Here is a 252,769-nt window from a genome sequence, read left to right as displayed (position 1 = left end):
GTCTAACCTCAAAATGCTTGATTAAAGCGTGCCCAAAATAAACGGCAAGTGGAATACAAACAATAATTTCCACGTACTGTCATACTGAACCGAAATAAATAGTACAATAATTATGGCATTAAGCTTATAAATAAATAATTGACTTGTGCTTTGTGCGATACTTTTAGCACGGAAAATAAATTAAAGACAGTGGCGATTTCAACATGTGCGAAAAATGTGCTAAAAAGGCCAACATTTATACATATGTATATTCATATGTACACACATATGTGCATATGTTCGCTTATACATACATACACCCAAATCTAAATTATAACAAAAGCACTGAGAAAATAATATGTAGAAGGTGTAATTAAACAAACACAAAACTTAGAAGAAAAAAAAAACGTTTTAAAAAAACACCAGCAACAATGACGCGAAGTAAAACCAAATGATGTTGAAAGTCGTTTTGCGAGTTTGAGCTAAGCTTGAAACTGGACAGCCAACCCCACAGAGACTGCTTGAAAAAGAGAGACAGAAAAGAGGAAGAGAGAGAACGATAAAGAAACAGACAACAGGCAGCAAAAGCTCCACTTGACGTATACTGTGCTGTTTGTACTAGAATACTAAGAGCTTAGTGAGACTTACCGAAATATGTTTTTGTTGCAGTTGTAGTTGTAGTTGGAGTTGGTGTTGCTGCCGTTGTTGCTGAACTTAACTCTTGCTAATGATATTTGTTGTAAATGTATGCGAACACTTGAGCAATAACATTATGATATTGCGAATATATTTATTTTCCACTCAGCAGTCTCAGCGAGTGCGGCTGCGCTGCTTCCGCCTCGAGCTGAAGCTCAACAAAACGTTGAATACAATTTTATATTTTTCACACTTTCTTTATAATTATCACATTTAAATGATTTCTAATAAAACCCATTAGCGATAATAACAAATTTTCATTAACAAATAATTGAAATTTCATTCAAAGCGCATACACACATATACATGTATGTATTTTTATACGTAGAGATGTAATTATTTCATCTGCATTTTGGCTTTGTTTTCGTTTTTGTTTTTCACGTTTCCTGTCGCACTTGTTGCTTTTGGTCACTCTGTTGTATTTATGAGACTGTTTTTATGCTTGCAGCTTTTCACATTTTTGTTTATTAACACAATTTTTATTTAGTTATTTGGCGGGCGAACTACGAAACGAACCGAGAGGCGCGGTGCAAAAGCAAACCGATAGCTGAACGCAGCTAGCGCACGACCGCTCTGTTCAATGGCGCTCACTGAAATGCGACTCAACAACGAAACCGAAGAGAGCACAAGAGCCAATCGCCGCTGCTGGAATAGAGTTGCGAATGCGACTGCGGCAGCGACGTAGCGCAGAAAATCTTAGCCGCGCATGTCCAGCGCACGTTAGGGTGTTTCATGATGTAGACCCCAAAATATGATTATGACTAATCAGCGTCAACAGCAGAGTCGATTTTGTTTTAGATCAGATCAAGATTGTTTTAGATTTTTGTTACACCCACTTCCATCCTCACAAATCAATAAAATTGAATATAGTAATTTTTAATCTAAGGTCGCGATTTTTGGTACATACTACTACAATAATTATAGATTCTCGATCAGAAATTTTTTTATTAATTATTTAAAAAACAATTTGATATTGCAAAAAACGATGTTGCTGCCGGGTCTTTGGCTGATAATCTGGCTCTATGCTTAATGTATTATTATATCTACATACATACATATAAAGCAATCGATATATTTTAGAATTTGGTTGGGTATATTTTAAGATTAATAACGTACTGTTTTCCTTTTTATCTCACAATTGAGCACTCTTGACTTTAATATAATGGCTTATATCCTGATTACACCAACAGCATCTGCACCAAAACATCGTTGTCAAAAGATGTTTGAATTTGATCTGTTGCTGCTGCTTATGGAAAGATTCGGAGGGTAGGTGTTTGTCTTTTCAGAAATTCTTTCTTATTAATGTGGCCAGTCAAAATTAGCAAACCCAACAGAACGAAAAAGTTGAATTTTTTCTTATATTAATGACAATGGTACTTTTTATTGAGTTATTCATTCGAGTAATGCTTGCCACACTGTGCACTATGTTTATAAACTGCCTGGCAACAACAAAAATGCACCTATAACACAAATCACAAACCTGTTTTTGACGATGATGTTGTTATTTGTCAAACAAAATGTAACTGCAAACAGTTCAGTCAACGCCAACATAAATGCAGCAGCGACTGCAACACAGCAATAAAAACAACAGCAGCTGCTGTTTGTGTCAGCAACAGGAAATTATACTACGAAATATTTTGAAGGGCGTTGCACAGCAATAAGTATTTCAAAGTAAACGCCTCCCAAATGATAGTCTGTACCAATTACCATTGCAATTGTACACCCCTTTTTCACAGTTAATTCAACAACAACAACTGCAGTAATAAAGTCCGCACGCAACTAAACTAACTAAAAATCATCAATTAGTAAGTTTAATGCAACATTTATTTTTTCAGACAACTCAAGTGAAAGTAAATGAGAGGCGGACCCGGCGCAAGCCAAGCGTTGGTTTTGGTTTTAACATATTAATTAGATCAAAACATATTTGCATGAAAAGTGAAAATCGAAATCCGAAATACACGCAAATTTTTTGATTTCATAAATGGTATTCAATGGAGTTATCGATAACATTCGATATCAGCTTATTGGCTACACTTAAAACATTTATTGCAGGGCGGTATGCTGCCAATCGGTGATATTTAGTTGCGGCTTCAATCGCTTTATGGGACCTAAAAGATAATACAAAATTGAATTTAAAGAACAATTAAATTCACCATAGCTAACTCACTTATCAACGCATAACGCTGCTCCTTTTGCAGCGCCATGTAATCGATATTGGGTCCGGTCAAGTGTTGCGATGTGCCGCCCATTAGTTCAGGTATCCAAATGGAGTCCAAAGATGCCTGCACCGCTGACATGACGCTTGCGTACTGTTGCTGCAATTCCGCCGCCCGTTCGTCCTCCGTGTGGAGCTGCATTAGTGCTTTACATGTGTCACGCACAAGTTGTTGTTGTTTCTGATGTGCAATCTTTGTAACTTGGTTGTGAAGCGCATCGATGAGCGCGATGTCTTCAAATGGATTGCCTGGCTTCAAACTGAGCAGTTTGCGTTCGTGCTTGCGTCGATTTTTGCTCGAGCGGAAGGTTTTCCTAATAAAAGTGAAAATTCAATCACAACGATTCACTCGAAACTTGATGACAATGCAATTGTTTACCCTGTGCCAGTACTCCGGGAGCTATGGCTATAGCGAGATGAATGCATGCTACTGGTATCTGATAGCAGATCTACCTCATCAATTTCCACATCGTGATTAGCCAAACCATCGCGCTCGTCAACAGTCGCCTGACGTTGACGAATGTCCAGCAATCGCTGCTTGTATTCCAGAAACAAGTTCTCATCCGCGCTGAGAGATGCCTTCAACTGATCCACAAAGCCAATCAGTGATGGTCGTATCCGACTTTCTATAAAAATTAATGTCAAAACAAGCCAATGAATCATTTCATTTCAATAGGAATTTTTTGAAATAAATAAAATCAAATAATGTGCCAAATCGATTCTTCTTTTTGCCAAAATTAACTGACACAAATGATTCTTGTTAAGGATCAATAAAGATTTTTATAGTGTTGGGCATTGACAGCTTATTTTTTAATCGTAGTTGTTTCTTTAGTATCGTCATCATTCTCATCTTCACTATCCTATCATCATTATTATCTTCATCATCATCAACACCCACATTCAAACATATTCGTTTTTGAAATTTATTGACCTGTTGATTATTGCCAACACTTGGTACTCCACTCCCATCGATTTGACAACTTTTCTGTTGCAATTATCATGATAATTAGCATATCATTTAAGACTTAAGTTTATAATTACTTCCTATTCCCCATTTTTAAAACCCTTACAAAACAGTGAGTTAATTTGTTTGTTGAATTTACATTGTGCGAAACGCTGTAGGTTAAAATAAATAATTTTGTATTGATTCCCTACACTCTTCATTGTATGTAATGTATGTTTGCTTTGGGCTTGATCAATTGAACAATATTCCTAATAAGGAATGCATTCAAATTATATGTCATTATCAACACGAATAATATCGAATGTGTTTAATGATCAAGGCATATCGTCTCATTTTTATCTACTGCAATAGAATTAAAAGTGGTCAAATGAGCACAATTAAAATATAAATTAACTTTCAATTACTTTCTTCTTCATTTGAAAATTTGCAAAAATTGTTTACGAAATATGAAATGTTTTTAACACGTAGCAAATACAGTAAAGCTAAGGACAGGCCAAATTTTTGGATCAGAAGAAATCAATAGAACTTACCCAAAGCATCAACTGAAAGTTCTTCTCGTAGTAAGCTAGCCTCAAAAATGGCACGACCATAGAGATGTCCATCGATAAGTATCTGCAACGGAGGAACGTCTGTCCACGTGGTGAACTGTTTGCTTAGTTCGTAGGCTTCGAGATGTCGATCCTGCTGCTGCAGTGGCGTCACCATTGAGCTGGCTACCTGTTCAATCGGTTCACCAGTACGTTTAGCCAAATTAATGACACGCTGCCAGTCCAAAGTGTGTTTGGCACTGAGTAGCGCTTGCTGGAGCTGACCGCCCCGTTCATACATTAGGCTGGCCGCCTCTAATTGCGCATTGGCACGCAAATGATCCGCATAGGCCACATGGATGCGTTGCTGCATGGCTGTGTGATCTCGATAAATGAGCAATGCCTTTCTGTATATATTGTGCTGCTTAATGAGATCCAAGGCCAAGTCGTAATGCTCTTCTCCGCATGCAGCTAGATGAGTCAGGGCGCAATCGTATCGCTTGAGATGTTCATCAATCTTAAACTTGCGATAGTCCTCCGGTAGAGCCTTCAGCTCATTCAGATACGGCAGAAACTCCTTGGGATCCTTTTGCGACTTTTGGGCGACGAAAAGAACGAGTCCAAACAAATATGTGCCCAGGGCGACATTGTACAGCTCATTGACATCGACCAGATACAATAAGTACTTGAGCAACTGATCCGCCAGGTGCCCATCTGTTTGCTTATGCTTCCAAATAAGAAGCAGAGCATTCTCAAGCTTGCCCAACTTCACATAAGTCGTTATGATGGGCAGACGAAAGTCGCCTGGCATCTTCTCCATGCATTTGCACAGCAATCCACAAATAAACTCGACTTTGATATCAACGTTGTACCCCGTCGGATAACTCTGCTGAGATGCTTCATAATTGCTGGCATACATCCCTAGAGCGTAATCCTCGTTCTTCAGCTCACTGAGGAATAGACACAGCCATTGAGGGTCGCTAATTTCACCTAGAAACACATGTGGCTCGGAACAAAATGATTGAACATTGTGATCACAAATGATATTCGGATTTATCCTGTGCGTACGAATCATACGCATTGCATCATTGTAACGTTTGTCGTTTAGCAAAGAACCGATTAGCTCTAGGACCAGTACACGGGGATAAATCACTTCCAGATTACCGCGAGGCAATTGCAACACCAAGCGGGCATCCGGAGCATGCATCACCAGTTTTGCACCTCGTTCGATGCTTCTTGTGGATACCTTGCGACGATTGCTTATCTCCACAAAGTGCAGCGCATTTAGCTGAGTGTAGATCACATAATTGTTGGTAACGATAAATGAGGTCACATCCTCATCAATGAGTTCGCCGTCGATCTGCAGCAATTGTTGTGAGCGCAGTGTAATGACAGCAACTATTGGAAACATGGAAATATTTATTGCATTTGCCTTGGGCTTTATACATATTTCAACGCCTACATACCTTTCGATGTTTTCAGATTGTCCTTGTCCTTGGGTATCCAACAATCAATGTAATCAGTAGGTTGTTTCAATTGGTAGTGCCAACCAATGTGCTCAATATTGCCGGCTTCTGCTAATGAAATCTCAAAGATTTGTCCATTGTTTACTGTATGCGCGTAAACATTGCCGTTAAGACCCTCGACTGAGGCGTTAACTATGCCGCTCAGAACTCGTGACGACACCACGCGATATTCGCCATTCGGAACGTATGCCACACTGAGAACATGTGTGTTCTTGCCCAAGGTTCGCGTGGCTAGAAGTTGATGCCCTGCATGATGATGCAGCAAACTAGCCATTTGGATTTGCGACTCCTCGCTTCTTCCGGGTGTCGATTTCCCCTCTCTCCCCATCGGAAACGCGCCACGTTCATCGTTAAGAATATTGTAAGAGAATATGTTATGCTCGCTAGAGTAAAGGCACATAAAACTTTCACTGCAAGCGATGGCATTGATGTATTCGTCCACCTGCAGGACATGTTGACTCATGGGCGGCGGCACCACAGCCTCATGCAGATTTGTTAATAGCACACGTTTGCCATCAGTGACGCAAACAACATTGCGAAAGCGGTCAATAGCCCAGTTCCAGCTGTACATGTAACGCTTGCCGCTCTCCAACAATACGTATAACGTATGGTCACGACCACTGGACCACTGGCAGCAGGCCAACCGATCAGTCATCTTGAAGGTCAGCACTTGCTTTAAATACCAATGATAGTTGCCAATCGTATAGAGATAGATTCTCTGATCTGTCGCTGTACGTGTCTGCAGTGCCAGCACATCTGAATCAGTGCTCCACTGCAGTTGCTCAATGTATTCCGTTTGCAAATCGAATGGCAATTCAAATTCCCGATGGCGCAAACCATTCTTCTCGAACAACGAAATTGTTGACTGTCGATTGGAAAAACTTTGGGGCTGAGCTATCCAATTACCGCTGGGACGCCATGCGAGTGGCGACTGCAATCCATTCCACTTCTCAGCCATGTGTTGCAGCTTGCCCTCGTTGTCATACACGCCAAACGTGCGCCCCACATTGCTAGCTACATAGGATACGGCAAAGAAAGCGCCATCGCCGCGCCAAGAAATGTGCACATCCTATTAGGATTAGAATGTTTAGAACATGAAGTATTTGAAGTTTAGAGTTATATTGTACCTGCGGGAGCTCTTGCACATCCCCGGGCGTCTGGAATTCGGGCGATTGCTTGGCTGCCTGCTTGCCGGCTGTGCCATGAAATTGGGTCTCCTTTTTGCCCCAGCCAACGTTAACAAATTGCTGATCTGCGGCAAGCTCTGCATCCAGGGCTTGCTCACCTAGCACCTCATACGTGCAGGTCATGACCACTACATTTTTTGTCTTGGTTACAAACACAACCACCTCTTGATTGGGGGACCAGGCCATGCACTCAATACCCACATCGCAATAGGTGCCCTCAGTAGTGTCAAAAGTATCCAGATTTATGAGCAAAACCTCACCAGCTCCCGTCGCCACGCAGATGGAATTATTTAACTGCAAGACTTCTGCACCAACTATGTCCGGAAGATCCGCAACTATTTGAGACTTTAACTCATCGTTGTCATTGCCGGTTTCGTTCACGGCGTAGATTTTGCTGTCGGTTACAACGTAGGTGGTGTTCCTTTCTTTGTCATTGTATTCGGTATCGGGTAGCAGCAACAGTTGCCTGGCATTTTGAATGCCTGTCGTGTCTTCCTTGCAAAATCGCAGTTTAAGATTGCGCATTTTAATGCTATATTATTGCCATGCGATGTGACAACACAACAACGTGCGCGAAACAATTACCAATCCAGTGTGGCCGCATAATTTGACCTCATACCATTTGGCAGTAGTACCAGTATTCTATAAACACTGATAGATTGAGCGCAAACTTTTAAATTGTCATATCCACCATTTTTAAAATGATGCTTTATAGCTTTGATAAGTTGATCCGATTTATATTTAACATTATATATGTTTCAAATACTCAGACCTTAACTCAAATGACATGAAGCTGTCCAGACGAATATATACATTGGCCTTCGCAGATAATTTTAAATTAGTAATTTATAAATACATACTTCCTTAAATATGAAATTCTAAGACTCAACAAAATGGTATCAATTTGGCCGCTGTACAATAATTTTGACCATTTAAATCATCGATTAAAGTTATGATGAGGGGGATATGAAATTCTAAGACTCAACAAAATGGTATCAATTTGGCCGCTGTACAAAAATTTTGACCATTTAAATCATCGATTGAAGTTATGATGAGGGGGAAAGCTATCGATTATTTGGATATTGATATTTTTATATTTATCACTGGTTTTCACGATAAGTAGCTTTCTGGTATAAAATACTTAAAATTCCAAAACAGCTTTCTGGTATTTTTCGAGCTTCGATTTACTGTCACTTATCCGTCGTTGCTTCACCACCATTCGTCGGAAAAGGAATAACCACTGCTTATTTATCCATTTGTAATTTTTCGTGGAAATAGCAACAGTTTGGAGAAAACATATAAAAATTATTCAGGGCGATATCTTTTTTTTTAAACATAAAATTAGCAACGCCTTATTTTAATAAGGCGATCTTTTACACTTTTGAAAAATTGTGCAATCGCTATAAAAGTGGGACCAAGTACCATAATCGGTATATTTTGGTATATCTATTTTGCGTTTAAACATATATTTTTGAAAGGTTGCCTATGGTCACACCCCGACAAATAAAGCAGCTTTAGGAAAGCTTTTTTTTAAGAAACAAAAAGTCTGAAAGAATAATTTTCGTCGAAAATAAATGAAATTTTTAATAATATATGTTGCTTAGCTGTTAAAAAACATCGATGTTTGTCACTAAAAATCGATGTTTTAAAAGATTTTAAAAACATCGATGCATCGATTTTGCCATCGATGTTTCTTCACCTCTACAAAGATGGCTGCTTTATTTTTCATGGAATTTTTTGTTGCCGTAAAGTGTTTAGTGCGCGTTCATAGTTCGTAGTTTTTGAGTGTTAAAATATAGTTATATGTCTACGGCGTGTTAGTACTGATACTAAATCATAGTTAATCGCTCCCAATAACTAAGCCGAGTCAACAAAAGCGTAACAAATGTGTTGCAGGTAGCAAAAGAAAAACGTCGAAAAACTCCACAAAAAAAAAGCAGCAAGTTGGCCACTCAAAAAAAGTGTGCCCGAGTGTATATGCGTGTGCTTGTGTGTGCAAATGTTTATAAATAATTTATAACATTCAAAATAAAAATGTGCATGTATCGAATCGCTGCTTGATGGTCGGCCACCGTCGAAGTTGTCATCCGCAGCATCAGCGGAGATTGAAGGCGTAGTGGAATGCCAGACGACTGCAGCAATCGCTGCAGCAGGGACAGAGTAGCAAAGCAATAGGAATATCAGGTAAGTTGTATCACTGATAGTAAATATATAATATCAACACACACATACCTATGTATGGGTATATTCGTGAATGTGTGCGCAATCTGAGTATTTTGTTGAAAGGATGGTCAGACACCCAACGCCCTTTACAAGCGACGCGCTGTCTGTCTAATATTTGTATCTATGCGCGAGTGTGTCTGTGCGCGTGAGTCTGCTGTAAGCATGTGTGTGTAAAAGTGACGAAAGTTTGTGCAAAAAGGATACAACTTTTTTCACTTCTGTTTTTCTGTTTTTATTGAGCATTGCTCGTATGTTTCTTCAGAGGCGCGACTTGACAGCTGTCTATGGATTGTTGTGTGTGTGTTAGAGACTTTGTGAGTGTGTGTGCTTGTTTGGAAATGTTTGCATAATTTTCAAATGTTAACTATTGCGTAAAGTTGGCGATGTTGTCAGAATTGTTTGCATAAAGGCCGCAATAATATTTTCTAATCACACATTTCATGAGTGTTGGTGTTCTATAGATGGAAATCACACATAAATTACCTCATATACACCTGTGTGTGAAATATGCTTATTGTCTAAGGTCAAAACACAGTTATATTAGAAATCGGCATCAAGGGATATGCGCACTTATACATAAATGTATACTATTTATTTATTAGTATTGTATAGAAAAAATTGAAAGCAAAAACAACAAACTACGCAATTTTGTCCATCGAGCGACAACAACAAAAGCATCAGAGGCAGCAGCTACTGCAAAACAAAAACACGTTTTACAACTCAGCGCTCCAATGGCGCGCAATTTTGTTGTTTCTCTTGCCTTTAAGGCGTGTTGTGAATAGCAAACGAGGCTCCACATTCACACAGCCAACTAGGCGCACACATGCAAAACGAACGACAGCTCCATGAATGACCAAATTCAATACACTACATATGTACATACATACATATGTATGTATATACTCCATACACCTACAGCAACAACAATAACGAAATCAGCAAACAGTGAAAACACAGCAGCACCAACAATAATTAACGGCAATAACCGAAGCGTAGCGAGAGCGCATCGTAGTTTTCGTTGTACGAGTAGTATACATAAGTATATGCGTAGTTGTTATATCTGTTGGGCTTTAATGGTCATTTGGTCCGGTGCGTAGTCGTCAACTTCGGGAAAACATTTCGTGCGCTGACGTCACACTTCACACGCACTGAAGTCAGTTGATGTCTTGCCTTGTTGTTGTGGTCGTGGCGCCAAAGCTTTTAGTTTATTTGTGTATTGCAATTCGCGTGGGCGTTATACACAAGCTCCTCTTGTTTATTCTGCTTCTGCCTTAGTTCTGTTTCTCTTTCGCGCACTCTCTGAAATTTTTGCTATGTGTGCGTGTCAGAGTTCAAAAATGAGTATTTTTTGCATTGGCATTTTATAAATTAACTGAGACCTTTTCTTTGTCTTTACGTTGTGTTCGCTTCTCGCTACATGCATTAATAATCTGGCACATATTGCTTGTCTAGTTGATGAAAAAACTTTATTACAGGATATCTTATAGTTTGTCAAGGATGTTGATATTTCGACAGAAAATGTATATCATATTATTATTAATTAATGTTTATGGCGGGTGAAAGACAGATCTTTATTAATTTAATATCAGTCTCCACATATAGTTTTTATTACACGTACTTTGTCAATTTACGCCAAAATCTTATCACATTGTGTATTTAATTGTTGTTATCAATGTGTCATTATTGATGTACAAAATGCAACAATATTAAACCAAAGTAACTGATTACACTTATCAGAATACCTTTTATGCATATATAAGAACATAGCATTATAATCAATTGTATAATGTGTGGGTCTTTAATAATATAAAATGACAACACCTGTGGTTATCATTATTGTTATTGCAGCTATCACATTGATGTGCCAAAGAGCGAGGGAGAAAAAAAGTCCAAGAGATCTGTATATTTATACAGTATTCATTAATATATCTCAACAAAAATATCGTAGATCTTTCTTTTTATGAAGAGTTTTAGCTCAGAAAAATAATTTGCGATCAATGTAACTGTCAAATGATAATGCGCATCCGTTTAAAATAAAAATAAAACACAAAAATGTATTTACTTTAATCGTACATTTCGATAATTGCCTCTTTTTTAGCGTAAAAGTTTGAGTGTGCAATTATCGACATTATGCTGTATTCAATACATATGTATATACATACATATGTAAGTTTGTTAAATGCATAAGTTTCTTCGATCTCTTAGCTTTTGCATATTTGACCTGTGTGCCTTTCGCTTATGTATGCTTTTGTAAATTCATACATATTTTATTTTTAGCACCCATTGCACTATGTTGAATTTGACCCGTTTTTGTGGCCAAAATTAAAATTTTTGAAATTAACAAGATTTTTGAATGCAGGTTTCTTGTATAATGAAGGTTATTACTATAGAAAGGTATTTTAAAAAAGTGGGCGTGTCAACGCCCACAGAAATCGAAAAAAAGCGAATATCTAAAGTAATTTTCAAGTTAGAGACCCCAATTTTGGAACACAAGATGAATGTCCTATTTCAAATGCGTCCTGCAAATTTGGTCCAGATCGGAAAATATGGAAGTTATTCAAGAAAAAAAAAATCTCAAAGGCTTGACCAAGGGCTTGTTTATCATTTTGCGAAAAGTGACGATTTTTTCAGGGTTTAACGCAAGTAATCTTAATAGGACAGCAAGATCAAGAAGTTATGAAAGTGTATATGGCATTTTGTTTCTCGCAAAAGCTCCTTGCTTACGCCACACTTTTAGCAGTTCTGCAATTCTGATCAAAATGTTGCTCCCTAATAATTCAAATTACGCAAAAAAAACCGCAAAAAACGCATAATGAGCTTACATATTATGAATTCAGAATTGTCAAATCTACATCATGTATATACACACTCACTGAACAAATTTGAACATTTTAGTTAAAACCTTTTGGAAAGTTCAACTTTCTTTCGAAAAGTGACAAGGGGACAACACTTGCTAAATATACAAATTATTAGAAAAATACTAACAAAACACGAAACATATTAGTATCAACACATAGTAATAACTTGAAGAAGTGATATTCTTTTTGAATTTTATTATTTAATGATTTTTTGTGGAAGATATGTCAATTTGAAATTGCACCGCAAATTTAACATTTAACACTGCACGTGGTGTCTGCTTGCAACAGCTTACTTTAACAGCTGTTATTTTAACATTAAACTGTTAAGTTAACATTTTATGTATACAATATCGCGATTTGATCATTTCTCAACATGGTAACACTAAAAAAAACGGAAATTTGAATACTTGCGAAAAATGAGTTTTGGCCACGAAAACGGGTCAAATTCAACATAGTGCATTGGGAGCTGAGTGTATGAGTGTTGGTGTATGTGAAGGGAATTGTGGGTCAACAAATTCCACTTCAAGCATCCTGCATTATTGGTGACGTAAGCTCATTTCTAATTTGTTTACGTACTCACAATTCCCTCTCATCTCATCCCATGATGTTTTCTGCGTTCTTCTTCGTATATATGCAATTTCTCTCTTCACAGTCGATCGCTAATATTGCACAGTTAGAGATGAATATCACGAGAGAAGTTGGGTCGGGTTGTAATGTGGGCGTGAGAATTTTGGGGGCCACGTCATGGAATCGCCAAGTACTAATTGCATGTGCTTGAGAAATGCACATTAAGTTGCAAAAGCGTACATTGAGAAAATATCACGAACAAAACGCGCGCACTTCTGAACAATTTAGCAAGCGCAACTCTACGCAACATAAATATCACATATTTTGGCATGCCCTGCCTGATTAGAATTTCCTGTGATGTTCATGATTTATATATTATTGGTTTTAAAATACATACATATATTTGAAGAATTAAATCTTGACTGATTTAAAAACTTTATTGAAGAATTTCTTTTTGTTTATTGCATTTATGAAATAATATAACCGGTCTATAAAGAAAGTTCTTACTGTTTACTGTGTCTATTGAATCAAAATTCTGTAAATATTTTGAGTTTTAAGAGGTTGTACAAAATATCAGGGAATTGGGCAACACTTTGTTTATCTAATGGATTGTAATAACTTTTCTGATCAATCAAATAAAAAAAAAAAAATAACAAACAATAAAGAACCTTCTACATGAATGAAATACTTTTGTGTATTTCTTTCATTCGTCCATTACATCAAGGACATTTATGTGTTTATTTAGCGTTTTTTTTTTTTTTGGACAATATAAATATTGATTTGGTCCTTACACGCGTCAACGCCACAAAAATTGACTGCAAACTGACAAAACAAAATGGGGGAAAATTGACTAATTGAACAAAAGAACTGAAAAATAAAAATCGACGACATCACCATCACCAGGAGGATGGAAACAATTTCAATATACATACAAAATTAATTCAAGTGGAGTATGTAGTTATTCGACTAATACTATATTGACTTTACAATTGAGTACATCAACTAAATAATAATAATAATATGAAATACTTAAGTTGTATCAAGGTGATAGCCAAAATTATTTCAACATAAATTAATTTGCATAATCGGCCAATAATTGCTTAATTAATGGCAGCAAAAGCTTATACGAAATAAATATAATTTTCTCACAAAATTTCCCAACAGCAATCATTACTTCAAGGCTTTTGATAAAGACAACAACAACAAAAGTTTACTTTCAATGTTGGCCAGTTGGGTCTCTCTTTCGCAAAAGTTGCTGCGTTCATTTACTGAAAATGAGGTAAAATCGATTATAAATAAAATATATATGTTAAAGAAAAATACACAATCCACACAAAAGGTGTTGCTTACTTATTCTGTGGCCCAACGAAATTGGTCAAAGCTACATCAACAAATAGCTCAAAGATCAAAAAGAATATTACAAAATTGATCATCTGTTTTTTGGCATTGGTTAATTAGTCTTTGACAATTCACAAATTCGACAACAAGTATTATTAAAAGGTAATAGCAACTTAATTGTGTATAGCATGCGATAAGTATGCACTGAGCTCTTTACATTTATCCCATGCGAGAGAAGTGCAAATTCATAATATTCGTTCTGCTTGAGACTTATATTACAAACGAACAGCTGCACATAAATCGCATGCGAGAGAAGCTCAACAATACCACTCACACACTCGCAAGCACGAAAATGCATAAAGAAAGCTCTACTCGTGTCGCACTTCGGTGTGTTTTTCATATCGCTCTCTTCTACACTCTTAAATTTTGAGAGCCCCTCAAACTTGTTGCCGGTCGAGACATTTGAGTCAGTTGGAAACTTGCAAGCAAAGCGCGCGGTTAGTGAAGTTCGCACCGCTCAAGCGCAGCAGGCTTGAAGCCCGGTTGAAATCGCGCATCGCGTGTTTAAATTATTGCCAATAATCAATTGTTTTATGTTGATGCAATATCTTATAACAATAATTAGTGTGTGCAAATTCATAAAGCTCAAAAAGCCAACCCCTATGGTGTAATCAAGTTAAAAATTGTTTATTAATTCAATGCATGCAAAGTGCGAAATTTCTGTTGTTTGCCCTCAAGAAAGCAGCTCTCATTCAATATGCAAATTAGTCTGCTAATCAACATGTAAAAGCTGGCAAAATATATTGCATAGAAAATAAAACTGTATAAATAATGGAAACTATATAAATATGATATATGATGGCTGTCTATTTAATGCTTTACTTTTATGAACTTGACGTGACTTTCTGACTATCTAGTGATGTAATGGCCTTTTGTGAACTTTTCGGATGTTGGCTAAATTATAGTATTTAGGTCAAAGGTGTTACATGAACTGTAAGATAAAAAAATTTGCTTACAATTTGTATATCGTTAATAAGAAAGACTACTTGTATAAGATAGTGTTATTAAAGGAAGCAATTTGAGTCTTTTTGTTTTCATCAGGTCGATCTCGTCTTGTTTATCTTACTCAGCTTTTTTCAATTCGTTTTCCCATTTGTGTTAGCGAAATAATATAATTTCATGAGATGCTTATAAAAGCCCATGTAAAACCTCACCAACGCACAACTTTTTTAAATTGCATGAATCATTAGCTCATGCAATTGATTTCCATGCTAAATTTGGCGACGTGCAGGCATTGCGAGACTAGAGTTTGACAAAATGCTAGTGGGTTGAAGCTGTTTTAACCACCAATTCGCCAGGTAAAAACAATTTTCAATTTTCCAGAGCATTAGTCATCGTTTTGGGTTCCTTAAACTCTAACTAGTTTTTGATCGCAACTCTGTGATCACTGTCGATGTTTCTCTCGTTGTTTCCCCGTCCAATTTTTGTGGCTGATTTACGAAAAACGTCATCATCCTGAGAGAGTTGCCAAGAGCCAAGTAAAAGTGGACAGTGCGCTGCGCAAGGCATCGAAAAAAAAAAACAATTACAAAAACTACAACAATTGCAGACGCGTGAATTAATTTTTGATGTTTTTTTAGCGACCGTGCATTGCTTTTTTTATTTATGTACATATTTCCCATCTACTTAAGCAATTTGCCATTCACTGCACACGGCCAAAACCCAAAAAGAAAAATGAAAAGCAAACCGAACAAAAAACGTTAACAACAAATAATCAAACGCAAATGCCCACGAGCCATTGGCGCATTTCATTTTTCAATTGCGCATGCGCCGCATTCATTTGATTTTTCCATTTTGTTTTACGAGTAATCTTTCATCTTCTTTCTTTGCCTTTTTCAAGTGTACGTGCTAAGTTCGACTAATGTACGTAACGCATCTTTCAAGCTATGTATGTGTTATCATCAATAGTTTTATAGTAATTACTTTGATATATTTACCATATCTATTTTAGCTACTGGCTTCCTCAACTGATCAAAACTCTTAACGGACTTCATCATAGAATTGAATTACTCGAATTTTGTGGAGGATGGTTTCACAGAATTTGTTCAAATTTGAGGGACATTTGAAAAGATATCGATTAACTTTTTAATCAATAATTTTCTTAAACATATTACATTCAAAATAGTGTATCGAATTTCCGACTTACTCAATAAATATTTTGTTTATTGTCTTTAAAGCTGTTAATTGATTACACACTTTAATAGCTAATCAATTTTAGCTGCAACTGTGCAACACCCTACAAAAAGCGTAACTTTCACTGCAAAAATAACACATACAAAGATGTACATACATTTATGTTGCATACACTTGCTATATACCTTACATATATATATGCAACAGGTAATGTAACGAGTTGACCAAAGCTAAAAAAAAACATGCCTGAGGATATCCGCCGTGCCTTGCTGCGCAGCACGGCGCCTCACGCATTTCCAACTTGCCGTTGTTTTCTTAGTTCGCGATGTGGTTGTATGATTTTTATGGTCTTATTGTTTCGATTACTAGCCACTTCATTTTTACCCAAGATCAGGTTTTTTTGTGGTCTCTTGTTTTGATTTCGCTTTTCATTTTGCATTTTGTCTACACGGCAAAGACAACAAAAGCTTGTTGTGTTATATTTCAGATTTGGTTGTTGTTTTAAATTAGTTTTTGTTTTCACTAGTGTTGTTTTTGTTTTTTTCTACATGCGTCTTCTTTGGCGACACTCGAACGTTAAAAGTTTCTTCTCTTTCGGCTTCCCGTCAGACTCGAAATATTCAGAAGTAGAATTTAATATTGGAGCTCCCTCTCTTGATAAGTAATCACTTTCCACGTGTCCAATTCTAATGATTGAGCTCATTTACATATTTAATTGTTGGCAGTAGACGTAACATTAGGAGAGAAGAGTTCTCCAAACATAATAATAATGTGATTAGAAAGTGAAAAGCTTTTAGGAAGCCACTAATTAAACTGAACAGCGCTTTGCCGAACTTGAAGTTTTGTTAAAAATATTAAGTTCATCAGCTAAGTGAATTGAATTCAAGTTGAACTTTAAGATTTAAACGTACAATAACAGATTTGTAATCGGGAATATTGAACACAAAAATTAAAATAATTACAATGGGACTTGATAAGTTATAAATATTGTTTTTTTTAGTTATGCTTTTATGGCTTCTTTCGAAAGTAGCTCACTTTAAAAATAATTTTTACATACTTTTTGAACTTGTGTTGATTATTTCTTTTTCCATTCAACTCCCTGTGAAGACAATGCACTATCATCACTTCACATGCAATTATGTGGTGCTAATACATAGATCCACATACCTATCCGTCCATCGCATGAGTATCTCGAATTCACAACTATGATCAGCACATTGTGTCGACTTCTGTAACATTTCACCTGATTATTTACGTACTTTCCCAAGCCGAGTGCCTGACTTGAATAAAATACAATATATACAATGCATTTCAAATACAACTAAATATAACAATGAGCGTTGTCCACGTTCCCACGCCCAAAATATAGTATGTTTGTCTGCCTATGTTTATAGTATGTATACTCCTTTATATAAGACTGAATGTATTTGCACAAGATGTGTGCAAGAGTATGTATGTTTCATACATACACACATTTCCAGTAAATTCCAATTCAATTCATGCGACTTGGTTCGTGTTTTCCCAACCCTCCAAAAAGTTGCTGGCACAAAAATAGTTTAAAATAGTTGACTAGCAGACACTCCGTATTTGGCTCGCTTTTCCTTCATTAGATCAGAATCACAACCAAATGAAAATTGTTATAAATAAATAGATCATGAGTTGTGTTTAATAACCTCAATCCATCGAGGTACAGAGTGTATGTAGATTAAATTAAAGCTAAACACACCAAAACTGAAATAAAACAAGCCTTGCGAGTACAAATTGTACTATATATGGGCTTATTTATTTATTCGATGTGCTTACAGCCATGTTTTTGTGTTTTCTCTTTACTCAGTTACAGTTAATGTGGCAAATTGACTTCATAAAATGCCAAGAAAAAAGGAAAAAAAAACAGCAACACAATTACTATTATTACTACTTACTGAAAACCTCTTTCCTCTGTCTATCCAGTTGACAAATATGGAGCACGGCTTCGAATCAAGACAACCAATTTTTGCTGCTTTTTGTTTCACACTGCCTCTTTTTTTACGCTTCGCATTTTCTCCTTAGATCTTTTCCATTTGCGCTAGTATTTCTCTCCAGCCGAATTTTATCATTATTTTTAGTTCTTTTATTGCTTTTGCTTTTCTATTGATTCTTTTCGTTGGGTCTTTTGTTGTCGAGGGACCAAATCACAAATTGCGCTTAAAAATAATAAACAACAACAACTTTAATTAGCATTATTACAAGAGAAAACAATTTGCAGTGCACATTGTTCGCTTCGGTATTAGCCTCGATTCAGACAGGCCAGAAGTAAAATGAGGGAACTAGTCTAACCATTGTGGATGGGTTCAATTGTTCACTTTTTGCTCTTAGAGATATTCCCAAGGCAAATACAGTTTATAAATTTTAGACGCATTTAAAGCTATTATTGCTATTAAACCGTACAGCAGTGAACTAAACAGTCATTGTACCATCATATTTAAGCTCAATAAATATTTACACAACTAAGGGCAGTGAAGTGAAGAAGTGTTGGTCCAAAAATTATTATTAAAGTTATGAAAGTTCGAATGAAATGCTGCATGGAACATGGTGACAACAATTAAAATCACTTGCGATGGCGTCTTCATCCAATCCAATTCATATCTCACGCCAACGCAATCGAACGCAGCGGCAATCAAAGGAAAGACAAGGGAAACAACAGCTGCGGCAGCACTCGCTGAATTGGCGGCCAATACCCTGAGCAACGAGAGTGATAATTCACAGACGAGCAGTGGAAGTCAGACCACCGGAGGCAGCAGCACAACAAATACCAAAAAATCCGCTCGCACTACTTGCAGTAGGCGTCGAGTAAGTGGATCGATTGGTTCGCAGGATTCACGCCGACGCTATTATTATTTTGGCAGTAAGGATGTCTACTGGTGCAAACAGAGCTTGACCCGCAGTGCCAGCAGCTTGAGCCACCGCGAGACTCTTGCCACCGCCAGTGCCACAAATGGACTAGCGGTTGGTGGCCAGCTGATTGCAAAGGCTCGACGTCGACCACTGCAGCTCTGCAGTAGCTTAAGTGCGTCCTATGCACCACAAAAGCGCAAGGAGTTTTACTTTTGCGATAAATATGCTCCAACGTCAAGTGGTAGCGGGAGTGCTACCGGGAAAAGAAGCACTGCATCCTCGACGTCGTCCGATCAGCCGATCGATATACGTTTGCTGAACTTTTTGCGCAATGCACAGCGTAAATTTCAGTCAGTAGCAACGACAACAACTAAGCCAAAGTCTGATCACAGCAGCGGTAACAACTACAACAACGAAAGCAACACCAAAGAAAGATCGTCAACCAGAAACCGAAACAGCAGCATCAATAACATGAACAGCAACAGCAGCAGCTCACTCCCGCCTATAAACAGTACAGATGATTGGATTGGTTAGTACAGCCAATTACATTTATTTATTTCGTTAATCAACAGACTCTGGTATCCTGGTAACTTCAAAGAATTCTAGAGCCAAAATAAGTTGGTAAACAAAGTTTGTGCTGAAGAAGTCAGACTTTCGGATCATTATAAATCTTGAAAGTATCATGTCTGTCTAAAACATAGTCATAAGTCGAAACAAGTATGAAAGCTAGTGTCTAGTGTGCTGTAAGATACCCGCTACCTATTTTGAATAAAAGCAAAATAGCGAAATATTATTCGTAAAAGATTATTATGTGGTATACCGCAAAATTACTCTAAAATGACGAAGGTATGAATTATGAAGTTTTACATTTGAAATATACCACAGAGGTCAAAATATACCAGATTGTCAGCCAAAGGAGCTAAAAAATTGTATTTAATAACTTCTAAAAATTTTATCCGATGACAACAAAATTCTCAGGAATAATAAATAATATAGTTATTATTATGAAGGCAAGTTATAAATTTGAAACAAACTTGATCTGCGTGCAAACATAACAAGTGCTGTTGACGTTGATCAAGAATATACATGTGAACTTTGAAAGAACAGTGATAGCGACCTATGCGTTTAAAATTAAAAAATAATGTTATAAACACAACTTCCAGATACAATTTAGTTATAACAGCATAAAGTATTTAATTTTTAATAATTAAACACTTTTTTCAATTTGGCTAATTCAATATTTTAGCGAATATGGATAATAACAAATGAAATTGGGTGCTTTAGCTTTGAAATAGCAGTGTCAAAAGAAAAATTTAATAAATTTCAAAAATCATATAAATATCTTAATCCTACTACATTGCGAGTTGAATACGACCTTATAATTTGTTGTATAGCCTTTATTGGCTATTAGAACCTCACAGCTACGTGGCACGGAGTCCACTAAGTCTTCACAACGCTTGCAGGGATTCTGGCTCATACCTCCTGCACAACTTGTCGAAGGTGTGGCTTAAATCTCGGGGATTTCTTGGCAACATAAGATCCCAATCGGGATTTAAATCCGGCATTACATTAGTTTTTTCTTGACCAAACCACTCCTTGACCAGTTGGCCGGTGTGTTTAGGTTTCGTTGCTCTGCTGAAAAGTCCATGTTTATTGGGGCATTTCATCCTGAGAGTACTTCAGCATGATGTTTCTCAATATATTTTAAAAGACATTGTTGGTCAATGATCCCATCGATCTACACCACTAAATGAGAAACATGCCATGATTTTAAGACCACCATGGTTAGCGGTCTTAAGGGTATTATTTAGGTCGTTCTCGGTTTTTGGTGGTCAACGGACATATTGTCTTGAACCTTTCCACCAAATAACACCAGCTCAGACTCATTTTTGTAAAGGATATTTTTCCATTTGGTTAGTGGCCAGTTCAAGTAGCGCTTGGCAAATTCCAACCTGGCTTTGAGATGTCTTTTGCCAAGTAAGCACCTTTGGACTTCGAGTGTTCAAATTTGTGACCACCAGTCTTTGGCCAATAGCCACTTCACTTATTCCCCAACTGAGCACTGCTTTAATATTGCTAGAGGATGCAAAAGGATTAGTTTAGCTGAATAGCACTATGTTTCGGACCTCTCTAAAATTGTGGTTTTTCGTATCGCTCGACGGTTTTCGGGCTTCGATTCATAATTTATGTCATTAAAAACCATCTTGGTAAAACATTTTATGCGATACAGAAATTTGTATACAATTTTTCATCTTTTCTAAGCTCAAGAAAGATGATTTGCGGGGGCAGAAATGGGCGTGGCAAAAATTTGAAACTAACTTGATCTGCGTGCAAACAAAAAATGCTGTCGAAAAAAAATTATAGCTCTATCTCTTATAGTCTCTGAGATCCAGTGTTTCATACGGACAGACACACAGACGGACATGGCTAGATCGTCTCGGCTGTTGACGCTGATCAAGAATATATATTGTTTACAGGGACGGAGATGCCTCCTTCTACCTGTTACATACATTTCCTTCTACCCTATGGGTAGCGGGTATAACAACTGCTATTCCAAAGTGCAGCCCAAGAGTTCTATGTTCCATTTTACAAAAATAATGTGCCATGGAACCGGAACAGGAACAGGAGAAACCGTTATTTAGCTTTTCTTCTGTCGCACTGTTATTTCAATGTTCACAGCTGTATATACTTTGTGGAGTCTGAGATGCCTCCTTTTGCCTATTACAACCTTTCCTGCCTGCACAAAGTTATAACACCCTTCTACCCTATGATCAGCGGGTACAAAAAACACATATATCGTGAGTATTAAACCACTACAAGGTATCACGAAGAAACTGAAAAACCCAAAGCAGCCCTGTGTCCAATGTCGCAAGTGCTGCATTGCATACATATAAAGTTACCATCGTCGCGCTTGGTAAACTAAATCCAACAGAGCACAATTTCGAAACCAGCCAAGAGCCCCTTCGCTTTGGTTTGAGTTGACATTGATGGTGGTTTTAAGTTTTTGGGTTTAAGCAAAAACCTAACAATTGGCAGTAGTCTCCAGTTGCAAACGACTAAAGCCTTATTGACAACTCACCCAATGAGTAATAATAAGGCGTTGTTGCTGAACAAGAGTAAAAGTTGCGTGATATTCATTTTCAATTCGATAAACTGCAATTAAATATAATTTCTAAGCGAAATATACATCAATGTTTAACGGAAAATGTGCAAGGAATATGATGATGCCCTATTACAGCGATCTTTTTCTTTTCTTTGGTGTATGCTCAGAAAGGTAGTAGCCGCATTCTTAACTAACTGACGGACTGCCTTAGGGCAGCACACGTCACGGCATTGAGAGAAAGAAGTGAAGAAATTGTATATGCGGGAATTGAGTAGGAAAGAAACTACAGTTCAACACCCATAGAGGTAACAAGTACATGAGAATCTTTTGTATTGCTTCCTCATTGTGTATGAGTGAGAAAGGAACCAAGAGAAGTTAAGAGTGTTGGAAACAGGGAAGGGAACGGACTGATGAAAGAAAACACAAGAGCAAAGACATGTAAATACGAGGCATCACAATCATTTCGTGCAGTTTCGAGCTGAAAAGTGTAAAATAATAATGAAAGACTGAAAGAGATAACTTTAGTCAACTGAGTTAGTCTGTCAGGAGAAGCATAACAAAAGGCTTGAATGAAACAAGAGTCGGCCCACTATTCACAGACAGACGATGATAATGACGGCGTGTTACTGCCATATAATGAGTTAAGTCAAAAAAGGAGGGAGGGGACTTGCTCTGCTGGCATTTTGGTCAACAATTTGCATATTACATGCTTTGCAATGAAGCTCAAAAAAAACGCAAGCAGACACTCGGACTGTCAGACTGACAGCAGGAAGAAGGAAGCCAAGCAACAAGGAAAATATATGAACCTGCGCTACCACGCCACCTATGTATATCAACTTATATGCTTGTGAAGGTAGTACTAATTACCTAAATAGCTATGTCATGTGGGAAGCCCCAGCATCTATTCACTGATCTTTGTGAATGGGTTTTCCTAATACTGACGCCTTGGCTGATAATTGAGTATATTTTTATAAAGGTTATTGTTTCTAAAAGACAGATCGAAATTAAAATATCGTCTTCGTTTTACAAAATGAAGAAGTAACTATATATATATATGTAAGTCATTTTATGCATGCAATGCATCCAATAGAATGCATTTATTATTTAGGTTTTCCAATTGGCAGAAGTTAATATACAAAATAATATACATATATACAAAAGTAAAACCCCTTTTGCTCCCACATCAGTCTTGCTACAAACTAACGAACAAACTGCCAACAAATTCTGTTCACCAAAATCTTATGTATGACAAAAATAATTACCAATGAATCATTTTAGTTAATGCGAGGCCTTGCAAATGAATTTTGTTGCATGTCCGGCAGATAATTGTGGTTATTTTTAAACACTTTTTCCTAAATTTATTTTTATTTTTGCATTGTATTTACAATACTGAAATATTCATAGGAATAGCATTTTAATAATGTTACTGACAGCTCGAACTGCTTTGTTACTTTATTATAAATCATTTTTCAACAATTTACTTCAGAGTAGGAAATAAATATTATTTCAGTTTTGACTTCTTTTTAATGTACTGAATAATGAGTAGCTTATATTTGTCAGATTTTGTAAAACCTCGAAAGAATAACAACAACATAAGTATAAGTTTAAAATAGTTTTTTTTAGTTTTGACGTTTCGATAAAAAACCATATTTACATGTGTTACGTACTTTTTAGTAGCGCTACCAACTCGTCTTTAATAAAGTATATTGTTAGGTAAAAGCCGTAAATAAATTTGAAGTGAGGTGAAGTCATCATGTCATGCGGGTGTCATCGATGACAGTTATTTACAGACAGCCCCTCGTTGCCTCTCTACTGTCGAGTTGTTTGTGTTAATATGTAAATACAACTACACTTGCCTCTCGTCTCAGCACTCTTTTCCGTTCACACAACATTTCGACTTTGTTTTGTGACAAGAGTGTAAAATGCTGAATGTATGTACAAAGCTTATCATATATACAGTACGTATACATATCGATGTACTTACTATATGCATACAATATGTATCCCTGAGACATACCAGTGACATCGAAAACCGTGAGTTATGAACTGGGACACAATTTAAGAGAGATGCAGTCAGCAATGGCAACAGCTTTGTTGAAAGTGGAGGGCAATGATCAATTAAGAAGAATTTGAAATCAGAATGAGAGAGATAAAATCACGATACTTAAAGAGCAGATAAAACAAATAAAAACCACATTTTCGTATCATAAATACTGTAGTTATTGTAATTATTGTTATTAAAATTTGAAAACAAAAAATTATATTTCGATATTGTAGTTTTTTAAATCCAGAGTTCCATACAGAGAGAAAGACCGTCGAAAATGACTATATCGTCTCGGCTTTCTACGCTGGTCAGGAATATTTATACTTCATAGGGTCGGAGATGACTCTTTCTGCCTGTTACATACAGACACAAGGTTATAATACCTTTTTACCAGTAGGTATAAAAATGTATATTCTGCAAATTAACGAAGTATGATTTTTTATTAATATGTATATTTATTCAGTAATAAAGTTAGAGACTATAGTCCTATTTTAGAATATACATATATATTTTAATTCACAAATTTTAAGTTTTTAACATTTTCTAAAGATCTTAAGATGTTATTAACATTAGCTTTCCACTTATTTGAACTCATTAATAACAATTGACTCTTGTACTACTAAAGTACGAAGTGATTTGAATCAATGACCAAAGCTCAATCGGCGCATCTGACATAATATGACTCAACTTAATGATTTTCTGTATAAAATAATAAATAGTGTCAAAAAAAACTCTACAAAATAACTTGCTAAAAGAAAATTATTAGGTTAATTGCCATTTGAGGTATTGTTAGATAATATTTGGAGTGTTGGAGACAATATAGCGTGACTCTGATTCAGGAAGCGAACGATGCCGATAACGTCTAAAATAATGATGACTGCATGCAATTCCGTATGCTAGGCATTTTATAAAGTCATGTTAAAATGGTATATTATCGCGAGAGTGTGGCTAATTGCAATTGCATGAGTTTCTATAGTTGATTAAAAGACGGATATGGATCAAAATTAAATTGAGCAAGGTCGCGGCATGCCAAAGTGGGAAGCTAGTTAATTTTCTAGGCTTTTACTCGTAATCCATAATTGGCTTTTAACTTTACCAACCTTTCATATAATCAAAACGAAGCCCACGATAAATCTCCGAGACTATTATATTCTCGTGACTAAAATTAAGAACTGAATATGCAAAAACCGTTTCCGCAATTAAATTTACATAAATTTTGGAAAACTAACCAGGCTACAGAATCAAAAACACGACAACAATGTTGTGCTTGAGAAAATCGAAACACTCCTCGAAATTTTGTTTAATCACAATTACGAGCAAAACCCAAATCAAAAGTGAATAAGTTTTTTTTTGCTTCACGAATTAATGGCTTAATTCAAATTCAAGTGCTCTGAAAATTTCATTACCAAGCATAATTTAAAGAGTAACGTTTTAGTATAGCAAACAGCCGAGGAATATCCGTCACAATATAATTAAACCATAAACGACTTTTGATACTAATGAAATATATATTCATCATTTATTTAAGCGAAATTCATTTTTGCATATATTATTAACAAGAGGAATTTCGTATACCAAGCTTACAGGGTATAACGATATCGTTAGCTCAAACCTTACAGAAATTGCGCAGTAAAAGTTTTAATTATGCATGTCACATGCAAATGTTTTATACTCGCCAAAATTACTTCTCATCCTCTCTCTCTACCTTCTTTCGCTCTTGATTATTCTATCTTTGTCTGTCACTATGTGGGCGTTGCCACTGTGTTGTCTTAAGCTCAGATACTTGATCGGCATTACGAGTAACCCAAAGCTCCGGAGTGTGCTCAACTGTGAGATACTCCGACTTCTAGTACCGAAGCTCTAGGAGTGCATTTGCAATAGAAATGTCAATGTAATTGATGTTGAGTCCTGATAAATAAATTTGCACACTTTCGTTGTTGATAATATGCCATAAGCAACTAAATACGGTATAACTTTAAATGACATGAATATTCGTTTACATTTAGAATTGACTTTCAATAAAACAATTGAATAAAGAAAAACTAATCTTTATGGTCTACATCTATTGATAATAATTTAATCATAATGAATTATTAAAGTACACAAATTGTAATAAAAAAAAACATAAATATTTGAGCAAATCTGTAATGTCTAAATTCTATATATTCAATATTGAAGTCTGAGGATGAAGAGTTTTAATTGGAAGAAATAATTGAATGAGAAGTATAGAACCATTATTTAATTTCGAAAAATGCATTTATTTAGTTATACATTCAGTTATTCGTGAGTACAAAATATACGAGAATAATACGGTTAAAGCAAGGAGTTGCCAGATCAATTGCTGAATCAAGTGAGCTCATTGTGAATTTTGAATGAGCTGCATTTAGATATGAATTTGAACTTGAAATCCTATTAGCGAATTCATGAGTAATGCTCAAGCGGATTGTTTGATATGCTTTTTGTTGTTGATGAATACGTGTTGTATGATTTATGCATATATAATGAGTTAAACAAATAATAACAAGAACTTATTCCCATTGTATGAACCAGCAAACAGTTTACAAAAGCAGCTATAGCTGTTAACCACTCGTATATACGTACAATTTGAGTGAGTGAGTGTGTGGGCTATCTGTTGAGTGTATTTATGTGTGTCTGTGTTTTGATTAGATTAGCATGGTTTTGTTGGCAATTGACTAAAACATATTTCACTGTTACAGACGAAGAAGCCACAGCGAAGGCAACTGAAGCAAAGTCCAAGGAAACCCCATCAAGGCCAGCAAAGACAAGAACAACAAGAACAAGGACAAAAGCAATCGGCGAGAGTGGTGCGCTGATAACCGTGGAAATTAAGCAGGGGCAACTGCAAGACAAACCACTGCAGTGTCAACAGCAACTACCCCGAGTGATTGCGGCTGCAAAGCCGTCTAAAATAACAGCAGAAACCACAACAAACAGAACAGGAGTCGTAGCGGAAACCGTCAGCAAAGCTGCAACTTCAACAGGTGGCAGTTGCAAAGTCGAGGATATGAACAGTCACGCGACTGCCACACAGAACGGACAAACAACGGTCGTTGGACATCATCGCGGTTTCTCGCAGCCCTCAGTCGCCGCGGCAGCTGCGTCTGGCGGGACAGCTGGTGATCCATGGTATCTGCAGGCCACCGGGCATCAAATGCCGCCTACAGCACCCCTACGACACAATAAACGACCTGCGCCTCAGCCCAATTCAATGGGTGTTGGTGTTGGAGTTGGTGTTGGAGTGACAGGCACTTCACTGCTGCATCAGCATCAATTAAGCCAATCACAGCCGCACATTGTACCGCCGAGCATACCACCACATCACCATCATCGTGACAACAATTTGGTAAGTTTGACGATAAGTTCTCCTGCAGCTGCATTTGTATCATGCAAAAGCCCATTACAACTTTAAAGGAAGGCAATGCACCTAGATAGCTTAAGCTTAGACAACCGACATAAAACAATATCACTGTTGATCTCATGGAAACACAGATATCTACATGTCAATCAATATTGCATGTATAGGCAAACGAATATTAGTAAATATAAATAAACTTCTAAACACAAGTATCTCTGCTTCTGCTGAGTTCATCATCTCTCCGAAATATTTACTAACTTGATTTGCATAATTTTATTGCAGCATCAGACACAACCGATGGGAGGAACGTCGGCGGGCCGTCGGCGGGCGCAACAGCGGCAGCAGCTTTGCATCTGTCAACGCACGCATTGAATAGTCATAATTTAATCAACAACCATTCGCCAAAATCGCCCAATCAAACACAGCAACAGCAGCAGCCGACAACAATACATCAGCAACAGCAACATAGCATACTGTCAACATTTGCACCAGCGGGAGCATCAACGGCAACCGATCAGTCTGCATCTGCATCGATATCGGCAACCGCCGCTGCTGTTGCTGCCGTCACACAGCAGCAACAGCAACAACATATGCAGCTTCTGGCCAACTGCGCTTCTAGCAATAATATAATGTCCTCCTCACTTACATTACACACTGCTCCAGTCGGGGCATTGCCGCCAAAGAGTTTGGCGCACGGCAACAACAGTGGCACCAGCAGCAGCAGTAGCAACAACATGTTGCTACAGTCCACACAGCCAACAACTGCCGCGACAAGTGGGAGCAACATCAATAATAATAACAGCAATATTATTAGCAACAACACTACGACTTCTGGCATGTCCACCTCTCTTCACAGTTTTGACATCAACGGCGGCGGGATGGAGAAATGGACAAGTAGCTCCACGATGGCCATGAATCATGCTTCCCTGTCACCCACAAGTGCTCCACAGCAGCAGCAGCATCACAATCTGCGTAAATGCGAAGTCAAACTAAATGCAATGCCGTAAGTACTTCAATGCATGGAAAAACACGAATTAGATATAAAATTGATTATATTTATTTTCTTCTTTTTGTAGATGGTTCCATGGCAGCATAACACGTGATGAAGCGGAGCATTTGCTGCAGCCACGTGAGGATGGACTCTTCCTTGTGCGAGAGTCAACAAATTTTCCCGGTGACTACACGTTGTGCGTCTGCTTTCAGGGCAAAGTCGAGCATTATCGTGTCAAATATCTAGAGAACAAGTTGACTATCGACGATGAGGAATACTTTGAGAATCTTGGACAACTTGTTGCCGTAAGTTAATTGCAATAATCACCATATATTCGCAATCAATGCTAAAAAATGTACCTTCGTAATCGTATCACTTTTATAGCATTATGAAGCAGACGCAGATGGCCTCTGCACCCAGTTAATCAATTGTTTGCCTAAACTTGGAAAACAAGAGTTTTGCATCAACTCCAAAGAGTTTGTCGACAAGGGTTGGGTCATACCTGAGTCGGAACTGCAACTAAGAGAGAGTATTGGAAAGGGCGAGTTTGGTGACGTCATGTTGGGCATATTGCGCAACGAGAAAGTCGCTGTCAAAATGTTGAAAGATGAGGGCGCTGTGCAAAAGTTTCTAGCTGAGGCATCGGTCATGACGTATGTATAGCTTTTCCATGCATAGACAATTACCTCAATTTCTAATCTAAATCCTTAAATACAATATAATTTTAGTACGCTGGAGCACGAAAATTTGGTCAAGTTTATTGGCCTCGTTTTTACCAGCAAGCATCTGTACTTGGTAACGGAATACATGAGCAAAGGATCGCTGGTTGATTATTTGCGTTCGCGTGGACGACAGCACATAACCAAAAAGGATCAGATTAATTTCGCCTTGTAAGTGGCAATATGAATATATTTTTGACGACCAGTGGTAATAGTGAATGCGTTTTATAGTGACACCGCCTCTGGCATGGAATACCTGGAGGCTAAAAAGGTTGTGCATCGTGATTTGGCTGCTCGAAATGTCCTAATCTCAGAGGATTGTGTGGCCAAGGTTTCAGATTTTGGTCTGGCACGTGAGGAATGCTATAATCTCGATGTCGGCAAGCTGCCCATTAAATGGACCGCACCCGAGGCACTCAAGAATGGTGTATGTGGACTTTCATATTACGCACATACTTCTAGAGATTGTCAACTAATTATTTGTTTATTGTTTCTAGCGATTCTCCAACAAATCAGATATGTGGAGCTATGGCATACTCCTGTGGGAAATATATTCATTTGGACGTGTGCCCTATCCTAGAATTGTATGTATCAGAACGAAATGACTAACCTAACTGGAATATGTATAAATGCATTTTATTCTCCCCAGCCACTGGCGGATGTTGTGAAGCATGTCGAAGTTGGATATAAAATGGAAGCGCCTGAGGGTTGTCCAGCAGAAATTTACGAGATGATGCGCCAAGCGTGGGAGTTGAACCCTGCTAAACGGCCTACATTTGCAGAATTAAAGGTTAAGCTACAGCTACTGAACAATGCAACAGCGTGAGATGAGCATTAAGCTAAATAAATGGCAGAAACTAACGAAATGAAAAGATTGTTTAAAATGACTTGATTTAACACAGACACTGAACGCAACAATTTTTCGTACCAATAAATATATATAAAAATTTATTTATATATATTTATTTACAACAATTTATTTACATACATAATATATGCGATAAGTTTTTGTAAGCCTAAGCGAAAACCAACACAATCAAGCAATGTTAGTGAGATGCGCCCAGCTAACGATCTATATAATACAACATGTAACAATATATACTTATATATATATATATATATATATATATACAGGTATATTTACTGAAATGCCGCACTGTATTTCAAATCGATTAATCAAGTGCAAGCTGAAAGGGCATACGTGTAGTTTACTATTATGATTACAATTATCAATTATTATATACATACATACTGTACTATGCTGTCTGTAGTCTCCCCACTTTACTTCCCTCATTGTATAGATTTATTTCATTTTCTCTTTCTCTGATACATTAAATATATATAGGTATATATATTAAATATATATAGATTTTTATGTTACAGAATACGGATACATATGAGCGCCAAACTGCAGGGCACTTGTAGTCCTTGACACCGGTGCAATTTCGTTTTACAAAATTGTTAATATATTGTTTTTCTTTTAAATCATTTTCTGTTTGTAGCTCAAGTAACACAGCAACAATAAAAACTTGTTCAACAAGTTGCTGTATAACAACAAGAACAACTGCAAAATATATAAATCAAATTAGTTAAATTTAGTTACATTTTACATTTCTATATCTAATCAAAATGAGAGAAAAATTAAAAAAATAAATTAAAATCGATGTAAAGAAAATAAATCATCTTTTCTGCGATTAGTCCTTGAAATGAAAGAAACAATACAAAATGGATAAGAAGAAAACACTTGTGAAAATATGCATTACATAAATACTACTACATATAAATATAAAACAAATTACATACAATTTAATTACGACTCTTAAATACTTATTAGCATATGTGGCATGATTAATGTTTAACAAACAGACGTATAATAATACATTATTAACTTATTACGCGCAAGATTCCAATGTACGTACATTTTTGCATACCTTGAGTCCTAATTGATTATTTACTGTCTTTTTATCCTTTTTGTTTACAACAAAATTTTTTTAACAGAGGAATCTCTTGAACTTTTATATATACATTTACATATGTATATTCTTACACCGCTTTAAAAGTAATAAATCGATAAGAGTAATTTATTTATCTATCTCATATATATACACTTGAAAATTTACGTTTTATGTTGTCGTCCCCATAAAGCCTTGTACAATTTTGCTTTACACTTACGTTTATTTTATGTATAACACTCACACATGCACACTACACACACATACACGTCCATATACATTTATAATTAATTTAAATTTAAAGTTATTACATTTTTAAAATACGAAAAAGGAAACATCAATTTTGTCAAAAGTTAATTTAACAAAATCCGAAAAATTATATACAAAATTTCGCAAGAACAACACACCTTATACTTATAAATGGAATGAATGGAAATCGAGTTGGAGCTGAAGTTGGGGGTTGAAAATGATATGAAAATTTTAAATAAAAGAAGAAAATCATACATCGACCTTAGATTCGTTGGGATATTTGGGGATGTTCTTCAATAAAGAGTACGATTAATCTGAATAAAACTATTTTTATGTGTTACTCACATTTAATCACGACATATACATATATTCCAGCAGAGCCTTTTTGTATATAAATACCAACAACATTTATTGTTTTTCAGCAGAATAAACCATTGAATAGGTTTAAATTCTAAATCTTGAATATTTTGTAAGAAGATTACGATTGTTTTCAATTTTATGATCATCCATTGGAAATATATAAAACGGTTGGAAATTTTATTTTCAGTCTAAATTGATTCATTTTATGTTAAATTGTTCGAATAATTTATTTATCTGAGTAACCATCAATAAATTTTCCTAAAAAACTTTAATTCTATAACGATGTTGATATGCGAATAGGTATAAATAGAAGTGGATTTTTTTCTATAATGGTTACTAGTGTTGACATAAAGAAATGAAACAAACGCGATTGATCTGGAATATATTGCTTTGCACGGCAATAATTAGTCATGCCGAAAAGGTGGGTACTTGGATTAGATTAAAATACAACCTTTCTTCACTTTTTTTTGCATAGAAAATCATTTTTACGAATATTGGATGTGCAGTTAACAGTAACATTTTGACGAAAATTAACTGTTACTTGGAGAACAAAAGCACAATTAATCTTGAAATAACGTCAAACAAAACCGATGTAAACAGTTTGGTAGGAATTTCTGAACTAAATTTATTTATTCACGGGCGAAACAAGGTGATGAGATTAAACGGTATACGTCTGGATATTTGCCAAATGTTGGGTAGCAATAAAAGACAAAACTTGGTAACATTTCTGTACAAGGGAATTCTGCAAACAAAGAAAAATCTTCCCAAAAAATGTCCATTCTTACGAGTAAGTTTCGGGTTGAGAACAAGAAAACACATTCTCATTCCTAATCTTTTCCAGAACACCACTTATGTATTGTATGACATGAAATTCGATGGAAACTATTTGCCATATTACTTGCCCGAATATAATTTCACATTTGCAGGATTGTTCCATGCAAACGATATAAAAACTTTTGAAATTCATGTAGCTGGCTCATTTTGCGAATTTAACAACGATTGTACCGGTTATGCAGAACCCAAAAAACGCGTGATAAGAAACAATTAAATACAGCATATGTACATTACGGAAAAATAAATATGCACGAAAAATACTTGAGCTTATTATCTTCTCAATTTATTAAATCTGATTACAAATTGCTGACAATTTATTTAGAATGTAAATATAATAATCTATAGCTGTAAACATATGTATAATTGAGTGTTACATTCATATTCATATTCAATTCAATTGGTCTTTTATCTTAATTCTAAAATGCTAAAGATTCTCCAGATGAAGTTCCTACTTCTGGAGACGCCTTGTGGCGCGTCTTATTGGTCGACTTTCCGGTGTGTTAGGCAATGCGAATACATTACCGCTGTTCACTTGCTGTGCCGTGGGGCCTCCATGTATATCGGGCCTAGGTGCGTTTCCTGGAACTGGTGACGATGTGCTACCGAAATTAAATGCTGGTCCACCGTGTGTGGGAGCTGGGGTGGGGCTGGCAAAAATATTTGGAGTTGGTGTCGTGGCTGAAGTGGCACCGAATGCAAACGGTTTGGGGGTGCTGTTCATCTGAGGCAGAGATGTGGCACCTCCAAATGCAAATGGAGCATTAGCATTTGCCGGTGCTGGCGCAACGCCATTACTATTGTTTGTTGTCGAGAAGAAACCACCTGGCTTGTTTTGTTGTGGCTGTGTAGCAGCTACAGCACTTGCAAATAGATTACCTCCCATGGGTGAGGCGACATCACTTGCTGGCGGACCTGCCCCAAATGTAAACGGTTTGCTAACAGGCGCCGCTGGTGTTGCAAAGCCCCCAAATGCAGCAGGTGCTGGTGCGGTTGTTCCTGTTGATGTCATTGAGGGAGCGGGATTGCCGCCAAAATTAAAACTCGGGTTCACAACGCTTGTGGCTGCCAGTGTGCCAAACAAATTGACGGATTCATTTTTCTGAGCTACAGCGGCAAAAGAGAAACCTCCGCCTCCGCCTCCAGGCGCCGCTGCTACTGTTGACTGCGGCTGTTGCTCCGTTGCGGCAGCGGTACCGCCAAATGTAAATGGTTTAGCTGCAGTTGCATTCTCCGTTGTGCCGCTGCCAAATATGGGGGTCTGCTTGGGCGTGGCATTGAAACTAAAGCTGTTTTTATTCGCTGCTGGTGGAGCAGTTGGCGTAGCACTAAAATTTAAGCTGCTCGATGCTGTAGCTGTTGCTGGAGTCTTCGTCGTGATTCCTCCAGTCCCTCCGCCAAAGCTGAATACATTGGTTTTATTGCTAGTGGGCAATGAAAATGGTGTGGCCTTTGCCACAGGCTTCACAACTGCTGGAGTGCCTCCAGGTCCACTTGCTGCAAATGTGAATATACCCGGACTGTTATTAGAAGAAGTTGACGCAGCCAGTGGAGCTGTTGTTGTTGCTGTTGTAGCACTGTTAAAACTAAATGAAGGCGTTGCCACTGCCTGGCCAAAAATTGGTGTACCCGTTGGTACAATTGCCCCAGCAACACTGGCTGTGGTCGTGCTCGTATTGGTGCCAAAACTAAAAGCTTTGCTTGCTTCCGTAGTGTTCTGTACGTTTGTTGGAGCAGCTGTTGATGTCGGGGCCTTAAAAGTATTGCCTAAATTCTGGCTACTGTCAGACACCGTTTCCAAAGGCTTTGGAGCCCAATTATCCATTTTAAACGCTGGCACAGCTTTGTTGTTGCTAACATTGCCAAATGAGAATGTTGTTGTTTTATTGGCGGTTGTCGAGTCTGCTACCATTGTTGACTTTGTTGGTGCAGCACTGCCAAAAGTAAACATTAAAGTTTTAGCTGACGCATCAGTTGCAGTTGTTGGTACTGATGTTGCCGCAGGAGCTGCTGGTGTTGTAGCGTTACAAAATGTAAACGTTGGTGATGTGATTGGTGACGTTGTCACACTCACTGCAGAAGCATTAGTCGTTGTTGCAGCTGTGACTGTCGTATTACCAAACGAGAATACTCCTGTGCTTGTTGTGGTGCTCGTTAATACAGGCACAGTTGGAGCTATCGGCTTTTTTATCGAGGCAGCTTCGTTTTGATTCGTTGTATCTGCTGTCTTTGGACTAGCAAATGTGATGGGTGCAGTTGCGGCATTGGTCGTATTTGTTGTCAGCTTAAGTCCACTTAGAACAGAACTGCTATTTGCTTTCAGATTTGATGACACTTCGCTGTTAGCTGGTGGTAAGGGTTTTGTGGTGGTCGCCGAGTTGTTGAATGAAATCAAATTTAAGCTATTGTTTGATGTTTGCGCTGTGCTCGATGCAGGCGTTATGGTCGTCATGCTTAATATAACTGACTTTGTTGTTGGTATTACTGTTTCTGCTGCTGTAGTTGTTGGTATTGCTGTTACTGTGGATGCAGAAATTGCTATTTTTGCATCTGCGGGCTTCGTAATTGTTGCAACTGATGCTGCTGTAGTTAATGTTGTTGAAGTTGTTTTTTCCGATGATGTCCCTGTTATCGTTGGCGTTGTTGCCGGTACTGTTGTCACAACAAGTGTTGCCGCTGTTGTCGTCGTCACTATCGGCTGTAGTTGCTTTGCATCTGGTTCATCACTTAGTCGCGCCTCTGACTCCGCATCGTTTTGATAAATTTCCCCTTTTAAGCTGCTTAACATAAGTGCCAATTTGGTTTTTTGTGTTCGCTCCACATGGGAATTCTTGATACCATTGAATGAATTCTGTTGCTTAGGCTTAACGAAATGTATGCCCGCATATTCACCAGCATCCACATCGGTATCAGGACTCTCTGCACCAACTGTGCGCTCCGGTTGCTTCCATTGTAGCTGCTGCGTGTTGAACAATGTCAGTTTTGGCCTCGGTGATGCTGTCGCTACCGTCTCCGTTTTTTCCTGGATTATTGCTTGTAGCAAAGTCGGCGCCGAGACCGCACGCTGTGCTGGCGTTGCTGGCAAAGTTGTAATAGGTGTACTCTGTGACTTTGTTAAATGCTCCAGCCGTAAATCGGCTGTCGTTGGCTGCCGACGCTGTATTTTGGCTGCATGTTGTGTGGGCGAATTGTCAGGCGATCTGCTGCCACCGCTTGTCGCGAAACTTGTGTTGCCAGTGTCCAAGCGCACTTTCTCACGCATATCGTAGAGTTTTCTCTTATTGCTATGCAGCTTACTGGAGCTCAGCGAGCTGCTAATATCGTTGCTGTAACTGCAATTGCGACGCTTTGCTATCTGTTCCGGCGATTGCTGCGGCGAGTGGTTGTTGTTGCTACCTCCATATTTCATATGAAGTTGATTTTGCTGTTGCTGCTGCTGTAGTTGGTGGTTTTGCAGATGTTGCTGTAGATGGTGGTGCTGCAGTGGGAGAACTATTGGTGAAAGATGCATACGCAAAGGCACCGCGACACTCAATTCACGATGTCGTTTAACTCCAGTTGGCGTTTGCAGCGCCGACAACGGTTGTGAATGTGTATAAGGATGTGAATGCATATTATGATGATCGACAAAGTCTACCACGCGATTACAACTCTTTTTTCGTGTTGTACTCATTTTGTTGAATATCCTGTAAACATTTGTGGCTAATTAAACCGCTGGAACTTGCACTCGAAATTGGTTGACTTACGTCACTATTAATACGCTTACGCGATATCTCCTTTAACTCCTCCAGGACGCTGCGTGTGGGTTCGTTTTCGTGTTCCAACGGCTGCGGATGCAGAATGGGACGATTTTCGCGTGAAAGCTGATCACTGCATTTCTCGATTCCCAACAACGAATTTGAACGCAATAAACTGGGCAGAGTGTTGCCGCAATAAAAACTGCGCTCTGGTGGCGCTATTTGTGTCATTGATAACGACGGCAGACTGGGCTTATGGCTGAGAGGCGATGTAGCGATGCTGCTGCGTCGAGGCTGTATAATTGGCTGATGTATATGGTTAAAGGACATGCTTCGTTGCAGACCGCCTCGACTCTCCATATGGTATTTCACAATGCGGGAGGCCAAACCGCTGCTGTGCACGTCTGCATAGGTTCTAGTGCGTGGAAATCATTATTAATTATTTATTAAATAATTATTTACATTCTGTTACTTACTTTGGATCAACTTGGCTAAGATTTAACCTTTGACGCGTCCCTCTGGAGATATTCGTTGATGTTTGATGCAGGGTATTATTTTGTGGAGCCTCATTTGCATAACTTCCATTGAGACAAACGCTCGAATTGCTGCGATGTTTCGGACTTAGCTGGCATATTGTTGGCCGACTCAAGCTAGACAACAAGTTGGCAATGTTAATTCACAGGCGGTTAGATGCTGCTATGATTTTGTTACTTACGTTGACTGTCCATCTATCCATGTGGAATCAGCAATTGGATTTGATAGTCGTGCGGAATTAATACTTAAGCTGAAACGGTGATCCATTGGTATTCAAGTGAGTTCAGAATTATAATTGTAACAATCTCGTTTGATAAATTTGTCTCACAATGTGAAATTCTAAACACACGCTGATGATGAAGAAACATCGATCACACTTTCGATAAAATTTAAATGTTAATAAACATCGATAATTCAGGGCTTCGAAATTTCTGAAATTTTTTCAGCCTGACACATCAAACACTTGCGATATATACCAAAGCCGCAGAGCAGAAACTAGTGTTTTTCAGCGTTATAATCAATAGGTTTTTTTAATTTAAGAAAAAAAGAAAAAAAAATTGATCTGACTTTGTATACATGATAATAATAAGACTGCATTATTTTCCAGACTTGCCAACCAATGACCGCACCAAATTCTAAAAAATGGTCACATTGCTATTCATGCCCTAGGGCTGCCACCTATCGATTAATTTTCATAACGCATGGTAACTCTATCAATTTCCGTCCTCCATCTTTCTGCATTGAATCTTCACGATGGTGAGTTCGGCTGCTGTAGTTTTTATAAAAATATATTGTATTGGACGTGAAAATAGCTTCAAAATTGACAAATGATCAACACAAAATGTTTGGACTGTATTGTGCTTTAAGATTTGTGATGGATAATGCCATATCATTAAGTGAAACCATCCATTCATGTTACAAACAAACATGTAGAGACCATAACCTCGAAAGCGAATGTCCCTCACATACAATAAAGCGTATAAGTGCGGCAATTATAATAGTATTTTGTGACCTGTTTTAAAAGTGTCTCATTTTTTTGTTATTTTCTATAGCCGCCTAAGAAGGACGCAAAGTCGTCGGCTAAGCAGCCGCAAAAAACACAGAAGAAGAAGGAGGGCTCAGGCGGCGGTAAGGCCAAGAAGAAGAAGTGGTCCAAAGGCAAAGTCAGGGATAAGCTGAACAACCAAGTTTTGTTCGATAAGGCTACTTATGAGAAGCTGTACAAGGAGGTGCCCGCCTACAAGCTTATCACGCCCTCCGTTGTTTCTGAGCGTTTGAAGATTCGCGGTTCTCTGGCCAAGCGTGCTCTGATTGAGCTGCGCGAAAAGGGTAAGAATTTTGGATTTGATAGATTGATATTCTCATAGTCAATGTTGCTAATGTGCTGTCCCTTTAATGTTTACAGGTCTGATTAAGCAGGTCGTGCAACATCATTCCCAGGTTATCTACACACGTGCTACCAAGGGTGATGAGGCGTAAACTTTACAACATATGTTCAGTAGTCTCACTCGGATTTTACAATTTAACATGAATTGTATGAAAAAAGTACTACGACTATACTGCTATGTGTAGTAGAGTTTTTAATAAACTTGCTTTTTGATGTAAGGAATACATGCGTATAACTCCATTATTCTGTTGTCTGCTGAACCAACTTTCTTGGATCAAACGGCCAATGTAAAGGTCTTGGTGTCAGCGTTGAATAGCAAGACACACAATTTTAGGTCGGAACTACGTTAATACAATTGCATATGCGAAGCTTGTATATTTTCTCGATCTTCTGGAAACTGGAGAACTACCGCACTACATTTAGATTCACGGTTCCATTAAATGATAAGCACATCGGTTATATTTCATATTAATAAACGAGTTGTCTATTACATGTTCGACCCATTAGGTAGAAGAATGTGTAAGTCAGAGCCTATTAAAATTCTGAAATGAAAGAATAATTTCTCAGCTCCACTACACAAATTTTTGCATTTAAAACACAGACTAGTGAATAGTTTGAATTAAAAAAAAAAAAATGTTTCGGCTCTAACCGATGAGCAATCGATTAATTTATTGAAATCTCGGCACGACACGTCTTGAACGGTCGATAGTTTTCGGTGAATGGCAAATGGTCACGTTCAGAAGAACAAAAAGTCAGTGTTAACAGACTGAATTTGCTGAATTAGTTTTAGTGAATGTGGTTCGTTGAAGAACCTTAATAATAATGGTCAATAATTAAATAAAATATGCATTAGCTAAAGAAATAAAAACAAGCGACAAATAAATTAGATTTTTTTTTTGTGTACAGTAAATATTCTTACTTCGTAACTACTAAATAAAACTATAAATAAATTATTGATGATTCCCTAACTACGCTTTATGATCAAACGTTACGTTCCGATAGTTGTAATACGTCATACGTCGTGTTGCTGAACGCACCCATTTACTTTATTAGATTAATGCAACCCTGTTAGCTTAGTGGGTAGTCAAATGTTTACTGGGGTACGTTGACGTCTAGCTTAATGACAACACGGCAGATTGGTGCGGGTTTCGTCTTTTTCCACTCATCTATAAAATGAATTAAATTTGAAGTGTTGAACAAAAACCATCGACAACAATTGTGCTAAATCCACCTGTGTAAATAAGTGCCAACCTGTGCGTTTAACTTACGTCTCCAGGAAGCGTTTCATGCGCTAATTTAGCAAGACACTTGCTGCCGCCGACGACGCTCCCAAGAAATTCTTTAGCCTTAAGCATTCGCATCACAAGAGTCGTCAGCCAGCTGGAGCGGGAAGCGAGAGAGCTTTGCCTAACGATAATACCACGTATGCAAACAAAACAATAAAACAAAAAATAAAATTAAGCGTGCGTGTGTGTTTGATAACACGTTAATGCGTGTCTTTTTATTTATTTGATGATTTTGAATTAAAGGTAGCTTATCTCTTTGGCAAGATGATTCCGCTAACGCACAAGGATCGAAGCAATTTTGGCTACCGTATCAAGGAGAAGTTAAACAGCTGGAAGCGTCTCATATTCTCCGATCGCAATTCCCGCAATTTGTTTCTTTTCCTATTGCTCAATTTGAGTTTTGCTTTCGTTGAGCTGTTTTATGGCATTTTGACAAACAGCTTAGGTCTGTTTATAATCTAATCCAGCAAACTGTACAATTGCCTATTCATACTTTCATATTTTTTTCAGGCCTCATCTCCGATTCGTTTCACATGTTCTTCGACTGCACGGGTCTTTTAGCTGGTCTGGCTGCGTCAGTGATAACAAAGTGGAAGGCCAATGATAAGTTCTCTTATGGCTATGTGCGAGCTGAGGTATTGGCGGGCTTTGTGAATAGCTTGTTTTTGCTCTTCATTGCCTTCTTCATACTGTCTGAGGGCGTAGAGAGACTAATCGAACCGCCAGAAGTGAAGCACGAACGGTTATTTGTCGTATCCGTGCTTGGTCTACTCGTCAATCTCGTTGGCATATACGCCTTTAATCACGGGGGTCATGGTCACTCCCATGGCGGAGGTGGTGGTCATGGACATGGGCATTCTCATGGCGGCGGCGGTTCCAGTCATGGACACTCTCATAACCACAATGATCTCAACAATCACAACCATCAAGCGATTTCATTGGATAATGGTAAAAGACACTTCAATAATTAATGCTTAAAATACTAAAATTGCAATTCACGTGCCTATTTCAGGACATGGTCATTCACACGATCACAGCGGGAGCAGCAGCAGCCATGGACACTCCCATGATTTAAGTGGAAGCGGCAGCAATTCGCAGATAATGCGTGGTGTCTTCCTTCACATTCTGGCCGATACCCTTGGCTCCGTGGGCGTCATTATATCGGCAGTGCTAATGCAAATGTTTGGATGGATGATCGCGGATCCGATTTGTTCAATTTTCATCGCAATTTTAATAGCTCTAAGTGTGCTAAGTTTAATTAAGGAATCCATACTAATCCTTATGCAGCGTCAGCCCAGCGCATTGGACCGATCGCTGTTGCAGTGCTACCAGAAAGTGACTGGCTTGGCTGGTGTTTATTCCGTGCAGGAGCCGCACTTTTGGACCCTCTGTTCAGATGTCTTTGTGGGTGCCATCAAGCTTGAGGTGTCGAAGAATGTTGATCCCACATATGTGGTGACGCATACGCGAATGATCTTTGAGTCTGTTGGTGTCAAGCAAATCTATGTACAGCTCGATTATGTGTGATTAACGAAGATCTAAACATTATGCCTAATAACACCTAATATATATATATATATATATATATATGTTTGATCACTATGTATATTGAGCAGCGTGTTGTGTATGTAGTATGTAACGATGAGTGTTTTTTACCTAAATTTTAGTTAATTAAGCTGAATGCGATGCGCGATAAAATTGAATCAAAAGAGCGGACTGTAAAGTATAATCTAATCGTACCGATAAGCTTGTCGAAAGTTTTGTTAATTTATTTTTTGTAAATTGTTAATACAATTCATTCCAAACATACATATAACATATATCAAAGCCTATCACAATGAACTTAGTGCAACATTGCAGCTGTTGCTGTTTCCATATACAAACTTAGTGTAATTGTAATATATAAGTGTAAAATTTTACATTGAAAATAGTACACACAATTATCTGGGAAGTCCTTTTTTTAAACATAGACAGAACAAACTAACACTTAAATCATTTGACTGAAAAAAATAATTTAAAGACTCATTCTATTTAGCTTAAATGGGAGTCTAAAAACAAAATGCAATTATAAACAATTGTGCCGCATCAAAATTATGAACGAAATAAAAAGAAATTGTTAAAATATTTTATAAAAAAAAAATGGACCAATTAATGAACGTCGCGCATGTTTTCCTTATTAACTATTGCTCAGGCCCATTTGCATATACATATGTACATCCGACTTATATTTTTTAAACAATATTTTGAACAAATTACGTGCTTGACTGTAACTTCACAATTTTTTTTTGCGATTTTGGCACGGAAAATACTTAATACCGTTAAATCGTTGTTTCATTTCAAAATTATTTGCGGTTCACCAAATACGTTACCAAACATTTTTTAATTATTAACCTAATATTTCTCAAATGCAAATAAATAGCGACTTCTGCTGTATTTTCTTTACATAAGAGAATCAGAAAGTCGAATGCTGGAAGTTGAAGTTGACTATAGTACGCTGTTAAATTGGCCGAATCATTACAAATTTTTTGAAAATTGAACCTTTTGCCGTATTACAGATATGTAGATCTGAAATGTAGAAACTAAATAATTAAATTTAAAACTTGTTTTTGCTTTTAACGTGACATTAAATTTCTTCTGGAAGTTTGTAAATTATTATGTGCATTAAATTTAATTGTTTAGTAACTACGAGTTTTATTTCGATTTTTTTAAAACCCTACTTCTTTTGTTAACTTTATTGAAAATCGCCTGGTCGATATCCATTAAAATAATTCAGCCCAATTACAATAAATATGTAGTTAATTTTTTGATGGCAGCACTCGATTGAATTTTCTTTCTAAATTTCCATAATTACAAATAGAGATTATATTATTCATATTGCTTTACATAATACATAGATACTAGACGCATGCAGTGGATATTGTGTTCTTTGTAATGTATTCTAATTAACACATTTTTTTAAAAGTACCGTTCTAAACAAAAAATTGGTACAACTACTTAAGAACTATACGCTGATATACGAAGTAAAACGAACGTGAAGTAGCTAGATGATGAATAAACTTGTAAGTAACCTTGTGAAAATTGGACATCGTACAAATGTATATTTGTAAGTGTATTAACAACAGTAAGAATAAATCCACTCTTGGGTAGGCAGGTTATGTTCAATGCCGCAAAACGCAAGAAATGTAGGACACATTCTTTCAGCAATCATGTACTGCTGCATTGCGCAGGTCTGTTTCAATTCACTGTCAAAGGTCAATAACTTTTTGCTTGCCCCAACCAATAGCTGACTCATTCAACTTTGTTCTGTAACTGTTAACATGATATGTGCTGGAAAAATGCATAGGACCTTTAAAATTAAAACATCAATTGAGAATGCAGTAAATGTATAAGGTTTTCGTTTATTTTTTTTTCGTACATACAAATATGATCTTTACCTCCGATTCTTTTTGACATTTTTAATTGAAAACGTAAACAAAAGTATACATAAATGTGGTTGATATAAAACATTAAATTACGTTTCTCTCCAGATACCACAAATTCGTTAGATTTTGCTACTGTATGTGGCTCCTGATGGCGCAGTCTTTTGCTTTAACTAAAATTTTTTTTTCATAATACATCCAAATTATAATGGTTGAGAGTTGTCAATTTCGAACTATTGCAAAATATTGTGTGTAAATAGAAAAATCGTTTAGAATAGGCATGTGTGAGTATGTTAGTGGTCGATGTACACATGCACTTTGTTGTTATGGGCGTTGATTTTCGTTCCTGTTGTTGTTGTTTCCACATGAAAGCCGCAATTGAAATTTATGTATGGTACATCAATCATTAACGCAAGTCGAAAGAAATTAGCACTTCTCCTCCTCAAGGCCGTGCTTAAAGAACATAAGAACTGGAGTGCTTGCGCCATTGATATCACGATATTCACACATTGCAACCATTCCGTCGCAGTCCATGGACTCGCCGGTGAAGAACTGCAAATCCTTGAAGCGGCCCAGAATATCCTTCATGGCTTTGTTCATGTTCGTCTTGAAGACATCGACTTGGTCGGGCGCACTTGCCGACAACTTTTCCAGAACCTTCTTCATGTAATCTTTCAGATAGAGAGTGAAGCTCTTTTTGTCACCGAAAGCGAAGCATTCAGACAGACGATGGTTCAACACCACATCAACTCCAGTTTCGACATTTAAGTCTGTGCCCTCGTCAGCTTCTTCGGCTGATGGATTTGAGCCAGCGAGAACAATCTCGTCGCTTTTTCTACTGACCAATTTACCGTAGACTTCATAGATAACCTCATCAACTAGTTTCATCTTGTAGGTGTCTGCGAACATTTCATCGCCGGTGATGATATCCTTGTAGATTTTCATATTGAAGCAGTGAGTTGTGTTATTAAATAAGGATAGACCGAATTTTAGCTTGCAAATTTGCAATTACAACTGCACCGAACAGGGAACCACGCTTGCCACGCGCTGAAACAGCGAAAAAAGAAGGAACGAAGAAAAAATATGGCGCTTTACTGTTAACTTAACATTTTTCGATAGCTGCTATTAACAGCAAATGTAAACTTAGTTTAGTATTAATAACATTTTCAAGTGGAAATTGCAATTTGCAATTTTTTTTTACTTGCAATTCTTGATTTATATATAATTTGCGAAACATATTTATATTGTATTAGCCTTTTACAAACAAATTTTTATCAGTCACAATTGAATATTTAACATTCACAAATTGATTTATTAACACTGGCTCATTTGAAACATCGAGCCACTATCGATACAATAGCTCTTCTTTTTATCATGCGAATAAAATATCCTATTCTGATTATATTTTCATGATATATGTAGATATATATCTTAATAAAAAACATTTATCAAAACCAGTTTGATTTTTTTTTTTAATATATAACGGTTGTAATCGACATGGTTGAAATCGAAAATTATAGCCTATTTCCACCGCTTCCAAAACCTCGGTTTTCTTTGGTTTTTCACGTTCAGGCCGAATGTTACGTTCGCCCCATGTAAAAACCCATAAGAAAAAAAGTCGGTTCGCGAGCTACGTAGAAATAGCGAACGCACTTTTTGGGTAATTACGCGATATTTTGATCGATATGACAACGAAAAAGAGGTCACCACTAAACAAACAGCTGACATTTAAGTGCGCCAAGGTATGAAAATAGAAAAATTAAAATTTTATTTTGCTTTTTAAGGCAAATTTGTTATATTTTAGATGAGCCAAAAAACTCGAAAGCCGTCAATATCGTGGAGTGGCATCCACAAGGCTATGTTGTTCGAGTTATGGGAGGAGAAATGTAGTGCCTTTTTTGGCCAATCCACAAAGGCGCTCCACAAGGGTGCCAAATAGAGGTGGGCGCGGGCCTGTATTTTAAGGCCCGGGCCCGCACGAAAACAAACTCTTTTTTGAGAGGCCCGGCCCGGCCGAACACGAAACTTTTTCAATAAGGCCCGGCCCGGCCCGGCACGAAACTTATTTACACATATAAGGAAATTCAAAAGACATGTAATTTATATATACATATATATATATTTATTAAGGTATTTATATTGAATATTGTTATGTATTTAATGAAAAACAAATTAATTCATATTTTTATTTAAAAATAAAATTTTTTCTACATTTTTGCTTTTAGCCTAGTGTGTTTTTCATTTAAACCATGGCCCACAGATTTGATAATTTCACAATAGGCCGCCAATTTTTAATTAGTGGTGTGCAAACAAGTAAAATATTGTATAACCAAATCAATAGTAGCATCGATAAGCAATTAAAATGCGATAAATGGCGGTTCTAATTCGATCAAATCAAAATTGTTTCAGGCCTACTTCGGGCTTTTACGGGCCTATTTCGGGTTTTTACGGGCCGGGCCTTTTTTCTAAGGCCCGGGCCCGCACGAAGCCCGTACGAATCTTAATTATATTGCCCACCTCTAGCTATTAATTCGAAAATTATCTTCAAAAAATGATTCGTTGTTTCCAGGAACATCGCGCTCCCAAAAACACCCATGCTGTTGCTGAAAATCAAAATCCTCATAAAAATCCTGAAATTTAATAAAATTTTTCATTTTAAAATGCGCGTGCTGTTTTTTGAATTGTTCGCCAACTCGTGTTTACATTTAAACAGCTGACATTTCAAAGCGGCCATATTGAGAATTTTATCGTTGCCCATATTTCTCGGTTCGTGCAAATGGAAACCCCGAAACGGGACTTTAAAAACATAGAAAAACGCTATTATATTGCATATCGCGAACTCAAATGCAGTATTTATAATTTAAAAAAGGTTTTAAAAATTCACCTCCGATTCCATTTCACAACCTTTCAGAGCAGCGATTATATTTCTAGCCGTGATTCGCGACATTTCCTTACGAGTCTCTATGTCAGCGCTACCAATATGCGGAAGAACTACTACATTATCCAACTTAAGAAGAGGATCGTTTAGTGGAAGGGGCTCAGGGGTTGTCACATCTAGTCCAGCAGCCATGATACGTTTTGAGATAAGTGCTTCGGTTAATGCTTTTTGGTCCACAACACCACCCCGAGCTGTGTTGATAAAAATGCAGTGAGGTTTCATTTTTTCGAAAGCGGATGAATTAAAGACTTCCTTTGTTTCGGGGGTTAAAGCACAGCAGACAATAATGAAGTCCGACAAGCTCAGCATTTCATCGAAGCCAACATGCTTAGCATTGACCTTGGCAGCCTCTTCCGGCTTCGGCGAACGTGTCGTATACGTTATCTGACTGGGCTTGAAAGGTACAATACGCGCAGCAATCTCTTGCCCTATGCGTCCAAAACCATACAAGGCGACACGTGAATTCTTCAATCCTTTTCCACACATCCACATGGGCGACCATGATTTCCAGCCACCATTGTACACTTCCCTGTTGGCTTCAAACAGACGACGATTGGTGGCCAGTAGCAACGCCAACGTCAGCTCCGCTGTGGCATCCGTCAGCACATCGGGTGTGTAACCCACTCGAATGCCACGTCGCTTACACTCGTGGACATCGATGTGCTCGTAACCCACAGAAATCGTCGCAATACACTTAAGTTGATCACCTGCAGCATCCAACACAGCAGCATCAATTCGATCAGTGAGCGCACAGAATAGCGCCTCCTTGCCCTTAATTTCGCGCAACAGGTCTTCCCGTGGAATTGCCGAGGCCTTCGACCAAGTGGTCACATTGCAGCTAAGAATATCAAGTACACAACAATGTTAAAACCATTCGCAAAACAATTTTATGAGCAAACCTTTCTCGTAGTAGATCCAGTCCACTTTCATCGACATCTGGTCGAGTCACATAAACACTAGGCTTAGAACTCATTCTGGCGATGTTTGTGAGCTGAGAATATCTTATGACAGTCTGGATAAGATGTGATGTTCTTTTATACAACATGATGTACACTCATATTCATCATATTAGAACACTTTTATTTATTTACAAAATTGAATAGACTTAAAATACCAATAAGTTAAAATTATTTTTAATTCTACTACAAGTAAAAAAAACTTAACATATACATATAAATTATAACTACTACTACAATAAAAAAAACAGTAAAATATTAAAATCAGATAAAAAAAAAATATACAATTCGCTGCACTTCCGAGTTCTGGTCTTACAGTGAATATGCATTTTTGTTTTTCCAGCATAGGGTCACACCGCTCGGATGCTAGCATTCAGTTGCTACAATTTTGGCAGGCTGGCTTACTTGGCTTGATAATCTTTAATAATATTCATACAGCAATGGATTGGTATATAGGTCAGGAATGGAACGATCGGGTCCGAGGTCTGAGCAAAAAGGTTTTGAACTTGCAGTTCCAGCATGTGGAGAAACCATTGACAAATAGCACTGTGCTTTTTGAAATATATAAACCGTGTGCAAATTTGGATGGCAGGCCATCGAAATACCTTGGAAGCAATAAGATACATATGCCACAAATATTGGAAATGGGCACCGCGGTGACGCCTATCGATTGTTATTTGGAGATACTTCTGCAGCAATTTCTGCCAGGTGAAACCGCCGCCTGCAGCATCGCAACGAAGTCCGGAGAATGTTTACAATTTGAGCTGAAATTGGAGCGCATCATCTGTAACACGGCGATCGAAAAGATGACCGCGGACGAAGTCTTCAAATTGTCATTGCGGTACAAGGACAATGGTGTTGTCATGTTTAAGCCGCATCCGAAGTTTGCCTTTGATTACTTTGTGCGTTCAGCCAAACTATTGATTACATATAAACCATTCGACAAGTTGGAGAAGAAAACAAATGGCATCGATGGCATTGAAGTGGAAAAGTTATTTGTTCAAGTTCAAACGAATTTGGCTGCCTGCTTGCTGAAAGAAAAACGCTATGAACATGTCATTTATCATACGGAATTTGTTGAAACACATGACAATCCAAGTGAGAAAAGCATATATCGTCGAGCCTTAGCGTTTTATTGCCTGAAGGAATTTGAAAAGGCGCAGAAGACAATAGAACGAGTCCCAAACTACGAGGAGAAACGTGAATTTGTCAAGCTACTTGAAAACATTACGTCGAGTTGGAAGACCAGCAATGCCCATTATAAACAGGTTGTGCAACGCATGTTCAAATAGCTCATTTAATTACTAATAAACATATTATATAAATAAAAAAAATCGTAGCTATTTAAAACATTTATTTATAATTTTTCTTGGACTTTGAGCTCTTTTTCGCGTCAGTTGGGTCGACTTTGGGTCTCTTATTCTTGTACTTTATGCTGCCTGGCAATTTGAATCTTTTCCGCGAACCATTGTTATCATTTTTGAAGAGCTCTGAAAGATTAAATTGTAATTTTAATTGTTATTCAGGCACAAAATTGTCGCAGACATCACGTAAAACTTACCTTCGTCAGGCTCCTCGCCAACTTCATCTTTGTAATATTGAGCATCATCGTCAACATCGCTCGCAGCAGCAGCTGCATCATCGGCGTCTTCTTCAAATCCTTCTCCTCTGATTCCTCCCAGCTCTTTCTGTTCCTTTTTTAGTTTTAGATTTCGAGCTCGGTTTTCGGTTTGCTGCTTTTTTCGTTGCTCCTTCAACTTGCGCTTCTTTTCGATTAGTTTTCGCAGTACTTCCTTTTCTTCCTCGCTTTTAATGACGTTGTCGTGGTAGAGTACTTCACCGGTTAGTAATCCCTCTTCGATTTTAATCAGCTGCATTGTCAAACGAGGTCCAATTTCGTGCAGTTTAACTGAGCTCTTGTGATCCTCTAAGTTACCTTTACTTTTTAATGTTTGAGCTAACACAACATGCGACTGTTCATCTTCAGCTTCAGACTCGGATGCATAACCATCTCTGTAATTATTACAACAGAGGTTGAGTTACAATACCTGAAAAAAGCTTAAAATCATTTGCCAAATTACCTAGTAACAAAATCGGCGACTTCATTACATTTGCCTAGATTCGGAACAGTACCAACGACTATCTTATTGACAGCTTTTTTTTTAAACCCACCGGCACAACTTGCACCGAATAGTGACGCATTTCGACCAGTTTGGTTTCCGAATTGTACGAGAAGAGAACACAGCGACGAATGGTGTCGATGTTAACCTGGGCCAGGTTGATGGATGGAAACATGTTTTGAAAAGTTGTCGCCATCAGTTTCAAATGTTTTCCATCGCCACTGAAGTTATTCATGATGACAAGCGGAGCATGTTTAAAGTGATCCACGTCTATCATTTGCTTTTTGCTGCTTGAGATGACGTCGCGAGCCAGAGTAAACTGATGCACCTGTAATTAATGAAGAAATTAGCGCTTGTATTTTAAAAACAAACAATCAAACATACTTTAAAGGTAAGCGACGGACCACGCGGTAAGCGAACCACTTTAAAGGATAGTTGAGTGGAAGCCTTGTTAAAGATGCCCATGTGAGAAACGTGAAAGAAACTGCTCAAGCTAACAAAGTCCTTGATGCGATTCATTTTTTTTTCGCGCAAATTTGTTGCTGTGAACGGTTCCATTATACGGCGCACGTCAATAGTTAGATCTGTTATATACGGACAAGAGAGACCACGGTGTATGATGAAGGAATGTGGCGCCTCAACCACTTCGCTCGGCTCGCTGGCCTTAAAAGCTGCGGTGCGCGTCTTTGGATGTACTTTCTTTTTACCACGTCCCATTTTACTGTATATAATAACAAACAAAAAAGAAACCGTGCAATTGCACGTGTTATTGATGTGAAGTGTTACCGTGGCATGAATAACGAAAAATACGTTTTTTGTTCGCAATTTGTATGCTGGACCAACAGTAAAAAATTACGCGCATAAAACACAGAATTTACTTTTGAGACTAACTTCTTTTTTTAGATTGTTAAATTTTTAAAACGTTAACTAATTTTATCAAAATCAATTTGAATTTACTTAGTCGATTAACGGAATTTAAAGCTTATCGGTTCATTTGGCAATTGATTACAATTATACACCATCGATTTTGTTCGATAAATCATCGATTGTTCATTAATCATTAACGCATCGAATGTTCAAAAGTAATGACAGAAATTCCTAGCCATCTCAATTTATTATGTATTTAATCAATTATCTATGTATTTTCATGAAGATGTCATATAAAAATCAAAATATTTATTTTAATTATATTTATTTAATCACACTCAACATAGCAAACACAAATGATGTATTTAGTTTTTTTTTATGCTGCCATTGCTGTTTCTGTATTTAAAGTTTTACAACTGTTCTTTTTATCAGCTAGTTTAAAAAAAGGTAGTGTGGTGCCCAATATTGACAATGTAATAATAGTAAATAAATCTGCATTTCGGATTAATTTCTATAGCTAATTGCAATTTAATGGTTAAAATTTAAAGATGTACAATAATAAACTCAAAAAGTGTACTACAATAACTAAAATGATTTTTTCAACTATAAGAATAATGACGCTGTAATTGGGGAAGAAGTTATAGAATTTAATGTTATATGCAATAACGAAATTGGACGAGCCCAATAGACTTTTTTGTAACATGCTGGAAAACAATGCGGCGGCTAAATTGAACGTACATAGCAAATATTGTTGTTTGTTTTTCTTTAAAAATTACAACTATGTATTTATGATGCGAAAATTAAGAATATTAATATTTTTAATATTAGCATTTATGTATATTTATATAAATTATAGTTACATCTACAGCTTAAACTGAATTTGGAGTGTTTTAGTGTTTTTCATTTCTATCTCAGATACGCCGCATGTTGCATTGACGTTTTATACGATATTTTTTTATATGTATACATATATAAAACTTCAGTTTAAACTGCAGTTAACTACAGCCGGATGATAAAGTTGCTGTTGTTGTTGCGATTGTTGATGTTGTTGGTTGTTGTTCTTGTTGATTTCATGCATAAATGACAAATTGCTTGTGGCTGTGGTACTAAAAAATAACATCTTATGCCGTTGTTATAGTTGTAATTCTTCTTGCGGTTGCTGTTCTGGCTGTTGTTGCGGGGGGCTGCTGCTGTTGTGGCTGCTGCTTTCGATGCTGCGGTGAATGCTTCGGGCGGTCACTGACAGCACTGTTTGCGTACATCAGCTGTAACAGTCGGCTTTACATCGATGGGCTCCACATTCGAGGGACGAATGACATCGCCTTCCGGCGGATCTCTGATTTGTTTCTGCGACACAATACGATAGATCTCTGTGCGAAAAAAATTCAAATTTAAATGAGTATGTAACAACATACTGAGGAATGTTTTCTTAACTCACCTGTGAGTATATTTTGGAATGCGGTTTCAACGTTCGTAGAGTCGAGGGCCGAAGTTTCTATGAAACTTAAACCATTGCGCTCAGCAAACAATTTCGCCTCATCCGTTGGCACTGAACGCAAATGCCTCAAATCGGACTTGTTGCCCACTAACATGATGACAATATTCTGGTCGGCGTGATCGCGCAACTCTCGTAACCATCGCTCCACATTTTCATACGTCAAATGCTTGGCAATGTCATAAACAAGCAGTGCTCCAACCGCTCCACGATAGTAAGCAGAGGTGATGGCCCGATAACGCTCCTGTCCAGCTGTATCCCAAATTTGCGCCTTAATAGTTTTGCCATCGACCTTGTCGTGTTGTATTTTAAATTATATATATATTAAATTAATGTAAGTAAAGTATCTACTTGGCATTTTCAATCGACAGCGATTTGGCCACTCACCTCTATGCTGCGTGTTGCAAATTCAACGCCAATTGTCGACTTGGACTCCAAATTGAATTCATTGCGCGTAAAACGTGACAGCAAATTACTTTTGCCTACGCCAGAATCACCAATAAGCACAACTACAAAAAAAAACACAATATAACAAAATATTTACAAGGAATACCATATTTAGTAATTAGCAAATGCAAATATTAAAGTAACTCCAACATCTCTCATGTTTCCCACTCTTCAGTTATTGGCAAAATACGGATGAGCGTGCCTGAAGGTCAGTAGCTATAATAAATTGCTATGCTTTCGTGGGATTTCAGTGTGACGGTCATAAAAACAAGTATTTTATGGGCGTATCCCAGCATATGATGACCCACATTAAATGGGGGAAGCTAAGAAGTATTTTAATATTAGAAGTTCATGCTAATGGTAATTCGATTACATTTTTAAAAGGTTACCATACGCAACGAGTCAGTCAACTGTCATTATTATCACGCCTTTCTTAACACCTTTTTTGAGTTTGGTTACTTGGCATGCGGCAATATTAATTCTGCGTTTCACTCGCTCAATATTCCTATCACTCTCTGGAAGAAAACAAAAACAATTTGAAGCATTCTCTCTCTATTTCGACGCCTCTCTTCGGTTATCAGCATTACTGTAGATTGCTTGACACCAGCAGCTCTCGGTTAACGAGTAAGGTGATTCATTACATAGTTTCTCTCTTTTCAAGTTCTTTAACGATCAACTAATGGGGTTCTCAAAACAATCTACATCCAAGTTCAGCGGAAGCGGTGAGCTTCATCATTATTTCCATAAACATATGTTAGTGTATGTATTTTTTGGAAAAAGTATAAATGAATTTTACAACTCGAGATCAATGCGCGCAGCACTTAAGACTAATCGTTAAATGTTTTTGTAATGAGTCACACTTTATACATGGCACTTCATAAATTCGCTATCAATTCTTTTAAATTTTTTTTAAATATAATTTCAAGTTTTTTTTGTTTCCGTTTTTAGAGTGTAGTGTAGTTTTTAAAGCGCAAAAACATACATGCAAAACCAGAGAAAACAGTGAGAGAGACTCCAAGATACGTAAACTCCAATAATATATGCACTTTAAGTCAAACAAAGAAATTGCCCTTATACAATGTGAAATGTTCAAGTACTTTGTCTGTTACAATTGATTTGTTGCACTGTGTACATAGAAAACTGACTGCGGCTTAAACGCCCGCGACAACTTTTGTATGTTGTATGTTAACATAGAGAATCTACAAATGATAGTGTGGGTAGAATACCAACTATACAAAATAAATTGTGAAAATATAGTAACACTTAAAAAATATAAACAACACTCTGTTACGCGCATAAACTTTACTATTGTTTAATGAATAAAAAATGTAATCTAAGAAACAACAATGTTCGTGTGATTTTTTATCATGATTATTATTACGATTTATGCAACGTGTCACGCTTCTGCCAGCAAAGAACGAATGTGCGAACGGCAATGGGAACAGAAACAGAATGACAGTTTGTCAGCAGTTAACGGCAAGTAGTTGCGCGTATGATGGAAGAGGGGGTGACCGAGGAAGTAGAAGGTAAAGACGCTCGACCAAATAGTGGACGAATGTGAGCAAGAGTGCATGTACAAAAGGACCACAGCAACAACATTTCCAAAACACCAACAAAATGCTTTAAGTAAGGATAGGGGCGTATTAATTACAAATTATACATATGTACATATATAAATACAATTTTCTTATTTACATTGCATAAATATGAATGGTTTGTTTGGTAGGTATGCCTCAAGCAGCAGTCTGCATTTGTGTTATTCCAATTAGTTTCAATTAGTGCCATTGAACTACGTCGTCATTATGAGAGTGAAATCTAAATAGCAAGCAGTGCTTTGCTCCTGCTCAAAATTCCCACATCCCATGTCCAACCAACCAATCACCGGCTAGTTTCAACTACATATGTATATTCATATATATATATGTACTTACATTAATTACACAAAGACACACGAAATTTAAAAGTCATGTTCTCATAATTTACCTTTGAAAAGATAATCGTATTCGTCTTCCCTTGCACCCATTTTTGTTGTGTTTTTAATGTTTTGCTCCTTCTGCTCCTGCACCAATCAATTTGGATGCTTGTGTGTGTGCGACCCCGTATAAGGTAAAAAACCAATAATCCTTGCGCGCCGCCGTTTCTTTATGCGTTTCTTTTTTTTTTAATGTATTTTGCTCTCACACTTTGTACACTTTTATTTGTAGTTGTAAAATCGAGACAAATATATAAAGAAAAGAAAAATTATATTAGATATGACGGCAAATGGGCGTTATTTATACGATATTCTGTGATCCACGTCAGGCGACCTTTGTGCGGAAATGAAAGCAATAAAACTTTGCCACTTTCTGCGGTTTTTGTATGCATTTATTTATAATTTTCTTTCTTTGCGACACACACTCACTTAGACTTAGTCACTCCCAATATATTCAACAACGCGAAGTTGGCTGCGGCATGTATTCAGTGCAAGTGACAGCTAAAAAAGTACTCGATACTTTTCCTATCGCCATGTTGATGACGTCACTTCAGACCAATTTCGTTACATTTTAAAACGATACAAAATATTTCTTTGTTTTAATCATAATAAAAATATTGCACATTGTATAAAAAATAAGTAATATTGCAATTAATACTAGCGGTTGCTTATTGTTCTCAATATTAAATTTTGTTCTTCATGTGCTTAGAGCAGAGAAAATCCGCTTTAAATACGCGCTCGCTGCAATGCTAGTGCCGGATATAGAAGCAAAAGTCCTCCAGACAAGTATGTGATTTTTGAACCAACGCACCAAAAGGCTGAAAACAAGATAAGTTATTAAATAAGGCTCTCAGCATAAAGTTATAGCTCACCTATAGATCCAACCACTGGACCGAGAGCTCGGGCTAATGCACCTAAAGATCGGAATATGCCTAATACTGAACCTTTCTGGTCATCGTTGCCATACTTGGACACCAGAGTGGTTAAACAAGTGACGGCAAAGGCGGTTGAGATGGCAAATAAAATCATGCCGGCATAAAGCATCCTGCTATCCTCAGCAAGACCAACCGTTATAAATGCTGGTACAATTAAATACAGACTGTAGATGGCATACATTCTGATTTTGTCTTCAGGTAGACGACGTACAACCGAACCTTGCAGCATGGTCATCACCAGACCCGTCGTCAAAAACATTTTGGCCTGATCCATTGAAGTATAGCCAAACTTGTGGTACATTAAAAATGTGACTGTGAACTCCAATCCGGAATAGAGAAATAAATACAAAAAGTAAATGAATCCAATTGTGCGGAGTGCTTGCACATCTTTCTTGGGAACATTCTTAATGGCCGAAAATCTGTGCAAGGAAGACATTTTATTTTTATGGAATTAAGTTGAAATAGACTACTTGGGTTATTGATGTTGACTTGGTGGGCCCATTCAAAAATAACTAACTTCTCATCTGATATGATTGCTCTTTTTCTGGGTTTTCTGGATTAGATTACTATTCTTTAAAGTTTAAAGACCGCCAAGAATTTACCATTTATAATTGGAAATTTATAACTAGCATTTCTTCAAATATTTTTTGTTTATTATATCATTTAAATGTTAGTTTTATGTTAAAAAAAATATTTATGAAATTAGCTAACATTGTCGATTGATACTCAATGTTTGGTTGCACCACAACTACAATAGCTATAAATTGAACAATACGAGTGCCGATCATGTACGTTGATAAAATATATCAAACAAAACCCAAAAAGAATCGAGCCAGGTACCGGCAAAGATAACTATAAACAGAAACAAACAAAAAACAAACCTGTTGGACTTGGTGTCCACATAAGAAAATCACGTGACAAGCTTATCGCGATGTTAATTTAAAAACCACTCACCTGAATATGGATGAGACATTTAGCAATTGCAACCCGTATGACAAAGCCGATGAGATTTCTCGAGCACGTTTTTCCTGTAACCACATCCAACAAACATGTTAAAGTGGATGGATACAATGGACATAAAAAATGAGAAAATATTCAGTTCACCTGGGGCAGTGTCTCACGCAAACAGAAGACAAGGAGCAGCACATCGCCCACTGCCAGTCCTAGAGCCAGCAGCGACGGCAAAACAAACCAGGCACCGCCGCTTGCTGTTTTATTTGCGAATATGGCAAACATAGCACCAATCATGGGACCCACAATGAAGCCGATGGAGAACGCCACACCCACCAAGGCCATGCCACGACCTCGTGTCTGCACATTGGACACATCCGTGATGACACTCATGCTAAGCGAAATGTTGCCCTTGCTAATGCCACCCACAATGCGTGCCAACACAAAAAAGGGCAAAGTTACTGGAGCAGGCCCATATCAGATAGGATAGTGAAATGCCCGACTGTAAAATTCAGAAAATGGTTAGACATTAGTTGTGTTCTCGGTGCATTTAAGTCACTTACGGCGCACATCAACAAGACGGGTTTGCGGCCATAGTAATCCGAGAGGCTGCCAACAATAGGACTTGCAAAGAATTGCAAAAAAGCTGAACATCGATCCAAGGAAACCGCCAAAGAGTACCGAGAGATAACGATCCGGGGCACCAAGGAGCTGCTGGAACCAGCGGACTCGAGTTGTAAGCGATGCATACAAACCGGAACTATCGTTGACTCGATAATATTCGAGCAATGATGGCAGCAAAGGTAATATAATTGTGAATGCCAACAGATCTAAGAGCAGCGACATAAATATTATATATATCATAGGATCACTTTTCTCTTTTAATGCCACATCCTTGATATTCTTGTTAGTGTTGTCACTGGATTTTTGATCAGAAATGCTTGTTGTTGTTGAGCTTTGGCGATTTCGTAGAGTGGCCATGTTGATTGGATCTTTGAACTGCGTGAGTGTACGTAAATTGTGGCTTATTGCTGAAGAAGACGAAACGAAGAAGTTTACACCATACGTTTTTGTGGGTTAAACAACTTGATCAAAACAAAAAGCATTAAGCCAAGTAACCGATAGAGACGCAGCCGAAGTGAAAGTTGAATGTGTTCTGCAACGATCAGATGGAATGATGGAATTGGATTCGCAGGGCAGGCTTACATAAACACATGTAATTAGTTGCATTCAAATATTTTTTCAGTTTACAATGTTATCTTAAGGGTATGTGAGAGGAAATTATATTTAACAAACACTTAAATCGACAGGTTGCATGCCGGTCGTATCGTGTGTGCAGCTCCACGCGAATGTTTACTATTTCATAAGTGCTGTAAAACGTTATCACAAAACAGTTGACGTTGACCAACACTTCCTACATAACGCAAATAATTAAAGCTGATCTCAATTTTATGCGGTAATTTTAATAAATAAATCGCTGTAGCTAAGTAAAATCATGTCCAAAGTGACGGTGCAGGATATAGAGGCAGTGGACGATTATTGGGGGCCAACGTTTCGTTCGATTCTTGAAGGTAAATACCGTTTAGGCAATTTGAAACATGCGTCATAAACCGCAGTTAATTGACGCCCACTTCACGTATTCAGGCAACAATAGTAAATCCATAAGTGAACAGTTGGACCAACGTATTCGCAGCCACGACAAGGAGATTGAACGTATTTGCAATCTGTACTATCAGGGCTTCATAGACTCTATACAGGAGCTGTTACAGGTACGTACACAGGCAAAGCAGCTGCACGATGAGGTTCATTCCCTGGATACTTCGTTGCGCACAATAAGTGCATCGCTCATTCAGCAGGGAAATGAGCTGGTCCGCGCACGTCAGATTGAATCGAATTTGGCTAGTGCCATTGAAGCTCTCAAGTCCTGTCTGCCAGCCTTGGAGTGTTATATGAAATTCACTCAGCAGGCCAATAACAAGCAATACTATCAAGCGCTACGTACCTTAGAGACTTTAGAGACAGAGCATCTATCGCGACTGCAGCGACACAACTATCGCTTTGCGTCCCAAATGCAGACACAGATTCCCATCATCAAGGAGAATATACGTCACTCGGCTGCCGCCGATTTTCGCGAGTTTCTCGAAAACATACGGAAATTCTCGCCACGCATTGGCGAACTCGCCATAACATACACGAAGCAATTGCAGAAACGTGACATCAATGCCATTATTCAAGAGCATAAACAGCAAATTCATAATGAAGGCGGAAGCGGCGGCGATGGCGGTGCAGATGATGATGGCAGCAATGTCAGTGCACAGGATTTGATAGACTTTTCTCCGATCTATCGTTGCCTTCACATCTACATGGTGCTTGGACAGCGGGAATACTTTGAGAAAGACTATCGACAACAGCGGCGAGATCAGTCGAAATTGGTTCTGCAGCCTCCGCCCAATATGCACGACAATTTGGAGGCGTACAAGACATATATCTGTGCCATAGTGGGTTTCTTTGTAGTGGAAGATCATGTGAAGAATACCGCTGGTGATGTCGTTACCAGCAGCTATCTAGAAGAGCTGTGGTCGACCTCGCTAACCAAGTTTGTTAACGAGATCAGCATGAGTTCTTCTTCGTGCACCGATCCCAACATTCTGTTACGAATCAAAAACCTTATTATGCTTTCGATCAACACTTTTAAATGCTACGGTTACACAGTTCAAATACTTTGGGAACTACTCCACGATATGCGCGATCACTACAACGAGGTAAAGTGGTTTCACCCAAAACGATTATTCTTTATATTATCTGCTCTCCATATGAATAGGTGCTACTGCAACGTTGGGTGCACGTCTTTCGGGATATTCTGGACAGAGAACAGTTCTTACCGATGGTTGTGGAAAATGCCGAGGAGTACGAATGCATCATTGAACGTTTCCCGTTTCATTCGGAGCAACTGGAAAATGCGCCATTTCCCAAGCAGTTTCCATTCTCCCGAATGGTGCCCGAGGTGTATCATCAGGCAAAAGAATTCATGTATGCTTGCAAGAAGTTTGCCGAGGAACTCACTCTCTCACCGAATGAAGTGGCTGCTATGGTGCGCAAGGCTGCAAACTTGCTGCTTACTCGCAGTTTTAGTGGATGCCTCTCGGTCGTCTTTCGGCAGCCGAGCATAACGCTTATCCAGCTCATACAGATTATTATTGATACGCAGTATTTAGAGAAAGCAGGGCCTTTTCTAGATGAGTTTGTTTGCCATATGACAAACACTGAGCGTAGCATTTCCCAGTCGCCATCGGCCATGTTTCACGTGGCTCGTCAAGACGCCGAGAAGCAGGTTGCGGTTCGCATCTGTTTCAAAATCGATGAATTCTTCGAGTTAAGCGCCTATGATTGGTTGCTTGTTGAGCCGCCAGGCATTGCATCTGCTTATATAACGGATATGATCTCCTATTTAAAAAGCACTTTTGATAACTTTTCGTATAAGCTGCCACATATTGCTCAGGCCGCCTGTCGTCGCACTTGTGAGCACATTGCCGATAAAATGTATTCGATACTGTACGATGAGGAGGTGAAACAAATTTCCACGGGTGCTCTGACGCAGATCAATTTAGATCTGATGCAGTGCGAATTCTTCGCAGCTTCGGAGCCTGTTCTCGGTCTGCATGAAGGAGAGCTGAGTAAATACTTTCAGCGTAATCGGCAACTGCTCGATCTGCTTATTTTGGAAGAGTGGAGCACGTATTTCCATGACTATGGTAAACAAGAAAATCGCTACCATTTAGTGCAGCCACAATCTATAATTGTGATATTGGAAAAAATTCGCGAGGCGGACAAGAAGCCCATCTTTTCTCTTGTGCGAAAAAATGATAAGAAAAAGTTACTGGAAACAGTACTTAAACAGTTGAAGCATATTACCGAGCGTCAAAGTTAAAGAGAGATATTTATACATAGCAGTAATAGTAACTTTTAAATAGCCTTGACGTTGTAAAGTAGATTTTATTTTCTATTTTCTGACTATAACAGAATAATGTGAAATCTATTTAAAATAAAAATAATATATCACCCACATAAATTGTATTTAATAAAGGAGAACATTTGTTCATGGATTTTATTAAGAACATCCTCCATTAAGTTATTTATGTATGTTGATATTAAAACATTTCATTACATGAACTGACATTTTTTGTTAATTAATTTTTGCAATTAATTGTGATTCATATGGAGATATTTAGGAATTACTGTAGATTAAGTTATTGGATTGGTGTAAAATTATGTTTCGAATTTTATATATTATATATGTACAGAAATAGCATAATATTCGCAACATTCTTCAGCTTCAAAAAATATAACCACATCAAATAAAATCCAACGTAAGAAATTAAACAAAAATAAGCTAATAACAAATGTGTATATAATATAATATATATATGCGTTTATGTTTATGTATATGTTTAGACCGCACAATAGTAAATTAATTTATATGTTACGTATTGTTTATGTATCATTTTTGTCAGCTCTTGTGTCAACTCTTCATCTCCAGATGCTTGGGAGCGTCTGCATAGGTAAACTTCAAGCGGAACGCCTCAGCGAGTAGTACATTGATTTGGCGATCAGACCAATTATGGGTTGGCAGATTTTGTAGAAGCAACATGAGACCCTATGTAAATGATACACAAATTATATATTGCAAATAAGACTTGAAAGTCGAGAGTATACCTGGAAATCATTCTGTTGCATCAATTGGTCTTTCCAGTGCAATAAAAATGCCGCACACACGTACAAATGGAAAAGCGCAAATCCATCTGATTCGGCCAGATATGTATCCCACAATCGGATTGTGCAATGCAGGGGCAGTTCGCGTGTTAGTAAATTGTTCATCCAACGGAATGAGAATTGCAAATAGTCAACGCCATGTGTCTGCAAATGACGATGTAGATTGACTGTAAAGCAAATAAAATAAATTATTTATAATGGCGAGTGCACAAATATATTGGATCATTCTCAGCTGGGCTTAAAGGTTCTCCATCTTACCATCTATGCGTTGTATTAGATCCTTGAGCTGATTAACCTTCTCTTGTATGCCGAGTTGTGCAAATATATAGTTATCTTGTATGCAGTCCAAAAACTTGGACAAACACCAAAACGAATCAGCTTCAATAATGTTACGCGTCTCCTCTGGCAGCTGTGACATGTTGTATTTCTCTAGATCTGTGTTGGGTGACAGCACCTCCTGCAGAAAGACAATGAAGAAAGGCGTAACCAAATCATTGATGCCCTGCACATAACCAGACGCTGGATGTCGTATGGCCCAAATGAAGAGGACCCGCTCGAACATTTCCTGTACAAGCTGTTGCTGGAAGAGTGGTATTTGTGGATTCATGCGAGGCACATCGATATGTATCTGGCGATAGGTGTCCTGCTGCGTCTCGTCCTGACTGTCCACCCTGAAGTAGTTATGTCTCAAGTCCTGATACCCTTGCCGCTTGCTCTCAAGCACAGCATTTCGACGCTCGCCAGATGGGGGTAAATATTTCGACAATAAACGCCAGCTTACTGCGCGCATCTGTAAAGAAAGTAAGACTTTACATTTCACTTACAGTCCTCATGTGAAGATGATAGCTCACCTTTCGAGGCACACCTGACCAGCTGAGCTTCTTGAGTGCTACCAAATCGAGTTGTGGCGAGTTGAGCAACAGTTGAAACTTCTCAATTTTCGTCTCATATTCACCGTCCAGCGAATTGGAGCTGATTTTTTGCAGCTGTGGTCGTCCAGGATAGTTCCGCAAACGAGATCTGGAATGCATAAATTGCACGGAATATTTTATGTAATAAAAAAGGTTGATGACAATGTGTTTACCAAAATGCTGTTTACACAACTTGCAAAAGGCTATTGACTTTATCGCACCTGTTTTCATTTGTGTCTTGAGAAGATCTACGTTCTTCTTCCTTGTTGATATCTTCGACTATGCTGCCACCGGCTGCTGTTAATTGGTCATTATTGCTATGACTACCATCACTGGCCTCATGATTTGTGACGTGGTTTTGATTGATGCGCGAATGCGTCTCAATCACATTAAGCGCCACCGACTGTGAAACTTGACGCGATATGCTCGCTGCATCTGTACAAACGAAAATATAATATTGATAGTTATCTATCAGTCAGGCACTTGTGATTATCATTATTAATTTACCTCCAGCTTCTGAAGCAGCAGCTTCGGTGCTGTTTATAATGCAAAACTCGTCATCGCCCGTATCCCAGGCATCGCTTACAGACTGTTGATAGTCACGAAACGTGGATACCATGCCGAAACCGTTGCCACGATCACGATGCACTGCACCCGCAGCGCAATTTTTACTGTTTGTATTATAAAGAATATCGCGTTTTGGACTCGGACGTCCGGGCACTGCGCGGCCACTGTTCTTCCAAAATGATGTAGAATTTGCAATTATAATCGTTGACGACTTGGCTTCAATTGCTGAGCTGTGTGTTGCTGCACTTTCTTCAGTGCTTGTTGGTATTGCTGCAATTTTAGATTTTTCTTCAGTTTGTCCTACATAATTATTGTCCATAATAAATATCGAAGTCCGATGTCAGTGTCAGCGTCATTGCATCTGCAACAGTGTGACCGAATCATAGAGAGCTATGAAGCGCTGCTTCCAAAATGCTGTATTTCAATATTTTACTATTTCTGAAGTCTGGTCATATTCCTCAGATTATCACAATTAGCAGTATTGTCGAAGGCGTATTTTTAATTAAAGCTATGTGATTTTAAAAATACAAATATTAGAAAAATATCAAGATCTTTAAAATAACATATTCTAATAAAAATAGTAAAACGTTTTCTCTAATAATAATAATAATTGTATCAAATTTAATGCCAAAACAAGATAAATTGGCAACACTGACAGTGACTGTTACTTTTGATAAATTCTCTAGCGTTACTGCCCAACTATAAGGAATGAGGAAAATACTAATTAGTTCATAAACTTAAATGTCAAATTTTTATATGGAAGTTCACATTGTTCGCTGTGCTTTGGTTCATAAAGTTTGTTTCTTAATTTTCAGTCATTTGGTCACATTGCTTCACATCAAAGCGAGTGTTATTTAGAGTGTGATAAGGAATTAAATTTCATTATTCTTTGTAAAATTGCGTATCAAACTATGCTCCAAATTAGTCTGAACGCATAAAAGTGCCAGCCAAAAGATGCAAAAGCAAGAGGAGATCTCATCTCGCCTTAAGCAGATCTTCGACTTATTCCTGCGAGAAAACTTTGTAATGACCGACAATGTTTACTTTGAAAAGCTCATATCACACTTGCAGGCTAAAGGTAAGTGTGTTTGCGAGCGGAAGTATGTGCAACAGGCGGCCACTCTAACTGCATCTCTTCTTATATAGAGAATGCTCTCGTTCTTCAAAAACCGTTTGTCATCGAATGGGTGGACAAGTGCCTCACATTGATCTGCGATGATTTTCACAAAGTCCATCCAAGAGTTATATCGTTCACATTCAATGTGATCAGTTTTATGGCCTCCAATGAATGGATGCTTGTTCGTCTCCGCGAATTGGACATCTTGCAACGGTAGGTGGTAACAATTACTTCAATTGACTAATACTGTAATCAAAGTATTAATCAGCGATTCATTGTAGGCTTATGGCTTTCATGCGGAGCAATGAACACGACTTTAGTCCATCAATAAAACTCAGCGGCATACGTGTCATGAAGGCAGTTAATAACTACAGCGTTGGTTTGGCCTTTCATCGTTTGAAACGCGCCTGGGCTCTGCTGATCCAATACAGCAACAACGAACACACGCTCTATGTGGTACGTGAGGCGCGACAGATCCTCTATGAGATGTTGTACAAGTTTTGCGACAAGATGCACGATCAGGCTGTTACCCTAGAGATTCTGGCCGAGATTATGCGGCCAATACAGGACAACGTCTATATTACCGATCATATCAATGACAGCGCTGGCGGAGAAGATCAACGCATACACGTTAGTGTGGATGACAACGAGTTGTTGCACAAAGTGTCATCGACAGTGGATCTACTGTGTTACATTCTACAGCAGACTCTGGTAAGCGAGGAACGCACTAAAATTGTTGGCCTTTTACGGGATCATCATAATTTGGAGTTGAACATTTGGAAGCTGGTCGAGATGACGCACAACACTTACTTCACGGAGAAGATGCTAAATACTTTGTGTAGCTATCACTTTGCCCTGCTTGTGCACGAGAAAATACTGAATCCTGAATGCGCTGAGCCGCCTGAGCAATTTACCGAGTTTGGTTTATCGTTTTTCAATCTCATGAAATTTTGTATTCAACGTTGTGATGGCGTCAACTTTGTCAAAATGGCTGAATTGCATCATATATTATGGAAAAAGCTTGGTAAACGTGCCCCCAAAGAAATCATCATACAAGACGAGCGCGTTACATTTGAGAATCAATTGATTTGCTTTCACATGTTACCGCTGCTCTTCTCCATGAAGTTTGCTATGAAAATGGCTGATGAATCCAAAAGCGAACTCTTCGATACATATATCATGAAACTGCTGGTTATGTCCTGTGAGCAAACATTGCGTCTATGCTACAGTATGCGAGATGCATTCATCACGCCCGAGGGGCATGCCAATATTAGTTTGTTCACACCAGAGTTAGCGCGGAAGAGTGTGCATAGCATTCTCTCACTGGAGCATATTCTGGACAGAGAGCAGGCAATCACAGTCTGCCAGGCGTTGCTTTACGCATTACGTGAGGTAGTGGCACTAAGCGATGCGAGCAAGCCAATGGATCCAGAGGATTGTCATGGTGCAAGTACATCAAATAACTACTACGAAATTTATCCGAGAGGTGCTGAGGCCATTGTCAACGATCCCAAAGTATTGCATTCCGTTATTGTCGGTTTACGAACGTTGATTGAACGATTCAAGATCACGTGGAAGGAGTCGGTAGAAACCATTGGCCTCGTCAATTGCTTGGCCTATGTCCTGGAGAACTGTAACATGGATTCAACTGTAGGTACATGGATCGATTTAGCTATCTTGAGTTTTATGACATTTATTCTTACAGTGCACCGTGCAAGCACTAAAGTTAGTCCAACTCGCCGTAGAGCATTTTCTGTCGCCTAACATGGCACTACTCGTGGATAATTTACAAGGTTCCGCTTTGGTTTGCCTGGGCCCAATTATTGTAAAACGCATGCACGACACGACCTGGGAGGTGCGTGACTCAGCTTTGGAATTGGCCATCTCTATTGCCAGCATATCTCGCATAAGTAAGTTAAGGTACAGCTTTATTTGGCACAGCTTTATTTGGATGATTTATTGTAGAATTTCCTGCTTTTCAACGATTCTTAATTGATGTCAAAATACCACCCATTGTTTACGAAATGGCCAAGCATGATAGTGAGCCTTATGTGCGTGCTTCCGCCTATAAATGCTTGTCTAAGATGGTGCCCATCAATGCACTCTGGGAAAATGGGCTAAGCCAATTGGATTTAGTGGTAACTATTGTGATTTCAACTATTTATTTTTACTCCAAATAAACCAAAAATATCTTAATTACAGGATCATTTGCTCTTCGTTCTATATAGAGAAAATGAGGATGTGGTGCGTTCTGAGGCGATTTTAACGCTGTCCAAGATCTACGATCACCGAAAGATACCCAGTAAATATAAGAACACGCTTTTTTCAACACTCAACTATTGCGTGGTTGGCGATCATCATTGGGAGGTGAAAGTTAATGCCTTATGCTTTTGGCGCATGGAATTTCAACGACAACTTAAGAATCAGGGTATGATTGATGGTATCTTTCCCAGCGTCACATTTTCTAAGGAACATAAAAAGATTGTTACCCTAACGGAACGTGAGATCAAACTTCGTGTTGCCAAAGTTCTGGCAGAGGTTCAACAATATGGCTACTATGGAATCGTGCTTAAATGTCTTCGAGATGAGTATGCAATTGAGGTGCTAAAAGTCATTGTTACTGGCATAAAAGCTATGAATCAAAAGCTAAATGAATATGATTTCGAGATTATATTAAATGATATTGAGACGTTATCACCGTCAACAAGTAATAAGGAAACCTTTACCACTTCCAATACTTCCGATCGGCAAATGTCAATTGATCATAATGACGATCTTCCTTTAATAAATGAGGAACAGTCAAATGAAGTCATAGATTCCATATTAAATGCTCAGGATATGCACCTTTTGGAGAAAACATTCGAGTCACAAATGCAAATCAATCATGAAGAAACACAGAATCGTCACATTGATGAATTCTATTACAAACAGTTTGCTGTCTCTGTTCGCGACTGGAGGGCGGAAGTTGCCAAAATTAACTTGGATCAATTAGTCGTGCAACAAGAGGAGTGGTTCGACTGCAGAGATAATTTGGTATGCCTTTTGGATGACATTCTAAATGCTTTAAAACGTGATGATAATTGTGCGGTTTCCGATTGTTATTGATTAAGTGAAAGCCTAGTGAAATTGTAAGAACAAACTGTTTCCTTCTAAAAAAAAATAAAAATTTTTTACCACAGAAACTGCAATGCGAATTATATTTTTTATCTATATGGAATTATAATAATAATGTTAAGTTTTTTAACATATATTTTGATAAATTCTTTTAAATTCGATTAATTAGTTAGATATCGAGTTTTCGAGTTCTACATTTAAACACATCCATATGTATGGCTGTATATATATGAAAAATATAACGCATAGAACATCTGCGGGTTTTAAATACTTTTCACCACAATAATTTTTTTTTTAGCCTAGATACACTTCCGCTCTTCATAAAAATAGGAAAATCAATCGATTCAGAGGACCATGTAAAGTTTAAAAACATTTCAATTCTTATATGTATTTTTTCGAATACATCTTAGTGTGAAGTGTGGCCAGCAAATTAAAAGTAGAGTAGGTTAGTATATCATTGACATTAAATAGTATATTTTGAAATTCGTCTTGCGGTCACTCTATGGAACAACCCGTCAGTCATGGTGGAAAATTCGAGAAGAGCGTACCTATGCGCACGTTTATGCAAGGAAGAAGAAAGTTGAATATTGATTAAAATTTCTGCAAAAAAAATATATATATATATGTAATTATATATTGTAAATGTCTTTAATTTAAGTGATATAATTCAAATATTTGTGTAAAGTTTAATATTTTAATACGCGTCAAAGTACGAGTGAAGGTACGAACACTGAGAAAATTAATAGTAAAAAAAGCACCAACAATACAAAAGCAAAAGTTTTCTTGTGTGTGGCATTACCAGCGGTCGTCGGTACTTTGCGAGACTAAAATAAATAAAAAATTAAACCAAACCGAATCAGTTAATAGTGTGATTTTTTGAGCCTTCGTCTGTGAGGAGAAAGCTTTAAGCGGAATCCCTTAAGCAAGCATCCCGTCGCCATTTTGAAAGTGATTTTACATACAAATAAAATACATAACCATAAAAAATACAAAAAAAAACAAAAACAATCATATTTCTGTAAAGAATATCAATCGCAAATTTTAATTGGATCTGGAAGCAGTGAAAACAAGGCAGCTTTTGAAGTAAATGCAAATTATTTGTAATAATCAGTATAACAAAGTGGCAAAAAAACCCCCCGCAGCTGAAGAGTCAGCAATCAATAACTGCGACATAGATACATACAGTCGTCTTCTTTACTCCTATACTGCATACAAAAAACGCTGTGTGTGAGGAAGAAAGACTGCTGGCAAACCAACAGCAACAGCAACAAAAACAACATTGGTGCGAAAAGGTTTACAACTCAAAGTAAGTCGTAATTGCATTAGTATTGTGTATATACAAATGTGTGCATGTGTGTTGATTCATTAATTCAGGTATATATATGTAAAATAACATACTTTTTTTTTTTACATATATAAAACGTTTGTATATATATATATATTATATACGTGACACGTACAAGTGTGTATATATAATATATGTATATATATATTATGTACGTGACACGTTTTATGGGCAAGTAGTTATTGCGTACTATATCTAATTCGAAATACTCAAAAAAAAAAAATTCCGATTCGGTAAAATAGAGATAATATAATTAAAAATAATATTACATTCAGGAATTAAGTGTAAGCAATTGTTGGTACAAAATGGAGCGCACATTGAATAAACACACATGCATGCTAATTTTGAATGTCTTAGGAATAAGGTTACATATTTATGCGGTTATTTACATTTGGTATAATTTTTATTTTTGGTATTGTTATTTCCTTCTATTTTAAATGTTCTTTAGGACCCGGGCCAGGCTTGGATTAAGCATAGGCGATAAGGCAAGAAAAAAGAGCGAACAAGAAGTAAATTTGAAAATTAGAGCTAAGGAGGATAGCCTAATAAAAAGAGATAATTCAACAGACTGATAAACAATACATAAAGTTAAACTAAATAAAGTATATAACTCAAATTGTACATAAACGAAACACAAATCGAACCTCAGCAGCAGCTACAACAACAAAAGACAGCCGCCCGATTACCACTAGAGAGGAAACAGACACCATCGTCCCCGATAACTAGAAAGGCGGCTGAGTCAATAAAAACGACAACGGTTTGCAGAAGGTGACGGTATCGGAGTAGCAGGTTCGAGTTTGTTATCGATAATAAACAAAATTGATTTTAAGTGCGTGTGATATTTAACGTTAAGCATTAATTTAGCGAATAACCAAAAACAAAAAGGCAAAAAAGCAGAAATTTTATGAAGCAGATCGAAAGAATAGGAAGATAAATAGAGAGAGAGAGAGAGAGAGAACGTGAAAGTGAAAAGAAAAAAGATTGCGCGCTTTAGGTAAAGCTCATATTAGTTTGAAGACGTAAACGAAGCAAGGAGAGAAACAGAGAATTAGTGTGGAAAACATTGGAGTCGCAGAAAACAAGAAATTACTATGACATACTCGCACAATAGTGTAAGAAACAACATTAAAATGACAACAGCATCAACAACAAAGTCAATACGCTTGAAAAAAGGCGCAACGACTCCACCCCCAGCCCCAGCCCCCGTTTCACCAACATCATCAATAGAAGGAGCTACAACAGTGGCAACAACACCAACACCCTCGGAAACTGCACATTCCAACAGTATTGCCAGCAGTACAAACTTCATCAACAACAATCACCACTTCCATCAGCAGCAAGTTTTGAGCATTTCGCCCACACTTTGCTCCCCAACGATCACCCCGAACAATCGCACCCAGCAAAGGCTGCACTCTCAGTCCGCAGGCGCTAGTAATCAACGGACTCGTCAGCAGCAGCAACGGCAGTCGCCTCAGCAGATGAGCGGTGGTGGTGGAGGAGGATTCTTTTTTGCCAACAACTGTAAGCGAAATGGTGGCAACGGCGGTGGTCGATCGCCACAACAGGCAGCAACGACATTGGTGCGCCAATCTCCCGCAACCATTTTGGGTGGTGGTTTCTCACCGACATCAGGCACAGGAGCAGGTGTTTTGGCTGGAGGTTCAGCGCGCAAGCAGCGTAGGAGTCCAACGACAACTACTGCAGCAGCAACAGCAGGAAGCGTAAACAGTTTTGGTGCTGGCGGAAAGATCTCGCCACAACACCATCTCATACCCACCGCACTAACGCATTTTGCGGGCAGCAAGTGCTTTGATGCACCGGCACCAACGGCGCTGCCCAAGCCACCGCAACATTGGACGCTAACCAAATCGGAAGAAAAGCTGGTGTCCAGCAGCGCTGGTCCCACATTGCAGAGCCTGTTGCGCGGTGAGCGATGCAGTGCATCCAAGTTGCACCTCAATAACAGCACTGGTGGCGGTTACGTGGTGAAGTCATCGAAACGCAACCTACTCGATGATTTTGATACGCACAACCTCAAATTATTGCTAAATGTGCAGTCGTAACGCAGGAGCATGAGTAGGCAAAAGAACCAATAATAACAGCCGAAGCGATATAACCGATAAACGATACGTGAACATGGAACACCCAGATGACCCTGTAAATGACTAGCAAAACAAAATTAAAAAGAAAAAAAAATAAAAAAAAAAAAGAAAAAACAATAAAAAATCAAAAATATAAAAATTGTAAAAACTAAAAAAAAGTCTTAAAAAAGATCCAATCATCAAAACTGAAAATTTGAACTTTTTTAAACAAAACATAAAAACAATAATAATAAAAAAATGAGTAAATGTTTGTGATCTCAAATGTATCATAAAACAGCCTCAAACATTGAGAAGCTAAAAAATAAACAAAACGAAAAATTCAAAATTAAAAAAACGTAAACAAATGGAAAAAACTTGAAAAAAATTGTCCTTACACTAACAACTACAACGATAAAACTACAATTTCACACAACAGACAGACAGAGAGTTACACAACAAAAAGGTGCAAAATTCTCCAAAGGCAAAGAATAAACCTTTAAAAAAAAATTTAAATTAACTTCAATTTGCAAACTTTGAGAATGGCCAATCGACAAATGAACAAAGGAAAACCTAAAAGGAGTGATGCAGAAAGGACGTTTGGCTAGAAAAAAGAGAAGAATGTGATGGATTTAAAGAACAGGATGCAAAATCTATATGTATGTATAACGGATACTTCACAACTGAACATTGTTTTATAAACGTGATACGCAAATAGACTTGAAAATGTAATTAATAAGTAAAATTATAAATATGTATGATGTATTTATGAGTAATTAAAACGACGCTAGAAGCGCTACATAAGTACACCTTATGTTTACTTATATTTCCCCAAGCGGACAAAATGTGCAACGTACCTTAAAACAAAAAAAAACACAAAACAAAAAAGAAAGCAAGTAAATTAAAAACTGTTGAGAGATGAGCACACAGATGAGTCAAAGCAGAAGAGAGAAATTTTCGACAAATAGAGAAATAAAACAAGAAAACAACTTTAATTATAATAATAACAACCATTAATATCATAACGATACACATTAAATAATACCACCCACCAATTCACAAAAGACTAATTCAACTTATAACAAAGGAAAGATGGAAAAAGGAAAAAACTCAACGACAAACTCAACGCTGCAATAAACAGCGCAAAATGCATTCAACTTGAATACAAATATAAACTAAAAACAGAAAAAAAACCTTAAACTAAAAATAAATAATTAAAAAAAAAGAACAACTCAATGGCCTCTCTACCTTAAGATATCACATAGATAAACGCATACCAACCAACACACTTATAAATATAGCATAAACTTCCATTATTTTTAGTTTTTAAAACAAACTTTGTAAAAAAAGAATGAGTTGAAAGACACATATATGCAAAAATGGCTTTAAATTCTAATAGTAATTATAATTTAAACATTCTTGAATTGTAAATACTTTAACAGTAAACATAATAAACAAATACAAAAAAATCATCAAAAATCATACAAATTCAAGATAAGTCAAGAAAACCAATTGTGAAAATTTGTTGCAATCCCCACAAAATGCTTTATATAAGAGTTAAAATGACGACAATGATAATAAGAATAGAGTTAGAGAGGAATGAGAAAAGAGGTATATTATAAAGTAAAGATGAAGAAACTACTACTTTTTATGTGACACTGTTCGTTGATGCTCATAAATTAAAACTAACAAAACAAGAAACACTTGAACCCAGTACCTTATTTTCATTATTAGCATTTAATATTAATTGTTAATAATTAATATGTATGTAAATTATTTAAGTAAACTTCCCTAGCCATGCCCCTCACCACACAAAACAAAAATATCCAAAGTTATTGTATTTTGCGTAATAATTGTATACAAAAAAAAAAAAATACCAACAGAAAAAAAGAGTCGCAGCGTGAGTTTTGTTGTTATTTGTTTTTCTTTTTTTTGTTGCCATGTGAATTGGCTCCTTGCGTGATAAGCCAAAAAAAAACTAAAAGATAAAAAAGAAGGAAGCACTTTTTGAGTTTTAACCATTTTACATACAAAAACAAACAACAAAATAAAAAATGTTTATTTTAATTTCTGATACAGCTATATTTTACAAAACATAAGAATGATAACATTAAACAAAATGTGAACATTATGATGATAATGATGTTAGTTTTTAATGTTAAAAAGCCAAAAAAGTCATGCACTACTGTTTAGGTTTACTTGAGAGCAAGTTGTCATATATTGGTAGCTTTAAAGCTTGTATCCTTCAAGTTACTATGCAAACACTCATACACATACATGTACCATACATACACATACACTAAACTTCTAAGAGTATTTTATGAAAAAACAACAGTTCGAGCAGTGCTCGAGATCAGCCAACAAAAAAAAAAAACGAAGGTAATCCCTTAATCACATACATACGAAAAGCAAAAGCAAGATTAAAAAAGAACACCTTGGGAACTTGCCACGTAGAATTTTGCATTTTTTTAAGAGTGTAAGCTATAAAAAAAGAAGAAAATCACATTTGTTACTTGACGTCAATTTAAGTAAAACGTACATTTGATAAAAAACAAAAATAAGATCCAACCAAAAGCATATGCAAAATTCAATACAAGTAAACACAAAATAATAAACAAAACATTTATTCAAAAAAAAACCCAAAGGGCGCAAATAATATTTTTTTCAATTGCCTTCAAGTTGGCAGCTGCTTTTTGGCTTTGATAACTTTTTAAAACACCAATCAGTACAAATTAATTTCCATTTTAAAGTTCGGGGACATTAAGAGCCTTCCCCAAAAGCAAGGCCTGCAGCTCGATTTGAAGACAAATGAAAAATCACACCAAAAACTTAAAAGCGTAAAACAATTCATATTCTGTTGTATTTTTATGACGTTTAAAACCCTAAACAAGAAACGTAATATTGTATTTGGAGTTCGAATATTATTTTTACAATTTTTAAGCAGAGATTTGTCGTTCTTACTATTTACATACATACATATAAATGTTTTTTTTTTTTATTTCTCCAATGATCTAGTTTACAATTAAATTTGCAATTTTTTGTGATACTTTGCTATATAATTTTAAATCTGGTTTATAAATGTATTTAAAATCAAAAAAAAAAAAAAAATGAAAAACAACCTACTTAAATATTTCACAATTACCCTAAATGAACCAGACACAATTTGAATTATAAAAGAAAACGACGACATCAGTAAAAGCAATATTGAAATTGTGTTAAAATCAACAAATATTTTGAGAAAAAAGAAAACGAGAACAACCCAACCAACAAAACAATAGAAAAAATAAACAATTGTACACGGCTTTCATAAAGTAATTTATTGAAGCTTTGTATAATTACCAAAAAAAATATTATTGTGTTATTATTCGCTTTGCACAATATTTTCAGCATGGACCACAAAAAGGAAAATATTTTTGTATGCTTAGATACTCAGACGGATTCTACTGCATAGCACTTACAATATACAAATCGAGGGGTCCGTACATGCGTTATGTACGCACATGTTTTAGGTTTTGATTTGGATCGCAGAATACATTGCATTTAATATGAATGTGTGTGTTTATGCATACATATGTATGTGTATTGTGAATTCGTCGCTCTTTCAGCGCTTTGAAATATTCAAATGTACGTACATATATTTTTGCCTTGCGCTCAACGCTGAAAAATGCTTATACAGCAGATTAACTACATAACCCCGTATGCCTATTCTATAATGAAGAGAACATTTTGTAGACATTTCGAGTTTAATTGTGCTCATTTAAGAATTCGTTAAAGATTTCTGTAGAATATTCTACAAGCACTCTTTTGCTTTTGGTGGTAAACACTGTACTCACCAGCCACGAACTATTGAACAATATTACACGGAGCTATGTATATGGTAAACCTATGAATTAAGACAGAAGAAGCCGAACAATCCAGTAATCTATGTAAGTCGAATTTCCAATAACTGTTTTCTTCGTTGTTGAATACCCTATGTCGCTACTTAGCATTTACGGATGCGGCTTGGATCGAAGGTTATGCAAACTAAATTAAATTTCGACTTAAGAGGTAAGTGGGTAATACCCTCAGCTCGGCTCAGTGTCATTCAAAATAAAAATAAAAAACCTAAGCCTTTACTACTCAAACACACATATTAAGAAATGTATATATAAATTTATGTATGTATTTATGTATTTGTTATGACGGAGCATGACTCATTTCACACGATTTCTTTAAACTGGTGTTACCTAGTATTCTTCCATAAACACACGAATAGAAACAACTAGATTCGTTGTGTTTGTGAGTAATGGTGTATTTGTGTGTTCGTGCATACATACATATGTACGTATAAAGTGATTTCTCAACGTTTCTTATGACAAAGACCACCAAAGAAATAAACTGTAAACGTGCCTCGCTTCACCTTCGCCATCACCAGCCGCGTTGCTTCGTCAGACAAAACGAAGAAACGAAACGATCGCTTTAGCGTTGATTATTAAATGCTGTCGCAAAATAAAACTGGATTTACAAACACGAACGAACCTGACTTGGACTAAGAAAACGCTCCAAGCTGAACATAAAGAAAAAGTTTTATAAACATGCACACATAGAAACGTAGACTCCTAAAATACATTCATATTTACATGATATTTGCGAATGTACATATGTACATACATATGTTCATATCTACATAAATTCGTAAATTCTTAAGTATGTATGAATGTACATGCTAACATACATACATGAATACACGTGTCAAATTTAATCCATATGTCGACTCATTCCATTCAATGGGAAGATCTTAGAGATCATAGGCATTTTATCTAGTGGAGAAAATGTAAATACATACATATAATGTAATACATATATATGTATGTATTTGTTAAAATTTCTCTTATACAAATGTATATATACAATTATTTAATACATATGTATGTACATATGTGTAGAAATATACATTTATGGCTTGCCCAGGGTAAATTACACATGCTTACATGTATGATAATACATAATTAATATATACATACATTTGAATACGTACATACATTATTGAAAACGTGTTATATCCCAAGACGCATGAAACTAACGTATAAGTACATATGTATCTAAAGCTTACATATTTATAGACACGTACATATGTATGTATGTTAAAAGTTCGTCTTGAAAGCTACCTTGTATTAACATATTTATTTAGTAAATGCATGGAAAATGAAAAATGAAATGAGAATATTGCCTATAAAAGATACCCATGTAGTCTTTGTTAGGCATTAATTAATTTTATCCATTCATTGGTAATAATTCCCTCACACACATACATATGTACATTTCAACATGTATATACATACATGTGTATACATACAGGTAGACGCAAGCGTATCTACAGACATATGTATGTATAAAGTATGGACATTCATATGTATGTGGGCCTTTTAAAAGCAAACAATTTTCATTTTTTTTATTATTTTCTTCTATTCTGCTGTTATGGTGTTGGTACTGTGGTTGCGATAATTGCAATCAACAAGCAACTGTGCAGTATGTACATACATATTTAGGTACGGGAGCTGAGGCGTCACATACAAGAAACTACAAACGTACATACATGTACATAATACATAAATACATATGTATATAGAGAGCTTTGTAGTATGTGCAAAACTCGATGTTGACGTTGTCCGCTCGCAAATGTTTGCGAATCGCGCGCTCTTTTCCTTCCCGTTCCCGTTGCCTGACTAAGACCCACAGGCAATGCCAAGATAACGAACGTCACTTCACGTTGTTAAAAACAAAACAAAATCAAAAAAGCACCGAGAAAAATTACAACTAAAAACAACATGGCGAACGCAAAGCGAAAAGCACACACAAATGTATGTATGTATGTGTGCGTGCTGTGGTCCGTAGACGTTTCTACACAATTTTGTATTTCAAGATACATTTACAAATGTTTTTATATACATATATACAGTACAGGCCTACACATGAACTTGCATGCGTTCAAAAATATATACATTTGTACCTACGTATAAACGAGCATGCGTATGTATGTATTCTTGTTGGGTATGTACATACATATGTATGTATATATTTCACCACGCGATACACACAAATAACCCCACAAACGCCACAGCTAGCGTTCATTTTTACAAGCTTTGTGCGTTGGTCTCCGACGCTCAGTATCTGATTGTAGTATATACATACATACATTCATATATAGATACATATGTATGTAGAAACAACAAACGAACAAATACTTATGTATGTATGTACACGTGTATGTATGTATGTCATTCCATGCGTACGTTTTGAGTATATGTACACACATATTTACGACAGCTGAAAAATTTAAAAATAATTTTCAAAATAAAATTACATACATACATACATATATACATTCGTACACAAATATTATGTGTGCTTTTATTTTTTGTTTGTGCGTAACTTATGTTATTGTATGTAGGAGTGTATGCCAACGACTTTTTCAAGCTATGGAATAATTTATTTTTGCTGCGCAATTTCTACTATTGTTGTTTTCTTGCTTTGCGTGTGTGTGTTTTATTTTTATTTTTCACTTTTGACTTTGCATTTTAAGTTGCTGCTGCCAGCTCTGCTGCTTTTAGTTTAATGCAAATAAAAATACATATATGCATTCATTGATACATACATATGTATGTACACATGTATGTATGTATTTCGGCTGACCGAGTTCATATGGTTACATATGTATGTAGGTAGTACATACATTTACATACTCGTGAATGCAATCAAAACACGTTACTCTATGCAAAAATATACTAAACAAGTAAAAAATCTACTGTCGAGTGTACTAGACTTTGACAATACCCGCTAGCCATTTTCAATAAAATCTTTTTTCTAAAAATTTTGCGAACATATAACACAAAAATACTAAAATATACAGAGGCCTATACTTATACCCTAGAATATCCAGGATATGTATGTATGTAACAAACAGAAGGAGCCATGATACAATTATACAAGGTAGTCCCGTCGTCAAAAAGCTGTCCGTAATCGACACAGTACATAAGTGCGAGTGAAACGACTGCGCCTAGTGAGTGCGAAAGAATCGACAGTAGAGCTTTGTGATTAACCCTTCAATGGCGCATAGGGTTTAATTGTTCCACTATATTAAAACAGTTGAAATGTTTTTATAATTTAATTTTAATAGTTTGGAATTGGATAGTAATCGTTGTTTTGTTTTGATTACCAATTATTTAGTTCAGGTTCTTAATTCTATCATAAAGTTCATATTTATATATAATATAATTGCAATCTGACATTTTTGTCTTGCACAAGGGTTAATATTTAGGGAAAAATCGTCCGCATACAACCTTTCGCTTCAACAAGCACGAGCGCACTGAGCGATAACACTCTGTAGCCGAACGAAAAAGCGTACGACGGCACTACCTTGTATAATTGTATCATGGAAGGAGCCATCTCCAACCCTATAAAGTGTATATTATATATTCTTGATCAGCGTCAACAGCAGAGACGATATAGCCATGTCCGTCTGTCTGTCTGTCTGCCAGTCTGTATGAACACATAGATCTCAAAGACTATAAAAGATAGACATATAATTTTCATCAGCGCTAGAGTAATAATTATAGTACTCAGGTTTATTTTTTTTTTTTTTGGTAGTCGGCGAAAAATTGTAGATGTTATTAAAGAAAAACTTTTGTATGGCAAATTAAGCCTACTGCAATAGGATTTGAGCTGCTTTGGCTGACAATCTGGAATATTTTGACCTCTATCGTATATTTAGAATGTACAACTTCGTAAATACTCGTATTTTAATGACGCACTTTTTTGCTCTTATTCAAAATGGGTATCTGGGTCGAGCACACTCAACTGTAGCTTCCGTACATTTGAAAGTTTTCAAATCTTGCAATTTAAACTTGCATGCTAGAAATAAGAATCTTAAAGTTTTCGACAGTTGCCAATACTCGAAATTTGTCAGATTTGCATCCGTAGCATTAAAAATTGCATCGTATTGATTGCGACCCACGTGAGTTGCACTTTAGATGATATGCCTGAGATCACATCATATTGACCTTTTGCGGCAGCAGCCTGCTGCCTGGCATTCATTCATTTAGTAGTAAAATTCTTATCAGCAGAGATGAACTCTCTTTCGCTCTGGTCTGCTGGGGTGTAGAGAGCGATAAGCAATTGAGTCTAGTTCTGCTATATGGTGTGATCTGTTTCGCATTAAACTTGGGTTCAGTTGAACTGTTTCGAGCTACGTTGCAAGATGCCCATCTCATGCTATACTTGGCTCGTCCTAAGCGCCTTCGCTTTTCAAGTGTCTCAGGCAAGTCGAAACGTCAATATTAAAAAGACATTTTTAACTGAATTGATTTCTGTTGCAGTCTAACGTTATTTTTCACTTTACGCTTGACTTTAATGTGAAACATCCAGCGAATTCGACAGATTCGATTAATAAGACCATAACCATGGAGAACAATGCAGTGCATATGCAGGATAATGAGCCCTATTCAAATACAACAGCCCCAAATAGACAGTCATGGGAAGAGGCGGGTCAATACGATCAGGCTGCAGTGCAGCTATTGCGATCCACGAAGCAGTCAGTGCAAAAACTCAACGTGGAACTCGCACCGCTTGTTGGACGTAGTGACGAGTTGGCAGCAAGCCTCAAGCAAACGATACGATATGTCAATGAAGTAGACACCACTTTAGAGATGGACGGAATCAACTTTGCTCAGCATATGGAACAGTTGCGAAAGTATTTGACGCTCGTCGATAACTTGCGATCCTCGGCCAGACCTGGTGGAGTCCGGACTCTTGAATTTGTATTGCTCAAGCTCGCCATGGAGAAGTACAAGGTATTGGCAAAATACCAAGAGGTGACCGCTTATTTGCAGCAAGCGAACTCAGCTTGGGCGAGATATAAGAATACACAGGTTGTGTTATCGTATATATAAGCCTGTGACTCAAAAACCTTCTGAGATTTCTGTTTAATTGTATTTAATTTGTATTATGTATAGGAGCAAGGAGGACCTCGGCTATTAAGTCAAACAATAAGCAAGTGTTCTTTCAAAAGACTTCCTGTTCATTGTTACTGTTCACTGTGTTATTTCGCATTGCTACAGGTACCGAAGACGGGACGAGCTATACGACTAGCATCTGACCTAAATCTACCATGTTCATGTGTGTGTTGTTGAAAATACGTTATATACGCTGGGAATTCGTTATGAGAAGATCCAGGTAGTCGCAAGCAAAAAAAGGAAACCAAGCATGAAATGCCTTGCTACGAGCAGCTGCCGTTTTTAATGGCAGAGGGTCTTCCTCCCTTACATACCAGCTCTTAGTCTCGGTCTTCAAATTCCTGAAACTCGAAACCACCACAAAAACGATCAAGAAGTATGCTCTCTTGCATATACATACATACATATGTATGTATTCAAACAACCCGCATCAATACACTCGATTCTACAGCATATTTTATGTACTCAATACTTAAGTCCCTATAGCATGTACTGAACATGCACATACATACGGCGATCAATCAATTACGCTCCCAATAAGAATAACGAGTATTTAAGTATACATACATACATACATACATATGTAAAATGTTCCTACACTGGTTTGCAATTTCGGAAGTATAAGCCGTATCCCTAGCATGTATGTATATGCTTATACATCCCATTATATGCTTTTACAAAACCAGTCATACATGACCTGAGAGATATTAATAGGTCTACTACAAGAAGTCTAACTAAATATATCAAATATATTTACTTCATTTCATTTGTGAAATGATTTTTCAGTTCGATAATTCAAATGGCGATTTAAGCGCTTAAATCGATTGACAAATAAAACGAGAGAACTTGATAGGACATTAATTGAAAATATACCACATGAAGTGTAACCAGGGGTATGCTATGGAGTTTCTGTATGTTGGCCTATCGGCGTTAAAATGTATATTTTAGAAATGTTACTTATGGTCACTTCCAGGCCAAGAAAACAGCTGTTTTTTTACGAAACAAATATAATCATAATTATATTGGTGTTTGCCATAAAAAATTGTTTTAATAAATTGTACTGTTATTTTTGTAAGCCATCTAATGTTTTACAAATTAACTAATAATTTATTTGTTGTTTTGTCCACCAAATTGCTCAAATCAATTGAACACAGCCAAACATTAACTGCGCTTTTATGTAGGTAAATTTTTGTATAATTCAGTCACATCTTAGTTAATTATAATAGCATTTTGAGCTACGCATATACTTTAAAGGTGTTCCCATCAATCCACAACCAAATCCAATTGTCAATTTGGTAATATCTTGAAGTTGCGAAGTATCTTTAACACTTCAATTTTAAATTCTAGTTTCTGATCACTTGTCATGCGCTGCATATCGGGCTTTATGCTATCGAAGAACGCCTGATCGGGATCAGGATCGATGCAGTTGGTTGAGGTATTAACAGCTGAACTGTTTGCACCGAAGATTGCGCTGATCGACTCATTCTTGAAGTTCCGCTGAGTAGGAGGCAATAAAGTTGAGGTATTTGTTGTGCAGTTCAATGTTTCCATAGTTGTGTTCAAGCCGTCCTCTAATAAGGCATTTTGCTGGATCGATGCATCTATAGAAACTCCCATGTCTACCACGTCCGAACTTCTCTCTTGATTCTCCGACTCACGACGTCGCTTTTGCGGCGTTTTTATCATGCGTAAATGCGTGCGCTTGACAGCCGTCTTTCGATCCACCTTGAATGGTCCTATTTCGTCATGTTCTGCTTTGACATCCAAGAGAAAGCTCAACTCCTTTTCATATATATAGGATCCCCGGGAAATCTCCTCCCCGCTCTGCCGTACTCTGTTTACTCGCAAATAACTGTCTCGTGTATTTTTCCACCGTTTCAGCAGTGTTTTCGCTATCAATAAAATTCCTTTTGTAAGCAACATTCGGAATGTTTCCTGCATAACATCTTACCAATTTCCTGCTTTTCGCCAACACTGGCGTCTTCGAAGTTCTTACACATCTGCAGACCAATCTGCTGCCAGGCCTGATCTCGCAGTTCGCGATTGTGGAAATTTTCGTGCTCTCGATCCCAAATAATATCCTGCTTCTTAACTGCGTCAATAAAATCGTACATGGAATACCTTAAATTAATGCCAGCTGTCTTTAACACTTTGTGGTTGCCCATTGCTAAATAATTTCCGCTTATTTATGCGGTATTCGACAGTTGTTTTGTTTGTGTATGGAAAAAACGCGCGCGGAAACAACGTGTTGGCCACAAAAACAGCTAAGAACTAACGCGAGCCGCGTTGAAAAACGCTAGCGAAGCGCAAAGTTGTCGCTGCCAGCGTTGCCAGATCGATGGATACGATTGGTGCGTAAAATACCCTCAGTAATAGTAAGTTTAATAAATTGTTTACATATAATATAATGGGCATAATTGCATACTTATCGTCTACAAAAAACGCTAAGCGCTTAACTAAAACAACTGCTTGTATGTTATGAAAGTTTTTCATTTCTTTTTATTAGACATAGGCATAGGTCATTGGTTATTGGATATTGTTCAAAGGGTGCAACAAAGACTGCGTTTTATGACCAGTAATACATACGAACGTGTGTTAAATTAAGAAAGTAGAGAAATGCAAGTGAATGATTATGAAACGCTTGAGTGTGTTTTTTGTTGATGTGTGTTATTGTTGTTGTGTTGTTTTGCAACGATTAAGAGTAGTTTATTTTACATGGGCCTACCCATGCCGCGACCCATTCCCATGCCACCCATTCCACCAGCCATAGGTGCTTCTCCAGCTTTAGGGCTCTTTATTGTCTCGTCCACCGAGAGAATCATGCAAGCGGCCTCTGCGGCGGCGGTCAGTGCATTGATCTTGATAATCGATGGCTCCCAAACGCATTGTTCAAAGTTATCGGAAATGTCCTCCTTGTTAATGTCAACGCCATACCATTGGCCACCTTTAAAGAGAAATAATGAAAATTTAAGTTTATAAAGTATCGAGTACTTTTTGTTTGCATGTGACCGTTGCACAAGTATCTAAACAGTGCTGCAAATTCAAACATGATGGCAACTCCACAAAAAATGCCCGCGCATAAGATAAAGCAAAAAATATGTGAGCACTGTCAATGTGAGTGAAAGAGCACACTCTATGAACCACAGCTGTCGAACGAAAGAGCTGCCAAGACAAACACGCGCTAGCCGAAGAGAACCGTTCGTTCAGTTGGCCAGCTCAGTTTCCTCAAGTTTAGTTGCTGAAATTAACAGAAATTGTCAAAAATAAAATGTCGACATCGGGACGTAAACGCAAGCAGCAACTGAAACCTCGTCAGGATGTGCACAGGTCGCCAATGAAGCGTCAAAGTCTCGATGTGAAAACAGAGCCGCTACTTGCAAACAGTTATCCATTGGCAGACTACGATTGTGTGGACGTTAAGCCCGACCTGACCGAATTACAGCTGCAACTGTCTGTTGCGCCGCCAACGGCAGCAAGTGCAACCACAACAACGTCAGCAGCTGATACCGCCGAAGACATCAAAACAGACCAGGATCTGCAGCAAAGCGATTCCGATGATGATGGCTACTCAGAGATTCATTTCGGAACGCGCGACGTATATTGCCAAGGTAAAGCGTTATATAAATTAAATCTCGTATCATTCCTGTCTCACACCATTTTTCTCTATCAGATGAATTGGATGACTATGATGCGGAGTGGTCGGTGCAACAAACAACGCGACGCCTTATCTTCAAATTCACTACTCCAAATCAACAAACGGGCCTCAAAAATGTTCGCAAATCCGCCTGCCCGATGCACTATTTCAACCAACTGCTGGGCAATCGCGTCGAGTTTTTCGCTCAGCTCGCAAGCAATTGCAATGCGAGAAACGCGACACTAGCTGCCAACGGCGAAGAGCTCGAAACATTTGTGGGCCTCTGTCTGCTGATATGTGATGTGAAGCTGCCGCAGCTTAGTGACTATTGGAGCAACAATATGTTTCATGGCTTTGTTGGCTACGCCCTGAAGATGAAGCTGCAACGTTTTATCGAACTGCTGCAATCACTGAACTTCGATCAGTTGGCCGGAAATACAAATACCACACATGTTGGAGGCGATGCCGGCAAGCTGATAAATTTTTTCAACGCCCGCATGTCTGAGCTGTATGTCTGTGGCCAGCCATTGGTTCTTAACGAGCCCATCATCCACTGGAAGGGCAGATTCAACTACCAGAACGAACTGCCCGACAGATATCGCAGCAATGCGCTGATGCTGCATTTGCTCAGCGAACAGAGTGGCCTTATTGTGCGCATTATGCCCGAGTTTGTAGAGCAGCAGTTGGCACGAAACTCTCGCCAATTGGTGGTACAGCGCAGCCAGCTGGCGCTGCAGCTGCTGCAGGATCATCTAAAGCTGGGACACAGTGTTTACGTGTGCAAGTACTATGGCAGCTATGGCTTGGCACACGAGCTATCTAAGCTGGGCACCTACTGCAGCGGACTACTGGACAGGAATCGGTACGGCAACAGTAAAGCATTGGTGCATCAACAGCTGACATCGAACAGCATCTCCACCAGATATGCGACCGTCACGCCATTGATGATGGCTAAGTGGCGGCGTCGCGAGAAATGCGTCTATTTCTACAGCTCCGACTGTTTGGCTATCTATGCCAAAGAGATGTCCATGCAAAAGATTAACGCTCGTCCCAAACTGATTCAGCAGCTAGACTTTCATCTGCGTCCCACGCAATCAACGCGTCAGCAGCTAATCAACTATCAGCCCGCTTGCTCTGGTCTGCAGCGACAGCAACAGCTGATAGTCTATTTGCTTAACATGGTGATGTTCAATGCCCACCTTCTATACATGGCCAATGCACAACCGTCGCGCGGGTTTTCCAGTGCCCAGGATGCCACTAAACTAAAAACTTATGCAGAGTTTCGAGTGGCGATTATCAAGTCATTATTGAAAGAGGACACCGTAGGAGCTGTTCCACGAACAACCGAAAATCAACCGGTTACTCCAACAAATATAACAACAATCACCGCCAAATCGAAGCCAGTTAAGACACCACCTTCAGTTCGAGCAGTACCCGAGTTCAAGTTAATGGAAGTTAAGCATGAATTGGTGCCCATTAATAGTAGCCAGCCAATGACAACGACGACAACGCAGCGTGTGCGCAAGAATTGTCAACATTGCAACAAGGGCGGCATGCTGCAATTCACGAAGTTCATGTGCAACCTCTGCCCCAACAATCCAGGACTCTGTCAGGATCCATGCTTTCAACTGTGGCACGAACAGCTCAAAGATCAACCTTAAACATTTTCAAAATTATTGGCAAATATAAACGAAACTAAACTGCGTCGACTTCTGTTGTTCGCTTCAGCGTAAGGATCCACAGATGCTCATTATTATACTTATTCTATTTAGCTAGAAAGACATTCTGAACTCACCTTGGGCATGCTTTTGGCGAAGTTTGTTGAGAATGTTGGTGGCATCGAAGCCGGCATTGTCGCAAAGTTGACGCGGAATAATCTCTAGTCCCTTTGCAATTGATGCAATCAGCAGCTGCTCCTTGCCAGCAATGGTGCGCGAGTAATCGCGAAGCACTTTCGACAACTCCATCTCAATGGCGCCCCCACCGGCGACAACAGAATCATGTTTAATGGTTCGGCGCACAATCATGATGGCATCGTGCAGTGAACGCTCTGTCTCCTCTAGAAACTGATCAGCTCCGCCGCGCAGGATCAATGTGCTGGTCTTGGCATTTGGACAGCCTGTAATTATAGAATAGTTAGTACTTCTATCCACTCACTTAGTAGTAGCACTTTACCTTGGAATAGATTGAAACGTTCGCCACCAACTTGACGTTCCTCGAAGCGTTCGCACAGACCGAGAACATTGGCTTTGATGTCGTTGGCCGTGGTCATGACGGCGCCGCCGCATGCTTTCATGGTACGCTTGAGATCCTCCTCGAGGACGCGTCCGGCGCAGAACATGTTTCGATCGGCGAAATACTGTGTGGCCACATCACCAATGGGCAGCTTGGACAACACCACATTAGCGCCTGATTCGTGAATTTTAGCCAATTTGTTGTAAAGAATCTGCCACTCGGCATCCACTACCTTTTGATATTCCTTTACATTATCAACACGAATCTCTGCATTGTCACGTTCTGCCTTCAGCTCTAGCTCGATGTTGAGCAATGCAATTTTGCAGTTCTCATAGGATTTGGGGGCCATCTCAAAGCCGGCGTATGAGAAAGTTTTCTTGAAAGCAACACCCGAAACCAATTGGGATTCTTCAAGTGAACCACCAGACACCTTTTTGATGCCAATCATGTTGAGTGGCAGCAACTCATCTAACGAAAGCACAGCGTCTACAACGATTTTGGAGAAGAAATCCTTTTGTTGATGGATCAACTTCGACGACATTGCTGTCGCAGCACATTTCTCCAACAGAGCTCGCTGCTCATCCTTTGACTGTTTCTCAATTCGCACAGCCATCTCATTGATCTTGTCCATACAGAGCTGCAATGCTTTGCGAATGGCCTTGATCACAATGCGAGGATGAACACCCTCCTCGACAAAAGGTTTGACCTGCTTGAGAAACTCGCCGGCCAGCAGCACAACAGACGTGGTGCCATCTCCCACCTGTGATGCATAGTTAATATTAAAGTGTTATTGCTTTGATAAAGTCACGTGCCAACAAACTCACCTCGGCGTCTTGTGATTTAGCGATGTCAACCAGTGTTTTCGCGGCAGGATGAATGATTTCCAACAGTTTCATGATGGTGGCGCCATCATTTGATATTGTCGCTTTACCCTGGGCATCCACAATCAGCTTATCCATGCCGCGGGGACCCAAAGTGGTACGAACAGCGTCCACAATCGATTGGCAGGCATTGATATTCGATACCAACTGCGGCTTGCCTTGCGACGTGTCGGTGCCTTCCTTCAGGAGCACTATTTGTGGCTGCTGCAAAGTGAAAAACAAAAGTTTGGAAATTAGTCAGTTGGTAAACTTGTATATACAAATTTGACAGCATATGTCATTCGGCTGATTGCGAGAAGCTTCTTTGAAGGTTATGTTTCCAGTTTTGAATGCAGATGAAGCCCAGCTGCATTTAAATCCATTTTATGCTAAGTTAACGAATGTGATACTTCATTTGACTTTGGAGCAATATTATAATACTTTATTAAATAATTTAATCACGCGGTGCACATGGAGTTCATGTACCTATAAACTTATTTAAATTTTTAAACTATTATTTTGCAGTTTTTGGAATATATATGCATTTGTCACATTTATTTACTCCCTTACTAACCATGTTTAAGTGATGATATTTGCGGCTTTACGTTAATATTGCTAAAAAACTATCAATTTTATAGCAGACAGGCGGCAATATGATTTTCTTTCACGTTTTCCGCAATGAGTAAGCGGCACAGTCACAGTGTGACCGTAACATTAGATTACAAAAAATATATAACATGCCAAACATTGGCCTGGTTACACTTTTTTTTTAAATGTCCATTACTCCAGTTATATAGTTAAAATCTTATTTATCGTGGTTTTATTAATGAATTTTTTTCAAAAATTAAAAACAAGAAAGTATATATGATATCATTTATAGTACCGATATTCATCGAAATTCGTGCAGGGCTGAAGAATTATGTAGAAGCCCAACTATTTGATTATCGTAAATATCGATAAAATGGCTTATATGACGTACATATTGCCAAGCCTGAGCTTTTATAAAAAAATAGCCGTTAAAACGTAATTATGAGTAACGTTAAAGTTGTTCTTTTTTTTTTAAGATTAATAGCTTTGCAAAATAGTTGTGGAATATTTCTGCTTAATTTTTACTCAAACTTCAAAAATAGATGTATTTTTATCTATTTATATAAATTTGGCGATCATCCACTCGTTGCACTCACATATTCCATTTTAGAATTTCGGTTGCACATTTTTTAGTTTGTTCCGATCGCTCAACTTGAGTGAGTTGTTCGCATGAGCACCAGAGCTATTTAAAAGCGAGTTCAATTATCAAGAATGTTTAAATAGGCTCAGCTAAATCTTATTCGATAAGATGAATTGGAATTTTAGTTGGTTCACGTTTGTTATATCGAAGACATTAAAGTGATTACGAAACTGTCAACTGCAGTATATTTGATTAACGAAAATAATTAAACAGAGTAAGTAACATTAATTCTATGTGATTTCATTTTGTAATATGTATATATAGAACTAAAATTGCTTCATAGTCAATGAAATATTTCTGTCCTAATTGTGTCCATCATTCATCGTGTCGTTAGGTCGTTGTCATCAATTTGTATATCGTTTGTAAAGCTCCAGCTGTTTGGCATTCTTTTTTTTTTGTGTCTTTCTGAATACCATTAAAGCGCACATGGTTTGTTTTTGTTATGAATGCAGTCAAAACAAATTTTCAAGATTCTATCAATTGCCGCTTCCGGCTGTGCCTATGCCTGGGTCTGCTCTCGAAAGAGCTTTTACACCCCTCAAGGGGCAATTGACCCCAACCCACACACGCATTCCGAATGCACCAATAAAATACTTAAGCTTTCTTAAATAAATGGAGCAAAATATGAAAAGCACACCAAAGCTTGCGTCGTCGTGTTAGTCAATCGGTGTCCGACCAAAACGAAAGATCTCCCCGCTTAATAGCGCTAAGCTAAACGAAACTAGCTACTAGAAAAAGTTGTTTTTTTAAATTAATATTAATTGACAAAAGTATAAACAAGTATTTGTTATATATACTATAACAAATACATATTTATTGAAGAACTTTAGCAGTAGCTGAAATATTGTTCAATATATTGAAAGCTACTTGTTACTTATTATATCGACTTGAAACGAATTGAAAAGAGGCGAAATCTCTAATAACAAATTAAAGAGACATTTTAGAGGAATACAAATCAACGTATGTACAAATATAGAGCAAAAATTTAAGTGTTGGTCTTCATACACTAATATTAACATAAAATACGTAAATTGACGTCATTGCAAAATACACTGCAAGAAAAATAATTTAAAACGAATAAGTAAAGTAAATAAACTGTTTGAAATTACGAAATATTACATGTGGAGTGAGAATTCTGTTAAAGCAAACAAAAATTTTGTGTCGAATTCTGTTCTACTTACCGCCAAATATATCCAAGGTTTTTAATGTTAATGGTGCGTATATGTACTGAGTGTGTGATCTTGAATGAATCAGCTTCCCGAAGAATTTATATGTAGATATTTTGTGTTTGTACATATCATCAGTATTTTAACGACTCATCAATTCGACATCATTTTCTACAAGACAAATTTAAAACTTTAGAAATATAGCAAAATTTTCATTATTTCTGTTTTCTGTTTTTTTTTTTTATGCACTAAAATTAGTGGTTGGAGATGTTGTGGGCGTCTGTGAAAGGCAGGGCACGTGATGTCACCAAGTTGTGGTGTAAGCCGTATAACACTTTATTAATGTTGTCGCTTTGAGGCGGCACAATATTAATTAAATTAAATGTGCAATATGGCCTTTGTACATTTACTTAAAAGCAGAATGGCGAGTATTGAGTCTTGCAAATCAAATGTTAATCGCCAGTTCTATAAATTCATCGAAAGCATTATTATACATATAGTTATATATAGCGATTGTCAGCCTTGATAACAATGATCTTGCGTGAAATTACAGAGTATCAGAAGCTCCGTCTTGAAAGCATATGTATGTATGTATGTACATACATATACATAAATACCGATGATGTCTGTACAGTTCTCAATCTGCCATATTTACTTGTTCGTGTATAAATATATATATGTATATATATGAGTATGTCTATATAGATTTGTTATTGTTAGGCGGATGCAAGAACAATGTAAAGAATTTTGTTGCTCTGCCACATCATGAAATACAATTTTCATGCGTGTTTCTGCGAGTTCTCGTCCCAACTGGGAAAGGGGCACTTCATATGAGCAAATGAAAGGCGCGCCGCTTGACGTCATGTAAATAGCTCTGTAGTTAAATATGTGTGTTGATGCAAAAGTTAAAAAGAGTAACATTAACAAGACTATGAATAGATGATAAATGGCAATTATACATATGTGTGCCACACTGGATTGCAAGAAAAGCTTGCCACTTTCTGTACAAATCAATATTGGGGGAGAACTTGTTGAACAATAATAGCGGTTAAACGTTAACCAGACCATTCATGAAGCCTACTAAATGCAAAACTAGTTTGAAATAACTATTTTAGTAGTTTATAAAATGTATTTTTCTTTCAATTTTATAGATAAAACCTCTATGAAACTCAGTGGTTACAGGATTGATTGAATCTTCCATTGTTTATTGAGACTTTTAGTTAGGTCGGACCACACCGCATATGCAGCATTTTATAACGACGGCTACATTTTTTATATGTACAAAATTCATACTACATAAAAAATGGCTGAAAATCAATTAAAAACGACCTCTAGCAAAGGGTTCTTTGAAAAAACCGCACATGTGTTGATGTCCCATAATGGGACTGTGCGTAAAATGGAGCACGATCAGCTCTCTCGAACAAAACAAAGCTTCCAACCGGATAAAAAGCACGATGCTACCGAAGACTGTGAAGCCCTTGTCTTAAGTAAAAATAAATTGAAACGTAAGAAGAAACTGAGCGCATCGCTCACATCTGTTGGAGATACCGTCAATCAGGAGAAACGCACACGGATCGAGGGTATTCACTTGAATATTAAACCTCGACACGAAATAACAACAGTTCACTCGGCAAAAGCTCCGGCAAAACAAACCGTTGAACGCAATGTCGAACGCCCAGTTATAATTGGCGGAGTTAATGTGCTTTCAGCAGCTCCCCAACGCTTTAAGCGAAAACTCCAAGAAAATGTGGATACTATACAAAAGTTAAACGCACTTGCAGAACAGCTGCGTTTGGAAGTAAATGAGGTAAAATTTTCATAAATTCCACGTTTAATTGACTGGTACTTTTAATGGTTTTAATTCTCTAATATTTAAAGCTGAAGTCCAGCCTGATAACCGAACGCGGTGCAGTGCGCGCCTTAAGGTATGTGACAGTTACACAATTTATGGTCCTTAAACTTAATTTTACTACTATGTATTGCATTCAATGTTTTTTATTTTCAAAAAGTGCAAATTTTTTAAAGTCTTGCAGGGCCAACATTAAATTAAAAAAAAAAATGTATTATACCGGCCTTATAAAGTATATTTATTCCTGTTGGGACGCCATGTCGGTCTGTCTGTCCGTATGAAACACTCAATCTCAGGAACTTACGTTTTATAAATGTTTTGCCTGGCTCTATGATATATTTTGAATGTAGCACTATATCGATATACCAAATATAAGCCTTTTGTATATTTTTACATTTTTCGGTAGACTAATTTCTATAATATGGTTTTAATGAAAATGGGTAGCGGGTATCACACAGTCGAGCACACTCGAATGTAGCTTTCTTACTTGCTTTTGTAATTCGTAGTTCTTTCTCAATTCATTGGATCTTGTTTGCAGGGCACAAAATGATGCCGACAGCCGAAAATGGCGCTGTGAAGTGAAAAAACTGCAGCAAACGTTGGAGACCACAAAGAAGTCTAATTTATCGAAGAAACCCAACGAGTTGGCCTCTGAGGTCAACAGTCATGTAGCCGCCGATGGGCTAATCAACTATGAAATCCAAAGACTGACTAATGAAATTGCCGTGCTAAAGGAAGCAAACAAAACCAAAGAGGAAAAAACTCAGGTAATATAAATACATAATGTATGTTCGTATGTCAAAAATAGCATGTTTGCCTTGCTTAGCGCTTGTGCTTTGTGTTTTGTTCTGGCCTAGTTTCGAGCTAGCAACTCCCATAAGAACCCCAAAAACGACAACAGAGCGCCAATGGCCCAAAGAAAGAACACGGCGTGATAGTGTTCCAGTTTAAGTACGACCGGATCATCGCCGTTGTTGCTCCGTCGACTGCGATGTACTTTCGTTCCGGACTTAATGAATGCTGAATTCATGATGCGATCCCAATAACGCTCGAATCCAAATTCATAGGCACTGCGCAAGAGTTTGTTGAAGAATCCCAAATAGGGTGATCCATATGGCACAGTATAGACAGCATGATATGGCACCAGGCAACTGTTCATCAGATGAAACACGGGACGTCCCGTGTGCATATGTTGTCGGGCATTCACCTGAAACTTGGCGATGTGATACTTCTCCAGATAGGCAAATGAGCGTACGTTGCGATTTAAATTGTTGAGAAGAAACCGATCGGGCACCACAACCATAAGCTTCCAAATCTGAGCCTCATACTGGTGACCATTATTCAGGAACTGCTTAATATGCTTCATGTGAACCGGACGCACGAGTATCTTATACGGCGAAGCAGCCAGCGAACCAAGATCATTGATATCCGGCAGCGGCTTGCGATAGACCAACATACTGGTCAGATTGCACTTGAATGCATTGCAGATGAGCATGGCGAAGTACAGCCAAAAGACGAGAAAGACACGTAGCGAAATATTGCGCGGCGTGTGCCACACGGGCTGCGACAAGATGCAGCAGAAGAGCTGCAGTGGCAGCCATCTATCGCGTTCCTGGTTGAGAGCATAACAGCAGACATTCGCCAGAATCATAGAGATCAGTATCGATAACCAAACCAGAGCACCAAACGAACGAAATATGTTCCAGAAGATTGGCTCTGACTTGGCTTTGGGCACAATCACGCACAGATCATCGCGGCTGTGGGCAACTGTCCACTCGGCACTCTTCTGAAAGGTGCCCGGGGCAAGAAATCGAATGTTCATGGCGATGTCATCGAACTCATTGGCAATCTCTACAGCACACAAGTCAGCTGTCTGATTGTGCATTGAGTATGTTATCGGTCGCGTGATGATTCGAGTGGCATTTAAACGTTCCGCAATATAATCGGAGAGCAGACCATCAGTGCCCATAACTTGGCCATTCGGACCATAGACGGCTCGTACCTCATCCATGTAGAGACACATTCGCAATGGTTTCCGATGCATATTTGGTATCGCTGTGGGAAACAGTTGCCCCATTGTGGGTAGTTCGCCCCGCTTCAAGGGCAGCTGCAACAGAAAGTCGTTCGTAAAGGGATTATAGCGATACACATGCAGACGATCATTGCGCCAAAATATGATCACAATATTCAGTAACCAAATGGTCCAGAATTGCCGAAAGCTGGCTCGCATCCAACCCAACGAAAGTTTCGTGGAATCCCGGACAAGTAATATGACGTGCGACAGATGCTTGGCAGCAGATTTTTTGTTAATTAGCGATAGCTTCAGAGGCTGCGAAATATCCTTAATGATCATGACCATGTACATCAATATACCGTCATCCTTCACAGCCTCTAGCGGACGAAAGTTTTTGCTGTTAACGATAAAGACCGAAAGTTAAATATTCTATTTGAAAATATCTTTAAAGTTAGGCGCAAAAGTTCCAGCATTTTTAAATTACGCTTTACTAACTGCATGTACACAGAAATTTGTATCTATATTTTATCAACTCAACCTAATTCAAGAATATTTAAAAGTTATATAAAAACTGCATATTGGATGCGCATAGTAAATGAAAATATATTCCCACATTTGTCTAAATCATTCTTCATAGATTTTTTTAAGATGTTTTAAATTAATTCAAGAGGCTGCCTTAAACAATATAAAGTTTTTGTTTTGAGAAATTAACTCTTATAATAATAGCAAACGATATTTCAATTAATGTACATATTTAATATATGTACTTGTCTGCATAAGGACGGTGTATCGTAGAGGAACACAAATAACTATATAACTTACCAGAGAGATATGTAGGATATATCACACTTGGTCACCTCACGTAATATCTCGCCGGAGTGATCGTGTGTTAACTGATTCTCAAAGTAGACGAAGAGCACTTTGATGCGACCACGACATAAAATTTTGCTAACCTCAACAATTAATTCGGAATCTCGAGGGTCCTCCAGTGGAACAGGAACTTGATTTGGTGCAGCAGGAAGAGATGTCGACATCAGCACCACCACTACCAACAGGGAAGTCAGGCAGTTTAAAGTCATTGTGGTGAAGGACTTGCAACAATTGCGAAACACACAGGCAAAGGGCCTTAGTTTTATAGCCAAGCCCCGATACACACATATAGGAAGAAAGGGGAATGGTGGTAATTCCGCTAATGTCGGCCATAAACTGACAGCCAGCAAATATTGTTACTTGATTGTTTTGTTATGTGGCTCTCGTTTGGCTAATGGAAATTGCAGCTGAAATGCAACTAACAGCATGGAATAAAGCTTTCTTGTTTTTTCTCTTGTTTGCTTGATGATGAAAATCGAAATGATGATGTTTGTGTTATAAGGTGGTTCGCCTATTTAAAGAAACCTGTAAATGTATATTCGTGGTAATTTTTTGCAGATCATTGGCCAGGCTGATAGACGCAAGGCAGCTGATATGCGCCAATTGAAAACTGCATATGATAACCGATTGACTCAGATACAAAAGTCAGCCAAAATTGAAATAACACGTTTGGTAAGTTACGCACCGTTGCCGTTGCGTTGAGGAACAAACACATCTGATGTCGTTAAAGCGGACAAGCAACTTGTTTTTAATCATAATCACACATGATGTATAAAATCTACACATGCCTTTTTTACTTTGTATAAGTCCGAATATTTTTCGTGGCTGAGTCTTTATTACTGATACATGAATTGAATGTGTATTTTTTTTTAACATTTGCAGCTAGAGGAAATCAAAACCAAAGAACGTAACATAGGACAACTGAAGAAGGATTTGCAAACATTGCAAAATGGCAAGAAGTTTACTGAAGCCAAAACGAAACCCAAAACGAACGAATCAAGCCAAAAGCTAAAGAGGCCAACAACGAAATCGCAAAAAGCAACAACAATACCAACAATAACAATAGCCCCAAAAGCTATCAACGAAACAGATATTCTACCAATTCCCTTAAACCAGGCTCAAGTTACAGCTGAGGTAAGTTGTAAAAAATTTTCACTGTATATTGCTTTCGAAGGGACTATGCCTTCACTTAGTTGTTTTGTTCAAGATAGTTTTATTATCACAGCTCGTTATTGTAGAGCGACCAGTAATCGCCTCAAATTTATACTATCTAACATAATTTTGTAATTGGCACTTTAAGCTCGTGTCATTTTGCTGCTTTGTAGTGTTAGCCCAGACACTTGAACTTGTCCCAAGCATATAAAACAATTCGAAAGACAGACGGGTTAAATTTTAGTCGCTCATAAAGATGTCTACACATACACGTGTACATGAGTGTCTTGAGATAACTGGCGATTTGTATCTGGATCTGAAGCTGGAACTGGAATTGAATTTGTAGCCTGAGCTCGAGTTGTGTCTTAGCTTTCTGCTGTCGCCAGTTGCCTGACGCGGTTATGCACTATTGGCATGATCTATGATATAATTTTGCGTTAGTTATGAGAACGACAAAGACAACAATCGTAGTCGTCGTCTCGCGATAAAAACCTGCTGCTAGGTTGAAACGTGAGACAGTGAGGCATTAGTGCCGATCAAAAGAAAAAACACGATAGAAAAAACACCTAAGCGACACGCTGCAAGTAGCAACTGCAGTGCAAGTGTTGCAACTTGATCGAACTGCAAACAGAGCGCGCAACAGCCAAAGTGAGCGAGAGAGCGACAGAGAGAGCGAGAAAGAGAAAGAGGGATCATAATGTAGAGACAGAAAACACAAAAAGCCGGTTTTCGCACAAATACACACAAGATACGCATCAAGCATATATCTCCAACAACAACGCACTCACTCACACTCACTTTCTCTTACCTGCATGGAGAGTGAAGAGCGCAGACATCGCTGACTCTGTCGCGGTCGCAGTCACCGTCACCGACGCAGCCATAGAGTCTCACCTCTCAGCTTGCATGAATGAGGCCTAAGCCGTTAGCAAGCGACGTTGGCAGCGTCAGTTCAGTTTAGTTGTAGTTCGCAGGCATCGCAGGTGCGCATGGCCCGTTTTGAGTGCGTCGCTGTTGTCGTTCCGTTGCCGTTGTTGTTGCTGTTGCCAGACGTGCACAGCAGCCAAGTGTCAAGTGTACTGAGTTTTATTTTTGAATTTCGGCTGGAGTCTAAGCAGTGGAGGCTAAAAATAATGAATAATGAAATAAAATGAAATCAAATTTGGCGTATGTTGTACAGAAAATGGGTTCAACTAGTGTGCTATTGTTATACATAGCATGTGTATTTTGCTATTGTGGCAAATTGGGTGAAATTCGGTGTTACTCTTTTCAAAGTGTCGTCCATAAAAAGTAAACCAAACATCAGAGATTTACAAGATGTTCAAGTGCATTGTCATTGTGTGTGTGTATACGGAGATCGACAACTGAAAATAAAAAAAAACAAACAACAAACGTTTGTATAATGCAATAGATACAACAATCGCTCGAATTGTTGCTGTTGTTGTTTTTGTTACTTTTTAAATCAGTCAGACATACGGTTTGTCTTTCACTTTTCCTATTGTTTTGCAAAACTGTTGAGTTTAACGCACCAAGGCATCGCATAAAAGGCATACGGGATCTTATATAGGCACAATTTCGCCAAATTTGCAAAACAGATTAGCAGCAAAAATACAAACAATAAATATTATAAAATTGAAAATGACAAAAACATTCCAAATTAATTGTCCATGCATTGTCCCGTTCCGTTCGGTTACATTCCGTTCGTTCCGATTCGTCCCACTGATTGAATTCAATTTTCCAGTTCATTAATCGCGATTGTTGCTAATTGTTTTTGCCTTTATCGATATGCAAAGTAATACAAATCGAATAAAAGTAGTCGACATGCTTTCAAAATTTGAAATTTGCACAGATTACCGTTCACACAGTTGTTTTTTAGTTTTCAATGAAGATCGATTGAGTACCAATTATTTGCATCCTTGTGCTTAAGAATAGCTTTTCATTATTGATAATAGCAGCAAAATCTGCGGAGCCTTGTCACTAAACAACAGACAACAAACAGAACAACTCAGCAATGGCATCAATAAATAAAATAGTGTGCGTGTGTGTGGGGAGTGTGTGCACCACCAATTGAGGTCAGTGAAAAGCGTTTTAAAATGTTAACGCTATTTCAAATACGATACACACATATACTCTGCAATACTATGTATGTGTGTGTTTGCTGCAAAATTTTAACCATCTTCAATTTCTTCGTCATCCCATCGACAAAGTCATCGTCAAACGACAGTAAAAGCGAAGCCCCCAAAAAGATGGTGTAGCTAATGATCGTAATGACTATCGCGATGATCATTAAGTTGCCAAGAAACAAACGTTCCGCGTTTCCAATATGCAAAGTAACCACAACATACTAGAAAAACAAAAACTACAACAAAAAATATTAAACGGGGTGTGTGAAATGTGAACCATATGCAAATCGCTGGGAATAATTTTTTCATCGTTTTTTATGTCTCTCTTTTTTTAATTTTTGGCGAAATTGTTGACCATAAATTTTAATGTTTTATTACGGTGAAATTAATATCACGGGTGAAAACAGTTGTAAAACGCAAATTGTAAAAAAAAACTGAATGAATGTTATAGTTGACATTACATACATATATGTACATACATATGTATTAATCAAATAATTTAATCATGGATTACTACTACTCCCGTAGAGATGTGAAGGTAAAGTATCTCCCATACTTATTGACTCATTATCTAAATTCGGAAACCGTGTTCGCAATTCCATTGATATTATTCATTACCCATTTCGCTCATTGCGCATACTTTAAGTGACTGTTGTGAATACTATTTAAATAGGAACTGCTACTCATATGGTAGCAGGCTGGTACAACTTTGTGCCCGCAGGAAATAAATGTAACAGGCAGAAGGATACTACCGAGACGATATAGATATGTCCGACTGTAACCTGTCCGTCCATGCAAACAAATTTGGTTGCGATCAGATTAAAACAAGTAAGGAAGCGACAATGGAGTGTGCTCGACTGTCAGACAATCGCCACACACTTTGAATAAAAGCAAAAATATACCAAATGGATACGACAAAGGTAAAAATTCGCAATCGCAATAAAATTTTTAGGGATCGTTACATTTTTAGTTAAATTTATACTATATCTAATAAAATTCGACATATTTTAAGAAAATAAGTAGCGATTATCTCTCAGTCGACCATTTCGTTACATTATATATTTTTGTTTTTCTTTCTAATAATATATAATATAATATGTATACTAATGTATTCGTTTTGTATTAAAAGCTTGTAAGCACAAGCTTAATAAAGTTCAGTCAATTTTTCGTGTCCGGAAAAAATCTAAGATAAGCATCGCTGAAAATGTCCGCCTAATGGAAGTGCCCGTTAGTTTTACTAGGAACTTAAAGTTAAAAAAATAGTTTTTTTTTACACAAGTCAACTATCTTTTAAACAATTGCGACCTCTAAATCATCATAAAGAGCATGTTTATATATTTTGTTATTATTGGACGCCTTCGTTGCTTTTTAAATTAACGTCCATAGTCAAAAAATGCCTAGTCATAGACAATTTAGTTGTGACTTTGCCGTATGAACAATGAACTCGGGGGTCCTCTTTGGTCATTTTATGGAAGACAAACAAATTAATTTAATATGTACATACATATATCAATTATTTTGTATTTGTCAAAGTAAAAAAGAGTTTTAGTTTGAAAACTGAACAAATTAAGCAATACTACTAGATGTGATGGGTTAAACAAGTTTCTATTTGTTGATTTTTTAACTCAGGTTCATTTATGATAAGATGATTAATGATATGGAGAGAGGGGAAAATTAATGTTGCTGTTTCATATATTCCCTATATTTATATTTATATTAATTTTTTTTGTATTTTTGTCTTTATCTTTATTGGCGTAAAGCATATAAATTGTGTAGAATTAAATTTTTTACCAATACGTGAAAAGCACCTGTATTATCTAATGAGGCAGCCCAGTACAGGATATAATTTAATAGATAAGTGAGTTTGTTTATTGTTTATTCGTTTGGAATATGAAAGGAAAGGAAAACAAAATAGAAAGACAAAGATACATATAAAGTTAACCACAGAAACGCACATGTGTGAGAGATAGTTTGGTATTAAGTGAGAAATTAATGAGCATCACGTCAACAGTATACCCTCTCGATTCATTAGTTCAATTAGCTTGTTTTAGGGGATGCTCCGGCTGTCTGGCGCTTGGGCTGGGCTCCCCAAATGATAAACAATATAATTTATTAGCACACATACTCGTATATATGTATATACAAGAAAAATAAATAAACTTTCGCTTTCGCAAGATCAAATCAAAGCAATGCACAAGAGCAGACACGTCTGTCTTCTGTGCTCTTGGGGTCTTGCATCCAAACCAGTATTATGTATTACAATGCCAAATGAAAATACATATGTAAACTTCAAATTTATAGATATGTTGCATACTATATAGATATGTCTACCTGTATATTCGGACTTAAACATGGCTGGCTGCAACTCTTGACACGTAATCGTGCAAACGGGACGGAATCGAACCCGGAACGATACCGATACCGTTGCTCTCACAGTCACAATTGTAGTTGTAGTTGTAGTTGCCACACAGAGCCCAAAAACAAAACAAAATACAGCCCGTGTCGTCGATTGAATATAGTGAAACCTGTCTGAAACTCTGCGGCAGAAAGGAAAATTATTTCATTTCACACAAACAACAATCACTGTACAGCCTGTGGCTTGTGCAAACAAACTCAACTAGAGACAAGACCAATCACTTGTAAATATTTATATACGATAGATTCGCAGCGACTACAACTGCGACTGCGACTGCGACTGAGACCAGACTCCTCTCCTCCGCAAGCAGACATATGCACACTTAAGTAGCACAGCGAGTTGCCAGTTGCCAGTTGCCCGTCGCCTGCTGCTCGCAGACAGTTGCAACTTGTCGACGGATTTACACACAATCATACAAGATTTAGATGGCAACGTTGCAGTGCGCAGTGCAATTTGATGTAGAGAAGTCAGAAGATCATAATTAGTAAATTCGTATTTGTAGCATCTCATAGACCAACGGCATAATCTAAAATTAAAATGCATGATTTTAGTTATAATCCCTCACAAATGTCGAACAGAGAATTGAGAATATTATGCCAAAGCAAAACAGATCGAATACTAAAATGCTATACTAAAGTTATTTAAAAAAGTCAGATCTATTGGCCACTCAAGTGCACTGTGCAGCGATGGATTTAACGTAATCTACAATCTGGAAGTTGGCATCGGGATTGAAGATGTTGGGAAAGTACTTGAGTGCGATAAAGACATCAAATGTTGGGGGGCGATCGTATAACCAGCACTTGCTTAATTTGTGCGCGGCACGTTGAACCGAATGGGGTTCGTTAACTTTACGCCGTTACGCAAAATGTTCTGTTTGGGGAATTGATTGAAGAAATTACCATAACGGTTATTCGACGCGCCATCATCACCATCCAATTCCAGCCATGTTTAAGTCGCGTCCGACTTGAGTCCACTATCTGCCGACGTCGAATGGTACGTGAGGGCATTCAGCCACGACGCCAACTCCATTTGAGGTTGGGTGTTGGACCTCGTTACTTGCTGCTGACTGTCGAGTATAAAGTACTCGGTACTGAATACTTTGGAGCCACCCTGGGCCTGCTTAGGTATTCATAGCTTCGAGACCCGCGGACTGTTGTGAAACGATACTATCCATAAGTATAGTCGATTGGTCATTGCACTGGAATCGGTGTTTGATTTTTGAGTTTTACTCCGTGGGTCTACCCCACCCAATTTCACAATTGATTAATGATTTCACTGGCGAATATTATTACCATTAATATTACCAATTTTCATTGTAGGTACGTCTATACATATGTATGTATATACGAATACGTTGAGCCCACAAATTAGCATAATTTCCTGCGTATAACATGGCCATTATTGGGTGTTATATAAACATAAATAGAAATACAAAATTGACATGAAAGTGAGAGAGAGAGATATTTATGTTATGAAAATGGGCGAGTCTGATTGGAAAGTGATTTGAGTTTTGATTAGTCAGCGGGGTCAATTAGACGTGATAACCAATTGAGAGGGAAGTCGACTGGGACTACGGCTGAAGTGTACGAGAAAACTTGTAGCACGCTCGTGACCATGAAATTCGTGGCATGATCCAAAGCGAATGGTGTGCGGCGTGGATGTAACCCATGTATGTATTTGTGTGTGTATCTCTCTGAACTTGCCTGTAACTGGTGATATTTAAAGAATCACGATGCAAGTGTTCGACAAAGTCGATACAGTGGGATAAAATCAACTCCTTGGCCAATATAATGAAAAACTATAGTAGATCAACTTAATAGATAACTTTTTGTTTAAGATTTTTTGCTTTTTACTTATAGCATTGGACAAAAAAGAGTTTTTCATATATTGGGTACAATTTAGATGTCAATATCATGTTACTAGCGACCAGAACAATGCTGCTCTGCTCACAAGAATGGTTGCTTTGGGTCATTAACCTAGGCATGGCTGTCCATTTGTCTAACCCAATGAATTGGCAATTTTGTGGCACTTTGTGGTATTTTGGGGCAAGAAATCAAGTCATAACTGTATTGCTGACAGTGGAGCGAAGCGATGATTCGAAGCACTTGGTGCACGTTCTTTTGTTAACAAGCTACGACAAGATCCCAGTTGGCGTAAAGACAGACAAACAACCAAACCATCTCATTTGAAATGTCTTTTTCATTCTCATCTACTACATAGATAACCCAACTCAAGAATATTGAACTAATCAACAATACGAAGAATGTGCATAAATCAACGCTTGAAGTGCGTACTACAAAAGCAAAGCAACCACACGAACAACATGAACAAAAACCTGAGGAGAAAAATCAAGAAGAATTCATGATGGGAGAGGGAATAGAAGCAGAATCGGAGGTTGGAGCTGAAACAGAAACAGCTGTGGCAGCAACAACATGGATGGGAACACTGCTTAGCAGCAGCACTCCAAAAACCAAAAAGCCAACATTACGTGAATACAGATCGAAAGTAAGATATAAATATATCTCTATATCTGAGCATTAACTAATCCCATTGTATTTTCTTTTACTGCGCAGGACAACAACTCAGACACGGATTCAGCGCTATCCTCGGCACCGTCGTCGATAAGTCCCCAGCCGCCGTCAAGTGGCGCGGACAGCGGAGTCATGTGGCAAGCAGTAAGTTATGGCAGCGTTGCTTAAATTTAAATTTTATTCTTAACATTTTAAGATGAATTCAGACTTCTTAATATCGAATGTTATTATTTGAAAAGATCTCAACTTGTGAATCGAAAACGCATTTAAGCTAACATATTTAAATTTCTTATCCAATTGCAATTTATTATGTATATAAAATTGTATGTTCCAATTAAAAGTACAATTATTTATTTGTTACTTTTTTTATATTAATCAAATGTTATGGATAATTAAACTCAATCAGACTACTATATCATACATCTGTCACTGCATCGATCATTAAAAAAATTATTAACCAAATGAAAAACTTTTTTTTTTTGTGATTTATTGAGATGTTAGCAGTAAGTTTTTTTCCTTCTTTTTTTAGCGAATTATTATGTGTACATATTTTGTATTTCTTATTCCTTAAAACAAACTTTTCATTTGTAAATATTGCAGCTGCAGGATCTAGACAAGTTACAAAAGGAAGTAGAAATATATCACAAGGAAAATGAGCGTCTGCATACGGAGCTGCAGCTAATGAAACAGGAATTACTGAATGCAGAAAATGCCGTCTTATCGACCAGCAACAACAACAAACATATCAATCAGCTTCTGCAGCGCATCAAGGACATGGAGGAACAGCAACTGCAGCTGACCGACCAGTCAAATGAGCTGCGCGAACAAAATGAACTGCTTGAATTTCGTATACTCGAGCTGGAGGATGATAAGGTGAACACACTGCAGATACACAATGAGAGAAAGATACACAGAGAGAGATAGAGTGAGAGAGAGAGAGAGAGAGAGACAGAGAGAGATGCGAAACGAGTTTGAAAAGTACTCAAAGAGTGGCTTGTGGGTTTATGAATGAATTGAGTGTTTTTGTGTAAATGTGTTTGAGTAGATGAGATTGTGTGTTTTTTGCTGCTCAGCTGCTTGAGTCGCGCCTAACGATGGCTTAGTTTTGTTTGGCGTCTTAGACAGTGCGGAAATTATTTGGTTTAACGGCAAATGTAATTTAAATTAAAAACTGGATTTATATAACTGGAGCAACTATATTTAATAGTAATTTCTAGCATACGTACATACAATAACATGCATATAATTAAAATCATAATCATAATCATAATAATTCCAACTACGATGTTAAACAAGTGCAAATTGCTATTGATGTGCATCATTCAGGAGTGTGTTTCATAAAGCTAGTGAAGTGTTAACCAATTTTTAAATTGATATCTTTGCACAAAATTGAAGCCCACGTCGTCTTCGGGGCTCTTATAAATTGGTCCATGAGTTGTTATTCCCAAATTTGTTTTGGAATCCGTATTCTTACCATTACTTATAAAGGCCCAAGCTCTGTCAGCCATGTGCTAGCCTTTGTTTAACTTCCATATTGGTATAATGTTACTCATACGCCTCACACCTTTTTTTATGTATTTATTTTTTCTATTTTTCCTGCTATTAATATTATTATTTATTAGGTTTATTTTGTGTTGTTTTGGTACGCTTAATTTTTAGAGCCGAACGCTGCTAAAGTCGTTCAGCTTGAAAATCTTATACGTTAACTTAATTGCAATAGCCAAAAGTAATTACTTATTGCCCACACAAAGGGGTGCTGACTGCATGAGTAAAGTGAAAATAACAACGCAAGAAGCATCGTTACTCATCGGTGCATTAAGCAAATGCTAATCAATGTGCTATTTAGTAGTCAGTGTTAAATTAAACACAAAACATGATATTACAATCAAAATAACTGTAATTTGCTAAGGCGAAATTAGGAATGAGCGAGATTAGGTTTCCTTTATTTAGCATTAAATTATAAAGAAAACAGTTGTTTTGTGTAGTTTAATATGAACTCCATCCAACGGCTGCTTTGTGCAAGAGTACTGTTTCTACAAGATTTCTCAATATTATACTTTTCAGATGGATGACAATTGTAAGGAGCATTGCCAACGTTTGGAAAATCTTCTCCGGAAACGTGCCCAGCAATTGGAGGATAAGGACAAGCGCTGCCTGAAACAGCTGCTGCAGTGCGTGCAGCAACTCGACCTGGATGCTATGGCTGAACAGGATGGTTGGCAATCATCGGTGGGTACCAATCAACATGGGATATTGTGAAGAATATATGTATATATATGAATTTTAAAAAGTGTATGGTAAAGCGAAATAATAGTCATATTTGAACCAATTATGTTGGAGTCACACTAGCAAGAATGTCTATTTGAGTAACAAAAAATATCAATCAGTCAATCAGTCAAAAGTCAGCAAACAATTATCGAAACAGAAATACATTGATTCCTATGAAATTTATATTTTTTTTGCAAAAGGTTCACAGCAAAACGTAACACTTTGTTTATGTTTAAGAATAGAAAAAAAACGTAAATAAATTTATGTGTTCGTTTTTATTCTGCAGACAAAATCGGAAAGAGGCGTGAGACACAACAACAGTCGGATCGTTGCCACTGTTCAGCCGTACACGAATAGTGTCTCACCCAGTACCCCATCTACGCCTAACAAGCAGCAGCGTCCTTGCAACATTGCGTGGCAGAGTAGTAGCCTCAGCGAGAGTGGCGTTTTCGTCGAGTGCGATTCGGAGAGGGAAACGTTTCCAGATAGGGAACAAATTGAGCCACATCACCAGGAATATCAATATCCACACCCTCACCTGGCTTACTATCAGGAGCGACTGATCCAACTGGAAGGCAAGTTGCTGGTCTATGAGAGCAGTGGCGATTCTCAAGCAAAGCATTTGGCCGAGCGCTTGCAACGTGAGGTGCAGCTAAATAAACAGGTCAAGGATCTGATTGAGCGTGTGGAGTTACTCGTCGAACAAAACGCACAATTGGACGAGGCCAAATGCGAATTTGAGGAGGCTGAAAACGATACTCGACTTCATCTGCAGCACAACGAAGAGGAGCTGGAAATTCTGCGCCAGCGGAACGTCGAGTTGGAATTTGGAAAGGACGCACTGGGCGCCAAGTATCGTGACTGTCGGGCCGAGTGTCTTATCTTGCGCGAAGATCTGTGTGCTGCCGAGACCCAATTGGAGCATCTGCAAGGAGAGCGACAACGCACCAAGCAGCAACTAGAAAACTTGCGTCGTTCATTACCTTTGTTGCTAATCTGTCATCTACTGGCGTTGGCCAGAACCAAATCAAGTAGCATGGGCAATGATCAGTCAATAGCTGCTCCCGCTGCTAATCGTACAACGGCTGGCGCCTGCAAGTGTAATCCTTGCAAGAAGAATCCAAACAAGTCGAGCAATGCAGCACAACAAGGACCCAGTACCTCACGCGAGGTGAATTATCTGAAGGAAGAGGTAAAAAATCTGCGCACATCACTCCAGGAGTTGAATACACGACACTATGAAGCCATGGAAACTGCTGACTCGCATTGGGTGGACTTGGAGCGAGAATATAAAGCGCGGGAGGATGCCTATCGAACCAAAGAGGTGTGTCTGAAGCAAAAAATTAACAAGCTGCAGGACTGCCTGCGGGATGATTCACGTGCTGCGGCTGAGAAGATTCAACAGCTGGAAGAGTCAGAGCATGGCCTTAAGACATGCTTGGTCCGCTTGAGTAAGGAGCATCGTGATCTCATCGAAACGAATCGCGCCTTGGAAAAGGATATGGAGAGTCGAGCGGCTCAGGAACGTCAGGCCCAGGATCAAGTGCAGCCCTTAACTGAGGAGCTGGAAAACGAAAAGCGGCGCAGTCAGGCGCTTATTGACGATCTCAGTTTCGCAAAGAAGCTGCAACAGAGCATGGAGGAGCAGCTGAAAGCGGAAACCGATTGCCTGCGTCAGCAAATTTATGATCTGAAAAAGGAACTCATGCACATTGAGGTGACGAATGGCGAGCTGAAGGAGGAGGTCGGCACACTAGAAACTAAAATCGCAGAATTGCAGCAACAGCTGAAGGATTGTGAGGAACACGCCTGCTGCCTAGAAGATGAGCTGCGCACCAAAGATGAGCAGATCCAGCGCATGGAGCGCAAACTGGGTACCTGTCCCGAGGGACACAGTCTGGCGGATGAGCTTTACGACAGCCCGGAGAAGCGGGCCAAGCGCGATGAGATCAATGATTTGCAGGCAGCGCGTCAGGGACTGGGCTGTGCCCTGCGTGACCTTGAGGTAAGAGTTTCATCATTTTAAATAAGGTTTCGTTACTAAATCGTGTCTATCTCGTATAGCGTCGTGAACGTGAGCTGCCCACACACAAGGACTTCCAGACCATAGCGTGTAGTGTTAAACAATTGGCGGATACAATTCTCTCTGCCCAGAAACCTGAGGTGAGTCAATGTGAATGCGAAGGAGCCGAAGCCATTCCCATTCCTATTTGTGAAACAAAGCGGAAGCAAGCGGAGGAAGATACTAAGAAAGAGGGGGAAAAGATAGATGAAGATGCTGATAAAAAGGAAGTGGAAGAAAAGCAGGAGGAAGAAAGCGAGGGAGAAAAGGAGGAGGGCGAAAATAAGGAAGACGGGGAAAAAAATAAAGATGACAACAAAGACGAGCAATCAAAACAAGAAGAAACAAAAGAAGAATCAAAAGAGGTACCAGCCGAAGATACAGCTTCAGATGCGAAAGTCCCAGAGGACCGAATTAGCGGCGGTTTTAGCCGTCGGAGACAAGACGCGAACGCGGGCAGTCTTGGTCTGGACATCAGCTTCATAGGCAAACAACTTAAGAGACAAATAGCTGAGGTGCCCACAACATTGCGGCGACTGGTTTGTGGTAAAATGTTGGTGAACAGCAGTGTCAAAAAGAAGACCGAGACTCTTCCGAAGAAGCGCAAGTATCAGAAATCGGACTGGACAAATAATAATCGTGTGCGCCGCAGGCGTCGGAATTGCAAACGCTTCGTCAGTCGCCGTATATTTCGCGGTCGTGTTCGCCTTTGCGGCGCCAGTTGTCGACCCATACAGTTGCAAACGCGTCGATGCAAATCGTTAGCGAGCTTCCATTCGGTGGCATCAATGCACACAGCGCATTCAGATAAGTCGGGAGCGACAACATCGCGAACACAATACGTAAAGATTATAGATCGGCAGTGGGAGCAACCTAAATTCAACGGATTGGCTCAAACGGAGCCGACGAGCTCTCAATGTCAATTAGTGCAAGTGTCGCCAGAGATGAGAGATGAAGAGCTGCAGACGCAGTGGATCACACACGAGTGCGGCATCCAGGCGGACAATGTGGGTGTAGACCACCGTCTGCTGATGCTGCCATCACGCACCCGGGCATTTCTCGAGCTGTTGCAGTCTAGGCTAACAGATGAAGCCGACTTTGACGTTAATGTTTTCCGATGTCGTGTGCTACAGCTGTGGGAAGGTAGCGAAGAGTTTCGGGAACACATTGAGCTTTTGCAGGATCTCTGCACGGAACATGCATCGAAACAGGCCAGCTATGATATATTCGTTGGCGTGTTGGGTTGTGTGCGCGCTCTTAAATTTATTCTCAAACCAAGCAATTCACCGCTGTTGCATCAACTTGAACAAAGTGTCAATGAGCGTCTGACTAGTTATCATAATCAAAAGGTCGAGTCGGAGTTCTATTGCACAATTTACTTGCCAGTCGAGCGCCCTAATCCGCTACATTTGGCCCAGAAGGAGGCTTGAGGAAAAAAACAGTTTCACATCCTACCTCACTTTTCATACACATACTAGAGATAGAGATTGTGATTGTCTGGGATTATTGACAGTTGAATTAAGCTGGCTTAGCATAGCTGGCTTTGTGTTTAGAGTTGTCCTGAGTTCAGTCATTTGGGGTTATATTTTTATTTATTTAATGTATATATTTATGTAGTACATATTTATGTATTTCCAAAATTGCGTGTGTAGCGTCTGTGAAAATAAAGTGCAGAAGATAAAGTGAACAGCAAACGTGGATATAATGGCCGATTACAGGGGTGATTGCTTCTATGATTGCAATAGCGAGAGTGAAAACGGCGATGAAGATAGTGTGATTGAGCATGAGCCTAAAAAATGCGAGCAGATCATTCGAGCAGTTGGCGGTTTTAGTACGCCCAATTTTGATGATCCGCTCGAGATACGCCAAACACTTGAGCGTGTTTCGGACAATTCGCGTTTGCTCCTTCGTAGCGTTGGTGGCAAATGCGATTGTCTGGAGCATTCGGATCGACATACATCAGCCACATTCTTTTATCCAGCCACATTAGAAATATGCGCTCGTCTATTAACTGATAAGTCGAGTGCATGTCCTGCAAGTTGCCGGTGCCGGCTGCGTAACGAACCAGTTAAACTGCAGCTTCCCATGGAGCTCAATCCATACAGTGGGCAAGTTAATATGAAAATTTTTCAACACGCACTAAAAGCAATGACTGTGGTCGACGGTTGCTATTGTGCTGGTGCTGGTGATAAGCGACAGCCAAATGCGGAACCGGGAACTAAAACTGAAAAGGCGACAAGTGCCAAAATCACTAAAGTTCCAGAAGCTGATCCTGGCGGAGGAGCAGATGGTGGCTTCGAGCATCCACTTGCGCCTCGATCCGGCGCGGGGCTTGGATCTGGTTTTGGCTTTACACCTGGCGGTTTGAGACGATATACACAACGACATAATTACGTCCACAAAAGTGGGCGTAAAGTTCGTTGGCCAGATATCTTGTGAACTAGGGAAGAAATTTAATGGATTTGTTGTATTTTTGTTGGTAGAAAGTGGGCTAGGATGTGGAAATGTGAATGCAGTTCTGATAATAGACAAAATTTGTAGTCCAAATAAAAAGGCTGAAAGTACACCGTTCTTATTTGTTTATTTTGATTATATGAAAAACTAGAAAGTAGAATAGAAGATATAAACAATTGGGGATTTTTTTTATTAAGTTTCTATTATTTAAAATAATTAAAGATTGTTCAGATTTAAATAAAAATGAGTATTAGCTTTACTATAAATCTTACGAACATTTTTAAAGATGTTTAAGCAGACATAGAACTTGTTAGTTATGTTAAAATTAATAAATATTTTTCGAGATTTAAATTAAAATGAGTTTTAGATCTGCTGTATGTATAACTCACGACTAATTCACAAGAAATTTCAGTAGGCATTGCGCTCGTTTGATAACTTGCCAGAAATGGGGAGATTTAGTTTAGTTTGTTTTAATTATTTGAGCAGACAAGAACACAAGTTAAATTTCATGTAAATTCTGATATTAGTTGGATACATTTGGAGTATTTAGTCCATTTTGCTATGGACAAGGACAGGTGCAAATCTAACTTAAATACGACAAGGAATGCAAAATGCAGCAAACCAGATACCTGCGTTCATTTGCAATCCATCCGGCAAAAGCAACAGCAGATATGCACACAAAATTCTACTCAGGTACTGCATGTGGTTGACAATTTTCAGCCAAATCGAAGCGAGGAGAAATTTTTCGATTGCCTGAGCGTCGGAGACAGTGATTGCAAAAAATGCGCCAGCAAAAAAATTAGCAGCTGCAAGTCTGGCAGGTCGGCCAAGTGTCCTAATAAGAGCGATAGCAATAGACTAGACGACCCGGAGGCATTACGTGCTGCTCTCGAACGTATAGCCCATGGCACTCAAATGATGCTGAAGAATTTTGAGCAGTCGAAGAACGGATGCCGCAAGCCCTGTAATGCGACCCTTGAAATTACTGCACGCTTAATAACCGACGCCAATGATAGTGGTCCTAATTGCCATTTCCAAGGCAGACCAGTTACAATGAAAATGCCTTTAGAGTTTGATCCAAGTACTGGTCAATTGGGTACTAAGTCAGTATCTTCTTCAAGAAATGTAGTATGCAAGCAGTCGTGCAACAACAATCAGCCACCACTGGAATCCAACACAGGTATGGTTTCCTCTAGATTTCGGAAAACTAGATATCGGTTGTCGAGCTTAAATGCAATCGATTCGGAAATGTTCGCTGGCTCATGTACACCAACGGGTCCCGTTTCCTCTCACGATACGCAGAGCAAGCATATGGAGGCAGTGGTAGTGCCTCTTCCAGTCCCGGGACTTCCACCACAGTTGTGGGAAGAGAAGCAGGCACAATCACAATCTGTCTATGACAACGATTCGGATTTCACAACAGAAGTAGAATGGGTACAAGAACCATTGCCCCCGCTTCATGATGGGGAAGAGACCAGACAAATCGGCGAAATTGGGGAAATCTCGTTAAAATCCGATATGGATGGGCTTTCGGGTCCTCTAAGCAGAGTGCATGACTCCAAGCGTTATTACATGGCGTTACCACAGCATAGAGATTTTTCAAATTGTTCTCCATGTAGATTTTATCCTAGTCCTATTATGGATGAGGAGGGAAACGTATTTTGTCCAGGCAACTGTGGTTGCTGCCAGTGTGCATGGAAAAAGCGTTCGTTTGACGACAATCGCAAGCATACCAATATTAAAGTCTGCAGTTGTGTTCAGCGTGGCACTATTTTTACCAGCTATAATCAGAGGGAGAATTGCAGTCAGATTTCTGATTTCGATTTCTGTCCTTGCCGCGAGAAGGCCGAGGCGAAATTTCTTGAGTTGTACAATTGTGAGATGTGGTCATCTCCAACGGTAACTCGTGGTCCTGAAGTTCGACTGGACCAGATTATGGAGCTAATGACTCCAACACAGCCTCACTCTCGTTAGCGCAAAATTAGCATTAATCCCTTTCTGTTCCTTGTCCAAGGCTTATGAGATGCTTATTTCCCAAATGACCAAATTAATTTTAACTTCATGTGCTCATATATTTCGGAATAAAGTTTAGCTAGTCAACGTATTTGCGACTGTATCTAATCTGGGTTTTTCTTTTTTCCAGCTTGCCTAGCTCTGATGTATATGCGGGACGAACGACCATCTCCGCAGAGCGCCCCCGCCGCCGATGCCTCCGCTGCCGCCGTTGTCGATAATACAAATATTTCGCGAAAAATGCAGACAGATAAATCCTATTTGCAGGATAAGTGGAGGCCAAATCGTATAGATTTTGAGCTCGAATCGAACAATGTCAGCAAGAATACGTCTCCAACGGAAATTCAAAGCAAACCGGACGTGGTTTCTATTCCAAGCAAACCCTCTCAGACAGACACATCTTTTCTGTACGACAAATATATAATTTCGCGAGGAGAGCGTAACACACAGGACTCACAATCCCAAACAGATGTAAAACACGACCTCCAAGCGATGGGCAACATTCGTTATCCCACCAACTATGCGCCCGTCAGAAGTGACGATAATCTTAATGCTAATGAAAATCAATCATCTGCCTCTTCCCAAATTGTTTCCCATCGATCATCAGAGCCAACAGTTCCAGCGACAGCTCTAATGTGCCCCTCTAAATCAATGCCCACCGTCTGTGGATCGACTACTTTCCAGTCTGCTAGTTCACAGCTGAGCGCTCGGTGCCAGCCATGTGGATGCCGAAGCCAGGACACCCAATGGTATAGTTTGGATTCGGACTCGAGTCATATTTGTCCATCAGCCACAAAGCAGCCCTCTACCCTTTCGCCAAAGAAATGTTGCAATCGCTCTCCGGTCACTAAACCGCTTCCTTCGTGTTGCCAGCCCAAGATGCAGTCTATTCAAAACCAATCAATACGTACAGATTTTTCATTACGAAAATGCAGTTGCAATTCTTCTACTTCTCGCGGTAAATACAAATCTGCCCTACCGACGCGCTCAGGATATGCAGCTTTGGATATTGATATCGAGTCAAACACGCAGTATTCAAAAAGAAGTTGTAATTGCCAAGCTACTAGGACGTCATATCAAAGGTCACAATCCTTGCCATGTAGTAGTGTTCTAAATAAGACAAATCGAAACGTGAATGTCGTTTATTGCCCTAAACGAGATTATGTCTTCGGTTCAAATCAAATCGATGTTGAAAAAGCGCTTCATTTAGATGTTTGCAACTGTGCTTCTGATCGTTCCGCTAGTGCTTTTGCGCAGAGCAAGGACACATGTTTCCTGACTTTGGAAAATAATTCAAAAGCTGTAAATGCTACAACATGGAACAGTGCCAAGTCTGAGAAGTCCCATGGATGTTCGAAGTCAGAGGATGAGCCGGCAGTGAAGAATGCGAAATCCGAAAAGTCCTGTGGTAGTTCAAGTACTGCGAATGCCATAGCTTGGAACAGTGTTCAATCTGAGAAGTCCTGTGGATGTCCAAAGTCAGAGGTGGCGACTACCTGGAAAAGCGCGAAATCTGAGAAGTCCTTTGAAAGTTCAAGAACTGCAGACGCGACTGCCTGGAACAGTGTTCAATCTGAGAAGTCCTGTGGATGTCCAAAGTCAGAGGTGGCGACTACCTGGAAAAGCGCGAAATCTGAGAAGTCCTTTGAAAGTTCAAGAACTGCAGATGCGACTGCCTGGAACAGTGTTCAATCTGAGAAGTCTTGTGGATGTCCAAAGTCAGAGGTGGCGACTACCTGGAAAAGCGCGAAATCTGAGAAGTCCTTTGAAAGTTCAAGAACTGCAGACGCGACTGCCTGGAACAGTGCAAAATCTGAGAGGTCCTGCACTTGTTCAAAGACAATGGATGCGTCTGTATGCAACAATAGTGCGAAATTTGACGGAACATGTACAGGAACATGTCAATCTAGCACAATCGGTAAGGCTTCAGATATATGTTCCACCACCATGAAAAGTATTCCAGGAACGACAAATGCGACTGTTTGGAACAGTACGAGGTCCGATAAGTCATGTGGTAAAACAGGAAATGTCAATGAAATATCCTGTACATGTAGTCCCAGTGATCAAAATATTATTGGGAAGCCATTCAATAAAGGCGCCTCTAAAATGTCTAGTATACCAGGAATTTCGAATGTAACTGCCAGGGAAAGCAAGAAATCTGAAAAATCTTGTGGTACTTCAGAAAGACCAAATGCTTCAGATATATGTTCCACCACCATGAAAAGTATTCCAGGAACGACAAATGCGTCTGTTTGGAACAGTGCAAGGTCCGAAGTTTGTACATGTGGAGAAAGTGATAAAAATACAATTCTGGAAACAATCGTGGACACGGAAAGTATTCCAAGTACTGTCAATGCGACTGCATGGAACAGTTTGAAAAGTGATAAGTCTTGTGGTATTACTGAAACAAGCGGTGCTATTAGGTGGACCAGTATTAAATCGGAGAAATCGTGTGCATGTGGTCCCAGCTATCAATCTATGATTAGCAAACCATCCGAACTTGCCGTGGAACATCTTCCAAGCGCAGTGAATGTGCCTGCTTCCAACAATGAAAAATCGTATAGATCTTGTGGTATTTCATGGCAAATTAATGCGACTGCATCCTGTGCTTGTAATAGCCAAAATAAATCCAACAAATGCACAAGTATACCAGGAACAATAAATGCAATGTCAATAAAAAGTAGTAAGTCCGACAAGTCAAATACAAAATTTTTTCCTACGGATAGTAATCCTGAGACTGCTATGGATAGTAACGACAAGTTCCGTGGCTGTGACTCTGATAATTTGGCTAAATCATCTAAATCGCAAAGTTGTCGGGCAGTCAAAAGTAATGCAATAAATAATGCATCGGAAAATACGGTATCTAGTAAGAGCTGCGTTGCTGGTCCTAGCGACTTGGAATATTGTTCGGCTGTCACGAAGACTAATCCACCAACTATTGCATGGGCTAGCCTGCATTCTATTAGTCAGGGTCCCGTAAGTAAATCGTCGAAAACTGAACCGACAACATCCTGTTCCCGTTCAGTTATGGCTCAGATAACTTGTCTGTGTTCTCCTGAACAAAGAGCCATGCTGGGTGAAAGGGGGCGGGAGGCAGACGATAGTCCTCCCTTTGTTAGGGTCAAGGAAAGCTGCCTTGAATGCGGAGTGTCTGTAGTTAATCCCTGTTTGATATCCGCAACTGATACCACCCATAATGGTACTGAAGACTATGAAATCTCGAAATCTTGTTATACGACTACACCATCCCAAGTAACAAAACTTGTGTTTATGCAGGCTGATGGATTCTGTGATTGCTCTTCTTCCTCGAATACATCGATCTCTAAATTTGCTGATAACGAGGATTATGAAACAAGCAACAAATCACCACGTAATGTGGACGGCGATCCGGCAAAGAATTCGAATTCAAGAAGCTTTGCTTGTCCTAAGGCAATGAATAGCGGATTAAAATCACAATCGAAATCAAAGCATCTCTCAATGAAAAGCGCCATCAGTTGCTCCTGCGATAAGGAGGTAACAGACTATACGTCAACACGCTCCGAGCAAACCCATTGTTCATGTAATATCAAGACATCGACATATGATCTTTCAATACAAGACTTTGACATGGAACCGGAAAGTGTAGGCGTCGTGATGAACTGTAATACCACTGTTTGTGTCGATAAAGCCACTTTCGATAAACTGTCGAGCATGAATCAAAGTAATCAATCGTCCCGAAGTCAAAACAACGCTAGAGAGCGTTTATTTGAAATGGTCGATTTGGTGACCAATACCAGGGACCCTGGTGTAAACCGTGGCGATGTGGCAAAGCAAATAATTCGTGAATTGACCATGATATTGCGGAAAGAAGAAGAGGAATCTAAACCACCAAAATTATCATTTGAAGATTGTATGGAAGCTGTTCAAAGAGGAGAGAAACTCGCTAAGAATCAACTTCAGACCGAGGCTGATGTTAATCGGATGCAGTGCTTAGGTCAAATGGAGCAATACCTACAGTCATGTTTTCCACAAAAAAAACTCAAAGCGGTTCAGGAGACAGAAATAGTGGCTTTCGAGATTGATCCTAATTTCATACCATATCATGCAAGTCCGTCTACAAGTGAACCCGAAGCCGAAACTCGGGATGTCGTCCAGTTTGCAAGTTGCTATACAGAAGTAGATACTCGATATGTTGGAAGTTGTTACACTGATGATAATGAGTCAAAACAAATTTCACCAAAAGGTGGCTCGCTCGGTACACGGTCCATGAAAGATGCGGAAAGTCGCTTAACTGGTTCCATTAAAACTAATGAGCCAAAACAAATCACTTCAAATCGTGGTTCTGTCGGTAGAACATCCATGAAGGATACTGAAAGCCGTGTATCTGGTTCGATTAAAACTGACATAGCTTCAGATAAATTCTTGTCTCCTTTAGCATCGACTGGTATCCCATCCGAATCATGGTTAAGTACAATACCTAACGCATCTTCGGAGATCTCAGAAGCTCAAGCATCAATAGAGCCCATTGCAGCACTTGAAGATACAACAATAGTCAGCTCGGCAAATATGGCGTCACCCAACTCAGATGCTAATACTTCAAAAAGGGACAGCAAAGTAGAATCACTCTCGAAAGGCGGCAACGAATCAATGTCATCGGTTCATCCTAGCTCGGGACGCGATGAATCATCGCGTTCTAAAGAGAAATCGCTTGGACATTCGAAGCCGCAGTTACCAGAGCCTCAAATTTACATCAACTCAGAAGTCCAGTGTAATAATGAGCTTTGCCCAGCGTCGGTAGTTCAGGGACCGAACCGTACAGAAGAAGCATGCGATATGTGCGAGTTAGATGTCAATGACCCATTAAGTCCACTTACTGATCGAGAGCGACTTTTATGCGAGTATTTACTGCGACGAATGTGTGAACTATGTGACGAGGATAAAGAACTAAATGGAGATTTGGAAGAGGATGTCTCCGCTGATCGCCCGTCTCTAAATCAGCCCTGCCTTTGCTGTCATTGTCGCGCTTTAGTTTGCGACAATCAGTGCAAAACCATTTCCAAGACCATGGACTCGGCAATGTACGATCCCGTTGCTGAAATGGTGTGTAGAAATATCGAATGCTAATATCACAATCTAATTTCGCTTTGATATTTACAGAAATTCTTTATTGATTCCGTTGTATTTGATCTGCAGGCCATGGAGCATGTAATGAATAAAAATAAAATTAGCCCAAAAGTAAGTGGAGTAATAAAGAGATATAATAAGATATGTTATAAATAGTATCGGGTTACAGAGTCCAAAGCCATCGTCATGTATGGGAAGTGCACCAGGCGAAAGTTTTCCAGTCACCATAACTGATATTTCGAGTCTTGGTTGTCGAGCTCTATACGTGCGTTGGGAGCTGCAGGACTGTAGTGGCGTTGGGGGTTACGAGGTAAGTTGTACAGATTTCATCACTCCTTCGTGTGCGATAATTAATTATTTCGGAACAGATTTACGTGGATGGACATCTTACAAATCGTTTCTTTAGTCATCGACATGAGGCTGGCGTTATTAGCAATGTGGATGTATCAAAGCGTCATCAAATTATTCTGCGAGCACAGGCCATAGGTCAGGAGTTCCCCGGAGAGGAAAGAGCCATCTGTAACGCTATTATCAATGCCCATCCGGAGATGTTGGTGGGTGCCCAACAGCCTTGGTCACCCAGTGTATATTTTTACGAACCATAAAATGCGCCTTATTTGGCCAAGGCGTTACTAGTCAAACCGCATTTTGTGTATGTTCACCCCAGTTAGGTTTATGTATACATAGTACGCACTTTTGAAAAATATTGACAATGAGAATATAAACATACATAAACTAATTGTTGACTTCAGTTTTTTTGTGTTTAAGCGTAGACAGAAAAGAGATTTTACGAATGAAAAAAATTGTCCAAACAATCACAGATGTATGTACTAATATATGAATTTGAGTGCGCATCAAAAGTGTCCTTATCTAGTGCCTTAAAATTACGAAACTTATTGAAATGAACATTTGAGATTTAAATATATAAAGTGAGGTGGGTACAATAAAAACCAAATTAATTGTATTTTATATCATATTTCTAGTTTTGAAAAAAAGTGTGTTCTCAAATTGTATTCGATTTGCACTGTATCAATGAGAATGTTTTGTATTGTCACATTATATAAAGTCACAACTGTTTCTTATAATATAATATATTAACATATTGAACGAAATGTAAATTATATAAAGCCCATGAAATGGTAAACTGTGAAAGCCTATGAATTAGAAACTCCTGTACTTGTTAAGCCCATCTCACAATACCGAGATTGTAAATAGTATAGTCGTATTTATATTTCTTTACAGAATTGTTTAGACCGTATTAAAAATGCATTGCAAGTTATTTAATTAAAATCATCGAAGTCTTTTATGCTTTGTTATATCCGCTACCCATAGGGTATCAAGGTATTATAATTTTATTGACAGCACTTGCTTTTTTTCATGCAGGTCGAGTTTAATTTTTACCTGCTACCCACACAGTTGAAGTGTATTGTTGTGCCTGCAGAAAATGTAAGTATGTATGTAATAGGCAAATCGAGGCATATCCAATCCCATAAAATATATATGTATACCGTCTGATTGAGCACCTAGCTCTGAGAGACTATTATAGATAAAAATATATATATAGTATTTCGTTAGCAGTACTTACATATGTTTGCACACTGATCAAGTTTGTTTACAATTTTTAAAATGCCCTGCGCCACAAATCGATAAAAATCAAATAACAAGCCTAATTTTAAAGATAGATAATTTTGGTGTATACAATAATATAATATGAGTCCTGAGAATTTGATTGCAATCAGACAAAAATTGTGGAATGTATTAAAGAAATACTTTTGTATTGGCAAAAACGCCTACTTACTAGTGGTCTTAGTTGCGGGGCGGAAGTGGGCGTGGCAAACATTTGAAACAAACTTGATCCGCGTGCAAACATAACAAATGCTGTCGAAAATTATAGCCCTATCTCTTATAGTCTCTGAGATCTAGGTGTTCATACGGACAGACACATAGACGGACATTGCTAGATCGTCTCGGCTGTTGACGCTGATCAAGAATATATATACTTTATAGGGTCGGAGATGCCTCCTTCTACCTGTTACATACATTTACTGCCGGCACAAAGTTATAATACCCTTCTAGCGGGTAGCGGGTATAAAAAGGGTTTCCTATATCCGTTAGATAAGGGAGCAGAGCTATTAAAATTTAGTAATATTTTTAATTTAATATTTTTATTCATTTTGGGATAATGCTTCATTTGGACGTGAACATCTTTTTCCTACTTTTGCCAAAACTTTAAAATTTTATTTGAAATTAGTTGGTATGCTCTGAATTAGGTGTAACTATATGTAAATAATTCGTTACGCAATTTTTATCTTTAATTGGTTCATTTGACATTGCTCAGGCTTGGCGAAGCAGTTTATTTATTTTAGTAAAAATGCATTGAGCTATAGGAAAAATTTCATCTAGTAAAGCCTAAAAGTTGTGAACAAATTGTGAGCTATCCTTCTAGACCTTTTAATTTTAAAATAAGAGCAATTTTCGGTTTTCACCATTGTGAATATTAATTGAAGTCATGGTTTAGTTAATAGGTTGCTGTCCGAAGTTTAGATATATTCTAATTGACCTTGTTATGCGCAAAAGTTTATTTCTACACGTCGAATTCTCCAGCTTTTTTGAGCAGTCTACAAGTAAATTATATATAATAATTTGTGAATGTTTAGGAATGGATTCCCTTGCAAGGCTGTCAATATACTAATTATGCAACATAAAATAGACAGTTCTCATTGTAACTGTCAATAGCAACTCTTGTGCATTTATAAACAAAGTCTGAAACACGCAGGACAGTTTATCGTGTTGTATTTTGGGTTTCTGGCAATGAATAAAACGTGTTTGGCCTCATTTCAGATTTGAGTTGAACAACCGTTGTAGAGTTTTGTGGCTGGCAATAAGACATAACCCAATATTGTTCATACTTTCAATACATTGGTGGCGACAAACGTCGTTTTAAGCTATCGATCAAACAGTCGAACCGCGAAATTGTCGCCCAGCGGTGCCCCACTGCGACCCCTCTTGGTTGTACCACTGTCAATGCAAATCGTTTACAACAAAACTGTAAACATTATCCTATGGAATTTCTGGCAGGGCACGTCGTGGCACCAAACACATTAAAAGCACACTAAGCTACAAATGTACAAACATATATATATACACACTTACATAGGGCCTTAAACCAGCCACTCCCCTTGGTTGTTAGCCGCTATATGTCGAGAATTTTTGTTGAAAACCCGAGTCTATAAAAGCTTTGACTTCTGAACGCGGCCGTTTTAGTTAAACTTCAACGCGTTTCAACGTCTTGTCTTCCAGTCGCTTCGCCGTTTTGTGGCGCTTTCCTCCTGTCGCGGCCGCGTCCTAACCGCATCCTGTGGCTTACTCAAAGAAACAATTAAAGCATAATCGCAAAGCGGAAGGAAGTGCATTCCGCAAGTACTTTCCTTCATTTGACGTTGCATGCAAGTCAAGCAGTGAAACAGTCAAATTTGCAAAAGAAAAACGCAGTAAAGTTTTGAAGACTGCATTTGTTTCTGCCTTTTTTCCTTTTTGAGACCTAGTTGTTTTGTTTGTATTTCTATGTTGGCCCCGTTGCCACTTGTAAAATGAAAACTGAAAATTTGTTCAAGTACGGCGCCCCTTTGTACAACTTGAAAAGTACTCGCGCTCATTCACAGTCCAAACCGCAGAGTGTTGGCAACGCTAATTTGACATCGCTACTGACAACTGGCAATTTGCAAACTCTGACGCAAAACCGCGGATCAGGATACTCCGATAGGGAGAGTATCTGCAGCGTCAGCAGTGCAGCTGGCCGAGTTAAACGTCGGTCCAGGTAAAATAAATAATTCTTTATCAAATAATGGTACTACTCATCATCTCAGGGGTTCGTTTGGATACTAAAAACGAACGAAAAATTGTACTTGATTTATTTATGTTGTATTATAAATGTTTTATATTTAAATTGATTACACATAAGTTTATTTGAAATGTGTTTTGAATAAAAATATCAATTTAATCGTTTAAATCGTAAGAAAATGTTTAAGATTAAAATTATATTTTAACGGTAATTATTTTTGTAACCTCGGATGTGCTGCCTACGACTTCATTAAATAATCACACATACATGCATGTTTTAAACGATTCCTAGTCTCTCATTTGTTTTAAATTTGCATGCTCATGTAAATTGTTTTCTTTTATTTTTATACCCGCTATTGATAGAGTAGAATGGTATTATAACTATAAACGGTAGAAAGAGATATCTGCGACCCCATAAGCAAGCAGATCAAGTTTTGTTGAGCAAGCGTCATTTTGAATCTAGAGTTACGATTATTAAAATAATAACTACAGTCCTTAGATTCCTGAAAATTTGGTTTCGATCAGATAAAACTTGTTGTTTAAAAAATATTTTTGTATTGAAAAAATCGGCAACTAAAAAAGTGCCTTAGTTGATATCGCTAGTTATTTTGACTTAAATACTCTATATATGTATATTCAAAAAATAGGCCTCGGTAAATTTTATTAATTTTGTAATATATTAATCTGGTATATTTTTAGAATAATGAAAATGGGTAGAAACTTTCTTACTGGTTTTAAATTTTGGACTAGTTCGGTTTTAGTAACTGATCAATTTACCAACCCTAACGACGTCGAACAAAATAAAAGAGAAATCAAATGTTTTATTGCCAGGATAGCTCACTACGATGTTCTTGTATCCAGCCCTGAAAATAAAATCCGAGAGTGTGCTCCAAAACGTTTCTGTTTCTGAAAGGTTGCAAGATTATATCGACATTAATACTGACCGAAATTTGTCAGTGTTTCGACTTACATACAATTTTTAAATACTGTTCATCGAACAAACAGGGTACAAACAAGTAAGAACGCTACAGTCGAGCACACTCGACTGAGAAACACGCAACCCATTTTGAATAAAAACAAGTAAGAAAGTTACAGTCGAGTGTGCTCGACTGTGAGATACCCGCTACCCATTTTTAATAAAGGCAAAATATTGTGGTATTTTTTTTCAAAATATACCGAAAATATTGAAAAATACTAAAAATATACCAAATGATATGTTTGGTATATCGATACAGCACACCATTCAAAATATACAATAGACATCACAATGTACCAGATTGTCGACCAAAGCAACTAAGAGCCCTAGTAAGTAGGCGTTTTTGCCCACACAAAATTATTTTTTAATAACTTCCACAATTTTTATCTGATCGCAAATTTTCAAATTTTCAGGAATCATAACTACTATAGTAATTATAGTATATACCAAAATTCGCAACTCTTGCTTTGAAATTACGCTTGTTATTCGATTTTTTGATTTGCGGGGGCGGAAGTGGGCGTGGCAAAAATTTGAAACAAGCTTGATCTGCGTGCAAACACAACAAATGCTATAAAAAAAGATATATATCTATATCATATAGTCTCTGAGTTCTAGGTGTCATACAGACGGACGGACAGACGGACATGGCTATATCGTCTCAGGTGTTGAAGCTGATCTAGAATAAATATACTTTATGGGTCGGAGATGTCTCTTTGTGCCTGTTACATACATTTTTCTTCTACCCTATGGGTAGCGAGTATAAAAATATGCGAGAGAATTGTACCATGACGCATATACCCTTGGTCATATAATTATGTATGTGTGGGTACACGTAGGAGTCCTCGAATGCTAACAGGGTTAAACATTTGTATTTTGGCCAGCTTGTTGTCTAGACAACCGACGAAGCCCACGCTAGTGTAGTCCGGCATTTGTCACCCCAAAATGAAAAGCCAGCCTCAGTTTAATTTTTTGGTCAACTCGCTCACTAGATACATTTTTTTTTACTGAGCATTTATTGAATACCAATTGTTTATGATGTGATCTTCAATGCTGGTAAAGTGCTGATCTTTCGCGTATTTCTATTCACAATTTTAGGAACTTCTCGATGAAGTCCTCGAAGGGCATTAGTAAGAAGTCCAAGACCATGGATTATACCAATTATGCGTATAATGAGGCTGTGGGTCGCCTGAAGGTAATGCTGGCGGATAACTCGTATGTAGCTACGCCCAAAGTTGTTGGCAGTGCCTCCTACCTGCGCAATTTCAATGAGGATTCAGGCGATAACTTCTCGGATAATTTATCGGTATATGAAATATTTAACAAAAATAAACTACTCGTATTTACTGAAAGTGCACATTTATTCTCATAGGTTATTGAACGTCCCGTCTTCTCGGACATTTCGAAGTATCTGTCACCCAGCCAGAAGTCGCGGATGAGCACTTATCGTCCGAAGAAGAGCTACACTGCGGGCTATCTCTCCGCTTCGAAGGAGAACCTAGCTAGTGCTCCCTCTACCTTTCCAAGCAACGTGCCAGTGACCACAATGCCCACCGACAGCGTTCAAGCTCCAGTCGAAATCTTTAATTTTATTGAGAAACAAGAGGATTACATAGAGCAATTGGAGAAGGAGTCCAAGTACTGTCGCAACGAATTGACCAATTTACTCGGTAAGGTCAAGGATGTCATTAATGAGAATGAAAACTTAACAGAAAATGCGCGTAGCGAGTTAGCGGCTCTTGGCAGTGGCACAGCAAAACCATTAGCTCAACAAGTACCGATTACCACTACCAGTCCGTCTTCGGATAGCGATGAGCACTTGATTTATGCCGGTCGCAAGACTCCCAGCACCCCGCGAAAGGCTACTTTGAAAGTACAACCTCCACGTTACGCCAGTGCTCCCAACATTGTCTATGAAGCTCGCATTAGTGAATTGGAAGCCGAATTAATGCAGGCTAACATAGATTTGAAGCGCGTTAAAACCGAAAATGATGAGCTTAAAAGAAAGATAGCTCACACGGATCCGCTCAGCGCTGTTGCCACATTGGGAAGTGTCAACTGTGACACTCATCGAAAGCAGCTGGAGTTACTGCAACAGGACAAATCGACTCTTGAGGAGTCTGTGCGTCAGCTGCAAAGGATGCTCGACGATGCTAAATCGCAGCATCACAACAGTGCCAGCTCCAAGCGCTACATAAGCGATCTCGTGCAAATGGAACGCTCTCAAGCGGAGGTAAGAAAACACATTGAAACAAACTAAAATGTCAATCTGACATAAGCTAGTATATGTGTTTCACATAAATGGACTTTATTTAACTATACTCGTACTTTTATGCATGTATTATTTTTATAACCGGTATCCATATGGTATTATTACCTTGTGAATGCAGGAAATATATGTAACAGGCAGAAGGAGTCATCTCCGACCTAATAAAGTATATATATTCTTGATCAGCGTCAACAGCCGCGACGATATAGTCATGTCAGTCTTTCCGTATGAACACCAAGATCTTAGAGATTATAAAAAATAGAGATATACACTTGGCCCTCGCTTAACACGGGGGTTACGTTCCTAGAAATCTTCGTGTTAAGCGAAATCGTGTTAAGCGAAACATGGATTTAGTACAAAATAAATGGTTACGTTCGCAAAATTAAAAATTGGAAGCAAAAAAAATATTTTATTGTTCAAATTTGGTCTGTTTTTATTAAAGTTTCATACATTTGTTCAAAATTAAGCCAAACTTATTATGCATATGCTTTTAATAAATGAATAACATTCATATTTTCAAAATTTAAAGTTGGTATTCAATTAAAAAAGTTGCTTCATTTAAAAATGTTAAAAAGTAAGAAGATCATATGTTTCTATTCATATTAAATTTGAAATGCATTTGGTGGCATTTATAGTATAAGACAGTTTATTTCAACATGTTTCCTCTATTGGAGGCTCCTTATCAAAAAAAAAAATCGTGTAAGAACGAGGTTTTTAGCGTGTTAAAAGGGGGATGGGAGCAAATTTGTAACCGTGTAAGACCAAGTTCGAGCTAAAAGAGACCGTGTTAAGCGAGGGCCGAGTGTAACTTTTTTCGACAGCACTTGTCAAATCAAATAAGAAACCTTTTTTTTTAAAGCTAGAGTTGTGAAATTTGGTGCAGACTATAGTATTTATGATCCCTAAAAATTTCGTTGGGATAAAAATCGAAGTTATTTAAGAAATTAGAATATTACCGCTTTCTTTTGCTTTTATTCAAAACGGGTAGCGGGTATCTCACAGTCGAGCACACTCGACTGTAGCTTTTTTTACTTGTTACATATGATATTTTAATAGTTCAGTCAGTTTGTCGTAGTAAGCAATTTTATATATATGTATATATATACATACATATATACATACATGCACAGATATTACATATATGGACTATAGACTATAGTTTGTATTTTAGGCTTCAAATTATAACTTATTAATAATCCAATTCATTCTGCCAGTTGGAGGTTAGACATCTTCGGGATGAATTGGATAGACAGCACGAGCGTGTGCGGGAGCTGCAACACGAGATGGCCCGGCGATTGGCGGATGAACGAGCAAGCGCTGAGCGACGGTACAATAGCCAAGTGGATCAGCTGGGCGGGGATCTGAGCAGCCAGTGGGAGCAGGTGGCAAAGCTGCAGATGGATCTGGAGCGTCAGAAACGCTACGAAACCGATCTAAAGCGCGATGTGGCCAATCGTAATTCTCAGATCGAGGAGCTGAAACTGGAGTTGCGCGGCAACCGGACCACATTCCTGGCAGACATGGCACAGGTCAATGCAGAGAAGCAATCGCTAGAACAGGAGATTACTTCGTTGCGTCTGCAGTTGGATCGAGCAGCACGTGAGACCAAAACGGAGGCAGCTCGTCTCAATGCGGAGATTAATTCCTTGCGCCAGCGTTTGGATCGCGGCGATGCTGATCTATTGCATTCGAAGCGAGAGGTTTTGCGCTTGAACGATGAAATTGCAAATTTGGAGAAGGAGGTTCTTAATAGTGAAAATGATTATAAGCACTTATGGCTCTACTAATAATCGAGTTTTGTGTTTCGTATTTTCAGCTCGCTTATGGAGAGCTAAAGAATGAAATACGACCCACCAAAAAGGACTTGGACAAGAGAATTTCCGAAATGCAGGATAAGCATGGTACGTTATGAGCTAACAGCATTTGTTAATTGACTTGAATTTTATTTAAAAATCACACATTAAAAATCGCTTAGTATTTTATAAAGTCTGCACGGAATCACTTTACTTTCACTACTTGCAATCGCATTTTAATTACAAAAAGTTTTTCTCACTTCTGTCTTCCACTTTCTATTATTAACTCTGGTTAAGCTATTGAGTTCCATATTGTGCGCATGTTCGAAAAGTGTCCCTTGAATCGATATGAAAATTTTGACATATCCAGAAATGAAATCCAAAAATATTTCATCCGTAATTCGATTTGCTCGAAACGTCAATAGTTTATCCATGAGTTAGTCCTTTTCGTAATGATATTTTCTATTCACACTTCTATTTATTAATAAATCATAAACAATGTCTGTCTGTCTACTTGTTGTAGCGGAAACGGTGAATGAACTCGAAGAAATGATAACATCTCAGAAGCAACTCATGGATAAACTGACGAATGAATGCAAAACGTTAACTGGCAAATTAGAGGATACAACATATAAGCACAAGTACGTTAATTACCCCTTTTGTATTATTTCTCTATCGAAACTTCAGTTGACCTCAGTAACTTAAGGGGGTTTCAATCGAATGACATTCAGAGATTTTTATTCGAACTGTCTTTTATTTTTCTGACCTGATGAAGAATAAAAAAAAAACTCTTTTTTATTGAAAAGAACATAACGCAATATGAAATTGATAGCCAAGAGTAATCTGTTAAGTGCATTGCAACACAAACACATTTGGCCCACATGCAGCGCAATTTTATTTTATTTTTTTGAGATTCCACAAACAAAATAATCTCAAACAGAGCTTGATACTGGATTAACACGCTGTACTTCTTCAAACTTCTTTTGTGCTGCCTGCCTGTGTTACTCTGCACTTTCATATCGTTCACGAATTTAGAACCGTGCGATTGTTCGAATCCAACAATAACTGCGACGACAACTGCAACGGCAACCACAACTGCAGCCACAACGTCAAAAACAATAAACGCTCCCTCGCTGGTACAACAAGTGCAAGAGACACCACTAAGAGCGACAATGCCAAGCGGAAGCGCAAACGCGTACACTTTGCCACTTAAGTTGGATACTCTGGATGATATTGGGCTTATCGTTGAGACTGATGCTGTTGCAATTGATAATGGTGACGAGATTCTGAGAAACATAATCAAAAGCAATGAGCGTTTGTCGCAGGAATTGGCTAAAATGCCGCCACTGCCAAAGCTTTCTAGCTATAAGAAATATAAAGCGTTTAACAACGTCTCAATTAGTAAAATGGAGGAAAGAGCAACAGCAACACCAACAGCAACACCAACAGCAACAGCAATAACAACAGCCACAGCGATGGCCAACAAGTCTAAATGTTTTTGTCCTAGTTTCATGCGAAATAAACACGACCATGAAGACATGTACGGGATGCCAGCAATGCAACACCGCAATAGCAGTGAAATGATCGCTTTGTGTAGTGGCAATAGCAAAATCAACAGCAGCAGCAGCAGCAATATTCATAGTGGAAATTCAACGCGTGCACAATCCTCGCACAGCAAGAGCAAGCATTGCCATGTTCATGTACCCACCACAGACACGCATCACAAACACCAAATGCAACACCAACAATATCGCACTGCACCAGCAACAGGTGCAAATGCATCGACAACCTGCTGTCATTCTTACAAAACGGAGCTGTTGCCTTGCATGCAACAGCATCTGGTTTTAAATCAGACCATCAGCAGTGGCAATATTTGTCAGTCCCCATGTCAAACATCGCATTTGACGGTGGATGCTGACACAGCAGCACCTGCAACTACAACTGCAACAGCCACAACATCAGCACCATGCAAAGGTCGCAGCAGTAATGCATTGAGTGCTAGTATCAAGCCAAAACATTACTTTGAGCAACTATTGCAACGCGATGGCTGCAATAAGCAGCCTCGTCCTCCGGTCAAAGTCGATGTCAATGTACGTTTGGTGCCCAAACAGTCCAAGCCAAGAGCCTGTGCACTGAATGAAACATTTGTGAAAGAGCTGGATGAAGTGGCACATGCTCTAAATGAGACTTTCGTAAACGACAGTAGCCCAGAATTAGCGGAAATAAATGAGTCGTTGGCGCAATTTGAGGTTGTCGGGGATGATGACCAGGAGCAAATCACGAAACTCTGATTTTGTTAATATCTATCATTAAGAAGATATAAGAAATCTCTTAAAAATTTTTTAAAATGTATTGAAAAAATCAGAGATGACAAAATTATATATTTATTAGTTAGAGAAATTAAAACCTATGTTTTTTATTTCGATAATAAAGAAAAAGAAATAACTGTAAATGGAAATTATAACATTGTCTGAATAAAATATATATATTTTGATTTACAAATTCTATGCTTCAATATGCAATAAGCATGGTGTTAGAATCTTATAAATTAAACATCTCCATCTCAATTGCTAATTGCTCTTTGAAAATTAATATAGAGTGCAATGCATTCGAGTATGCTGAATACTTTCTTTTCTATGTTAATCCTCATGTTTTAATTTATGTTATGTTATTTTATTTAAATTTTCTGATTTGTTGTTGATTTTCCCAGTGAAGAAAAGCTACAATTACGCGATACAAATGAACAGTTAATGGCGCGTCTTAGGCAAATTTGGTCCAAATACAAAACTCAAATATTTAACAATGGCAATAGTGTTAATGAGGTCAGTTCTGAGGAGGCAACTGCAAATGACGATCTCATTTTTTCACCTATAGTGCACAACTTAGAGATGTTGCAGGTAATTGACAATTGCGAACTTAAATTTTATTAATCGATGGATATTTCTTTTCTTTTTTTCTCTCTATCTCTATCTCTTCCTCTTTCTCTCTCTATCACTATTTTTACTGCTCTTTGCCGTTGTCTTTACTTTGTGTATCTTCTTCAACTATTTATTACATCAGAGAGGAAATATCTGCTTTACAATCGAATCTAGAGTATTTATCTAACCGAATGTTGACCAATGAAGAACATATGAGTAAATTAGATACCACACCACATGATTATACTAGCTTAGGCACAGGCAAAGGTAAATCTTGAACCTCGACCATATCAACAGCTCATGAAGCACTAACACATACATACACTGTCACAGTACAATATTCAATGCATCTAATTGCATCTAATCATTACTCAGGACCAGTGATATCGCCAGTAACAATTTCAAACGATTCGGAAGCTGCTGAACCGCTGGAGCAACAGCTCAGTTAATCATAAACAAATACAAATACAAATACATATACATTTACATATACTCATACATTTTCTTGCATTGAATTGGCTTGCAACACTAATCAAAATTTTTGTGACTACAGCCGCATACGATTACCAGCCGTCCACATATGGCACAACAATTGAACCCATACAAAGCACCCCACAACTACACAACAACGCTGACGACGACTACAAGCCCAGCAGCTCCTACGGTTACGAAGCCACAACGCCGTCATCGGAAGCAACTGCTCCAGTACCAGCAGCACCAGCAGCATCAGCATCAGATATCCTCGGAGTCGCCAGCAATACCAACGGCAACTCAGCTGGTGGATCAACTGCAGCAACGCGCAAGAGCAGCATCAGCAATGGTAACGCCAATCTCTTGCCCGACAGCAGCCACAGTTATAGACTCAACGATAACGATGACGAAAATCTCAAAGACAACCTTGGCATGGGGGAAAAGCAGCAGCAGCAGCTGCAACAGGAGCTGGAGCAACAACGTGAACGACAACGCGAACGTGAACGTGAGGAACGAGATCGAGAGCTACAACAATTGCGTGAGCAGCGAGAGAAACGTGAACGGGAGCGTGAGCGTGAGCAAACAGAGCAGCAGCAGCAGCAAGCTCAGCACAACCGACGCTACAGCAATGCCGCTGAGCAGCAACCCTTGCAGCAACCCCAAAATCAACAACAACAACCACAACAACCACAGCAGCAGCAGCAGCAGCAACTTAGCGATGCCAGCGTCTCCAATGCCGGCAGTGCCAACCTGGCCGCCTACAACACCGACTATAGTGCCTACGATCAGCAGCAGTACGATGCCAGTGCATACGATCCTAGCGCATATGCACAGCAGCCATACGATGCCCAGCAGTATGGCTACGATGCCAACGCGGCCTATGACTACAGCGGGGCCGACTATGCCCAGACTGGATATCAATATGATGCGACCCCAGAAGCAACCTCAGCCCCTGCCGACCCAACACAGCCGCAGACTCAGCAGCAGGGACAGTATCAGTCAACAGAGAGAGGCGGGTCGGATTACAGGAGATCCTCGCCGCCGACGACGTTGCCGGCAAATGCCACATCCCCAACGTCAGCTGCAGCACCAGCAACAGCTGCGACAACAGCAGTCTCCGGTGCCGGAGCGAGCCGCTCACAACCGCGCTCGAGCAGCGGAGCTGTGGGGCCAACAGCTGCATCTGGAGCACTCGGCGGCAGCAGATCCACTCTGCCACAACAGTCTGCCCCGGCAGCCGCCGCCAAGAAGTAGCTGGAGTCCAGAGTCGACCGATCTCACGCCAATTGATCCGCTGCAGTTAGAGTTCAGTATAAGCAGTCCTAGTCTTATGCGCTCGAGTGACACTTCCAATCCAGAAGAAGATTCCTTTGTTGATTTAAGCGAAACGTTCGTTTTAAATTCAGGTGACTCTGATGTCAGTTTATCGCCAGCACATACTACAATTATCACCGTACGACGATCCAGTGCTCCGGCGGTGGTGCAACCCATAAACGAATCCAGCACAACATTAACCACACAGGAACCGCAGAAGGAGGAGAAGGATCATACTGATACTCCCAACGAAACGATGACCATTGAGCGTGACTATCGTGCTATGTAGTTGTAAGCACAAGTTTTTCATTTGCTAGTCCAATTTACTCCACAAAGAAGACTTCCATTATAATTCCACTACATACTCGTATGGTTCGAATTGGTTTTTATAAATAAGCAGTCTTTCATAATGGCATTTGTATTACACCAAATTTAAATGCAATAATACAAATTGAACGATAATTCATTCAACTAATAAAATACGTACTTCCTTTCTGAGAGATAAGATGGATTTTTAATAATATTTTTAAAATTTACGAGCGGTGTTTTAAGAAACTCGTCTTCTGTTTCTTTTGTGTATTATTCAACAAGTAAGTAAGCATCAGTCGAGTGTGCTCGCTATCCATTTTGAATAACAGCCAAATATTGCATTAAATTTAAAATAAACCAAATGAATATACCTAAAAATACTGAAAAATATACCAACAACTATTTTAGATATATTGATACAGAACTACATTCAAAATATACCATAGGGTGCAAAATATACCAAATTGTCAGCTAAAGCGACTAAGTCCCCTAATATCTGGACATTTTTTTATCCGATCCCAGCTAGAGAGGAATCATAAAGTTATTATAGTATGTACCAATTTTCGCGACTCTAGTTATAAAATTACACCTTTTATTCTATTTTTGTCGATTTGCGGGTGCGGCAGTGGGCGTAGGAAAAATTTGAAACCAACTTGATTTGCCTGCAAACATAACAAGTGCTGTTGATAGAAAATTGTATATCTATTACTATTATGGCAATATCGTCTCGGCTGTTCACTATGATCAACAATATATATTCTTTAAAGGCTCGGAAATGCTCCTTTCTCCAGATGACACAAAATTATAATACCCTTCTACCCTATGGGTAGCAGGAAGTGTTACAAGAGGAATTTCTATATGTTGTTGCTGACCTTAAGAAATCCACCAAGATACCAATATATAAGAATTATTTATGCTGTGGATATTTATTTTTTATTTCAGCATTAATTGACTCTGAAGCAGGTATTTATTATTTTTATTTAGAGTTCCACGTTAGTTAAATTACATTGCTTACAGATAACATGCACACAAACAAATTAACAATAATAATAATAAACATCTTTTGACATTCCAAAAGCAATAAATAACTACCTAAAGTAAATGTTGAACGATTAATCGAGTCTTTATTGCGTGCATAATATTTGCATGTTCAATGTCAAGTGTCAATGCAGAGGTCACAGAATTCTGTAAGTGCTAAAAGAATCCATAAACGTAAGTGTAAGAACGCATAAAACAGAAGTGAGGGAGACACTAAAACATCAAAAGTCTTAATCCAGTACAAAGCTGTCAAAAGAACTTAGCCAAACTGTTGGTTGGATCTGACAAGAGGCGGACTGGAGACTGACAGGCCAACAAATTGATAATAACACGCACTTTAGACGTCACAAGTCAGAAATTCAACAAATATACTTAATAACAAATGTACTTTAATAGCCTCCGTATGTATACACCGTTTTAACAGTCATTGAGAGATAGAGCAATGTAGAACGTTTGATTTACATGTACTAGAGCTATAAGAAGTATTTAGTACAATGGCTCAATAGTAATAAACAAAAAAAGTTAAGCACAGGGTATATTCGAGTTGACTAGACCAGTGACACTTGATACCTATGGTATTAAAAAATTGCAATTAAACTATTTTCTGAGTGTGTACTTATCATGAAATTCATGCTCTGCACTCCGTTTATGGAATCGAAACATAAGCGCTTGCTATCAGTCGCTTGCCTTTCCAATTCCACACGTGAGACACAATACTTAGCTTAGCGGAACCTAGTTGAATTTCGCAAGGTTCCCTTTCGGGAGTAACTAAAAAGCAGACCGTGTATAAACTCATCTCCAGTTCCGGCGACGTGCCCACCAAGAAACCACTATACGGCTTTTGTATACCAAAGAATGCAAAACGAAGTGACAATGCGAATTGGTGTTGCTAAAAATAAAATAATATTCATAACTGACGTTGGTGTTAATTATGGTTTTACGTACTCTCCCCGTATCAGCTCGCTTTATCCAACCTTTGTAGTCCACATGACCCTGTTGCTCCTGCTCTGCAAAGTACAGCCAATTGTGCAAACCAAGAACAGAATTTTCTCGATTTTCTGCTAGGAATATGTGCTCAAAGCTGGAGCTGCCTATAACACCTTTTCCACGCGAGTATGGTGTGAACCAAAGGTCTTGAAGTAGCTTTAGTTGATCATCATAGTCGTCGCTGACCACATCTAAAACAAAATATGAAAAACACAACGTTATAAATATAGTTTGAATCGGTCACTTCATTCAAAAATTCAGCTAGCTTATAATTCAAATGTAGTTTCCGTCAATGAATATTCATCAATCTATATAAAAAATGGTTAAGCAGAAAATTAATTAATTAGTTAATAAACTCATCCTAGAAAGCGGTTTTTAATATTTCGATCTGCAACTTCATTTAATTTATCTTTTAATATAATATTTCATCAATTTAATTTGTTATATTTTTGTATGTTTTTGTATATTTATTTTGTAAAATATTTAAGAATAATATCACTTTGTGTTGCTTTTATAGAATGGGTATCGATTATATAAATTGTTTTTCAGGAAATTTTAAAGTAAGTTGTATTGTATGAGAAATAAATGAAATAAATTTATTTTCATTATGTAAATTCATATAAATTTAATAAAAAAACGCTGTATGACAAATTAAATGTGTTTTAATTTAAGTATGGGGCAGAAAATGTTTGACTTATGCATGCTTCATGTCAGTAGCAAGAAGCTGTAGGGAAGACAGCGGAAGACTGCAAGTTTTACAGAACAATAAAAGCTTATCAAGAAAATACAAACTTCATGATTTTTAACTTTTTATAATAGTTGTAACTGGCATAATGTTAAATCTACAGACTGTTAAAAAACAACTTGATAACAATAACAATATTTACATACGTGCAAATATCAAAATATTACTTTTTATCTAATCGTATAATGCTACTATAACAAACACAAAAGCTTCCATCTGTTATCTTAAAAAAATTATGAACTTATCAACAATGGTAAACACAGGAATGTAAACATTGGCAAGTATGTATATTTTAGAAGCTTCTTGCAGGGAATTGAACAATACTTGGGAATCAATGGGTAAATAATAGAAACTGATTGATAAGCTTCTTAACTTTTTTATACGGAGTCATAATTCTGAATATATCGTAAACATAAATAAATCTAAAAATGTAACATACATATGTACTTACTCTTCTTCACTAGGAAGCGCATGGAGAGCTTCATGACTCGGGTATTCATCACACTACGCAAAAAATCCAGTTGTTCTTGCTTATGCTCTTCAGTTATCTGCTCTGGCACGCTGACATCTATTTCGTAGTTGTTAAAGAGGCGTAGCAATAGACTTGTAGTAGAATTGGCATCCCTCGCTAGTAAATCGTTGTGAAGTTCAAAAAGACTAAAAATGTAGAAAAAAAGATTAGCAAATAAGCAAATAACTTTTATAGGTTTTCATGTGATTATTGTTACACTTACGGTTGTGGTGCGCGATCATCGCGTGCCCCAGAGCTTGTCTTGCCCTGCAAATTTACCTTAAAGAGATATTTGCTGGGGGCCGATTCTTCGGCAAAAAGAGTCCGCGATAAGGCCAGCACATCATCTGGCAGTTTGGGTAGAGGTTTGCTGTGGAAGTACTCTGTAAGTGTAAACATTGGCTAAAGTGTCAAAGTGGCAGTAAAGGGTCAAAGGCAGCAAAAGTGTACTCACCGTAGAAATGCCAACTCAAAATGCCAATCGTGATCAGCAGGGCAATAATCACAAATCTTTTAAGTTTTTGACATTTCTCGCTGTCACATCTGTTGCTGCTGCTCGTTTGGGGCTGTTGCTGTTGGTGCTGCTGTTCTATGTCCATTATTATTATCTAATTGCATTTGTTTTTTTCACACTTTGTTTTCTTTCTGTTCGTTGACTGATTTCACTAGATCTGCCGTTTTATCTTGCTAGCCCAACGCCCCAAACCCAACTGTCACAACATCGACTGCTGAGAGTCGGCATACACTCCGGTTCAGCTGTGATCTGACTCTCGCGCTGAATATGACTGAAATTTGGATAGTTACATACTGGCTGCATATCTAAGCTGCTTCGCTCATTCGTTGTCTCTCTGTGTCTCTCTCACTTTTTCACTCTCACAAGCTGTCTCTCTATTTGATTCAGCACCTTTTGTGAATGTGTTTCTTCGCTCTCGAGGGAGCATCCATCTGTCACTTTTGTGTTTTGTTCAATTCAGTGCTTTGTGTGGCGCGTGTATACACGAGTAGAAAATATTAAATAAATAAAAAATACTTAATCATTACAAATAAACAAATAACAGCTGGTAAGTAACAGACATAATACTCCGTTGTTTGTGTTTGTCATACAAAATACTTGCGATCCAGTGTCCAGTGTCTAGTATCCAGAATGGTTCGAAGTACTAAACAACTGCTTGCAAACCATAACATAAGCCAAATAAATAATGAAATGATTATCGATGTTAATGTTTAATAACAATTCTTAAATTTCGGCTGTTCAACGTAGCAAAGGCAGTGAAATTAACATATTTATTTAGATATCCCAACTAAAGTTCTTCATAGTGTACATATAGAAAACGCTATGCGCATTTTGCATTTGTTTTGCTTATTTTGTTATCTACAATATTTATTTATTATTAGTATTTAGGTCTCGACTGCTTTATAATGACAGACAATTTTGGGAAGAACAATTGGCTCCATAAACCAAAGGAAACGGTGACGTGACGAATGTTTGATGTGCATATAAAAATATTACATAAAATGTTGTTAGAATTCTGAATTTTATTCAAAACAAATTCATAATAGATTTCGTGCATATTAAGTGAATTAGATGAATAATTACGGCTAATAGAAGAATATCTTGGTTGTATTTTCCTATTGCGAATACTCTTCCTAATTATCGTGTTGTGTTTATTCTTTATTTATCACGCAATACTTTTCATTTATTCAAAGACAATTGACACAATACACATTAAAGCTTTGCGAAGAGAAGCAGGTATTAAGTCAGCTACATACATATATTGAAAACATGCAAAATGTTAAATATAACACAAGAAAGTTTGTCATGACTCCAAAAACATGATTATTAGTTAAACAAAAGCTTTGACCTTTCATGCTGATAGTATTTAATTTGAGGTATTGCCAAAAACTAGTTTTTAAGTCTACTACATTCATTAATGAATGTATGGAAATGAACCTGTTTGACCCATGGGCCAAATGTTCGTAGAGGTCATAAAACGCAGACGGGCTCACATAAAGTAAACGAGTACCATCAACTTCAATATAAAGCATAACATAGTTGTAGTATTATTATTGTTAGTATTGTAGTACTGACAGCCTTAAACTACTTATACAAAATAACTTATATTAAATATTAATAAATTAATTAATTAATATTAAATGACTAGATAATTATTATCATTTGATTATGCAAAAAGTCTAAGAATAAATAAAGAAAGAACATACTCATCATATGGGATGAGTGTATATTTTGAGTACAGGGTATCTGCTAGACGGCATTAGTCACAAGTGGGTTAAGTTGAAGTTTTTCGGGAACATGCAATATAAGCTTGATCTGTTGAAATATTCGATTTGTTTGTATGGCCCTTGCCTTCCAGAAATGAATGGAAATATTGATAGCGAACAAAACTATTTGTTGTTATTATCGCATTCCCCACTTCGTTTCGGTCGGCAATTCGTTATTTTTTTATTTGTGTGTTCGTGCGATTCGGTAATCACTTAAATAATAGGGCTGGTCAGCGATGCTGCTCAGTTTGAATTTTAACGGCGTAGACTACGGTTGTGTTGTCGCGAAAAGTGAGTTCTGGGCAGCTCTAATATTGGTCTTGGTTGATTATAAGTATAATGTGTATAAAAAGTAGACAGAATAGAAAACAGCGATATTTTAAATATGTATATAAATCGTATTGTTGTTTTTATCACCAAACTGGATTCGCTTACTTTCGGCTTTAACCGCTGAAATAACATATCACTTTCACAGAAAGCAACGTTGCCATGCTATAGGAGTCAAAGGTGTTAAATTGACAGTAATTGATAGATACGTAATACATAGGTACATATTCTACAATGAAATTCAAAAGTCGACTTATATGAAAGAGTAAATAAAGTATGTTATAGCCAAAAAAGATGACAGTTTACTATGGCTCCCATGTCAGTTTCCGTTTTCAAATACACGAATATTTTACCTTTTGAAAAGTAATATAATAGCAATCGTTTGCTACTGGCGCCAAAGCTCGATTCTAAACTTTTGCAAAACTTTGACTCTCGTAAAAGTTTTTTCGGTCTACAGGTGGCCTTTGGCCATGTTTGCATTTGTCTTAGCTCTGAAACACGTGGTCTCAGGTGCAAGTATTTATTGGCTTACCTATAATTTAGATATCATAAATATGCGCCTTACATATTAAATTGGCAACAAATATATTTGTGTAGTGTGTAATCAGACACTGTCACCCCCACTCAGCGACGCCACTGTGCTCGCGCTCTCACCACAAGTGCTTGCTCGACTCTTGCACAACGCTTGCACGCTTTTTGGCGCGCACACAACAACAACCATTTGCACGGTGCAAATCTGTACTTGCCGGCTGAGTGTGTTCTCTCTGCTTGCTTTCGCAGGAAACGAATCATTCAGTTTGCGCTCAGACCTCAGGTCTGGTCTGGTCTGGTCTGGTCTCTGGCCTCAGTGTTTGAATCGAACGCAACGCGTGCGGTTGGTTTGCTGCAAACGGTGACGAATTTGTCGACGACAACTACGGAATCTATCGAGCTGAGAATAAACAATAAGAAAATAAACAAATTCATATAAAAAAAAACACAACAAAAGGAAGTAGAGAAAGAATATTTATCTTGAGGCGCGTTACGCTAAAGAAAACGAGAGAACACTTACTCGTTTGCGGAATTATGAAAGAATTGGGTGAATAATATCAATTCATAACATACAATAAGCAATAGTTTAGTGAAATCCTTTCAAAATGCCGCGCTCGTTCAACAGGCTACAGCTGATTTAAAATTGCCCGTGTGCTTTTTGTTTTTGGTGTTTTCGCTATGGTTGCTGCTCTTGTTTTTTTGCACCGCTGCCAAAAGCCACATAAAAGTGCAGAAAAGCATGCTTTAAATTTATGGATTTCTCGGATGTCCTTGCAAACAAGTGTCGTTCGAATGTTGTTGTTGTTATTACCGTTAATGTTTCCGATGAGCATATGCTTCTGCATGAATATGCGAGTATGTGTGTTTGTGTGTACTTGGTGTAGTGTGCAAATCAAGCAATCAAGCTTTAAGTTTAGACTTGGATGATTTTTATTCGAAGACCGCATTTTATTCATCCTTCCCAACTTTTATATAGCCCCAAAAATCGAAACTTAATTTTAAAATTTAGTTTCTATTGCTATATTTTATTAAAATTATAATAAAATATATTCCTTTTCAACTCTCATTGATTTGAATATTTGTAAAGTTCCAAAAAAATTCTTAAGCATTTTAGTAATTATTAAATTAATTTGTAAAATTTGTTTAAATATTGAAAGATTTTAAGTATCATATTGGTTGAGTAAATAGTATGTATAAATACTTGCCTGTTATTAATCTGAAAGACGAAAATTGTAATATCAAATAATCATACACACTATATAATTATACATATTGGGAAAGTATGTGAGAGTACTTAAGCAACACCTGACAGATTGGCTGGCATTAATGTGGCTAGAAAAGTGGCAGGAGGCAAATAGCTGCAGCTGTGGCTGTCAGGCCTGCTGCCAGTCGACTGCGTCTCGTTGTCTAGTAGCTGTCCATCAAGTTGCCTTGATTTAATTTAATTAAGCGCTCAATTTCCTTTCGGGCGATACACAAGCACACATAGACAAGTATACGCATGTCAACCGAGTCAACGCTTGATTTGTTTTTGCCTTTTTACTCTTAACTGCAACACACACACAACAGAGAGGTATATATGGATTTGTACATACACATGTACGTATATCTGTGCTCGTATACTAGAGCACAGGCCTGTAACTACATCAACTACAAAAGCCACAGGACATTCTGCCATGAAGAATATTATGTCTGCCTGAATGTACGTTCATACATCGTTAGTTGCTGTTGTTGTTGTTGTTGTGGCTGATGACGACGGTTGCCTCAACGTTTGCACCCCGAAAGGGGCAACGAGGCACAAGGTTACCGAGAGATGGCAAATTTGAAATACCCTACTCCATATTCAGTTGATATTAGCGGGTGTATTGTGGATATAATAGAATCGAATTCACCATCCTTAAATATCTCATGGTATTTTGGGACTAACAATGATCAGTTTCCCTTGCATGATTTTACTGCAACATACTGCAAGATACAGGGTATATGGGAGTCGAAATCTTTTCAGTATCAACATTCGTACTTGGTAAACTCGTACAATAGATTGTCTTACCCCAGTCAACCCGCCCGAAACAGCAACAATAACATGGCGGCCACCTGCTGCGGCTGCACTTGAGTTCTTTTTCACGTTATGCTATCTGTTTGTTATTTTTTCCCTACCATCTTCCTCTCGTTCATTCTATCTCTGTCTTCCTGTTTGAGGGTGTATGTAAGCGAGTATATGTGTGTTATTGCCTGCGGTTAGTCTGTCATCTTGTAAATTTTTAATAAACTTTCAGTTTACTTTTTCCTGTTTGTTGTTGGCGTTTTGCATTTTTCCTTTTGGCTTTTTCTTTCCTGCTGTTGTTGTTGTTATTCTAGATACTGTTGCTGTTTTTGCTTAAGTGCCTTCACCATTAAATCAAAAACAAGATTGTAAAATTCGTATCGATATGCAAAGCTTCTTTGTAATTATCATTCACTTATTATTCAAAAAAGTCCCGACAAATTTTCCTCATAAATATTAATTTTCTTACTTATGTAAATGAAATTATGATTTATATTTAGATTAAAAAAAGATCACCTTCAAATATTTTTTCGCAAGCAACAGCCTTCGTTTAATCTTCAGCTAAATTTGCTTGCAATCTCATATTTCGTTTCACTTAAAATGTTTAAATGGATAGAAAAATTTCATGGGCTTGTTCATATTTCCGCTTTGCAGATGAGTAAGAGTTGCTCATTTCGCTCTCTCTCTCTCTGTTACTCGCTATTATTCTTGCGGAGAATATAAATTAAATATGAGCTGCACAACTACGGGAGCGGATTGCAAGAATTACGATTACTACTGGATGAAGCAGAGAGACAGACATAATCAGATTACAGTTGATATGGGCCTTTCTACGAAACCTTGATATATTCCTTGAACTTTGAAGACTTCCTCATTAATATATTATTATTATTTTTGTTACATGTTTTTGAAATGTTCGACTCGCAAGGGGCACACAGTCGTAATCAATTGTCTCTACGAAGAATATATTATTAGGAAAATTTTAATGTTGATCGTAAAGATTATACATGTAATAGTAGTTGCTATTTTTGCACAAAATGTAGTGTTTTAATATTATCAAAAGAAAGAATTTATAATAATAATTTAAGTATTAACTCTGTAATAATATTTCCAACTTTCTGAGTGCTGACATTTTTCCAAATGAGGATATTAAATCAGAACACATTTTTTTAATCTATTTTGTTTCGTTCCTTTTATTAATTATTATCTTAAAAGTAAAATTTGATATTATTCATCGTTTATTAAAAGCTATCTAAGGTAAAAATGCAAGATAATACTACAAGAAGTTCACTGAGAATTTATTTTATTCTATTTCTGTTCTAATTATTTAAATAGTTTCACACTTAACATACATAAAAATGATATAAAGGCATTAAGATTATGCTGTAAGATTCGATTGAATATTAGGAGGATCATGTTGATTACCATCTGCATATGGTTGCTATTTTATACATTAATATAATATTACCATTATGATGGTGTGCCCATACTTACGCAACCCACGGTTGTGCTGATGCCCGGTATTGTTGTTTTGATTTTCAATTGTTATCAACGTTGTTCTCTAGCGCTCTCATTGTTTGTTGGGCCCAATAACAACGCGAATAGCAACTGACAATTGCAGTGTAAAACTGTCAATCTTAATTATCTACGAGGGAATGACAGATAGGAAATCAGAGTAAACAACAGATGAAGAGAAAAAGAGAGTAAATTTCTATTAATGTTAATCTCTCTTAAATGATATATTTTCCAGCTTAAGACCTAACAACGAAGCTAAATATTGAAGAGCAGCAAAGCAGCAGAAACATTCGAGTATTCCAGCCGCAAACATGAACAGTGATGAGGTTCAAATAATCAAGAAGACATGGGAGATTCCCGTGGCGACACCAACAGACTCTGGGGCTGCTATACTCGCTTTGTTTTTCAATCGCTATCCGTCCAACTTGGAGAAATTTCCATTCCGTGATGTACCACCGGCCGAATTAAGCGTGAGTTCTTTTCGAAATAACTTCTAAATAGTTACCACATCAAACACAATAAATTTTGAATTGCAGACTAATTCACGCTTTAGGGCGCATGCCGGACGCATCATTCGCGTTTTCGATGAGTCCATTCAGGTGCTTGGACAGGATGGTGACCTGGAGAAGCTGGATGAGATATGGACTAAGATTGCTACCAGCCACATACCACGCAAAATCTCCAAAGAGTCTTATAACGTAAGCCACTTGAGAATTGCATTAAAAAAGAATTTGTATTTCATTGCACTTTATAAATAGCAACTGAAAGAGGTAATTCTGGAAGTGCTCACGGCTGCATGCAGTCTGAGTGAGAGTCAAGCACAAGCGTGGGCTAAACTGGTGGATCATGTCTACGATATCATCTTCAAGGCCATTAATGATGATGGAGATGCCATCTGAAGTGACGCCATCTGAGATGGGGACTGGGGTGACAGAAAATAGCTCATAATGCAAGACACGGCTTACGTAGTTTTAAGTAAACAATTAATAATAAATGTTAGCTATTTTCATTTTGTATTTGTGAGTAAAAGTCCACACACATACACTCAATACACTAACACAGTTGCACATTGCTCTGTAAAGCTTTAACCCATTGTCAGCCTTAAGCAATAAATAATAAAAAATAAAATAAAAAACTCGCTTATAACCGTATAAAAAATACCATTTGAGGTATTCTAAAATAGTCCTTACGACACAATTATCTATTAATGTAAGTATACAACTTAATATTCGTGGTTATAATTCATTGAATTTTATTGTTTAGTTACTTTATTGAAGCATCACCAACCCAAGAATGTATATATATCTGCATCAACAGTCGAAACAACATATCCATGTCCGCCTGTCCGTTCGTCTGTCTGTCCCTCTATTTGTAGAATCCATAGATCTCTTAGACTAAAAAAGATATAATTCCACCTTTCCGACAGCACTTGTTATTATTGTACACAGAGTAGAAAGTGTTTTGAGCTGTCATGATTCATGATGATCAGATAAGAATTGTGGAAAATACGCCAGCTGCAGACGGTTCTTGGTCGCTTTGGTTGAGAATTTGGTATATTTTGTGCACTATAATACAGTATATAGTATATAGATATACCAAATATCACCTTTGGTATATTATATTACTTTTATTTTATATTAATTCGTTATATTTTAAGAATAATACCGCACTGTTTTATACATTTGATTTCTTACTTGTTCATTTTCAATAAAGAGTGTTATTAGACTTACACATTTCTAAGAATAATAAAAAATAAGTTGAACTGTTATATTCATTTAAATGATTCGTAATTATTCTCGAACACATCTCGTTGAAGGCTTGTGTAAGTGCATATTCCCATTAAGAACATTTAAATGCACGTTATGAATAAGTGTCAGTCACACTCGAAAGCCATTTCCTGTCACTTTACAAAACAGACATTACCAACCAACCAAATGCATGAAAAGGCTAGCAGCACACACACCAGATAAGCGTAGGACTTTCTGCGAAGCAAATGATACTAAGAAATAATCATCAGATTTTCTTTTCAGGGATTTCATGGGTTGTGCATTCTTGGCAATATTTCAGTGTGGAAGCAATGTTGAAACAATTTCGTTAGACGCACAACAGAGCTCACACTCCATATTTATTTTGTTGTTGTTCTTCTTATTATTGTTTCAAATAAAAGTGAGCATATTAATAATTATTTTTTTGATGAATTTCTAAACATAGAAAATAATATTTTTTGCGCCGTGATTAAAAGTTCGCAAAAGCAGATCACTATTAGTCAAGTCAGCACTGGCTAACGTATTGAACTTTAATTACTGCGTATACATTCGGAGTCGAATTTCGAATTAAAATTTATACTCAGTATTGTCTGGTTGTCACGTCAAGTACAAATTTCCGAAACATAGCCAAGGGAAATTCAAATTTCCCTCTGGCAAACATCGTGCATGACACTGATTAGGCAAAAAGAAGGGATAATGTGCAATGGTGTCCTGTGTGTACACATGAAATGACTGTTATAGTGCTCGTCTGAAAACTTTCCTTTGTGGTAGTTAAAGTAAACATTAGATTTGCAAAGAGGTAAGCTTGCGGCTAAAATTCAAATATTTCACAAAAATGTCGAGAGTTGTCTTATACCAAAAGACTTTGCACTGCATTGAATTTCACTCCACCCCTTTGCCGCGTCATTGCGTTGATTTGAAAAATTCTATGCTTTACTTGTCTATTCTACAATATGTCTCGAAGATTCCGCTGTTCATCTGAGAGATATTGTCGAACACTTGCTCTTCAAATTTTTATCAACAGGCTCGCTGAATATATAATTGAAGTAGAAATACTTTATCAATTGATATCAGGCTTTCATTTTATTGAAAGTAGTTCACAAATATATACACAAATAATTGTCTTTTTCTCCACATATGTATAAAGTAATTCATTCAATTTAAAAATAGTAAATATTTTGTAGTTGCTTGAGGACGTATGGCATGAAACAATCATATAAAATAATTTTACATTAAAGACGGAAAATTTAAAGATATGTTATCATATATGTACATGTATATGTATATACCAGTGACATAAAGATAACAGAGACCTAACAGCGGCAATGCTAAATTATCAACAGAATTCTTATAACCAGCTGGCTGGCTGTTACCAGTTATCGGAGTGCTTTCTTATCACTAACATGGGCAATTGGTGAGTTCTTTGCGTTGGTGAAATGCGCACTTTTCTTGATTGGTAAAAGTGTCGCGAAGCTTTTCTATACTTGGACAATAATAGTCGAAAAATAAGAGTTTAACGGAAAGCCCGCGTTTCGGGTCATTACCGCGACGCAACGTTCGTCGAAGTCGCCTGTCAGTTATATATTGTATTGAATGCGCGCATATTAGTTTTTGGCTTCTGTTTTATGCAACTTCGAAGAGCCATAATACGTTTATTTAATCATCAATATAGATTATTTACACAGTGTTCCAATATTGGAGTAATAAGCCCGTTTGACTAGACTCATTGTATAACACATTCTCAACTTAAGAACTCACACAAATTTTTCACTCCCACAACATTAGATTTGCAAAGAGGTAAGCTTGCGGCTAAAATTCAAATATTTCACAAAAATGTCGAGAGTTGTCTTATACCAAAAGACTTTGCACTGCATTGAATTTCTCTCCACCCCTTTGCCGGGTCATTGCGTTGATTTGAAAAATTCTATGCTTTCACAGCAAAGGACGGAGTTTCATTGATTGATGCAAACTGTGGCGAGATAACATATTTAAGCGACATCTTCTTTGATAAAATTTAATATCGTCATGGTTATGGTTGTATCGTGTATCAATACCAACATCTCCAGTGAAATGCATTTCATTATCAAGCTTTCTCCTTTATCTAGCTAATTGCATGAAAAGCATGTTTTGAGGAATGTTATGTCAATGCTAAACTTAGGGTCAACTTTATCTGTGAAAAGTCTTTTGTGGAGCTAATTTGTGAACTTAATATTTCCAATTACATCCACTAAGAAATGTATAATAAGTGAGTAACACTAAACAAAAATACTTGTTTTCTATATACCATATATTCTCTTGTCTTTTACGAATGACATTAATTACATTCTGCGGAACAGTATTCTCCCAGCAGTTTGATAATTTCGGGATCAACTTGTTAAACTCTTGAACGGGTTCACTTCCAACTGGTGCTGTTTGTTCATAGTGTCGCTCTGAGTTATCGTTGACTTTTTATGCGTAACTGCTTAACATTAATTTTAAAACTCGGTTTGCCCGGCAAACGAGATGTGACATCTAGCAACCCACTGAAGTATGCAGCATTACTCAAACACTTAACGTGCTCTCTCCTCCCCTCGCTCTCTTTCTCTATTTCTTTCTCCCTCTATCTATCACTCTCTCTCTCTTTTTCCGAATTTCCTTCTCTGTTTTATTGTGCGTAAGCGATATATTGTATTGCATTTTAGAATGTTTGTTTATGGTACTTTCAGCTTCTGTTCTTGGCATCATAATAAATGGTTAAAGTTTTGTTTTTGCCACTAGCATACTAATTCATTGACACGCCTTCACTGCAAACAAATAAATATCTACAAGTATATACATACGAGCTTAGATATTTGTTTGCATTCAATATTTTAGTTGTCTAAAAGTGGCTGGGTTAATAAAGGTGGAAGCTTGCTTGTAGAAAAAAACATTGGCAATGTAAATATAAATATTTTCAGAGTTAAGCCAATGGAAATTTTTTGGGAGCTGAGTATCTATTAGTAGAAATTGATCCTGTTAATTCACAGATGGGTATGACATTAAAACCTGAGCAATAATTAAATGCATTCACTTTCAGATAGATAATGCCCTTGACGACTTATTGTATTTCGCTTAAAGCTCAGTAATTGTTGCGGTCAGTTGCACACAACTGCACGACATCGAGATATTGTTTACATTGATTTTGAAATGCATTCAAGGTAATTCGCGCAATATGAATTAAATGAAGCCATAAGCGAATTGCAATTGACGATAAAATGACTATCAAAAATTATAAACAAAACTTTCATTGCACCTAAATATACCATTATTCGCACATCTTTTCCCAAATTGCTTTTAAATTGCAATTCTCTACATGGGAACAAATTCTTCTTTCGAAAAATTAAATTGGTATTTTTGTAGTTTATTTTTGTATTCTATTTTATACCAGGATTCTTTGCCAATATATTCCAAAAGAACCTTGGAAGTAAATTTAAGTGTTTGTGTGTAAAGGGTTTTGTGAAATATGAATAAGCAACTTATAAGAGGCTCTATATTTAAACAATCTTATTTTTTGCATATATTAAAAATACATAAATAATATACATATGAAACACTAGCTGTGGCAATGTGGGAATTTATAAATTGTGTGTATGATGAATGGAAATTTAAGTTACATGCAAATTATTGGATTTAAAAACAATTTGTTATATGGAAATCATATGCTTAGTGTGACTGTGATTTATATAAGATGTAGAAATGTTTTAACTTGTGCGTTGAGCCATCATAGCTTGATATCTATTATATGAGTTTACCCATATGCATTCGCACAAAATTTGTGGACTTTTTATAATCTTATCAGCCGACATGGTTCATTGATTGCAAACTAAAAATAAACAAATGCTTAAAAATAGGTAAAAATAAAACGTAGACGTCTTTCAACTTGTGTCCATTATCTCAAATGATTGTTTGATCTATGAGCCAGAAGTGAAGTGAGTATTAAATTTGTCTAATTACTAATCGGTTTACTGTTCTCCATCAAGTAGACGAATACATAAAAATGAAATCAATGTTTAAACCTACTTAACATAGTATATTTTAATGTGTCGCCGTTCATTTAATAAATCCCATGATTTTATGCTAGTTTATAGACAAAATGAAAATACATAAATACAACTTGTTTGGCATATTCATAAGCCTAAGGTTTATTAAATCGCACTACACCTAAAAGCCAATTTCCAATTGTCATACATAGTTCGTAATTGTTGGTATTACGAGAACAAGTTGAGTGCTTGATAAAAAAAACAACATACTATGAGTAAGTATAATAAAGCACCGTAAATACGAGAGCAGCACGAGGTTAAATGCATTCCACTTTGTATATAGATATGTGAATAAGTATTCATATAAATATACATATAATATTTGCCATAAATATAGCAAGCCACCGAGCAAATTGTGCACATGTGTCCAGGTGTCTGAGTACCAGCTTTTGGTTGGTGGGCTTATGACAAGGCTGGCATAAGTGGCAGACCACATTGGTTAGTGAGTATACGATTGTATGTACGTATGTATGTATGCATGTATGTATGTAGTATATTTCTATTGTGTGTACTCATACAGCCATGAGTAAACATGATTGATTCGACTAGGTTGCAATTCGTAGTCGCAAGCAAAGTGGCCTGAGTGGGTTCTGTCACCTCCGCCGATCTTAATCAATCAGCAGGTTTTTAATTTTGTTAACGGCCTAAAAATAAATTGACGCTTGCCAACAGATAAGAGTTTCGATGCACCACCCAATTTGTTATTGATTTATTTGATTCTAATTTTCCAATTTTTTAATGAGACTACCTCGACGTACTATTTATAGCTCTTGCTATGTCCCACGGGTACAAAGTGTACTCAAGATAGAGAAAATACACACATATGTATATATATCGAGAAATATATCTATTTCAATTATTTTTATTATCTATTTGATTTAAAACAAAACTCAAATTAAATTACATTTTTCGAAAATTATTTATACATATTTTTATTTTTTATATCCGCGAGAATCATTGAGTATCACCAAGTTAGATACAGATATATTTTAAACTTTTTCATACTGCGAATTTTAAATGCAAATATCACGCTTCCAAATGATTGATGTTGGTTTCCATACACTCAGGCTCATGTTTGCTAATTGTTGTGATATGAATGAAGCACATGACCCAAACCAGTTTTGATATATGGTATCATTGACATTTCGATTTTTAGATTGCAATAACTTCTTTCATCGTTATTTGCACTGTCAAATGCTTGTGATGTATTCTTATTAATTACTATTAGCTGTGGCAGTTCGGTTGGATCCATCTAGTGTTGCCTTCGTCTGGCTATGGCGCCTGAATTCACATCTGATTCTGATAAGCAAGCTTACCCAATACCTATTTCAATAGCATAGTTTTGTTTGCGTTTCCTCAAAGTTTCTTTTTCGGCTAGCATTTCAGAGTAAATTTCACATTTCATGTTCGAAATATTGCAGCACTCAGTTCCAGCCATTAAGGGTGACTATGACAAGTGACTATGATACTCGAACTCGTAAATGCAATCTATAATTTTATCAACGTTTATGATAATAATAGGGCATGGTGGATTCCCCATCAGAATACCCTATGTTAGAGTTTTTGAAAGAGTCTTGAACCCTTAATCTGTATATTACATTGAATTTATTCGACAATTGATACCAATCGTGCATTTCAAGAATTAGCCGAGGGTACTCCCCTCAAGACTCACATGTCATACACACATGTCATACATACGGTTTTGAAAACTGTTGGTGCTGTGATAAGATTAGAAATTAGTGTTACCAATTAAACAAAAATAAACAAAATTGGAAGAATTATCAACTATTAAACTTTTATTTATAAATAGGTCTAAAGAATTTTAACAAAAAACCATCTTGCCAAATCCACAGTAATGTGTGACAAAAGACAAAGTATCTAAGAGCTCAGCATTTTTATACCCGCTACCCATAGAGTAGAAGGGTATTATAACTTTGTGCCGGCAGGAAATGTATGTAACAGGTAGAAGGAGGCATCTCCGACCCTATAAAGTATATATATTCTTGATCAGCGTCAACAACCGAGACGATCTAGCCATGTCCGTCTGTGTGTCTGTCCGTCTGTCCGTATGAACACCTAGATCTCAGAGACTATAAATGACAGTATTTGTTATGTTTGCACGCAGATCAAGTTTGTTTCAAATTTTTGCCGCGCCCACTTCCGCCCCCGCAAATCAAATCGAATAACAAGCGTAATTTTAAAACTAAAGCTGCGAATTTTGGTATATATGTACAATAATTACTATAGTAGTTATGATTCTTGAAAATGCGATCAGATAAAAATTGTGGTTATTAAATAAATACTTTTGTATGGGCAAAAACGCCTACTTACTAGGGGTCTGAGTTGCGTTGGCCTACTGCCGTCTATGGTATATTTTGAATGGTGTACTATATCGATATACCAAACATATTATTTGGTATATTCTTAGTATTTTTTAGTATATTTGCAGTATATTCTGTATATTTTGAGAATAATACCGCAAAATATATTGCTTTTAATCAAATTGGGTATCGGGTATCTCACAGTCGAGTACACTCGACTGTAGCTTTCTTACTTGTTTTATACTGTATGCGTTAACCATAGAAGTTTTTTATAAATTTTTGTCTGCAGTAAATGTATGTGACAGACAGAAGGAAGCATCTTGAACCGCACAAAGTGTATATATTCTTGATCAGCGTCAACAGCCGAGACGATATAGCCTTTTCTGTCCGTCCGTCTGTATGAACACCTAAACCTAAGAGACTATAAGAGAAAGATTCAACAACACTTCCGCCCCCGCGTTAAAGAAAAGAATGCATTCGATTTTGATGAAAAGCATTTGATTCCAGTGTCGCCTTATCAATTAATTGGTTTATTGCATGTAAACAATTCTTGTGAAATTTGTCTAAACAATTTGCTTTCTATTATCGCTAAATTCACGCTTCCACTTATTGCAATGGAGCAAAACAAAATATTTTTACTGCTATTGGTTTTGACTGTATGAATCATTGATCACATTAATAGAGAGCCATTAAATTCTCTACGTCACCAAAATAATAAATATAACACGCCAATTATGAAAGTTCATATATGTGCCAACATACACATTTACCAATGTTTGGCGTCAAAGTATCCAAAAATATGGGCTATTATAAATGGTAATTAAAGTGGTTCCCGATAATAAAAGTACTAAACGTTTAGTTTATGGAACTATTTCTTTGTATTATGATTATTTATTCAGACGTAAAACCAAACAGTTTGGCTTTAATATAAAAAGCAAACTATATTTACTTAGAGGATACTTAGAGGATAAAATACTTTACTATATATTTTTTAAAATAATGCAAACATAAGGAAATGAATTTGTACTATTTATACCCTTGTAAGTCTATCCGTAGAAACACTCAAAGATATCAAAGATTTAAAGAGATAAAAGAAACTTTTTTCTTGACAAAATTTATGATTATTGTAGATCATTTAAAACTAGATTCATATAATTATAACTGCAGCTTTTAAGATTACTTAAAATTTGGTTGCGATCAGATAAACATCATTGATGTTATGCAAAAAATCATTTTGTACAGTAAAAAAAAACTGAAGTCTGGCCTTAGTTGCTTTAGTTGCCAATCTGGTACATCGTGTACTCCATGGTATATTTTTAATATAATGGTATACCAACATAAGAAATATAGCCTTAAGAATAATATCGTACTGTTTTGGTTTTATTGAAAATGGGTACAGGGTAGCACACAGTCAAGTACACTCGACTATAATTTACTTACTTGTTTATTTAGAAATTGTATTTCAAATATGCATAGTGAACTGCTGCAGTCTTTTCAAATGACTTTGATAAGTATCTAAAAAATAGTTCAACAAACGATAAATGTGGTGTGTACACATTTTGAAGATAACACAAATTAATTGCCATAAATTAAAATTGCTATAATTTTAGAGAATGATTTTTATTGCATAGATTTGTGTGGTTTCAATGCAAAAAAATATTTAGGAAGTCGTTTTGCAAATTAATTATAATAAAATTAATTAATTAAATTAGCATAATAGGGGAATGTGTTATAAAGATACAACAAAATGTATTTGTAATAAAATGTTTATGGGTCGTCGATTTTCTCAATAATATCTTGGCTTATTTCCGGCAAGCAATCGTAATATCATTGATGATGATTGTTTTCCATTATAATAAAAGATTTACTGTTTGATTTAAAGATGATTTGTAAATTCTCCAACTGAAATTGGGTATTCTCTATTTGTAAGAATTTCTGCAATTTGTATACCCGCTAAAAATTTGCCATCTTATTTATTTGTATGATTTGTTTTTCAAACTCTTGCCTTTTCAGCGTCAGCATGCAGCCTGCCTTGCGTATATTTACATTTTTATCATCCGAAAAATCAACGCAAATTCATTAAGTGGATGCAATCATTTGAAGGGTAATCTAAACGTGCGTGATCTGTAACGCATAAGAAAAAAGAAAGTCGATCGCATTGAAGCCTGGGCAAATGATCGAATTTGACGCAACGAGGCAACGGGAACCAAATGACGAACCAGCTGCTAATGTCCAAGGGTGGAAATCATTTGAACTTCTTGGGCATGCCAAATGGCTCTTTATAGACCGTCAATGGCATAGCTCAAGTGTAGGCATAGGCAACAAAAGGCAGCTATCGTTACCCTTAATCCTAACGTTACTATGCCTGGCCAGCTGCCAGGCAAAGTGTCGGGATGAACCGGCACGAGATTGTGAAGCCATCTGCGATGCTCTGGGCAGAAACTGCTCAATTCGCGCCCTGGTTCTGCTGCCCAATGATGATGGATATGAGGCATCTTTGCAGCGTGTCCTACCTATATTAAAGGTGGCAGAACAGCAGATTCGCTTGTCAGCACTGATACCATCATACATTGACATTCAATGGTTGGCCCACGACACAAAGTGCGATGCCTCGCTGGGAGTAATTCGTGCTATGGACGGCATTATCAAGCTGTGTGCGCAGGTCATTTTTGGACCAGTTTGCGATTATTCCCTAGGTAAGTAGTGACAAATGTACCCAGTAAAAAGAATTGTGCACTCTATTTGTAATTGCAGCTGCTGTCAGTCGCATTACCAAGTACTTCAATAGTCAGGGCACTCCACTTATTACGGTAGGTGGCTCTACCTATGATTTTGAGCAAAAGAAAACTGATTGTAAAGATGAGTTCTACATGCTGCTCCGCACAGGAATGTTGAGTTTTGAGTCCATCTCCGAACTAACCATCAATGTGATGAAACAGTAAGTTCGCATTCTTCTTTTCATCGCTCCATAATAATTGTAGACACTTTTTATACCCAGACACAATTGGACGCATTCAATTTTTTACTACGAACGCGATGGTCAACGAAATGTTGCTGGTTTGCACACTTGCTTTCTTATGATGAAGTCTCTGGGAAAACAAATGCGCAATGAAAATATGACATTTGCCCAATATCCGCTGGAATCCAATATCTCAAATCGATCTGAAGAAATGCGTCGCGAGATTGGCAATAAACACTCAAGTAAGTTAATATTTTGAGTGTAATAAAACTATGTACATATAATATATTTGATTTTCAATGCAAATGTTATCTGTAAGCTTGTAACAGTCAACCTGCACTGTTAATAACATTTCTACAAAAGTGGATTTAGCTGTGACAACAACCATGTTGATTTTTGTTGTGCTTTCAAAGCATTGGTATATTACTAACGCATACTCTGTTGCTGATATTACTTCCTCTTTAAAGAGAATAGTGAATGAATTTCAATAAGAGTTTATAATTAATAACTGAAGTCTCACTAACAAATTAATTATAATTATTAAGAATATATTATCTTTATTAGGTTGTAGATGACTTCTCCAACCCATTACATAATGATTGGTTTGCACCTAATATACCCTTTTTTGCCATTTAATAACAACAAGGTATGAATTGAACAAATATGTAATGCGTATTTGATGTATGTGTATGAAACAAGCCCACCCTACGTTAGCCCATACAAAGGTGAGCATGCGACGTATTTTCGAAAACTGTACAAATCAGCTGTTCATAAATACTAATGCAACGAGCAAAATGCCGGCTGCACATACAAATGAATTCTCAGCGACGCACTTTCAACAGGAGTTTCGATATCGAAAAAGCAGTCTAGTTGCATTGGCTTGCTGTTGGAAGACAGAAGCCCGTGATAAACTGCTTGGTGCAGACCGCTGAGGCCGGACGACATCACTCTTGAATTCAATTTAATAATGTAAACGGAAATAATTCGTGAAAATATTTGATAGTTAACATTTCTACAAAATTCAAGTTTTTGAAAAGAATAAAGTGTCATTACAAGAAAAATCGGATAAATAATCGCGAGTCGCAACAAGAGTCAGTTATTAAAGCTACGTTTTGATATGCACGTGTTAACAGTATTTTCAACGACTAGTCAACAGTAACTGAAACCAAAAAGAGGCAAACAATGAAAGAGTGATGTCTGTTTCCCTTCTATACGTATTTGTTATCCTTTCCTTGCTTTGTCATTTATATGCTTCTATCTTTTGGGTAAATGCTAAAAATATTTCCCATATTTTGACCGGCGTCTTTAGCATATTGTTTACCTACCAGTTGCTATTTAAGCCGCTTGAAACATTGTCATCCCTTTTTCTTTTGTTATGCATTGAACATAAGCTGCCATTTTACGCTTTTAAAGCTTCATTCGGCAAATAGTTGAAGATATTGTCACTGTCATTGTTAGGCTAGCCATATGCTAAGGATGCCTACAATTTTACATACTAAAATACAAATTTCAACCACTATTGACTTATTCAAAATTATTGTGATTCAATGTAAATAGTTTTCAAGAAATTATATTCCACTCTATAGAATATATTTCACTCTCCATTTATTTCACTCTTAGCAACAGTGGCCCTAATATAACTAAAATAATAATAATAATAATATTGCCAACTAAAATCTAAATCATTTTTAAACTATAGTGCAAATCATCTAAACAAATTTAAATTTTGATACAAATTAGTTTTAAAATTTAGTTTAGCAATTTACATTCTGATTCTAGACGCCGAGAGGGAAGATTTATTGAGATTAAAAAAATGTATCCTAAACCCATTTTTACATATGTACATATGTATATGTAATATGTCGCTGAATAAATCTATAATTATTAAACAAATTATTGCAGATGCAGTATATTATAGATTACAAATTTAAAGACGTAAAGTTTAAAGACAAGGCTGATATCAAGAACAAAACATTCCGATATTTATAGTTCAGTATACCACAAGTTTGATTTTCCAAGAAAACATTAAAGTAAATTAGTAAACCCAATAAAATGAGCTTAAAGAGCAATTGCACATAAAAAAATTACAATGTTCTTTTCTTTTGCTTTTCAGTCTTTGAATATTGTCGACTCATTCGGTAGTAACTAACAGTTTTTTAATTTTGTTATATCTAGATATTAAAGTATTGTTTAAGTGGCTCTAGAATGCTTGAAGATATAAAGTTAATTATAAATATATAAAATATACCCAAAATATGTATACTTTTAATTTAATTTAACTCTCACCATGTACTTTGGAGGTCATCCTGTATGAGGATAGCTATGTGGGTAGATTCATAGAAACAAATGCAATGCTGCTGAAAACATGTGTTAAATGCAGTAGTAATTGCCTCGAGACTTTTAAGCTAGGCTATGAAATTACTATGTTGTTCAAATGAGTAGTTGTAGCTTTTAGCATAAAGGAAGCTTTATAACATTCCAGTAGGAAAAAGGAAATCTAATCAAGGATATTCAACATAAAAATACTTAAAGTGATTTAAAATAAAATATGAAATGTATAATTGTCGACGTTTTTCTGAATCCCTTACGACATTTTGGAAAAATTGTAAATAATGTATTCAATTACCAAAAAACTTTGGATACAAAGTTTGATATACTAAATGAAAAAAACTAAAAGAATATAAGCGAAAATGTATCCGTTGTTTAAATGGTGTACTTAATCTCTTTTAATAGTGAGAGACTTATTATAAAATTCATTGAAGAATCATTCTTTGATTTTGAACATTTAAAAGTTTTCAAAAAATATAAATATACTTATATTTGATTACAGTTTTAACGTCAATCAGCGTTGCTGCCTTCCTTCATTTTCAACAGAAAATTTAAGAATCTTTGAGAAAGACTTTAGGCAAAGTGAAATTTAAGCTTCAAGTACACGTTGTTTGTGTCATAATAAAATAATGAAGCTTTATATATATTATTATTATTTATACAAATTATTTTTATATTTTTTATTTCGCTCATTAATAGAAGTCGCTATCCCATAAAAAAAGCATTAAGGAACTAAAAAAAAAACAGAATATAATAGTAATTACTTTCAGAAAAGGTGAAAATTGTACAAAATGAATAAAAAAAAAGATACCCTGACTATGATAGTTTTGTAATTACATATAACACATTTTGTTACATAAAAAAAGTAAGAGTGTGCTCGGCAGTGAGATTCCCGCTACCCAAAAAAAAAACGCAAAACATTGCGTTATTATTATTGTTAAATTCTACCAAATAATATTCCTCAACCCAAATAATATTCCTCAAACCACTAAATTATACCGAAGCCCATATTTGGTATATTGACGAAGTATTACATTCAAAATATACCGTTGAGGTCTAAATAATCCAGATCATCAGCCAAAGAAGCTAAGGTCTGACTAAATAACTTTTACAAATACATATACAAACTAGACTGTTAATGTTGATCGAATATAAATATGCACATATTGTTTATAAAGAAGGATATATTTTATTATAATCTATTATATGGATTTAAACTGTGTTTACATTTGATTGATGAATGTCATACGGCTAGCAGTGTAGAAAACGAAGGATACAATTGAATTTTGTATAGTTTACTAAACAAGATGCTTAAAGTGCTTTTAAAGAAGTAAAACAAGTGATTACATAACAACGAAATGCACAATCATTTTAATTCCATATGCCAGCTGCAGCCGAGCTGTAGTTGTAGCCCAATGCGCTGCGGAATGGGAGATAAAAAGTGGGGTCAAGAACTCTTTTTTGTGTCAGTATCGACATAATTGCCATAAAACTGTCCATAAATATGGGTTTCCAAAATTAGAATAAACGGAATATTGGGAAGTACAAACGTGTTATTCAAATTAAATTTATTCCTAAAATAAATTCATTGGTAATTCATATCGATTCCTTATTCAACCAATTGCATTAATTCACAATGAACTGCAACTAGGCGTGCAATATAGGCAAACAAAGAGCAAATTATTTTCTGCCACGGAAGTGCCAGGAAATGTAAATGCGATTACATATCAATCAGAAGCACAAGAAAAATCCGTTCAACAACTCTTTTACTGAGACTAATTCCAAAAAAATCTTTCTACTGCTTCTATGCACTGTATCCTCCTGTTGGAATTTTCTTTGTTTTTTATTATTAGACGACTTTTACTGGCTAAAATCCTTGATTTGTATTTACGTGTTTACGCTTGTTGTTGTTCATGCTAAGCGTAAACACGTAAATACAAATCAAGGATTTTTAATAATAAAAAACAAAGAAAATTCCAACAGGAGGATACAGTGCATAGAAGCAGTAGAAAGATTTTTTTGGAATTAGTCTCAGTACAATTATTTGTCCATAACATAACAATTTGTACATTGTACATTGTAGCCAGCTGGAAGACTTTAACAAAATATAACAAGTAAGAAAGCTACAGTCGAGTGTACTCGACTGTGAGAAACCCGCTATCCATTTTGAATAAAAGCAAAATATTCCGGTATTATTTTCAAAATATACAGAAAGTACTACAAAAATATACCAAACGGTATATTTGTTATATCGATGTAGTACCACATTCAAAATATACCATAGACGGCACAATGTAACAGATTGTCGGCCAAAGCAACTCAGACCCCTAGTAAGTAGGCGTTTTTGCTCATACAAAAATATTTCTTTAATAACTTTCACAACTTTTATCTGATCGCAATCAAATTTTCATCATAAATACTATAATTATTATTGTATACACCAAAATTCTCAGCGTGGCAAAAATTTGAAACAAACTTGATCTACGTGCAAACATAACAAATGCTGTTGAAAAAAATATAGAACATACTATATTACAGGGTCGGAGATGGCTCCTTCTACCTGATACATACATTTCCTGCCGGCACAAAGTTATAATACCCTTCTACCCTATGGGTAGCCTACATTTTTTTTTTTTTATCTTAACCATAAATATAATTTATGACTCCGCCATTTGTTATTGTCGTATTGTTGTTAAAACCAACGAGTAAGTTATTTTTGTGTCCTACGCTTTTATGAATTGTTCATTATGATATTGGTGCTCATGGGTATTAAGAGTGGTGGAAAACCTTGCAATGTTTTTATACGTATGGTATATTTCTTTGCATTTAGCATTCGACAATATTAATACAAATCAATGCGATAATTAGTGAATAATTAATTTAACTCTGATGCATAATCAAATGTAATTTATACACCTATCACTAGAACAATCCATTGCTTTCGGAATATTTTTGTATTTTTGGTATATTAATTAGATATATTGTAAGAATACAGCAGTGTTTAGCTTTTATTAAAAATGGGTAGTTGGTATCTCACAGTCATGCACGTTCGACTATATATAAATATAGTCTATGATATATTTTATTATTTTTGTATATTCGTGGAATCTGGCTTTATTGAACATTGTAAGCGGGTATCTCGCAGTCGAGTACACTCGAAACTCCTAACTTGTTTCCATTATTTTTATTCTATTTACGGGCAACTACAAATTTTGTTTATGATTATTATTGTAAACAATAAAATATTTAAAAGTGATGAGTCGGTGACATTCAAAATGGCTGTTGCTTTCTTAAATGCTTATTGTGAAATTCTTTATTTATATGCAGTTACTTGTCCATACTTGAATGATCAATGAACAATTACAATGGTAAAACCAAGGGGGCTCCAATTTTTAGACAATGTAGTTAATATAATTTGGTAGTTTGCGAAAATTTTGAAATTGCGTACTTCAAATAAGTTATTTATGAATAATTTTTAAGCAAAATTAAAAACTGTAACGAAATTCCTTTCAATGCAATCCAAAGGCACACGTTATTTACTAATCAATTTATTAAAGTACATCGAAAATCATTTAAAAATGTGTACTTGAAAATCGACAAACAAAATTTGTATCTTATTTGTACTGCACTGTAGAGAAAGGTTGGCAAACTTAAATCATGCAGCTATGTTCAAAACGATTTAAAACATAATTAAACTTTTTAGCTACCACTAACAGTTTAGTTATTGTAGTAACTAACATTGACAGAAAAATACCCATTGCTGTTACCTCTATTGCCTATTTGAACAATAGGGAAAATCATCTAACTGATCAAATGGGAACTATAATTCCCATATGTGAAAAATGAGAAAGTTTATATTCAGTTTTTAAAATGTTGTTAGTGCGGCTGAAAGCAATACACATTTTCCTTTTAATAACAAAAGATGCAAATTCTTTTATAATAGCTTTTGCTAGTTTCCGCTTCTTATTTTCATTATTTCACTTTGCCGGACGAGGATACCAAGAGCCTCTTTATCACGTCCTACAGCTTCTGTTACTTCAGCGGACAAACTTAATTAACGTGGAGGACATATTCTTAGTAGTTAGCCATTTTATTGCAAGTTCCCGTTCATTTTATTGGGCATTGAAATACGCTTATATATGTATAAATAATACGGAGCTATCAGCGTTTCTCACTGCTCAGGGGTACTGTCACTATTTACCTTTTGTGTATGCTTGGGGGGAATGTGTGAAATTTATATGCCACTTAAATGCATTTTTCAGTTCAACTGCCACGAAATGTTCTATTGTTCCATTGTCATTTCCTTTTCTGTCCTTATTTTTTGTTCTGTGTGCTTCCTTGCTTGTTGCTGGTTGTTACTCTTGACTTCGGTTCCACTCACGCACACACACACACACTACCAAGAACACACACGCATAAAATACACAATGCCCCTGGAAGCGAGCAATAAAATACGTAAAAAGTTATTTATTACGTTGCGGCTGTTGTTGAAGGGAATTTGGCATCCAATTGTCGTTTTTAACAAAGACTGTATGGCAATATCTTTAAGTTCTTAGGGAAAAAGATTATTTGTCTACTTCTACTTTCAAGTTTGAAGAGTTGCGCTTCATTCTATTGCACTCATACATATAAATGTTTGTTCGCCTGAAAGGAACTTTCAATCCATAATTAAAAATGCATGCCGTTTTAATTGAAGTCAGTCGGAAAACAAAAAACCACTGTGCTCCACAACTAATTGCAATCCCTTTGCTACCCTGACAGATTTGTTCACAACATTGTTAAACGTGGCGACAGTTTTGCTGACTATTTCTCACAGAATGTCACGCCATTTTCGTTTGACACTTTGCATTGTTGAAACTTTTGAAATATTCCATTGTGTATGATTTTCCGGACTTGTTAAAGGTGGGTCGAAGAACCACCGATAATTGACAAACTTTAATTCAATGATAAATTGAAATTCTTCATTGTGGAAGAGAAGTTTATCTTGTTAATGCTTTAGTCGTTTTAGGAATTTAAAATGCTTTTGCAAAGCTCCCAGCAATTAAGTCGACATCCTAAATGACACCAAATGAAGATTACATTATTTAAGATTCGCATTTAACTTATTGTCTTTGCCAGTTAAAAGCTATGGTGAAGAGTAAATTTCTAGTAAATTACAATATACATATGTATTTTGCTTAAATTTTAGTTATATTCCTATAAAGTGAATTTAAGAGACAAAACAGAGGAAGAAAAATAATGAAAAGATTTTCATTTTACAATTGATATCTCGCATTATAATAAACAAAGTTGAAGGTGGATGGAAATAAGCTTAGGGCATACCTAATGGGGCCAAAATGCAAAAAGTTTTTCAATGCACACAAATTTACTGAGTGGAAAACTGTGTTCGCTACTGATTAGCTGGGTTTTCGAAACTTAGAATAACGTGTCTTAATGTGTTTAATTTGAATAAATTGTTTTGAGCTGTGGCCTCAATATGAACTATTTATAAAAAAAAAACTCCAAACTATTTATTGAAACATTGACGTAGTTTTGAGCAGCTCATAAAGAAGGAAAAGAAAAAGTATCATCTCGAAAGTTTCTAGAAGGAATTAAACAAATTAATCTTAAATAAATAAATTATTTTCCATAATTATTAATATGAAAACTATCAATATATGTTCAAGCGTATATAAATCAAGCCCATCCATCATTAAAATATTCATTTAGGACATTACTGTGAAGCAAGGGGATATTTTGAAGACATTTTAAAATTTAAAAATTTAATTCATTAGAGAAAACAAAAGTTAAATCAGGCAAAAAGCTGGCATTTAAATCCACTCACAGTATTTTAATAACAATAGTCTTTCAACGGCAACAGCAACATTACAATTTCTGTAGGGCTTTATAACAGCATTGTCTAACCACACAATAATAACAAGTAAGAAAGTTACAGTCGAGTGTGCTCGACTATGAGATACCCGCTACCCATTTTTAATAAAGGCAAAATAATGCGGTATCATTTTCAAAATATACCGAAAATACTAAAAAAATACTAAAAATATACCAAATGGTATGTTTGGTATATCGATATAGTACACCATTCAAAATATACCATAAACGGCACAATGTGCCAGATTGTCGGCCAAAGCAACTCAGACCCCTAGTAAGTAGGGGTTTTTGCCCATACAAAAGTATTTCCTTAATAACTTCCACAATTTTTATCTGATCGCAACCAAATTTTCAGGAATCATAACTACTATAGTAATTATGGTATATACACAGCTCTAGCTTTAAAATTAGGCTTGTTATTCGATTTTTTTGATTTGCGGGGGCGGAAGTGGGCGTGGCAAAAATTTGAAACAAACTTGATCTGCGTGCAAACATAACAAATGCTGTCGAAAAAAAATTGTAGCTCTATCTCTTATAGTCTCTGAGATCCAGTGTTTCATACGGACGGACGGACAGACGTACAGACACACAGACGGACAGACGGACATGGCTATATCGTCTCGGCTGTTGACGCTGATCAAGAATATATATACTTTATAGGGTCGGAGATGCCTCCTTCTACCTGTTACATACATTTCCTGCCGGCACAAAGTTATAATACCCTTCTACCCTATGGGTAGCGGGCACAAAGTTATAATACCCTTCTACCCTATGGGTAGCGGGTATAAAAAGCGCGTCCCCCATAGCCTAGATAAAATCAACCATTGAAATTATGATAATGTGTTATAAATTCAATACACTATCCAAAATTCTTAATTCGAATGTGTTTTAGTTCAATCTAGTCAGATTACTAAATTTATCTTTATACCCGTTACCCATAGCGTAGAAGGATATTATAACTTTGTGCCAACAGGAAATGTATGTAACTGGCAGAAGAAGATTATTCTTGATCGGCGTCAACAGCCGAGGCGATATAGTCATGTCCGTATGGTTGACTGCCTTTTTCAACAGCATTTGTTATATTAGCACCCAGATCACGTTTGTTTCAAATTCTTGCAATGTCAAATTCCGCTCCCGCAAATCGACAAAAATCGAATAACAAGTAATTTTGATATTTTCAGTTGCAATATTTAAAAACAATTGGCTATGAGCTCTATATTTAATAGTTCTAGGTGCTCATACAGACAGATTAGCAGATATATTTGCATACAATCATACATTATAAGTATTATATAATATTTATGATTTCTGAGAATTATCCATATGGGTAATTCTCAGACGAATGTCGCGTGCGACCATCTTTTCAGTGAACAAAAAAAACATAACCTGAAACAATTTTAAAAATAATAAAAGGTTATTTTTATAGCTCTAGATAAGTACTTTAATTAGAGCTAAAAATGGTTTTTGGAATTTTTTTTCTGTTAAAATTAAATTATATATTTTATCGTAAAACAGAACAAGTTCCTAAAATCAATCATAGCTCTAAAAATAGTGCTAATCCAAAGCTTTAAGAATAACCTTCACTTATTTTTAAAATTGTTTTAGTTTATGTTTTTTTTTTAAATGTAACTATTACCTATATATTGTTTTGATGGAGACTAAATGGGTATCACAAGTAATTTATAATTTAAATTTAAAATTAAAGTAATGGTTTAATCCCTAAATTAAAGTTATGACCTTAAGCATCGTTGTTAATGTTATATATATATATTCTAGTATTTAGAAATGCATATTTGACGCATTTTATGCATGTTATTATTTAATAGCTGCAATTAATTGAACTAATTTAATGCAATAAGTACTCACTGCGAATTTTGCTAGGTGCACGTAGCATATTGTAAGTTTCGCAACACAAGTCCCACCTAATTTATAAATATGATTAACGATTTTTCTCTGAATAACCGGATAACACATATTAGTTTGTGTTGAACACATGCAATGCATTATTCGTAATTTTATGAATTTATGTACGAAAACACTTAGTAGTCCATGATGTTTATTGCTTTAAATGCGCAATATAACATACTCGCAGATAGTAATTGGTGAATTAGAAATCACTTGCTTTTATTGAAATAACATTATACTTTGAGAAAGATAATTTCGTTTTCTACTGCTAACTTTTTACGATATTTGTAAAATGTATGTTGATTTTAATAATTTTGTTTGCTCGATAGTGCACACACAATCTGAACAATTAGAAAGTTAATCGAGTGCAAAAATTCTAAAATATACCAAAGGCTTATTTAGTATATACAGTGGCGTGCAAGTGTGAGTACATGTTTGCAACTACTGACTTTGGGTTCGCATAAAAAGTTATTAGTAAAGTAAATGAGTCCAAATTTTTGTGTTTATTCTTTGAATATTTATTAACAAAATCTTATACAAAATATACCAAAAATCGAATTGGTTTATTTACAAAATAAAAAACAAAAAAAACTCGCATGTACTCAGTTATGCTCATTTTGAACACTTTTCAACAAACTTTTTTTAATACTTGGTCCAAAGATCGATATTTGTAATTGTGATATTTATTCATTTTGGTATATTTTCTACCAAATTTGGTATTATTTATTTTAGAATAGCTTCCATTCTTACTGGACTCGGCGCTGCATCTCGCGCTAGCTTGCTGGTACTGATTCGTAGAGTTCCAATCGATTTTTCATTATCGACCAAAAATTTTCGATCGGATTGAGATCAGGACTCTGTGCTGGCCACTCCTTTAACTTAAAATGTTGTTTTGCGATCCATATTTTGAAGATTTTGACGTGTGTTTTGATCTCCGTTTTGTTGAAATGTGATGTCTCTCTCCTTTATGCACATTTGTCAACAAAATCGCAAATATGGGTTTGCAAAATATCTAGAAAGTCTTCCTTTTACGTAGTATCATCTATTTTCTTAATTAGTCTAACGCTCCACCAAGTAGAACAGCTCCAGGCCATGACATTTCCACCTCAGTGTTTCGCAGTTCCTTGTACGTGGCCTATCTGCAGCGACTAATCAGGCTTCTTCCAACAATATTGTTTACAATCCGACTGGAATCGATTGAATTTCGTTTCATAAGACCATATAACTATTTTCCAGTCGTCCAATTCCCAAGTTTTATGGAAGAAGCCAGAAGAGTCGTTGCAGATAGGCCACGTACAAGGAACTGCGAAACACTGAGGTGGAAATGTCATGGCCTGGAGCTGTTCTACTTGGTGGAGCGTTAGACTAATTAAGAAAATAGATGATACTACGTAAAAGGAAGACTTTCTAGATATTTTGCAAACCCATATTTGCGATTTTGTTGACAAATGTGCATAAAAGGAGAGAGACATCACATTTCAACAAAACGGAGATCCAAAACACACGTCCAAAATCTTCAAAATATGGATCGCAAAACAACATTTTAAGTTAAAGGAGTGGCCAGCACAGAGTCCTGATCTCAATCCGATCGAAAATTTTTGGTCGATAATGAAAAATCGATTGGAACTCTACGAATCAGTACCAGCAAGCTAGCGCGAGATGCAGCGCCGAGTCCAGTAAGAATGGAGAGCTATTCTAAAATAAATAATACCAAATTTGGTAGAAAATATACCAAAATGAATAAATATCACAATTACAAATATCGATCTTTGGACCAAGTATTAAAAAAAAAAAGTTTGTTGAAAAGTGTTCAAAATGAGCATAACTGAGTACATGCGAGTTTTTTTTGGTTTTTATTTTGTAAATAAACCAATTCGATTTTTTGGTATATTTTGTATAAGATTTTGTTAATAAATATTCAAAGAATAAACACAAAAATTTGGACTCATTTACTTTACTAATAACTTTTTATGCGAACCCAAAGTCAGTAGTTGCAAACATGTACTCACACTTGCACGCCACTGTAGATGCAGTTCTACTACTGTATGCATAGTAGTGAAAATGATTAACATTATATTAACTTAACATTCTTAAAGTCACACAGGTTAGGTTAGGTTAGGTAGGACCGGCTGCCCCTGTGCGGGGCAAAGCATAGACCAGTGGAGGTCCGTAGCTGTACCGGTAGCTTATCTACGTCTCAGAAATCGCGCAGTATGGATGCATTTTGGCAAAAGCCAGCAGCATCCTAGGAAATAGCCGTGAGACGTCCCGAAGATCGTTGTGGCACGGCGAATTAAGGTATTTCAACCGGAGTCGGGATAACGCTGGGCATCTACAGAGAAGATGCTCAAGTGTTTCCTTAACCCCGGGTTCGTTGCATTTCCTGCACTGATCACTGTTCGTGATGCCCAGCTTTACAGCATGGACAGCTGACAGACAGTGGCCAGTTAAAATGCCTAGCATTAGCCTGCAGTCTTTCCTTGAAAGCTGCATGACGAATTTGGTTAAGTTTTTGTTAGTAGAGGCACACATCAGCCTTGCAGTTTTGCACGAGTTGGCATTACGCCAGCTCGCGTCCCACTGAAGTCTAGAGCGCACCTCAATTTCATTGCCTAGAGTTCGCAGGGGTATCGGAACATTGCACATGTTACCGACATCGAGCCCTACTCCCTCTTTGGCGAGAGTGTCTGCGATCTCGTTGCCATCGATGCCCTGGTGGCTTGGGATCCAATAGATACGCACGACCGCAGATGCGTTCAGCGACTCTATTGCTCTTCTGCTGTCCAGGACAACTTTGGACTTGACCACATCAGAGTGCATTGATCTTATTGCAGCCTGGCTGTCAACAAAGATGTTAATAGAGGTGTGATCACGCTGTAAACCCCGAGCCAATTCGGCAGCCTTCCAATGGCAAAAACTTCCGCCTGGAAGATGCTGCAATGGTCTGGGAGTTTATAGGATTGTTTGGAGACCGGGTCCGGGCAGTATACGGCCGCTCCGACACCATCATCCATCTTCGAACCGTCGGTGAAGAGGTTGAGGGCTTCGGGAATGCATAACCCTTCCCGCCAGCACTCCGGTTCCAAGAATATAGTGTTAATATGGTCAGTACTGGTAAGGGGATAGTATAGTCCAAGTCTCTACTAGTCTCCCTACCAATGGCGCTGTGACCATAGCCTAGCAGACCCAAATTGCCAGTTGCGGCAATCCGTAGGGACGATTTTGCGGCTATGGATTGCGCGTATAGGTTTAATGGTTCGACACCAGCTATTACCTCGAGGGCTTTAGTTGGCGTCGACCTGAGAGCGCCTGTGATACACAGTAGCGCTTGACGCTGTGTCCTTTCCATGATGGATAGGTACGTCCTTTTTTCAGTGGCCTGCCACCACACTAGAACACCGTAGGTGAGGATAGGGCGAACAACTGAGATGTATATCCACCGCATTAGATTAGGAGAGAGGCCCCAAGTGCAGCTAAGCATCTTTTCGCCATGTACAAGGCTCCGGTGGCCTTCTTCACCCTTTCTAACACATTGAGCTTCCATGTCAGTTTGCTGTCGAGGACCACACCTAGGTATTTTACTGCTAGGCTCGGCTTTAGCATAGTGCAGCCTATTTTGGGGACCACGCAGGTACCTTATACCTCTTCGTGAAGAGGATAAGGTCCGTTTTATCCGCGTTAATGCTGAGCCCGGCTGATTCGGCCATGCTTTAACTTCCCGCAAAGTAAGTTCCATTACGGAACTAAGGGTGGTTGGGCATTTCCCAGTTATCAAAATGCTTATGTCGTCAGCATAGGCAATTAACTTGGGGGCCCGTCTAGTAAATTTAAGAAGTAGGCTATTTACGACCAAATTCCAAAGGAGAGGCGAGAGAACCCAACCCTGGGGAGTGCCACCTCGCACTACCTTTGTAATGGCCGCATCGCCCCACGTAGCCACCACCCGCCTGTCACAAAGAAGGCGGTTGACCCATCTGTGGATCGCTGGTGCCGTGTTATTGAGGTAAGGCCCTTCATAATAGCATCAGTGGTGACGTTATTGAAGGCGCCTGAAATGTCAAGAAATGCACCCAAGGCATATTCTTTATAGTGGTCTGCTTTTTCGATGGAGGCTACTAGAGCATGGAGAGCAGTCTCAATGGACTTGCCCTTTGTATACGCATGCTGATTTGGGGACAACAGATGCATTGAGTTGCTTCTGATGTGCAAATCAAGTAGCTTTTCCAATGTTTTTAGCAAGAAAGAGGTTAGGCTGATAGGCCGAAAGTCATTTGGGACCACATGACTGCATTTGCCCGCCTTGGACAGGAAAATGACTTTCGAGGTCCTCCAAAGAGTGGGGATATGACCCCATGCGAGGCACGCCGAATAGATACCCGATAGCCACGGAACAATCGTGGGCTTGCTGGCTTGCAGCATTGCTGGCGAAAGTCCATCGAGACCGGGCGACCTGACCTTCGCAAAGGAGTCGATAGCCCAAATTATTTTGTTGTCTGTAATTAGACCGGCAGGGGGTCTCATAGCTGGGAGACTAGGAAAGAGCTGCCAGTCACTGTTCCCTATTCCAATACATCCTGAAATGAGTTGAGAGCAGTGCTTCCAGAGTTTCAGCACTGCTCTCCGTCCACGCCCATCGCCCGACTTGAGCAGACTGGGACTGGAAGCCTGCTTGGACAGCAGCTTCCTCAGTCTGGAGGTGTCTTTGATGTTATCCAGGTCCGAGCAAAAGGTTCTCCATGAAGACCTTTTGGATGATCGGATCATCTTCTTGTACGACTTCAGGAGAGACCTATACTCGTCCCAGACATATTCGTTGTCCGCCTTCTTAGCAAGTTGAAACATGCTAGTAAGCTCCCCACGTAGCGATGAGAGATCTGGGTTCCACCAGGGTGGCTTCGATCTTCTCGTCGGTCTTGAGAGTCTACAAGATTGGCGAAACGCTGAAAGTAGTCCTGCTGAAAGGACATTGACAGTAGTTTCTAGGTCCTGTACCGAGTTGATGTTACCCGGCGAACCAAGAGACTTGGAAACAAGGCTAGAGAATTTCGCCCAGTTCGTGTTACGGGGATTTCTGAACGGCTGAGCCGCAGGTACCCTGTTAAAAGGAATGGTAAATTGAATGTACTTATGGTCCGAGAAGGAGGGTCTATCCAGGACCCTCCACTCTTCAACATTGGTACACTCAGTTGAAATCGTTAGGTCCAGCACATTACTGGAGGTGGGACCTACATAGGTAGATACCTCACCCCTGTTGGCTAGTCTAAGCTTATGGTTAAGGATAAAATCAAGAACTGACTCACCCCTGTCATTGATGTCGGGACTTCCCCAGACGCTATGGTGGGCGTTGGCGTCCGTTCCGATAATAATATGCTTCTTGGAGGAGCAGACCATGTCCACCAGCCTCCGCAGCTCGTCAGGTGGAGCCGGCTTGTCGTGGGCCATATAACAGGATGTCAGCAGCAAACATCCTTCACGGCTCTCCAGCACCACCACGGTTAGATCGTCATTGCTGTAATTAGGTAGTAGATGAGCTTTTAGCCCCTTCTTTACAAGGATGGCAGTTCTCGATCTGCTTACCAATGTCGGGACGTATAAATCATAGTTAGGCGACTTCAGTCCAGCCACCGTGTTGCCCGACGCTATCCACGGTTCTTGGACCAAAGCCGCGTAGGCGGACACTTCCTCCAGGGCAAGGAGTAGCTCCGCCGAAGCCGTTTTGGATTTATGGAGGTTGAGTTGCAGCACACTCATTAGAGGTTAGCAAACTCGCGGGGGGGCCCGTCTGCATGGACAGTTCCTCCCCCACACACAACAAGCAATAAAATGTTATGGTGAATATATGTACACTATTGCCAACAGATCCCAAATATGCTCAGTCGTTAAATGAGTTAACAAAAGAATCGCGAAGTACTTTTAAATCATAACTATGTGCCATGTGCAACTTAAGTACATAAAGTGCCTTATGCAAAAGAGCACACTATAAATCTGCTAATAGCATGCCATCCAGGTGGCAAACCAAATGTTGGTCAAAGATTCAACCAAACTGCCAGTGCATCATTAGCAGCATCCGATAATAATTCTGCCTCCACTTGTGAACAACTCTGAGTCTCCCCCACTCAGCACTCAGAGCTCACTGCAATTCTACAAACCAACTGGTCAGAGTGTCAGAGGTCATATATACACTTTGATAAGTTCAGCAATGTAGTTTTATTAACTTAGTTCGACACGAATTAACCAATTCGAAACATACATGTTTTTAAGTTTAAGAATACGCAATCCGCAAATTCGGAAGAAATATAATTGTAGTTATATTTAAATTTTTCTAGTTTTTGGAAAAAGAATAAAATCTCCACACATTTCGAAACTTGTGTACTGAGTATATTATATTACGGACTTAAAATTTTGTTGGTTACAAGTCAGTCAAGTAATAAAAAGAATATTTGTCTCATAATGGATACGCGTGACTTGACAATGAAATCTTAACTGCCAAAAAAGATAGTGTACTATGTGGCGCAGCTTGAATTCCTGTTAGTGAGTAGCAATGCTCACTTTGAGGATTGGTTTGCAACTGACACAAATGCCCCAACCTTCACGCACACGCATCACCAGCAAATTGAGTGGTTTACCACACCGCGACCACGTTACGAGCTCGGACTAAGTCAAATGTAGTACTCATCTCTAGGCTGGCCAGTTTCTCTTTCCATATGACGGGCAACATCTGTTCTGCCGAAGTTGCTAATTGTTTTTATTCAAAAATGTTCTGTGCACATTTAGTTAAAGGTTATTATTAATAAAGCACACCAAAAATTAGCAAAATAAAAATGGACCTTAGCTTTCATTATTGCTTCTAGTTCAGAAGAACTGAAAAGGATAGTGGTGGGTGAAATTAGATTAGACCGATTGCGCATCCTAAAGCAGCTGACATGTACCTGGGTAGGTCCTTAGCCATGAAGAACCATTGTGATATGTAACATATATTATCATTGCAGCAGAATTCCTTCAAGACAAAAATGTTTGCAGCGAACAATAGCCAAAAGGGAACAAACTTTTTCCAACTTTTATTTGTTATCAATTAAGCTTTCAACTATTTTCATGGCACATTTCAATGAACACTTAATGAACAAAGTTCAAAGAATGGCACAAATATCTACAATTGGAATTCATGTCTACATACGGCTGCTGCCTTTGACAACAGTTTAATCACTGCACCTAACAATAACACAAGAACAAAAGAGGAAAATCAAAGTATGTTACTTGAGTTCATTTGTGATATCACAACTGACAATTGAATAAGAACTGTACTTCCTTGGGGAAGCACATTGTTAAGAATCTTATTATATTTTCTATTATCAAATTTAATGTCTTTAATAATATGCGAGAATCTTGATTATACTTATTCTTTCTAAAATTTCTCCTATTATAGTGTATTGGTTTAATTGTGTATTAAGTAGCAGACTAGTTAATTGTTGAAAGTTAAAGGAAAAATGAAATTTTATCCCATTTTTTCGATTGTTGGCCATAGTATTCACCGTTTTGTTTTATGCTTCGTTCAGATAACCTAGTTGAGGAACGGAATTGAGATTGAGAGTTGGATGCGAGGCATGAGAAGTACTTTACATTTTTAACACGCAGCTCATTCCATTTCCTTGCGAAGGCATTTGACTCATTTGCGCTTTATTGACAATTTATATTGACTGCATTGCACTTGAGTTAAGCTAGAGTAAAAAAGAGGACAGCTGCAAAATGGAAGACCATAATGCTGACGGTAAATGCTTAAAGGAATTGTAGTTTTCAAAAGAATAAATCCAAAGTACAATTTGCAATAAGAACTAACAACGAATAAGGGAAGTGCTGTTGAATAATATCCACACTTAAACTGGGCGGAAAGTTTCTAACTCCAAATAACTTTAACTATTTAATGTGTCGCGAATATATGGTGATATTGGTGTATTCGCAATACTTGACCTATAAATAACGAGTTCCATCCCAGCTGACAGCTCACATTTGGCATTAAGCCACCAAAGCACCAAGCCATGCAGATAGATTTGATTGAAAGATGTTTATTGGTTATTTGACTGGGCTATCTGTTATCCATATCCACGAAAGGAGGCATGGCATGGCATGTGCACCCAAAAGATTTGGCTCCGTGTCAGGAAATTGGAAAAGGGCATCACTGAATTAAAGTGAGCAGTTAGTAAAAAGTGAGAAAACATTAATTTATAGCCGAAATTGTTTGCATTCCATATGCACTTCAAGAATTCAAACAAGCAATCGCTTGTTTCCACAAGTGTGAAATTGAAATACATATATACATTTCCAAGTCTGCCAACGAAATGCAAATATGTAGATAGCTAGCAACTACCGAAACACATTCAACGGATACTCGTGAATTAGTCGACGGATGAGGCAGACAATTTTGATGGGCAACAAGTGCGGCTTAACGTACATAGATAGCGAAAGCACGTTCCAGATGATACCCATCCCCAATGTACTTACTCAAAACCAGGACCCAAATCCCTTGGACTGCCTCGTTCGCTCTCCGTCTCTTTCTTATGATTTATTAGGTTCAAGACTGTCGTGCTCCAGTGCAGGACAAAAAAGAAATACTCCAAGCTAAAATATGAATGCACGTCGAAAGTGCAAGGCAAAGAATTAAATCACCACCATGCAAACACTCGCACCAAGCAAATCCACACTCTGTCACAACGTTTTATGCATTCCATACAGTGCGTATGTGTAATATCTATGTCAGTATGTTTTGAGTAATCTAAGCAAATGAACACCAGCTACCGTTGTCAGAAGGTTCAACGAGAACGAGAGAGAGAGAGAGAGAGAGAAAGAGAAATTCAAATTGCAAGTCCATAATATGCAGATGGTTGCCGATTCAACAGCAACAAAACATAATTTTGGAAAGCAGATGATGCTACAAGACTGAGTTCAAAGCTTTGTTGTCTTGAAGTAATTGGTATATTGTAATTTCGCAAGTTTACAAATTTCGCGATTTATCTTATACATATAATAGTAATACTATATATAAAATATGTACATATAAATTGTAATATACAATTTATAAATCTTCCTTTCTAATATTTAGGTATTCTGTAAAACTTGGCTATCGATAGTCAAAGAATCAATTTAGGCAGGAGTTTAACGTATTCTTACTATATTCAGATTCATATTTCTGCCAATCGCCATCACTGATAATTTGTCTATGTGAAATTGCACTTGTTTGTGCATGCGTGCATCTGTTTCCTTGTAGTTGCTTTACATTTTCTTACGTTTTCGACTACGTTTATCTCTATGCCATTCTCTCTATTTACCGCGGATCATGTCACCGCTCTTGCTCTCTTTCAGTCGTTTACGTTTACGTTTTCGTTCGCGTTTTCGCTTACGTTCACGTTGTTGTTGACGTCCAGCTTCGTTGGCAATGGCGACGAGAACGCGTCGGTGCGTCTGACCGGCTATGGGACGATTCGTGCGTTTAGTTCGATTTTCGACTCGAGTCTCGACGCAACGGCAAACAAAATACGGGGTTTTTAGCTAATTGAAATAAATACTTTTAAAATGCGACGGCTTCAGAATGTCCAAGTACAGTGAATGTAACTAAACAACTTAATTATGATCGTAAAACATTAAGCATGTGAATCGACGCAACGGCGTTGAATGCGTAAACTTAAAGTGAAGCAAATACATTTTAGTAGAAATCAAACAAATACCAAACAAACACAAAGTGCAAAAGAAACTTCGTAAGGCCTCATTTATAAATAGCCATTGACTTTTGCCAACAACAAATCGAATTTAAAACACAAAAATAACAAAAAATAAAATTAAAATTAAATTGAAGTCGCCAAGTACGAATGGACTCTTATCTGGTTGAACGTACTTGACATTAATATAAATATATGTACGTTTTTATCTTCAGAGAAATAAATATGAACATTTGAGAGATTTTGTATATCGTTCGATGTGTAATTCTGCAAAATCAAAGTGTTTGCCAAAATAATAAACATGGAATAAATATGGGCTTATGCTCCGTGCTCTGCAATGCAATTAACACTTGGTATCTATTGTCGATGACAAACTCAAATTAATGATGTTATTGTGAACTTGATTTTGATTTATTTGTGGTGCCACTTATCTATTTTGACAAATTGAACATTATTTTGTTTACAAAATAATGCAGTTCCAATGTACGCCTAATCTACTCGAATTCTGCTCTGTGTGAAGCTTTTAATTGGTTAAGTTATATATCTGTGCATAGGTAATAATTAGTTTGTGATATTATAAATGCATTGTAAGTTTCTTCCATTACCCAGAGGTATCTTAAAATATTTGTGGCTATTGGACAATTTTACTTTATTACACAGACAGGTTTTTAGTAGAATTCTTAATTATAAACAAAATCGAACTAAAAAACATATTTGTTGCGCTCGTGTTAGATACGTTTAATTGGCTTATAACAAATGAAAAATAATTAATTATTTGCTTATGCTCTGAACCAAACAGAATTTACCTGGGATACTCAACAGACACATTTATGTCTATATGGCAAACTGAGATGGAATGAACTTGAAATGAATTTAATTTTTGATCTCTTAGCACAATAATTCTGATTTGGTGACTCGAGATTTCAATATATTTTTTATAATTTATTGTTTTTCTTACTTATTAACTTGTTTGAAACATATAAGCTGATAATAGCAAGTAAATAACTTAACAAAGTTGTAAACCTTAATTAAATTCGTACGGCTTTTTATATAATCATAAATAAAGTGTCATTCCATACTTACTGGAGTTAATATTATATTAGTCAGCATTCTGTTAAAATCTCACTACTCAGAACAACTGCAACCGATGACTATCTAAAAGATATAGAATATCACAATAAACAATAACAGATCTAGTGGCAATTTTATTCAATTTCTTCACCCCTATTTTAATTGGAAGTATTATCTACTAAAGTAAATATTATACTTTAAATTGCTTTTATTGTGATACTCGTTTTGATTGCCTATCGCGATAGTGCAATGTGAGATGCATTTTATGAAGCACTTAAGTGCGAATTTTTTATTTAGCTGATGAGTTCAAGTGCTAATTATAGCTTTAAGTGACGCATAAATAAATACTTATTATGTGGTCATTCAACTTCGCATCTGGTAATTCAAATATTTATTTGTTTTTGAGCACGAGGATATCAAATGTATAGACAAAAACATGCTTATACATTCGGTACGAACTAATTACTAATAGTAAAAATATAGTTTTTTTTTTTAATGGTAAACCAACCCTTAAGCTTTACAGTTTTTTGTGTGCAATTTACAAAATTCCATTGAATTTGCGTTATTGCTGCCTCGATTACCTAACTGCGCGAATTGTGCTTCTCGACAATATTTTCAACTACTTAAAAATGCTAAAAATAACCCGATATTCAAACATGTGTGCAACTCATATTTCGTTGGAGAGGCAGGCCACCAACAACGGCAGCAATTTGCTTAAGCAGCAATCCCAAGCAAAACAATAATATAAGATTCAAATGATGGCAATATTAATGTAGATGGAGTGACTAGGTCATGAAGGACTGACAAATGCTCTGTAGACTTTGTGCACTATATTAAAACAATAGTAATAAATACATACATTTTGAAATTTGAGTTCATAAAAATATTGGGTTAACAAATTGGTATTTCATTTGGCATAATAATATAATATAATCGTATTTGTTTAATCCACGTCCACGAGAGTTAGGAAAATTATTAGTATTAATTAATCCAGCAATTATAAAGTTCACATAAGTTAAGCGGACAGAGAAACAAATAACCCAAAAATTATAAATAATTACATTTATACATGTACGTTTACGCATATCTGAATGTTGATAGATACCGAGGTGGCAATTGAATATGAAAAGCATACAATTCAAACACAATCCGATCGCGAAGCCAAAAAAAAGAAACGAGAAGTAATAATAATAATAATCTTGGTGCGAACAATAATTATAACACAGCTCAACTGTCAATAACTATCTGCAACTCTAACGGCACATAAACAAGCCGAGACTAATGAATTTTGGCCTTTCAATGTTAAATGTTGACTGGTAGATCGTCTGTTGACTGTTGGCTGCTGACTTTTGGCTGTTGGCTGAGTTGTCCGCCCGCTGTGAAGCTGACAGGCGATCGATCTGTTAATCCACGGCACGTGTAAACTCTTAAGATCTGCCTCGCTCGAAAATTGTATATGAAGGAAAGCCATCAGAGCTTACACGCCGAGTCTGAGACTGTAACAAATTGAACAATAACAAAAAATCGGCATACAAAAAAACATAAAAATTGGCAACAACACTTTCAAACAAAGCATTAACTGTACATGTCATTCTCCATAATGCATGGCATGGGCCCATTTCATATTTGGGAATGGCTCAATTGACTTGACCCATATTTCGTGTTTGTGTTTAAAAATAGACGCGATTGGGTTCAAATCTTTTTACCGAAGAAATAAGTACAATAATCCTCACTCTTCTAACTTTTTCGATCCTTTTAATGGATATCAAATTTAAATTGTTGCCACGTCTCCCAAGGAGAGCAAAATCACAATATTATTATCCAATTATTGAAGTATGTATATTAGTTTCGGGTTCACCTCAAATAAGCGCGAGCAATAACCCCAATCATGGTAAATACATAATGGACAGGCAATTGTGAATAAAATAGCGTTTTTTAGTGAACACCGAATATACCTTTGATCAGCGTCAACAGCCGAGACGAAATGTCCGTCTGTCCGTCTGTGTGTCTGTCCGTCTGTCCGTCTGTGTGTCCGTCTGTCTGTCCGTGAACACACTGCCGAGGGGCATCATCATTAAAAATCTCTAAGCCAAGCTTTTGTATTAACTCTTTCCGTCTATTGTTGGCACTCTGAATGCCTTTAGGTCATAGGGTTTTTATAGTGTGGTTATTTTTAGCAACAGTTTTTTTGTGGTTTAGCTATAAATTATAATCCATCATCCAACCCATTGTATAAAAAGAGATAGTTTATTTTGCGTATTATAATACCTATACAAGAATATCTTTAGAATGTTTTTAAACACCTCGCAACATTATTATGTCTGAAACGTATCACAAAGAGTTTCATAAATATAATTATATTGAACTCGACAGAGAACCGGTCTAACATAACCTAAAAACCTACACATTTTTATTATTCTTTTTTGCCTCTTGTGGTCCATCAAGTTCTGCAAATTCATTCTCTGGGACTGGAAATTTTGCGCATTTATTTACTTTGGTAATTGCCGTTAAATTTGTAACGAATTTTGTTAAGCTTCAGTAAAATTCCGCAGAAATTATTGCCTTTATAATACCTCTTAACTAAACTATCAATCATTAGTTTATATACTATATATTTCTAGGGTAAAGGTCGATACAATTGCAATTGAGCAAGTGGAATTGAATAATTAAAATTATATAAAATTAATTCAATGAATAAAAAACCCAAGAAGTCAAAATTCCGTTCATTTCTTCTGGCTTAACAGAATTTATATTAATTGTAAGCTTTCAATTTATTAACTCAATTGTTAAAGCCTTTAAAAATATGTCTGGAAGCCCATAATATATTTGAAATTAACAGTTGACTCCGAATTGACATTGGATTCGTGCTAAAAATAACCGAATTTACGTATTTATTGAAGACATGTGTTCCCTTGTTTACTCATATTTTGTATTTATTAAAAGCATTCTTAAATTGATATGATGTTATACTTTTGAAAATACGAGTACATATTATAATGCATTATAAAGTAAAAGGCTTTAGATAATATCAAATTATTTTCATTTTCTTTTGTAAATATTTGAAATTTACCTGTGAAATGGCAACTGATAAATTAAAGATCTTTTATAAACCCTTTTCTCCAATATTGCCTAATTGCATTAGAGAGTTCAAGCTGATTCAACCATATATTAAAATATATATTCAACCAAATTAAAATGTGCAAATCCCAATATTGAAAAAATAATATGAAAAGCAACATGATAAAAATTGTTCTTTTAAGTTTTTTTGAAAATAAACAATCTAATTAAACATAGTTAAAGTGCTGAGTGCCCAAAGAGTACAATCAACAAAAAGAAATTTAAATTGAATTTACACAGGTTTTAATTAAGCATTGTGTGCTTAATGTGCCTTATTGTTTTGCAAGAGGCGTCGCAAATATTAAACACGTTAAACGAAAATGAAGCAGATGCAATTTAACCAAATACACGAGAGTTGACAAAAGTTAATAACGAGATCGACATGAACAAAAATAAATTTGTGCAACGTTTATAAAACCAATAAGTGTGAGAATAACCCAAAACAAGAGATTAATAAAAAATATTTTTAAAATATTTCATAATATAAAATCTAAAATCAAAACAAAACAAAACCAAACAAATACTTATCAAAGGCAACTCATCCATCCGAGCTGTCGCAGAATGTCCATCAACATTGTGCGGCAGCCATCAAAACGACACGTACATCATCTCCCAAAGCTACTGCTGTTGGTGCTGCTCATTTTGGTGCCAAGCCAACGAGCTGGCCCAACACCTGCTTTTTCCTGGTTCTACGATGTCGGTAGTGATGGAGGTCTTGCCAGCATCAGTGATATATCTGGAGTGCATAGCTTCAAAGTGCCAAACACACGGAATGCTCAGAAATCAGCCCAAACCCAGCTGGTTCAAAACTTTCCCAGCCCGATCAACCATAATAGCCTTCGACATGGCTCTCATCAAGTGCGTCGTCAATTGGTGTTCGTGGCGTTGCTGCCATCGGTGGAGTCGGATAACAAGAATGACTGCATCATGCCCAAAGTGTTGCCAGTGCTGGAGCTTGGAATTGCGCATGTGCAACGCCTTGGCTTCGTTGGAGGCGTTCAAATCGATATTTCACTAATTTCCCGTGACACATTTTGCTCCTCTACGTATGGACCCCTTGGGTTCTTTGAGATCTTTACCCAGTGGCCAGAAATGAATGCTATCTTTGGCCTACCTTGCGAGTATGTATTGGCGCCGATATCCCGGTATGCTGATGTCTGGCAGATTCCTTTGCTTACAACTGGCGGTAACGCTGGCGAGTTCAGCAAAAAAGCTGACAGCTATTCAACCCTGACTCGCCTCAAAGGCGCCCAGGTCAACAATCTTGGAAATATGGTTCGAGCCATTCTCAACACTTATAATTGGACTCGCACCGCATTAATCTATCAGAACGAAAACGCCAAGATCAAAGGCAATTCGGTCTGCTTCCTGTGTCTGGCAGCGATACACGACACCATTGAGAAGGAATCGGTTTATCAACTCGGCTTCGATACCGCACATTGGACCAAGACGTATATAACTCGGCTGCTACGTAATGTTGCCATGCGAACAAGAAGTAAGTGCATTGCTTCAAGAGAGAGCGAGAAACCTTACATACATATTTACAATGTGTTCTAAAGACCTGCTATTGTCTTTATAAAGGTCGACTCAGCCTCTTTTTGGCATTTGTTCAATCATACTGTAGTACTAAAAATATCATTCGCCTTCATTGATCATTGGCCAATGCTAGGAAGCTTTCGAAACAACCTTAAATAGTTCATTTATTTTCTATTTAGCGTCTCGAACTTAGACTCCTATACCCCTGTCCGTACATATTCAAACGATTCTTCATTTGCATTTGTTGCATTTTATTAGATGTTATATTTTGTTTTTAGTGTGATAATAAAATACTTGACTGAAAACGAAAGTTTGTTTAAAAATACTTAATAATTAATTGTAAATTAGTATTCATCAATTTAGAAAATTTTTAACAAGGAGGAAAGTTTTTTATCTCATCGCAACAAAATTTAGGAATCATTAACACTAATAAACTTTAATATCCGAGGGCGGAAATCAGCGTGATAAAATCTAAAATAAACTTGTTCTACGTGCAATAATAACCAGCGCAGGGAAAAAAAACTGTAACTTTATCACTTTTAGTCCATGAGTAAATACAGACAGATAAACAGACTTGACTATATCATCTCAGCTGTTTACCCTGATCTCGAATATTTATTGGGTCTGAGATGCCAAAAGAAAGCGAATACAAAGTATCGTAAATATTAAATGATTCTGTTTATTTTATACAATATATAGATAATATACAATTTATCTCATTTTGAACACAAGTTAACACGTTTGATTAAATACCAAGTCGATATCAAGTATTTGTCCAAATTTAAGATTTATTTTCAAATTATTTTGGCAGCAGCGATTGCCCAGTGAAATGAATTATTTTGATTAAGAACCGGAATACTAACAATTTCGTTTTGAACTTTTAATTAAGACATGAATTGGGAATTTAGTATAATCGAAATGGTTAAAAAGATTTTCATTTATTTATGTACTCTCGGATTAATTTTAACAAAACGGCTAATATGCATAATTCAGTCTTGTGGCATTTTGACTTATATATTGCTCAAAAGACATTGAACTTTATTATGAATACGTGTACTAATTGGCAGCATAATTACGTTTTTTGTTTATGAATTCCAATTAACTCACGCAATTATCACTACACATTGAGACTCCTTGCCTTAACGTTTACAGATGTGATGTGTTTCGGTTTTTGGATTACCTCTGAGATAACAACAACAACAATAACAAACTTAGTTTGCACTCATTTGTGTAATAATTATTCTCATTTCAACTCGTGCAAATTTAATTTTTAGATGCTTATGTAATTAAATTAAGAAAACGTTTTGATCTGTTCTTGACATTGACAGCCTCCGACTGCACCTATTCAGAGGCCCACAATAGAAGGTTCTCTGTAGACATAAAAGAACATGAATAATTATTTATGGAAGTGACTTATGTATTCATCAATATGATTTCTTGAGCATGACATTTCCCATACTACGCACTAAACAAGCTACAGAGTGTGCTCGACTGTAAGATACCCGCTATCCATTTTCAATAAAAAAAAAAACACTGCGGCTTTATTTTTAAAATAAACCAATCTAATATATCGATAAAATACGATTATATTCCGAAGGCTTTTATTTCTTAAAGAACTTCAAAAATGTTTATCTGATCGCAAATTTTCAGAAATCTTAAGGACTGAAGTTATTATTGTAAGAAACTGACTCTAGCTTTAAAAGTACGCTTATTCGACTCGATTCTGTTGGTCGGAAGGGTGTGCATCATATAATGGACGAACAGACAAGCATGGTATCATCAAAAATATACATATATATTTTATGGGATGAAAATGTCTTATTGTGCCTGTTACATACATTTCCTGTCCGGCGGAAAGTTACATTACCGACCTACCCTGATGGTAGGTTTAAAAAGTTGTTTTTGAAACAAAACTGACTATTTTATAAAAATTGCTTTTATTATAATATTTGCTATTTATTATTTGTTAATATTTTTTATAATGATAATTGGCCGACATTCGTTTTTCGATATGTCAAGCTTGTCACTGCATAAATGTATAAATGGGTATAAATGTATATTATTTTACATTTTCTTAATTGAATTGAATCGTCCAAATTGGCTGGCTCTTAAATAATAAAAAGTAGTCTCATGACAATATGACGACATAAATAGACACGAACTGCATTGGACTCGTAAATTGTCTAAAACAACTAATACAGACTTGCGATTTATACGTCAAATTTCTAAACCTTTAGACAAAAACCTGAGTAAAACCTTACCATTTTTTTGTATTTGTGTTTCATGAACTGCTACGAGCCACTTACAATATATAATATTATAAAAATTAATAAATTAAATTTTTGATTGGATAATTTTTATATATTAGTCGAAACATTTGATGTGTGAATTATTTATTAAGCTGTTAAGAGTCGACAAGAAATTGGCGAATTTTTTTCCTAAACTCCTACTCTTGTTTATATCGAGTAGGTAAATCACACCCAATAAAAAAAATGCATAGAAATGGGAAGCACCCGATAAGTTAATCCGTGGGTGATCTTGAAAGGGCCCAAAGAAAACACATGAAGTACTTGAAAAGACGATGTGATGTATTTTCTATAAACTGCTTCATAATCTGAAGCGTCTTTGAGTAACACGATTCACACAAAGCATTTATAAATTATCTGCTGACGTCAAGAAAACTGACATCTCTACAGTAGACAAGCGGTTGTCGTTTCGTTAACAAAGTGTTCACTTTTTAAATGAATTAATACATTTTTAATGACAAGAGCTTAGGAACCTGACGCTCGTTGCTTAATATCTGCTTCTATTTTTAATTGTAAACAAAAATTTGAAGCCAACCTAAACAATTCTCAAGCACAAAAAAATAGTTCCAAAAATCGAGTGTGTAAAGGTTGTCAAATGAAATTTTGCAATTCGTTTTACTAATTTTTTTGACAATTTATTATTATTTATTTTGCAGTTGTCATTATGTGCGCCGATCCACAGTCTATACGTCAAATTATGCTGACAGCCGAGGAGTTGAATATGATCGATAGCGGTGAATATGTTTTCATCAATATTGAATTATTTTCGCGGTGAGTATAAGTACAAGTACAAAAGAGATATGTATCTACATTACTTCAAAATCACAACACTAACAATAACAGGAACAATAATAGCATAAGCAACAACAACAATTATAACAACAATCACAGAAACTGATCATTTATAGCAATCGGTTCAGTTTGTGACCTTTCACTTTGCCCAACACGCGCACTTTGAATATTCTTTACAAAGTGCGCATAATACATATTAGCCAAGGTTATTAAAATTATGAAATTTACCAACAAAAATAGCTTTAAGCAACTTCAAGTCAACGACGCAGTCGCAGACGCAGTTACCAATTAATATCTATTTATAAATTGAGGAAATTCCGATTTTTGACACATGTCTGACTTGACCATTATTAACTCTAATGGCAAACAATAAAAAATAAATGCTCTTCGAAACTCTTATGTCCCCTTAGACACATTTGGCTGCTGTGGTTTTATATAGAAAAATATGCTGTCCCCAAATTGGCTGAGTCATTGCCACCCACACATTTAGCTAAGCATTTATATATTCTTTGTATTTGCCAATTGTACCGCTTATTACAAATTCAATAATTTAAGAGGTGCAAGTTTACCTAGTCTATTGACTCAATAGTTATTCTTTTTGATTTTCTGGCTTCTTCTTAGATATAGGATTTTAAGTTTCATCATATTTCTATAGCGAGATAATAAAATCAAATATTTCGATAAGTATAGGAATAATAAAATAAATTATTAAAACGGATTACTGATTCTTCGCTCTTCCTGAGTTTAAACAAAACAAAAAAATATTATTTGCGTTTAGTTTAAAAATACAGATAATCTGAGTGTTTCATGATTAGGTAAAGGAAACTTACAATGATCAATGTGGGGTGAACGGTTTACGAATACTCACAAATAATTCATATTGCTCGGAAGGCAATACCGGGGCAGATGTTTGCGATTTTTTCTCATGACAAGGCGGCATGTGAGGAGGGGCGAGCAGTCGAATAATTATTTGCATGTGCACTACTCGTAAATTCTCTCTAATCGCATAACCTTCATGAACTTGTAATCAAATGTAAAATAATGCGAAAGAAAAAATACGTACGATACGTACATGTATGCGTATGTATGTATTTTTAAATTTATTATAATTGAAAAACTTTATTAAAAATCATATTATAGCATCATTAAGTATTATAAAATACGAGTATTATATCAAAAATTATATCCATCCATACAGTAATGGCTAATATATTTGCCATCAATAAGCGATTTGCGGGATATGTCAATTGCTGACTTAGCAGGAAGCAGCTGACATTGAGTTAGTAACACAAACAAACTTTGACTGATAAGAAATGCATGCGTGCACTTAGATTACAAACGATTCAATGCACACACAACCAACAGAAACAAGTAAGAAAGCTACAGTCGAATGTGCTCGACTGTGAGAAACCCGATACCTATTTTGAATAAAAGCTAAATATTTCGTTATTTAATTTTAAATATGCCAAATGAACATACAGAAATAAATACTGAAAATATATCAAAGGCTAGTTTAGGTGTATTGATACAGCACTACATATAAAGTATACAATAGGGTGCAAAATATACCAGATTAGCAGCCAAAGCAACTGAGAACCCTAGTAAGTAGGTGATTTTCATACATATGATTTTCTTTAATATCTTCGACATTTTTTATTTGATCGCAACCAAATATTTAGGAATTATAAACACAATAGATATTATTGTATGTACCAAAATTCTAATTCGACTCTTGCTATAAAATTACACTTGTTATTTTTGTCAATTTGCGATGGCGGATGGGGGCGTGGTAAATTTTGAAAACTTGATCTGCATGCAAACATAACAAATGTTGTCAAAAAAATTATATCTCTCTCTCTTTTAATTTCTGAGATCTAGGTATAGGTACAGCTATATCGTCTCGGCTGTTGACTGTGATCAAGATTTAATATATAACTTTATAGGATCGGAGATGCCCCCTTCTGCCTTGCATACATTTCCTGCCGGCACAAAATTATAATACCCTTCTACCCTATAGTTACCGGGTTTAAAAAGAAGCCATGTTTTTTTTTGTATATAATTGTACATATATACAAGTTTATAAATAATGGAAGGTTATTACATAGACATAAGTAAGGCGTATGCAGTCGAGAGAGTGAGAGAGAGAAAAGCATCTCAGATAGTAAGAGATAAACCTAAAATCGAGTTTTCATTTTGCAATTAACATTTTCTATTTATAAATAATTTATGACGCATATAGCAGCACTAGGCGCGTTGATAAGGCGAGAGAGTACAAACTGCAAATTCCTGTTGGGTCGCAATGCAATGCAAAGCCAGGTGGCAGATTGATAAGATTCTTGTACACTGCAGTGTACACTACAGTGCACTGTAGAGTGTAGGGTGCATTCTTAGCATACGAACTCACTCATTAATGTCTTTGTAAACCGTATTGTGATTGCAGTGTGCCATATATGACCTCGCTGCCCTGGTATGATAAGAATGATACCGATTTTAACAATGAACGCGCCAAGAAAGCGTACACAGCAATGTTAACGGTCACGCCGAAGCAGCCAAATGACGATGCTTACACAAAGGTGTCCAATGAGGTGAGTGCAAACGCCGCAAGGAAGCGCCATACAAAATTTGCATGGTAATCGAATTGAAGAACCAAGAAAAACCGAACTGTTTCACAATTGTTTTTGCTCCCAGCTAGGTTGGTTGAGGGCTTTTTCTTATTTCTTTGTCCATTACGATGCAAGAAAGCGTATAATGGATTATGGATGTGGTCAGAGATATCTCTGACCCTAAGAAATACTATATGTTCTCGTATCTACAATACAGTAATTACAAGTATAATTACATAGTTGTGTAAATTGTTTCTTAATTAGCATACACGGGGTATATTTTAGTCGAGTGTAGTAGTAGTAAAATTTTTTTACTTGGTTTCTCCCGCCAGATGCAAATCCGATAGCAGCGAACGTGCTCGAAGAACAGCCTATTTTGCATATGTATGTACCTATGAGTGTGTGAGTGCACATACTACAACTACGTTATATACGTATGAAACCCCCAAATCGTAAACATTGTTCACGTAGAGAAACAACTATAGCAGCAAAGGAAAACAACGAGTCGAGCTGAAAGCATTAGCCCACTCTTGGGCAACATGTGCAAGTGACTTCTGTAATGGCGTTTGTTTTGATCCATTTTTAGGGTTTAAGCTGCTTCACATCCGCTTTCCCAACTATGGCTAATGACACTTAACACGTTACGCCTTCCAGCAGCTGATTCGTCAACAATTGTATGAGATCTGTGGTGTCCCAGGTATCAAAAAAGAGATTACGTGAAATACAGCTTAAGAGTACAGTACCTCTATTTATTCAAAAGCTGATGAAGTTGCATAATAGAGCAGAGAGACTAAGAAATAAAGTATTTATATTTTCTTTTCACTCCCTATAAAGTGAATATAATTTCATTCAAAATACATAACAAGCGATTTCAATAGACTGAGAGTCCTCGCGAAGACTCTTAAGTTATTATCCAGTCCTGTTTTATGCAGCACGCTGTGATTGCGACTATTGCCGCATTTCTGTAGCTCTTTCTTTGCGTCATTGACATTACTCGGCCATTGCAAAAGCAAATCAGGTGCTTGAAACTGTCAAAAGGGTCGACAGACGACAAAATATCTCCCTCCAACCAAAGTATGCCTTAGGGGTTGAGTTCTATACTCGACTGACAATATACGGCCTGAATTAACTTCCACTGGGCTTCTGGCAAAAAGTCGTCGTTGGCATCTTTCACGTTGCCTTTGCTGGCCCTGTTGCCGATGTTGATGTGAATGTTGATGTTGATACCAATGCATTTTCAACGTATCGCCGACGTAATTGAATTTCACGGGTGCTAAGGCAATAAAACCTCAAAATTCGGAGATAGCTAGATATGAGTTCAAACAAGGAGCAAACACTACTAGTACCACAACAGAATATGTAATGTCTAATGGGACGTTAAACCATTTGCAGATAAAAGACATCGCATCTGCCAAATACAATTACACATTTAGCGAGAATGAGCCAATCTCAGCATTCGTGACTTCCTTTTTCGATGGCGTCCTCCTGTATGCCAACGCCCTCAATGAGAGCATCCGCGAAGACCCGAACATGCTAACCAGACCCATTAATGGTACGGATATTGTGCGTCGCATGTGGAATCGTAGTTTCACTGGAATCACTGGTAACGTGACAATTGACTCGAATGGAGACCGGATTTCGGCATATTCCTTGCTGGATATGAATCCCGACACAGGTCGCTTTGAGATTGTCGCGCACTTTCTGCACAATCGTTTAGAGTTCGAATCGGAAAAGGAAATCCATTGGGCTGGAGGTCGGGAGCAAGCGCCACCCGATCGTCCCATATGTGGTTATGATGGCTCACTCTGTCCAGACAATTGTATGTCAATTCTCAAGGTCAAAAATAACGATAACTAATTGCTTATATTTTTATAGCGTTGCCTGGTTATGCGATCCTCTCGATTATTCTTGCCACATTAATAATCATAATGGCGGTGTGCTTCTTCTTTGGATATCGCCATTACATAGCTGAAGCGGAGATCAATTCGATGAGCTGGAAGGTCTCATTAGAGGATGTCATGTTTCGTGATTCAGCAGATCATGGCATGCGCGGCTCATTCCACTCGCTAGTCAAGCAAAGCTCGCAGCTTACTCTTATGTCCGAGGACATGGTATCGATCAATGGAGATCGCCAAATCTTCATTCCCGTTGGTATGTACAGGAAAAGCAAGGTGGCTATTAAGTCCATCGAAGTGCAAAATGTGCAGACTGTGTTATCGCGCAGCCTAATGCTGGAACTAAAGCGCATGAAGGATTTGCAACACGATCACTTGGTCAAGTTCTATGGTGCCTGTCTAGATCAGCGTCGGAGTTTTCTTCTTACCGAATACTGTCCTAAGGGCTCGCTACAGGATATACTGGAAAACGAGCAATTCCAACTGGACTGGATGTTCAAACTGTCTTTGATGCACGACATTGTCCGTGGCATGCAGTTTCTTCACAGTTCTGACATTCGCTCCCATGGAAATCTTAAGTCCTCCAATTGCGTGGTCGACTCAAGATTTGTCTTGAAGATTACCGACTTCGGATTGCATAGCCTGCGACGGACTCATAACGATGTTGAAAGTGACATCGAAAACTGTAATAGTCATGCCTATTGGAGGAGTAAGTACTTTATACTTCACATTACTTCGAGGTTGCTATTGTATTAAATTTTACAAATTCTGTACCAGAACTCCTGTGGACAGCTCCAGAATTATTAAGGCTGGAGAGTCACCGTGCTCCAGAGGGAACTCAAAAAGGCGATGTATACTCATTTGGCATTATTGTTCACGAGATAACCACAAGACAAGGTCCATTTTATTTGGGCAATTGTGTACACAAGACGCCTCAAGGTATGCAATAAAAACGTTAATCTGATTCAGTCTCAAGCTTTCTAAACAATCATTTAATATTTTTTTAAATATTTATTTATAATATGTAGTTAGATATAATTAAAATCAACACAAACCTATTTATAAGGCACTGACTGCATAGACGTTAATTTGATTCAGTCTCAAGCTTTCTATAAAATCGATTATTTTTTTAATATTTATTTATAATATGTAGTTAGATATAATTAAAATCAACACTAACTTATGTATTTCTAAGGCACTGACAGCAGAAACTTTCGCTATTCTCTTCAAATAATAATATTAGTATTTTTAAAATACATTTAAAATAATTTCGGATGTAAATAACATTTTAAGGTGCTATTTAAGCAGAAATTATTCACCTGGAACATCCTCTCAGAGTACTATGCTCATTATGTTTATCGACTGTTTCTTGCTTAATGATGAAGATTTAAGACACTTTTAGGACCACAGTTATTTTGTAAATGATTGTATACTTCAGCATGAGCACTGATGTAACTCTTAAGCTCTTTATTTAATGCAGATAAGCTCATGGAAAGTTTGTTTGCAAGTTTCCAGGCCATTGCAGCTCTTGACAGCCACTTGGCAAGCACATCAAATTATACTCTGAGTTGATTTAACTCCTTGGCTGAGTTCAGTCTTTTGCCAGTTGGCAATTACTTCTTACAAGTTGGAAGGAACCAAAGATAAATTGTGTCTTTTGTTTGTGTAAAATGTAGTTTAAAAGAATAGTTTGAATAACTTTGTGTGAATATGAATACGAGCCTTAGTATGCACGCATTCTTGATAAAATAGATTATACAAAATAATACATATGTGTTCAAAAGAGTATTAGGAATTTTTTCGTATGTTAACAATGATAGAATGCAAGCATTCGAATCAAATTTTACCACTCCGACTCGTTTTAATACTCTCCAAAAAATAATACATACAAAACTTTAAATAGAAGTCATATTCTTAGGCCACTTTGGGCAACATCCCAACTTTCTCTATCAGAAACGTAACCACAATTGTTGCGGAGCCAACTCCAGCATCCGACTTTTTTAGGTTTCTCTACCACAGTACGCCGCATTGTAATTAATGGTGGGTCCCTCAATCTGTGGGGGAAGTTCTTACTTGAACCGAATTCCCGCCAGATATGATAAAGTTTATCTAATCGGTTCAAGTGTTCCAGATCCCACAACCAACCGATGCGAGATTTATCCCAGCCCCTTTTAAATATTCCTCGATTACAAAACAGCATCTTGCAACTGCAATCTCCGAAAATAATCTCTGCATCAGTAGGCTCTGAAACAGTATGAAAATATTAGCCAAAGTTTGTGTACCATTAAAATTACTAACGTCTTGGTCGAAGGGAAAATATCTCTATGCCTCCGCTCTCCCGCGTAGTATGGATCAAAAGATTTCGAATTTTAATCTCGACTAGGGCCTCTCGATCATTATAGTGATTGGGAGCGCGACATTTCTTAATGTCATAACCAATGTCGCTATGACAGGATTTACTAACTGTCAACAGATCTTCAATCGTTTCCACAGTCATAAAGTACGGACAAAAGAACTTCAGATGATGCAGGTTGGATGACATGATTATAGCTAACTAAATGTGATGTATTTAATATGCGACTAGTTATGAAAGTCAGTGATGTCCATGACAAACATCGATTTTGATGCGAAATTAAAACACTGAGACACAATATTTTGCTATTAATTTTGTTTGAAATACAAAGGAAATGACAGCTACTGCACAGTTTTTCTCTACAATTGCAGAGATCGTTGAGTTGGTTAAAACTTATCAAGGGCAGGCAATGCAGGGTAAACCCTTTCGTCCAGAGCTACAGCAGTGCGGCGATACCAAAGCGGACGTGATTGGTATTATAAAACGCTGTTGGGCTGAAGATCCAGTGGAGCGACCAGACTTCAATACTCTCAAATCCATGATTCGCAAGTTCAATAAGTAAGCATTTAAATACAGACATGAGTTAAAAATTCGAAAAATTAATCCATTGATGGAATCTATTTTATTATTCTATAAAAATGTATAATAAAGCATTGGAAAAAATTGTATTCCATCTTAACTACGTAATTCATTTCAATTTTTTGTCGAATAATAATTAACTAAATTATTAGCGATTGCCTTCTAATATTTTCTACTGACTTCTTTAATTTTCATGTGCGCCCGCAGGGATAATGAGACCGGAAATATTGTTGACAATCTACTGAAGCGCATGGAAATGTATGCTAATAATCTGGAGGAGCTAGTCGAGGAGCGCACCCAAGACTATCTCGAAGAGAAGAAGAAATGCGAAAAGCTGCTATATCAATTACTACCCCAGAGTGTCGCCGCCCAGTTGATCAGCGGACAACCTGTTGTAGCCGAGACCTTTGACCAAGTCACTATCTACTTCAGCGACATTGTTGGCTTCACAGCGATCTCAGCTGAGAGCACGCCCATGCAAGTTGTTCAGTTTCTTAACGATCTATATACCTGCTTCGACTCCATTGTCGAGAACTTCGATGTGTACAAGGTGGAGACAATAGGTGATGCCTACATGGTCGTCTCGGGCTTGCCAATACGCAATGAGAATTATCATGCCCGAGAAATTGCTCGCCTTGCATTGGCCCTGCTCGAAGCAGTTCACAACTTCAGGATACATCACAGACCTAGTGATCGCTTAAAGCTCCGGATTGGCCTACACACTGGCCCCTGTGTAGCAGGAGTGGTTGGCCAAAAAATGCCTCGATATTGTCTCTTTGGGGACACTGTAAACACTGCATCACGCATGGAGTCCAACGGTGAAGCGCTAAAGATTCATATTAGTGAAACAACCAAGTTGGCATTGGATGAGTTCGGTAGCTTTGTTACCACACGACGCGGCCTAGTACCCATGAAGGGTAAGGGTGAAATGCTAACCTACTGGCTCGAGGGCGAGATGCCCAACCCGATGCCCGATTCCCTGATATCGCCCAAAAAACTAATGCTAACGAGGCGTTCATCACTGAAACAACCACAACATCAGTCACACGCCTTCTACAAACAATACTCAGAGCTGGGCGTAGTGACATCTTTGGCACCAGCAGTTCCGACTTTAGCGCTCCCATCCGTAGACAAGGAAACCTCGCCCAATCTGCGGGTGAAGCGCAAGATTAGCTCCAGTTCTCCGAAGCTAAATGGCAACTGCTTCGACCACAATGCGCAACAGAAGACTGAGGAAAATAATTACTATTTAGATGCTGGGCAACATCAACATCCATATGACATCTACAGCAGTCGCTCGTTACGCAGCGTGGAAGCAGAAGGACATGGAAACAGCAATGAAAGTACAAGGGAAAACGGAAATGGTGTGCCTACAACTACTAGCGATAGTTGGGAACTAGCACACTTTCGCCTGCCACTGAGTGGAACGCTGAAAAGCCACACTCATAGCCATATACTCCATGGCCACCATGCGCAATCCACCTCTAGTTCGAATCTGAGTGGCATTTTGCAACCGACACCGCAAACAAAGAACCGCTTAAAACCATCGCCCACGATCTCAACACTGCTAAGGACAAGTCGTAGCGATACTGCCGCTACAGAAACTGGCAGCACGGGCAGTGGACAGCGAATAAAGTTTGCCGATTGCGATGAAACCCCGTTGCTTAGCAATAAAGTTCCATCACTGCCAACAGCTGCGACAGTGGTCAGTTTGGACCGGAGTGGAAGCAGCTGCAGTAATCAGAACATTCCAGGCCTGAGTGGCGATAATCCTTATGGCTATCTAGTCAAGAATTATAAGCAGTTTCTATCAAAGGCTACACCCGTCTCGAATAACCATGGACACGGCTCTGGTCATGGGCATGGTCACGGACACAGACAAGACCTATCTATAACAGAAGATTTTCCACGACCACCTGTAGTTGCACTTGGAACGGGAGGCAATGCTGTGACGCAGCCACTATTGGCCAAAATCAATTCATAGCTGTAAAAATTAAGACTCATTGCCTAATCGAGGCAAACTTAAGATTTCCGGTCCAATAGACCTTCTTCTGGTACCTACTCGTAATGATGCATATTAAATATACTTGTTTGTGATAATAATTTAAATCCAAGTTGAACAACTTAGTATATAACTAAACAAAATTCCTATGTACATCAATAAGAGCACGTCCCAGTAGGATGTAGTACATAGAGTCCATAGTCTGGTACATACTACATATATTCCATATATAGATCATATAAATACATATGTATGTTTACTGGAGTATGTACAAGACTGTCTCAGTTCGTAACTTCTACTTAGAAAAATGTTGACTTGGAACTGAGAAATAAATTAATTCGAAAACTGTAAATTTATCTTAGATCTTAGATCCGAATTAACTTATGTATGTATTATGTATCATTTAGACGCCTCAATTAAGTAATGTTAATATTTAATATAAATAATTGTCCAAGTAGTTTTGACTCCAATAGATTCGTTCCTGGCACTTAGAATATTCATTCAACAACTCTGAAACTCATTTTATGTGTCTTTTAATATAGTTTAATGTTAAGACAAAAAAATATTTGTCATTTAAAGTATTAAAAACTAAAAAAAGACGGCTTAGCAAATTTTAAAAATAAATATTTATGTTTACATATTTCTATGTTGCTCAAATATACATAAAATGATTATTTTAATATTTTTGTATTTGTCCATTCATAATCCACGAATATTTCCTAATTAGCGATTGCTGCAATTGCTACTTTGAAATTAAAATTATAAGTTGCTAATATTATAAATGGGATTAACACCGAAAAACATTGAATTAAAAACAATGGAATTCATTTCTATTATTATTATGTATTATGTTTTGGTCGGAACAACAAATACCCAAATTAACAAATTAATTTAAATATTCCATTAATTTAATTTACACATATTAATTAATGTTGAAGGTGAGACTTGTTGAATTAAGTAAGCAAGAGCGAGCTGCTCAATGCGGAACATGTCCACTAAGTTTTTTTTTTTTTGTTGCTCAGTTGTTCGTTACTAATTGGTCACTCATCACTTTCGCTCATTGCTTACTTTGATTTTTGTACTCGCTTGAGAACAGTTGCCTTCATTCTTTGACCTGTTTTTTTGTTATTTTTTTTTTTTAATTCTTTAGTAAATAGGCTCTAAAACCAGTTTATAATGTCTTTAACGATGAAACACAATTGTTTAATCGATACAACATATTTTGTAAAATGTATCCACCCAAAAATATCCAGTGTTATTTTTATTTATTATTTCGTAATTTATTTATTATTTGGTAAATCAACGGCAACTGGCAACAACTTATCAAACCAGCAGTGAGTTAGTAGTGAGAAAAGAATAAAGAGACTTGTGAACAAGTATGCAAACTGAGCGAGTCGACACACTTGGAATAAAAGGTTTTCCCAACACTAGAATAAGTTAAAGATTAACTGCATACCAGCGTTCGATATATTCGATATCTACAATAATTTCAAATACTTAAACGCTTTCAAATTTACAAATATGTTATAAATGTTACTCTTTATCTAGATGCTAAATATAATTACTTATAATATTCATAATTAGATGGCCTTAAAAAATCATCGAAGTTTTTCATCAATCGATGTTGAAAAATTAAAATACATCGATAATGCAATCGATGTTCCTTCCACCTTTAGCTTCGAGTTGTAAATAAATAGAACTGCTTCGGCACTTTCTGTCGGTTCATTGCACAATTGCTTTAAATAAAATAAAATATTTTACGCAGATTCGAAATCTACGCTTAGCGTAAGTTAAGGTAAGGGCAAAAATTAATATATGGTGACAAATCTATCTTGAGCTAATAATGAAAATCGGGTAATTGCATAATTTATACGTCTAAATTACATGAATAAGTCAATAGTGTAAATGATTTGCAAGTTTATTTTTATTTGTTTCGATACTATCTTTTACAATTAGACAATTTTAATGTTGATGTCATTTAAATTTATCTGATAAGTTGGGTGGTTTTCCCGAATTCGTAATAAAGAGAAACATTGTGAAATAGTCGAGAACGATTTTTTACGATTTTATTTGCCAAAGTAAATATTTAATGAAATAAATTTTTCTATTAAATGTTAAACCTTTTCACACTGCTCGCTCGTATGCGCGCGACCCCCTCTTGTAATAATGTAATATCACATTTTGCGCACGCTTCTTCGTCAATATTGCGGATGGCTTTTAACATATAAATTTGTTACAATAGATGCATTTTTTTAACATTTCAGCAATAACTGAGCATACAAAATGCTGTACTGCCCACCTAATGTCACGCTTAGCGAGATTTGGACCAAACATGGAATCTCGCATTGCTTTATGGACACTGTGGGACCGGCAATTTTCGGAGGATTCCTGCTTCTCTTTGGGAGTATCCAGCTCTTGATGTATCGCAAATATGCCACACCCATGGACCCCACTCAAATATCAAAATCTCGACTCTATGCTGTACAATTGTTTTTGCTGCTCTTTGTACCCGTTCTCGCGCTATTGCGTTTCTTTTTGAATGCTCGCATTTATGCAGACAGTGCAGTCTATGGCTTTATGGTGCGTGTGCTATTTAACTAATCCCGAAAACATTGCTTATCTTTTCTTCCGATATCGTTCACAGATATTTTACACGTGTGTCGTGTGTTTCGCGTATCCATTTTCTATTTGCCTCATAGTCAAGGAACGACACTACCAATTGCCTTCTCTTCCGACTCGGGGGCATGGTCTGATTTTGTTGCTCTTTTGGACTTTGGCGCTGATCAATGAAGCACTGGCAATCGTGAACTTAGGCCATGAGGACTGGTGGTTTCATTTAAGGAAGTATGTTTATACCCGCTACCCATAGGGTAGAAGGGTATTATAACTTTGTGCCGGCAGGAAATGTATGTAACAGGTAGAAGGAGGCATCTCCGACCCTATAAAGTATATATTCTTGATCAGCGTCAACAGCCGAGACGATATAGCCATGTCCGTCTGTCCGTCTGTCCGTCCGTCCGTCTGTCCGTATGAACACCTAGATCTCAGAGACTATAAGAGATAGAGCTATAATTTTTCGACAGCATTTGTTATGTTTGCACGCAGATCAAGTTTGTTTCAAATTTTGCCACGCCCACTTCCGCCCCTGAAAATCAAAAATCGAATAACAAGCGTAATTTTAAAGCTAGAGTTACAAATTTTGGTATATACAGTAATAGCTATAGTAGTTATGATCCCTGAAAATTTGGTTTCGATCGGAAAAAATTGTGGAAGTAATTAAAGAAATACTTTTGTATGGGCAAAAACGCCTACTTACTATGGGTCTGAGTTGCTTTGACCGACAATCTGGTATATTGTGCCGTCTATGGTATATTTTGAATGCGGTACTATATCGATATACCACATATACCATTTGGTATATTTTTAGTATTTTTGCAGTATATTTGGTATATTTTGAGAATAATACTGCAAAATATATTGCTTTTATTCAAAATGGGTAGTATATCTCACAGTCGAGTACACTCGACTGTAGCTTTCTTTACTTGTTTTTTTCTGCCTAACATATTACTATACAGTTATAAATGATTATGAATGATTTATTTATGAGACTTTGAAACTGAACAGACTGAACTTAAACCTTTATTTTCAAGGCATTGAACGCATTAAAAAACGCTATGAAAAAAAATCTACGGTACATTGTAAATTAGCATCCAATTTCATAATAATAATTTCATCCATTTTCGAGTAAATTGATCTTATTTACAATTTTTTTGTGATAACTAAATAAAAAATTTAGTTGCTCATAGTATTTAACATTTAAAACATATCTATCATTATATATTGATTTTTAAATAACATTTTTTCTCCTACAGCAATAAAGATGAAATCGAAATGGGAATGTTTGTTACACGATCACTTTGTGCGTTACTTATTTTTGTACTTGGTCTAAAGGCACCAGGTATTATGGCACCATACAATCCTCATCAGCGTCTGGATAATTCACCGTCAAGCGATGTTCCATCCGGATCGGCCTTTAGAAATGGCTGGCGTAAACTGCGCACGCTCTTTCCATATTTATGGCCTAAGAAGGATACAATGCTTCAAATTTCTGTTATTATCTGCATTGGATTGCTCATAGCCGGTCGTGTGATTAAACTCTTTTTACCCATTTATCGAAAACTTTTGGGTAGGTCATATTGTCTCAATTATGAAAAGTCGGCTATGTTAATTAATGTTTTTCTCTTTCTCTTGCCCTTAAGTCGACAGTCTGACTATTGAGCCAATCTCATTTCGTTGGGACTTTGTGCTTATTTATGTGACTTTATCGTTTTTGCAAGGCGGTGGAACTGGTGGCATGGGTCTGTTCAACAATCTGCGAACTTTTTTGTGGATTCGGGTCCAACAGTACACGACGCGAGAAATCGAAATTGATTTGTTCCGGCATTTGCATCAGCTATCGTTGCGTTGGCATCTTCAAAGGAAAACGGGCGAAGTGCTGCGTATAATGGATCGCGGCACAGATTCTATCAATAATTTACTGAACTATATTGTTTTCTCGATCACGCCAACCATTCTCGATCTGATTGTAGCTGTGGTATTCTTTATCTACGCTTTCAACTGGTGGTTCGGCCTAATTGTATTCGTCACCATGTTTCTATATATAGGTAAGTCCAATAACATAATGAGTACGCCAATTTTAAATATATTTAAATACTTTTCTGGATTTATCATAGCTTCCACCATTGCTATAACGGAGTGGCGTACTAAATACCAGAGACGCATGAATCTGGCTGACAATGAGCAGCGTGCTCGAAGCGTGGATTCACTGCTCAACTTTGAAACGGTTAAATACTATGGAGCCGAGACCTATGAAGTCGATTGTTATAGAGATGCCATACTTAAATACCAAAAAGAAGAGTTTCTCTCAATGCTGACGCTTAATATGCTCAACACCGCACAAAATATAATACTCTGTCTGGGGTTGTTGGCGGGATCTTTACTCTGCGTCTATTTGGTCGTACATCATAAGACATTGACGGTGGGTGACTTTGTACTCTTCTCCACTTATCTCATGGATCTTTATATGCCATTGAACTGGTTTGGTACATATTATCGTGCAATACAAAAGAATTTTGTGGACATGGAAAATATGTTCGAGTTGCTACGTGAGGAAGAAGAAATTGTGGATGCGCCAGGCAGTGCTCCATTGCTTACGGCTGGTGGTGGCATCGAGTTCAATAATGTCACATTTGGCTATTCACCAGAGAAGATGGTGTTACGCAATGTTAGCTTTACAGTACCTGCTGGTAAAACTGTGGCAATTGTTGGACCTTCAGGTGCAGGCAAAAGCACAATCATGCGATTGCTCTTCCGCTTCTATGATGTTCAAATGGGCGCCATTTCCATCGATGGTCAAAACATCAAATTGGTGCAACAGCAAAGTTTGCGTAAAGCAATCGGTAAGAATTAAATGCAAAATTTGTAATGCTTCAAAAAAAATTTCAATTCTGATCTTTTTCTAGGTGTTGTGCCTCAAGACACGGTGCTTTTTAACAATACAATTTACTATAATATTGAGTATGCCAAAATAGGATCATCTGCAGATGCAGTTTATGAGGCAGCGCGCTCAGCTGATATACACGAAAGAATTTTAGGATTTCCCGAAAGCTACGAAACCAAAGTCGGTGAGAGAGGGTTGCGCTTAAGTGGCGGTGAGAAACAACGTGTGGCCATCGCTAGAACTCTTCTTAAATCTCCAATTATTGTTTTACTGGACGAGGCTACCTCGGCACTAGACACACATACAGAACGAAATATTCAAGCTGCATTAGCTCGAGTGTGTACGAATCGGACGACAATTATTGTTGCTCATCGTCTGTCTACAATTGTACACGCAGATGAGATTTTAGTGCTAAAGGAGGGCAACATTGTAGAGCGTGGTAGTCACGAACAGCTTTTGCAACGCGATAATGGCATTTATGCTGACATGTGGCAACAGCAATTAGAAAATCTTGATTCGGAACAAAACTTAGCAGAGAACACGGACCCAACTGTGCCTACCACAGGTCAAGGTACGGGTGTAGAAGGCAATGCTAACCTCACGTCAGGGAATCAATCAACAGCGCCAAACAAGAATACCAATTCAGGAATAGAACAATCGAGACATAGATGGCAATAAAACGCATAGTACTACTTAGTTGTTAAGCTTAAATTCCATAATATTTGTTACTTGTGATTTGTTGTACTTGTACATGAGCAGCTTTTCTGAGTCCAAGAGTTTGTCTACTTTATTGTAATATTGTAATAATAAACATGTAAACCTAATACGTATGAACATGATCTTAGGTGCTAAACTCTTTCTTATTCGTTAAAAAGGCTTGTCTCTTCAAGAGCATTTTTACGAAGAGAGCCAGGTCGCTCTTGACAGCTCTTTAAGTTCGAGACTTCGCTTATCAGTAAAACCTCCAGCAAGGCCAGAGCATCGTCTTCGATCCACAGCCAGCTTCAGTTCGAGAAGGGAACGCGAGCTAAGCAGACGCCTGATTTCAAAAGTGATCGCCAATTCTGGAGTGATTGCAGAATATCGGAATATCGCCTTCTATAACTAATATTTAAAAATTCATATAATATAATTGTACACATATGTATACATAGATCTGATTATACCGTCGCAGTTTCGCCTTAAACGCGGTTATTTGTTTAGAAAATTATGCCGCGATTGAAGTGTTCCGTGGTTGTGTGTACGTAGAAGTAAAAAATAACCTAATTGATAAACCCAAAGAACCATATCAAGAATTTATTCAGGAGCATGACGTAATGTCTCATTGAATAATATTAAATGAAAGAATAACAGCAAAAACATAATGAAATTGAAATCAAAATTAAAAACCATATTTAATAATATTGATTAAAAAGTTGTCCACTTTTTGATGACTGCATTAATAATCTTATAATATATGAAAACGTTGACATACACTCTTGCATATATTTATATATAGTACATGAATATCGATTACTTATAGACACAAATTCAGTTGATAAAGTGTATTGGATGCTGTGCCCCTGGCATGGGTGTCTGATTGACTGAATGCCGTCATGAACATCATTATGTTTCATTTATTCTCGTTCTATTGAATACAAAAATGATGAGCATCATTTTCAAATTGCAGCTATTTTTTTATGCTTCAATGTTGTCCATTCATTCAACATAATTGGAACCAACAAGCAAATGCTCTACGAATATGTAGGCAATGTATTGGTCGGCTCCAAGCCCCAGGATGAGGGGCGTCCATCGCCTCCAACAACTGGTTGGATTGTTCGTGGAAAATTAACGCTTCAGCGTCCAAGCGAACTCATCATGGCCGCAGCGGTAAGTCCTAAGAGATTAAAACCTGTGCGGAAATAAGCAACTTCTTTAATATAATATAAAGTTGTTTTATTATTTAATCATTAAATTATATTTTCATGTGAAAATTAAATTGCAAATTTACATAAATTTCGATTTCGAAATTTATGTAAATTTGCAATTTAATTTTCAAAAATATTTGTAGTTAAATTGCGCCAAAATTGGGAATTGGAATTTCTGAGATTAGAGAAACAAATTTTCGCTGGCTGTCTGAAGATTTCGAAAAGCCTTAAAATATTCAACCACAATAAAATTAATTTGATAATATAATTCGCGAATGTACATATACATATGTACATATGTATGTACATATTTTTTTAAATATGGATGTATGTACATACATACTATAAATACATACATACATACATATGTACGAATTTGTTATCAATTGAAAATCATTGGGAAGCTGAAATAAATTAATTGACATTTCACGACCAATTTACACAATTTAATTCCAAAAGCGGGACTATCATGGAGTCCACTTTATTCTGAGAAGTGCTGCGACTTTAAAGACCCCTGCATGAGTTTTTTGCGGTGGCTCTGCAAAGAATTCGCAGATGAATTAAAAAACAATTTAACCTTTCATAGTACCAGTACACAATGAACTGAACTCGGCTGTGAACTTCTTTTATTAAAAGCGCAACAGATAATATAGTATGTATGTATGAAGCTACCAGTATGCAGGCATTAATAAGTGTGTAAGTACATAAAACATGCACATATGTAAATAAGCGCACATTCGTACACGTATGTATATACATATGTATGTGTACGAGTCGTAATCGGTTTAGATTGTTTTGACTGCAACTGTTGAGGATTTGAAAGCGGCACTTTGCTTATCAACAGCAGTGTTGCCAATTCTTCTGTTCATAAAATAGCGAAAGTAACATATGAAAAACGCTAGAAACCGCCAGAAAATAAGGATGATAGCCAAAATATAAAGCTACGTTAGTAAAACAATATTTTTATTAAGTATTTATGAGTAGTTAATTTCATCAATCATGCCCTATTCTGGTGCGCTCTGCGAAAATTGTTCCCTCACAATAATCCCAAATGGTCAATGGGGCTGACCAATGAATGCGTCGTTTTTTTTAGAGACAGTCGGAACAAACGTTATTTTGTTCGACTGTGAAAACGCAGATGACGAAGACTTGTTGTTTGTCTTGGCATGTGCTTGCAAATCACAAAGTTTCGCATTAATGGTACATTTGCAATATTTTCATTTTAGATCATCGGCTGCATCTAGAGCTAACCAATTCTTAAAGAAGGAGTTATAAGTCTTTGCCCCAGATGTGAAATACACAGATGGTCATGTATATCTAGTATAAAACTAGTAAAAACTATAAATCGATAAAAATGCAAAGATCTTTTGGCATATCGATGTTTTTTACCATTGCAATGCAAAAATACTGCAAGGTTTTAAAGTGTGGCATAGTAAAACATAAAAATACACAAAAGTACCAGATATTTTTAAAAAACTAAAGATCCATCAGTTTTGTTTTGAAAATAGCTATATTTCCCGCTAGCCGCTAGTTTTCAATTTATCCCGCATTTTGCTTTTGAAAACCGTCAGATCTAGCGGGGAAATAGCTAAATTGGCAACGCTGATCAACAGACGATACGACGTAGGCCTACAAACACTCGCTTGTACACATCAATGCATGTGTGGACGAGTATCTATACATACTACATGCATACGTACAGACATACATCGTCGGTCATAATTGTCGCGATGAAAGACTGACTAATAATTTGTTGAATGATAAACACAGCAGAGTCTATCATCTCAAGCTTTGGATATACGGCCTACTGTTTGTATGCCCGCAACCCACAGGCTAGAAGGGTATTATAAACTTTGTGCCGGCCTTTATGTAACAGGCAGAAGGAAGCATCTCCGACAATACAAAGTATACATATATATTCTTGTTCATCGTCAACAGCCGAGACGATCAAGCCATGTTCGACTGTCCGTAAGAATACCTAGATCTCAGAGAGTATAAGAGGTAGAGCTATAAAATTTTTTCGACAGCATTTGTAGTGCATGCAAATCAAGTTTGTCTCAAATTTTTGCCACTTCCACATCCGCCCCTTCAAGTTGACAAATCGGATAAAAAGTGTAATTTTGGTATATACATAATAACTATAATAATCGTGATTCCTGAAAATTTTATGGGATTAGATGAAAATTTTCGAAGTTATTAAAGAAATCTTTTGTATGGGCAAAAACGCCTACTTACTAGGGGTCTTAGTTGCATTGGCCGAGAATCTAGTATATTGTGCCGTCTATGGTATATTTTGAATGTGGTATATAACAAATATACCGTTTAGTATATTTTTGTAGTATATTCTATATTTTTTTTTGAATATAATACCGGAATATTTTGCTTTTATTCAAAATGCGTAGCAGGTATCTCACTGTCGAGCACACTCGACTGTAGCTTTCTTACTTGTTTTTTTTTTTAATATATGTACGTCTGAATGGATGCTCAAAAAAACCCCATCCGTTTTTAATTTAAATATGTTTTTTTTTAATTTCTATAAATTTAAATATTTTTGAAATAAACAAATATACAGTAACTAATTAATTATAAAAAATAAAAAAATAATTAGCCTGCATAATCTTGAAAATATAAATGTCATTTTGTTTTCATAGCTGGTCATAGACGATGTGACGTTGAACAATTCCGGTGAGAAATTCTTACAGAACAAGGAAATGTACCCCCCATATAAACCCTTCAAGATTATCCTTACTAAGGAGGGCACAATATCACACTTGGTCTTTAAGGAAGGCGATCCCATTTGGTCAATGAATTTCAAGCGAGCTATTGCTAGCACTCTGCAGTTCCAGATCAAGTCTAGCGGCGCATTTGTAGTAAATGAAGTAAGTGATCCTCAGCTGTGGATACCATAATATCCAAATGATCTTCATTGTTGTAGAACGTTTTTTGTTTTAGACCGGCATACATGGACAATGCCAGACCGAGTACTTTGTATCCAACAAAACCAACTACATTTCCATTCGAAAGACACCTGAGCTGATGACTTGCAAACCCTACTCGGAGGCTGTTCATGTGACACGCAGCAATGTGCCACCGAACACTTGTGAATTTGATCACCAGAAGAGCGTGATCATTGGCAATGAGGCCATCTATGGCATATTGCCGCATAACGAAACCGGATACTTTTTGAGCATGGCCCATGCAAAGGGAACCACGCTAATTCATACATTCGAATCCACTGGTGAAGCACAGTATATTAACTCAGAGTAAGTGGCAACTGGTAGTTGTTATATCAGATAACTTAAAATGTTTTAATTCAGGTTACTGCTAAACTTTCAAAATGAAACCCCCATCGATAACCCCATTGATATTGAGACATCCATGTCAACAGAGATTTCGAATTTGCAACTACAACCATTGGAGATAAATGATCCCACAGGCGGTCGCAATCCTCAGCAACAAGAAACTCTCATCTCTATTGCTGGGGGACTCTTAGACAATCTGGCCGAGGCCCTCGAAAGCACAGACTTTAAATTCAGTGAGCCCTACGACTCGACACTGTCCGATGTGATCAAGCTGTTAAGTGAAATGGACTTTGAATCGCTAAAGAAACTGTACACTGAAGTGGACATTGGCACTTCGTATCGACAGGAAACCATTCGAAATATTTTCCACGAGATCATTCCACGCATTGGCACAAAAGCATCGGTATTTCTCACGCGTCATTTGGTCGTGGAGAAAGCAATCAAATCACCCATAGCCGTTCAATTGCTCATTCCCATGCCCTTTCACATTTTCGAATTGTCCGCCGAGTTGGTGAAGGAGTGCGAGGACTTTCTCACCATAGGACCAGATCGCCCTGACGTGAGGCAAGCGGCAATCTTGAGCTTTTCCACACTCGTTTACAACGTGTATGTGGCACGTGGCATTGACAAGGATCAGTTTGAGGAATATGTCCAAAAGTACTTCAATATGTATTTAAGTACGATCTCGGACCTAACATTTTATATTAGTTTCTAATCCATGTTTCTAATTGTAGACGACCGTGACTATGAGCAGAAGATGCTATTCTTGCAGGGGCTAAGCAACTTGCAGCTGGGCAATGTTGCTAGCTACCTTGAGCCAATTGTACTAGATGATAGTAATGAAGATTTAAGGTTCATGGCTGCCTGGACAACGCTCGCCCTGGCGGATAAGCGAGCTGAGCGCATTTATGAAATCTACTGGCCCATTTTCGAGTCCCGTAACGCTAGCTTGGAGCTACGTGTTGCAGCCGTCACCTTGCTGCTCATATCCAATCCAACGGCAGCCCGGCTGATTAGCATACACCGTATAATACAGAGCGAGACGGATCCCCATCTTATCAACTACTATCGCACCACCGTGACGAGCATTTCGGAGACAACATATCCCTGCTATCAGCATCTGTAGGTTGACACTGAGATTAATTAATTCCTGTCCTGCTCAATGGCTTAACCTCTTGCAGTCGTCGTCTACTTTCCTATATGCATCGCCACTTGCCGCAGAAACCGGAGCCACGCTATTGGGTTACGGGCAACTATATATTCGATTATCGCGACTCCAAATTCGGAATTGGGGCCATGCTGCAAACCTTCTTAGTCGGTGATCCGAAGTCTGATATGCCTGTAGTGGCGTATTTCAAGTTTGATACTGAGGCGCTGGGTAAATTCACAGGTCAACTGGCGGTGCGAAAGCTTTACTTCTACTTTTTCATATTTGTTATGACAAGCATATTTTAATGTTACTCTACTCTCTTTAGCTATACATCAAAGCGAGAGGCTTGCCCGACGCCATCTGGCAGATTGTGCAACCAAAATTGAATAACAGCGATCCGTTCACCTTCAAAAGCATCAAAGCCTTGTTGGCAATGCTTAAAGCTCCCATAGTCACATCAAAGAACCTCCATATTGAGTTCATTTTGCAAATGGAAGGCAAGACTGTGCTCTCCTATTACTTGAACCAGCGCATGTTCCAGCAACTGACATATGACAATAGTGAGTGCAATTACGGAAATTTAATGAGCGCTTAGATCTTAGAGAATATAAAAAATGGAACCATAATGTTGACAGGATTTGTTTTGTATTTTTGGCACGTCCACTTTTGTCCCCTTAAATGGGGGAAAAAAGAGAATCGAGCAAGAGTAATTTTAAAGTTAGAGTCATGATTTTTTGTGCAATGCAATAATAACTATAACAATGGTTCCTAAAAATATGATTGCAAACAGATACAAATTTTAAAAGTTATTTAAGAAATAATTAAAATGGCCAATAACGGCTGCTGCTGTGGTGTCTTAGTTGCTTTGTTTGGTATATTTTGTACTCTATGGTATATTTTGAATGTAATGTAGTTCAATTTTGCTTCTGGTTCTGGTGTCTTAGTTGCTTTGTTTGGTATATTTTGTACTCTATGGTATATTTTGAATGTAATGTAGTTCAATTTTGCTTTTAGTATATTAATTCGGTATATTTTAAGAATAATACCATGCTTCTTTTTTATATAAAAAAAATGGGTAAAGGATATTTCCCTGTCGAGCGTTCTTATTTGTTTTATTATGTACATATGTACTTATATATATGTCAAATGTATTATTAGCTAGACATTCCAAATGTTACGTTGCGTTGCGTTGTTTAATATATCAAAAAGGCAAGAAAGATGTAAGCAGAAAAATAACTTTAAATAGCGATCTGTTGTTTGAATGGTAAAACACAGTTTTGAATGGGAATATAAAAATATTGTGGCTAAGAGTATTTTGAGATTTAGATATTTTTTAATTACTTATTAATGCGCAGGCCGTCACTACTCTTCCTAATTTTCTAGTTCTTGATCGCCTGCAACTGTTAATTCGGACGGATAGCCACATCAATATACAAACAGTACGCTGGCCCTTTATGAACAAATATTCGGTGCCCACAGTGCTGGGCACATCATCGGACGTGCTGTTGCAAACAACAGTGCTAACCTCCCTACGAGGCAACATTACGGAGCAGCGAACGCCACCTGGATCAAAGCATACTTTAGAGATTGACGCCCGCTACTCCTCATACGCCTCAGTACGCAGTCGCAGCTATAACCCGTTTCTCAATCTAGATCATGAGATCAAGCGGGAGCAAGGTTTTCTTATCTACATTCCCTTCAACAGTGAGCTGACTTTAAATGAAACCAGCAGATGCGCCCGATATACCTTCACAAGACCTCAAAATTTAACCAGTGGCATGTCGTTCAAGTCCCGGGCTGTGACCATCACCCGGGGTCAGGTGACTAAAACGGCAGCTGAACCGTTTGAGGAGATTATGTATCCCGAACGAGGTATTGAAGTGGTAAGAAATGAATTCCATAAGTGGATGCATTCTTCAAGTATTCCCAATAAAAAAGTAATTCTTAGTTCCAGCCATTCAGCTATGCTCTCCCAGATCTGGGTGTCACACTCCGACTCAACATGAATCTCAATGAGCTGATCAAGTTTCGGGGCATGCTACTCAAGTCCGAGTTCATAGAGAAGTACAAAAGCATGGTCAACTAAGCAAATTTTGTTTATTTTCTCGTCTGTCATCTATCTTTACAGTGGCTTCTCCAGCAATATGGTCGTAAGTTTAATGATGTACGTCTTTGGCTTCACGCAACTCAGCTCCATACATTTGGGCCACGATCGAAACTTCACTTTACTGATGTACAACGAGAATGCAACAAGAGTAAGCAATGAGACCAATGAGACCACCTGATCGCTCATCTTCTGATCTTTACAAATCCAGATTGATGGTAATATCTATGTAGAAGATGTGCTTAAGACATCCGAATTAAAGGGAAAGCAAATTGGTTTTACCTTGGAACATGCAGATGAAACACAAAACGTAGACTCCTTACACAAGTGGAATGTCTTAGTGGATGTGCAAACCTCAACTAAATCAAGCTGGTTTAAGGTAACCAGCAAGGTGCAACGTAATTCGAAGGATGACGAGGAGGACTGGAAGGTGAGTAAAGTAGTCTGAAGAAGTAGCCTACTCAAAACTAAAGTTTTCAAGTTTATTTTATGCAATGTTTTCTTAATTATAACAATTTCTGGTCCAGATTCTCACATGCACTTCTCCTATTCACATTTTACCTTTATTGGGAGGAAGTTATTTAGCCCTCTTGTCCAGCTATTTCAAGTTCCTCCTCAGCATTGATTAGAGCCACAATTCCATCCTGCAGAGACTTTACCAACTCGAACTCGGTATAGCCCAAGCGACGCTTATTTGAGATGTCCATCACGCCATCCTCGATGCTGGTATGCTCACCTCCAGTGCCTCGTATCTGCAGCGATAACTCCTCGGCCATTGCCTTTAAACGCTCCTCATCCTTGCTCAAAAGTGGTAGGCGAATGTGCACCGAGGCGCGTAGAGTAGTGCCCAAGTTGGTGGGGCATGCGCTCAGGTTGCCATAGCTGGGATGACGTGCAAACGTCAGGTTCTTCTCCAACTCAGAAATGCCATTGACTAAGCGTTGATAAACATCTCCCAAGTCGCCACACTGAGCCATCGAAATGATGCGCAAATGATCCTCCTCATTTACCCAAATCAAAAATGTCTCGGCGGGATTGTGATAGACTCCGCGACCTGTTGGCCAAAAACGGAAGCACCCAGCAGTTTGCAAAAAGCGATCACCACGCTGAAATAGTATATGCCGTTTCACCATCTCCTGCTGAGTTTCCGTATCAATATCACCCAAGGTGAGATAGGTGCCGATGAGCTCACCATCCATAGTCTCCGTGGCAGCACGCACCTTATCCTCGACCTCAATTAACTGTTTCTCCGTCAGCTTGGGAAAAAACGGTAATCCCTCAATGTTGCGAGCAATGCGAATGCGTGCAGAGAGAATATATTTGCGTTCTGCATCCAGATTCTCAATTTCATCCACATTACCCCAGTCAATATCCTTCTGCAAAACATCGCTTTCATTGTCCTCTTGGCCGTGATACTCCTTGATTATCGGATCAAAGAGTTTGTTGAACACATCGTAACTCTCCGGGTCTGCTGCATAGAGTCCCACATGCGAGTCGTGATGTTCGAAGCCAGAGACTGCACAATCATATAGATAAGCGTCCACCGGAGATGAGGTTGTAACCAACATATACTCCTCCAAAAGCTCAGGAGTGAGATATTTGCGCAACAGTGAGCTGACATTCTCCTCATCATCAACAAGGGACTTATAACCAGCCATTGTGAGTTCCTGGTACTCTTCGGGAGACTTCTTGCTGTAAATTGGAATTGTAATTGGATATTGGAAGATATTGAAGAATGCAAGGGCACAAGGAATTCATACATTTGTCCGCGTAAGCGCTCCAATTCCTGCTCTAAGCGTGATATAGTCGTCTTGGCCTCTTCTAGATCATTCTTCATAACATCGTACTGTGCATCATCCGGGCAGCTTTCGCACATGAACTTTCGCACAAATCGAATGGCATCCTCAGGCTTGTTTTGCTCCTCATAAAGCTTGATTAGTGCCTTACTAAGAGCATCAATAACTCCGGCCCGTTCCAAGTACTTACGATATTGAACGCGTTTTGATTCAATCTACAAACATATAAATATAGTTAAGCATTTGCTAAAAACCATCACTCTTACCGAAGTCATTTTCTCAATTGGCAGAATCACAATCAAAAACCAAAATTTAATAACACAAAGCTAAAGGAATTCTGCGACAATTTCCAAAGTGACACTGTTGGAACACTCGAGTGTTCTCAGATTTTTTCACACACTTTCTTTAATAAAAAAAATTAATTTCCTAGTCAATTTTCCAATAGGAGAAATGCGTCTGAAACGAAGCGTAGCTGACTGCTTTCTAATCCTCTAATATTAGCCCAAACATATTGATCAAACTGACGACGTTAACTACTTAGCCTTCCCAGTTATGAGTTCTCACAAAGCACGAAATGTAGTGAGTCGTATTCCTTCCCCTTCTGCTCTTCTCCATCTGAAGTTACTAGTGCCACACAGTGGCTGGCTGCTCTTAGATATTAAAAGTGACACGCAGACACACAGCCAAGTTAGTTGGGTGACCTAAGAACTGTAGAGCTGAGCAACTGAACCAACGTCAGACATCCAGGATATGGGCTGGCTGGCTAATCGTTGCCGCAGTTGTTGTGGTTGTCGCATGTTTGACATTTCGTCATGGTAATCGCAGTCACCCCCAGAAAATTACGCATGTGAACCTACGAATGTATTTAAATAAGCATGTAATATTATTTTTATAGTAATTTAACCATTTTCACTTGGGGCAGATGAAAGTTATAATTTTATTTTACCATGAAAGTTCGCAATGACTTTAAATCGTTGCTCAATTGTCTTAATTGTATTTGTTTTCGCACTTGATATATTTATGTGCCTAGTACTGTATCTGTATTCAAACTTTACAAAATGCAGGTCGGCTAATAAGAGCGCTTGACGCGTGCCAGTGGCAACCACTTCAATCCGTCGTTGACTTTTCTGTTTACTGTGCTTTATACAAGCTCTCTCTCTTTTTCACTTGCGCAGGCCTGCTCCAAGTTAACCTATGAACCACTTGTCTTCACCAAACGCCCGCACTCTCTCAATGGCTATGTGGCTTTTGGCCTGGTTTCCGAGGACGGTGAATGCCCGGAGAGCGGTTCCAAAGTCCAATTTGCAGCACGCGCCGGCGTAAGTAATTCCATTTGAAACAGAACTATGAACTATTACAATTCTTCTTTCTTGGTTCAGCCATCGGAACATGCTCGCGCCTTCCTCCGTTCGGATAAGATATCGCTAACGGACACTGACTTTTGTCCCAAGGAAGTGCTCAAATTTTCGCCCATACCCACATCCAAGTACTGTAAGCGCAGTAACTTTGAGAACTTCACATCAATAACCCAGTACAACATGGATCTAAAATTCGATAATGTAATTGAAAATACAAAGATGAGATTCGGAATTAACACTCTCCTTTTAGATGCCAGCCTGGGTCGACTTGTGGTCAACACGTTTAGATCATTTGGTTTCCGCTCTGTCCGCCCATAAAGTTGATAGCTTGCATATGAGCCGACAGATTAATGTAACTATGCATACGCCTCACGATCACTTTTGGTTGACTGTGGAAGTTAATGGAGTCCATTGGCGCATCTATCACATACCGTTTTTGTTTAAGCTTGACTCAAAGTTTGATACATCCCATGAGTTAGCATTCGACTCGGGGTTGAAGCGATCATGTTCGGTCATTAATGGCATGATTAATTCTTTCAATGATTACCTTATTAATCTGGGTAACTTTGTTTCACAACCGGATTGCCTGACTCTACTAGTAGCGGACTGCTCGCCCGTTCCTAAAATGGCTGTATTTCTAACGCCTTCACCTGGTACCGGCAGCCTGGCCAGTAACTATGGACTACGTGTGCATATTGGCCAGAATTACTTTAACTTCCATTCACGAGCCGGCAACAGCAGCCAACTGGATGAGGCTCCCGTATTTATCTATTTGAACCATGCTCAGACGCCTCATGATGTGCGCCACAAGCCGTACCAGTGGCCAGTCGACGATAGTGATTATGAATTCCGGTGAGTAAGCAATACAATTGACACATGAGCAGTTCTCTGAATAATCACTCCATTGCTTCTTCTACTCCAGTGTTGAACTTAACGAGCAAAATCTGTTAATCATCGAATGCACTAAACTAAGTGCCACCATCCAGTTCGACATGTACAACATCCTTAATTTTGAGATCTTTGGAGTATATAAGCATCAAATGTGCGGTCTGTGTAGTAAGCCCTTAAATCGCATGCACAACTACACGTTATGTGAGTCGGAAATGAGATCGTCTACGACCACTCCAATACCGACAACGACAACTGTTGTGGATAACTAACTAAACTATAACCGATGCAAAATTTAGTGAAAATAACTTGAAAACTTACATAGTTAAAAATACATGTAAAGTTTACCGGTTAATCTCTAATTCAACATAACATCTCGAAGACAAGACACTAAACTTTATTGCATTTAAATAAAACTCCAAGGGTGTCAATAAAAGTTGTAGATTCAGAATTTGTTGCGTACTGATTCGATTTAGCAGTCTATTGTTTGTAATTGTTAAACATATTAACCATTTGTGGGTATTCGAATATGAGTAATTATAAATAAAAGTTAACTTATATTTCAAAGTTAAGCTACATATGAAAATATGATTATGATGATATAATTAATGACCATTTTTATCTCACATCTGTGATTTGAACTAAAAAACCTATTTAATGGATAATTCTTAAACTCAATTTAATAAACTGTGTTTTAGTTTGTTTCAGAGTTTTTTTAAAAATACTTTTTAAAAACACATTTAAAATTCAATTTAATAAACTGAATTTTAACGAATGGGTTTGTCATTGTTTGCATAAACTCCCCACTGTAAAATGATTGTACTTGTTTTATGTGATTTAGGTAACTATTCAAAGCGTATTAAATACTTTCAAGTTGTGCCACTCGTAAATCTTTTCTTTTATTGCCAACATGTTGATTTCAAGTTCGTCTTAACAATATATAGGCAATATGGCACGCTTTCCAAACGGTTCGGAGGCAGACTCTAAATCCGTCATGTCGACAACTCATTTTATCATAATTGATCTCATTGACAGAGATCAATTATTATACGACCACCATTTGATCATGCGATTTTGTGTATCGGTATCTAGAATAACTTCATTAACTGATTCTCGGCTAATTCTCACAGTCTTCAAAAAGCGGATTTGCAGCATTGCGCTCATAGACTTTTCAAGTTGACTGAAGGGTTCTTTAGGCCGTATATAATTTAATTGCAAGTCCTGTTTGCTTTCTGGCTTACATGACACACAACCTCCTTGCGAATGCGAAAAAGATAACCATACCACAAAGAACCATACTGAAATATAGCATTCTTTTTCTTGGGCGGAATTTGTGCCTCTAAGAATAATTTCTTAATCGGTCGAGTAGTCATTAAAAGTTTTGCAAAACTTTTGTTGCGAATATATTAGAAGTCTTTACTAACTTTGTACATACGATATATAGCAATGGTGTCAGATCCAGAATCAGATCAATTCTGTTTGAACTCTCCAAATAAGTGACGATGTCTTTCCTGACTTACCTTGATTATAGCCTCGAGGCAATTAAATACGTCGCCAAGTATAAGGGGGCTCAAACGCTCAAAATTTCAGTTGGGCAATATATATTTGCTTGGCTTTGAGTACCGAATTTTGAAGTGGCGATCGGAGCATCCCGGTCACATCCTTACTCTTTCATTCCTGGAGAAAGTGGTTAAAAGAATTCTGCTTGAGACTCTGGCGACAACAACAAATGGGATTGTGGATGTAAAATCAATCTGTGATCGGATACAATTTTAAATTAAATTAAATTTCATCCATTATATAGCAAGTATGCTCGGCGATAGTATCAATCTTATCTTATCTTATCACCAAAAGTATTTTAACGGCATATCAATCTACTGCTACAATTTTTAAATGCAATTATTCAAAGAAACAGATGGGCCTATCTACTTTCCTTATTTCTATGGTGACAATATTCCAAGCACAATTTATTGCAACTTGGTTGCAACAGATTTTTTTATTTGAAATTCCAAATACACTCCTGTGACTCCACAGCTTTTATTGATGCTATTTTCTCTTTAAGCTCTGTTCCCAAATGAGCAAAATTTTGAACGTGCGGAATATGTGGAATATTTCGCAAGTTACACAAATTTTAAAATGATCGTTTTCTGGAAACCTTTATGACAGTAAATTTGGCAAAAGGAATTGATAAAAAAAAACAGATGAAATCACATTCATTGCCTATTTCTATGGAAACAATATCCCAAGTTGCAATATTTTTATTATTATTCCATATATAGTCTTGCGACTAGACAATATTAATCATTACTACTTCTCTTCGCCAGAAAATTCCTCAGACGCTTTCTTTTTATTTTTTTTTTAAATTATCCATATTGATGATTCTTTTTACTTTGCCGATATGAGTGCAGAATAATAGGTTATCTATTTTTTTCGCAAGTGGAACTGCTGACTTGACATCCACAAAGATTCCAGTATCGGAGAATTAATACGCTTAAAAAATTGTTTGTTCTGGGAGTTGCAAAACTAAATAACCCCGCAAAAATTTGTTCATTATTCCATTTTTTTTTCAGTAATATTGCGCGGAAAAATACGATTTCGCGCATCTGGGAACTACGCTTTAATTAAACAAGTAAGAAAGCTACAGTCGAATGTACTCGACTGTGAGATACCCGCTACCCATTTTGAATAAAATAAATATATTTTGCGGTATTTTTTTAAATATTCCGAAAATACTGCAAAAATACTAAAAAAAATGCCAAATGGTATATTTGGTATATCGAAATAGAAGTAGTATAGTAAATTGTCAGCCAAAGCAACTAAGACCCCTAGTAAGTAGGCTTTTTTGCCCATACAAAAGTATTTCTTTAATAACTTCGACAATTATTATCTGATCGCAACCAAATTTTCAGGAATCATAACTTTTATAAAAATTATTGTATATACCAAACTCGCAACCCTAGCTTTAAAATTACGCTTGTTAATTGATTTTTTTGATTTGCGGGGCGGAAGTGGGCGTGGCAAAAATTTTAAACAAACTTGATCTGCGTGCACACAAAGAAAAATATAGCTCTATCTCTTATAGTCTCTGAGATCCAGTGTTTCATACGGACGGACGGACAGACACACAGACGGAATATATATACTTTATAGGGTCGGATATGCCTCGTTCTACCTGTTACATACATTTCTTGCCGGCACAAAGTTATAATACCCTTCTACTCTATGGGTAGCGAGTATAAAAAAGAAGCCGATAAACAACTTGCGGATCAAGCCATTTTCTGCAGTAAGAAATAGCTGTGCTACTTCCATATTTGCTGCACACTCTTACTGACTTGCAGGACGAGGCTTGTAAACAAAAATATATTTTTGCAACCAATTTCAGTGAGTTATCACTCTAGTTACTCTACTGTATGTAGTGTACAATATTTTCTAAACATAATAACACAATAGCTACTTATGTATGTATGTAGATTACTTAAAATCTTGCGCCAAATTTATGAATGTATGTGTGTAGTACACACTGTGTACATGCATATGTACATGCTTGAATTAAGCTTTATTGGACTAGAAACGACAAATATGTATCTTACTTTTCAGGTAATTCACCATTCCGAATTCATCATCCACAAACGTCCACCAATTAGAAATCCTAAATATTATCAACAATTGTGTTAATTTTGAATTCATCATACTTACAATTCTTCTCACCGTGCGCAAAGTTGCTTCTAAAAAAATCGAAGGTGTCCCAAAACCATCGATGGTTCCGATGATTTGAAAACATCGATAACATCGATGTGTCACTCGATAATTCTGCACCTCTAAGCCGGCTAATATTAGCAAGACTACAGTAGCAGCATATTTTGCGCACGCAAATTGATAAACTACGAGAGTTGAAATACAATTGAATGGAACATATCGTGTACGACGACTGCTGGCAGTTATTGCAGCGTTTTGGACGGATCTCTGGCGATGCCAATGCCCAGTTCACGCTGTTCTGCCAATGCTGGCACGAGATGCAGATGCAACACATATACTCAGCACAGACCAACCAGATTGAGGTGATTGAGACCACATTGGCGGCGCTGCATGTTGCCAAGCGAGTGGCATGCGGACGACGAACCAATGGGGAACCTTTTCAAGCGACGCGAGCTCAGCGCATTGGCGGTCTATACTTACTTTATGTAATTTATCACAAGCAACCCACAAAACATTTTGTTAAAATTGAGGTTTCACCACGCACTTGGCATTCGCTTGTTAGCTTTATCGAGCAACTTCGTCTCACGTGCTTTGAGAACCCCGATACGCAGCAAGTAAGTTTCATTTTTTGGCAATTGGCACAAGAAAACGCCTTTCTTTTCACGGCTCTTGACTATTGCCATGTGTTAGATGCATTTGCTGCTTATGATAGTTTGGAAGCCATTCAAGAGGCTAGACAGCAAAAGGGCAGTAATTACAATGGACTCCAAAAACACCAATTGAAGCCAAATATAGCTAATCTCAACGAAGAGCTCCACGGTCTAACGGAATTGGTGCCCATTTGTAAACCGCTCTGTCAACTCGAAGAATCTTACAACACACAGATGATACGCCATCGCACTTCATTTGGTCCCACAAAGATCTTCAGTGAAATTCAGGATGTTTTCTTTAAAATCAACGAACTAGTTCCTTCCGAAGAGAAGCCCAGCACTTCAAGTATGGCAAAGAGTCAAATAGAAAAAAGAAATCAGGTGCGGCAAAAAGCAATGTATGGAGAGTCCAAATCGAAGTTAAATGACAACATGGATCAGTTAACTGAAGCTTATAAGGAAGCACATGAGCGTCGCATGTCATCGGCAACAGTTTTTGACCACAGATTGCCAGACGATGTGCTCAAAGATCTGAAATCTTGATTTGCCGCTAAAACCGTGTGATAAACAGAGTTTTAACTATGCAAATAATAATAATATTTAATCAATAGAATGTAAATAAAAATGCATACTATGTAGTTTGCGCTCAATGCGTTCCCCTTTTAACATATCGAACGGGTTATCATCTCAACAATGTGCAGAGTTGTCGCCACAACACTAATTAAGCGTATTATTGCGCATTGAGAAGCTATTCTTGCCACCATTCAACTGTAAGTCAGCATACACACATATGTATGTATTTAAATAGAGACCTTTGATGAATAATAAATAAAATGTATATCTACTTATACTTTTTGAATGCCTCAGCGTCGCACAATTTATTAAATTGCAAATTGCTGAGGGCATTCAAAAACTATGCCTACGTTTGTAAAAATGTTATTTTTTTATTCAATTGACTTCTCATTTCCGTTTTACATCATAATAAGCAAATCGCTCTGCAACGATCATATTTCTATACAAAGAAGTCCAATTGATCATGGTGGCGATTATCTTTAAATGTCTTTTTCTTTTCACTGTTTCGACTTTGGTTTTTGTTTTTATGAATTACAAAGGAAATTTAAATAATTTGAAGGCGCCAAAATTTGCACTTTTTTTCGATAAGTATATAAAATATTAGTCGAAGTACGACAACATGCTCAGAATCATTGTCTCATGATGAATGATGCGGCTTCATAAGCCTCTCGTCTCTTACACACAACCAATTATGGAAAGATGCGGCGGAAGCGACTACTTAACGGAAATTTATATAACGCAGCCCAGTATAAACAGAGTATAACCTTCACCCTCGTGTCGATTTTAGTAAACACTTCTATACTATTATATATGTACACATTTGTGCAGTTTATTTCAACCACTATTAATTTATTACTTTCAGGTGGACATCAACGTGACATGCCCCGAGCCAAAAATCAAAAGAAGCAGGCTGAACAGACGAAAGACAAAATAACTGATGGAATGGCAGTGGAACAATTTAAATCCAAGAAAAAGGGATATCACATGAACTGCAAAAAATTTATAATGTCATCTGATAATTTGGGGACGTTGAATTATGCCAGAAAAACAGAAGAAAAAAGATAAATAGTCGGGTGATACGCTGGGCGGAGCAAATAAAAATAATGCTTACATGTAGAGACGGCAGAGTGGAACGTACTGTCTTGCTTGGAGAAAAAACTTATAAGATCAAGCGCAAAACTAGCAGCAAAAGCCGCAATCTGGGTATCTATCCTATAGAATATTTACTGACTTTGATTAAATTTGTAATCACAAATAGTAAATAAGTAGCTAATAAGCTGCCAAATAGCAACATCTAAACACGCATCTCACAAGAAAATTGACAGAGTCTTCACGAAACGTCCTCACACTTTTATTGATCATGTGGTCTTTGGTATGCTTCCTGAGGACAGTAAAAGCACGGAGACCGGTCCCAAAGTCAAATTTGCAGCAAGCGTAGGCGTAAGTAATGACATATAGAACAAACTATAATCTATTACATTTCTTCTTTTTTGTTTTGCATCAGCCATAGGAACATGCCTTTACTATTTCGGTAAGAATTGGCTTGACCTCGGACATTGGCTTTTGTCCAAGTGCTGTATACGCAGAAACTTTGAGACATGGATTTAAAATAATGTAATGGAAAATACATTATCAGATTGCAAATTAACTTATGTTCAATAAAAATCGTCCTTTTTGCGTGTACACTTGTTTCGAGTTGCGGTCAACGCGTTTACTTCATTTGGTTTTCACTCTTTCTGCTCATAAAGGTGACAACTTGCACATTATATATGTAGATGTAACAATGCATAACCTGTATAATCACTGTTGGTTGAATGCGGATGTTAATGGAGTTCATTGGCGCATCTATCACGTACCGTTCTTGTACAAGTTGCAGTCAAAATTTGATATGAATTAGCATTCGATTCTGGGCATTCAATGTCGGGGATTTATGGTTAATTCATGCAATCGTTAATCTGGGCAAGTTTATCACAAAACCGGATTGCCTGACTTCGGGATTGCTCGTCCGTTCCTAAAATGAACGGCAGCGGCCTGGCTAGAAACCAGCATTTGTCTAGAACTTTAATTTCCGTGCCGGCAACAGCAGCCATCTGGATGAGGCCCCCATCATGATGTACGCCAAAATCGATGATAAATAGTGATTATGTATTCCGGTGAGTACGCAATGCAATTCCAGGTGAGCTTTTCCCTTCATAATCTATCCATTGCTCCTTCTACTTCAGTGTTAAACTTAATGAGCAAAATCAATTGATCATCGAATTCACTAAACAAAGACCCAAAACTTTGTTCGACAAAATTCAAATTTAAGGACTTTTTAGTAAGCCCCTAAATCGAATGCCCTACTACGCGTTATGTGAGTTGGAAATGAGAGTATATTCAACTACTTCAACGCCGACAACGACAATGGTTGTAGATAACTTATTTAACATAGGTGTAAATAAAAAAATAATAAACGTTAACCGAATACAATAACAATAAAGTAAAATTAACTTGAAAACTTAGCTCTGAATACATGTAGTTTACCGGTCAACCTCCAATACAACATAACTCAATGACAGGAGGCTATCTATCTATAAATTAAAGTTTCACTAAATTTTAATATTAAAAATAAATATATACATATATATTTTAATTTTGTCAGCAAAGTTTCCATTAGTGGTCATGTTGAGGAAGACGACGAAACGCCTTTCTAGCAGTTTTGTGTTTGGTATTTCAATGGATTGATATTTGTAACTGCGTCAAAGTCGGCATGTAGTGGATGTCGATGAGATATGCTGACCCCTCATTTTTGCCTTTGGTTGTTTAATTAATTTGATAGTAATAAACTCACATATCGCATGTGTGATATTTAAACACCTTTAAACGAAAAAAATGGTGTTAAAAATATACATTCTGCAAAATGTTTTTTATGTATGTACATTTCAAAAATTTTGAAAATAAGACTAGACTCCAATAGTTGTCGTTTTCGAATTATTAATAAAAGCACGTGACAAAAAAACGCTAGTCATATTTGACTTTGTCTTGAAAAATGTGTAAGTCGGCGAAATGAAGTAATGTAACAGATAACAAAAATATTATAAAACATAACATTTTAACCTTAAACAAACAAGAAAAAGACCAAATCTAACTAGAAACGCTGCCCTGCATTGTTTTAAGCAACTATTTCCTGGAAATTACCATATATTATATAATGTTCTTTGTGCTGCCTGGTGACTAGCTTAAAAAGGAGCCCCGAAAAAGTTATTTCTTTTAAAGTAAATTTAAAAAATGCATAGGTGCACAATAAGAAGCGGTTTCTTATAATTTGATCTGTAAGTTGAGTTTATTAACACTTCAATTTTCCAATATGCATGTTTGTTTTTGTTTTCCAGACTTCAAACATCAATAAACTTGAGTTGTATTCGCTGAAATGAGAGTTCTACGTTAATATTGCTGCTCTTATTTGCAGCGGGAGACATATCATTAAATGTTAGTTTTAAGAATTTGATGAAGTTGAGAAAACACAATAACATTAACTAACATATATGTATATTTAATTAACGCTGGCGAAGCTGGAGTCTCAGCTGACTAGTACTATAGAACTCTTGGGGTCCCAATGAAAGTTTAAGATTCAGATTTTCTTGCATACTCAAAATGTGTTTATTAATTGTAGTTGTTTTACATCACTAAAGAATTTGTGTAAAAGTCAAATGACCTTCTCAAAGTTAGGCTACATATGAAAATAAAAATAATGATAATATAGTTAAAGCAAACATTTTTCAATAAAACTGCTTTAATTCTTGAAGGCACATTTTTAGGTCAGATCGTGAATTAAATTATACAAAGGTCTATAATGGACGAATAATAAACTGCATTTTACAGAGGTTTCCATCCGATCTGCTTTTCCCGATCGCGATGTAGTTGTGTAAGCAAGTGCAAGCGCAATTGGGTGACGCTTTCTAACATTACGTTACACAATTTGCATTGCAGCATTGACATATCTCTTCGACTGCAAAATAATTGAACATGTTTATTATTTGTAAGGTAAATAGTCAAGGCGTATAAATACTTACAAGTTGCGCCACTCGTAAAGTTGTTTGCAATTCGCTTGTAAGGCCAACAAGTTACTCATATTCTCGATTTCGAGTTCGTAATAGCAATGTATAGGCAATATGGCTCGCTTGCCAAGCGGTTCGGCGGCAGGTTCCAAATCAGACATGTCCTCCCAAACATGATCAGAATTTGACAGGTTACGTTCAATAAAACTCCGATCTTTGTTCAGAACCCTACAAAATAAAGAAATTAAAAAGAATCGCAACAATTGATAGTTATTTATAAAGACCGTGTAAGCAAAGATTGCAGTTGATTAAAAATAGTAGCACGACCCTCATCTGTAGCGGTGGGCAGTTGATTAGGGTCGCTGTGGAAGAACAACATGTCGATATTGTAACGCATTTGATTGATCTAAAATATAAGTTTCAAAATTTTAAAATTAAATCAATTCCATTGCAAAATAATATTTACAATACGAATATCGTCCTCAATAACTGCGACATCCAAATTAACGACCATGTCGTGCTCTTCAAAATGAGATTGCATAGTTTTCAATGCAGAAAAGCCGTGAATATTTGGCATAAGAGTAGTGCCTCGAGCAGTCAACTTATCACCATCGGTTTCACTGACGGACGCTGCCACCACCATTTGATTATGGCGATCTTGTGGGTCGGAATCTAGAAGAACACCATTAACTGATTCTCGCTCAATAACCACAGTCTTAAATAAGCCGACGCGTAGCATTGAACACATAGATGTTTCAAGTGGACTGAATGGCCCTTTAAGCATTATAGTTTGATTGCATTTATCCAGAGGCGGTGGCTTCAAGTTTTGGTCAGTTGGGTTCTGAACCGAACGTAAATAATCCTCGATGATGTGATGTTTTTCCGTATGACTTTCATGGCACGCAACCTCTTGCTTGCTTATGCGAAAGTCATGATCCTTACGCGACATATAATCTTCATATGCTCGACGAGCCAATTGTCGTTCCACAAGTTTGTCATTGAGTAGTCCATCACGCATATGCAGTAATACAGCAGCGACGTTGTTGACCAATGAGTATATCTCCAATTCAATAGTTCCGCGCTTTGATACTGTAGTCAACATTTCGACTGCCTCATTATCCCAACGGTTATAGTTGCTAACCAATGACGATGGCTGTATCAAAGCCAGCCGGCATTCAAGCATACGCGGTGGCAGTTGATCTAATTTATATTTCAGCTCATATGGCATCATTCGCAGCTGATCTATAGCCAATAATGCTGTATTACCGTAATCAATAAAGCGCACACTAAACTTTGGATTCCTATTTGCTTGAGTTTCGACCCTGATGACAGTTGCGCGCTGATAGTGTTGCTTATGCATTGCCAGAAGCTCCAGGCCCGTTGTAATAATGCTTGGATTCTTCACATGACAGCTAAGGTGCTGTGGTGAATTAATTAGTTCAGTCATGCTGTCGATGCGATCCAACAGTTCATTTGGTTGAAAGTAAAACTTGCTACAATTTACAATCTACAAAAACAAAAATGGTTCGTATTTATTAGTTAAAAACTGTGTCGTTCATTTACATATATATCGGGATTTTGCACTTACATGCGATATTTTGCCTGCCACAATCTTGTCAAAGACGGATGGTAGAGGAAGTAGCTCAACATTCCATTTCTTGCATGGTGGCACCCAGGTGCTGTCACTGACAACTCCAATCCCGTGTTGTTCAACATACTTAAGAGCACTGGTTTTTCTGAAAAAAGCATACAAAATTTAATGATTAAAGAATCGAAACCTTAGAAGTATAGCTTTCATAAAAAATGGACATTCCTTTTAGAAAATATATCAATTAAAGCGAATTGTACTGTTATCTTACTCTATAACGTGAAGAGGGCGATATGCATTATTTAGACGCATTCTAACAGCCTTGTAAACCTCGGTCGCGACGCGTCCCGGCACATGAATGGGATTCATGTAATTATATTCATCGTCATCCTCTTTGAATGTTACAAATATCTTTTCAGAACCATGCGAAAATGTAACATCCATTTTCTTGGCCGGAATTTTGCCTCTAAAAATAATTCCTTAATCCGTCGAGTATATAATTCACCCATATACCGTGGCTCAAATTTAGTAAAGTAGACAGTGCGACAAGGATCGTTGCCATTAGTAGCTCGGTATATGTTGCTATCGTAGTCCTCGTTTGCTTTATCGGCGCGCATGAAATAATTGGGATAAAATGCGCCGGCAATGATTACTTTCAAAACTATGGCTTTTCATGATCATTCCAAGACTTGCAAGCACTAGATGGCATGTTTTGTAGATACATAGAAGTACAGCGTTGCTGCAGGTCTTGTACCATCAAATGCATCTCTCGAAGAGAACGCAAACAAACACAAAACCGCCGAGCCCATTGGTGTTCCGAATCCTTTTGCATTCTGTCCTGACATATGTTCAGATACATCTAAAAAGATTTCAAAATTCATCAATTTTACAGTCAAATACTTTGCGAGTATATTAGGAGACTTTACTAACTTTGTACATGCGATATACAGCAATCATGTCCGACCCAGAACCATCGGAGAAAGCGTAGCGCATCCAAAAAAGCTTCATTTTGTCCTCGTCTTTCAGTGAGAAACAATCCACGAACAGACATTCCAGCAGCTATGGGACAAATTCGGACAAGACCTTCTTTCTCAAATCTTCAATAAAATGTCGTGACCTTTCGTGACTTACCCATGATAATAGCCTCGTCGAGGCAATTAAATACGTAACCAAGTATAATAAGGCGGCTCAAACGCACGTCTAGGGGGAGACGTGTCATAATGCGACCCCAATGGGTGATATCGCCGTCGAGATCCTCGTAAACTCCATCAACCGTAGTAAAAAAGGGCTCCAACCTCCTTCAGCAAGAGGACCGTGTTGTGTATGTCGAATAGATTTGGTGGCGACATCGCTAGGGCCAGAATTTCAGTTGGGCTACCCATGTCAAGTTCCTTGGCTTTTAGTATCGAATTCTCAAGTGGCGATCGAAGCATCTCGGGGACTCCAAACTCTTTCATTTCATTTAAATAAAAGTCCTTTGTGACCATACGATAAACACGACCACTTCGTAGACGTCCAACACGTCCAGCTCGTTGGCGACAATTCACTTTGGAGGCCCACTCCAAGCGAAGGCTTTTAAAATTCGATGCAGAATTGGTATGTAGCACTTTGGTAAGGCAAAAGTCAATGACATAGGATACATCTGGCACGGTTATAGAGCTTTCCGAAATATTTGTAGTCAGTATCACCTTGCGATGGCCAACGGGAGGTGGTTGAAAGACTTCTGCTTGAGCCTCGGGCGACAACAACGAATGGCATCGCACAATTGTAATTTCAGTACTGGGACTGTGAATGTGAAATCAATCAGTTATCGGATAATAAAATATTAAGTTAATTTTTTTACTTTTCTCCCATTACTTGTTTAATATGCTCAGCCATAGTATCAATCTCATGGATGCCTGGCAAAAAAAATGAGCACTGCTCCCGTGCGCTTCGACTCCTCATAGGTTTGTCGGGATGTCCCAACCGCCTTGCGTTCCATGTTGTCAATCACCAAAAGTATTTTAATGGCATCGCCATAGCGATCTGGTGATATACCTGGTTCCCGCTGTTGGGGCTCATCCTTGCAATGAATATTCTTGAACTGATCTCTATAGTATTTAACTAGCGGATATTTGCGGCCATGACTAGCAGTAACCACGGGTGGTATCCATGAAGTGCTAGCAAAATACTTGCAAAACTCGTTAGCATCAATAGTGGCAGACATCAGGATGACTTTGACATGACGAGAATTCAGTGCCAGCAGTCGGCGTACAACAATCAACAAAAAGTCCATGTCCTCATCCCGCTCATGTACCTCATCCAAGATAATGTGAGTGTAGTGTGTGAGTGTCTTTTGATTAATGAGATTATTCAACAATACACCTGTGGTACAATACAATAAGCGAGTGTCCTCCATATTAGCGGGACGGTGTAGGCCAACTTGATATCCACACACAGTTCCTGGTTGCCATTGCCGTTCCTGGCAAACACGATTGGCAATCGATATGGCAGCGATACGTCGTGGCTGTGTTACAACAATTTTACAGAACTCGCGCCTCTTGAAAGCTTCATCCAATATGTACTGCGGCACCTGTTGAAAAAAAAAAAAAACAAATTAAACTCCCGACACCTATTATTAATAAAAGCAAAACACTGCAATATATATACATAAATGACTGTGATCAAGTATATACTTAATACGGTTACACACATTTTCTGTATAAACGAAGATACTCTATAGTATGTAATGGTTAAAAAAATCTTAGAAATTTAAAATAAAAATTCATGAAATTAATGTCAGTTGTTGCAAGTTGCAACGTCTTGGACGGACTGACGATACCAATGACAAGTTGAAGCTGTTCTCGTCATGCTGTAAATAAATACAATCAAAACACATGTACTCAGCGCAGACCAACCACATCGAGGTGATTGAGACAACATTGGCGGTGCTGCATCTTACGGAAGAGAGTTGCCTGCTGATGGCGAGCTAATGGTGAAGGAAACTCATCGAATTGCATGCATATAATTTATGCCATACATTTCAAACTTGGGACCCGCTTGTCTGTTTTGTCAAGAAACTATATCACGCACCCTTTGACTAGCACAACTCCCAAAGAAGCTTTTACTTTTGGCAATTCGTACAAGAGAATGCATTTCTTGGTGCTTGTGAAATTTTGGCAAACCCTGAAGACAGCAAAAGCAATGAACTCCAATAACATCAATTGAAGCCAAAGAGAGTCAATCTCAACGAAGAGCTTAACTGCCTAGCGATTTATAAGCAACTCTGCCGACTTGAGGAATCTTACGACACGCAGATGATACGACATTCGCACTTCATTTGCGCCCACAAAGATCTTTATTGGAATTTAGAATATTTTCGTTAAAATCAGAGATCTGCATAGAATATTTAATCAATATGTAAATTAAAAGCATACCTGTGTAGTTTTACCACAGCCCGTCTCTCCTTTTAATATAACCACCGGATTATCATTAATGGCGGCCATAATTTCTCCACAATGTGCATATATGGGCAAATTCTTGTCCCGATTTAAATCGAAGTGATATTTCTCATAGTAGGCTTCATCAGAGCGCACGCGAGGCTGCTCTTCCATTTCGCCGTCATCGTCGTCACTATCCAAATCATTAAGTGTTTTATTGCGCATTGAGAAGTTGTTCTTGTTACCATCCAACTGTAAAGTCAACATACATATATATACATGTACATATATTCTTGAAAAATGTGTCAAATTTCCATTCATTTACTTCGCCGTACCCACACTCATTAAATTTTAACATACATACATACACACATCGTGTATAAACTTTTTTTCTTACTTTCTTCATGAGTTCTTTTTCTTTCTCGGCGATTTCATTCACATAATCCGTGCCAACCATTTTGCGTTTGATCGGATTGGAGTCTTTAGTCTCCACGGCTAGAATTTTGGGATCGCCAGTTATACACCCTTGTAAAGCGTTCCCTCGCTTGAATTCCTTTGAAAAATCGAAAAAGTCCATTATATCGGAGTCCATGCTGACATTAAGTTGCAGCGTTCACTTCAAATAAAACGACATTAACCAATCCACCCGGGAACTAGTATGCAACAGAGCGGTTAAACGGTAAATGAAAAAAACACCTCAAAATATCGATATATTCATTAGTTAGACAGCGTTTACCAACACAGACTAAAATATTCGCAGTAAACGGACTAGCTGACTATAAACTATCGATTTTTTTCACTCAAATATCTAAATATTTTTAATTCTATTAAAATTAAATTATATCTTTAAAATTAATTTAAATTTGTTACGGACTGGTTGTCTTCCTGGGGCCGCGCCGGCTGGCTCATCGGTACTCAGGTGGAGTTCCATCCCTGGCCCGCAGTCCGCACAATCGATAAGTCCACCGATATTAACAGCTGTTTTTTACAACAGAAAAAAACACATCACTAACAAAACAAAACAGCTGCCGCGCAATTGGAAATTGCGCTAAACAAAAGGAAATCCAAAACAAACTATTGACGACGGTAAGTAAAGAAAACGACAATAATGTACGACTCACTGATCCATTTATTATTTGAATAGGGCCACAGCTGGACCCCGGCGTACCCACCCTGCCTGAGATGGCCACATCGGCGCCATCTCCCTTTGCGTTGGCCACTATATCAGTGGCTGCTCCTCATCCGGTGTAGCGCTGTCGAATTTCCCTCCCCTCCATGCTGAGAAGACTCACACAACCATGTTCAACGTAAGTACTTTTATATTATTCCTGAATTTTTCTTAATTACTAACATTTAATTTATTTACAGGTATAATATTAATAGATATTCGAATTTCATTACAGCTACACGGAACAGGATTCGAAGCAAAAGCAAATAACAAAACAAACAAAGCGGAACAACAAAGAAATAATAACGGAGTAGGGACAATTTATATATGTTACGTAAAGAGATCACAGATAGGTATATTTATGTATGTATGTATGTATACGCATATTTGGGTGTATGTATGTATGCTTGATTCGCTTAAATGTCTACCTTGACCTGCCTAAGAGCTCTTGAGGTTTGGTGAAGGGGCGATAGGTGATAATATAGTTCATATATGTATATACTTTTTTTTTATAAATACAACCATACATTTGTATCTCAGTAGAGGCAAATGTTGATCTGGATCTACTCTGCCATTTTACAACAAAATATTGATTTATTTTACTTTAATTTGTACTCTACTTTAATTTATGGTTTTATTTAATTTACTTTGGAATTTTAATTTACTTTAATATGATTTTATACGTTTTGTCTTTTAATATGTTTCTTATATTTTTCACTAATTAAAATAATATGTTTTATAGTCTTTAATTCAATTTAATCTAATTTAAATATTGCTCTAGTCTTCAAAGTTAAATTCTTGTTGTTTAGTTTTTAGGTGAGTCTTCAAATTATATTCTCTTTTCTACATTAATTCTTTTACACTCAAATACGATTCTTTTAAATTCAATGTAGTGCGATGTTGTATTTCATATATGTAAATATATATAATATTTATTTCTACAGTGTTTTAATAATCTTTTATTAAGAGTTTGTTGAGCGAGAGTGCACGGAAAACTTGTCGGCGAACCGGCCGGGCCTGGTGACACTGTAGCTCGACTCACTCAGACTGGCTTCTCCTCTTTGTTCGGCGTAGGACGCGTCAACTGGCATCCGCTGCTCCACATCGTTGGTATGCTCCCACTGGTGATGAACGGCGGCTGTCCTCGTGGCTCGACGTCAGGAATGCCTGGTGTCGTCTTGCGGTGGCAGTTATCCGCACTCTGGCTTTGCTCCAGCGGTGATATCGTTCGTTGGATGTCGCGCGCCGTTAGTGTCTTTTTTTTTCTACGTTAATGTTGGCTTCGCAAACAAAGAAAAGTAACGCACAATGCAACCTGCCAAGAAAATCGACTGGCACTCTTCTTTAGGTGGACCGTCTCCAACCTCGTTCTCAATTCAACTCCGTGTCACAACTCAGACGAGAAAAGACAGTCAAGATCGTCCAGCACGATCTTCCGGCCGACCGTCTCCAACCTCGATCCAAAATCAACTCCTCGACTCAACAAAAAATCCACATGCTCCTCTAGTGAAAAAAGTTGACGTTTCCTTTTCATCTCCTATTTAACAGGAGGAGCAGTTTAAAACTCCCTCCCACCCCTGGAGTTGCAATTTCCTGCCTCCGATACATCGCCTCGCGATAAATAAGAAATTCAAACTGTATGTACATTTTCTTGTAAAAAGTCTATTTATATATAAGACTTGGATCAAAATTACATTGGCAAGGGGAGCTGCCCAACAGTAGCGTAACAAAATGACACGTAAGTGGGATAAATCCAGAATTGATGTTCTCATTCTATTGTTGTACAGTGAGTATTCTGTCAATGTAGTTTTGCTTTTGGAATCAAAGTAAATATTCCAATATTTATATAATTTCATTAGTATTTTATATCTTTCAATATAAATCGATTCAAAATACTAGCAACTAGTTATGTGTATATGTATGTGGTGCGCTTCTATACCCTCGTTTCGGTGTTAGTAAATGCATTGCTTCGATATGTACACATGCGTGCATATCAAAATCGAAAGTTTATTTCAACCTTTATTAATTTATTACTTTCAGGCGGAAATCAACGTGACCTGGCACGAGCCAAAAATCAAAAGTCTGAACAGACGAAAGGCAAAATAACTGATGGAATGGCAGTGGAACAATTTAAATCCAAGAAAAAGCGATATCACATGAACTGCAAAAAATTTATAATGTCATCCGATAATTTGGGGACGTTGAATTATGCCAGAAAAACAGAAGAAAAAAGATAAATAGTCTGGTGCTACGCTGGGCGGAGCAAATAAAAATAACGCTTACATGTAAAGACGGCAGAGTGGAACGTACTGTCTTGCTTGGAGAAAAAACTTATAAGATCAAGCGCAAAACTAGGAGCAAAAGCCGCAATCTGGGTATCTATCCTATAGAATATTTACTGACTTTGATTAAATTTGTAATCACATAGTAAATAAGTAGCTAATAAGCTGCCAAATAGCAACATCTAAACACGCATCTCACAAGAAAATTGACAGAGTCTTCACGAAACCTCCTCACACTTTTATTGATCATGTGATCTTTGGTATGCTTCCTGAGGACAGTAAAAGCCCGGAGACCGGTCCCAAAGTCAAATTTGCAGCAAGCGTAGGCGTAAGTAATGACATATAGAACAAACTATAATCTATTACATTTCTTCTTTTTTTGTTTTGCATCAGCCATAGGAACATGCCTTTACTATTTCGGTAAGAATTGGCTTGACCTCGGACATTGGCTTTTGTCCAAGTGCTGTATACGCAGAAACTTTGAGACATGGATTTAAAATAATGTAATGAAAAATACATTATCAGATTGCAAATTAACTTATGTTCAATAAAAATCGTCCTTTTTGCGTGTACACTTGTTTCGAGTTGCGGTAAACGCGTTTACATCATTTGGTTTTCACTCTTTCTGCTCATAAAGGTGACAACTTGCACATTATATATGTAGATGTAACAATGCATACTCTGTATAATCACTGTTGGTTGAATGCGGATGTTAATGGAGTTCATTGGCGCATCTATCACGTACCGTTCTTGTACAAGTTGCAGTCAAAATTTGATATGAATTAGCATTCGATTCTGGGCGTTCAATGTCGGGGATTTATGGTTAATTCATTCAATCGTTAATCTGGGCAAGTTTATCACAAAACCGGATTGCCTGACTTCGGGATTGCTCGTCCGTTCCTAAAATGAACGGCAGCGGCCTGGCTAGTAACCAGCATTTGTCTAGATTTTTAATTTCCGTGCCGGCAACAGCAGCCATCTGGATGAGGCCCCCATCATGATGTACGCCAAAATCGATGATAAATAGTGATTATGTATTCCGGTGAGTACGCAATGCAATTCCAGGTGAGCTTTTACCTTCATAATCTATCCATTGCTCCTTCTACTTCAGTGTTAAACTTAATGAGCAAAATCAATTGATCATCGAATGCATTAAACAAAGACCCAAAACTTTGTTCGACAAAATTCAAATTTAAGGACTTTTTAGTAAGCCCCTAAATCGAATGCCCTACTACGCGTTATGTGAGTTGGAAATGAGAGTATATTCAACTACTTCAACGCCGACAACGACAATGGTTGTAGATAACTTATTTAACATAGGTGTAAATAAAAAAATAATAAACGTTAACCGAATACAATAACAATAAAGTAAAATTAACTTGAAAACTTAGCTCTGAATACATGTAGTTTACCGGTCAACCTCCAATACAACATAACTCAAAGACAAGACGCTATCTATCTATAAATTAAAGTTTCACTAAATTTTAATATTAAAAATAAATATATACATATATATTTTAATTTTGTCAGCAAAGTTTCCATTAGTGGTCATGTTGAGGAAGACGACGAAACGCCTTTCTAGCAGTTTTGTGTTTGGTATTTCAATGGATTGATATTTGTAACTGCGTCAAAGTCGGCATGTAGTGGATGTCGATGAGATATGCTGACCCCTCATTTTTGCCTTTGGTTGTTTAAGTAATTTGATAGTAATAAACTCACATATAGGCATATACAGGATCGCATGTGTGAAATTCAAACATCTTTAAACGAAAAAAAAAATTGTGTTAAAAATATAAATTCTGCAAAATGTTTTTTACGTATGTACATTTCAAAAATTTTGAAAATAAGACTAGCCTCCAATAGTTGTCGTTTTCGAATTATTAATAAAAGCACGTGACAAAAAACGCTAGTCATATTTGACTTTGTCTTGAAAAATGTGTAAGTCGGCGAAATGAATTATGTATCCGATAATAAAAATATTATAAAACATAACATTTTACCTTAAACAAACAAGAAAAAGACCAAATCTAACTAGAAACGCTGCCCTGCATTGTTTTAAGCAACTATTTCCTGGAAATTACCATATATAATATAATGTTCTTTTTTCTGCCTGGTGACTAGCTTAAGAAGGAAGTAAATTTAAAAAAAATGCATAAGTGCAGAATAAGAAGCGGTTTTTTATAATTTGATCTGTAAGTTGAGTAAGTTTATTTAAGTTATGAACACTTCAATTTTCCAATATGCATGTTTGTTTTTTGTTTTCCAGACTTCAAACATCAATAAACTTGAGTTGTATTCGCTGAAATGAGAGTTCTACGTTAATATTGCTGCTCTTATTTGCAGCGGGAGACATATCATTAAATGTTAGTTTTAAGAATTTGATGAAGTTGAGAAAACACAATAACATTAACTAACATATATGTATATTTAATTAACGCTGGCGAAGCTGGAGTCTCAGCTGACTAGTACTATAGAACTCTTGGGGTCCCAATGAAAGTTTAAGATTCAGATTTTCTTGCATACTCAAAATGTGTTTATTAATTGTAGTTGTTTTACATCACTAAAGAATTTGTGTAAAAGTCAAATGACCTTCTCAAAGTTAGGCTACATATGAAAATAAAAATAATGATAATATAGTTAAAGCAAACATTTTTCAATAAAACTGCTTTAATTCTTGAAGGCACATTTTTAGGTCAGATCGTGATTTAAATTATACAAAGGTCTATAATGGACGAATAATAAACTGCATTTTACAGAGGTTTCCATCCGATCTGCTTTTCCCGATCGCGATGTAGTTGTGTAAGCAAGTGCAAGCGCAATTGGGTGACGCTTTCTAACATTACGTTACACAATTTGCATTGCAGCATTGACATATCTCTTCGACTGCAAAATAATTGAACATGTTTATTATTTGTAAGGTAAATAGTCAAGGCGTATAAATACTTACAAGTTGCGCCACTCGTAAAGTTGTTTGCAATTCGCTTGTAAGGCCAACAAGTTACTCATATTCTCGATTTCGAGTTCGTAATAGCAATGTATAGGCAATATGGCTCGCTTGCCAAGCGGTTCGGCGGCAGGTTCCAAATCAGACATGTCCTCCCAAACATGATCAGAATTTGACAGGTTACGTTCAATAAAACTCCGATCTTTGTTCAGAACCCTACAAAATAAAGAAATTAAAAAGAATCGCAACAATTGATAGTTATTTATAAAGACCCTGTAAGCAAAGATTGCAGTTGATTAAAAATAGTAGCACGACCCTCATCTGTAGCGGTGGGCAGTTGATTAGGGTCGCTGTGGAAGAACAACATGTCGATATTGTAACGCATTTGATTGATCTAAAATATAAGTTTCAAAATTTTAAAATTAAATCAATTCTATTGCAAAATAATATTTACAATACGAATATCGTCCTCAAGAACTGCGACATCCAAATTAACGACCATGTCGTGCTCTTCAAAATGAGATTGCATAGTTTTTGGATTAAAGCCAAGTCCAGCTAAAATACACACATATTTCGTTCGTTCCTTATTGCATTTGATTTGCATGGTGGGACAAAAGAGCAAAGTCATCAATGCAGAAAAGCCGTGAATATTTGGCATAAGAGTAGTGCCTCGAGCAGTCAACTTATCACCATCGGTTTCACTGACGGACGCTGCCACCACCATTTGATTATGGCGATCTTGTGGGTCGGAATCTAGAAGAACACCATTAACTGATTCTCGCTCAATAACCACAGTCTTAAATAAGCCGACGCGTAGCATTGAACACATAGATGTTTCAAGTGGACTGAATGGCCCTTTAAGCATTATAGTTTGATTGCATTTATCCAGAGGCGGTGGCTTCAAGTTTTGGTCAGTTGGGTTCTGAACCGAACGTAAATAATCCTCGTTGATGTGATGTTTTTCCGTATGGCTTTCATGGCACGCAACCTCTTGCTTGCTTATGCGAAAGTCATGATCCTTACGCGACATATAATCTTCATCTGCTCGACGAGCCAATTGTCGTTCCACAAGTTTGTCATTGAGTAGTCCATCACGCATATGCAGTAATACAGCAGCGACGTTGTTGACCAATGAGTATATCTCCAATTCAATAGTTCCGCGCTTTGATACTGTAGTCAACATTTCGACTGCCTCATTATCCCAACGGTTATAGTTGCTAACCAATGACGATGGCTGTATCAAAGCCAGCCGGCATTCAAGCATACGCGGTGGCAGTTGATCTAATTTATATTTCAGCTCATATGGCATCATTCGCAGCTGATCTATAGCCAATAATGCTGTATTACCGTAATCAATGAAGCGCACACTAAACTTTGGATACCCATTTGCTTGAGTTTCGACCCTGATGACAGTTGCGCGCTGATAGTGTTGCTTATGCATTGCCAGAAGCTCCAGGCCCGTTGTAATAATGCTTGGATTCTTCACATGACAGCTAAGGTGCTGTGGTGAATTAATTAGTTCAGTCATGCTGTCGATGCGATCCAACAGTTCATTTGGTTGAAAGTAAAACTTGCTACAATTTACAATCTACAAAAAACAAAAATGATTCGTATTTATTAGTTAAAAACTGTGTCGTTCATTTACATATATATCGGGATTTTGCACTTACATGCGATATTTTGCCTGCCACAATCTTGTCAAAGACAGATGGTAGAGGAAGTAGCTCAACATTCCATTTCTTGCATGGTGGCACCCAGGTGCTGTCACTGACAACTCCAATCCCGTGTTGTTCAACATACTTAAGAGCACTGGTTTTTCTGAAAAAAGCATACAAAATTTAATGATTAAAGAATCGAAACCTTAGAAGTATAGCTTTCATAAAAAAATGGACATTCGTTTTAGAAAATATATCAATTAAAGCGAATTGTACTGTTATCTTACTCTATTACGTGAAGAGGGCGATATGCATTATTTAGACGCATTCTAACAGCCTTGTAAACCTCGGTCGCGACGCGTCCCGGCACATGAATGGGATTCATGTAATTATATTCATCGTCATCCTCTTTGAATGTTACAAATATCTTTTCAGAACCATGCGAAAATGTAACATCCATTTTCTTGGCCGGAATTTTTGCCTCTAAAAATAATTCCTTAATCCGTCGAGTATATAATTCACCCATATACCGTGGCTCAAATTTAGTAAAGTAGACAGTGCGACAAGGATCGTTGCCATTAGTAGCTCGGTATATGTTGCTATCGTAGTCCTCGTTTGCTTTATCGGCGCGCATGAAATAATTGGGATAAAATGCGCCGGCAATGATTACTTTCAAAACTATGGCTTTTTCATGATCATTCCAAGACTTGCAAGCACTAGATGGCATGTTTTGTAGATACATAGAAGTACAGCGTTGCTGCAGGTCTTGTACCATCAAATGCATCTCTCGAAGAGAACGCAAACAAACACAAAACCGCCGAGCCCATTGGTGTTCCGAATCCTTTTGCATTCTGTCCTGACATATGTTCAGATACATCTAAAAAGATTTCAAAATTCATCAATTTTACAGTCAAATACTTTGCGAGTATATTAGGAGACTTTACTAACTTTGTACATGCGATATACAGCAATCATGTCCGACCCAGAACCATCGGAGAAAGCGTAGCGCATCCAAAAAGCTTCATTTTGTCCTCGTCTTTCAGTGAGAAACAATCCACGAACAGACATTCCAGCAGCTATGGGACAAATTCGGACAAGACCTTCTTTCTCAAATCTTCAATAAAATGTCGTGACCTTTCGTGACTTACCCATGATAATAGCCTCGTCGAGGCAATTAAATACGTAACCAAGTATAATAAGGCGGCTCAAACGCACGTCTAGGGGGAGACGTGTCATAATGCGACCCCAATGGGTGATATCGCCGTCGAGATCCTCGTAAACTCCATCAACCGTAGTAAAAAGGGCTCCAACCTCCTTCAGCAAGAGGACCGTGTTGTGTATGTCGAATAGATTTGGTGGCGACATCGCTAGGGCCAGAATTTCAGTTGGGCTACCCATGTCAAGTTCCTTGGCTTTTAGTATCGAATTCTCAAGTGGCGATCGAAGCATCTCGGGGACTCCAAACTCTTTCATTTCATTTAAATAAAAGTCCTTTGTGACCATACGATAAACACGACCACTTCGTAGACGTCCAACACGTCCAGCTCGTTGGCGACAATTCACTTTGGAGGCCCACTCCAAGCGAAGGCTTTTAAAATTCGATGCAGAATTGGTATGTAGCACTTTGGTTAGGCAAAAGTCAATGACATAGGATACATCTGGCACGGTTATAGAGCTTTCCGAAATATTTGTAGTCAGTATCACCTTGCGATGGCCAACGGGAGGTGGTTGAAAGACTTCTGCTTGAGCCTCGGGCGACAACAACGAATGGCATCGCACAATTGTAATTTCAGTACTGGGACTGTGAATGTGAAATCAATCAGTTATCGGATAATAAAATATTAAGTTAATTTTTTTACTTTTCTCCCATTACTTGTTTAATATGCTCAGCCATAGTATCAATCTCATGGATGCCTGGCAAAAAAATGAGCACTGCTCCCGTGCGCTTCGACTCCTCATAGGTTTGTCGGGATGTCCCAACCGCCTTGCGTTCCATGTTGTCAATCACCAAAAGTATTTTAATGGCATCGCCATAGCGATCTGGTGATATACCTGGTTCCCGCTGTTGGGGCTCATCCTTGCAATGAATATTCTTGAACTGATCTCTATAGTATTTAACTAGCGGATATTTGCGGCCATGACTAGCAGTAACCACGGGTGGTATCCATGAAGTGCTAGCAAAATACTTGCAAAACTCGTTAGCATCAATAGTGGCAGACATCAGGATGACTTTGACATGACGAGAATTCAGTGCCAGCAGTCGGCGTACAACAATCAACAAAAAGTCCATGTCCTCATCCCGCTCATGTACCTCATCCAAGATAATGTGAGTGTAGTGTGTGAGTGTCTTTTGATTAATGAGATTATTCAACAATACACCTGTGGTACAATACAATAAGCGAGTGTCCTCCATATTAGCGGGACGGTGTAGGCCAACTTGATATCCACACACAGTTCCTGGTTGCCATTGCCGTTCCTGGCAAACACGATTGGCAATCGATATGGCAGCGATACGTCGTGGCTGTGTTACAACAATTTTACAGAACTCGCGCCTCTTGAAAGCTTCATCCAATATGTACTGCGGCACCTGTTGAAAAAAAAAAAAAACAAATTAAACTCCCGACACCTATTATTAATAAAAGCAAAACACTGCAATATATATACATAAATGACTGTGATCAAGTATATACTTAATACGGTTACACACATTTTCTGTATAAACGAAGATACTCTATAGTATGTAATGGTTAAAAAAATCTTAGAAATTTAAAATAAAAATTCATGAAATTAATGTCAGTTGTTGCAAGTTGCAACGTCTTGGACGGACTGACGATACCAATGACAAGTTGAAGCTGTTCTCGTCATGCTGTAAATAAATACAATCAAAACACATGTACTCAGCGCAGACCAACCACATCGAGGTGATTGAGACAACATTGGCGGTGCTGCATCTTACGGAAGAGAGTTGCCTGCTGATGGCGAGCTAATGGTGAAGGAAACTCATCGAATTGCATGCATATAATTTATGCCATACATTTCAAACTTGGGACCCGCTTGTCTGTTTTGTCAAGAAACTATATCACGCACCCTTTGACTAGCACAACTCCCAAAGAAGCTTTTACTTTTGGCAATTCGTACAAGAGAATGCATTTCTTGGTGCTTGTGAAATTTTGGCAAACCCTGAAGACAGCAAAAGCAATGAACTCCAATAACATCAATTGAAGCCAAAGAGAGTCAATCTCAACGAAGAGCTTAACTGCCTAGCGATTTATAAGCAACTCTGCCGACTTGAGGAATCTTACGACACGCAGATGATACGACATTCGCACTTCATTTGCGCCCACAAAGATCTTTATTGGAATTTAGAATATTTTCGTTAAAATCAGAGATCTGCATAGAATATTTAATCAATATGTAAATTAAAAAGCATACCTGTGTAGTTTTACCACAGCCCGTCTCTCCTTTTAATATAACCACCGGATTATCATTAATGGCGGCCATAATTTCTCCACAATGTGCATATATGGGCAAATTCTTGTCCCGATTTAAATCGAAGTGATATTTCTCATAGTAGGCTTCATCAGAGCGCACGCGAGGCTGCTCTTCCATTTCGCCGTCATCGTCGTCACTATCCAAATCATTAAGTGTTTTATTGCGCATTGAGAAGTTGTTCTTGTTACCATCCAACTGTAAAGTCAACATACATATATATACATGTACATATATTCTTGAAAAATGTGTCAAATTTCCATTCATTTACTTCGCCGTACCCACACTCATTAAATTTTAACATACATACATACACACATCGTGTATAAACTTTTTTTCTTACTTTCTTCATGAGTTCTTTTTCTTTCTCGGCGATTTCATTCACATAATCCGTGCCAACCATTTTGCGTTTGATCGGATTGGAGTCTTTAGTCTCCACGGCTAGAATTTTGGGATCGCCAGTTATACACCCTTGTAAAGCGTTCCCTCGCTTGAATTCCTTTGAAAAATCGAAAAAGTCCATTATATCGGAGTCCATGCTGACATTAAGTTGCAGCGTTCACTTCAAATAAAACGACATTAACCAATCCACCCGGGAACTAGTATGCAACAGAGCGGTTAAACGGTAAATGAAAAAAACACCTCAAAATATCGATATATTCATTAGTTAGACAGCGTTTACCAACACAGACTAAAATATTCGCAGTAAACGGACTAGCTGACTATAAACTATCGATTTTTTTCACTCAAATATCTAAATATTTTTAATTCTATTAAAATTAAATTATATCTTTAAAATTAATTTAAATTTGTTACGGACTGGTTGTCTTCCCTGGGGCCGCGCCGGCTGGCTCATCGGTACTCAGGTGGAGTTCCATCCCTGGCCCGCAGTCCGCACAATCGATAAGTCCACCGATATTAACAGCTGTTTTTACAACAGAAAAACACATCACTAACAAAACAAAACAGCTGCCGCGCAATTGGAAATTGCGCTAAACAAAAGGAAATCCAAAACAAACTATTGACGACGGTAAGTAAAGAAAACGACAATAATGTACGACTCACTGATCCATTTATTATTTGAATAGGGCCACAGCTGGACCCCGGCGTACCCACCCTGCCTGAGATGGCCACATCGGCGCCATCTCCCTTTGCGTTGGCCACTATATCAGTGGCTGCTCCTCATCCGGTGTAGCGCTGTCGAATTTCCCTCCCCCTCCATGCTGAGAAGACTCACACAACCATGTTCAACGTAAGTACTTTTATATTATTCCTGAATTTTTCTTAATTACTAACATTTAATTTATTTACAGGTATAATATTAATAGATATTCGAATTTCATTACAGCTACACGGAACAGGATTCGAAGGAAAAGCAAATAACAAAACAAACAAAGCGGAACAACAAAGAAATAATAACGGAGTAGGGACAATTTATATATGTTACGTAAAGAGATCACAGATAGGTATATTTATGTATGTATGTATGTATACGCATATTTGGGTGTATGTATGTATGCTTGATTCGCTTAAATGTCTACCTTGACCTGCCTAAGAGCTCTTGAGGTTTGGTGAAGGGGCGATAGGTGATAATATAGTTCATATATGTATATACTTTTTTTTTATAAATACAACCATACATTTGTATCTCAGTAGAGGCAAATGTTGATCTGGATCTACTCTGCCATTTTACAACAAAATATTGATTTATTTTACTTTAATTTGTACTCTACTTTAATTTATGGTTTTATTTAATTTACTTTGGAATTTTAATTTACTTTAATATGATTTTATACGTTTTGTCTTTTAATATGTTTCTTATATTTTTCACTAATTAAAATAATATGTTTTTATAGTCTTTAATTCAATTTAATCTAATTTAAATATTGCTCTAGTCTTCAAAGTTAAATTCTTGTTGTTTAGTTTTTAGGTGAGTCTTCAAATTATATTCTCTTTTCTACATTAATTCTTTTACACTCAAATACGATTCTTTTAAATTCAATGTAGTGCGATGTTGTATTTCATATATGTAAATATATATAATATTTATTTCTACAGTGTTTTAATAATCTTTTATTAAGAGTTTGTTGAGCGAGAGTGCACGGAAAACTTGTCGGCGAACCGGCAGGGCCTGGTGACACTGTAGCTCGACTCACTCAGACTGGCTTCTCCTCTTTGTTCGGCGTAGGACGCGTCAACTGGCATCCGCTGCTCCACATCGTTGGTATGCTCCCACTGGTGATGAACGGCGGCTGTCCCTCGTGGCTCGACGTCAGGAATGCCTGGTGTCGTCTTGCGGTGGCAGTTATCCGCACTCTGGCTTTGCTCCAGCGGTGATATCGTTCGTTGGATGTCGCGCGCCGTTAGTGTCTTTTTTTTTCTACGTTAATGTTGGCTTCGCAAACAAAGAAAAGTAACGCACAATGCAACCTGCCAAGAAAATCGACTGGCACTCTTCTTTAGGTGGACCGTCTCCAACCTCGTTCTCAATTCAACTCCGTGTCACAACTCAGACGAGAAAAGACAGTCAAGATCGTCCAGCACGATCTTCCGGCCGACCGTCTCCAACCTCGATCCAAAATCAACTCCTCGACTCAACAAAAAATCCACATGCTCCTCTAGTGAAAAAAGTTGACGTTTCCTTTTCATCTCCTATTTAACAGGAGGAGCAGTTTAAAACTCCCTCCCACCCCTGGAGTTGCAATTTCCTGCCTCCGATACATCGCCTCGCGATAAATAAGAAATTCAAACTGTATGTACATTTTCTTGTAAAAAGTCTATTTATATATAAGACTTGGATCAAAATTACATTGGCAAGGGGAGCTGCCCAACAGTAGCGTAACAAAATGACACGTAAGTGGGATAAATCCAGAATTGATGTTCTCATTCTATTGTTGTACAGTGAGTATTCTGTCAATGTAGTTTTGCTTTTGGAATCAAAGTAAATATTCCAATATTTATATAATTTCATTAGTATTTTATATCTTTCAATATAAATCGATTCAAAATACTAGCAACTAGTTATGTGTATATGTATGTGGTGCGCTTCTATACCCTCGTTTCGGTGTTAGTAAATGCATTGCTTCGATATGTACACATGCGTGCATATCAAAATCGAAAGTTTATTTCAACCTTTATTAATTTATTACTTTCAGGCGGAAATCAACGTGACCTGGCACGAGCCAAAAATCAAAAGTCTGAACAGACGAAAGGCAAAATAACTGATGGAATGGCAGTGGAACAATTTAAATCAAAGAAAAAGCGATATCACATGAACTGCAAAAATTTATAATGTCATCCGATAATTTGGGGACGTTGAATTATGCCAGAAAAACAGAAGAAAAAGATAAATAGTCTGGTGCTACGCTGGGCGGAGCAAATAAAAATAACGCTTACATGTAAAGACGGCAGAGTGGAACGTACTGTCTTGCTTGGAGAAAAAACTTATAAGATCAAGCGCAAAACTAGGAGCAAAAGCCGCAATCTGGGTATCTATCCTATAGAATATTTACTGACTTTGATTAAATTTGTAATCACATAGTAAATAAGTAGCTAATAAGCTGCCAAATAGCAACATCTAAACACGCATCTCACAAGAAAATTGACAGATTCACGAAACCTCCTCACACTTTTATTGATCATGTGGTCTTTGGTATGCTTCCTGAGGACAGTAAAAGCCCGGAGACCGGTCCCAAAGTCAAATTTGCAGCAAGCGTAGGCGTAAGTAATGACATATAGAACAAACTATAATCTATTACATTTCTTCTTTTTTGTTTTGCATCAGCCATAGGAACATGCCTTTACTATTTCGGTAAGAATTGGCTTGACCTCGGACATTGGCTTTTGTCCAAGTGCTGTATACGCAGAAACTTTGAGACATGGATTTAAAATAATGTAATGAAAAATACATTATCAGATTGCAAATTAACTTATGTTCAATAAAAATCGTCCTTTTTGCGTGTACACTTGTTTCGAGTTGCGGTAAACGCGTTTACATCATTTGGTTTTCACTCTTTCTGCTCATAAAGGTGACAACTTGCACATTATATATGTAGATGTAACAATGCATACTCTGTATAATCACTGTTGGTTGAATGCGGATGTTAATGGAGTTCATTGGCGCATCTATCACGTACCGTTCTTGTACAAGTTGCAGTCAAAATTTGATATGAATTAGCATTCTATTCTGGGCGTTCAATGTCAGGGATTTATGGTTAATTCATTCAATCGTTAATCTGGGCAAGTTTATCACAAAACCGGATTGCCTGACTTCGGGATTGCTCGTCCGTTCCTAAAATGAACGGCAGCGGCCTGGCTAGTAACCAGCATTTGTCTAGAACTTTAATTTCCGTGCCGGCAACAGCAGCCATCTGGATGAGGCCCCCATCATGATGTACGCCAAAATCGATGATAAATAGTGATTATGTATTCCGGTGAGTACGCAATGCAATTCCAGGTGAGCTTTTACCTTCATAATCTATCCATTGCTCCTTCTACTTCAGTGTTAAACTTAATGAGCAAAATCAATTGATCATCGAATGCATTAAACAAAGACCCAAAACTTTGTTCGACAAAATTCAAATTTAAGGACTTTTTTAGTAAGCCCCTAAATCGAATGCCCTACTACGCGTTATGTGAGTTGGAAATGAGAGTATATTCAACTACTTCAACGCCGACAACGACAATGGTTGTAGATAACTTATTTAACATAGGTGTAAATAAAAAAATAATAAACGTTAACCGAATACAATAACAATAAAGTAAAATTAACTTGAAAACTTAGCTCTGAATACATGTAGTTTACCGGTCAACCTCCAATACAACATAACTCAAAGACAAGACGCTATCTATCTATAAATTAAAGTTTCACTAAATTTTAATATTAAAAATAAATATATACATATATATTTTAATTTTGTCAGCAAAGTTTCCATTAGTGGTCATGTTGAGGAAGACGACGAAACGCCTTTCTAGCAGTTTTGTGTTTGGTATTTCAATGGATTGATATTTGTAACTGCGTCAAAATCGGCATGTAGTAGATGTCGATGAGATATGCTGACCCCTCATTTTTGCCTTTGGTTGTTTAAGTAATTTGATAGTAATAAACTCACATATAGGCATATACAGGATCGCATGTGTGAAATTCAAACATCTTTAAACGAAAAAAAATTGTGTTAAAAATATAAATTCTGCAAAATGTTTTTTACGTATGTACATTTCAAAAATTTTGAAAATAAGACTAGCCTCCAATAGTTGTCGTTTTCGAATTATTAATAAAAGCACGTGACAAAAAACGCTAGTCATATTTGACTTTGTCTTGAAAAATGTGTAAGTCGGCGAAATGAATTATGTATCCGATAATAAAAATATTATAAAACATAACATTTTACCTTAAACAAACAAGAAAAAGACCAAATCTAACTAGAAACGCTGCCCTGCATTGTTTTAAGCAACTATTTCCTGGAAATTACCATATATAATATAATGTTCTTTTTTCTGCCTGGTGACTAGCTTAAGAAGGAAGTAAATTTAAAAAAAATGCATAAGTGCAGAATAAGAAGCGGTTTTTTATAATTTGATCTGTAAGTTGAGTAAGTTTATTTAAGTTATGAACACTTCAATTTTCCAATATGCATGTTTGTTTTTGTTTTCCAGACTTCAAACATCAATAAACTTGAGTTGTATTCGCTGAAATGAGAGTTCTACGTTAATATTGCTGCTCTTATTTGCAGCGGGAGACATATCATTAAATGTTAGTTTTAAGAATTTGATGAAGTTGAGAAAACACAATAACATTAACTAACATATATGTATATTTAATTAACGCTGGCGAAGCTGGAGTCTCAGCTGACTAGTACTATAGAACTCTTGGGGTCCCAATGAAAGTTTAAGATTCAGATTTTCTTGCATACTCAAAATGTGTTTATTAATTGTAGTTGTTTTACATCACTAAAGAATTTGTGTAAAAGTCAAATGACCTTCTCAAAGTTAGGCTACATATGAAAATAAAAATAATGATAATATAGTTAAAGCAAACATTTTTCAATAAAACTGCTTTAATTCTTGAAGGCACATTTTTAGGTCAGATCGTGATTTAAATTATACAAAGGTCTATAATGGACGAATAATAAACTGCATTTTACAGAGGTTTCCATCCGATCTGCTTTTCCCGATCGCGATGTAGTTGTGTAAGCAAGTGCAAGCGCAATTGGGTGACGCTTTCTAACATTACGTTACACAATTTGCATTGCAGCATTGACATATCTCTTCGACTGCAAAATAATTGAACATGTTTATTATTTGTAAGGTAAATAGTCAAGGCGTATAAATACTTACAAGTTGCGCCACTCGTAAAGTTGTTTGCAATTCGCTTGTAAGGCCAACAAGTTACTCATATTCTCGATTTCGAGTTCGTAATAGCAATGTATAGGCAATATGGCTCGCTTGCCAAGCGGTTCGGCGGCAGGTTCCAAATCAGACATGTCCTCCCAAACATGATCAGAATTTGACAGGTTACGTTCAATAAAACTCCGATCTTTGTTCAGAACCCTACAAAATAAAGAAATTAAAAAGAATCGCAACAATTGATAGTTATTTATAAAGACCCTGTAAGCAAAGATTGCAGTTGATTAAAAATAGTAGCACGACCCTCATCTGTAGCGGTGGGCAGTTGATTAGGGTCGCTGTGGAAGAACAACATGTCGATATTGTAACGCATTTGATTGATCTAAAATATAAGTTTCAAAATTTTAAAATTAAATCAATTCTATTGCAAAATAATATTTACAATACGAATATCGTCCTCAAGAACTGCGACATCCAAATTAACGACCATGTCGTGCTCTTCAAAATGAGATTGCATAGTTTTTGGATTAAAGCCAAGTCCAGCTAAAATACACACATATTTCGTTCGTTCCTTATTGCATTTGATTTGCATGGTGGGACAAAAGAGCAAAGTCATCAATGCAGAAAAGCCGTGAATATTTGGCATAAGAGTAGTGCCTCGAGCAGTCAACTTATCACCATCGGTTTCACTGACGGACGCTGCCACCACCATTTGATTATGGCGATCTTGTGGGTCGGAATCTAGAAGAACACCATTAACTGATTCTCGCTCAATAACCACAGTCTTAAATAAGCCGACGCGTAGCATTGAACACATAGATGTTTCAAGTGGACTGAATGGCCCTTTAAGCATTATAGTTTGATTGCATTTATCCAGAGGCGGTGGCTTCAAGTTTTGGTCAGTTGGGTTCTGAACCGAACGTAAATAATCCTCGTTGATGTGATGTTTTTCCGTATGGCTTTCATGGCACGCAACCTCTTGCTTGCTTATGCGAAAGTCATGATCCTTACGCGACATATAATCTTCATCTGCTCGACGAGCCAATTGTCGTTCCACAAGTTTGTCATTGAGTAGTCCATCACGCATATGCAGTAATACAGCAGCGACGTTGTTGACCAATGAGTATATCTCCAATTCAATAGTTCCGCGCTTTGATACTGTAGTCAACATTTCGACTGCCTCATTATCCCAACGGTTATAGTTGCTAACCAATGACGATGGCTGTATCAAAGCCAGCCGGCATTCAAGCATACGCGGTGGCAGTTGATCTAATTTATATTTCAGCTCATATGGCATCATTCGCAGCTGATCTATAGCCAATAATGCTGTATTACCGTAATCAATGAAGCGCACACTAAACTTTGGATACCCATTTGCTTGAGTTTCGACCCTGATGACAGTTGCGCGCTGATAGTGTTGCTTATGCATTGCCAGAAGCTCCAGGCCCGTTGTAATAATGCTTGGATTCTTCACATGACAGCTAAGGTGCTGTGGTGAATTAATTAGTTCAGTCATGCTGTCGATGCGATCCAACAGTTCATTTGGTTGAAAGTAAAACTTGCTACAATTTACAATCTACAAAAACAAAAATGATTCGTATTTATTAGTTAAAAACTGTGTCGTTCATTTACATATATATCGGGATTTTGCACTTACATGCGATATTTTGCCTGCCACAATCTTGTCAAAGACAGATGGTAGAGGAAGTAGCTCAACATTCCATTTCTTGCATGGTGGCACCCAGGTGCTGTCACTGACAACTCCCAATCCCGTGTTGTTCAACATACTTAAGAGCACTGGTTTTTCTGAAAAAAGCATACAAAATTTAATGATTAAAGAATCGAAACCTTAGAAGTATAGCTTTCATAAAAAAATGGACATTCGTTTTAGAAAATATATCAATTAAAGCGAATTGTACTGTTATCTTACTCTATTACGTGAAGAGGGCGATATGCATTATTTAGACGCATTCTAACAGCCTTGTAAACCTCGGTCGCGACGCGTCCCGGCACATGAATGGGATTCATGTAATTATATTCATCGTCATCCTCTTTGAATGTTACAAATATCTTTTCAGAACCATGCGAAAATGTAACATCCATTTTCTTGGCCGGAATTTTTGCCTCTAAAAATAATTCCTTAATCCGTCGAGTATATAATTCACCCATATACCGTGGCTCAAATTTAGTAAAGTAGACAGTGCGACAAGGATCGTTGCCATTAGTAGCTCGGTATATGTTGCTATCGTAGTCCTCGTTTGCTTTATCGGCGCGCATGAAATAATTGGGATAAAATGCGCCGGCAATGATTACTTTCAAAACTATGGCTTTTTCATGATCATTCCAAGACTTGCAAGCACTAGATGGCATGTTTTGTAGATACATAGAAGTACAGCGTTGCTGCAGGTCTTGTACCATCAAATGCATCTCTCGAAGAGAACGCAAACAAACACAAAACCGCCGAGCCCATTGGTGTTCCGAATCCTTTTGCATTCTGTCCTGACATATGTTCAGATACATCTAAAAGATTTCAAAATTCATCAATTTTACAGTCAAATACTTTGCGAGTATATTAGGAGACTTTACTAACTTTGTACATGCGATATACAGCAATCATGTCCGACCCAGAACCATCGGAGAAAGCGTAGCGCATCCAAAAAGCTTCATTTTGTCCTCGTCTTTCAGTGAGAAACAATCCACGAACAGACATTCCAGCAGCTATGGGACAAATTCGGACAAGACCTTCTTTCTCAAATCTTCAATAAAATGTCGTGACCTTTCGTGACTTACCCATGATAATAGCCTCGTCGAGGCAATTAAATACGTAACCAAGTATAATAAGGCGGCTCAAACGCACGTCTAGGGGGAGACGTGTCATAATGCGACCCCAATGGGTGATATCGCCGTCGAGATCCTCGTAAACTCCATCAACCGTAGTAAAAAGGGCTCCAACCTCCTTCAGCAAGAGGACCGTGTTGTGTATGTCGAATAGATTTGGTGGCGACATCGCTAGGGCCAGAATTTCAGTTGGGCTACCCATGTCAAGTTCCTTGGCTTTTAGTATCGAATTCTCAAGTGGCGATCGAAGCATCTCGGGGACTCCAAACTCTTTCATTTCATTTAAATAAAAGTCCTTTGTGACCATACGATAAACACGACCACTTCGTAGACGTCCAACACGTCCAGCTCGTTGGCGACAATTCACTTTGGAGGCCCACTCCAAGCGAAGGCTTTTAAAATTCGATGCAGAATTGGTATGTAGCACTTTGGTTAGGCAAAAGTCAATGACATAGGATACATCTGGCACGGTTATAGAGCTTTCCGAAATATTTGTAGTCAGTATCACCTTGCGATGGCCAACGGGAGGTGGTTGAAAGACTTCTGCTTGAGCCTCGGGCGACAACAACGAATGGCATCGCACAATTGTAATTTCAGTACTGGGACTGTGAATGTGAAATCAATCAGTTATCGGATAATAAAATATTAAGTTAATTTTTTTACTTTTCTCCCATTACTTGTTTAATATGCTCAGCCATAGTATCAATCTCATGGATGCCTGGCAAAAAAATGAGCACTGCTCCCGTGCGCTTCGACTCCTCATAGGTTTGTCGGGATGTCCCAACCGCCTTGCGTTCCATGTTGTCAATCACCAAAAGTATTTTAATGGCATCGCCATAGCGATCTGGTGATATACCTGGTTCCCGCTGTTGGGGCTCATCCTTGCAATGAATATTCTTGAACTGATCTCTATAGTATTTAACTAGCGGATATTTGCGGCCATGACTAGCAGTAACCACGGGTGGTATCCATGAAGTGCTAGCAAAATACTTGCAAAACTCGTTAGCATCAATAGTGGCAGACATCAGGATGACTTTGACATGACGAGAATTCAGTGCCAGCAGTCGGCGTACAACAATCAACAAAAAGTCCATGTCCTCATCCCGCTCATGTACCTCATCCAAGATAATGTGAGTGTAGTGTGTGAGTGTCTTTTGATTAATGAGATTATTCAACAATACACCTGTGGTACAATACAATAAGCGAGTGTCCTCCATATTAGCGGGACGGTGTAGGCCAACTTGATATCCACACACAGTTCCTGGTTGCCATTGCCGTTCCTGGCAAACACGATTGGCAATCGATATGGCAGCGATACGTCGTGGCTGTGTTACAACAATTTTACAGAACTCGCGCCTCTTGAAAGCTTCATCCAATATGTACTGCGGCACCTGTTGAAAAAAAAAACAAATTAAACTCCCGACACCTATTATTAATAAAAGCAAAACACTGCAATATATATACATAAATGACTGTGATCAAGTATATACTTAATACGGTTACACACATTTTCTGTATAAACGAAGATACTCTATAGTATGTAATGGTTAAAAAATCTTAGAAATTTAAAATAAAAATTCATGAAATTAATGTCAGTTGTTGCAAGTTGCAACGTCTTGGACGGACTGACGATACCAATGACAAGTTGAAGCTGTTCTCGTCATGCTGTAAATAAATACAATCAAAACACATGTACTCAGCGCAGACCAACCACATCGAGGTGATTGAGACAACATTGGCGGTGCTGCATCTTACGGAAGAGAGTTGCCTGCTGATGGCGAGCTAATGGTGAAGGAAACTCATCGAATTGCATGCATATAATTTATGCCATACATTTCAAACTTGGGACCCGCTTGTCTGTTTTGTCAAGAAACTATATCACGCACCCTTTGACTAGCACAACTCCCAAAGAAGCTTTTACTTTTGGCAATTCGTACAAGAGAATGCATTTCTTGGTGCTTGTGAAATTTTGGCAAACCCTGAAGACAGCAAAAGCAATGAACTCCAATAACATCAATTGAAGCCAAAGAGAGTCAATCTCAACGAAGAGCTTAACTGCCTAGCGATTTATAAGCAACTCTGCCGACTTGAGGAATCTTACGACACGCAGATGATACGACATTCGCACTTCATTTGCGCCCACAAAGATCTTTATTGGAATTTAGAATATTTTCGTTAAAATCAGAGATCTGCATAGAATATTTAATCAATATGTAAATTAAAAAGCATACCTGTGTAGTTTTACCACAGCCCGTCTCTCCTTTTAATATAACCACCGGATTATCATTAATGGCGGCCATAATTTCTCCACAATGTGCATATATGGGCAAATTCTTGTCCCGATTTAAATCGAAGTGATATTTCTCATAGTAGGCTTCATCAGAGCGCACGCGAGGCTGCTCTTCCATTTCGCCGTCATCGTCGTCACTATCCAAATCATTAAGTGTTTTATTGCGCATTGAGAAGTTGTTCTTGTTACCATCCAACTGTAAAGTCAACATACATATATATACATGTACATATATTCTTGAAAAATGTGTCAAATTTCCATTCATTTACTTCGCCGTACCCACACTCATTAAATTTTAACATACATACATACACACATCGTGTATAAACTTTTTTTCTTACTTTCTTCATGAGTTCTTTTTCTTTCTCGGCGATTTCATTCACATAATCCGTGCCAACCATTTTGCGTTTGATCGGATTGGAGTCTTTAGTCTCCACGGCTAGAATTTTGGGATCGCCAGTTATACACCCTTGTAAAGCGTTCCCTCGCTTGAATTCCTTTGAAAAATCGAAAAGTCCATTATATCGGAGTCCATGCTGACATTAAGTTGCAGCGTTCACTTCAAATAAAACGACATTAACCAATCCACCCGGGAACTAGTATGCAACAGAGCGGTTAAACGGTAAATGAAAAACACCTCAAAATATCGATATATTCATTAGTTAGACAGCGTTTACCAACACAGACTAAAATATTCGCAGTAAACGGACTAGCTGACTATAAACTATCGATTTTTTTCACTCAAATATCTAAATATTTTTAATTCTATTAAAATTAAATTATATCTTTAAAATTAATTTAAATTTGTTACGGACTGGTTGTCTTCCTGGGGCCGCGCCGGCTGGCTCATCGGTACTCAGGTGGAGTTCCATCCCTGGCCCGCAGTCCGCACAATCGATAAGTCCACCGATATTAACAGCTGTTTTTTACAACAGAAAAAAACACATCACTAACAAAACAAAACAGCTGCCGCGCAATTGGAAATTGCGCTAAACAAAAGGAAATCCAAAACAAACTATTGACGACGGTAAGTAAAGAAAACGACAATAATGTACGACTCACTGATCCATTTATTATTTGAATAGGGCCACAGCTGGACCCCGGCGTACCCACCCTGCCTGAGATGGCCACATCGGCGCCATCTCCCTTTGCGTTGGCCACTATATCAGTGGCTGCTCCTCATCCGGTGTAGCGCTGTCGAATTTCCCTCCCCTCCATGCTGAGAAGACTCACACAACCATGTTCAACGTAAGTACTTTTATATTATTCCTGAATTTTTCTTAATTACTAACATTTAATTTATTTACAGGTATAATATTAATAGATATTCGAATTTCATTACAGCTACACGGAACAGGATTCGAAGGAAAAGCAAATAACAAAACAAACAAAGCGGAACAACAAAGAAATAATAACGGAGTAGGGACAATTTATATATGTTACGTAAAGAGATCACAGATAGGTATATTTATGTATGTATGTATGTATACGCATATTTGGGTGTATGTATGTATGCTTGATTCGCTTAAATGTCTACCTTGACCTGCCTAAGAGCTCTTGAGGTTTGGTGAAGGGGCGATAGGTGATAATATAGTTCATATATGTATATACTTTTTTATAAATACAACCATACATTTGTATCTCAGTAGAGGCAAATGTTGATCTGATCTACTCTGCCATTTTACAACAAAATATTGATTTATTTTACTTTAATTTGTACTCTACTTTAATTTATGGTTTTATTTAATTTACTTTGGAATTTTAATTTACTTTAATATGATTTTATACGTTTTGTCTTTTAATATGTTTCTTATATTTTTCACTAATTAAAATAATATGTTTTTATAGTCTTTAATTCAATTTAATCTAATTTAAATATTGCTCTAGTCTTCAAAGTTAAATTCTTGTTGTTTAGTTTTTAGGTGAGTCTTCAAATTATATTCTCTTTTCTACATTAATTCTTTTACACTCAAATACGATTCTTTTAAATTCAATGTAGTGCGATGTTGTATTTCATATATGTAAATATATATAATATTTATTTCTACAGTGTTTTAATAATCTTTTTATTAAGAGTTTGTTGAGCGAGAGTGCACGGAAAACTTGTCGGCGAACCGGCAGGGCCTGGTGACACTGTAGCTCGACTCACTCAGACTGGCTTCTCCTCTTTGTTCGGCGTAGGACGCGTCAACTGGCATCCGCTGCTCCACATCGTTGGTATGCTCCCACTGGTGATGAACGGCGGCTGTCCCTCGTGGCTCGACGTCAGGAATGCCTGGTGTCGTCTTGCGGTGGCAGTTATCCGCACTCTGGCTTTGCTCCAGCGGTGATATCGTTCGTTGGATGTCGCGCGCCGTTAGTGTCTTTTTTTCTACGTTAATGTTGGCTTCGCAAACAAAGAAAAGTAACGCACAATGCAACCTGCCAAGAAAATCGACTGGCACTCTTCTTTAGGTGGACCGTCTCCAACCTCGTTCTCAATTCAACTCCGTGTCACAACTCAGACGAGAAAAGACAGTCAAGATCGTCCAGCACGATCTTCCGGCCGACCGTCTCCAACCTCGATCCAAAATCAACTCCTCGACTCAACAAAAAATCCACATGCTCCTCTAGTGAAAAAGTTGACGTTTCCTTTTCATCTCCTATTTAACAGGAGGAGCAGTTTAAAACTCCCTCCCACCCCTGGAGTTGCAATTTCCTGCTCTCCGATACATCGCCTCGCGATAAATAAGAAATTCAAACTGTATATACATTTTCTTGTAAAAGTCTATTTATATATAAGACTTGGATCAAAATTACATTGGCAAGGGAGCTGCCCAACAGTAGCGTAACAAAATGACACGTAAGTGGGATAAATCCAGAATTGATGTTCTCATTCTATTGTTGTACAGTGAGTATTCTGTCAATGTAGTTTTGCTTTTGGAATCAAAGTAAATATTCCAATATTTATATAATTTCATTAGTATTTTATATCTTTCAATATAAATCGATTCAAAATACTAGCAACTAGTTATGTGTATATGTATGTGGTGCGCTTCTATACCCTCGTTTCGGTGTTAGTAAATGCATTGCTTCGATATGTACACATGCGTGCATATCAAAATCGAAAGTTTATTTCAACCTTTATTAATTTATTACTTTCAGGCGGAAATCAACGTGACCTGGCACGATAAAAATCAAAAGTCTGAACAGACGAAAGGCAAAATAACTGATGGAATGGCAGTGGAACAATTTAAATCCAAGAAAAGCGATATCACATGAACTGCAAAAAATTTATAATGTCATCCGATAATTTGGGGACGTTGAATTATGCCAGAAAAACAGAAGAAAAAAGATAAATAGTCTGGTGCTACGCTGGGCGGAGCAAATAAAAATAACGCTTACATGTAAAGACGGCAGAGTGGAACGTACTGTCTTGCTTGGAGAAAAAACTTATAAGATCAAGCGCAAAACTAGGAGCAAAAGCCGCAATCTGGGTATCTATCCTATAGAATATTTACTGACTTTGATTAAATTTGTAATCACATAGTAAATAAGTAGCTAATAAGCTGCCAAATAGCAACATCTAAACACGCATCTCACAAGAAAATTGACAGATTCACGAAACCTCCTCACACTTTTATTGATCATGTGGTCTTTGGTATGCTTCCTGAGGACAGTAAAAGCCCGGAGACCGGTCCCAAAGTCAAATTTGCAGCAAGCGTAGGCGTAAGTAATGACATATAGAACAAACTATAATCTATTACATTTCTTCTTTTTTGTTTTGCATCAGCCATAGGAACATGCCTTTACTATTTCGGTAAGAATTGGCTTGACCTCGACATTGGCTTTTGTCCAAGTGCTGTATACGCAGAAACTTTGAGACATGGATTTAAAATAATGTAATGAAAAATACATTATCAGATGCAAATTAACTTATGTTCAATAAAAATCGTCCTTTTGCGTGTACACTTGTTTCGAGTTGCGGTAAACGCGTTTACATCATTTGGTTTTCACTCTTTCTGCTCATAAAGGTGACAACTTGCACATTATATATGTAGATGTAACAATGCATACTCTGTATAATCACTGTTGGTTGAATGCGGATGTTAATGGAGTTCATTGGCGCATCTATCACGTACCGTTCTTGTACAAGTTGCAGTCAAAATTTGATATGAATTAGCATTCTATTCTGGGCGTTCAATGTCGGGGATTTATGGTTAATTCATTCAATCGTTAATCTGGGCAAGTTTATCACAAAACCGGATTGCCTGACTTCGGGATTGCTCGTCCGTTCCTAAAATGAACGGCAGCGGCCTGGCTAGTAACCAGCATTTGTCTAGAACTTTAATTTCCGTGCCGGCAACAGCAGCCATCTGGATGAGGCCCCCATCATGATGTACGCCAAAATCGATGATAAATAGTGATTATGTATTCCGGTGAGTACGCAATGCAATTCCAGGTGAGCTTTTACCTTCATAATCTATCCATTGCTCCTTCTACTTCAGTGTTAAACTTAATGAGCAAAATCAATTGATCATCGAATGCATTAAACAAAGACCCAAAACTTTGTTCGACAAAATTCAAATTTAAGGACTTTTTAGTAAGCCCCTAAATCGAATGCCCTACTACGCGTTATGTGAGTTGGAAATGAGAGTATATTCAACTACTTCAACGCCGACAACGACAATGGTTGTAGATAACTTATTTAACATAGGTGTAAATAAAAAATAATAAACGTTAACCGAATACAATAACAATAAAGTAAAATTAACTTGAAAACTTAGCTCTGAATACATGTAGTTTACCGGTCAACCTCCAATACAACATAACTCAAAGACAAGACGCTATCTATCTATAAATTAAAGTTTCACTAAATTTTAATATTAAAAATAAATATATACATATATATTTTAATTTTGTCAGCAAAGTTTCCATTAGTGGTCATGTTGAGGAAGACGACGAAACGCCTTTCTAGCAGTTTTGTGTTTGGTATTTCAATGGATTGATATTTGTAACTGCGTCAAAGTCGGCATGTAGTAGATGTCGATGAGATATGCTGACCCCTCATTTTTGCCTTTGGTTGTTTAAGTAATTTGATAGTAATAAACTCACATATAGGCATATACAGGAATGTGTGAAATTCAAACATCTTTAAACGAAAAAAAATTGTGTTAAAAATATAAATTCTGCAAAATGTTTTTTACGTATGTACATTTCAAAAATTTTGAAAATAAGACTAGCCTCCAATAGTTGTCGTTTTCGAATTATTAATAAAAGCACGTGACAAAAAACGCTAGTCATATTTTTGTCTTGAAAATGTGTAAGTCGGCGAAATGAATTATGTATCCGATAATAAAAATATTATAAAACATAACATTTTACCTTAAACAAACAAGAAAAAGACCAAATCTAACTAGAAACGCTGCCCTGCATTGTTTTAAGCAACTATTTCCTGGGAAATTACCATATATAATATAATGTTCTTTTTCTGCCTGGTGACTAGCTTAAGAAAAGTAAATTTAAAACCATGCATAAGTGCAGAACAGCGGTTTTTATAATTTGATCTGTAAGTTGAGTAAGTAAGTTATGAACACTTCAATTTTCCAATATGCATGTTTGTTTTTGTTTTCCAGACTTCAAACATCAATAAACTTGAGTTGTATTCGCTGAAATGAGAGTTCTACGTTAATATTGCTGCTCTTATTTGCAGCGGGAGACATATCATTAAATGTTAGTTTTAAGAATTTGATGAAGTTGAGAAAACACAATAACATTAACTAACATATATGTATATTTAATTTGGCGAAGCTGGAGTCTCAGCTGACTAGTACTATACTCTTGGGGTCCCAATGAAAGTTTAAGATTCAGATTTTCTTGCATACTCAAAATGTGTTTATTATTGTAGTTGTTTTCATCACTAAAGAATTTGTGTAAAAGTCAAATACCTTCTCCAAAGTTAGGCTACATATGAAAATAAAAATAATGATAATATAGTTATTTTTTAAAACTGTGAAGGCACATTTTTATATGATTTAAATTATACAAAGGTCACGAATAAAACATAGAGGTTTCCATCCGATCTGCTTTTCCCGATCGCGATGTAGTTTAAATGCAAGCGCAATCTTACGCTTTCTAACATTACACAAATTGCAGCATTGACATATCTCTTCGACTGCAAAATAATTGAACATGTTTATTATTTGTGTAAATAGTCAAGGCGTATAAATACTTACAAGTGAACCCTTGCCAACAAGTTACTCATATTCTCGATTTCGAGTTCGTAATAGCAATGTATAGGCCTCGCTTGCCAAGCGGTTCGGCAGGCAAGTTCCAAATCAGACATGCCGCTCATGATCAGAATTTGACAATTTTCTGCAAATGTTGCAGGATCTTTGTTCAGCAGAATGAATTTAAAAACTTCCGCAAAAGACCCTGTAAGCAAAGATTGCAGTTGATTAAAAATAGTAGCACGACGCTCATCTGTAGCGGTGGGCAGGAAGTTAGCTGTCAAATCAACATGTGTAACGCATTTGATTGATCTAAAAATAAGTTTCAAAAATCATATTGCAAAATAAATTTCAATACGTATTCGACTGCGACATATTAACATGTCGTGAAAAATGAGATTGCATGATTAAAGCCAATAAATACACACATATTTTTGCATGGGACAAAAGAGCAAAGTATGCAGAAAATATTTGGCATTGAGTAGTGCCTCGAGCAGTCAACTTATCACCATCGGTTTCACTGACGGACGCTACCACCATTTGATTATATTTTCGGAATCTAGAGAACACCATTAAATTCTCGCTCAATAACCACAGTCTTAAATAGCCGACGCGTAGCATTGAACACATAGATCAAGTGGACTGATGGCCCTTTAAGCATTATAGTTTGATTATTTATCCAGAGGCGGTGGATCAAGTTTTGGCAGTTTTCTGAACCGAATAAATAATCCTCGTTGATGTGATGTTTTTCCGTATGGCTTTCATGGCACGCAAACTCTTGCTTATTTATGCGAAAGTCATGATCCTACGCGACATATAATCTTCATCTTCGAGCTGTCGTTCCACAAGTTTGTCATTGAGTAGTCCATCACGCATATGCAGTAATACAGCAGCGATGTTGTTGACCAATGAGTATATCTGCAATTCAATAGTTCCGCGCTTTGAACTGTAGTTACATTTCGACTGCCTCATTATCCCAACGGTTATAGTTGCTAACCAATATGGTTGTATCAAAGCCAGCCGGCATTCAAGCATACGCGGTGGCAGTTGATCTAATTTATATCAGCTCATTCAATTCGCAGCTGATCTATAGCTCAATAATGCTGTTTACCGTAATTTGAAGCGCACACTAAACTGAAGTGAATGAGTTGATGATATACTTAAAAATGTCACTGTGTAACGCTTCTGATACTGAAAGTACTATTTTTATAAGAGAGAACTATTTTGTAAATTGAAACTTATCGCTGTTAATAACATTGGCAAAATGTTAATTCGTTGGATGGCAAACACAGCATAACATACAAATTCATTGAACGTGACAGTACTCAATTCAGAATTATTTTTCCAATGTTAACAAATGTAAGAAATACAAACTTAAACTAGTAAAAATATTTATATATAAGACTTGGATCAAAATTACATTGGCAAAGCTGCCCAACAGTAGCGTAACAAAATGACGCGTAAGTGGGATAAATCCAGAATTGATGTTCTCATTCTATTGTTGTACAGTGAGGATTCTGTCAATGTAGTTTTGCTTTTGGAATCAAAGTAAATATTCCAATATTTATATAATTTCATTAGTATTATATATCTTTCAATATAAATCGATTCAAAATACTTGCAACTACTAGTTATGTGTATATGTATGTGGTGCGCTTCTATACCCTCGTTTCGGTGTTAGTAAATGCATTGCTTCGATATGTACACATGCGTGCATATTAAAATCGAATGTTTATATCAATCTTTATTAATTTATTATTTTCAGGCGGAAATCAACGTGACCTGGCACGAGCCAAAAATCAAAAGAAGCAAGCCGAACAGACCAAAGGCAAAAGAACTGATGGAATGACAGTGGAACAACGTAAAGCCAGGTAAATGGGATATCACATGAACTGCATAAAATGTGTGATCTGATTTTTGAATTCCTTTCCATGCGAGAAAAACAGAAAAAAAAGGATGAGGAGGCTGCTGCTGCGGGCAAGAGCAAATAGAAAAGATAACATTAACAGAGTCAGCTAGAGAGTCGCATACAGTCATACAGCCATGTTGTCGTCGGTCGTAGCTCACAAGCAAATCTCCATTCGGCATAGAGAAACAATAGCAAGTGCTTAAGCAGAATAAAAGTCGCAATCTGGAAGTAAATATCAATGGCAATTTCCGTCCGTTAATTTCCTCCTGGATATTTAATATGAGTGAATCAATTACTCAATGCAAGAAATATGAAATCAGTAGCTAATAGCTAATAAGCTGTCAAATAGTAACACCCAACCGTACATCATAAAAGGCAGAAGCTGACAGAAAGTGCTAATTTTTAATGTTATGTATCATAGCTGACTCATCATAATTTTTCTCTATATACCTGACTAAATTATTTACTGTAATATATAAAAATTTTCAAATAAAACATAATATACAGCCAAATCAACCGTATACTGCTAAATATTATGTATTATTTTTACTATTGAAAATGTATGTACATATTAAAAAATAGAAAAGTATTTAATACTCATTAATAGTTAGACTAAACAAATTATAGATATTTTCTTTGCATTTTCGCTAAAGCTAGATGTACTTACTAAGATAGATGACCAGAATCCTTAAAATTTACGTCTTAAAGATCATTTCTGTGTCTAGACTTATTTAAATATATTTTTCCTTTAATTTCTTTTAGATTCGATGATATAATGATTAGTCTGACGAAAATCCATGGTTATATTTTTGGGGCCTTTGATATTGATCGGGTTTCATAAATTTAAATAAGGAAAATATAAACTTTTTATAATTCTTTAATATTTTTTTATTGGGGTCCACTACCTTTGGATAGTTTCTTGAGTTTTAATTGATTTCATTTTTTAATTTCTATAAAATTGGTTTTAACTATTTATACTTGTCGTGAAACCAGCTGAAACCAACCATCTATATCTTACCTAAGCAACCAATTTTCTATAAGGCGTAGAATATATATATATTTTTTTATTAACAGTATATGAAAGAATATAATGAAAATAATAAAAACTGTACATGAATAGTAGACTAACTATATTTCTATCAAAGATTTTTGTTACATAAAAGTTATATCCATGTTACTTCACGAGTTTAGGTTGATCCGTAGAATGTGTTGGAAAAATTAGAACCACATTGTTATTGAAATCACTAAAAAGTGATTGCTAAAATTTAAATGAAATTAAAAATGAATTTAATTAGACTAAGTATGTCTACAATTACCTTTTTAAAAATATGTTAAAAACTTTCAGATTTCCTGTTTAGGATCAAAGTCTCAATACTGCCAGATGATGTTAACATATACCCGTTACCCAGAAAAAGGCAGAAGGCATTTCCGTCTTTTTAAATGGGCAATCCAATTCAAGTCCACCACGAACAAAGTATTAATTTTAATTTATTTTTTATTTGTTTGTATGTATGTAGAGATATTATACATTTATAGCCTATTTCCACTGCACCCAAAACTTCGCTTTTTTTCCGTTCAGGTCGAATGTTACGTTCGCCCCATGTAAAAACCCATAAGAAAAAAAAGCGGTTTTCTACGTTAGCGAGCTACGTAGAAATAGCGAACGCACTTTTTGGGTAATTACGCGATATTTTATCGATGTGACAACGAAAAAGAGCTCACCACTAAACAAACAGCTGACATTTAAGTGCGCCAAGGTATGAAGCAAATTTTTAGGGTTGCATGATATTTAAAAAATATCGTATCAGTGATATATCGTTTTTCAAAAATATATCAAATTGATAAAAATATTTATCACCCAAAAATATCGATATATTAAGTATTTTTGATATTTAATTTTTATATATTTATTTTTTTTTCATTAACCAAAATTTAACTCCAAAATTATATATATG

General features: G+C 37.4%; 34 protein-coding genes, 9 long non-coding RNA genes and 2 pseudogenes across 82 annotated transcripts; 25 read left to right on the top strand and 20 right to left on the bottom strand.

The window, feature by feature from the left end:
* Positions 1-2,477: 2,477 nt before the first annotated feature.
* LOC133837030 (elongator complex protein 1) lies at positions 2,478-7,698 on the bottom strand. Its single transcript, XM_062267676.1, has 6 exons — positions 7,035-7,698; positions 5,848-6,976; positions 4,385-5,779; positions 3,270-3,516; positions 2,843-3,204; positions 2,478-2,783 (listed from the first exon to the last, which is right to left on the bottom strand). Exons 1-6 carry the CDS (start codon positions 7,617-7,619, stop codon positions 2,719-2,721), a joined length of 3,783 nt encoding a protein of 1,260 aa, XP_062123660.1. The 5' UTR covers positions 7,620-7,698; the 3' UTR covers positions 2,478-2,718.
* Positions 7,699-18,746: 11,048 nt separating this feature from the next.
* Positions 18,747-30,739, top strand: LOC133836397 (mucin-5AC). The gene is made up of 9 exons (XM_062266868.1): positions 18,747-19,676; positions 27,012-27,644; positions 27,959-28,673; positions 28,747-28,966; positions 29,046-29,314; positions 29,390-29,551; positions 29,612-29,807; positions 29,878-29,964; positions 30,030-30,739. The coding sequence occupies exons 1-9, from the start codon at positions 18,842-18,844 to the stop codon at positions 30,204-30,206; spliced, it is 3,294 nt and encodes a 1,097-aa protein (XP_062122852.1). The 5' UTR covers positions 18,747-18,841; the 3' UTR covers positions 30,207-30,739.
* A 1,378-nt stretch (positions 30,740-32,117) lies between these two features.
* Positions 32,118-33,062, top strand: LOC133836393 (uncharacterized). The gene is made up of 3 exons (XM_062266864.1): positions 32,118-32,362; positions 32,417-32,728; positions 32,783-33,062. The coding sequence occupies exons 1-3, from the start codon at positions 32,297-32,299 to the stop codon at positions 32,987-32,989; spliced, it is 585 nt and encodes a 194-aa protein (XP_062122848.1). The 5' UTR covers positions 32,118-32,296; the 3' UTR covers positions 32,990-33,062.
* Positions 33,036-37,423, bottom strand: LOC133836373 (mucin-2). The gene is given in 5 exon segments (XM_062266832.1): positions 33,036-36,430; positions 36,432-36,458; positions 36,519-36,924; positions 36,986-37,159; positions 37,225-37,423. Coding segments are annotated over 5 exon segments (3,900 nt in total). The 5' UTR covers positions 37,311-37,423; the 3' UTR covers positions 33,036-33,223.
* A 228-nt stretch (positions 37,424-37,651) lies between these two features.
* On the top strand, positions 37,652-38,652 carry LOC133836395 (small ribosomal subunit protein eS25). The gene is made up of 3 exons (XM_062266867.1): positions 37,652-37,799; positions 38,096-38,372; positions 38,449-38,652. Exons 1-3 carry the CDS (start codon positions 37,797-37,799, stop codon positions 38,520-38,522), a joined length of 354 nt encoding a protein of 117 aa, XP_062122851.1. The 5' UTR covers positions 37,652-37,796; the 3' UTR covers positions 38,523-38,652.
* Positions 38,653-39,521: 869 nt separating this feature from the next.
* Positions 39,522-43,368, top strand: LOC133836385 (zinc transporter 7). Of its 2 annotated transcripts, none has more exons than XM_062266854.1 (4): positions 39,522-39,893; positions 39,960-40,161; positions 40,227-40,664; positions 40,729-41,912. In XM_062266854.1, the coding sequence occupies exons 2-4, from the start codon at positions 39,981-39,983 to the stop codon at positions 41,241-41,243; spliced, it is 1,134 nt and encodes a 377-aa protein (XP_062122838.1). In that variant the 5' UTR covers positions 39,522-39,893; positions 39,960-39,980; the 3' UTR covers positions 41,244-41,912. The 2 variants fall into 2 exon arrangements, with proteins under 2 accessions (XP_062122838.1, XP_062122837.1); XM_062266853.1 differs by having other exon boundaries at positions 39,523-39,853; positions 40,729-43,368.
* On the bottom strand, positions 43,090-44,207 carry LOC133836394 (translationally-controlled tumor protein homolog). The gene has a single exon (XM_062266865.1). It carries the CDS (start codon positions 44,078-44,080, stop codon positions 43,562-43,564), a length of 519 nt encoding a protein of 172 aa, XP_062122849.1. The 5' UTR covers positions 44,081-44,207; the 3' UTR covers positions 43,090-43,561.
* A 1,778-nt stretch (positions 44,208-45,985) lies between these two features.
* LOC133836386 (glyoxylate reductase/hydroxypyruvate reductase) lies at positions 45,986-47,175 on the bottom strand. Its single transcript, XM_062266855.1, has 2 exons — positions 46,973-47,175; positions 45,986-46,911 (listed from the first exon to the last, which is right to left on the bottom strand). The coding sequence occupies exons 1-2, from the start codon at positions 47,116-47,118 to the stop codon at positions 46,008-46,010; spliced, it is 1,050 nt and encodes a 349-aa protein (XP_062122839.1). The 5' UTR covers positions 47,119-47,175; the 3' UTR covers positions 45,986-46,007.
* A 198-nt stretch (positions 47,176-47,373) lies between these two features.
* On the top strand, positions 47,374-48,385 carry LOC133836388 (uncharacterized). The gene has a single exon (XM_062266858.1). It carries the CDS (start codon positions 47,470-47,472, stop codon positions 48,319-48,321), a length of 852 nt encoding a protein of 283 aa, XP_062122842.1. The 5' UTR covers positions 47,374-47,469; the 3' UTR covers positions 48,322-48,385.
* Positions 48,369-50,052, bottom strand: LOC133836384 (protein Peter pan). The gene is given in 5 exon segments (XM_062266852.1): positions 48,369-48,519; positions 48,591-49,042; positions 49,111-49,190; positions 49,193-49,477; positions 49,534-50,052. Coding segments are annotated over 5 exon segments (1,287 nt in total). The 5' UTR covers positions 49,867-50,052; the 3' UTR covers positions 48,369-48,382.
* Positions 50,053-50,831: 779 nt separating this feature from the next.
* On the bottom strand, positions 50,832-54,084 carry LOC133836391 (ras-related protein Rab-11A). Its single transcript, XM_062266862.1, has 4 exons — positions 53,942-54,084; positions 51,899-52,020; positions 51,455-51,803; positions 50,832-51,386 (listed from the first exon to the last, which is right to left on the bottom strand). The coding sequence occupies exons 1-4, from the start codon at positions 53,979-53,981 to the stop codon at positions 51,253-51,255; spliced, it is 645 nt and encodes a 214-aa protein (XP_062122846.1). The 5' UTR covers positions 53,982-54,084; the 3' UTR covers positions 50,832-51,252.
* LOC133836383 (major facilitator superfamily domain-containing protein 10) lies at positions 53,982-57,117 on the bottom strand. Its single transcript, XM_062266851.1, is given in 8 exon segments — positions 53,982-54,149; positions 54,360-54,748; positions 54,803-55,284; positions 55,820-55,893; positions 55,970-56,263; positions 56,265-56,318; positions 56,380-56,460; positions 56,462-57,117. Coding segments are annotated over 7 exon segments (1,413 nt in total). The 5' UTR covers positions 56,798-57,117; the 3' UTR covers positions 53,982-54,149; positions 54,360-54,656.
* Positions 57,118-57,198: 81 nt separating this feature from the next.
* LOC133836377 (exocyst complex component 6) lies at positions 57,199-60,107 on the top strand. Its single transcript, XM_062266843.1, has 3 exons — positions 57,199-57,387; positions 57,461-58,578; positions 58,638-60,107. Exons 1-3 carry the CDS (start codon positions 57,312-57,314, stop codon positions 59,742-59,744), a joined length of 2,301 nt encoding a protein of 766 aa, XP_062122827.1. The 5' UTR covers positions 57,199-57,311; the 3' UTR covers positions 59,745-60,107.
* Positions 60,108-60,191: 84 nt separating this feature from the next.
* Positions 60,192-62,447, bottom strand: LOC133836381 (TBC1 domain family member 22B). The gene is made up of 6 exons (XM_062266848.1): positions 62,005-62,447; positions 61,719-61,932; positions 61,438-61,606; positions 60,845-61,376; positions 60,530-60,753; positions 60,192-60,470 (listed from the first exon to the last, which is right to left on the bottom strand). Exons 1-6 carry the CDS (start codon positions 62,381-62,383, stop codon positions 60,336-60,338), a joined length of 1,653 nt encoding a protein of 550 aa, XP_062122832.1. The 5' UTR covers positions 62,384-62,447; the 3' UTR covers positions 60,192-60,335.
* A 273-nt stretch (positions 62,448-62,720) lies between these two features.
* LOC133836376 (uncharacterized) lies at positions 62,721-66,356 on the top strand. Its single transcript, XM_062266842.1, has 6 exons — positions 62,721-63,142; positions 63,211-63,394; positions 63,463-64,831; positions 64,887-65,091; positions 65,147-65,319; positions 65,384-66,356. The coding sequence occupies exons 1-6, from the start codon at positions 63,019-63,021 to the stop codon at positions 66,284-66,286; spliced, it is 2,958 nt and encodes a 985-aa protein (XP_062122826.1). The 5' UTR covers positions 62,721-63,018; the 3' UTR covers positions 66,287-66,356.
* Positions 66,357-66,817: 461 nt separating this feature from the next.
* LOC133836387 (CCR4-NOT transcription complex subunit 3) lies at positions 66,818-72,836 on the top strand. Of its 2 annotated transcripts, none has more exons than XM_062266857.1 (2): positions 66,818-67,587; positions 68,089-72,836. In XM_062266857.1, exon 2 carries the CDS (start codon positions 68,732-68,734, stop codon positions 69,701-69,703), a length of 972 nt encoding a protein of 323 aa, XP_062122841.1. In that variant the 5' UTR covers positions 66,818-67,587; positions 68,089-68,731; the 3' UTR covers positions 69,704-72,836. The 2 variants fall into 2 exon arrangements, with proteins under 2 accessions (XP_062122841.1, XP_062122840.1); XM_062266856.1 differs by having other exon boundaries at positions 66,818-67,601.
* Positions 72,837-77,573: 4,737 nt separating this feature from the next.
* Positions 77,574-78,763, top strand: LOC133836392 (uncharacterized). Its single transcript, XM_062266863.1, has 2 exons — positions 77,574-78,014; positions 78,073-78,763. Exons 1-2 carry the CDS (start codon positions 77,955-77,957, stop codon positions 78,643-78,645), a joined length of 633 nt encoding a protein of 210 aa, XP_062122847.1. The 5' UTR covers positions 77,574-77,954; the 3' UTR covers positions 78,646-78,763.
* Positions 78,764-79,157: 394 nt separating this feature from the next.
* Positions 79,158-80,992, bottom strand: LOC133836389 (uncharacterized). The gene is made up of 2 exons (XM_062266860.1): positions 80,660-80,992; positions 79,158-80,600 (listed from the first exon to the last, which is right to left on the bottom strand). The coding sequence occupies exons 1-2, from the start codon at positions 80,871-80,873 to the stop codon at positions 79,996-79,998; spliced, it is 819 nt and encodes a 272-aa protein (XP_062122844.1). The 5' UTR covers positions 80,874-80,992; the 3' UTR covers positions 79,158-79,995.
* A 193-nt stretch (positions 80,993-81,185) lies between these two features.
* Positions 81,186-86,164, bottom strand: LOC133836382 (T-complex protein 1 subunit eta). The gene is made up of 5 exons (XM_062266849.1): positions 86,012-86,164; positions 85,402-85,662; positions 84,518-85,337; positions 84,138-84,461; positions 81,186-81,652 (listed from the first exon to the last, which is right to left on the bottom strand). Exons 1-5 carry the CDS (start codon positions 86,012-86,014, stop codon positions 81,420-81,422), a joined length of 1,641 nt encoding a protein of 546 aa, XP_062122833.1. The 5' UTR covers positions 86,015-86,164; the 3' UTR covers positions 81,186-81,419.
* Positions 81,737-85,040, top strand: LOC133836378 (uncharacterized). Its single transcript, XM_062266844.1, has 2 exons — positions 81,737-82,316; positions 82,379-85,040. The coding sequence occupies exons 1-2, from the start codon at positions 81,977-81,979 to the stop codon at positions 84,001-84,003; spliced, it is 1,965 nt and encodes a 654-aa protein (XP_062122828.1). The 5' UTR covers positions 81,737-81,976; the 3' UTR covers positions 84,004-85,040.
* A 602-nt stretch (positions 86,165-86,766) lies between the features above and the next one.
* On the top strand, positions 86,767-115,973 carry LOC133836371 (myosin-9-like). Of its 8 annotated transcripts, XM_062266830.1 has the most exons (13): positions 87,487-87,625; positions 88,983-89,638; positions 89,710-89,756; positions 90,219-90,447; positions 93,123-93,236; positions 93,447-93,698; positions 100,473-100,757; positions 100,826-100,927; positions 101,384-101,656; positions 102,848-103,012; positions 103,338-105,056; positions 105,116-105,214; positions 109,711-112,365. In XM_062266830.1, exons 2-13 carry the CDS (start codon positions 89,135-89,137, stop codon positions 109,717-109,719), a joined length of 3,798 nt encoding a protein of 1,265 aa, XP_062122814.1. In that variant the 5' UTR covers positions 87,487-87,625; positions 88,983-89,134; the 3' UTR covers positions 109,720-112,365. The 8 variants fall into 8 exon arrangements, with proteins under 8 accessions (XP_062122811.1, XP_062122814.1, XP_062122808.1 ...); XM_062266827.1 differs by lacking the exons at positions 87,487-87,625; positions 109,711-112,365 and adding an exon at positions 86,767-86,879 and having other exon boundaries at positions 105,116-106,807; XM_062266824.1 differs by lacking the exon at positions 109,711-112,365 and having other exon boundaries at positions 105,116-106,807.
* LOC133836379 (uncharacterized) lies at positions 87,873-95,350 on the bottom strand. 4 transcript variants are annotated; one of them, XM_062266847.1, is made up of 4 exons: positions 95,190-95,336; positions 94,978-95,077; positions 94,525-94,837; positions 90,382-92,091 (listed from the first exon to the last, which is right to left on the bottom strand). In XM_062266847.1, exon 4 carries the CDS (start codon positions 92,043-92,045, stop codon positions 90,534-90,536), a length of 1,512 nt encoding a protein of 503 aa, XP_062122831.1. In that variant the 5' UTR covers positions 92,046-92,091; positions 94,525-94,837; positions 94,978-95,077; positions 95,190-95,336; the 3' UTR covers positions 90,382-90,533. The 4 variants fall into 4 exon arrangements, 3 of the variants coding, with proteins under 3 accessions (XP_062122831.1, XP_062122830.1, XP_062122829.1); XR_009893725.1 differs by lacking the exon at positions 90,382-92,091 and adding an exon at positions 87,873-88,002 and having other exon boundaries at positions 94,525-95,077; positions 95,190-95,350; XM_062266846.1 differs by having other exon boundaries at positions 94,525-95,077.
* LOC133836398 (uncharacterized) lies at positions 97,602-99,746 on the bottom strand. Its single transcript, XR_009893726.1, has 3 exons — positions 99,152-99,746; positions 98,455-98,778; positions 97,602-98,373 (listed from the first exon to the last, which is right to left on the bottom strand). It is a non-coding gene; the product is annotated as an uncharacterized LOC133836398 (long non-coding RNA).
* LOC133836390 (uncharacterized) lies at positions 106,818-107,677 on the top strand. The gene has a single exon (XM_062266861.1). The coding sequence runs from the start codon at positions 106,818-106,820 to the stop codon at positions 107,550-107,552; it is 735 nt and encodes a 244-aa protein (XP_062122845.1). The 3' UTR covers positions 107,553-107,677.
* Positions 115,974-116,673: 700 nt separating the features above from the next.
* Positions 116,674-128,761, top strand: LOC133836374 (centrosomal protein of 290 kDa). Of its 12 annotated transcripts, none has more exons than XR_009893721.1 (9): positions 116,674-118,500; positions 120,595-120,802; positions 120,869-121,729; positions 122,980-123,507; positions 123,582-123,666; positions 124,082-124,199; positions 126,269-126,455; positions 126,619-126,743; positions 127,030-127,153. XR_009893721.1 is itself a non-coding variant. In XM_062266841.1 (9 exons), exons 1-9 carry the CDS (start codon positions 118,274-118,276, stop codon positions 128,548-128,550), a joined length of 3,621 nt encoding a protein of 1,206 aa, XP_062122825.1. In that variant the 5' UTR covers positions 116,850-118,273; the 3' UTR covers positions 128,551-128,761. The 12 variants fall into 12 exon arrangements, 8 of the variants coding, with proteins under 8 accessions (XP_062122824.1, XP_062122822.1, XP_062122825.1 ...); XR_009893722.1 differs by having other exon boundaries at positions 116,675-118,500; positions 126,269-126,380; XM_062266841.1 differs by lacking the exon at positions 126,269-126,455 and adding an exon at positions 128,010-128,761 and having other exon boundaries at positions 116,850-118,500; positions 127,030-127,957.
* A 771-nt stretch (positions 128,762-129,532) lies between these two features.
* LOC133836511 (endoribonuclease CG2145) lies at positions 129,533-132,613 on the bottom strand. 2 transcript variants are annotated; one of them, XM_062267039.1, is made up of 5 exons: positions 132,306-132,613; positions 132,075-132,234; positions 131,792-131,997; positions 130,554-130,786; positions 129,533-130,497 (listed from the first exon to the last, which is right to left on the bottom strand). In XM_062267039.1, exons 1-5 carry the CDS (start codon positions 132,448-132,450, stop codon positions 130,255-130,257), a joined length of 987 nt encoding a protein of 328 aa, XP_062123023.1. In that variant the 5' UTR covers positions 132,451-132,613; the 3' UTR covers positions 129,533-130,254. The 2 variants fall into 2 exon arrangements, with proteins under 2 accessions (XP_062123023.1, XP_062123024.1); XM_062267040.1 differs by having other exon boundaries at positions 132,131-132,234; positions 132,306-132,448.
* Positions 132,614-132,761: 148 nt separating this feature from the next.
* LOC133836512 (globin CTT-VI) lies at positions 132,762-139,706 on the top strand. 3 transcript variants are annotated; one of them, XM_062267041.1, is made up of 4 exons: positions 132,762-132,912; positions 138,784-139,018; positions 139,085-139,246; positions 139,307-139,706. In XM_062267041.1, exons 2-4 carry the CDS (start codon positions 138,860-138,862, stop codon positions 139,445-139,447), a joined length of 462 nt encoding a protein of 153 aa, XP_062123025.1. In that variant the 5' UTR covers positions 132,762-132,912; positions 138,784-138,859; the 3' UTR covers positions 139,448-139,706. The 3 variants fall into 3 exon arrangements, with proteins under 3 accessions (XP_062123025.1, XP_062123027.1, XP_062123026.1); XM_062267043.1 differs by lacking the exon at positions 132,762-132,912 and adding an exon at positions 134,328-134,422; XM_062267042.1 differs by lacking the exon at positions 132,762-132,912 and adding an exon at positions 135,329-135,536.
* A 2,147-nt stretch (positions 139,707-141,853) lies between these two features.
* Positions 141,854-188,397, top strand: LOC133839008 (atrial natriuretic peptide receptor 1). 5 transcript variants are annotated; one of them, XM_062270301.1, is made up of 11 exons: positions 141,854-142,111; positions 148,707-149,389; positions 149,448-149,631; positions 149,692-149,894; positions 178,150-178,264; positions 180,726-180,870; positions 182,281-182,707; positions 182,764-183,492; positions 183,561-183,722; positions 185,508-185,694; positions 185,923-188,397. In XM_062270301.1, the coding sequence occupies exons 2-11, from the start codon at positions 148,867-148,869 to the stop codon at positions 187,697-187,699; spliced, it is 4,452 nt and encodes a 1,483-aa protein (XP_062126285.1). In that variant the 5' UTR covers positions 141,854-142,111; positions 148,707-148,866; the 3' UTR covers positions 187,700-188,397. The 5 variants fall into 5 exon arrangements, with proteins under 5 accessions (XP_062126285.1, XP_062126281.1, XP_062126283.1 ...); XM_062270297.1 differs by lacking the exons at positions 141,854-142,111; positions 148,707-149,389; positions 149,448-149,631; positions 149,692-149,894 and adding exons at positions 169,258-169,502; positions 173,892-175,146; XM_062270299.1 differs by lacking the exons at positions 141,854-142,111; positions 148,707-149,389; positions 149,448-149,631; positions 149,692-149,894 and adding exons at positions 169,265-169,355; positions 173,892-175,146.
* LOC133839013 (uncharacterized) lies at positions 184,622-185,471 on the bottom strand. Its single transcript, XM_062270309.1, has 2 exons — positions 185,082-185,471; positions 184,622-185,027 (listed from the first exon to the last, which is right to left on the bottom strand). Exons 1-2 carry the CDS (start codon positions 185,323-185,325, stop codon positions 184,690-184,692), a joined length of 582 nt encoding a protein of 193 aa, XP_062126293.1. The 5' UTR covers positions 185,326-185,471; the 3' UTR covers positions 184,622-184,689.
* A 974-nt stretch (positions 188,398-189,371) lies between the features above and the next one.
* On the top strand, positions 189,372-194,061 carry LOC133839011 (ATP-binding cassette sub-family B member 6). 2 transcript variants are annotated; one of them, XM_062270305.1, is made up of 7 exons: positions 189,372-189,512; positions 189,982-190,297; positions 190,362-190,561; positions 191,590-191,903; positions 191,977-192,381; positions 192,451-193,176; positions 193,240-194,061. In XM_062270305.1, the coding sequence occupies exons 2-7, from the start codon at positions 190,001-190,003 to the stop codon at positions 193,893-193,895; spliced, it is 2,598 nt and encodes an 865-aa protein (XP_062126289.1). In that variant the 5' UTR covers positions 189,372-189,512; positions 189,982-190,000; the 3' UTR covers positions 193,896-194,061. The 2 variants fall into 2 exon arrangements, with proteins under 2 accessions (XP_062126289.1, XP_062126290.1); XM_062270306.1 differs by having other exon boundaries at positions 189,412-189,502.
* A 153-nt stretch (positions 194,062-194,214) lies between these two features.
* On the top strand, positions 194,215-206,173 carry LOC133839009 (uncharacterized). The gene is made up of 16 exons (XM_062270303.1): positions 194,215-194,457; positions 194,887-195,086; positions 197,776-198,003; positions 198,077-198,387; positions 198,442-199,103; positions 199,161-199,548; positions 199,608-199,827; positions 199,902-200,136; positions 200,960-201,459; positions 201,525-201,640; positions 201,705-201,831; positions 201,892-202,110; positions 204,652-204,795; positions 204,856-205,035; positions 205,085-205,686; positions 205,757-206,173. Exons 1-16 carry the CDS (start codon positions 194,427-194,429, stop codon positions 205,992-205,994), a joined length of 4,401 nt encoding a protein of 1,466 aa, XP_062126287.1. The 5' UTR covers positions 194,215-194,426; the 3' UTR covers positions 205,995-206,173.
* Positions 202,149-203,968, bottom strand: LOC133839012 (arginine kinase). The gene is made up of 3 exons (XM_062270307.1): positions 203,743-203,968; positions 203,441-203,691; positions 202,149-203,372 (listed from the first exon to the last, which is right to left on the bottom strand). Exons 1-3 carry the CDS (start codon positions 203,749-203,751, stop codon positions 202,262-202,264), a joined length of 1,371 nt encoding a protein of 456 aa, XP_062126291.1. The 5' UTR covers positions 203,752-203,968; the 3' UTR covers positions 202,149-202,261.
* Positions 206,174-209,519: 3,346 nt separating the features above from the next.
* On the top strand, positions 209,520-212,336 carry LOC133837535 (uncharacterized). Of its 3 annotated transcripts, none has more exons than XM_062268330.1 (3): positions 209,520-210,838; positions 211,504-212,081; positions 212,146-212,336. In XM_062268330.1, the coding sequence occupies exon 1, from the start codon at positions 209,628-209,630 to the stop codon at positions 210,609-210,611; it is 984 nt and encodes a 327-aa protein (XP_062124314.1). In that variant the 5' UTR covers positions 209,520-209,627; the 3' UTR covers positions 210,612-210,838; positions 211,504-212,081; positions 212,146-212,336. The 3 variants fall into 3 exon arrangements, 2 of the variants coding, with proteins under 2 accessions (XP_062124314.1, XP_062124315.1); XM_062268331.1 differs by having other exon boundaries at positions 209,521-210,032; XR_009893817.1 differs by lacking the exon at positions 209,520-210,838 and adding an exon at positions 211,263-211,398.
* A 1,914-nt stretch (positions 212,337-214,250) lies between these two features.
* On the bottom strand, positions 214,251-220,467 carry LOC133836621 (probable ATP-dependent RNA helicase spindle-E; annotated as a pseudogene).
* Positions 220,468-220,625: 158 nt separating this feature from the next.
* LOC133836622 (uncharacterized) lies at positions 220,626-221,196 on the top strand. Of its 2 annotated transcripts, none has more exons than XR_009893751.1 (3): positions 220,626-220,771; positions 220,830-220,992; positions 221,069-221,183. It is a non-coding gene; the product is annotated as an uncharacterized LOC133836622 (long non-coding RNA). The 2 variants fall into 2 exon arrangements; XR_009893750.1 differs by having other exon boundaries at positions 220,627-220,771; positions 221,054-221,196.
* Positions 221,197-222,451: 1,255 nt separating this feature from the next.
* On the top strand, positions 222,452-223,825 carry LOC133836158 (uncharacterized). The gene is made up of 4 exons (XR_009893683.1): positions 222,452-222,591; positions 222,894-223,228; positions 223,282-223,463; positions 223,529-223,825. It is a non-coding gene; the product is annotated as an uncharacterized LOC133836158 (long non-coding RNA).
* A 766-nt stretch (positions 223,826-224,591) lies between these two features.
* LOC133836162 (uncharacterized) lies at positions 224,592-225,069 on the bottom strand. The gene is made up of 2 exons (XR_009893686.1): positions 224,961-225,069; positions 224,592-224,895 (listed from the first exon to the last, which is right to left on the bottom strand). It is a non-coding gene; the product is annotated as an uncharacterized LOC133836162 (long non-coding RNA).
* Positions 225,070-225,087: 18 nt separating this feature from the next.
* On the top strand, positions 225,088-225,886 carry LOC133836163 (uncharacterized). Its single transcript, XR_009893687.1, has 2 exons — positions 225,088-225,327; positions 225,402-225,886. It is a non-coding gene; the product is annotated as an uncharacterized LOC133836163 (long non-coding RNA).
* LOC133836157 (probable ATP-dependent RNA helicase spindle-E) lies at positions 225,785-231,827 on the bottom strand. The gene is made up of 11 exons (XM_062266486.1): positions 231,567-231,827; positions 231,167-231,421; positions 229,594-230,321; positions 228,883-229,535; positions 228,683-228,810; positions 228,022-228,611; positions 227,750-227,897; positions 226,534-227,667; positions 226,352-226,473; positions 226,083-226,295; positions 225,785-226,018 (listed from the first exon to the last, which is right to left on the bottom strand). The coding sequence occupies exons 1-11, from the start codon at positions 231,759-231,761 to the stop codon at positions 225,886-225,888; spliced, it is 4,299 nt and encodes a 1,432-aa protein (XP_062122470.1). The 5' UTR covers positions 231,762-231,827; the 3' UTR covers positions 225,785-225,885.
* Positions 231,828-232,025: 198 nt separating this feature from the next.
* Positions 232,026-232,551, top strand: LOC133836161 (uncharacterized). The gene is made up of 3 exons (XR_009893685.1): positions 232,026-232,253; positions 232,312-232,475; positions 232,537-232,551. It is a non-coding gene; the product is annotated as an uncharacterized LOC133836161 (long non-coding RNA).
* A 2,285-nt stretch (positions 232,552-234,836) lies between these two features.
* Positions 234,837-235,304, top strand: LOC133836160 (uncharacterized). Its single transcript, XR_009893684.1, has 2 exons — positions 234,837-234,943; positions 235,008-235,304. It is a non-coding gene; the product is annotated as an uncharacterized LOC133836160 (long non-coding RNA).
* Positions 235,305-236,081: 777 nt separating this feature from the next.
* LOC133836336 (uncharacterized) lies at positions 236,082-236,532 on the bottom strand. Its single transcript, XR_009893708.1, has 2 exons — positions 236,439-236,532; positions 236,082-236,375 (listed from the first exon to the last, which is right to left on the bottom strand). It is a non-coding gene; the product is annotated as an uncharacterized LOC133836336 (long non-coding RNA).
* A 584-nt stretch (positions 236,533-237,116) lies between these two features.
* On the bottom strand, positions 237,117-243,238 carry LOC133836334 (probable ATP-dependent RNA helicase spindle-E; annotated as a pseudogene).
* A 338-nt stretch (positions 243,239-243,576) lies between these two features.
* On the top strand, positions 243,577-244,209 carry LOC133836335 (uncharacterized). Of its 2 annotated transcripts, none has more exons than XR_009893707.1 (3): positions 243,577-243,723; positions 243,782-243,944; positions 244,021-244,037. It is a non-coding gene; the product is annotated as an uncharacterized LOC133836335 (long non-coding RNA). The 2 variants fall into 2 exon arrangements; XR_009893706.1 differs by having other exon boundaries at positions 243,578-243,723; positions 244,006-244,209.
* A 1,210-nt stretch (positions 244,210-245,419) lies between these two features.
* LOC133839193 (putative SERF-like protein) lies at positions 245,420-251,326 on the top strand. Of its 5 annotated transcripts, XM_062270587.1 has the most exons (3): positions 250,304-250,365; positions 250,671-250,777; positions 250,825-251,326. In XM_062270587.1, the coding sequence occupies exons 1-3, from the start codon at positions 250,359-250,361 to the stop codon at positions 250,894-250,896; spliced, it is 186 nt and encodes a 61-aa protein (XP_062126571.1). In that variant the 5' UTR covers positions 250,304-250,358; the 3' UTR covers positions 250,897-251,326. The 5 variants fall into 5 exon arrangements, 1 of the variants encoding a protein (XP_062126571.1); XR_009894064.1 differs by lacking the exons at positions 250,304-250,365; positions 250,825-251,326 and adding an exon at positions 245,420-245,538 and having other exon boundaries at positions 250,671-250,754; XR_009894067.1 differs by lacking the exons at positions 250,304-250,365; positions 250,671-250,777; positions 250,825-251,326 and adding exons at positions 245,420-245,538; positions 245,841-245,878.
* Positions 251,327-252,769: the final 1,443 nt, after the last annotated feature.

The sequence above is a fragment of the Drosophila sulfurigaster genome, chromosome 2R (assembly GCF_023558435.1).
Source record: "Drosophila sulfurigaster albostrigata strain 15112-1811.04 chromosome 2R, ASM2355843v2, whole genome shotgun sequence".
In the NCBI taxonomy this organism is placed as follows: Eukaryota; Metazoa; Arthropoda; class Insecta; order Diptera; family Drosophilidae; genus Drosophila; species Drosophila sulfurigaster.
This window is presented reverse-complemented; position numbering and strand designations above follow the sequence as displayed.

What these genes read in the sequence shown, in the direction of transcription:
- LOC133836385 (XM_062266853.1), top strand. Translation starts at nt 39,981, where the DNA reads ATGATTCCGCTAACGCACAAGGATCGAAGCAATTTTGGCTACCGTATC. An exon ending in CATTTTGACAAACAGCTTAG is followed by an intron (nt 40,162 to 40,226) that starts GTCTGTTTATAA and finishes TATTTTTTTCAG; the next exon opens with GCCTCATCTCCGATTCGTTT. An exon ending in AGCGATTTCATTGGATAATG is followed by an intron (nt 40,665 to 40,728) that starts GTAAAAGACACT and finishes TGCCTATTTCAG; the next exon opens with GACATGGTCATTCACACGAT.
- LOC133836379 (XM_062266845.1), bottom strand. Translation starts at nt 92,773, where the DNA reads ATGACTTTAAACTGCCTGACTTCCCTGTTGGTAGTGGTGGTGCTGATG. An exon ending in ATATCCTACATATCTCTCTG is followed by an intron (nt 92,092 to 92,516) that starts GTAAGTTATATA and finishes TATCGTTAACAG; the next exon opens with CAAAAACTTTCGTCCGCTAG.
- LOC133836387 (XM_062266857.1), top strand. Translation starts at nt 68,732, where the DNA reads ATGACATACTCGCACAATAGTGTAAGAAACAACATTAAAATGACAACA.
- LOC133836382 (XM_062266849.1), bottom strand. An exon ending in ACGTTTCAATCTATTCCAAG is followed by an intron (nt 84,462 to 84,517) that starts GTAAAGTGCTAC and finishes CTATAATTACAG; the next exon opens with GCTGTCCAAATGCCAAGACC. An exon ending in TCGCCAAAAGCATGCCCAAG is followed by an intron (nt 81,653 to 84,137) that starts GTGAGTTCAGAA and finishes TTCTCTTTAAAG; the next exon opens with GTGGCCAATGGTATGGCGTT.
- LOC133836391 (XM_062266862.1), bottom strand. Translation starts at nt 53,981, where the DNA reads ATGGGTGCAAGGGAAGACGAATACGATTATCTTTTCAAAG. An exon ending in ATACGATTATCTTTTCAAAG is followed by an intron (nt 52,021 to 53,941) that starts GTAAATTATGAG and finishes TTTTTTTTGTAG; the next exon opens with TTGTGCTTATTGGTGATTCT. An exon ending in TTGCAACACGCAGCATAGAG is followed by an intron (nt 51,804 to 51,898) that starts GTGAGTGGCCAA and finishes CAACACGACAAG; the next exon opens with GTCGATGGCAAAACTATTAA.
- LOC133839012 (XM_062270307.1), bottom strand. An exon ending in GAGCGCTTACGCGGACAAAT is followed by an intron (nt 203,373 to 203,440) that starts GTATGAATTCCT and finishes TCCAATTTACAG; the next exon opens with CAAGAAGTCTCCCGAAGAGT.
- LOC133839008 (XM_062270297.1), top strand. Translation starts at nt 174,213, where the DNA reads ATGTCCATCAACATTGTGCGGCAGCCATCAAAACGACACGTACATCAT. An exon ending in TAGTCATGCCTATTGGAGGA is followed by an intron (nt 183,493 to 183,560) that starts GTAAGTACTTTA and finishes ATTCTGTACCAG; the next exon opens with AACTCCTGTGGACAGCTCCA. An exon ending in ATGATTCGCAAGTTCAATAA is followed by an intron (nt 185,695 to 185,922) that starts GTAAGCATTTAA and finishes GTGCGCCCGCAG; the next exon opens with GGATAATGAGACCGGAAATA.
- LOC133836390 (XM_062266861.1), top strand. Translation starts at nt 106,818, where the DNA reads ATGGCCGATTACAGGGGTGATTGCTTCTATGATTGCAATAGCGAGAGT.
- LOC133836397 (XM_062266868.1), top strand. Translation starts at nt 18,842, where the DNA reads ATGGTGACAACAATTAAAATCACTTGCGATGGCGTCTTCATCCAATCC. An exon ending in GTCAAACTAAATGCAATGCC is followed by an intron (nt 28,674 to 28,746) that starts GTAAGTACTTCA and finishes TTCTTTTTGTAG; the next exon opens with ATGGTTCCATGGCAGCATAA. An exon ending in GTGTGCCCTATCCTAGAATT is followed by an intron (nt 29,965 to 30,029) that starts GTATGTATCAGA and finishes TATTCTCCCCAG; the next exon opens with CCACTGGCGGATGTTGTGAA.
- LOC133836392 (XM_062266863.1), top strand. Translation starts at nt 77,955, where the DNA reads ATGCCCATCTCATGCTATACTTGGCTCGTCCTAAGCGCCTTCGCTTTT. An exon ending in TCGCTTTTCAAGTGTCTCAG is followed by an intron (nt 78,015 to 78,072) that starts GCAAGTCGAAAC and finishes TTTCTGTTGCAG; the next exon opens with TCTAACGTTATTTTTCACTT.
- LOC133836393 (XM_062266864.1), top strand. Translation starts at nt 32,297, where the DNA reads ATGAAACAAACGCGATTGATCTGGAATATATTGCTTTGCACGGCAATA. An exon ending in TAATTAGTCATGCCGAAAAG is followed by an intron (nt 32,363 to 32,416) that starts GTGGGTACTTGG and finishes TTTTTTGCATAG; the next exon opens with AAAATCATTTTTACGAATAT. An exon ending in AAAAATGTCCATTCTTACGA is followed by an intron (nt 32,729 to 32,782) that starts GTAAGTTTCGGG and finishes AATCTTTTCCAG; the next exon opens with AACACCACTTATGTATTGTA.
- LOC133836395 (XM_062266867.1), top strand. An exon ending in GATTGAGCTGCGCGAAAAGG is followed by an intron (nt 38,373 to 38,448) that starts GTAAGAATTTTG and finishes TAATGTTTACAG; the next exon opens with GTCTGATTAAGCAGGTCGTG.
- LOC133836378 (XM_062266844.1), top strand. Translation starts at nt 81,977, where the DNA reads ATGTCGACATCGGGACGTAAACGCAAGCAGCAACTGAAACCTCGTCAG. An exon ending in GCGCGACGTATATTGCCAAG is followed by an intron (nt 82,317 to 82,378) that starts GTAAAGCGTTAT and finishes TTTCTCTATCAG; the next exon opens with ATGAATTGGATGACTATGAT.
- LOC133837030 (XM_062267676.1), bottom strand. Translation starts at nt 7,619, where the DNA reads ATGCGCAATCTTAAACTGCGATTTTGCAAGGAAGACACGACAGGCATT. An exon ending in CAATCTGAAAACATCGAAAG is followed by an intron (nt 5,780 to 5,847) that starts GTATGTAGGCGT and finishes TGTTTCCAATAG; the next exon opens with TTGCTGTCATTACACTGCGC. An exon ending in TCCCGGAGTACTGGCACAGG is followed by an intron (nt 3,205 to 3,269) that starts GTAAACAATTGC and finishes CACTTTTATTAG; the next exon opens with GAAAACCTTCCGCTCGAGCA.
- LOC133836374 (XM_062266833.1), top strand. Translation starts at nt 118,274, where the DNA reads ATGAAAACTGAAAATTTGTTCAAGTACGGCGCCCCTTTGTACAACTTG. An exon ending in TGGAACGCTCTCAAGCGGAG is followed by an intron (nt 121,730 to 122,979) that starts GTAAGAAAACAC and finishes TCATTCTGCCAG; the next exon opens with TTGGAGGTTAGACATCTTCG. An exon ending in CGAAATGCAGGATAAGCATG is followed by an intron (nt 123,667 to 124,081) that starts GTACGTTATGAG and finishes TACTTGTTGTAG; the next exon opens with CGGAAACGGTGAATGAACTC.
- LOC133839011 (XM_062270305.1), top strand. Translation starts at nt 190,001, where the DNA reads ATGCTGTACTGCCCACCTAATGTCACGCTTAGCGAGATTTGGACCAAA. An exon ending in TGGTGGTTTCATTTAAGGAA is followed by an intron (nt 190,562 to 191,589) that starts GTATGTTTATAC and finishes TTTCTCCTACAG; the next exon opens with CAATAAAGATGAAATCGAAA. An exon ending in CATTTATCGAAAACTTTTGG is followed by an intron (nt 191,904 to 191,976) that starts GTAGGTCATATT and finishes CTTGCCCTTAAG; the next exon opens with TCGACAGTCTGACTATTGAG.
- LOC133839193 (XM_062270587.1), top strand. An exon ending in TGGAACAACGTAAAGCCAGG is followed by an intron (nt 250,778 to 250,824) that starts TAAATGGGATAT and finishes GATCTGATTTTT; the next exon opens with GAATTCCTTTCCATGCGAGA.
- LOC133836157 (XM_062266486.1), bottom strand. Translation starts at nt 231,761, where the DNA reads ATGGACTCCGATATAATGGACTTTTTCGATTTTTCAAAGGAATTCAAG. An exon ending in TTGAGGACGATATTCGTATT is followed by an intron (nt 226,474 to 226,533) that starts GTAAATATTATT and finishes CTTATATTTTAG; the next exon opens with ATCAATCAAATGCGTTACAA. An exon ending in CTTTACGAGTGGCGCAACTT is followed by an intron (nt 226,019 to 226,082) that starts GTAAGTATTTAT and finishes ATTATTTTGCAG; the next exon opens with TCGAAGAGATATGTCAATGC.
- LOC133836381 (XM_062266848.1), bottom strand. Translation starts at nt 62,383, where the DNA reads ATGGACAATAATTATGTAGGACAAACTGAAGAAAAATCTAAAATTGCA. An exon ending in TGCTGCTTCAGAAGCTGGAG is followed by an intron (nt 61,933 to 62,004) that starts GTAAATTAATAA and finishes TCGTTTGTACAG; the next exon opens with ATGCAGCGAGCATATCGCGT. An exon ending in GGTCAGGTGTGCCTCGAAAG is followed by an intron (nt 61,377 to 61,437) that starts GTGAGCTATCAT and finishes CTTTCTTTACAG; the next exon opens with ATGCGCGCAGTAAGCTGGCG.
- LOC133836371 (XM_062266823.1), top strand. Translation starts at nt 108,129, where the DNA reads ATGGACAAGGACAGGTGCAAATCTAACTTAAATACGACAAGGAATGCA. An exon ending in ACCACTGGAATCCAACACAG is followed by an intron (nt 108,748 to 109,710) that starts GTATGGTTTCCT and finishes TCTTTTTTCCAG; the next exon opens with CTTGCCTAGCTCTGATGTAT. An exon ending in GTGGCGTTGGGGGTTACGAG is followed by an intron (nt 114,994 to 115,051) that starts GTAAGTTGTACA and finishes ATTTCGGAACAG; the next exon opens with ATTTACGTGGATGGACATCT.
- LOC133836394 (XM_062266865.1), bottom strand. Translation starts at nt 44,080, where the DNA reads ATGAAAATCTACAAGGATATCATCACCGGCGATGAAATGTTCGCAGAC.
- LOC133837535 (XM_062268330.1), top strand. Translation starts at nt 209,628, where the DNA reads ATGGAACATATCGTGTACGACGACTGCTGGCAGTTATTGCAGCGTTTT.
- LOC133836389 (XM_062266860.1), bottom strand. Translation starts at nt 80,873, where the DNA reads ATGGGCAACCACAAAGTGTTAAAGACAGCTGGCATTAATTTAAGGTAT. An exon ending in TGGCGAAAAGCAGGAAATTG is followed by an intron (nt 80,601 to 80,659) that starts GTAAGATGTTAT and finishes TTTTATTGATAG; the next exon opens with CGAAAACACTGCTGAAACGG.
- LOC133836388 (XM_062266858.1), top strand. Translation starts at nt 47,470, where the DNA reads ATGGATTGGTATATAGGTCAGGAATGGAACGATCGGGTCCGAGGTCTG.
- LOC133836386 (XM_062266855.1), bottom strand. Translation starts at nt 47,118, where the DNA reads ATGTTGTATAAAAGAACATCACATCTTATCCAGACTGTCATAAGATAT. An exon ending in CTGGATCTACTACGAGAAAG is followed by an intron (nt 46,912 to 46,972) that starts GTTTGCTCATAA and finishes TGATATTCTTAG; the next exon opens with CTGCAATGTGACCACTTGGT.
- LOC133836512 (XM_062267041.1), top strand. Translation starts at nt 138,860, where the DNA reads ATGAACAGTGATGAGGTTCAAATAATCAAGAAGACATGGGAGATTCCC. An exon ending in TACCACCGGCCGAATTAAGC is followed by an intron (nt 139,019 to 139,084) that starts GTGAGTTCTTTT and finishes TTTGAATTGCAG; the next exon opens with ACTAATTCACGCTTTAGGGC. An exon ending in TCTCCAAAGAGTCTTATAAC is followed by an intron (nt 139,247 to 139,306) that starts GTAAGCCACTTG and finishes CTTTATAAATAG; the next exon opens with CAACTGAAAGAGGTAATTCT.
- LOC133836376 (XM_062266842.1), top strand. Translation starts at nt 63,019, where the DNA reads ATGCAAAAGCAAGAGGAGATCTCATCTCGCCTTAAGCAGATCTTCGAC. An exon ending in GAATTGGACATCTTGCAACG is followed by an intron (nt 63,395 to 63,462) that starts GTAGGTGGTAAC and finishes GATTCATTGTAG; the next exon opens with GCTTATGGCTTTCATGCGGA. An exon ending in TGCCAGCATATCTCGCATAA is followed by an intron (nt 65,092 to 65,146) that starts GTAAGTTAAGGT and finishes GATTTATTGTAG; the next exon opens with AATTTCCTGCTTTTCAACGA.
- LOC133839009 (XM_062270303.1), top strand. Translation starts at nt 194,427, where the DNA reads ATGCCGCGATTGAAGTGTTCCGTGGTTGTGT. An exon ending in AACTCATCATGGCCGCAGCG is followed by an intron (nt 195,087 to 197,775) that starts GTAAGTCCTAAG and finishes TTGTTTTCATAG; the next exon opens with CTGGTCATAGACGATGTGAC. An exon ending in GCACAGTATATTAACTCAGA is followed by an intron (nt 198,388 to 198,441) that starts GTAAGTGGCAAC and finishes GTTTTAATTCAG; the next exon opens with GTTACTGCTAAACTTTCAAA.
- LOC133836511 (XM_062267039.1), bottom strand. Translation starts at nt 132,450, where the DNA reads ATGGACATAGAACAGCAGCACCAACAGCAACAGCCCCAAACGAGCAGC. An exon ending in GCGCTTCCTAGTGAAGAAGA is followed by an intron (nt 130,787 to 131,791) that starts GTAAGTACATAT and finishes ATTTTGTTTTAG; the next exon opens with ATGTGGTCAGCGACGACTAT. An exon ending in AGCGAGCTGATACGGGGAGA is followed by an intron (nt 130,498 to 130,553) that starts GTACGTAAAACC and finishes TTTTATTTTTAG; the next exon opens with CAACACCAATTCGCATTGTC.
- LOC133836377 (XM_062266843.1), top strand. Translation starts at nt 57,312, where the DNA reads ATGTCCAAAGTGACGGTGCAGGATATAGAGGCAGTGGACGATTATTGG. An exon ending in GTTTCGTTCGATTCTTGAAG is followed by an intron (nt 57,388 to 57,460) that starts GTAAATACCGTT and finishes TCACGTATTCAG; the next exon opens with GCAACAATAGTAAATCCATA. An exon ending in TGCGCGATCACTACAACGAG is followed by an intron (nt 58,579 to 58,637) that starts GTAAAGTGGTTT and finishes CCATATGAATAG; the next exon opens with GTGCTACTGCAACGTTGGGT.
- LOC133839013 (XM_062270309.1), bottom strand. Translation starts at nt 185,325, where the DNA reads ATGTCATCCAACCTGCATCATCTGAAGTTCTTTTGTCCGTACTTTATG. An exon ending in ATTTTCCCTTCGACCAAGAC is followed by an intron (nt 185,028 to 185,081) that starts GTTAGTAATTTT and finishes ATACTGTTTCAG; the next exon opens with AGCCTACTGATGCAGAGATT.